The sequence below is a fragment of the Pelodiscus sinensis genome, chromosome 1 (genome assembly GCF_049634645.1).
Source record: "Pelodiscus sinensis isolate JC-2024 chromosome 1, ASM4963464v1, whole genome shotgun sequence".
NCBI classification, from domain to species: Eukaryota; Metazoa; Chordata; order Testudines; family Trionychidae; genus Pelodiscus; species Pelodiscus sinensis.
In genome coordinates, this window is record NC_134711.1 from 172,410,385 (window position 1) to 172,698,742 (window position 288,358).

General features: G+C 40.3%; 1 protein-coding gene and 1 long non-coding RNA gene across 4 annotated transcripts; one reads left to right on the forward strand and one right to left on the reverse strand.

The window, feature by feature from the left end:
* Positions 1 to 18,414: 18,414 nt before the first annotated feature.
* LOC112547591 (uncharacterized) lies at positions 18,415 to 49,605 on the reverse strand. Its single transcript, XR_003091356.2, has 3 exons — positions 49,468 to 49,605; positions 44,593 to 44,785; positions 18,415 to 22,639 (listed from the first exon to the last, which is right to left on the reverse strand). It is a non-coding gene; the product is annotated as an uncharacterized LOC112547591 (long non-coding RNA).
* USP25 (ubiquitin specific peptidase 25) lies at positions 27,328 to 159,009 on the forward strand. 3 transcript variants are annotated; one of them, XM_075909861.1, is made up of 26 exons: positions 27,328 to 27,599; positions 65,559 to 65,636; positions 67,177 to 67,321; positions 78,523 to 78,646; positions 83,222 to 83,384; positions 98,445 to 98,531; positions 104,447 to 104,584; positions 105,980 to 106,056; positions 107,742 to 107,815; positions 111,286 to 111,434; positions 112,626 to 112,753; positions 113,977 to 114,072; positions 114,332 to 114,493; positions 117,887 to 118,095; positions 118,920 to 118,990; positions 129,034 to 129,262; positions 132,045 to 132,245; positions 132,933 to 133,072; positions 140,946 to 141,059; positions 144,036 to 144,131; positions 148,066 to 148,244; positions 149,219 to 149,297; positions 151,373 to 151,452; positions 155,336 to 155,459; positions 156,881 to 157,076; positions 157,570 to 159,009. In XM_075909861.1, the coding sequence occupies exons 1-26, from the start codon at positions 27,552 to 27,554 to the stop codon at positions 157,740 to 157,742; spliced, it is 3,360 nt and encodes a 1,119-aa protein (XP_075765976.1). In that variant the 5' UTR covers positions 27,328 to 27,551; the 3' UTR covers positions 157,743 to 159,009. The 3 variants fall into 3 exon arrangements, with proteins under 3 accessions (XP_075765976.1, XP_075765986.1, XP_075765994.1); XM_075909871.1 differs by lacking the exons at positions 27,328 to 27,599; positions 140,946 to 141,059; XM_075909879.1 differs by lacking the exons at positions 27,328 to 27,599; positions 140,946 to 141,059; positions 144,036 to 144,131.
* Positions 159,010 to 288,358: the final 129,349 nt, after the last annotated feature.

Here is a 288,358-nt window from a genome sequence, read left to right on the forward strand (position 1 = left end):
AAAAAGTAATATCAGGTGAGACTCCACCAGGAGAGGGCTTTCTGAGGCTGGACTGAGCTAACTCCTGGAGTGACCAGCAGGTGCTGTAATGCAGGTGAGTCAACCCTGTTACAGGGGGACACTTCTGAGCCAAAAAAGGGTGTCTTGGAAGAAAGCATGAAGAGGAGAGTCAGGAAAAGAATGCCAAGAAAAGGGGTAGAAGGAAAGCTTGGATAAACCAAGAGAATGTTCTCACATTTATTTTTCATTACTTAACTGTTTTTATTGCCTAATAAAATCCAAGTGTAATAGTTAGTTTATAAAATACTAATAACTTTTTCACTGTACTCACATTAGCTAATTTTGAGCATCAGTTAAGAGTTAGCATGTGACTTTGACTTGGTGGCTTATTTACAGTTGAAGCTTCTAACTGCTGACTGCAAATACAGATTCAAAAGATACAATTAAAATAAGCTATTCTACAAGGGGGGGAGGGAAGTCTTGTCAGATGAAGCCTAATTAATAATGGTCTTTGAAGGCTTGCTGGTAGATCTGAGATTATTTGACTGAGATTATTTGACTTTGTATCTTAATAAAAAATTGTTGGCAGTGTTGTGAGTTTCTTTGGTTGTTAAAAGATGAATAGTGTAACCTTTGAAAGGCAAGGACATGCTGTTGCAAACAAGACGCAAACAGAAGGAGAACTAGTCACAATATGTGGCACATTTTTTAATGTTTCCATCTTGTAACTAGTTTGTCTCTTCATTCTGTGAACCAAAATAAGGCATTTCAACATTGTTTCTCAATTTAATGAAAATATGAAGCAAGAAATAGGACTAATTGGATTTATTTACTCCTCAAAACCTGCTAAGATGAAAAGAAATCAGAGGAATGTTATGTATGTTACATGGGCATAAATTAATCTGCTGAGGGTACTTAGTTCTGTGGCCCACTGTTTTACCTCTCTGCCTCAGCAAGTGTAAGTTTTGCTGGAGATAAAATTGTCAGCTCCGTTGCACCATTCCTCCTTCACGATTAGCAAACTTCCCAAGCCAAATCTTGCTTGAAGTAACAATGAGCGAACTCCAGCTACTGAGCTCTTCAAGGACAATGTACTGCGGAGAAACATCAGTGAACATTTATGGATGTCTCCATCCAAAAACTTTCTATGTGTCCTTATAGCTTACAGTCTCCTCTTGTTTCAGGGTCAAATTCATCCCCTGAAGTACACTATCTCCTCCAGTAGGCCTAAGTCCATAAAAATTAGGTTGTGCCCTGCAGTGTTCAAATGTGATGTATCCTGCTATAGTTTCAAGACAGCCTCTGCATGTCGGATCCAGCCCACCAAGCTAGTGGATCATGCCTGTGGCCACCCTGCACTAGAATCATAGAACTGGAAGAGACCTCAAGGTCATCAAATCCAGCCCCCTGCTCCAGGCAGGACCAATCCCAACTAAACCAACCCAGCCAGGACTTTGTCAAACCGAGACTTAAAAATCTCTAGGGATGGAGACTCCACCACTTCCTTAGGTAACCCATTCCAGTGCTTCACCACCCTCCTAGTGAAATAGTTTCCTAATATCCAACCTGGACCTCTCCCGCCACAACTTGAGACCATTGCTCCTTGTTCTGCCATTTGTCACTACTGAGAACAGCCTCTCTCCATCCTCTTTGGAACCTCCCTTCAGGAAGTTGAAAGCTGCTATCAAATTCCCCCTCACTCTTCGCTTCTGAAGGCTAAACAGACCCAACTCCCTCAGCCTCTCCAATTGAGAGGCTGGGAACAAGGAAGCATGCAAAGTCTCCTCCCCTGCCGGGGGTGCATGGCACCAGAGGGAACTGCTGGCTGTTCTCTCGAGCCACCACATGCCCCTGGCAGGATGGGGGCAGGGGGCAAGGGTCTCTGCTTCCCCCGCCTCCAGGCCATGGTTGGCATAGGGGCAGAGGGACCATGCAGTCTCCTCCTGGTGTGGTACCTAGAGGAAACTGCCAGCTGTTTAAAAACAGCTGACGATTCTCTGGAGGTACTGGAGGCAGGGGGAAAAGACTTCACATGCTCCCCTCCCCCCAGGCCAATCAGTATATGTGGGCAAGGGAGCACAAGAAGCCTCCAGGCCTTGCCCCTTTTGGGGTTGTCCTGGGCTAATTCAGAAATGTATGAAGTGGCCCCCTTTAATAATTCTTACCCACTCCTGTTTTATGATGTAAATGTTCTTTCTGCATCCTCCACTCTCAACGAAGAGCCTATTGATTTTGGCCATATCTAATAGATGTTGGCCTCTTTCCTTTGCATGGAGAAAACCTGTTTATCAATTCACCCTGACAAGCTTGGTTTAAACACCTTTTAGTCACCAACTTTAAGCATGTCAATGTGTCCGTAACTGCCACACACAGTCTGCAATGGTATTACTAACCAGTGTGATGTTAGTTTTCAAATAGCTCACAAAGCATACTATTTACAACTATCATTGGAGCAGTGTGTCAGATGTGAAAATAGTGGAGCCTGAGGTCACAGACAAGAGATGGTCAATGAACAGAGGAAAACTAGAACAAAGAACCACATAGGCAGTAGTAAAAATGAACACTTACTGGGTACATCTACACCACAGAGGAAGATCAACAACAGCAGCTTCAAACCTGCTGCTGTTGATCTTCCAGGATTCAAATTAGCTGTCTAGTTAAGATAGCTACATTGAAATGAGAAGGGCACTCTGGTCGATGCCGATAACCCTGATTTCACATGGAGTAAGGAAAGTCAAAGGAAGAGTGTTCTTCCTTCAACTTCCTGCAGTGTAGACAGTGCCAAAAGTGGAGTTAGGCTACTTCGACTTCAGCTACACAGTTAATGTAGCTGAAGTTGTATATCTTAATTCGACTTTGTCCCATAGTGTAATGCTCTTCATATAGTAAACATTTTTCAGGTAGTAAGGCAAACCTCAAACCAAGTGCTTAGTCCTACCCAAGCTTAGCAATCGGTTGTCAGGCAGAGCATGAGGTACATACAAATGCTGCACCCTATACATACACACTGTGTACTACAATAATATTAATAAGTGATTAGTTACTGCATATTCACATATGCTCTAATAAATTTGTCCTTGGTCGATGTGTACTAGTTGTGGAATTCTCCCTTGCCCCAAATCTCTCACACACATACTCACACAAATGCATGAACTGGCAGTGTTAATAGAAATAGATTCATTATACAGCTGGAAGGATTTAAATTTAGAATGGGGGGAGGCATATCATTTGACTCAGCAAGGGACAAGTAATTTGACTACACGCAATTTATAGTGGAAGCTAGAAAGAGTGCTGCTATAGCGTTTCTGGAAGAGCCCTGTAACTAGCAGGACTGCTTCAGTGAACCTGGGATATTTAGTTGGATACTAAAGATTTCTGTGCATGCACTTGATTCATGAGCATTCCCCCTCTTCTGAATAACTGAAATGTCCCTGTTCCTACTGTTTCTCTTCCTGAATCTCGTTTTATTTTAATACTGAAAATTTCTGAACAAATTCTATTCTGATACTTTGAGCAACTGCTAGTGATTTCCTTGTGAATCACATCTGATATCACAATTTGGGCCTTATGTGGCCAGATTCTCTTGTGTGCTAAGCTTCATTTCTTATGCAATTATTTAATCTAAAATAGTTTCACAGGGCTGCCAGAAAACAGCCTGGATCTGGAAGTTACTTTCAATACTGAGGGGAAAAAAGGATCTCCAAAATAGTGAATGAATTTATGTGCACGGGTATGTATTGTGTGAAATATTTAAGCATGAGAGTGAGTTAAGGATGATATGAAACTGGATATTCTGTGTTAAACCCTGAAAAATAAGACTTTTCAGTAAAGTCAGATGACTCTTCACGTTATGATAAAGCAACATTCATTCTTTAATTACCACTACATAGAGTTGCTACACAGCAACTTCTAACAGTTCAGATCCCATATGCCTTTACATTGTTGCCAGAGACAAATGTTAGTGTGATAAATGTTCAGAGTTTTGTCTGCTGTGCCATCTGTTGCTGAAGGTACTGTGGTTAATTGGAGCACTGATTGGATCACTGAAAATCACTGTGGCAAAAGGGGAAAGTCTGCCTCTTGTGCATGTGCCTTGTCAGGATGGGGCAGCTTGAGTGTTCTTATGATCCCAGGAGCTATGCCGGTGGCAGGTTAGTGCTTCTAGTAGGTTCATCCAAGCCAGAAAGGTCAAGGCGGGAGGAACCAGACTAAGCATGCACACCGATTCTCCAGGATTGGGGGGGCTTGGCTCATGGCTAAGAACCCTGACCTAGAAAAAGCCTTTTGTTATGGAAACCGCAACAGAATTCCTTCTCAACTGTGTATGACCGGCCTCCAGTGTCACTTACAGTGACTTGTATGACTGCCAGTGGTGAAAGCAGAAATGAAGCTACTGACATGAAGATGGAAGTCCTGAGTGCCATGATTAAGACCAGAATTGGAATATACGTACCATGTATGCAACAGGTAAGCTAGCATAGATTACTCATGAAATGAGACGCTTCAAACTACGTATTCTTGGTATCTGTGAGAGTAGATGGATTGGATCAGGAAGAATGAAGTCTAGTACTGGTGAAACAGTCCTTTTTTCCAGAAGGGATGGTGATCAACACCATGAGGGAGTAGCTATCATCCTGAAGAAAGCAATAGAGAAATGTTTCCTGGAATGGAAACCAATCAACAGAAGACTGATGAGAGCCAGAATGAAAGGTAAACATTACATTAACCCGGTGTTATGCCCCAACAAATGGAAGTGAAGAAGAAAAGAAAGATGCTATGAACACTTCAGGCTGAAATAAAAACAGCATTACATCATGATCTTATAATAGTCATGAGGGACTTGAATGCTAAAGTTGGGAAGGATAATATGCACAATGATAGAACCATGGGGAAACATGGGTGTGGTATCACGAATGAGAATGGAGAGAGGCTAGTGGAACTCTGAACTTTACACAGTCTTGTCATCGGAGGTATTCTCTTTCCTCACCGCAAAATTCACAAGTTAACATGGTGCTCACCTAATGGTAGGGACAGTAATCAGGTCGACCATCTGATGATCAATGGAACATGGAGATGCTCGTTACTAGATGTCAAGGTGAAAAGAGGGGCTGATGTTGGCAGTGATCATCATCTTGAGACAGCACTCAGAAAGCTTAAGCTAAGAAGCATTGGTTGCAAGATACCCATAGAGAAACACTTTGATGTAGAGAAGCTATAAGATCCCAGCGTTAAGAATGTTTTTGTTCTTAAGGTAAAAAACAGATCTCAAGCACTACAAGATCTTGAAGAAGAAACTCACAGCATAGAAGAAATTAATAAGAAATGGGAAAAAATTACAATAATATATGCAAAGAGCAGCGAGGACTGTCTAGGTTTCAAACAAATAGAAGAAAAAAGTATGGACCATGCCAGACACATGGAAGGAATTGATAATAGATGTACCTTAAAGAAGAAACTCACAGATGCTAAATCAGGAAGACTGAAAGAAAGATAGCAGCAGCAATACAAGGAAGCAGACCGGCAAGTTAAGAAACTGGTGAGAGCTGATAAGAGAGCTCATATAGAGGAACTAGCAGCACAAGCTGAAGAAGCAGCTACTCGAAGAGAGCGAGGAAAGGTTTTTAAAATCACCAAGCTTGTCTGCAGTAAATATCATGCCAGTACAAGTGTCCCTGTAATGGACAAACAAAGAAATCTACTTACAACAGAGAGAGAACAAGTCTCATTGGGCAGAACACTTTCAGGAAGTTCTAAACAGGCCACCACCAGAAGAAGAAGCCAATATTCTAGAAGCGAAAACAGACCTTGATATAAATACTGCTCCACCAAAAATGGAAGAAATTGGCATGGCAATAAGATCCTTAAAGAATGGTAAAGCTCCAGGACATAACCTTAATGCTGAATTGTTCAAGGCAGACCCAGAACTTGCCACTATTCTCCAACTGCTCTTTTCAGCAATATGGGAAGGGAAGCAGGTGTCAGAGGATTGGACAAATGGAATTATTGTCAAGATACCCAACAAGGGAGCACTCAATGACTGTAACAACTGACGTGGCATCACTCTTCTCAGTGCCAAGCAAGATCCTTGCTAAGATCATTATTCAGCGGATCATAGATGCTGTTGACAAATCACTGAGGAAAGAACATGCTGGCTTTCACAAAGGAAAGGGGTGTGTACAAATTCTTGTACTGCGTAACATCATTGAGCAATGCATGGAATGGCAGAAGCAGTTCAACTTTATTGATTTTGAAAAAGCCTTTGACAGCATTCATAGTGATAGTCTTTGGCGTATTCTGAAAGCATCTGGAATACCACAACAACTAGTATAGTTCACTAGGAGCTTTTATAATAATTTCACATGCAGCATAGGAAACAATGATCTACACTTCAAAGTTTAAGACTGGAGTAAGGCAGGGGTACGTCATGTCTCCCATTCTCTTTAACTTAGTCATAGACTGGGTTACGTGGCGTTCAACAGAAGATGAGCCAAGAGGCATTAGATGGACCATCTTCTCCACATTAGAGGACCTTAATTTTGCTGATGACCTTGTGCTGCTCTCCCATATGCATCGTCATATGCAAGCAAAGACAAATTGACTCTGCATCTTCAGAAAACAGGTAGGACTAAGAGTTAGCCAGAAAAAGACAGAAGTCATGACTCTAAATATTGAGGCACCAGCACCAGTTAAGATTGATGGCCACGACCTACCTATTACAGAGAGCTTTACATAGTTGGGTAGCATTATCATGCAAGATGGAGGTGTCAGAAGCGATATCCAGAGCAGACTCAGTAAAGCCAGAAATGTCTTCATGAGTGCTATATGGAAGTCATCACAGTACAGCATCCATTCTAAACTGAGGTTTTATCAGAGCTGTGTTTTATCACCATTATGGATCAGAATGCTGGCGGATGACAGAGTATGACCTTGATAAATTGTCGACTTTTCACACCCGAAGTCTTCAGTATTCATATTTTTTTGGCCAAGAATAATTTCAAATTAGGACCTGCTTGCACAGTGCAAACAAGATGACATGGCTACCATCACTATGAAAAGATGCAGGAGATGGACTCGGTGCATGCTCAGGAAAGATGGAAGCTCCTTCACAAAGATTGTGGTACACTGGACCGCTGAAGGGAAGCAGAAACAAGGATGACCCAAGACAACATGGCGCCGGACTGTTGAAGTAGAAATGAAGAGCAGGCATCACACTTGGGGCACTATTGAGAGGTTGATCAGTGACAGACAGAAGTGGAGCACCTTTGTTGCTGCCCTATATGCCAGTGGGCGTGAAGGGTGATGATGATGAAGAGGGGAAAGTGATAGCTTCAGTCAAACAAAGACAGTGGAAGTATTGCACAACTCAGAGGTGCCAAGACTAAACATTTTGCGGGCCATCCTGTTGTTAAACAATAGATAAGAGAGCTCACATTTCAAATAATTTTAATGTTTTAGAAGAATTCATTACAGAATCAGTTAAGAGGAGTTGGAGCCACTTCAACCTGTATTCTGCCTATCTCTCTATGTATTGACAGAAGACCTATAAAGAATTTAAAAATAACAGACAGTCTCTTTCCTTCTCACCCTGCAGGAAAAAATAAATTGAGTTTACAGATTTGTTGTTTGGTTATGAGCAAGACACAGTATGCTCTGTGCATGTGAATTGGATGTATTCAGAAAAATGAGGCTGAAAAAAGAGTTAATTTGGTTAAGAATGTGTGGTCAACTGTGGTTAGTCTTTCTTGGGAGTATGACTCCTAAAATCTGCATCCATCTCTTCCGAAAGGTGCTCTTGTCCTCACAAGCCTCCTCCTGTTTCAGTGTTAGTGGAATATAGTTATTATGGGAGGTCATAGCCTCAGACACAAGCTCTGATATCTCCAATTGTTCGATCTCCCAGTGAGGGGCAGAGGAACCTTCAGGCTTATACTATCACCTAAATTCTGCTGTGGAACTGTCAGAAGCACTCCTTTTCAAAGACATCAAGTGTTGATTTAAAGAGCATAGGGAAAAAATGATTAATTTTAGATGGGCCTTCTGAATATGGATTATTTGTGTGGCCATTCTATGTTGTATTGGAAATTGAAAGTGAAACAAACAAAAATTGAATTTATTGCTGAAATTCAGAAGCAAAAAAAGGGCCATGCTATCATATTGGTTTGATAATATTCAAAGCCCAGTTAAATGTTTGCAATTAAGATTTTTTTTCAGAAACACACAGGTGAATATGGCACATATTTCCACAATGTTGGCATATTATTTCAGTTATCTTGTCCACTATGGCAGAACTTTCTCTGGTCATTGCTTGCACTTTGGTATCTGCACAGAGTTTAGTATAGTTATGTTAGCTCCTATCAACTTATTTCTCAAGCAAACTAACGAAAAGCTTAATAGTAAAAATAAAGATATACGTGGTAACTTGTAATGAAAACTGAAAAATATGTGGTATGTTAAATGGAACTAGCAGACAAGATAAATTCCTTTATATTTTGAAAAATAAGTAATATTCAGAGGTCTTGAAATGGCTTCAGTGAAGCTTGAGCTTGACTCTGCTGAATTAATAACATATGCAAAAGTTTAAGTCAGATTCCTTTAAAATGGACATGATACTGACAAATATTTAAGGCAATATTGCAAATCTCATAAAATGTCATTCTTTATCTGAACATTATTTTTCCAAAGTCTAGTCACTTTCTTTTTAAAGGTTTTAAAAGTATTTTGCATGCGAGACATCCATTCAGATTATGAAATTGTATAAACAATATTAATTTAACATTCGATTTCAGCAAGGTGAAAATATACATCTTTGTCTGTTTTTATTATAATTAACTTATCATACTTGAACAAGTAATGGCATATATCTAATTTACAAAAATAGCCATAACTTAGTTATAGAAGATATAATGTGCTGTATAATATAATGTCATTGCCATACCTAATGTATCATGCGCTGAAAGAATTGAAATTCTCCTTTTTTGCGGGTGAGAGGAATTATTGTAAAGACGTTATTGTAAAGAATGATTGTAAGGACATTCTACTTTACAAACCATGTTGTCTTCTCTATGCCTTTACATGTACAACCCTTGACATTATTTGATGTCTTGAGATCAATTCAAAGATCTTCACTGGTTCCCATAACAGGATGGTATGCCCCTTTACGGTCCTGGGACCAGCCAACTCTGTTGAATAATCAGATGCATCTGAAAAGGGGATAGGTGTTCTCTGTGAAGATCCAGACTTGTCATTAAGGCTGAGGAAGCAGAATCAGTAGGCAGCACACTGGGAGAGGCTGCCAGACTCTCTGGGAAGCCATAGGAGCCTCCAAGGGAGAGGACTGGAAGACAGCACTTAGGGTATGCCTACTCTACAGAGTTTTCTGAAAAACTACCATTTTTCTGAAAAAATTTCAATTACATCCACACTGCAATCACATTCTTCTGAAGGAAAATCAAAAGAATATTGGTTTTTCCAATATTGGTAATCCTCATTCTACGAGGCAGAAGCCTTTTCCAAAAGAGCTCTTTCAGAAAAAGGTGTGTGTGGATGGGGAAGAGGGAGTTCTTTCAAAAGAAGAGGAAAGGGGAAGAAGCACAGGTGCTCTGGTGGCCACTCAGTCCTTATTAGTCCCAGCTGAAATGTGAGAGAGTGTCCACACTAAATAGATTCTATCTTTTGGAATAAGTTTTTCTGGAAGATCTCTTCTGGAAAAGCTTCTTCCAAAAGAAGCTACAGTCTAGACATGGGGTGTGTCTAGACTACATGCCTCCTTCGACGGAGGCATGTAGATTAGCCAGATCGGAAGAGGGAAATGAAACCGCGATTAAAATAATCGCGGCTTCATTTAAATTTAAATGGCTGCCCCGATCTGCCGATCAGCTGTTTGTCGGCAGATCGGGGCAGTCTGGACGCGATGCGCCGACAAAGAAGCCTTTCTTCATCGGCACAGGTAAACCTGGTTTCACGAGGCTTACCTCTGCCGATGAAGAAAGGCTTCTTTGTCGGCGCGTCGCGTCCAGACTGCCCCGATCTGCCGACAAACAGCTGATCGGCAGATCGGGGCAGCCATTTAAATTTAAATGAAGCCGCGATTATTTTAATCGCGGCTTCATTTCCCTCTTCCGATCTGGCTAATCTACATGCCTCCGTCGACGGAGGCATGTAGTCTAGACACACCCATAGCCTCAGTTATAAGAGCAGAGAAGATATCACAGAGCCCCAGGAGTAGGGACAAAGAGAATGCTGGAGTGTTGCTGAGGAAATGGCAAAATTTGCTTTCTTATGTTCAGTAAGTACATGGTGGGACTATTGTTGAATGTCAGCATGGAAGAGGAACCTTAGTAGTGGCAGAAGATCCTTCGATTAAGATTCCTAATTGAGTGGACATTGTCAAATTTGAACTTTGATGACTTTATTTTTTGACTTGAAATACTCACATTTGTCATAATAAATGAGCCTGAACAAGGATGTTATTAAAATGATATTCTCAACAGCATGAGGAAGGGGAAACTGAGGCAGAGCACTAAATTGCCAAGTCTTGCTCACTGCAGAGGAGCGTCACTAGATAGGCTGCCTACTTTAGAAGGCCATCATAGTCTGACAGTATTCTTCCCGTTTTGTTTTCATTGTTTTTTGGCCATCTGTGTTTTGTTTTTTTGTCATGTGTTTTTTAAAAGTACATAGGAGAATTTGATAGAATATATGGCAAGTGTATCTGTTGTTTTGGGTAATTTTGTAGGGTCCTCAGTCCATGCAGAAGACTGCAATGTCTAACATATGCAGAAGACTGCAATATCTAACATAATACCCACATCTCTATTGTGGCTCAAATGTAAAAGTTGCTTGGAGACCACATTTTCTGATGTGTTTGTGAAAATGGGCTATTTGCAGAGGTGCACCAACATAGGCAGAAAAAAAATCCTCTAAAAAAATCCTACACAACACATGTCTTATTTCCAGCCCCAGCAGGTGATCACATGTTCCACTATGAAGAAAAAAAACACACAGAACTAGAAAATGCATTGAGCTCAAACATACACATTTTCTCCCAAGTCTTCCCTTGGAGGCAACATCTCAGGTTCACCTCCCCCACTAAATGCACATTTCAAGATCCCTAAGGATTTTGCTAGTACATGGGCAGAGAGTAGAAACATCCATGAAGTGGCCCTGAACTTTCACATACCTCCCTTGCCTTCCCCATGCTCATAACAGCATGACTGCATCACTGTTATGCAGCAGATGGAGACTGAAATGGATACTGCTTCTCAAACCGAGTTGAGGGTTAAACTGGCAGTAACTTTTGGGTAGATTTTTTTAAAATGTATTTATCCAACCTACCCCCAGGCGTGAGGTGCACCCACTATCCATTATCTTTCCCTCCCTTGGCTCTGTTGTCTTCCTCCGTTCGACAACAGAGCACATAACACAGAAAAGGGCTACTACAATGTGATGGAGTGGTGATTAAAAGGATTGTTGTTTTCTCTTGAATTTGAATTTGAAACACAGTTCCAGTGCATAGACTAGCATTGCCAGTCCTCGGTGTTCAAAAATCTTAAATCAGGCCCCCAAAATCAATAGTGGATTTAAACACATGTTATAAATTCTTCTATGTAACTGTTTTGGGACCTGCGGTCATTCATAGTGCATTTGGATCACATTTTTAAGCTTTGTCTGACAACCACGAGGACTAGACATTTACTATTTTTTTAATAAAAGCCTAGATTCTCATGTAGTCCTAGGACTCCAGGAGCTAAAGTTTTAAGAAAAAAATAAATTTCATCAGGCTGTAACCATAAGAGTTGGGAACACTTATTTATAAATAGCTCTCTAGTCCTCATAATGTGTGAGAGTAAACATAAAAGAAGGCATGTTTCAAGCTTCTTAAGGAGTGATAAATATAAATAATGTATATGATTTCTTTGTACTGGAGAGTTGTATATGATCCAGTCTTGGGATAAGATACTCTAAGATAGGACTACTCTTGCAGTGTAATATTCCGATGCTTATCCAGACCTTTATCAGAGGAAAGATTTCAAAATCTTGTATATGTGGGTTTTCTGTGTTTTCAAAATGAAGAAGGATGGCTTTGTGGTTAAGGAAGGTGACTGGTAGTGTTGTTTGTTCTGGTTCTACCCTATACACTGCATGGCTGTAGGAAAGATTGTTGATGAAAATGCCAAAATATTTTCAAATGTCTTGGCCATAAATTATTTACCTTTTCACTGCTCTAAAGAGTAAGATTAACATGTCAGGTATAAAGAGAATATCTTATCTATCCTTACATTTGCTAAAAATGTAAGTCTCCAAAGTAGAAATCAATGGAGAGCTAATGTACAAGAACTCTAAAAACATTGTTTATTAATGTTTTCATATATAGGCATGTTTCCTAATTGAAAACTATTTTAAAGAATTAGTACTACTTCATTTTAACACCAGACTTGCATAATCCAGAAACAAATTTCAAGGTTCATGTCCTAATCTGCCTTTTTTAGTATCTTGGAAAATCACACCGAGTTTACCTTAAACCCATGACTGTCTGAAATACCAAAAAATTAGAAAATGTCAGATAATTTCTCATCAACTTCTCTACATAACTCTGGTGGAAAACCACTGGTATAAAGGTCTTTCAAGGGGTACATAATTTCATCTAGATATTTGCCTAGTTTTACAACAGGCTACATAAAACACACTAGTAACACCAAATAACAGGTCATACAAACAATAAGCTGTCTTTACGGTTCTTTTTTTACTGTGCATTGAAATGAGTACAATATTTATATTACAGCTGATTCCTTTTACAAGAAATAAGAAAATAAGCAATTTTTCAATAATGAGGTGCTATGCCACTTGTATTTTTATGTCTTTTAAGAGAGATGTAACTGTTGGGAATGCAAAACACATCAGATTCCTGAAAGGGGAACGGTAGTCTGGAGAGGTTGTGAGTCACTGCCCTACACCATGTATCAAGTTTCCTCCTTCAACTAGACAGTCCCTTTTTTCACTGACTGATTTATCTCTGTGTCGTGTTGGTTATAAAGGATGCTATTACAGTGAGACCCAATACTGTTGTTGCCTTTCTCAGACTGCAATGCTGTAGAGGTCCCAAGCTTATAAACTGATGCTATCCTGACTCAAGTCCTGTCCTGTGGCAACTTTGAATCAAAAGTGCTACCAATACTGTAAGACTGAATGGCTCGGTCTGAGCACAGCATTATGTTTGGGAACACAAAGACAATTTCATCCCTGAGAACTCTAATGAAGTTATGTTAAGTTTCTCTATTCTTGTTCTATTCCTATACTAGTCTATATTTCTATTGTGGTCCTTTTCTAACCTTGAATCTTTCATAAAGCTTTACCATAGTGTACAAGATGGAACATAGATACCTGACTGTTATAAGTCCTTGTCTTCACACCCTGAAAAGGCAATATAACCAAGAAAATATATATAACCAAGATATTTTTATAATATTTTGTATTACTGATGGAGAGAAAAAAAGCTTGATTTCCTCTCCCTCCACTCCATAGTCTGTTTCTAAACCTGACCTCTCCCACTGTTCCATTCACTGGTTAACAATTAATAGAAACAAATTTTTCACAGCTGTGTTGCTGTAATCTCAATGCAGCAGAATTTGTAGCATAAAAGAACCAAATAAGTACAAGAGTACTTCACATTTCTGTCACAGCTTTCTTGAATGGTAATCCCATCTAAACAGGGAATATCTCTTTCATCTATGAATGTACAGCACCTACCACAATGAGGCTAGATTTTCCATAAATCAAATAATGAATTGAAATACAAATAATCCTGCATGCACAGGTCTCTTGATGCCTCACCAAGGTGAATGGATTAAATCTCACACCATCTCCAAGATAAGTAAACAGAGTGGCAACAGTTTGAAAAGTGGACAGTGATGAGACACTTCAGTATTCAAGTTCTCCATCCTTTGCCCTGATTTTCAGAGTGGATGATCTCCTGTAGCTCCTGTTAACTTCAACAGTAGTTGTGAGTGCTTAGCACTTATTAAAATTGGGCCAGAGCCAGGCAGTTCCTCTTTGGAGATCAAGGAGTGAAGACTGGCTGATTGTGCGATCAGCAGTACCGTGATCAGTTCAATGTGGAGAGCTTATTGCAGACTGGACTGAGGCCCAGGATCAGCCACTGAAGACCAGGGATTGGCTGGTGGTAAGAGCTGTAGAGTCCTAGACAGGGTGCTGATGGAACTTTGAGACAAAGCTCTGAGGTAAAGTCAAGGATGTTGCAGGACTAGGGAGAAATGGCTCAGGGACTGAGAATAGCAGGAGAACTTTAATGAATGGGACACCACAGGCAATTGCTATTTACAGAGTCTCTGGACTTGAACGCAGACTATGTCCACACTGGATGCTTCTTTCAGAAGACGCTTTTCCGAAAGAGATCTTCTGAAAAAAAACTTCTTCCAAAAGAGAGCATCTATATAGCAAACGTGCATCAAAAAAGTGATCTGCTTTTTCAAAAGATAGCATCCACTCTGTGTGGATGCTGTCTCACATTTAAGCTTTTATTACTATGGATGGAGTGGCCACCAGGACACTTCTGCTTTTTCCTCTTTCCTCTTTTGAAAGAACTCCCTCTTCCCCGTCCACACACGCCTTTTTCCAAAAGAGCTCTTTCAGAAAAAGGCTTCTTCCTCATAGAAAGAGGTTTACCAATGTCGGAAAAACCCCTCTGTCCTTTTGATTTTTTTTTTCAAAAGAACGTGATTGCAGTGTGGACGTAAGTGACATTTTTTCAGAAAAATGGCATTTTTTCCGAAAAAAAACCCTGTAGTGTAGACATACCTCCCTGAGTAGTGGCCAGACATGGGTCCTTCTAAAACCCCTCCAAATAGTTATTGGGGCAGGGGAGAAAAAAAGCCTGGTCCTAAAGTAATCCAGAGGAAGGAACTCTGGGATACCATCCCATACTAGAGCAGGAAGACGTAGCAAGAGCATGCAAGCACATGATCTGAGCCAAAAGAGGGCAAACCAGTTACAGTGAGATAAAAAACAGAACTGAATTGTAGCTGCTTTAAACTCCATTAATTACAACATTCACTGCAGCCTTCCTCGTGTGTAAGTACGAACATCAAGATTAGCAAGGCCAGATGTTATGCAAGATGCTTTTCATTGGTGATGTATTTGTATAATTATATGTTAATGCCTCATTTTCAGCTCAGAGCATTACTTATGAAATTTAGTATTAGTGATTTCAATTTGTATGCATTTCCTTCAACTTATCTCTGCTTCTATACTTCTTCCCAGTTTCAGTGCTTATAACAAATTCCTAGATGGATCATGATGGGTCATAATAATGCAGGCTTGCTGGTATAAACAGAAGTAGAAGCTGTTAACGCCTTCTGAACAGCAGAAGTAGATTAGGTGATATTCATAGTGTGCATATTCTGCCTGCCTGTCTCATTGAGCTATGTGGTATATTGAACTTGTTCTGAAAGGCATGTTCATGAAAGGCATCAGTTGTACATGACTTAATGAGAATTACATAGGTAGTTGATGACACAAGATCCAGTTGCCCTTTGAAGAGAGCATGCCAATTTCGTTCTAGTCCCATTTTAAGTCAATGAACCCTTGCCCTCACCAATGGCGTCACTGAATAGTGACCTTCGCAATCATGGTGTCATAGTAGTCCCCTTTCTACTATAGCTCAGTAAGGCTATGTCTAGACTGCAAGCCTCTTTCGAAAGAGGCTTTTTCGAAAGTATCTTTCGAAAAAGCCTCTTTCGAAAAAGAGCGTCTAGACTGCAAGCAGTACTTTCAAAAAAGCAAGCCGCTTTTTCAAAAGAAAGCAGCGACTGAGTCTGGATGCTCTCTTTCTAAAAAGCCCTGTTGGCATTCAAGAACGCCTTTTTTTGAAAGAGCACTTTCGAAAAAAGGCATTCTTCCTTGTGAAATGAGGTTTACCGCCGTCGAAAGAAAAGCTGCGTTCTTTCGATTTAATTTCGAAAGAACGCGGCTGCAGTCTAGACGAAGGTGAAGTTTTTTCGAAAAAAGGCTACGTTTTTCAAAAAAAAAAAACCTGAGTCTGAACACAGCCTAACAATCTAGCATATCTCTTCATAAATATTGACTTTTAAATTACATTTTGAATTTGGCACCACCAAAGTTTCTGTAGAATGTCATTCTATAAATCAAATGTGTAAGAGCAGTGCTCATTGTATAAATAAAATCTGTGAAGGTTTCCTGTGAAATATTTTTCCAAACAGGGAACTAAAGCTCCCAGAGATCATCAATGAAAGGTCCCTATTGAATAGCAAGTGCCACTGTAGATTATTTGTCAAGCAATATGACTAACATCACACTTTGATCTCATCTCATTGGGCTCCAGTTTATTTAATGTGTCACACTTTGTCTTGTATTTCACCTCAGCTGTTCTTGTTTTAACATTTAAATGCCTTGCTTCTACTACATCTGATACTATAGTAGCACTGTAATCTGAGATTACTGTTATGTGACTTTCTTTTTATATAACTTCTGATGAAGAAGCATTATTGTAAAGTTTGTCAACAAGATCAGTTTTAAAGTGTCTTGCATATTAATCTAATTTGTTTTTATTTGGAGTATTCAATTTCACTGTGAATGGAAATCTCATTGTAATTTAAGTAATAGATCTTGTGACTCCCTCTGTACACTTAGGGTCAAATATTGTAATTGATGGGTTCATAGAGAATGCAGCTGTACATTCAATCAGATGCTGTTCTACGTCAACAAACAGAATGTTCATTGACATCAATAATATGGGTGTCAACAGGAGCTCTGTGCATAGATCATGAACAAGATAAGCCTCTTATAGTAGAATATTTAACTTATTTTGAGTAAGTTGACCAACCCAATTTCAGTCATTTCTTATTTTTCCTTTTATTCCATTTTAAATTAAAATGCAGATTTGTTCACCCACAGCAGAAGATAGCTACACACTGCTTAGATAAGAGATATCAAAACAGAGAAATTAAAGTGATCTGTAACTAAGTTGTATTTCTGCTGTAAGTCTGAGTGCGGCAGTCTTATCACTTAAAATCATAACAGAAAAATAGAAATAAATGGATTTTCTTTTCCTCAGATACCTACTGACTCACAAAGCTCTTGTTGCATCTGTCAATTAATGCTGTTGAGAGAACTCAGAACATGAGCTGAAAAATAAAACCATTTTTATTTCAGAAATAAAAAATGTTAGAATATATTTTCAGTATACATGCTAAGGATAAATTGCAGTACGCACCTGATCTTATACATATGTTCATATGTATGAGCCTGATCCTATACTCTTGTTCAGAGGGTTGTTTTTTTTAAATTGTAGGCTCAGTAGTAAACCATAACCCCCACTCTAAAGCTTGTATAGAAAAGTGACAGGTGTTTCCATTCTTGGCTGTGGGAGCTCTGAGGATAGTTTATCAAGAAAATTGAAATGCATACGCCCTTTGCATGTGGTGCAATCTGTGCTAATCGCTATCCCGAGCTTGGGTGCTCACTAATTGGATGTTACACTAAATCAGACACAGTGAGTAGTGTTCCATGTAAGCTGAGTTTTTGGGCGGCCACCCAGGACTATGACAAATGACACCCAGCTGGTTAGCAGAACGCCCACAGCACCCACTGCCAGCAGCATGTTTCTACCCGCACATGCCTCATTGCACATAAAATTTATTCTACACATGGATGGAAAAAATTAGAGGGAACATTGACAGACAGGTTTTTCAACATTTGCCTTTTGTTTTGGACTTTTACCATTTTAACTTTTTTTTTCTCCATTTCTTGGAGAATAACACTTATCAAGTCCTGTAACATGAATCAGTTAAAATAAAAATGACAAAATTTAACACAAACTTTCTGCTATTGAGACATTTGAGACAGGCTGGTAACTGACTTGTAATGTTCTTATGAATGAACAATGACACTTCATAATAATGGGAGCAAGGACTTAATTCTGTGCAGTACTAGGCAAATAGAAATTAAGGGTGTATCACAAGCAAAGAATAAAGCTGTGTTTGCACAATACCTAACAGAATGGGGTCTAGGTACTATAGTAATACAAGTAATAATGGCATTTGAAACTGGTCCTACTCAATGACTTCTCAGGATTACAGGGACATTGATGGATAACAACCTTATTTATCCACATGCTGTCAAATGTAAAGTTATTGGCTAATGCAGGGGCAGATGACCATTTTGCGGGGCCCAGTGCAGCACCGGATATAGGGCCCCCTTTTGCCACGTCGCATGCGCAGGGCTTCTTGAAGCGCGGGGCCCGGGGCGGCCGCCACGCTAGCCCTGCCCTATATCCACCCCTGGGCTAATGAAGCAGTTGACATTCATAATTTATGCAAGGGAGAGGCCTCAATGCTTCATGTATGAGAGAGATTTTGTTGGGGTATACTATAGGTTGCTATATTTTATTCAGTGGGAACCAAGAAAAACCTGGATAGATGAGTAGCAGATGAAATTCACTGACTAGAACTGGAAGAAACTATGTTTTCCACAGAAAATTCTGTGATTTTAAAAAAAAATTTCTGTTACAAAAGAGGAAAACATTTCCCACAAAACAAAATTCTAACAACAAAATCACTTTCAGTCAGGGACATTTTGGTTTTGGTAATATTGAAATGCTTTGTTTTGATTTTGATATTTTATTTTTTTAACATTTTCCTGAAATTAAATTTCATATTCAAAAGTTGTTTTGAAACATTCCATTCTAAAAATGTCAAAACAGCATTTCAACTTTATCAAAATCCTTTTCCAATTTTTTCCTGAAATGAAATGTAAAAATCAACACATTTCTATAACAAGTTTTGCTTTTTATTAACTAGCATTTTCTGAGAGAAAAAACATTCAGTTGGAAATTTTGCAACCAGTTCTACTGTTGGCAAATGCTGTTTAATGTGCATTATAAAAGAATATTATGAATGGCTCTAAATTAACTGTAACCACTCAAGAAAAAAGCCTGGATGTTCATGTGGTCTAGCTCAAAGAAAATATCTGGTCGATGTGGTAATGTGGTCAAACCTGGGGCATCACACTTTACATGTAAAAGGTTGTATAAAGAGACTTTATAACAATTACTCTCCGGCTGCGTCTAGACTGGCAAGTTTTTCCTCAAAAGCAGCCGCTTTTGCGAAAAAACTTGCCAGCTGACTACACTGGCTGCTTGAATTTGCACAAGAACACTGACGACCTAATGTAAGATTGTCAGTGTTCTTGCGCAAATACTGTGATACTCCCACTCAGGGATAAGCCCTCTTGCACAAATGCTTTTGCGCAAGAGGGCCAGTGTAAACAGGTAAAAATTGTTTTGCGTAAAAAAGCCCCGATGGAGAAAATGGCGATTGGGGCTTTCTTGCGCAAAACCGCGTCTAAATTGGCACAGACGCTTTTCCGCAAAAAGTGCTTTTGCGCAAGAGCGTCCGTACCAATCTATGCTTTTAACGGAAAAACTTTTCCATTAAAAGCCTTTGCGGAAAATCATGCCAGTCTAGACGCAGCCTCCATGTCCACTGACAGTGGGATAAGAAATAATCAGTTTAGTTTGCACCAAGGGAGATTTATATTAGAAATTAGGAAAAGCTTTTGTACTTTAGGAATAGTGAGACACTGGAACAGATTAACGTGGGAGCTTGCGGAATCCCTGTCACTTCAGATTTTTAAGAACAGGTTAGACAAACATCTGTCAAGATCATCTAGGTACATTTAATTCTGCCTTCGTGTGTGTGGGATGGATCATTCAGTGACCTCCTGAGGCCAATGCTACATTTCTATGAAACCAAACAAAACAAGTCTGTGTAAATTCAGATGGTTGCATCCCAGGTCCAAAGAAGTACTGAGCATCTGCAGCATTCATTAAACTCAACTGGAGATATGTCTGTGCTCAGCTCCTCTAAAAATCAAGCTTTTCTACAGTGTACTGGTAGATTTATATGATAAAGTGGGGTGCAATCATTTACAGAGGCTAGATCATCTCAATTTCATGGATTGTTCTTATTATCCTATATTTTGATTATTTAGTTAGAGTTGATTGCTCAAGGTCATTCAGCAAATTAAAAACCTCATAATTAGAGAACCTAAAGGCTGTGACATGCATTCCCTTGCTTTAACTATTAGACCACCTGAATAAATAGTTTAACTAGGCTCCTAAGTAGAGACTGTGTTCAACAATCAGGTTGAAACAAGCCTGTTGGAAATTTCAGGGAGCCCTGATATTTAACACAGAGAGGTTTTGTTGGAGATCGCCCTTATATATAAGGAAACCTATGCTAAGGTGCTGGTGTTTTGGGGTTGTTTCAAGTAAGAGAACAGATGACTGTCCAGACAGAAGTGTCATAGATAGCAATGGCCTGAATTGTCTATGATTTTAAATTCTTATCAATGCCAGTTTGTGGAACTTTTCAACAGTACCAATGATGATTAGATGTCTAACTTCCGTTCACTTTGTCAGTTTCCTATGTAGTTAGGCAATGTAAGCATTAGAACTGTTTATGGTAGCTCAGACAGCTAAGCAAACGCGATGCTGCTGCAATTCTATTTGTTTCTTGTGAATTAGAAACAAACAGTTATATTTGTTCTATTTTTGTGCTTTGTTCTATTTTTGTGCACTAATATTATCAGTAAGGTCAGCTAGAAATCACAACACTGGAAGCTAAATGATCACTGCAGTCTAGAAGGGGGAGTTCATACACCGGGGTTTGTTTTTGTTTTTGTTAGGGAGTCCTGTATATAAGCAATATTATAAAACTGGGTGGGGAACGTAAGGCCTAGGGGCTAGATGCAGCCCCCAGCTTACCTGGATCCAGCCCCTAAGACTTGGGGCTCTCCCTTCCCCAGTGAGGGACAGATTCGTGAGGGTTTAGTTGCTTCTCACTTGTGTGCAGCCCCCAACTGATTTTTTCTGTGTATCAGTGGCCCCCAACCCAAAAGAAGGTTTCCCACCCCTGTTATAAAGAAATTTCTCAGGAAGAGATTATTGGTTATAATTCCTGTTCTTCTCTGATTAACTTTAAATTCCAGTCTTGCATTAAATGTACTTAATATAGAACCCTTGCAAATGGCACATAAAATTCAGTTCCATCTGTTTTTCAACGGTGCCATATGTATTATAGAATCATAATTTTCATTGCCATGATGCAATTTCAATTATAAATATCTATTCCAGGAGTGTATTAGTCAGGGATATATATACAATTATCATTAGCATGCTATATGGAAGTAATTTGTATTTTGTATTTATTCTACAAAATGTAAATTTGGGTTATCCTGTGCATGTGTTAAAATAGGGCAAAAGTCAAAGTTTACTTAAAATGTTTTCTTTTGGGGCCCATTCCTACTTAGAAGGAACACGTGTATGTGGTTTGCATAGCAGCAGATGTGTGTTTGTGGGGAAAGGGATAGTGTGGTGTTTGGGTAGTGGCAGCTGTGTTTCAGGTTGGAGAGGCAACTTGGGAGACAGATTACACAATGTATGGGAGTGGGGGTCCTACAGCAGGGTGAGGTGGGCAGATGCAGAAATGTAGATGTTTGAAAATGGTTAATTATCATTTAATTTTTAAAAGTGTTTATGCCATACATAAATGATTGAAAATTATGTTCATTACATCATGCATACACCAAGCCAATACACAAGTGTGATGTAGAAGAAAGTTGTTAAATAAATATATTAAAAGTTATACATGAAAACCCAATATGCATAAGCACATGGATTTATGGGGAAATTATGTACTGAATTGAAGGACATAGCGTCCAGTCTTGTCTCTTGGGTACAATAATACAACAGATTTTTTTTTTTAATAAAGAAACCATTGCTGCTCATGTGGAGCCAACCTTTGATTGAGCATGGAGTCTGAATCATGGCTCTCAACCATAAAAAGACACCTTTGGATCACTGTCAAATCTCATTATTTGGCTTTTATAGTACTTCCTGCCTATTCTACAGTAAATGTTAAATACTATTTTGAAAAATGTGTAAATTACCTAAGCCACATGCGATGACGGGCAAAACATTTAAAACTGTTACTAATACATCTCTGATCAGCAAATCTTAGACCAAATGTTAACAAATTGCAAAAACGCCCACACAAAAGCTAAAATAAAATAAGGAAAGAAAACAAACAAGCAAAAATATTAGACTGAAATAACCAGATGCTAGAGAAAATAACTGGGCCTATAGTGGCTCAGTGAGATGGGGGAAGCTTGTTTAGTCACTGCTGTTGCTGTGTGAATTTTAATGGGTCTAAAATGAAACCCCAAAGCCTCATAACAATGGTAGAGAATCACAGAAAGAAATACTTTCTTTTAACATCGATTTAAGAACTTTGTTAGATTAAGAAAAATTGTATTTTCCCTAAAATTACACTGTCTTGATGCAAACCTCACAGGCCAGGGAGCTGCTCGAGCTGATGTGCTTCTTTAGCTGGTGGGGTCGTGCAGGTGGATTTTTGTTTACTTCAGGTGAGGGCAAGGAATTCCAGTGCAAGGACGTAGTTGTGACCAGGGTAGGGGAGACAGGATTCCAGGGCAAGGGCACAGATATTAGTGGGGGCACATGCAAGCAGGAGGAGATGGGGGTGTCAAGGTGAGGATTCAGTTTCATGTCTTTTTTGTAGGATCCTGGTCTCTGCCTGAGCTCCTGGAAACAGGGGGAAGACACTGTTAAATTGCTTGTGCTTTATTGCCAACCCCAATCATTCAAAACTCATGAATAATCTGCCCCGCCCCACCCCACAAAAAGAATTTATTTTTTGAAATCACAGATAATAATATACTTGGTGATTTTTTATTTGGCATCTGGTGTTTGAGGTCTTTGGTTGAACTTGGGGCATGTTTCCTAGCTTTTCTCCACAAACCATGAGACCTAAAGTCTTCCTTTAAAAAAAAAAAAGTCTGGGATTTTCTTCTAATACCATGTACCAACAAAGAATCATAATCTATTAAATCAGAGTAATTACAGAGTGGTGGATGAGGCATCAAGTAGTGAAATTCTCAGATCTGGCTTAATTCTAACAAACTTGCTCGTGCTTTTCAGGAAAAAATAAAATGCATGAATTATCAGGAGGCTTGTGATCAAATCAGGAGAGTTGGCATCACTGATGTCTAGTGAGTTTCACGACATGAATTAATAGTTTCACAGCTTGCATCTATGACTTTGCACACACCTTTCCTGGGCCACAGGGATGTGCTGGGAGAAGCATGGAGCTAGCAGTAGGAAGCCACTCTAGCACCACTGTATTGCTGGTGGTGGTAGCAGGGGCCTCCAGGAGGTTTTAAATCACCCAGAGACTGCAGAAAGGGGCATGGATTGTATTGGGAGGGAGTGTGTGGGCCAGTAAGAGGGGCTAGGAGATGTGGAGGGGAGAGGAGAATGCCCAGAAACCCCTGCTCCCCATCCCAGACCTCTGCAAGAGGGCAGTGCCTGCTGGCTTGCTAGGAGAATTTGAGGACTGGCACTGCCCCTAAAGTAAACTGAATTTGAGACTGCTGGCCTATAATTTTCTCCAGCTCTCTTCTGTCCATAATTGGGATATGTATTTAAATAAGACATACATGTATCCTCACATAATATATTTGAACTATGACTGTGGGTATGGAGTTGGAATAAAAATTGAAGAGGAGAAGAGGCATAGAACTTGAATGACTATGTAGTGTGAATTATTTGGGGAAAAAAATCCTGTGATGTTAGTGCTGCCTACTCTTGTGAATTTATCAAGAGTTTCACATTATTTAATATTTTTCTTAGAGCCCTAGCCTTTGGAATCATGTTTTATATGAGCAACTCAGATTTTATTTTTAACAAAATAAGCTTCTAGTACTCCCAGTTGTAAAGAACGCTTGAAATTGTGAACCCTAAAAGTGGAACAACCAGAAGGCAAATACAAAGAACCATTATTTTAAAAACCCATTTCAAATTTTGAATTATTGTAGTTGGCAGACCTGTGCTTCTCCTGCAAACTCTACTCACTTGAAATCAGTGGCATAGGTTTTTTTTTTTAAAGGTAGGTAACCGAACATAAATTTCATATTTCCAAATGAGAAATGGGTGAACTCAGCTTACTTGCATTTACACTCGACTACATTATTGTTTGAGATACCAAAATGAGGCACTGCTCACAACATATTTTACAGATGTTCAAGTAAGATTGACAGTTTTGGTTGGAACCTCTGCTGTTTGGACCCCATCAAGGAAAGGAGGAAGTCCCCCAGCTGGGGAAATGGAAGCGCAGCAAAGTGCAGGTTTGGGAGTGGTGGGGGTGCCAGGTAAGCACCACAACCGGATCCCTCTCATTCACTCTCCTTCCTTCCCTCTCAGATCCTGCACCCCCAGGTCAAGTGCCCTTCATTATGGTCTGGAGAATTTCATAATCCGGCATAGCCTATTTCTCAAGGCTACCGGATTAAAGAGGTTCAAGTGTATTAATCTTTACATCCTGGAGACTCCGGGACAATCCTGGCGGGTTAGCAATCCTACATTGCTGTCAGCGGGCCTGCCCTGTGTGGCAAGAATTTTGTAATGTGCACCAATATGGAGATGATGTGTGACACGTAATGTCCATATTGATACACTTCACAAAACTCATTCTGCACATGGATCTATCTATCCATCAGGGATGGATAGACATCTATCAAGGATGGTCTAGACCATTGTTTTTCAACCAGTGGTATGAGTACCCTTAGGGGTACTCAAGAGAAGTCTGGGGGGTAGGTCAACACAACTGAAATTTGGAGAAAACTGAATTTTTGTTTTAAGTTTTACAGCACTTTATTATTTTTGTACTTTTTATATCCAAAAGTTTCATTGCCCGCCCGGTTACGATTAAGTTGTTTAAACAAAATATGTCGCAATGGTAGAAAAAAATAGTGTCTGAAAACTGTAGCTACTGGGGGTACTTACTTTTTTTTCTTAATAAAGGGGTATTTTATTAAAAAAAAAAAAAAAGGTTGAGAAACATTGGTCTAGACAGTGCTTGGTCCTGCCATGAAGGCAAGGGACTGGACCTGATGATCTCTTGAGGTCCCTTCCAGTTCTAGTGTTCTATGATTCCATGGAGAGTGTGTGGTGGGGGTGGGTCAAGCAGTTAAGTGTGTGGGAGGAGGACTCAGGGCTGGGACAGAGGGCTGGTGTGTGTGTGGGGGGGGGAGAGTGAGGACTCTGGCTGGGGGTGTGTGGGTTGTGGGGTGTGGCAAGGGATGCAAAGTTTGGGGTGTAGGAGGCAGCTCAGGGCTGGGGTATAGTGGAGAGTGAGTTCTCCAAATGGAGGTATGGGCTTTAGAGTGGGGCAGGGGTTGGGTTGCCAGATGGTTACAATAAAAATACTGGACACACTTGACATTACATCACAATCTACATTACATCTTATTTAGAAAATACCGGCCATTTATATTTTCTCATTTATATTTTCTCAATTTGTTTCCCAAACAGAAAGCTCAAATACTGGATTGTCCAGTTCAAAAGGGGACACCTGGCAACCCTAGGCAGGGGATGAGGGAGTGCAGGCTGCTCCAGGGAGAGAGGACTAACCCCAGCCCTCTCTCACTGCAGAAGCTCTGAGCCAGGTGAGAAGTGCCTCTCTATGGGTGGAGTAGCTCCAGAGGGGCCTGGCTGGAGAAGGGTGCCACTCCATGGCCCTGGCATGTCCAGGCTAGGTTAGGTGGGGACTGTGGAACCTCTCCCCCAGCCATGAGAGGTACATGTGGGGGCTGGGCTGGGGCCAGAAGAGAGGCAGCTCTTCCCCAGCCATGGCAAGCCTGGGGCAGCTCCATGTTGGAGCTGGTGGGCTGCAGCGCCTCTCTCCATTGCAATTCAGAGCCCTGCATGGAAGTTAATAGCAGTCGCCTGGCCACATAGCTTAGAGGGAATCTAGCTGCCAGGTTTCCTTGTCAATTTCATGTATCCAGAAATTGACAAATCAGGCAACAGCTGATACAAGTTAACACAGTATTTACACAGACACTGCATCACTTACAAGGCTCTGGTATGTATACTGATATAATTAGTTCGACAAAGCTGTTGTAGTGTAGACTAGGCCAAAAACTAGGGAGTTGGTTGTTTCTGAAGAGTAAAAGGGAGGCCAGGAGCACTAGAAGAGAGGAAGGAAGGTAGAAGGAATGACTGGGTAGGAATTCTTTACAGGAGAGGATGGGTAATAACACTAATAGGTAAAAACTCAACTGTTGCCCCGGAAGAGAAGGGTGAAGAGGACACTGAGGGTACATCTACACAGCATCATTATTTCAGAATAACTGTTATTCTGAAATAACATAGTCCCTGTCTACACACAAGCAGTAATTTCAACAAAATGTCAAAATAATGTCCAGCTGGAGGATTTCTTACTTGAGTTCCTGAAACCCTCGCTTTATGAGGTTTAAAGGTAGTTGGAGAAAGAGTGCTCGTTCTCAGACTTACTGCTGTGTAGACAGCATCAAAAGCTGAAATAAGCTATTTCAACTTAAGCTACGCAATTGACATAGCTCAAGCTGCCTAGCTTATTTCCGATTTAGCTATGATGTGTAGACGTACCCTGACACTAGTGACTGGATAGCGAAGGGAGAGAGCAGAAGTCCTGCTGCTTCTCTTGGACAGAGTAAGTAGGTGGAGGAATTGGAAAGGAATGGGCTAGGGATGTAATTAGGGATTGTGACTAGGGTTGCCAGGTGTCGTTTTGAACCAGACAGTCTAGTATTTAAGCTTTCTGTTTGGGAAACATTGAGGAAATATAAATAAGAAAATATAAATGTCCAGTATTTTCTAAATAAGATGTAATGTAGATTGTGATGTAATGTCAAGTGTGTCTGGTATTTTTGTTGAAACCATCTGGCAACCCTAATTGTGACAGATGAGGTACCGCTGCCAGGGCCCGAGGAGGAGGAATGTAAGAACACTAGTGATTAGAGGAGGAGAGGCATTCGCTTGGGGAGGGTGGACAGTATATTGTGCTTGTACAGTGTCCAGGAGAATGAGGTCCTGATTCCTGGCACCCTGACAGTAGAATAAGACCTATTAACACTAGCGGTTAGATGGGAACAGCTTCTGAGGATCAAGAGAAGGAGGGACCCGAGTGGGAGGGAGCCCAGCAACCCTTGCCCATAGTTGAGCAAGTTGCTGCTGTGGTAACTGGTGAAGAAGGAGGAGAGGAGTGTGGAAGGAGGAAGGGCAGTAGTAGTGGAGAGTTGGGGTGGAGGGAAGACGGTGCCGCTGCTTACTGGCTGAGGAGAGGGGCGGGGGGGATGAGGGCGGTGGCGGCCGGGGGAGGCAGAGGAGGGCGGAGCAGGGCCCTGGCGCGGGGTGGGAGCCGAGCAGGCCGGGGGCTGGCTGCGGTGCTGGGCGGGCCGGGCTGGCAGCCGAGGGCGGAGCTGGCGGCACATTCCAGGGCCCGGGCCGGGCTGGGCGGTAGCTGCAGCAGCCGGGCCTGAGCGGCTCTTTCCCTCCCCGCGCTCCCCGCGCCCTCCCCGGCTCCGGGCCCGGCCCCTGCCTCTCCGCTGCCCGCGCCGCCTGCAGCCGCTGCCCCGCGCCGGGGGGAGGCGGGCAGCGGCGCCGGGCCGGGGCCATGACCGTGGAGCAGAACGTGCTGCAGCAGCAGAGCAAAGCCCAGAAGGTAGGAGCGCGCCGCCCGGGGGAAGCCTCCTGCGGCCGCCCGGCTACGCGAGGGCCCGGCGGGGCGGGGGATCCGCGCGGCCCCTTGGCGCTGTGACCTTAGCGGGGGAGCGGGCTGGCGGCCGGGGGGCGGACCCGCGGTGCTGGCTGGGCCCTGTGGGCTGGGGCCCGTGGCGGTGTCTTGCACGATGTCTCTCTTCCATTAGGCTCTGTAACCTGCCCCGCCCCATTAATTTTTCTCCCTCACCAGGACAGACGTGGGGTGTAGCCACTCACCCAGCGCCCATTGAAAACAATTCGCCCCTCCCGTTTCCACAGCCCCTTTGCTCTGTGTCCTCCCGTGCACCCCCTCCCCCCAGGCAATCAACGTTTCCCCCCTGCCCTCTTCAGTCCTTCCCTGGGAAGATTTTTAGAATAGATCCTCTTCCCCCCGCCCCCATTCCAGGCCTTTACAGTTCTGGAGCGTTTTCCTCTTGCATGTTGATTGAACATGAAAGTTACGAGCAAAAAACGGTTTAATTAGCTACTATTGTGAAATCAACACATTGCAGTGAGTGGCTCAGTGCTCCTGTTATAGTAATTGAGGTACATTGGTCCTGCCTGAGGAGAAGTGGAGTGGGGACTGTGGCACAATAACTTTTGAATTCCCCTATGTAGATGTAGTGAGAATGTACAGATTCCATCAGGATGTGCTCAGATGAAGAGAGGTCCTTAAATATCCTGTAATACATATGTAAAAGAATAGGCGCTTGTGCTGCACCTGTAGTAAAATCACCTCCCACTATCATTGTTCAGCATGCTCTGGAGTGCAAGGTCATGTTGCTTGCCTTCATCTGAAAGGTGACTGTGTTTAAGTGGTTGTACAGGTATGCAGGGTCCAGTCTTGAAACTAGCTCATGAGTGGTCCTGTTGAGCTCATGGGATTCTTAGTTAAGAGAAAAAAAATCACATGACTAAGGATTATAGACTAAGGCCCATATTTTATACCACGTGCCTTCATTCTCTTTAGAGAATTATGTACTGTGTGGTAACATAAGGGACTAAAGGTATTTCTTACATGTAAAATGCAAATACACTAGTGATAGCAATAGATATTTAAAAAGTGGAAGCTATTGTGAGCATGTAACAGTGGAGTAATGATTGTAAAATATATTTGGATGTCTTATTACATTTGTAGTTGTATATGTAATGACTTTGTCAGTTACAACTAGAAAAATGTATTTGGGGCTCATGGTGATGTGAAACCTTTGAACTCTGTCACTGCTGAAAATTGGTACTGTCTGGTATTTTTCATTGGCTAACATGAAATGAGTCCATTGTTGACACAACAGACCTTACAGTTACACAGCTGTACCATTGCAGCTACAGTGTTTTAAGGTCTCCTGTGTCTCTACACTGACAGGAGAGAGCTCTCGACATAATAACACTACGCCCAACAAGTGGCAACAATGTTGGCGGGAGAGCATCTTCCACCAGTGTAGTGCAGACCACACTGGTGCTTCTGTCGGTGAAACTTGTGTCCATCAGGGTTGTAGGTTTTTTCACATCCCCCGACCAGCAAAAGCTTCACTGAAAAAAAATGCTATTGTAGATGTTAAGTGCCTTTGCTATTAAGCCCGATCTACCTTTTTTTCCCCCCATTGTCACTGTAACTTTTATCTGTTGGGGTAAAGCTGTACTTAACCAAAATTGTCATACCAGTAAAACTCTGATATGCATGTGTTTGAGTATAAAAGTGTGTACTGGTATTATTTACCTTCCTATATGGACAATGTCTGGGAACCTGGGGGTGGAGGTGGAGAAGGTGATGGCAAAGGGGGCAACTGCTCCGTGGCATGGTACTCCTGGCCACCATTGTTACCACTATTGTGATGGCTGGAGCCCTGGATCCTTTAACTTGCTGCCAGACCCCCATACACAGTACTCTGGGCAGTGCTCAGTGCTGTCTGGGGTAGGTGCAGTGCACTCTGGGCTAGAGATGTAATAGTATAGTGGATTAACCGATAAGCAAAAGCTTGTTGGTTAATGCTATAGACTACACACATTCTCCCCCCCCCCCCCCTTCCCTCACCTGGCCAGTAAATTTTTTTAGCAGGTTGGCCAGCAGCCTGGCTCAGTCCTGGCGCACATTGGGTTAGAGACCTTCCCCACTGCTGCTCTGCATTTAAAGTGTATTAGGAACTGGGTGGGCAGGTAGCCCGGCTCAGTTCTGGCTTGCACTGGGTCCGGAAGCTAAGACTCTCTCCCTGCCCCCCCACACCACGGCACAGGAGCTGCTGTCACCCTGTGCTGCTGCTGTGCTGCTGCCTCTATAACAGAGGCAGCAATGCGGGGTGACAGGCAGGCAGTCCGTGAGGAGAGCTGGTTTTTAAATTGGCTCTCTTCATGGATCAGGTCCTGCCTAGCATCCCACGCTGCCACCTCTCATACAGAGGCAACAGCGTAAAGTGACAGGGGTCTCTTCGGGAGTGAGGCCAAAGCACACTGGCTCGTGGCCCCACCTTTGGGGACTATAGAATAGTCAAGTAAATGATAAAAATTCATGAGGTTAATCAACTATTCAATTAACTGATATTTAACATCCCTCTTCTGAGTGACGCTGAGGCTGCCTGGGGAAAGCTAGCACCAGGTCTGCCCCTTCTGCCCAAGATCCCAATCTTTCTGGGGGCTGTGGAGCTGGCCCTTCCGCTTTGCCCACTCTGTGGGCCCCACTCTGTTTGGAAATAACTGTACCAGTAAGTCCTTGCTGGGGGGGTTATGCAGCTTTTCCTATATTGGTATAGTTAAAGCAGTAAAAATTTTTTTTTTTTTAGTTTGGAGAAGCTGGGGCAGGCAAAATATGGCCCATGGCCTGGATCTGGCCTGCCAAACAGTCACATCAGGCCTACCACAGTACTTGGGGCTGTTCATGTCCTGTAGCCCAGCAGGATCCCTGTGTAGGTTTCTTGCCACATGCTGCTCAAAGCAACTGGCTGCTGGGGCTAGTGATTTGTTGGTCTGTGGTGCGCCCCTTGGAGAGATGTCTGTGTTTTCCTGTCCCCACAGCATGATCCTCACAGCTCCTGATGGCTGGAAAACAGCCAATAGGAGCTCCCTGGACTGTACTTGCACATGTATGCAGCACATGGAGACCCCTCCAAAGTGCATGTCATGAACAGACATACATGCTGACCTCAGCAGCTGACCACTTGGAGTGGCATGTAGAGATGCAGTAGGTAAAGAGCCTGTCTAAAGGTCCTGCTGGTATCTCCACTGCACTCCAACTCCCTGCCCCATGTTACAACCCAAACACTGTCCACCCCCTCCTGCACACCTGTAGGCATGTAAAATCCCATTTAAAATGTTTACTGGTTAAGTGTAACCAGTTAACCAGGATCCCCGGGAGTGTGGTGCTTGTGTGAGTAGAAGGGACTGCTCTGGCCAGGTTGGGCCCGTTTTGTTGCACCGTGGCTGCGGGGGGAGGAGGTGCTGCAGTCCAGCAGGCCCCGTTGGCTAATCACCCCCAACAAGCATCACTGGTGAGGGTGATGCTTGCCAAGTAACTGGTTAGCTCTTTATACCCCTGCCCCAGGTCACAAGTTCCCGTGAGATGCTGCATTCCCCCCTACTCACTTTCTCCAGGTCAGAATCCACTCCTGCACCTTTCCCCTCTCCCAGATCCTGTAACCCTCAATTAATATAGTAAAACCTGTGTTATCTGGCATGCCCAGGAATTAGGGCATGCCGGTATCCTAAAAGTTCTGGTTATCTGGGGAGGGGGGGGAGAGCTGTGCAGGACCCATGGGGGGAGAGGGGGCACGGGAGCTGTGTGATGGCTGGGATGGTTCCTGCTAGGGGGGGCCATGAGCCTTGGGGGGTGGGTGGGATGCAGCCTGGTGATGAGGTGGTAGAAGCCAGGGGTTAGGAGACAGAGATGGGGGGGGGGGGAGCCGTGGGGGGGCTGGCCTTGCCTGGGGTGTCAGGAGCTGAGATACTTGCTGCTTGCTTTTGGCTGCCATTCTACCCTCCCCCAGGTACACTTGTCTGAGAAGTGGCCCAGCACTTAAAGGGCCAGTTTCCTTTTCCGGTTTTGTTTTGCTTTTCCCAGTGTCAGAAATATGCCGGTTTCTACAGTTGTTTGGATGCTTAAGTTTCGGATAGCGCAGGTTTTATTGTATCCTAAAAAAGTGCAGCCCCTGACCACTTAGCAAATTCTTGGACTGACCCCCATAAACAATTATTCCCCACATCTGAGATGAGCTCTTTAAGAGAGGTGCCCTCTTCTAAAGATTGCTCTTGAAATTAGCAGTAATTTGTACTGCACTTGGCAGTTTCAGCATGGAAAGAAAGGCTGAATGGACATGGATTAAATTTATCTTCTTATTCCTGAAGTATTCAATACCAATTTAAATTGAAGTGTACTAACAAGCTACTGTTGCAAAGACTTGCTGTCAGTGCTTCTGATTTGTGAATGGCAGAGAACTTCTTTTTTTGCTACTGCAACTGACACCTTTTATGATCAATAAATTAATTTAAAATGCTATTACTGGTGACACCCTTTAATTATTATATCGGTGTTTGGGTTAGAGATCTGTAATATCTGGTAGATCTGCATTCTTACATTTATTTTGTTAATAACATCTGGCAAATAATCCTCACAATCATGGAACTGGTCTACGCTAGAAAATTAAGTCAACCTAACTACCATTCTTGGGGTTGTGAAAAATTGACACTTTTGAGAGGCATAGTAAAGTCAGCCAAAGTCCAAGGGTAGTCAGTAGTAGATTGATGGATGAATTCTATTGACCCTACCTACTGCACCTCAGAGAGGTGGATTTACTACAGTGATGGAGGAACCCCTTCTTTTCTTTTAGTAAGTGTCTGTGCTAAAGCGCTGCATCTGTGCTGCTGGAGCATATCTAGTGTACATCTTGCCATGGCTGTCAGATAAACCAGCAGGCAATGGTCTGTAGATGAAAATTCTTTTCTCTTTCTCCTTTAGAAGTTAAACTTGGAAGGTGGTTGGTTGTAATCAGTGTTTAAATTACAATTAGCAACCCATTCTGGAAAAAAGAGTTGACTTAGCAAGAACTCTACAACTAAAATCTTGCTGCTGCTGGGAGTTTATTATTCACACTACTCCAAAGAGTGTACAGTAGATCTATTTTCATTGTATCATTTGAGTAAATTAATACTATCCGCAGCAGTTCAAAGAGGGTTCAGATTTCATTAATTTTTCTAGCGACAAAATGATGTTAAAATATATCAGTTGAAAATTTATTAGTGACCTGTTACATGAAAAATCTCCCTTGTATTATTGTATATTTCAGGGAAATAGAAAATGAATGTGGAAACCAACCTTTAGTTCAGGTTGAAAATTTTGTCTTCCAAGTGACAACTCGAAATCTTAATGAGCGGAACAGAGTTCATATGCTGACAGATTTAAACAAATAAACCAGATAATATATTACAGAAAATATGCTAGTAAGTTATGTAAAAGATTAAAATGGCCTGATATTGTATTTAAACTGGGAAAATGTACAAAAATTATTACTGGCTTACTAAATTGGTGTGAAAAAATCTAGGAGTTTGATTTATTGGAGTGAAAAATGGTATATGGCTTCTTTGTAGACAAGGACTGAAAGTCTCTCATGGCTGTCTTCTGTTAGTACAGAGGAATCTACTATATATTGTGGAGAGTTTGGCTGGCTGTCAGTTTGATCAATAACTCCTCCTAAACAGTAAGAGCTAGCACCACCAAATTCAGTTTACAGTTTCCTCTGATCATAACTCGAAGCAATTTAAGGATTTTGTTGTGCCAGGAAAACTATATGTGCCTGGAATGGGATTGCTTCTCATTAGGGATGTTACATTTTGATTAATCAGCTAATTGAGTAGTGGATGGAATTTCTATCCACTACTCAATTAGTTGATAGGAGGTCGGGGAGAGGGGGTGCTTGCTATCCTGGCTGTACCTCTGCCTTTTAAATGCAGTAAGAACCCCATAGGAGGCAGCAGGGGGGAGGGCAGGTAGGTCAACAGGAGCCGATATATGCAGAGAACTGTCTTAAAACCAGCTCCCTGAGAGTATTGGCTTCTGCCTGCTCCCCTTGCTCCCTGCGTTGCTGCCTCTCTATCAGAGGAGCTGCACGTGGGGGTAAGGCAGGCAGATCTGGTGCTCATGGGGAGCATGCTTAAAACCAGCTCCTCACGGGCACCGACTCCCATCCCCCCACCTTTGCTGCCTCTGATACTGAGGCAGCAAGGGGTGGGGGAGTGCCTGTGGTTGATAGGATAAACTGATAAGCCTAGCCTTATTAGTTAATTGTTTACTCTATGCTAACATCCCTATTTAAAACTGGATCTTTGTCTCATGATTACTAGGCATCTTGACTTTTGCGTTACTCAAAATTTGCTCTCTATCTTTTGAATCAAAGAATAACCAGGATCATATCATCAGTCTGGTTGCTGAGTCCAACTTGGGAATCTATAATATTGTTTCTGGGGTCATCTGTAACATCTATTAGGGATGTAAAATCCCATTTAATCAGTTAACTGGTTAGATGTGAAGTTTAACCAGTTAACTGATTAAAAATGGGGATTGATGAGGAACTCCCTTTCTGCGAGTAGGCTCTCACAGGCTCCACAGGGCTGGAGTAGCCCCTTGTCTTTGGCAGGCAGGGGGCTGATCAGGCCCCCATCAGTTAACTGTAACCAGTAGGTGCTTACCAGTTAACCATTCACATCCCTAGTATTCATGTTTAGATGTAAATATTTTAATAAATGTAAGCAGGCTGCTAGCTTTTTTTTCTTTTGTCTAGAAGTATTCCAGGATTGGTTAACTTTTGTCTCCTGTATGGCTCTTACCATTTTTTCTTTTAATAAGATTTTTTAAATATGATTTTTGTTTGATTCCAAACATGTGGTAGGTGTTGTCTTGTCCAAGGAACACAGTTGTTGTCTGTCACTCTTGTGGTGGAGAGCCACCAGTCCCTTTTGACATTCCATACAAAACGTAAAAGCATTTTTCTAGTGGTTAGCAAATGAAAAGTAATAGTGTAGAGAAGTCATATGTGTCTTCACCACTGTGTATAAGGTATATGTGACTCGCTGCCTAATAAAAAAGAGCTTTATTTCACCAATTCATTTCATGCTGGCCTCTGAACAGCCAACAGATGATATGAATTTGCAATGGTTATCCTGGTTTCTTTGTGAATCAGAGGAGGATTGGCTGATAGTGGTCGTGTGAGGTGTTTTTTTTTTTTTTTTTTTTTTTTTTTTTTTATAAAGGCTTGTACTTTATTTATGTTGAAGTTCCTATGACTGTTGTCATGCTGCTGAATTGTGATTATAATAGAATAAAATAAGAGGTGGCAGCTCATCTAATTTTGTAGAAATATCCTGTATTAATGATATGTAGCACCAACTTTGTAAATCATACATAGCACTTTTCTAGGAAAAAGACAACTTGCTTTTTTTCTTTTCTCATCCTCCATAGGTTAAAATGTTTCCCTTAAATGTTCTTCTGCAAACTTTTGGATTGTTGGTGGCCTGCAGAAAGTTGGCTGGTCTTGTGATTTTTGTCTCTTCCTGTTTCCTGCTTCTAAATTACATTGAATGACAGCTGAAATATTTTATATTACTTCCTAATAATACTTTTAGAAACAGTTGCTGTAGTTGTCACGAGAATATTATGTAGTTTCAAATGGAGGAGGTGGGAGACAAGTGGTCCAATGCAACCATTACAAGGAGAGAAGATTATCTGAATGATCATTTCCCCATGATAAGGTCTACTTCCTAAATATTTTTTTTATAAAGTTGTACTCCCTTTTCCACAATTCACGGCTTAAGAAATAATGGTAGTAGGGATGTAATTGTGTAGTTGATTAACTGATAAGCCAAAGCTTATTGGTTAAGACTATAGACTATATGCATGTCCCCCCCCAGTAAATTTTTTCTCAGGCTGGCCAGCAGCCTGGCTCAGTCTTGGCTTGCGACATGTCTAAGACCTACCCCAGCTGCAGCTCTGCATTTAAAGTGTAGTAGGAGCTGGTTGGGCAGGCAGCCTGGCTCAGTTCCAGCTTGCGCTGGGTCTGGGAGCTCAGAACTCACCCCAGACGGGCTGGTGCCTGCTGCCCCCCAACCCCTCACCCTCCTCTGCTGTCCTGACTCTTGCACTTCTCACTGCCCTCAGCCTTCCTGAGACAGGCCCTCCTCTGCCAGCCCTTCTCTCCCCCCGTGCCCATTCCTCCAATAGCCCCACTCTGATCATGTGAGCTATCCCTCCTCATCCCCTCTCCTAAAACCTCCCTCTACACACCTGCCGTGCCTCTCTCCTCTGCTGCTGGTCCCTCCCCTGCAGGTGTTTGCCCTTCTGCTTCACTCCCAGAATCCTTTGACACCTGCACTCTCCTGATGCCTCCCCCTTTGCCCTCACTGCCCCCGCCCTCTTTGTCCTGATACCCACCCCTTCACCACCCTCTGCCCCTGTTCCTCTCATGCCTCTGTGCCCTCACAGATGCCTTGCTCCATCCCTGCCTTCCTCATGCCCACCCCTTTTTCAAGCCTTCTCCCAGCACCTCACCCCCCCGTCTAGCCCTCAGTGCCCTTACACTCTCCTCTCCCAGCATCACCCTGTCCCCCCTCCCACTGACACCTCCCCTCCTGCCCTTTTCCTCATCTGCACTTGGCCCCCAGGCATTTGTCTCTCCTGCACCCTGTCCCTCCTCCCCTCCTCTCAGCACAAGCCCCTTCCCCATATTTTTCCCCTCCCCACAGCCCAGTCCCTTCCCCTCCCCCAGGGCCAGCTCTAGGTTTTTTGCTGCCCCAAGCAAAACATTTTTTGGCCGCCCCCCCTTTTTTTGTTGTCTTTTACACGTTTGCATTTTGCAATAGGTTTTTTGTTTGTTTGTTGTTTTTATCCCAACATTTTAGCCCTATAAATAGCAAATAGCATTTTCATTCGTTTTTTTCCATAAAGGCAAAGGCGCTTCAAGTGAACTCCCCCTTTTACTCCCTGCTGGGTCACAGCAGCTTTTTCCCTGCCCTGTCCAGCCCCTCCCTATGGACAAACACCCTTCACTCCCGACCTGCAGGGGGCAGGGACAGCACAGAGCCAGAGGGGTGCAGGAAACAGTGTGTGTGGGGGGCGGATATGAGGAATGGGCGGCACAGAGCCAGAGGGATGCAGGGATTGGGGGGAGCAGGGTGCAGTGGAGGCACGGGTAATGGGACACGGGGAACCGGAGGGGCAGATAGATCAGGATCTAGGGGCAGTGCAGGGAACGAGCAGCACAGAGCTGGGGGGGGGGGGGGGCAGGGGTTGAGGGGAAGGCACGGAGAATGGGACACGGAATGGGAGGGGCAGAGGGATCGGGGTCTGGGGCAGTGCAGGGAATGGGCAGAACAGAGCTGGGGGGGCAGGAAGCGGGATGCAAGGGCGGCACAGAGCCAAAGGGTCGCAGGGAAGAGGGAGAACAGGTGGTCTGGGGTGTAGGGGAGCAGGGTCGGCGTGGGGAATGGGCGGTGCGGAGACAAAGAGGGGCTGGGGCTGTGGCAGGACTGGAGCTGGCGGGGTGGGCCTTGGCTGCGCTGCAGTCAGCAGCCAGAGCCGAGTTGCCATGGCCCTTTAAAATCAGCGGGGCCACTTCACGCCAGCATCCTGGCATCCCACCCTGCCTCCTCGCGCTGGAGCTGCACACAGGCAGCCTGGTGGCAAGAATTGCCGCACTTCCCCCTTCCCAGCGGTGCTCTGCTCCTCTGCCGTCCGGCGGATCGGATGGAGCCACGCCGCCCGTAGGGCGAGCTTCCGCCAGCCCGTCACAACGGCCCACCGGCCAGTCTGCCCCTGCATTCGCCAGCTGGTAAAATCTACTTGCCCCGGGCGAGTGTATTTGTTGAGCCCTGCTTATGGGACTGGGGAAGGTTATCAATTCTATCAGTGTGCTACGTGTGCTTGCTGGTGCTCTCATATGGAGCTGAATTCTCTCCCTGTCAGTTCCCTCTCCCACTGGTGCTCTCTTGCAGGAACTAGGTTCCTCAGGATGGGGTTCTTTCCACCTTAAAAACACACACAGACACTCAAACCCACTAGCAGAGCATGCCTGAAAGGACTGTAATCAGCACTCACAAGCTGACCCCTCATATGTCCTTGGACTCAGCAGGCTGGGTTAACAGCAATGCCACACTGCAACCTCATGTGCTTTTGGACTCAGTGGGCTGGATTAAATAGCACTTTAAGCTTCCATCCTCATAAGACCCCAGGTTCAGCACCCTCATCCCCATTTTCACACCGCAATCATTCACTGGTAAACCACACGATGAGCAAACCCCACAGGATTTTGGGCAATACAGGGATCTTTAGCTTGGGTACAAGCAGCGTTGTTGCAGAGCGAATGGGGAAGCCAAAACAACACCCTTTGAGGAAGAGTGAGCGAAAGGGAGAGAAGCAACCAGCTTAACAATGGAAGTTATTTATTTCTGGGTAGTGATAGGAGACCAAGCACACAACAGTTACAATATTAAATCTAAACTGAAACTGATGACAAATGTTAGGGCTAGCTAACCATATAAGAGTTTACATAGGGCAGAGTCAGGAGCTAGGCTTAGAGATAGGTAGTTGGGAGGAGAAGGTGGGGGAGAGAGAGAGAGAGAGAGAGACCCCTCGCCACTCTGTAGAGCTTGCACGGATAGGTATTACCAGATGGTGATGGGAGCTGGGGGTCCAGAGGGCAGGAGACAAGCAGAGCAGAGCCCCCAGCACGATCAGACAGGAGATGAAAAAAGTCTCAATGGAACTGATGCAGTTTAAATCCAGGTATCAGAACAATTTTTCTTGGGGTAAGGATAGAAGTTTTTATAGGGACAGGACAATAGTTCAAAGAGAGAGAGGAGAGACAGTAGAGACTGATCACCCCTGGTTATGGGTGATGTTCTTTGAAGAGCTCAGAGTGCAACTAGACAGTTTCAGTATTTTAGATGTCAGTAGGATCCATACTAGAATTGGTCTGATAATGACTAATTTGGGTGTGAGCAGGCCTGGCTTCATTAGCATCTGGAGCAGAGATTTCCCATCATGCAGTGCTTCTCTGCTTTCGGTAACCCATAGTTCACTGCAGTTCCTGCCTTGGAAGAGCTGGTCTTCATTCTGTATGCTAATGAGTTATATCTTCAATGCAGATGAGGCTGGGGTGTTTCTTTAATTAGTTTAGACCTTCCCAGGTCTTTTTCTTGCTTTGTCTGATTCTAGCAAAGGCCCAGGGGAAGGGGGGAGATGGTTTTCCATGACTGTCACTCTCTGGCTCCCCAAGAGCACAGGGCTGGTAGGTAACACCTAGGCTACGTCTACACTGGCCCCTCTTCCGGAAGGGGCATGTAAATTTCACTAGTCGTCGTAGGGAAATCCGCGGGGGATTTAAATATCCCCCGCGGCATTTAAATAAAAATGTCCGCCGCTTTTTTCCGGCTTTTAAAAAAGCCGGAAAAGAGCGTCTAGACTGGCCCCGATCCTCCGGAAAAAGTGCCCTTTTCCGGAGGCTCTTATTCTTACTTTGAAGTAAGAATAAGAGCCTCCGGAAAAGGGCACTTTTTCCGGAGGATCGGGGCCAGTCTAGACGCTCTTTTCCGGCTTTTTTAAAAGCCGGAAAAAAGCGGCGGACATTTTTATTTAAATGCCGCGGGGGATATTTAAATCCCCCGCGGATTTCCCTACGACGACTAGTGAAATTTACATGCCCCTTCCGGAAGAGGGGCCAGTGTAGACGTAGCCCTAGTGTGAACACGATCTTGAACTAGTTCTGTTGCAACCAATTAGTTCACTGTGTGTCCTCATCAATTTCAGGTAGATTTAAAAAGTATTTGTAGTGAGTTATTCGTAAAAGCAAGTTTGTTGCATTGTGTAGAGACTATTTTTAGAATATAGGGTGATGTGTGTATAAAATCTTGTTACATTTAACTTCTGCTTGAACACAGACCCTTCTTGTTTAGTACCGTAACAGCAGGTGAAACTCAATTTTATAGAAGTCTGATCAATACAAAACATACTTTGCTTTTTCCCTCTTCCCCTAGCCTAATAAGTGATCAAATATTTCTTGGAGTTTATGGACCGTTTTTGACTGCTTTTTACAAATTTTTTTAAATTGAGATTTATATGCATTAAGTCATGGACCATGTTATGATTTACTATTAAATGTTTTAAGGACGTAATCTAGAATTTGTTGAAGTAACTGCTGACACTTTCATTGAGTTTATGATGTGGTGGGCCCCATTGTAGTAGACACTGTTCAAATATCAAACACATACAGATACCATTCCTTCTTCAAAGGTCTTACTTGAATGGCTCACAAATCAAGTCTTAAAAGGTCAAAGCCACTTCAAAATATACGCATATACAAGGTATCTTTAACTAATAAATTTGTTTTTAATTCTTTTTATAACTCCAAAATGGCCAGATTTTTAAGTCATTTAAAAACAAAACCTAATTAATGGCTATACTAAATAACATTTACAAATGTTTATAAAAGAACCACAGAATGTTGTATTATAAGGTTAACACATATTTTCAAAAATACGTTGTTTTAACTGCTCCTAAATATCAGTACATCTTGGACCATTAAAAATTATCTGCAAAGGTGTATGTGGGACAGAGGTGTATGCTTGATTAAAAACAGTCAGATTCTCTGTTGTGAGTCTAGAAGCAAAAGTTCCAGTAGCCTATCTGGGGTGGCCTGGTATCTTTGCAGTGCTGTGGAATGCCTCTAGCATCCCTCTCCCAACACATGCCCCATTTCAAGGGTCATTAGGAGTGCCTCATCTGCTGTACCCCGATGGGGGAAAATTCTCCAGCCACAGGGCTTTTAGAGCTCCTTTATGCTGCTCTGGCTCTTACCTGGTTTAAAGGGTCTGAAATCTCACATGCGTGGTATATAATAAACATACGCTGAGACATTAAAATGTTTCACTACAACAGTAGGGAAGACTAGATTTAACATTTCTAATATAGCTGGGGTAAAAACAATCAAAACAAAAAGTTAAACAGGTACATCGTCTTCATATTTTAAAAAGTCCTTTATCTCTCCTAACAAAATAATTAAAAAAATCCTCTCATCTACTTTTGTTTATGGAGTTTAGTTTTTGAACTTCACTTGTTACAGGTCATAGAATTACTATGATAAGGCGTTCTAACTTTGCTGGAATTGTTTATCATAGTTTTATTACTAGTCAATAGTGAGAAGTTAATGTTTGCAGGATTGGGCTATGCTTGTTAGTTTCACTTTCTGTTCTCCTTCACTAATAAGAACAGTTATGCAGTGCTTGGATATCAGTGCAGGAAGAGGTTTAAATGAAAGCAAGACATGTCTTTCCACAACAATGAAACTTTAAAATTAGTTTTGTTTTTAAAAAGTAGAGTTTTACAAAATTAAGGTATTGTACCAGCAGCCACTGCCAGAAGAGCTTGCATTCCCTGATCAGTAAGTTCCGGGCACTCAGCATTCCACAAAATCTATCCCTGACTTTGTTGTTCCTTCATTACAATTTGAATAACAGCCCATGTTATTAGGTAAATGGCATATTACTACCTATATGTCTTAGTGAAGAAAAGTTATTGTAACAATAATAAAATGATAAAATGAATTGGAAGCATTCAGGTCAGACAGTTTTTCTTTGTTAAATTGCTGTTAAATTGTTAAAATAGGATTGTTGCTTTTAAATGACCATTGGTGTACTTACAAATAAAGCAGCCACCTTGTTAATAGTATGAAATATTGAACTCTGAGTGATTATTTTGTTAAAATGCTCATTGAGTGAAAGCTGATTACAACTGATTTACCACACATCTTTTTCAGAGGTTTTTGTGAATAATAAGTATGGTAGATTTTGATCTGATTTAATTGATGTGCATATATTATAGCAGTGTTTCCCAAAGTGTGGTCTGTGGCCCAGTACCAGTCCTTAGAAAAGAAATAGCAGTCCTTAGAAAAATTATCACGCATGATCCTATTAATTTGTGTGACGGGGTGGCAGCACCCCGCATTGCCGAGTGCGGCCGTGTGGCCCTCTTGGGAGAGAGCCCTCCGCCACGGTGTCTCTGCTGGGCATGCTCCCGGGTGGTGGGACCAGATCTGGCGGGTGCTAGGACCCAGGGAGAAGGCCGGGCGCCATGCACACTGACGCAGAACGCCTGGCGCTGGATGCAGCCGGGGAGCCGGCACTGGCAGATAAAGCGGACGGGATTGGGGCCAGGAGGGGGAGGTAAAACAACCCACCAGATAGGTAGGGCAAGTGACACAATTCATTTGCATATTCATCATTTGCTTAATGAATATGCAAATAAACATTACCGGTCCTCCAAAATCTTGTGAATGGGTTTACTGGTCCCCAGTATCAAAACGATTGGGAACCCCTGTATTATAGCCTTCAAAGCTGTAGGTAAAAAGGATTAAGCTGACCATGAAAGACGGTTGATACAATAGGAGCATTAACTGCAGTGTTTGATTTTTCATATAGCAGAAGTGAAAGTGATTATGTCCAGTTGCTCAAGAAATGTGTAGCTTTTTTCATCACTTAGCTTTGGAGACTTTTTTTAAAAAAAGACTCTGGTCTCAAAGTGATTTTATAGCTGTGAAGTTGAAATAATACAATTTGATGCTTAGCTATTGAATAGTAATCACTAATTGGGGAGCACGCTCCTTTTTTGGGGGGATGAAAGTCCTGGTTCTTCTTTCCCTCTTCTCCCCATGCTTATTTGTAGGGTAGTGGTTGTGAATGCTTTCCATACTTCTGAGTAGCAGATCACAGGTTTCTTAATGTTAGTTCAGATAGTAATTTCTGATAGTATAAATGTCGGTAATTGCTTATTTTCAAAAGAAGGTTTTTTTTTTTAACATTGGGAAGCTAGAACCATTTTGTATCAAGTGTTTGTCTAAACTGGCAAGTTTTGTTGCCAAAAACTGCCTTATGGCAACAAAACAGTGAGAACATTTACTCTACAATGTGACTTTTGTCGGGAAAAATACCCAGTTTTGGCGACAAACTTCCAGTCTTATGAGAGTCTTTTGTCTTTCCCCTTTCTTTTATTGTTGAAAAAGAACCAGCGTGGACACTTTGTTTTGTCGAGAGAACTGGCTTCCACCAGTATCCATCAATGCCTGCCCCGATTCCTGTGCTCAGTGTTTTGTGATCTCTGCTGCCCTACAAGCATGCACACTTTCAAAGCTCCAGGGAAGTATCTGACAGCTGAGAGAGCTGCTCTGTTTGGGAGGACTTGTTAGTACAGCAAACCTTGCAACCAATCATGTTAAGTCCTATTCCTGAAGTTAAATAACCTAACACCAGAGTAGTCTTATTAAAGTAAATATCAATATTTTATGTTGCTACATTGGGGGAAGGATCTGATCTTAAGATTGTTGAAAAGATAAATAGGGGTCTGGTATTATGACAAGAAGAATGTGATAGGTATTGTGAATTCTGTCCTGTGCACTACAAGTCTGCTTTTTGAAGATGTTGTTGCATGCAAAAAAAAAAAAAAAAAAAAAAAAATCACAAATTAAACCCCTAGATATAATTGTTTTAAAATTACACCAATATTATTAATATAGTGAATTTTATTTGCCTCTGACTCTTGAAAACTTTTCTTTGCAAAGCTGAGGGTTGAAACTTTATTTAATGAAAGAAATCTAGTTTTCTCACATGAAATGAATTGAAAATTTGGGGAAAAATACCAGTGCTGTCAGAGTTGGCAACACTTATTTTCATTTCTCATGTTAGCTATTCTGGTTGAGGATAGAGAATCTATATGGAATTGTACTAGCTTATGGTATGAAGTAATTGGAATTGGAGTAACAGAATGATCAAATAAATACTGGAAATAAGCATCAGACATGAATTTGTATCCATAAATCATGTTTTTAAGCAACAATATCCATATACAAACTCTAATATTCTGGTTTTTGGTGATGCAAACCATTGACTTTCTATGCCTTAAGTAAAACAATCCCACTTGTACAGTTGGTCATTAAATTAATTGCATCTGAGATAGGTTATGCTGAATAAAATGCTTCTTTTAATATTTTCTGTATTCATTTTCTACTTCACCTTACTCATTTCAATACAGTATACAAATGTCTCAGCATGGCAGGTTTCAAGAAGAGTGACATACTTCAGATGTTCTTAATTTTAAACACTTTTCTATTTTTTTTTAAGTGTCAGACTAATCTTCCTCAATGCATTTTTTTTCCAAGAAATATATTTGGTTCTTATATTTTGGAGCAGAATAATACATTTAGCAGATGGTTTTCAGAGACCACACAGATGTAAGGGCTTGATCCTAAAGCCTGTTGAAGTTGGGGACCTGTGAATGACTTTATTCATCTAGATTTAGTGCAGACTTTGTGAGTTAATCCTTGTAGTGTGATACTATGCATATGGTTCGGTAGGTCCTTCATTACATAGTCTGTAAATATAGATTGTTGCTGGAAAATATATAAGTATTCTTGTGAAATATAGTCTGTCCAACTGGATTAATTTGTTTTTGGTGCACTTTTAGACTGTAAAGAGTGTGTGTGAATTATATTACGAAAAATCTAATTTATACACATTCTTATTTTTAGGGCTCGACACATTATACAATCTACTCGCCTATGGCGAGTAGATTGTAACCTGGAAGAGCCGGGTTCCAGCAGTCTGCGCATGCGCAGATTGCTGGACAGTGCGGCTGGCAAGCGGGGCTTGCCGCGGTTTGGCGAGCCCTGCTTATTTTTGGTGAGTAGCAAATGCTATTGTTCAATTTGCTTGTGATTTCTTCTATTATCCTTTTTTTTTTGAGCAGGTATATGAGATTATGGAAAGTTCATCTTTTTGGACAAAACTTTCCATGCTTGGTTTCTAAAAGTTTTACCTTTTTCTTTTTAAATTTCAGGTAAAATGGGATATTGCTATGTTACGTCTAAGCTGTCAAGTTAAAGGTTAAAATTGGTATGATACATAGTGCATAAATGCACAGTTTGAGAAATACATACATTTCAAACATGCAGTTGTCCATGACATCTCTTGCTCTCCTCCTTATCTGAAAGTGCCCTGTGAAGTCCCCTAGTCCTTTCAGCCACAGAAGATGGTCCCGAGTTTACTGTTTAGCCCCTCTCAATCCATCTGGGAGATTTCAGTAGGGTTTTTCTCTCTTGTTGACCTCATGGTGACACAGCTGCATTTCTTCTAAGTGATGTAGAAACACCTCGTGTAAATGACACAGCTAAGGACAGACTGTCCTGTTTCAACACTAGGAATGTAAATGAGTAGTCAACTATATGATTAACTAATAAGCCTAGACTTATTGGCTAATCTAGTTGGCTACTAACCCCCCTCCCCACACTTGCTGTCTCTGGATCAGAGGCAACAACAGGGGGGAAGCAAGAGCCACCTGTCCCCCCCCTGCACTGCTGCCTCTATAAGGGAGGGGGATTTGAGCTCCCCGCAGACAGAGGCTGCAGCAGCCTCTGTCTGCAGGAAGCTGGGACCCCTTGCAATCGGGCTGCTGCTGGGCCAGCCTCTGTCTGTGGCAGGCCTAAGTTGGCCAAGGACAGAGTCTGCTCTGCAGCTGCCTTCTTCATTCCTCTCCCCATAGCAGCTTCTGTCTGTGGGAAGCTCATAACCTCTCCTGTGTACAAGGGCTGCTGCCATCTCACATTGCTGCCTTTGTATCAGAGGCAGCAGCATGGGGTGGTAGGCAACCATTCTGCTTGGGGAGCTGTTTTTTTAAACTGGTTTCCCTCCGAGACCAGCTCCTGCCTGGCACCCCATGCTGCTTCCTCTGATACAGAGGCAGCAGTGCTGCGTGGCAAAGAGCTCTTTCGGAGAGGGCCCACATTGTACTGGCTGCTGCCCCCTCCATTCTGGGGACTATAGAATAGCTGACAAACATATAAATTCATGTGGTTACTTGATTATTCAGTTACACAATATCTAACATCCCTATTCAACACATCATAGTAATCTTAATTCTGACCTTTAAATTGAGATTTGTGCACTTTCTTCGTACTCCACAATTTTGAGTTAGTAAATAAAAACAAATGTGATGCTTTAAGAGAAAATAGTCTATAAGTAATTGTTTTTAATTTAGAAAAAAAATTTAAGTAGCTTTGCGATTATTTCCAAATTGCATTACACTTTCCTTCTCTTTATAGTCTCACTCCTTTTTCCAGTATTATTTTTTCTTTTATTCAAAGCAACTTCTTTGTTAGTTTTGCCTGTAACTTTTGAGGCTGCTTCATTTGTTCTTGAAGGATGATTTCATTTTTTGCCCATACATGCATGCTTCTGTTTTCCTGAATTTCTTTCTTTTTATTGTTTTCTTCCTCCGTACTCCCCGAGCTTTTCTCTACTTCTATGGCCTTCCTCAGCAGAAGTTCTCTGATTCTGGCATCTTAAATCTTTTTGTAAGACCCAATTCTGGAATCCCAAAAATGTGTTTATTGACTACAGTGCATCAACCCGCAAGACTGGTGTATCACCCAGTCCCAGGAATACCTGTACAATGAAGGGTAAAAATATTCTAATGTTTGTGGTTATTGTTTGCTATAGAAGAATATGGTTGTCTCAGCACTTGCTCATATTTGAGCACCTTAACATTGTATTTCCTGGTTTTCCATGGCTTTTTCTTGTTTATAAGGTTTGTCTAACAGTTTGTTACATTACATTAAGTTACAGACACACTTTTCTCAACATTTTTAGCAAAGATTTTGAGTTGGGGAATTTCCTTAGGTTTTTTGTTTAGCTTTAAAAACAAGAAATATTTCAGACTTGCCTACGGAATCCCTGATGAACGGGTCAGGAAACCTTGTGTAGGTCACAACATTCTGTACAGTAATGGGACCACTAAACACTCTTGTGGAGATAAGAAGCTGTGCCTGGTTCTGGCTTCCAAGTCAGCCTTTTCATTAAGTAGCTTCTTACTGTCTTTGTGATCGCTTAAGGACAATAGTTTGATTCCTGCTCTTCTTTGTTAATGAGGACCGTAGACTCAATGGCATATTTTATTGAGGTTAATCGAAACTCTGGACTTAAGAAGCCCTGCAAGGAAGTACATCTGAAATAGGAAGCAGGATTCAAGGCATGGAGGCTGTGAAATAAAGAGCAAATAGCTTGGTTAAATTGGCTGGAAGCAAGAGATGCCAAAGGCCTCCAGGATTCAATGGGGATAGCCCAAGCTGAGAGTAGGAGGAAATGCTGAGAAGTTCAGATGTCAATAATGTTACAGGAAAACTGTCCAGTTTCCTTTGAAGCGTGGCTCTGATGTGCTGCTGCTGGTGGCTACCACCTGCTTTAAATTTCTTGTTTGAATAAAGGCACATTGTAATAGTGCTATTAGAAGTTCCGTATTCCATGATTTATCTATCTTTAGCCATGTTATGTTTCTCTTCTCTTCCCTAGAATGAAAGAAATTGTGTTATCAGAAAAGATACAGTGTGTACCCTGTGGGAGTGTGATAACTCTGCCACCTACTTCTTAGTGTAGGTGGAAGTATGTGTAGAAGATGGGAGGGCAGGAGCTAAATCTGCATAATTATTTTCCTTCATGGAAAAGTGGAAAGATTCTGCTGCCTGTGTGCTTCTCCATGCAAGATGCTGAAGATTCTATTGCGTATGCGACATTTGAAGGTGAAAGTGAAGAAAAAGCTAAGATCTGTGTTCTGTTGCCCCTATAGCATGGGTGGGCAATAATTTTGATGGCAGAGGTCCACTCCAAGAATTTGGTAAATGATCAAGGGCTGCAGTTTTCTGTGATATTAATGGAGGTGGTGTGTGGTCTGAGACGTATTGGGTTTCCTGGAAGAGGGTTGCAGAGTCTGGGAGGGTGTTGTGCATAGAGTGCAAGAAGGTGTGCAGAGGGTTTGGGTTGTGCGGTGTGGTAGGAGTGCAGGGAGAGTACAGGAGTTTGGGTTGTAACCTGGGGCAGCAGGTTGGGATGCAGTAGGGGGTGTCAGGTGAAGGCTTTGGGCTGGAGGTGCTTACCCTAGTTGGCTCCCAGCCAGCAGCCCAGGGGGGGCCATGGGCAGGCTCCCTGCCTGCCTCACCCCCACACGCTACTCCCAAGTGTCCAACAGTTGGGGCCAACATCTCTGCACGGGAAGAACGAGGGGCTCTGTGTGAACTGCAAGGATTGTGCTGGGGGTAGGGACAGGGTGTGAAGGCATCCCCTTCCACGGACTTGTGCCACTCAGACACATGCTGGCCCTAGCAGCTGGCACTTTGAGCAGCATGGGGGGCTTTGGCATGCAGGAGGTATTGCTGCCTGAAGGTATTGCTGGACCACGGGACATTGCTGGCCCAAAGAATCTAGGCAGGCTGAATCCGGATGTTGTTTGGGCCGAGGGCTGTATTTTTGCCTTCACCTGCTCTATGGGGATCCTATTGGAAGAAGGCTATTAGAGAGTCAGAAGAAAGAGGACAGTTAGCTTCTGTGTATGAGCAAGTCCAGTAACCTGTGAAATGAGAACTCTCTTCTCACATATAGTCTTCCACACTCTCCTGGTTCATCTCAGTCAATGAAATTGCAGCATGCAAATTGACTGGAGAAGAAGGATGACAAGTTTTCATCTCAGATATCACAGCACTACTGAAGAGTGACTTGAGCTATTGACATGGTCCTAATTATAATGTTAACAGTCGTGAACAGCATTTTTTTAACAGTTTAACTTAGTGACAAAGTTATATTTTTAAATGTTGTATATTTTCAAGCTTTCAGTGAAAGGATGGAAAATTAGAATTATCTGTATGATTTCATTAAAACTGTTCAAGGAAAAAATCATTAATCAAATGACCTAGAAAGTGCAATTGTCCTTTCAGCACCATTCTACCAATTTTATAAACAGATTTAAAAAAACTGAAGGGGGAGGAAGCTTTCACTCTAGCCTTAGGAACAATCACAGTGCATCATTATGTTCTAATATAATTACATATGTTAAGATTGTTACCTAATGAAATCAAAACTATTCAATGACCTTCACAGACAAAGCCTCCTGCAGATAGTCCGTAATGTTTCAGTACTCTTCCTGCAGAGATGTTACATGTGTCAGTGATGTCCTACTGTTTTGGCAGTAGATTCTTTTCCAAATCATAGAAATGAGAACTGTTTAAAAAAAAAAACCCAACCTGCTAAGCTATATTCCATTCTTCCTTTCTGTTATAGAATTATTCTCTCAAGGCAGTGACTGATTATTAACAAACCTTAAAAACCACAGCTGGAAAGGTTAAAATACCACCATGGGGATAAAGTAGGAATAATAATAATTTAATCAAACATACAAAGTGGCTAACTTTGTCTAGAGAAAAAGCCTTCTTTAAAGCTTTTATAGAATTATCAGAGCTTCAAGTGAAAGTCAACAAATCACATGCACAGAAAAACATCACTGACAGTTGATGGGAGAAAATGTGGTCTCATTGTAATAGAAAGCAATTGTAACAGAATAAAAACTGCATCAAGTTTAATTTATACTGCACCACAGTATGTAGGATTTTTTTCTTTAGCAGAAATCTGAGTTTAGTGTGTTCTCTTTTGTGAAACATAGTTTGTTGGAATATTTCATTTTTCTAAATGCTCACAGAAAAGCTTTGATTGCCTGAGGAATATGAGGTTGGTGCACAAAGCTGAGGCAATGTCAATACAGCAGAGTCTTTAAAGTTTTTCATTGTTGACAGTAACATTGATGATTATATTGTAAGGGTGTTTAAAATTATGTGAAAAAACATGTCAGTAAGCCACTTTGGGATCTATATTAGGAAGCACTCTGGTAGACCCTTGTGTGTAGTGTTCAGCCTTTCGTTTTCAGCCTACTAATTCTCTTATTTGAACTTGGTTTTTTTTTTTTTAAAGGGAAAATAGGAATCAAATCAGCTTACATTTTTACACTGGAAAATGGGTTAAAAGTGGTTGGAAGGTTAACAAACTCCCCTTGAAAAGGTAGCTTGCCACTTTGGGAGAAGGTGCAGTTGAAAATGTAACACCTTTTCTCCTTCCGTCTCAGTGCCACCCAACGGCTTGACTGTCCGTCCCCATAGCATGACCATCTTTGACATCACCCGCTTTAAACTGCCCCTTCACCGCACTAAACATGTTTTTTCTCATAACTGTTGATGTGCGACTATGACAGCATAAAAAAGATCCATTCAGCCAATCAAAATGCAGCATTGGGCAACTAGTGTTCCAGCCAGATTCTGGTATAGATTATTTGCATGCCTGAATTTAACTCTATTTAGAAATTGTGTTTCCATAAACCTGTATTCTCTTTTGAATAAAAAGTAACCTAAAAACATGGCAGTGTTCATGTAACCTAAGTTACTAGGCTTTGGAAGCATGGCTTCATAAGAACATCTGCACTTGAATGGAACAATCATATTTTTTTCTAAAGATTAAAGTTACCTAAGAATATAAAACACAAATAAGATAGAAGAACTTCCCCAGATGCAAAGTTTCGCTTGATTCACTTGACTGTTAATGGAAATTCATTTTAGAACAAATTAAATGAGACCAAAGGTAAGTCATTTAACTTTACCTGGCACATTTTGTGTGTTAAATAATATTGTGTGGATCAAACCAGTATTTATACCTTCTTGACAGTGTGTTCAATATTGCTGCTATGAGAGTAGAACACTGAGGTTGATTTCAACAAGAGCTAGAATAGCCTGTAAAATTAAATACATTGTAATAGTGTGGTGGATTACATGAAAAAATTATTAACACGTAATAGAACTATCAGATGGCTGAGTTTGATCTTCATGTTTAAGTGTATACAGTCCCTCATTTTTTAAAATTTCTAGAACAATGGTTCCCAACCTGTGGTCTGCAGACGCCGGTGGTCCGTGACAATACTGTGTTGCCCCACAGACCCTTGAAAGTTCTTGAAGAGAGAACAATTTGATGATGGTCTGAAACCATGGGGTTAAGAGAAGGGCTGTTGTGTGCATCATTTCCCCAATTCTTCACCTCTTAAAACTCATAAGTTAAGCATATAAGAGTGCTGTTTCTTCCCCTTTCCTCTGTAAGAGCTTTTCTTCTTTCATCCCAGGGTATTGGTGGGTAGCTCAAAGGGTATGTTTATAGTGCAAAACCCAAAACAAAATAAATCCTAAATGTGGCAGTGATCTCAGAGTGTGGGTCTACTGACTTGTGCTTACACTGTGTGCTAAAAATAACAGTGTAAATGTTCACTCCGAGGCTGATGCTCAGGCCCTGAGATCCACCCTTCCAGGTTCTAGTACGGAATGAGTAGAAATGTTACACTCCTATTTTTAGTGTTGTAGGTCAAACCTGAGTCTGAAGATCTACTGTGGTGGCTTTTTTGGCTATGTATGTGTAACCTAAGTTATTAAGATATGGAAGCATGAAAGAGTCATCCTACAGTCTTAGATGGTTTGACATGTAACCCTAATTCTGTGTATAACTTTGCTCATCAGGCATATTTAGGATCTCAAGCTTCCTTCCCTTTTTGTGTAGTTTTGTGAAGCAGAGAACATATAAAACATTCCCTGTTCTTCCTCCAAATCAGGGGCGGGGAACCTATTTTTGGGTTGAGGGCCACTGACCCCCAGAAAAAAGTCAGGAGCTGCACCTAAGTGATAAGGAAACCTCCCAATCCTTAATGACATGGCCCTGACTGAGAAGCAGAAAGACACTCCCCACATCTCTTGCACCCCAGAACCTAGGGGTGCCCTGGCTAGTAGATTTTGTATGCTCCATTCCTGTTGTGGGCTGGAGTGCTAGTGTGGGCTCCCAGTGCTGGGGTCGGGAGCCCCAAGCCTCGGAGTTTGGATCCAGGCCTTAAGTTCCCCACCCTTTCTCCAAACCATCCTGGCTGGCGGGGGGAGAGACGGGGAGGAAGGGAGGTTGTCCCACTAGTGAACTTGCAGTGTTTTCCATTCCCTGGACAGCTCTTGCTCACACAGAGAATAATTTGACTTACAATATTTAGGTAACAGTTGATTTCCCCTCACCCCCATACATATAGATAATTATTTGTTTTTTTGGTCATGTTTTCTTGTGGGGTTTTTTTAGACACATTTGTTGTAAAGCATATTAATTCAGTTCATTTTTTTAAAATATCATTGTTCACAACCATTTAATGCACTCGAAATAAAGTTTACAAAACCAATTGCATATTATTTTGCTTTAAGACAGTAAATGAGAAATGCAAAACAGCTGAAGCCCAAAATATTTGGGATACTATATAGAAACATTATTGAAATTATATAAAAAAAAAATTCAATGAGGACAGTCATGTGTTAACAAGAGGAAACCACAAAGGGAAAGTGACAGTGTGTGGTGGGCGAGGGTGAGTATAGTGTGGGAGGGGCAGAGGTGCTGGTCATGGTCAGCAATGTGTGAAAAAGTAAACGAATTCCGTATTCGTATTAATAATGTTCTGTTTTATTAAAACAGTTTAAAAGCCATTATTTTTAAACAGTAGTTTCCTTTTAAAGTGTATGAAGGACTGGTTGACTCTAGACACCAATAGTGGACTTTAGAACTCCAGACACTAATAGGACTTTTTTCTCAGTCTCCAAAGTGAATCTGACCCATGCTGTTGTGGACTGGTAGTTCCAGTGTGTGTCTCTCTGTCTCTTTGAAATAAGTTTGGTGTCAGTCTAGTTCCAAGTGGATAAATATCCTCCTCACGTATACCACAATTGTAATGGGTGTTTTTGGCAGCCTTTTCAGAGAAGCCCAGGATGGAACTCCCCTTTTGACACATTGGTGATCTTTTCAGGGAGGCTTTGAGGCACACGGGGAAAGTGTATGACATTATTCTGCAAACATTTTATGTAATCAGATGCTGCTTTTGTAGTGCCTTACTGGATATACTTTATTGCATTAAAAAAAAAGGATTTCTCTTACAGCGGGGAGTGGATGACACATGTTGTGAGTGCTCTGAGAATGGAAGGCGAATATTTTTAAAACTTAGCTTTTTGTCATTACAGGTACTGCATTTTTTTAATATATAATACTCTTAAGATGTAATAAAACAAGTGGCAGCAACAAAGCATTTTGATCTGCCCCAAATACCTATTGCTTAGTAGGTAAACCAACATGTTAATATCTTCATGGATCAGTTTCACTTATCAGTCATGTATCAGAGGGGTAGCTACGTTAGTCTGAATCTGCATGAACAATGAGAAGTCCTGTAGCACTTTACAGACTACCAGTTTTATTGGAGTGTCGAGGGGCAGCCCCTGTTTTGGGGCATACTTTAGACCTGCTAGGCCTGGTTCCAAAGTACGATGCCCCTGTCTTAGGGGAAATACGGCCCACTGGCCAAGTCTTTTATGCATAGGCTCTGCGGCCTAGTCCTTTAAATGATCCCCCACTCGACGGGGGTCTGGGAAGGAGGGGTAGGGGGGCCCGGGCCCTCCCTCTCCACTGGGCCCTGACCCAGGGCCCTATCAGTGGCGGGTGGCTCTCACCCCTGGTTCAGTGGGGAGACCTTCCCGAAACGCACCAAGACTGCTGGGGCTTTTCCAGCTCCCCACCCTGGGTCGCTTCCTACCCCCTTCCCGCGGCCTGCAGCGGTCCCACAGTCAGGCAGCAGTAGCCGCGTTTCCCAACCCAGCGTCTGGGGTAGCAGCGGCAGGTGGAACGACTGTGTCCAGGAAGGCTGTACAGTGGCTCTGGCGTTGGGGTCGAGCCCGGCCTGGACCTGGCAACGGCAAGATCAGCCTGCCCGGCGCCCCTCTCTCTGGCTGCAGTAGCTGTGGCTCTGGAGGTTTTGCCCTAGCTCCTTCTCCTCCAGAGGTCAGCCCCAACTGCGCAGTTCTGCAGCTCTTTATACCTGGGCTGCAGGGGTGGGGCCTTCTCAGCCACCTGGGCCAGGTGAATTCCATGGGTTTGAGTGCGGGGCGGTGCCACCCTGTCACATGGAGCATAAGCTTTTGTGGGCAAAGACCCACTTTGTCAAATGCATGCCACGCATGACATGCATCTGACAAAGTGGGTCTTTGCCCACAAAAGCTTATGCTCCAATAAATCTATTAGTCTAAAGGTGCCACAGGACTTCTTGTTATTTATCAGTGATGTAAACAAGCTATCTGTTTGGAACCTGATCAGTAAACAAAAGTCTAGTATTTTGTTGGAAATACCAGAGCACCATATACAGTAAAACTCCAATGGTCTGGCATCTGATGGTCCGGAACTTCTGATGGTCCGGCACCATCAGGAACCAGGAAGTGCTCCGGGCAGCCGGACCATTGGAGCTGCTCTGCCCCCAGGTTCCCCAATTCAGCAGCTGCTAAAACTGACCAGCGGCTGAATCAGGAAGCCTAGGGCAGAGCATCTGGGGCGCTGCTGGGTTGGTCCCATAGCACTGCCCCTTGGGGCAGCGGGACCCAACCCAGCAGCGCCCCAGCTGTCCCCCATTTAGCCGCTGCTGAAACTGACCAGCGGCTGACTCCAGGAAGACTTGGGGATGCCTGGGACAGAGCAGCTGGGGTGTTGCCGGGTTGGTCCCACAGCGCCGAGGAGAGGCGCTGCGGGGCCAACCCGGCAGCACTCCAGCTGCTCTGCCCCAGGCGTCGTCCCCAAGAGCTACCAGACTGCTCTGCTGTGGGCGTCCCCGATTCAGCTGCTGCTGAAACTGACCAGCAGCGGCTGAATCAGGGACGCCTGAGGCAGAGCCAGACTATTGGAAGGGGGTGCTATGAGGGGTCTGGGGAGGCATCCCCCCCCACCCCACCCCAGACCCCTCATAGCCCCCCCTACTGATAGTCCAGCAAATCTGATAATCCGGCACCCCCTGGGTCCCAAAGGTGACGGATTATCGGAAATTTACTGTATGTAGGTTTGTTCTCAGCTGTTTCCTGGAAGAAAAATTAACATTGCAGAGATATTTTGTGTTGTAATAGAGTCTTTTGTGGGTCCATTCAGTACAATTTCCCTATATCTTTAATTGCTTGTTTATAGTAGAAACTAAAAGCCCCTTTATAGATTAGAGGAATGTAATCCTGTAATCCCTCAGTATTTTTCCCATTACAGCAACGCCATCACACGATGAGACAAGTTTGAGCTAATTGGCTGGAGGTGGTTCCACTAACAGTTACATTTAAAATAAATTCCTACTTGGGTAAAAGATCATCTAATTTAGAATAAATATAGGGGGCATGCTTTATTCTGATAATTTATCCTACGTAAATCCTGTACCTGTGAATCAGGTAAGCAAGGTTTGGTTTCTGCATTGTTTGAAGAAATTTGAGATAAAGTACCCTTCTTAAGCATGTTTTTGTCTTTATTTTACATTTATTTAAAAAAAACAAACTTTAGCATCAATAAATGCTTAAGTATTTGTCCTAGAAGAGGGAAGATATTCCCATAGTCTGTTTTGAACAATTATTTTTCTTTGAAATGTTGAATCCAGAAGTGTTGAATGTAATATTTTATGTTAGGTCTTACTTCCCATTATTAATATTTGGGACTATTTGGTTCATCACCAGGAATGTACCCTTGTGGGCCTCTGAAATAGACACAGACGTGTCTTAAATGCCCAATTTGCACTTGCAATAGAAAATTACAAAATTAGGAGTGTCACAAATAGAACTAGGTATAACTTCTTAGAAATACACAAGAGATTTGGAGAGAAAACTGCAAAAGAGAAAAAAGTATGGTTAAAATATGTGTGTGTTTTCCTGTAAACCAGTAGAGTTGCTCAGAATGGAAGCTTGTGTATGGGATTTGTCGTGAAATATGATGTTGTAAATTACAGTTTAGCTTTGGCACCTAAGAGTGGTTAAGTTATCCAAGTTTATAGCACCATTTGAGGTTCACTTCTGCACAATAATTTTTGGTATCTTCCTCAGATAATGTTAAACATTTCCTTATATGGACAGGTGGCTTTCTGGAAAAGGCAAAATGGAGAATATGGATGCTAGGGATGTCAGCAGCAGTCGACAGAACAATTAACTAATAAGCTTAAGTTTATCGGTTAATCTTGTCGACAACTCACATCTTCCCCCCCCCCCCCCCACCTTTTGTTTCAGAGGCAGCAAGGTGGGGAGGAAAGGAGGGAGCCAGTGCTGGGAGGAATTGGCTTAAAAGTCGCTTTGCCCCCCCAGTACTGGTTTTGTGGTGCTGCCCCTCTTCTCCTCCCCACACGTGCTGCTGTCTCTACCAAAGGCAGCAGCATGGGGGCCGGGGAGACTGCTGAAAAACAGCCTCTGTTTGCTGTGGGCCTGAGGCCCCCGTGGACAGAGGCTGTTCTACCTCCCATAGAACAGCCTCAGTCTGTGGCCAGCCTGGGCCTGCCGGAGAAAAAGGCTGATTCCTGGGAGCAGCCTCTATCTGCAGGGAAGAGACGGGTTGCTGCCAGACCACCCTCTGTCTGTGGCCAGCCTGGGCCACTGTGGACTGTGGCTGCTTCAGGGCAGCCTCCCCTCCCGCCCAGGCAACAACCTTGGTCTGCAAGGAGCTTGGACCCCTGCGGACAGGGGCTGCTGCCACTCCATGCTGCTGCCTCTGTATCAGAGGCAGTAGCGCAGAGTGGTGGGCAGCCAGTCTGTGTGGGGAGCTGGTTTTTAAATTGGCCCCCCTGCAGATCAGTTCCCCCACCTGGCAAACCATATCTGAGACAGCAGCACAGGGTGATGGACCTCCGCGGGAATGGGCCGGAGCGCACTAGCTGTTGGACCTGCCCTTGGATACTATCAAATAGTTGTCTAACCGATAAGAATTCATGCGATTACATGACTATTCAGTTACCTGGTATCTAACATTCCTAGTGGACACACAGAATTATAGAGGAAAAGGTTTGGCATTAGGCAAGAAAAACAGGAACTTCTGAATTGAGTGCTACTTTCGTAGTTTAAAATAACTGCTGTTAATAGCTGTTTGTGTATATATGGTGTCTTACAAATACATAAAATTACAGGGTCTGGCTCTGAAGGATTGTCATAATACAGTACAGGGGGAGAAACACATGGCATGGTAATGGAATATGTGAAGATGGGAGGGTTACAGAAGATATCGAATAGGTATGTGGATACCAAATTTAATAACCTATCTGTATCAGGGTGGAGATCACTCATGAAAGACTTAATAAAAACAAAATGAATTTTGATTGGGGATTTGAAGGATTAGAATGAGTCTTCTAGGGTGGAGGCATCAGGGAGGAGAGACAAAGATTGCTTTGTAGGAGGAGGCATAAATAGCTTTTTTGTGCTAGCATTTTTAGTTATACAATAATTCAGCTTAACTGAATCAGTTATTTTAATGTAGCTCCTCTTCAAAAACAAAATTGTGAATGCTAAGAGCTTGTCTATACTTGAAATGATACAGCAGCACAGCTGTTGCGTAGATGTGGCCTACATTAATGGGAGGAGTTTTCCCATTGGCATACGTAATTCAGCTCCCCATGAAGAGCTAGCAATTCTTTTATTCACCCAGTGCTGTCTACACTGGGAGTTATGTGAACTAAAATACGTCATTCAGGAGTGTGGGATTTTACACACCTCTGGGAGACGCAGCTGTGCCAGTGTATGTTCCCAGTGTTGACTAGCCTTAATATAAACACTTGCCAGTGTTCATTCTAGATTGTGGCTTACTCTACTCTGAGTGTTAGTTTTCACTGTCTGCAAACTGTAACCAGGAGACAACATTGGTGAGTGTTGGTAGCAGCATTTAAAGTGTTTGAATGTCTGCACTAAAATATGCGATGATGTTTGTATGACCAAAAACCCTAGTATAGACATACCAAAGGAAGCATCAATGTGAGTAAAATTGGCATAGATTGGGTAGTACTTAACATTTATGCAACACACATATTTGAAAGTATTTCATAAGGTATACTGAAAAAGCTTACACAGCTGCGTTAACAGTGCTTTCTGATGGAGCTGTTAGTAAACAAATCAATCTGCAAGTTCATTTTCTAAAGTTGATGAAGAAAAATTATGTAGGGGAAGCATACCCCAAGTAATTAACAAGTACAAGTGAAGGATGCATCTGTTGTTTTTCCATTGTTTCTCTAGTGTAGTGTTGCTTTTTGTAACTGTACTTTCTATATGTTTGTGCGGTACTCAGAAGTATTGTAATTCAAGAACAAATGTGCTTTCCTTCGTTAAAGGTAGTAATGGATTAATACTACAGATTGTACCTCCCTTAACTGGTACTCTCTGGTCTGGCAACATCCGTGGTCCGCCACCAACCATGGATATTCCTGGACCACAGAGCCAAGAAACAGGGAGGTCTGGCAGTGGAGCAGGAGCACCGTTGGGGGCACCAGCAACTCAGCTAGGAGTGTGTGTGTGTGTGTGTGTGTGTGTGTGTGTGTGTGTGTGTGTAATCGGGTGGGGGGGGCAGCTCCTGCCCCAGCGATGGCAGCAGGGCTCCGGCCACAGTGGTGGCCGTGACAGCAGCAGTACCAGCAGCGTCTAGGGAGTCTGGGGGAGCAGAGGGGCTGGGGCAGCAGTGGGACAAGCTGGTGTCTTAACCCAGTGGCAGCCTGGGTTAGGAGAGTATGGACCTCCCCTGGTTCGGCAGATTCCCTCATTTGGGACCACCTAGTTCCTGAGGGTGTCAGACCAGTGAGATCCAACCTGTAGAATGGAACGCTACATTGAGACCAAAAGGTAGCTTGAAATGAGTTAAAAATGGTCCCACTATTGCAAAACTGTCCTGGAACCTCAACACAAATAGGAGAAAATGACTATATGGGAGGGGGAAGAACAACTGGCTCCACTGTATGCATGGTACTGTCAAATGCATAAAGTAAAAAAAAAAAGATTTTTCTCTTCAATATTTTGATTAATCAGAAGTCTTGAAACTACAGTAGGTTTTAAAAACAATTCAAACAAATTTGAATTTGTCCCTTAATCTCAAATACATGTAGCCCTTTGAAATTCTTTTTTTTTTTTTTAATTTTTCATTTTATTTTTCAGGAATTTGTTTTGTTTTGTACATTAACATTTTTCTTTTTACTACATCAATATCTCAAATGACTGTATATAAATAAAAACAGTGTATGCATTTTAGTTTACCATACTATCTTTGTATTAATCATTATTGCAGTATATTGAAAGGTTTTAGAAATGAAAAAGAAGCACAGAATAGTATTCTGCATTTTCTGTTTTCATGGTTTGTGGTCTGCTGCTTACAATCAATGCATACTCTTGATAGGGGAGAGGGGAAAAGATGAGTCTGCACTAGCCATAGGGGGTACATGAGACACTAAATAATGGTATTGGACAGACTGACATTTTGGCACATGAATGCAAACAGTATGACAATAGCATCTAGAGCCATCACTTATTTGAAAGTTCATGTTATACAGTTTCTGATCAGTTTCAGGTACCATAATATAAATTCCTTTTTGATATCTTTTAGTGGTGATATTTTTAATAATCCTTGCTGATACTTTTGCCTATGATAGTCATGTGACTTTCTTCGGAGGATTCCATAATAGGTTAATTGAAGTCAGTACTTTAATGGCTGCATTTTCTAATATTTGTTCGACCATTTTATCAAGTGAGTTTTGAATGGCCAATTTCATCTGATGGGTGCTTGCTCTTCTATGTATGCCTCCATAGCAGCAAGATGTTTTCATTTGGGTCCTCTATAGTTATGCTTAATAGCACAACACTTTACATAAACATCAGAACTTTACTGTTAACAAGAGTGCCCAAGGCTTTTTGGTTTCACCTAATTGTATAATTAAATCTGGTATTTGTGTACAATGTGCCTTTATAAAGGCACATCCTGAAACTTTGAATGGGCACTTCAGGATTGTTAGGAGGGCTTTCATGATGGCTGGCTGCCTCAGATCAAAGAAAGCTTAATAAAGCACAGAATTGAACCAGGATTTCCACCTGGTTATTGTTTGCTGGGGATATAAGAAAGCGGACAGCTTGGGGTGGTTTGCCTTTGGCAATTGCATCTAGTCAGATTTCAGTTTTTCAAGAATGAAAACTCACTCTTAACTCTTGCTAATGTTGAGTTTGGCAGTTAACTGATCAACAGACCCATTTCCAACTACACGGAGTTTGTGTGCCCGTCGTGGCATGTCCAGAACGTTAAAGGCAATGAAATACTGTAAAGTACATTTCTGAGGCACTAAGTGGCAAGCACATGAGACTGCTACATGTTGTAGCTGTTCAGCATATCCGTAAATGCCTGGGAACATGTGGTTGCATTGGCAGCTTTGAGAAATAAAACTGCAGCCTGTTGAAGGTTGATTTCTGTCTGTAGCACCCAAGTGTCTTGTATAAAAACTACAGAGAACACATCTTCCTGCACTGTCTGATATTTGGTCACAGATTGCAGCCAGATGCTTGCTTGCCTGTGACAGCACCTCATCCTTTATTGCTTTTCCAGCTTGTGGAAGACACACCAGCCTCAAGCAATCAAACCTCACTGGCTCCTAAAATAGGAGAAAACTACAGTAGTTTGAAACAGTATTCTGCAAAATACTTAAGTCAATATCATTTCCAGTTGTCTTTGTTGGTTTTAGTTAAGTATTTCCCTTTTCTTAATGTTAGGGATCCCTCCCTATTGTCCCTTACTAGAGGATCTGAGGAATCCTTCAGGGAGGTGTTGCGTTCTGCCACTTGGAAATGTTACAGAGTGAGCCCTCCCTGATCTCACTGTGATGCAACAGCTCCTGTCCTTTGGGTTTGACCCTAGCTCCTGCTGTGGGGATTGTAGTGCTTTTGAGGTGTAGCCTGACGGCCCCTTCCTGATGGCAGAAGAGTCGACAAGCCAAATTTGAGTAAGTGCTGCTGACATACCATCTGTTAGATCACAACACCTGGAGCAGAGATATATAGGAATCTTTTCTTTTTTTAAGATTTTTTACTTATGGAGGAAACAGCTATAACAAGTAATATCATACGCATCTAAAGATCTGTGACCAAGAACTGAGCCCTGCTCCCCCAGCTGTCCTTTACTAACAAAGATTGAATTTTATATTCTTCTTTGTTTTGTTCTTTGAAGGAAACTCAAAATGTCTTTTAGTCCAGTCTCCTGCACTCATTGCAAGACTAAATATTATCTAGATCATCTATGATAGATGTAAACTGCTCTCTAATGATGGAGATTACCCAGCCGCTCCAGGCAATTTATTCCAGTGTTTAACCACTTTGACAGGAAGATTTTCCTAATGTCTAACCTAACCCTCCCATGCAGCAATTTAAGCCCATTGCTTCTTGTCCTATCCTCAGAGATTAACAAGAACATTTTTCATTCACTCCCATGTAACAACCTTTTATGTACTTGAAAAATATCATCATGTCCCTTCTCAGTCTTTTCCAGACTAAACAAAGCAATTGTTTTCAATCTTCCCATATACAGGCAGTCCCCGGGTTACGTACAAGATAGGGACTGTAGGTTTGTTCTTAAGTTGAATCTGTATGTAAGTCGGAACTGGCGTCAGCCGCTGCTGAAACTGATCAGTTTCAACCGTGGCTGAATCTGGACTCCAGTTCTGACTTATACAGATTCAACTTAAGAAATCCAGGCGTCCCCAAGTCAGCTGCTGCTGAAACTGATCAGCGGCTGATTCCAGGAAGCCCAGGGCAGAGCAACTCTGCCTCGGGCTTCCTGTAGTCAGCCGCTGGTCAGTTTCAGCAGCGGCTGACTTGGGGACGCCTGGGGCAGAGCAGCTGGGGTGCTGCTGGGTTGCTCCAGTAGCGCAGCTCCTCGGGCGTTACTGGAGCAACCCAGCACCACCCCAGCTGCTCTGCCCCAGGCGTCCTGATTCAGCCGCTGCTGAAACTGACCAGCAGCAGCTGAATCAGAACGCCTGGGGCAGAGCAGCTGGGGTGCTGCCGGGTTGGTCCGGAGCGGCGCTGCGGGACCAACCCGGCAGCCCCCAGCTGCTCTACCCTACGGGTAGGCAAGAAAAGCCTGGTCTGCTGGGCGGGGGGCACTAGCTGCACCCTCCCCCCCCAGCAGACCAGGGAGACGGGGGTGGCGGGACCGCCCAAGTCCTCCACGGCTTTGCTCCGTCTCCCTGGTCTGCTGACCTGGGAGACGCGGAGCAAAGCCGCAGAGCAGGTGGGCAGCGGGACAGTCCAGGCGCGCCGCGGCTGTCCCACTGCTGGCGTGCTCCGAGGCTTTGCTCCCCATCTCCCTGGTCTGCTGGTCAGACCAGGGAGACGGGGAGCAAAGCCTTGTAGCACACCCGCAGCGGGACAGCCCAAGCGCGCCCGGGCTGTCCCGCTGCGGGCGTGCTCCGCGGCTTGGCTCCCCGTCTCCCTGGTCTGCTGGTCGGGAGACGGGGAGCAAAGCCGCGGAGCATGCCCGCAGGGGGACAGCTCAAGCACGCCCGGGCTGTCCCACTGCGGGCGTGCTCCAAGGCTTTGCTTCCCGTCTCCCTGCAGACCAGGGAGACGGGGAGCAGCTTTTCTCGCCCCGGAGGACGGGGGCGGCGGACCGCGGCGCATCTGGGCGTCCCGCTGCTCCCGTCCTCCGGGGCGAGAAAAGCCCCGTTCGTAACTGCGGATCCGACATAAGTCGGATCCACGTAACTCGGGGACTGCCTGTAGGTCATATTTTCTAGATCTTGAATAATTTTTGTTGCAAAAGCAGAATTTGAAGAGCAGTTAGCAGAAGAGAAACTAACAGCAATTTTTTGCTAAGTACATGAGAAGCAGGAAGCTTGACATAATCTGTAGGATGATTGAGGTGTTATAGGAGCACTCAAGGAAGAGAAGCTAAGTGAAATCTTTGCATCAGTCTTCACTGCAGAGTATTTGAGGGGGCTTCCCATACCTGAGCAATATTTTTTAGATGACAGATCTGAAGAACTGTTCCAGATTGAGTTGTCCGTAGAGGTGGTTTTGAAATAAATTAATAAACTAAGCATCAATAAATCACAGGACCAGATGGTATTTACCCAACATTCTAAAGACTTCAGATACGAATTTGCAGAATTATGAACTGTGATATGTATCTTATCTAAATCCGCCTCTACCAGATGACTGGAGAGTAGCTAATTTACATTAGCTGTTGGGTGGAGGTGGAATGGGAAAGGCTTCAGGGGAGTATCCTGGCCGTTAGGCTAGCAAGTCTAAGTTCAGTACCATAGAAAGTTTTTGAGACTGTAGTAAAGAACAGAATCTCCAGATACCCAATGAACACATTATGTTGGGGAAGTGTCACCATGGCTTTTGAAAAGAAAAGTTGTGTGTTGGCAGTCTTAGTATTCTTTGAGGAGGTCAATAAATGTGTGGACAAGGGTGATTCAGTGGGTGTAGCGTACTTGAACTTTCAGAAAGCATTTAAGGAGCTCTCTTAGGCCATGTCTATACTTCCTGGTGGGTCGACGCTACAGAGCACTTGTAAATCAGCAACTGATTAAAAGATGAGAAATAAAGGGCAAAAATAAATAGTCAGTTTTCATATAGGAGAAAGATAAATAGGAGGGTCTCCCAAGGGTCTGTACTGGTACCTATGCTGTTCAGCATATTTATAAATTATCTGAAAAAAAGAGGTTTACAGTGAGGTGGCATAATTTGCAGATGGTACCAGCTACTGCAGATACTTAATTTCAAAGCTGCCTGTGAAGCAAGGGATTTCAGAAAGCTAGGGATATGTCTACACTGCATTCCTCTTTTGAGGAAACCTTAAATCTCAAGGGTTATTTCGAAAGAAGGGTTTTTTTCTCTCGAAATAACTGCATCTAAACAGCATTTATCATCTCTAAATAGGGTATTTTGAAAAAGCAGCTGTCCGCGGTTATGCAAATGAAGCACGGGAAATTCAAATCCGTGCTTCATTTACAATTTCGTTTGTCTGAATTTACATTCCTCTCTCAAAAGAAGAATGCAGTGTAGACATACCCTGGGTGACTAGGCAACAAAGTGGCAGATGAAATTTCAGTGTTTATAAATGCTAAGTAATGGCCAATGGAAAACGTAATCCCAAGTGTCAATACAAAATGATTCTGTGTACACTAGCTGTTATCACTCACATGTTTTGGAGTTATCGTGGATAGATATCAATGGGCAGCAGCACTTTAAAAACCAACAAAACCAAAATCTTAAACATGTTAGGAACCATTAGGAAAGGGATAGCTAATAAGACAACTATGCTGATACATGGTATGCCCATGTTTTGATCACTGCATGCAGTTCTGCTTTTTCTGTCTCAAAAAAAGATACTAGAATTGAGAAAAGTATACACAGAAATGCAGCAAAAATGACGAAGGATATGGAACAGCTTCCATATGAGGAGAGATTAAAAAGAACTATATCTGTACATCTTAGAAAAGGGTTTAGTTCACTAGTTTAGCATTATCTATCCAAATGGTTTAATTTCCTGACTACAGCTATTTACAAAGATGAGGTAATGATATATACGTCCTTGTTTCAGTGTGTGTACTGAATGTAAAGATTTGTGCTGGATGACTGAAATATTTGGATGAGTTTGATAATCTCTGCATATCTTATGCAACTTTAGAAACAAACTCTACTAAAAAGTTACCATGAAAAGGTAATGTTTAACCATAGCCCCAATATTTATTGTTTCAGAAAAATTTGTATTACTTTAACTGCATTTAATTTTTATTAATAGGAAGTGCACTTTCCCCAAACTCTATGCTTTACATACCCTTCTCTTACAAATATAATCACAGTTTTGATTTCAGTATGTGATCAACAAAATTCGGAACAAAAAATATCTTGCAAATGCCAGTAAATATTTCCTTCTTTTTTCCTTCTCTGAGCAGAAATGTAATATGTTAGATCAGAGCAGTGGCCAATAACTTAAAAGTTTCATTGTCGTGATTTAGTGAAACTTCAAGACTGTTATCATTTGTGTTTTTGCCCTTTGTCAGAATTAAGATATATTTTTGGGGAATGAGGGAGAAAAAGAAAACATTAGTTTTTTTTAATATATGAGAAAACATACATTTTAAAATGTACATGTTTGTGCTATCTTGAAACTAAAAATACTAAGTTTCTTCATGAGGGTAGCCATTCTTGAAGGAAGCTTAAGCCATGTTTTGTTGTTAATACTTGTTTTCATTAAGTCTTTAGTTTATCAGATCATATTGGCAGATATAAAGTGTACCAGACCGTGACAAGTTATTATGTTCACTGCTAGAAGTGGACTGACATTGGTTAACAAGCAGAGTAAAATTTAGAAGGGAAAATGGGAGCGACTAGTGATTTTCAGATATCATGTCTTATTCTACAGGGATGCTTTTTTTTAAACTAGGAAAAAAGCCCATATAGCTGTGTTCTCTGTGTTGCACACTTGGGGAGAAATAGGTGACTTTCTGAGATCTGTTTTAAACAGTTAGGTTTTAAAACTGGTTGCATATGAACTCATTTGTGATGTTTGAAGAGATTAGTTAAGACATAAAGTTTCAATTTAGTTGCTCCATACAAGGAGGACCATGAAGCCTGTGAGGCTCTCTACAGGTGGAAGGATCTGTTCACATGGATACAGTTGCAGAATTGGCAGGGAGGAGGTTTACAGGGAACACACAAAGTAAATAATTAGGTCTCTGAAAGCTAATAGGTTATCATTGCTAAGTCCATTTCCAGCTAGCTAGCCAGTTATTCCCTGTGTTACTTGCTACTTGGCATCCTTAAAAGCAGTATAGGAAGGGCCACCAAGGGAACTTGGGGTTTTCTGTCAGGCCTTTGTGGATGCACTCTGAAATTTCACACATGCTGCCTGGTTTTCTTTAGTGCACAGTCTGACAGCAGGAAAATGCTTAAAGAATGCGCAATCTGTCTTTGTGCATACAAAATATTCATTGGAAGCTTCTTTTGTGTCTCTAAAAGAAATATAGATAAATATAGATAACTTTTTACTGATGTATTAAGGGTAAGAATAAAGGCGCATAAATCATATGGGAAACTGAAGTATGATTCCCACGTGCTAACTCTGCTACAGTATGCATCTTTCTGTAATTTACAAATCTGTGCTATTTTCAGACCAAGATGAAGTTATACAGTTATTTTGCCATTATATAGACATTATTCTCATCATTTTTTATACTTGTTTACAGCACCAGCAAACATTTCTGAATCAGCTGAGGGAGATCACTGGTATCAATGATATCCAAGTCCTGCAACAGGCCTTGAAGGTATTGTGGATTTTTAATGAATATCTGACTGATAGGAGGCAGCATGGGCACATGCTGTGAGTTAATCTCTTGTGATGTCACCATATACCTCTACTCAAGATTTTAGCAATATTCTCCAATGCAAGGAGGCAAGATTAGATATGAAAAATAAGTTGGAAATTGTTTTTGAGGGTGATCAGATAGAAGGAAGTGGAGTGTTTGAATGCTGCATTTATATACAGGCAGTCCCTGGATGACGTCAGTCTGACTTAAGTCGGACCCCTAGATACGAATGGGGGGGGGCCCGCTAGTGTGGGGTGCCTCCCCCACTGTCTCCGCCTCCAGCGGCATGGGGGGCGCTTCCCCCCCAGCAGACCAGGGAGACGCGGAGCGGGTTGTCTCGCCGCGGAGGACGCGGGCGGCAGGACCACTGAGACGCACCTGTGTCCTGCCGCCCACGTCCTCCGCGGCAAGAAAAGCCGCTCTGCGTCTCCCTGGTCTGCTGGGGGGGGGGGGGGCGCAGCTAGTGCACCGCCCCTCCCCCCCAGCAGACTAGGCTTTTCTCGCCGACGCCTGGGGTGGAGCAGCTGGGGGGCTTCCGGGTTGGTCCCACAGCGCCGAGGTGCGGTGCTACTGGACCAACCCGGCAGTGCCCCAGCTGCTCTGTCCCAGGCGTCCAGATTCAGCCGCTGTTGAAACTGATCAGCGGCTGATTCCAGGATGCCCGGGGCAGAGCAGCTCTGCCTCGGGCTTCCTGTAGTCAGCCGCTGGTCAGTTTCAGCAGCAGCTGACTGGGGAACACCTGGGGCAAAGCAGCTGGGGTGCTGCCGGGTTGGTCCAGTAGCGCTGAGGAGCAGCGCTGTGGGACCAACCCAGCAGCACCCCAGCTGCTCTGCCCCAGGCGTGTCCGATTCAGCCGCTGCTGGTCAGTTTCAACAGCGGCTGAATCTGGACGCCAGTTCCGACTTACATACAAATTCAACTTAAGAACAAACCTACGGTCCCTATCTTGTACGTAACCCGGGGACTGCCTGTATCAGAAAATATCAATAAAAGTACCATCCTGATTCTTTGGAATGGCATTTCCATTGATGGGTCTAACTCTAAGGAAAATTACAAAAGGAAGCTGTTGTCCATGGCAGTGTTTCCCAATTGGTGCTCCGGGGAACCCTGGGGATCCACGAAGCGAAAGCAAGGGTTCTGCGAAGAGCGAGAACTCCACCGCCACCTGTTAAAGAGACAGAGCCATGGCGAGGGCATTTTTTCCCCCCCTCAACGAAACATGGCAGGGGCCTTTTGTTTTTTTTAAGGCAACTCTAGGGGTTCTGTGGCCAAATAAAATTGGGAAACACTGGTCTACGGTATCTTCTAATTGGGAGTAAACATGCCCACAAAATTATTTGATTAGAAACTAGACAAATATAAAATAAAAGTTTGAAGAGGTACATATATTAGGCTGTAGCTAATTTGACATGGAAAAAATGAAATGCAAGCATATGACAATTGAAGTTGATCATCACAGAAAGAAACTTGACCTTTCTTTTTCTGTTAACATTTGAAGGACAGCAATGGAAACTTGGAATTAGCGGTGACTTTCCTTACTGCAAAGAATGCCAAGGTTCCTCAACAGGAGGAAACAACTTACTATCAAACAGCACTTCCTGGGAATGAGAGATATATCAGTGTGGGCAGCCAGGCAGACACAAGTAGGTATTTCTATCTCTATATAAATGGCTTTAAAGCAAAGAAACTACCTGATTATAAGGGCTTAGCATCAGTTCTGCTTGTAAATTTGTTAACTTGACATTTTTTAGATTTTTAGTTGCTCTTGTTTATTTCAGCATAAATGTTATTCTCTTTAGCTACCTCTTGATATTTATTAACATAGTGATTTTTGGTATTAGTTAGAAATTGAACTGGGCCTACAACACATTTTTTGCCTGTTATGGGGTTCCTGGGTGGGGCACGCCAGTTCAAGAAGGGTAAGTAAAGGGAGGCAAAAGACTACAAGAATAAGAGTTCTTCAGCTCTTAATAAAAATAAATATTAAAGCTGTAAATGGTGTGATAGAAGTGACATTACCATATATGCATTATAAGGACCCAATCTTGATAGAGGAAGTGGTATCCATGAGCTAAACTGATAACTTGCCGCAAGTCCCCAAGCAGTGCAAAACTGCATAACTTCCTTGAAGTCACTGGAATTACACTTTAAAAGAGCATGGGCTCTTACTCTTAAAACTTGTATTTCAGGAAGTAATGGTAACACACATAAATGCATTTTGTTCAGGGTTAGGGTTTCATATCCCTTATATGACCTTATCCATTATAAAATTTAGTTTTGTGTCTCAACTACTTGGAGATGAAAGAATATATTTGTATCCTATTTGAAAGCTTATTTATGTGGTGGAATAGCTGAGCTAATTCAGATTTTCAGCATAACAGCACAGAACAGTATATTTAACCCTCTGTTTTCTGGTCTCCCTTCATAAAATGCATCAGGTACATTGTGGAAAATTAGAATTTTGCAAGAATAGATTAAACAATTTTTTAAAATTTTAAAGTAATTTAGCTTTGGGTAAAGTCAGAAAAGCTTCTGATCTAAAATGGTACATAATTAATGTGTCTGCTTCCTCTGTCGATCTAGAATCACAGATACGTACTTTTCTGAGAGGATTTTGCTACTGCAATATTTATTACTATTACCCCAGAGCAAGTACAGATATGTGATAATGAGCTATAGTCTGTTGCCATTCATGTTTCATTAACTTCTCAGTTGGTGAAAATAGTCTAGTTGCAGAATCACATTCTGTCCTTAATATATACCCCATATAACCTTACTGGAGAGATGAGGATTGTATAGGAGTTAGGGATGTAAGTGAGTAGTTGAGTCAAGAACTCGACTACTCACTCCCCCCACTCTTTTTACCTATGTATCAGAGGCAGCAAAGGGGCAGGAATAGGAGCCGGCCCTGGGAGTGGGGGGAGGGAGGAATGTCTTAAGAGCCTCTGTTCATGGTGGCTGGGGCTGCTGCCAGAGCAACCTCTGCCCACGGCCAGCCTCGGCCGCCATGAACAGGGGCTGCTGGACCTGGTGCAAACCGGGACCAAGCAGTCTTGGCTCATGCTGGTCCTGAACTGCTGTGGCTCTGCATTTTGAATGTAATAAGAGCTGCAGGGGTCTTGGACCAGCACAAGCCAGAATTGCTCAATCCTGGCTAGTAGCAGGTCCATGAGCTACCCCCTCTGTGGCTCAGCAGATTACATGTAGTAGGAGCTGGGCTGCCTGCACGTGTGAGCTGGGACAGTGCACCTTCCTTTATGGACTAATTGTGTAGTCAATACAAATTGTATTGACTACATGATTAGTCAATTACCCACCTCTTAACATCTCTAATATGAGTAGAATCTGGCCCACAAAATGCATGGAGAACATTGTGAGTTTGAAATCCAGGCTTAATTTGCAGCATTGGTCATTATAAGAAAAAAATAAATGGAACCTGATTAAATATTGAAAGTTCATCAACAAGTAGTGACTATTGTAGAGTAAAAACACTTAAGACATTTTGGATATTGATATCCCTTATATTATCTGCTGACTATTCAAATCCATTGGCATCAAAGCTAGAATGTCCTTAGTTCCTTGCAGTCTATCTTATGTTCATTCTGCAACTGAATTTGGTAGTGACATCCTGGTTTATTTCTGCACTTGAGAAAACCATTAACAATTCATCATGCTTTAGGTTTCTGCTGAAGAGGAATCCTTGACAAGGATAGCAGAGAATTTGCATATCAGTAGAGAGGAACCTTTTTTTTTTTTTTTTTTTTTTTTTTTTTTAACAGAGCTTTGAGGAACTTTGTAAGCTGCTCTATCCTCAGCTCAGTCCATTTTCTGCTGAGGACTTTTATCGTGTCCACTTCCTTTGTTTGCGTTTTTTTAAAATAGCAAAAACTCAAAACAAATCACTGGGACACTCCACTGCAATCAGAGTATGAGTGGGGAGGGAGTGGAAGTAAGACTGTGTTGATTTGAGTGGAGAATGGAAACAGGTGGGTTAAGATGAAATGTGAAACCATGATAACATGATTACTTAGACCTTCATTCCCTTCAGTGAAGATGGATGTTGATTCCACTTTATATCTGTAACACTAAAATTGTTGAACTCCATTAAATATACCACAAAGGTGTAATTATCTCAAGTTAAAAACATGTCTTACTGCTTAATCATCCATGTTCATTTGAAATTCAAGATGTCATGAGTCATCTAGATGCATAGTGCTATAGTTTCTCAACTATCCAGATGAGGAATGAGAGGTCAGCAAACGAATACCAGGAACTCAGTCCCTTATTGGGCAACAAAAATATCTGGTTATTGAGACTTTTGAGGGTATGCCAAACAAAAAAGCATAGTGGGTGTATTCTTGAGGTTATTGGCTTGATTGGTGCTATATTGTGGAAAGATGGTTGCTTATTGAAGAATAAAATATTTCATGAGTTACGAAGTACATTATCCAGCATGGAAGTATGAGGAAACTGTAGCTCTTCAAGAGTTATAGTTTTCTTTTGAGACCCTGTTTATAGCAAATTACTAGCTTGTCAGCAGTTGGAAAAGCTATTCATTGAATGTTGACTTATTTAGATATTAAAAATTATCTATGTTTTTAAAATTAACGAAAGTAAAGAAAATCTTTCCACTTCTACCTCCAAACAATGCTCTTTATTTCAGAAGTTTGATAATGTTGTTGCTTATCAGAAATTAATTGTGTTAAACATGAAGGCCATATTATCCCAGAAGCCTTAATACAGCCTTCACTTGTGCATGCTAAACTTTTCATGTTACAACACCTGCATGTGCAGTTATCAAGCACCAACAGCTACATGTGTGGTTGATTTGATCACCTGTACCTGGAAGTGGTAGTTGTCAATTGGGGTGCGTCTACACAGCAATGCTTTAACTCAAAATAAACTGTGCAAATTGAACTACATCAATTCGTAGCTTATTTTGAAATTGGGAGTGTCTACACAGTGCCTATTTCAAAATAGAGTGCTCTTCCTCTGACTTTCCTTACTCCTCATACAATGAGGGTTACAGGAGTTGGAGTAAGAAATTTTCCAAAGTGACAGTATTTCAACATGATTTTGAGATAAATGCCTGCTGTGTAGATGCGGACTAAGTTATTTCAAAATAATGTTGCTGTGTAGATGTACCCTTAGTGTTTATGCAAATAGAAACCATAACTTGAAAACTTGTTCAATGATGGGGTTGCAATCCACTCATACAAAAATCCTGTTCTAGAGTTGCCATAATACTCTTCGCTGTGTCACATGGATTCCCTGTGTTACAAAAGAAAGCTTGCGGTTTTTTTTGGAAAAGGGCCACTGTGCTTATAGCAACACAAAAAGCCAGTGAACTACATGTGAAGTACAGTGTTGACTTTTGATGTGCCATTATAGAACACTTGAATCACTTTCTACCTGAAGTTCAGTGCTTTTAGAAATATGATTTGAAGCGTGCTACCTCAGTTTATTTTTGTCTGGGGGGAGCGGGTTAGAACCATTACATAGTTAAACATAATATTTTCTCCATTTATTTGAGAAACTTAAATAATCCAGGGTTAGAGAAGGAAGAATCAGTGAAAGGGGAAGAAATTCATTTTAGAAAAATATTGTCTTTGGGTCAAACCCCAGCCAAGCCTTGCAGAAACAGACAGACACACATCACTCTGTACTAAAATTCAGGAATTCTCTTCCTCATGCCACCAAAATTCAGTTCCTGAAATATTTCATGCATAGAAATTATTCTTCTGTATAATCTTTAAGTTCTTTTGGCAGAGAACTATACCTTGTATGCCTATAGAGCTATATTACTTAGAGCAGAGGTGGGGAACATCTGGCCTATGGGCTGTATCTGGCCCCTGCTTATTTTTATCCAGCCCCCAGCAAGTCTCTGTGCTGCAGAATGGAAACGGTGAGCTTTGGTGCTCCACCACTAGGCTGGAGCACTGGCTTGTGGTGATCCAGGAAGCTCTACATGCTCTCCTTTCCTTCTGGTGCTGCCCCACAGCTCGCATTGGCTGGGAACCACAAGCAATGGGAGCTATGAGGACAGAGTCTGCTGGTGAGGACAGTGCATGGAGCCACCTTTTCCCTCGAGGGGCCGTGCGCACACTTGCTGCCTGCTTCCAAATCTGTGATATGCTTGAAGTAAGCACCCTGAACCCTCTCCTGGACTTCAGTCCTCTGTGCCAGCCCTGAGCCCCCTTCCGTACTCTTAACTCCTGCTAAAGAGGTTAAAATGTGTTTGTTTATGTAAATGTATATTCGCTGTATTACACATGCAGTTGGGGGAAGGGGGATAGGAGGAGGGAGCTGGTGCTCGTGGGTAGCCAACTTTTTTAAGCTTGCTCCCTGCGAGCACTGGCTTCCATTCCCCACCTTCCCCACCTGTGGGCCGTTGTGGGAGCTGGTATGTGCGAGGAGCTGGCTTACTGCACGTATTGACTCCTGTCTACCCCCTGTGCTGCTGCCTCTGTATGAGTGGGGGGACAGGTGGTTCCATGGGAGCTTTTAAACCAGCTCCCTGCAAGCACTGGCTCCGCCCCTCTGTGGGAGGCAGCTGGGGGTGGGAGCAGGCGGCTTACAGGAGCCAGTTTGAAAAGTTCCCCCCACGCACTGGCTCCCACCTCTGCCCCTGCCTTTCACTTCATCTGGTACAGAGGCGGCGGTGGTGGTGGTGGGGACTTCACGTAACAGAGGGGGTTAACCGATGAACCTGGGCCCATCAGTTAACTGTATTCTCGCTACATGGGTGCATCCTTAATACCCACCCAGAGTCTGCACCCCCTACCGCCTGAGTCAGTCCTGAGCTCGCTCCCGTTACTCAACTCCCACCCTGAGCCCTCTCCTGCACCCCCAAATACCTCATCCCAAGTCCCATCTCACAGACTGCACCCCTCACTCAGAGCCTTCTGCCTCCTCTTACACACCAATCCTCTGCCCCAACATTGAGTCCCTTCCCACACCCTGAACCCCTCCTTTTTGGCCCCATCGCAGTTACAGGATTGGCCGCTTTCCTGACCAGGTGGATCTGATGCCATTGCCATTTGCGACAGTGAATCCAGTCTGTTTGGGAAAGTTGGTAACCTTAATCCCAAAGTCTAGAGGAACCACTGAGCCTCTGCATGCTGTCCCTCTCGTGTGGGTATATGTGACCCACAACTGTTTTTTTTTTTTCTTTTTCTGGGGGGTCAATGGCCTTTGATTGGAAAAAGACTCCCCACCCTGAACTAGAGGGGCATTGGCTTTGTTGCTTCTGGAGGCTGAGCTTGTTGAACGCATGATGGGCTTCTTGCATTCGTCTTTTCTCCCTATCAACTCCTTGTGTGCCAAGTTCTTCTCTATTTCACTCCCATTTACCTCATTCCTCTACCATTCTTACTTATGTTCTTTCTGTTCTGCAAATGAGTCATCCTGCAAATGAGTCATTTGTACTGTATTGGGATGAATGGCTGGCTTCAGATGAGGATTGGTGTTATGCTGGATGGTAGTGGCCATCAATTAGATCTTTGACCTGTAGACAACTATGACACTCTTTGAAGGTGCAGAGTCTAACTGGATCCCAAAGGCTCTGAAATTGCTCTTTTCATTCTTCTTGGTTTTCTGATTTTTACCAAATTCAATAGGGTTCTGCCTTTTGATACTCAAAATATATTCCCTGAAATTTTGGAATTGATCGGATGCAACATTCAAAAAGTAATGCTTTAAGAGCAAAGAAATTCCATTTGGTTGAGTTTACAATCTCACTTTGGTTAGCCTGTAATAAATACAATTTATGTAATCTTAGCTATTTAATCCCAATATGGCAGCAGTTTGAAAATCTTGGCCTTCCCAGATGTAGCAACTTTTCTGCAAGCCTGCCTTTTCATTTTCCATTTCTCATGCCAGCAGTTGTGTGACTATGGTTGTGTACTGCCTGCCCCCATGTTCATTTGACACTAACTGTCTTTCTCTCCTGCTGCGTTTCCTAGTCCAGCTTGCTCTTACAGATTCTTCCAATATTCCTTTTTTTCCTTTTAGTACTATTGATTTCACTCTGGTAAAATGTGACCTTAAGAACTCAAAAATTGAAGCAGTTGTCTCTTAAAAACACAGCTTGTTAAATAGTATGAATAGTTTATTTTAAATAATATGATGGGAACTGCCTAAATAAGTAAACTGAGTGTATGAGTTGGGAAAAATGGACCTGTGGTGTGACTGTTGACATACTTCCATTTTTTTACGTATTAAATTCATTTTTGTTGTAATACTCAAAGGAGAAAATTGCATAGAGAGGTTTCAAACATTGGACTGTAATTACCGCAAACATACTTCTGCCTACATTAAAAGCATCAAAAACTACCAAAAGCAAGAACTATTTCCACTCTTCATCTCTGTACACTGCAAAGTTTGAGAATAAATGTTGTGCCTCTTACAGGGTCAATTGTGAGGGTTTGGTCCTAAAGTGACTTGATTATGGTATGTAAATAACTTCATAAGGAGAAGACATTGTGTCCTTAAGGGCTCTTTAGTCTAGCAGAGAAAGGTATAACATGAACTAGGGATGTAAAAACTGCTTAAAATAGTTAATGGGTTAACCAGTTTGTTTAACTGGTTAACTGCGAGCCATGGATGGTGGGGACTGCTCCAGTGCTGGCCGCGCCACACCGCGGTCATGGGCAGCTGTTCTGGCCCTATGGGTTGGGGGCTGTTCCAGCTCTACCAACTTCCTGCAGCCAGGGTTCTACTGTCTGGGCTGCTGGGGGCGGGGCGGGGCTGCTCCCGCTGGCCAGGCCCTCCGCTTAATGGGTTACCCAGTAAGCATGCCAGCAAGGTTAATGCTTACTGGGTAACTAGTTAACTGTTTAGCCTTTTACGTCCCTGATGTGAACCAATTGTTGGAATTTAAAGCCAGAGAAATTTAAATCAGAAATTACACATTTTTCACTATTAGAGTAAATACCTTTTGGAGCAAACTACCTAGTGAAGTTTTTGATTCTTTGCCATTCTGGAATATGTGCTTTAGTCAAACAGAAGTTGTTAGGACCAAATAAGGAGTAATTAGGTGAAATTCTACATATTGCCTGTTTTATGTCAGACAACATGATCTAATGGTCTCCTCCACTCTAAAATCTATGAATCAATAGTAATCCAGACACAAGCTTTGCTGTAGATATTTTAATTTGGAATTTTTGTCCGCAAAATCTAAATTCCTATTTAATAGAAGAATAATCTTTAAAAATGTTTCATCATGTTCCAGGAGAAATTGCTATACAATGACCAGAAGCCATGGGTTCAGTATTGCAGGACTTTATAAATTCACAAATCAAAAGAACATTTAGCCAAAGTAACCCACAAATATATCCAATTTAAAGTTAAATATCTTGGTTCTTTTAATTTTCAGTATATTGCACCAAAAGACTTCAGACCACTTACGAATTAATTAACTAGAAAATATTAATCAGAATGTTAAAAAAAACCCATTGTTTGAATTTATTTCGTGGGAATATACCATGTTTGGAGAATTAGAAATCAATATATAGAGAATATTCAGAATAAGCAGATATTCTTGAATTGCATCAGAAAAAGGAAGTTTAGATAACATCAGTTTTCAACTGTGGATTCACATATCCTCAGGGATAAGTAATAGGTAGTTTGCTTAGAGAAAAATGTGTATGAGCACATTGGAAGTGAAGTACAATTTATAAAAGAAAATCCTAGCACCTGAGTTAAAGCCCTTTTAAACCATTTGGAGCATTTCTGTTGACATCAGTAGGCTTGGGATCAAGCTCTATATAAAGTAAAGCTATTTGAATGATGTGTAATTACATATCACCTTAAAAAAGTTTCACTAGCAAAACTTTTAGAAACAAAGTATAGAGATGGGGACTCCTGAGTATTCCACTTACTAGTAAACTTTGGTGATGTTCTTAGCACTTACGTTAATAGTATACGTTAGTGAGCACTAATAATAATTAAAATATGTTGTCCAGAAACCAGAACAAGAAAAATATTACAGTTGACTTTGACTTGAAATATTTTGGAGCGTCCTTTTTTTTTTTTTTTTTTTTTAAGAAAAAGGAAGTTACATCTGGACTCAGTGGAAGGTAGTTTTCAGTGAAAACACTACTATGTGATTTGTTTTGGACATTGTGTGTACAGGCAGTCCCCGGATTACGTACCAGATAGGGACTGTAGGTTTGTTCTTAAGTTGAATCTGTATGTAAGTTGGAACTGGTGTCAGCCGCTGCTGAAACTGATCAGTTTCAACCGCGGCTGAATCTGGACACCAGTTCTGACTTACATACAGATTCAACTTAAGAAACCCAGGCGTCCCCAAGTCAGCTGCTGCTGAAACTGATTAGCAGCTGATTCCAGGAAGCCTGGGGCAGAGTAACTCTGCCTCGGGCTTCCTGTAGTCAGCCGCTGGTCAGTTTCAGCAGCGGCTGACTTGGGGACGCCTGGGGCAGAGCAGCTGGGGTGCTGCTGGGTTGCTCCAGTAGTGCGGCTCCTCGGCGCTACAGGAGCAACCCAGCAGCACCCCAGCTGCTCTGCCCCAGGCGTCCTGATTCAGGCGCTGCTGAAACTGACCAGCAGAAGCTGAATCAGGACGCCTGGGGCAGAGAAGTGAGGTGCTTCCGGGTTGGTCCGGAGCGGCGCTGCGGGACCAACCCGGCAGCCCCCAGCTACTCTACCCCAGGGGTAGGCAAGAAAAGCCTGGTCTGCTGGGCGGGGGGCACTAGCTGCACCCCCCCCCCCAGCAGACCAGGAAGACGGGGGTGGCGGGACCGCCCAAGTCCTCCACGGCTTTGCTCCGTCTCCCTGGTCTGCTGATCTGGGAGACGCGGAGCAAAGCCGCAGAGCACGCGGGCAGTGGGACAGTCCAGGCGCGCCGCGGCTGTCCCACTGCTGGCGTGCTCCGAGGCTTTGCTCCCCATCTCCCTGGTCTGCTGGTCAGACCAGGGAGACGGGGAGCAGCTTTTCTTGCCCCGGAGGATGGGGGCGGCGGACCGCGGCGCATCTGGGAGTCCCGCCGCTTCCGTCCTCTGGGGCGAGAAAAGCCCCGTTTGTAACTGCAGATCCGACATAAGTCGGATCCGCGTAACTCGGGGACTGCCTGTATAAAGATAACAAGATTTTAATGTTTTTATTCTTCACTTATACAAAAATTAAAAGGAAGAAGAGAAAGTTCAAGTAGATCTTTGAGTTGTCTGCATCTTACCAACCCCAATGAAAAAGGAATGGTTGCAGATCAGTCCACCTGTACAAAGTAGTGACTAAAGAAAGCCTAGATTCACCTGATTAATAGGAATGCCCATTTATTTCAATCTGCCTTTCCTCAATAGACCCCAAACTAACCTTTTACTATCTTTTATTAGCTGTGATCACTTCTAGCACTCTGCAACTTGAAATATAGGAAAATTCCATTGAGACTGCAGAGTTGTCCAGTGACTGCTTGCAAATGGATGGAAGATAAAAGAACAAATATTTTTTACAAATTTTGGAGCTGTAACTCCATTAAATGGTTTTGGTGATGACAGAAACTAATGTTTCGTTGTTGTTTTTGTTTTTGAATAACATGTGGATCAGAGCCCTAAATCAATATGCTGCCCACTGAAGAACACTTCCAATGACTTCACTGCTGGTCTCTGCTCTACACTTTGCAATTTGCCATCAGTGAAGTGTTCCGACTCCAACTCTCAATGGCCAAATCTCTGAGTTTACAGGTGTGGTGCCATATTTAACAGACTTCCTTATCAGCCAAGTGTATTATCTGCATAATGGATTTAGCCCTCTTTGGAGTGAGTTTGACAAGTCCCGAGACTCTGAATGTTCTTTAAAAAACAAAAAGAAACCAAAAAAACCCCCTACAATTTGTCAGCTGGTAAAAAAAAATTTTTTTGGTGGTAATGGGGATTATATGGAAAGTAAGAGATAGGTCCCTTCATGTTTTTATTTATTGATTAAAGGAAAAACAGATGGATGAATTGCCAAAGTGGGGACTATTATTTTGAACTTCAATATCTGATCACTTTTCTTTGATATTTGTGGTAATTGAATATTGTGCTGGATGCGTTCACTCATCAGACTGAAAGAAATTCAACATGTTGTTTTTCAAACTAAAAAAGTGTGAGGGAGGAATGAGAGGAAGAGGAGAGGGAAAGGAAGGTTTAGCTTAACATGCTGACTGCTCCCTTAGGTCTTAATCCTGGAAATGCCCATGCATGTAATTACCTTACACATATCACTAATCTGTGAGGTGAGTGAGTGAGTGAGAGAGATAATATACAGTGTCCACACAAGTGTTTGCAGGATTGGGCTTGTGCCTGTGTTTTGGGGATATTGAGGACACATTGTTCCATATGAGATAATAGTGACAGTTCTCTTTGAAGATATCCTTCAAGGAAAGTCTATTTTCATTAATGTAATTTGGAAACACAACAAATAAAATCAGTATCTTGGCCTTGATAAAGAGTTATACCAGTGAATTTAAAAGCGGTAGTAGAGAAGGGACTTAGTAGGAAGCTGTAGGTTTGCAGAACCAGTCGTATATTGATAGGTAACTTGATGGAGACCACTTGGGAAACAAAGATTTTTGGAAGAGCAAGAAATGCTTTGTAGAGAGCATTTGTTACAAAGGAACAAGTGTTGTGTTTTTCTTTTTCTTCCTTATTTTAATGATCAGGTAGGAGAGGAAATAAGAAGTGAGGACATTAAGATCAGTGGTGGAAACCAAGCCCAAGGAAGAGAATTTTTTAGGAGAAATTTGAATGTAGTTTAGCAGTCCGTGCTGGTTTTGTGTCCTCTGTAGTAAGAATTATTTTTCATTCTGTTTCACTTTTAATTTGAGAAAGATAGTTTTGCTTTTCAGATGTGATTGATCTCACTGGAGATGATAAAGATGATCTTCAGAGGGCAATTGCCTTGAGTTTGGAGGAATCAAACAGGGCATTCAGGGAGACTGGAATAACAGATGAGGAACAAGCCATTAGCAGGTAAACAAACAACTTACATAAAGCAGAAATAAAATTTTTAAAGTATCGGATTGGCCTGTATTGATTTTTTTTATCCAATAACAATAATTTAATTGTTCTGTTGTGCTGCTGATATGTCTAGCTTCAGAAGTTTTGTTTTACTGCATAGTATCCTTTTTGTTGGAAAAAAAATCCCTCTGTTGTTAGGATAGAAATTAATAGTCTGTTCAATAGCTGCACATTTGCTAAATACCTAGGACCTGTGATCATTGTTTTCTAAAATCAGACCTGAAACTGAAAGACATTTCTATTGTGTTTTTGGCAAAGAATTGAAAGCAAAATATGATTAAGAAACGAACCACTTCTTATTGTACTTTCAGTGTTGATTATTACAACAATGCTTTCTCACGTGTATGATAGGGAAGTATAATGAATTTATTAGTGTTCTTAAATTTTAGCAGAAACAACTGCTACCATATTAGAGTTGGCAACATAACTTTTTTTTGTTAGAAAACGTTTCTTTTTCAGAGGGTCATATCTCTGGAAACCATTCACATTTTGTACTGAAACTTTCTAGACTTGATTTTTCCCTAAGTTGGAGAGGGTGAGAGAAAGGGTTTTTTTTTTCTTTTGTTTTTTTACTTTTTAGCAAAAAAATTTTTAAATCAGAAAATGTGTTTTTTAATCTTTTTATGTGCGCACCCAATTGGGGATGTTCTGTGCATTCCTGTGGTTCCTACAAAAAGTTAAGTTGCTCTAATTATTGCTTTATCTTTCAAAATGTTCCCTAATGTTTTTAGCAAAGTCAGGAATATAATGAAAAGGTTTCTTTTTTGAATTGTAATTTTCCTGTTTTTCCTTACAAAATTTTTCTTTGAAAAATAAAAGTTGTGGCAATTTCAAAAATAACATGCCCATAAAATATAAACTTCCAGATACAAAATACAGGACTATGTAGCACTTTAAAGACTAACAAGATGGTTTATTAGATGATGAGCTTTCGTGGGCCAGACCCACTTCTTCAGATCAAATAGTGGAAGAAAATAGTCACAACCATATATACCAAAGGATACAATTAAAAAAAAGTGAACACATATGAAAAGGACAAATCACATTTCAGAACAGAAGGGGGATGCAGGGAGAGGGGGAAGGAAGGTAAATGTCTGTGAGTTAATGATATTAGAGGTGGGAAAGGTAGATGTCTGTGAGCTAATGGTATTAGAGGTGATAATTGGGGAAGCTATCTTTGTAATGGGTAAGGTAGTTGGGGTCTTTATTCAGCCCCCCCGCGGAGAGTGTCGAATTTTAGCATGAATGACAGTTCAGAGGATTCCCTTTCAAGTGCAGATTTGAAAGTCTTCTGGAGTAGGATGCATGTAATTAGGTCGTTGAGACAGTGTCATTTCTGGTTGAAATGGCAACAAACTGTTTTCATTTATTAGATGAAACAAAGCTCATCATCTAATAAACCATCTTGTTAGTCTTTAAAGTGCTACATAGTCCTATATTTTGTTTCAGCTACACCAGACTAACACGGCTACATTTCTATCACTAAACTTCCAGATGTATGTGAGAAACTGTTTAATGACCAGGGTCCTCTCAGTCTAATAATTAAAAAAAGTCTTACATTCCTTAAGAAGGTATGGGGGGGGGGGGGAGGAGACGGGAGTTAGATTTACCTCTAGTAATTACTTAATATGGCTGATGATGTATATGTTCTGGCCTCATTTGTACTAAAATAGTAATTTATGATAAGACAGTGAAAACTATCTTTGTCTAATTGCATATTAGAAGTTCAGCTCTTGTGAAACTTAACTTTTTGTTAGACCCTTTTCATAATCATGTTTGAAGGTTAGGTGCATCTTGCAGGTTGACCTCCTGTTTTGCTCTCTTTGCTTTGGTCTCTGTTCAGTACCTTTTCTATTGCTTTTGAAGGCTCTTCTAGGTTTAGACCTTTTTCTTTTTTGCTCATAATCCCTTTTAGACACTTCAAAGATTAAAGAGGCCACTTCTGGCAATCTTCTGATCTACAAGTAAATACTCCAAATATTTTTTAGTACAATAATTTTTTCCTCTGACAGAAAATAGCAAACCAATATGCAGTTTTATATATCACATGTACAAGAAGCATATAGGATCTCTCTGGTCAGTCCTATGCAGTCTCACCAAAATAAAAGAAATTGTTGATATATTAGCAAGATGCTTGTCTTTTAATGATAGATGTGTGGATTGTTCACTTAATGTTAAGTTTGAATCACAAATCAAATACAGGCATTTCAAACTTAAGATTTAAGAGATACTACAGTCACTTTATGACTTGATTTTAGGTTTTGTTTTTTTATTTATAAAGAGAGCCTCACACAAATAGATTTTTATTTTAATGCTGTCATTCATTCTTTTCCTGGGTGTTGGCAGCTTTGGTCTGTTCTGAAAACCAGAAAGCGAAACTTATTTTAAAAAAATCGAAACAAAGCAAATACAGTAATCTTTTGTTGTTTATCAGGCTAACTGAAAGGCAAAAGTCCAATAAACTCTAGCGGTAAGAAAGCAAAACTGGAAAAAAAAAATAAGTTTTAATAATTGAAGGGACATAACTTTTAATTTAGTAGCTTTACTATGGGGAAGATTTTCAAAGGCAGAAATGACAGGTGCCTAATGAATTTACTGGGGAATAGTTAAGGTTTCTATGGGAATATTATGAATTTATTGGTTTGTATGATCACTATATTCATGAAAATTACAGCAGTTTTGATTCTTTGCATTAAATTGCCTTATTTTGTATCTCAATACCAGATTGAGAGAATTGCAAACCAAATGGCCATACTTGTGCACAAACTGTTGCAATTGAATATTGGTTCTGTTGTTTCTGTGGGGAGCCTGTACCCTTTGTGGACAGGGGTTGCTTCACAGTAGCAGCCCTTGTCCATGGGGGAGGGGTCTGAGCTCCCTGTGGACGGAGGCATCTGTCTGTGGGGTGCTCAGACACCTCCATGGACAGGGGCTGCTGCCAACCCACTCTGTTGCTTCTGTATCAGAGACAGCTGTGCGGAGCAGCAGGCAGCTAGTTTGTAAGGGGAGCTAGGTTTTAACAGACCTGCTCCCCCTGCTACCTCTGGTTATATGACTATTCAGTTATCCAATATCTAATATCCCTATTTCAAACAAATGTAAAATGACTAAAATAATTAACATTGTAATAGTCTGAACATGTAAACAACTGCATTACCGTATTTAATGGCAATGATAGAAAGGAGTAGAGTCATCTGAGAGATTAAGCTTTTCAAGTCTAGAAAGGATTTCCATATATGGTCCAGTATTTTGGCCCCTGCCCAGAATCCCCACTGATATTAGTGGGACCTTTGGCTGGCCAAAGAATTATGATTGTACCCAAAATCCCCTTGACATGTTAAAACTAAGAATGCCCTTTTTCTGCACAGTGATTATCTCTTGGATCAAGAGCTTCATGAATTGATGCATGTCTTGGTCTTGCTCTCTCAATTAACAACTTTTTTGGTTGTTGGCACCGTTCTTGGAAGCCATTTTCTATTCCATATGCTATGATTTTGAAGATGGTTGATGCTATCCAGAGACAGAAATACAACATGCTTGTCTCAATTATCTTGATACATTACTTCCATGTGTCAAGGACAGTGCTTGAGGGAGATGATTTCTCAGAACAGTCCCAAATGATGTATATGAGAATGACCGAGTATCAAACTTCGTTTACTTAACCTTTGGCAGCAATTTCAAGATGGCATTTCAGAGGCTGAGGGGGTCCAATATATCCTATCAAGTAATTTATGTTGAATAGTTGTTTTACTGATCCATAACTGATTCTTGCACGGTATAGCTGAGGTTGTCTCTAAAGCCATTTCTTCTGCAAAAATTGACAAAGGAATTGGAGTCTAGGGTTATTGATTATAAAAGTCCTATGTTATGAGGGCAGATTATGTTGTTAGGCCTAGTTCTCCCCCAGCAGATGATTCCTTCATAACTAGGAAAAATTGCCATCAGGGTAGTCAAAGTCATATCTTGATTACTAAAACTATCTAAACTGAGTTAAAACCAATCTATAAGTGATCAAACTGATGAACTTTCTATTAGCTGAAGAGAGAGGATTCTAAATAATAAAATCACTCAAAATTATCTCAACGCATAAATGCTGAACCTATAGAATAAGAAATATTGTGAGCAGGGTAGACTATCAGATGATGCTAGTTTCACTCAGCAGTGCCAGGGAATGGATCTAGTGGGTTAGGTGACTCTGCTGTAGGAGGTTCTGTCTGGGAAGACCAGTCTTATAGTCCAGCAGGATAAGATAATGGTATAATATATAGTTATACACCTACAATTATTAATATAGAAAACAACAACTTTTAATCATTTAGTAACTTACTATCAAATTTATTCTTGACTAAACTCTTTTTTTCTGCCAAAGTGTAGCCTAAAAAAGATAGCACTTTACTTATAGATGCAGTATTGCTGCTGATTTTCCTCAATAAATGACATTTCGTACCCATGTTCATGAATAGTATAAGCTTTCATAAAAGTAAAAGCTTTACTTTTAATTTTTCATTTCGGTTTCTGCTTTCCAAGAGTTCTAGAAGCCAGTATAGCAGAAAATAAAGCAAGTTTGAAAAGGACACATCCAGAAGTGTGGAGTGATTCTCCAAACCCCTATGATCGTAAAAGGCTAGACAGTTGTCCAGTTGGATTAAAGAATGTTGGAAACACATGCTGGTTTAGTGCTGTTATTCAGGTAAGTGTGTTCACTGATTAGCTGTACTTTCTGTTGTAATATAATTTGTACAAAATTCATTGGTGATGGACGTTCTCTTGACTACCTTTCCCCCGTACTCTTAAAGCTAAGGAATATGGAATTTAAGCATTATCTGTATTCCATTTGCCAGTAAATGTTCATATTGACTTTAATGTGATATGTATAGTGATTTACTGATCTAATTTAGGTAAGTGAGTTGTCAAAGAAGGTCACAAAACTTGTTAGTGACAAAGGGCATGATTTTTAAAAGGTAATGAGGACCTATTGCTCACCCTTCCCACTTCAGCAGCTGGTGTGTTCAAAGTACAGTAAACTTCTGATAATCTGGCACCTTTAGGACCCAGGGGGTGCCGGATTATCAGATATGGCGGACTATCGGAAGGGGGGGCTATGAGGGATCTGGGGTGGGGTGGGGAGGATGCCACCCCAGACCCCTCATAGCCCGCCCTTCCGATAATCCGGTTCTGCCCCAGGCGTCACTGATTCAGCAGTGGCTGAATCTGGGACACCTGGGGCAGAGTAACTGGAGTGCTGCCGGGTTGATCCTGTAGCGCTGACGCTTGGCGCGGTGAGACCAACCCGACAGCACCCCAGCTGCTCTGTCCCAGGCGTCCCCAAGTCAGCTGCTGCTGATACTGATCAGCGGCTGACTCCAGGAAGCCCGGGGCAGAGCTGCTCTGCCCCGGGCTTCCTGGAGTCAGCCGCTGGTCAGTTTCAGCAGTGGCTGAATCAGGACGCCTGGGGCAGAGCAGCTGGGGGGCTGCCGGGTTGGTCCCACAGCGCCAAGGAGTGGCATTACTGGACCAACCTGGCAGCACCCCAGCTGCTCTGTCCCAGGTGTAACCAAGTCAGCTGCTGCTGAAACTGATCAGGGGCTGATTCCAGGAAGCCCGGGGCAGAGCAGCTCTGCCTCGGGCTTCCTGGAGTCAGCCGCTGGTGAATTTCAGCAGCGGCTGAATCGGGGACAGCTGGGGTGCTGCCGGGTTGGTCCCGCAGCCCTGAGGGGCAGCGCTACGGGACCTATCTGGCAGCACTCCAGCTGCTCTGCCCCCGGCTTCCCCGATTCAGCCGCTGGTCAGTTTTAGCAGCGGCTGAATCGGGGAAGCTGGGGGCAAATCAGCTCCAATGGTCCAGCTGCCCGGAGCACTTCCAGGTTTCTGATGGTGCAGGATCATCAGGAGTGCCGGACCATCAGATTTTTACTGTATTTGAAAATCAAGAAATATTTTAAATTTTACATGGAAATGATTTGGGTAGGCACGCTCCTCGTCCTACCTCTAAGTTCTGATGTTGTAGTTGTATTGATCAGGATATTGCAGCCCATCACCTGTCACATAACAATGACAGGTTCATAGGGTAGCCACAATGTTGAAGTAAGGCAGAGAGAAGATCTTTGGAAGAGAGAGGGTAAAAAAGCTAGTGCACTCTCTGTCATATCTGTCTTGGATTATTCTGGCTAGCCCAACTAATATGTACATACTGTCCCACTGAGTAAACTGGTTGTATGTATGGCCAGTATGAAGACTTTAGTTGCTTGACATAATAATGTATATAAAACAGTTTTCACTTTGCTTTTGTAACAAGATGAAAAGAACAAGTGTATTGATCGGGAATTGAGATTTTTTGCTCATTTCATTTTTAACTCCCAAAAGCAGTCAAAGTAGTTTTCAGTAGCCACTATTGATATACTGGGTTTCGGTTTGAATGAAATCATTAGAGTAAGCAATTAGGAAATAGATTAAATTTGTGACAAATTAAACTGTAGATTAATTTTTCATGGGAAATAATCTCATCACTGGAAATAATCATGGCAAGATTAGAATGGGAGAGAATTGTTTCCTATAGAAATTTGTCCGTGTTGTACTTGGGTGATTCAGGGAATTTGACCACATGATTTAAAAGACCTTTTGCTAGCCTAAATAATCATGAATATGTACAAGAAGGGCCAAATTCTGCCACCCCTACGTACTATTATGTAGATGCCTTATACCTCCAGCAGTCCTGCTGACTTTGGAAGAAATATTTGAGAAGTAAAGTACTACTCAAGATAAATAAGTGTACTGTACTGCTCCATGTCGCTAAACTAGTAAAATGTTGTTAGATTAATATCAAATATTATTTATACATACTACTTATGAATCCTTAGAATTTGTTTTAACTAAATGACTCTGAAGGGAAAATCTTGAATTGGTTTTGTGGAGATCTTACAAATAGGTATCTATCACCTGTTGAATTGTGTGGAAAAAAAACTGAGATCTAACCGAGAGGGATGTTTATTAAACAATATACAATATGCAAAGTATAATTCAGTTGTAAGAATACTTCTGCATTTTAAGACATTAAACTAAATCGTTCTCTTTATCTGTTTTTGATCAATTTCTATTTATACAGATGTCAGCCTAAAAAGTATTGTTTTATATAAATTGTTTATATTAGCAGAACTGCACATAATAGCTCAGTCTGTAAAACTAAAAATGTAAAGAACAACAACAAAACTCTACCACATTTTTCTTTGATTTATGATCTGTTTTGTGCAAGTGCTTCTCTCAGTTTGGTGAAAATGGACCATTTGTTTCAAATCTGTTAGCAGTCATTGTTTTCTTCACAAGGTCTCGTGCAGTAACATAATACTTGCTCTGTATTTCTTGAGAGGCCAAAACTTGGAGCCTTCTTCCCTAGCTCAGCTTATCTGATTTTGCCCAGTTCAAGTCCTTCACTTCTCTTCGCCCAAACTTCCTGAAAAATCTTTCATAAATTCCTGCTTAGTCACCTGTTGATTGATCCTGCTTAGTAATCTTCCCCTGCGCCAAACCCCCAGGTTCCATGCAGGCTGTCTTAGTCAAACTGGTTTTCCAACTTAGGCACCCTCCTTACCAGAATAATTTATGATCAGAGTATAGCCATTAAAGTTATATACTCACCATTGTCCCCTATCTGGTCTTGCCAGCAGTAGAAGAGTGTACATTTAAATTAGGGCATTCAACATGAACAATTTCATGGCAACAAATTTATAATAATTATATAATATCCACCAGAATTCACAAACTCTACAAGCAGATTCCCCAAATTTTCACACCAACACTGTATTTTTTAAAGCAAGCCCACCACTCTTGATAAAATGTTATTTTTACCCAAAAGTCAAATTATGAAAGGAATTTGGTAGTCTTTTAATCTATTGCTTTATAACTCTTATTCATGGATTGCTTTCAGGCTTTCAAGAAGATTAAAGTTCGCATTCTTATAAATGCTTATTTTATTTATAATTTGATACAAGAAGAAAATTCAAACATTGCCAAGAAACTTTTGTGTGTAGTTTCAGCCAGTGGTTCTCAAACTTCACTGCACCATGATCCCCCATTGACAACAAAAATTACTACACAATCCCAGGAGGGGGAAACGAAAGCCATGTCTGCCCAAGCCCTGTCACCCTGTATGGGGAGGCCAGAGCTGAAGCCCAAGGGCTTCTGCCCTGGGAGGGGGCATGTAATCTTCAACATGGGCTTTGGGGCTTCAACTTCAGACTTACTGGAGCCCAGGGCCAGTACAAACCATAGTGATCATATTCAAATTGGTTTGTGACCTACTTTGGAGTCTTGACCCACAGTTTGAGAACCCATCAGCCTGTGGAAACACTGGACTCTGATTAGAGAGTTTAAAACGTTATGCTAGACCTATATCTCATGTTAATCGCACTCAGTGTGCTAATTTATGCCTTGAAGTTGGATTATAAGGAGACTGGCCAGGTTTTTACGTTCACTAATTGTGTTGTGTGTACATTGACAATATTACACCTTGATAAATACTGTACATTTCACAACTAGAAAAATTCATTGAAATAAAATTATCCTAGTGTAGTTTTCATCATAATTTTTGTTGAAAACGTAGGTTATTAATGTTTTGCATGCAACTAGGGAGAACTGTTTCAGACAACCATGGTAGTATACTATGTGTAGGTTAATTTTGGATATTCTCTAATTCAGTATTTATTTAACCACAGGATGGGTAGACTCATTGGGTTGCATCAACTATAAAAATGTTTCAGGCTTTTTTTAGGATCATTTTGAAACCTGACACATTTGATTAGAGGTCAGCAATATCTAGTGTTGCCTGTGTGAGTCACAATAATATACTATGCAACATAGTCTGATAGAAAATGAAAATAAATACAAAACACAGTGATGCATTTTTCTGTTTATACTGAATATACTGTTTTGCATTATAGCAAAGTTTATAAAATACATTTTAGCAATTGAATGTATACAGTCTTTTATGCAGTATTGTTTGGCTTGTACTTGTAAATTTCTCAGCCAATTTTGATTTGAACATGTGATCATTGACTAGTTCCAGTTTCATCTGAGAAGTAAAGTTACTGAGCAGCCATTTAGAGAGGTGGCAGCAAAAAATTGTCACGAGAAGCAAACATTTCTAGAAATAACACTCATTATATGTTGTGTCAACGCATATCTTTTTTTTTATTGCGAGTAAGGAAGGAGTTTTCTCAATTTTTTTATTTGAAGCCTAAACTTCAGTTAAAATTGCGAACAAAATCATATTAATTTTTAATATTGTATCATAGCTTTCAAATTTAGAAACTTATTTAAGGATTTCATATCAAAATACAGCTAATCAACAGATGTGTTCTAAAGACTACAAATTAATCGACTTTAAAACCAATTATTTAAATGAAATTTTCCTTCCACTTACCTACCAAGACATTCCTTTAAGCCCTCAGGATTTCTTCTTCTCAAGGACACTGGAGAGAATCCCTAATATTAGAAGTATGCCCTTATACAAGTTTAGAAGTGCAGAAACCTGAGAGTTTATAATGTGTTTTAAGACTTTTTGTCAATTTTATTCATAATTGTAGGTGTACACATTTATTTGGTTAATTACTTAATAGCCTAAGTTACTCAGATAAACGGTAAATAATATTTTCTTGGTGGCTGTTTATATTCTGATAGAACCTAGGGATGCCAGTCAAGTTACGGATCCCATTATCCTAGGTGCGATGAAAATACATGGGAAGACTAGATCCCTGACCTTGTCTACAGCATATGACTTAGATCTTGTAAACACTTGCTCAGGAATAGACCTGCTGAGCTCACTGGGCCATTCTTCTATATGCCTAAATGCTTGTAGTATTAAGGTATAATTTAAGAATGAGTGGGCCTAATAAATAAGAGGAAGTAAAGGGAAGGGAATAAAGAGGTTAAGGGTAGAATGATGCGGAGTTATCAGTGGTTGCTGTAATTGTGTCCATAGGCTAGCTATGTGTGCAGTGTGGTGATTCTGAGGCACTTAATTGATCTAATGCTTCTCACACCACCCTGCATTAATCATTCTGTCAGAGCATCATTTGATTGATGTATGGTAAATAAAACCTAGGTCTGCACGTTGTTCAGTGTTTACAAAACAAAATATTCAATAGCTGCTCCTTCAGTGAGTGTCATCCAGCCTCTATGCTGCATCAGAGAAGGTCTGTTCAAAAATAGTATATGAATAGATATCATGGGTACCAGGTGAGCTATAGGAGTGTGGATAGTGTTTATTTCTTTTACGCTCTGTTCTGAAGCTTTTTTTCCTAGCTTCAAGAATATTGTGGTATGTGTGTTGCAATTTGTTGTCAGTTCTTCATCGTTTGCCAAAACTACGGTTTACAATAAACTCTGAGACCGTTCCAAATTATATTGATCTCACTTGTCTTTGAATTATATCAATGTTCTTTTTCTTGGGTGCATTAATTAGATGGGGAAAAAGCTAAATCGAAAGAAAAGTGAAGGCAGAGGAGGGCCAGGCAAGGCGAGGGTGAGAGGGGTAAAAGCTGAAGTAAAGACCAACAGAGAAGTTTGACCTGGGGGGAGGGGGGGGGGAGAAGAGGGGAGAGAGGAATCAATACACACAGAGCATCATGTCTCTGAAACCATGGTTTCAACAGCATACATCACCAGATACTTTAACTGCCTAAACTTTGTGTTCCTGTGGAGTCAGACCTTGAGATTACTATTCTTTAATGTTTTCTTACTCTTTGTTTTTTACTATTCTTACCCCTTTCTAGTTTCTATCGTTCCACTGTGATAAGGCTTTTATTTGTGGGCTATTCCTTTCATTATGGGCCTCTTTCATCTTTAGCAGGAGATTATATTGCCTAGCTTTTTCCACTGTCTTGTGGCATACTCTAGAAATTGTCCTTTGAGCAATTTCTATCTTGTGAGAGGCCTTCCCACTAGCCAAATCTTACTTTTCATAAACAATAATTAATGTTGCCTTTGCAAACATTTGTGTAATAGCACAATTATGTGTCCCCATACTGGAGTATGTGTGAGTGATTCCCGGATGCCAACTTATAATTATGTATCAGAGTGGACTGTCCTGGTTAGCTCTTGCCAACAATTCTGTTTGTTCATCATAGTCACTTGTAACAGAGCTCTGTTTTAAGTCCTTATTTCCCTTGGTCTGGGAATGCTTGCCCGTTTGTGCTAGATTTTGTTTCTCTAGTTCAGTTTGTCTCATGCTTATGTTGTGTCCTCCTAAAGAAGTAGAAGAGATTCAAACTTTGTTGCCAACTCAATTTACTACTTTTCAGGGTTTTTTTCATGTGTACCCTTTCATGTTTTGAACTCTCAGTTGTTTCTTTACTGCTCAGAGACATAAAGGTGTTTGTGTATTTTTCATTGTGATGTGTATAATATATTTTTCTGAACAAATTGTATTGGACAGGAGGTCATTGTGTTTAAAAAGGTGAATGTTTATGTATTATTGTGGGATGGTATGTGACTTCTTATATGAGAGAGATTGGACTAATGTAAGTAATGAGAAGTTTTATGTGCTTCAGATGACTTCTATTTTGACACGTTAAATTAAAAAAGGTTTAACTTTTCATTGAGTAGTTTTTAAAAAGAAATACAGGTTGCACCTTGCAAACCGTGACACTCATCCGGCAACATCTTTGGTCCAACATGACCAGGAGAGGCAGATGCATACAGATGGCTGGTCCCCCACTACACCTCTGCCTTTTAAATGTATTAAGAGCCTCTGATAGCTTGGTGGTTTGAGCATTGGCCTGCTGAACCCAGGGTTGCGAGTTCAATCCTTATGGAGGCTACTTAGGGATTTGGGGCAAAAATGTGTTAGGGATGGTACTTGGTCCTGCTGTGAAGGCAGGGGACTGGACTCGATGACCTTTCAAGGTCCCTTCCAGTTCTAGGAGATAGGCAAGCTCCATTAATTTTTAATTTAATATGTTTTAAAGGCAGAACCGCAGAGGATGAGCTCCCGGTTTCCCCCCTTATCAACTAATCATGTAGTCAGTGAAAAGTCCATCGACTACTCAGCTGATTAAATGCAATTTAACATCTTTAGAAAGAACCCTAATTTTTTAAAAGCTATATCAAAGAAACATAATTCACAGTGTGCTAAGTCAAGTACTCAAAAAAATAAGAATTTGTTTATGCAACTGTAATGAGTCCTCCATATCTACAGACATTGACGTAGAAACAGTATTTTTTCCTTAGAACCTCTGCCTCATTCAGTGTACATGATTGATGTGGAAAGGGGCAGAATTATGATTGCCTAAACAATCATAAATCTGTCATTTCTGAACTTGAAATGTTGGACTCTGCAACCAACATTTTCAACCCTGATTTATTTTATTTTATTTTATTTTACTGCGAATAAGTTAACCCTTGCTTTAGCTGTTAGTTTACCTTCCTGTTAAATCATGTAATCTTAAACAGCTTGCTTTTCAAGATCAGGTGTTTCTCTTTGGATCAAACCCAAAGTGAGTAAATAGTTAAAACACAAAACAATTATACATAGTTTTTGGGAGGAGTGTGTTTCGTTAGAGTAGCTTGTTTTGTAACTCTGGTATTGACCCTACTGGTGAGTATCTTGTACTGAAGTTACAACCAAGCTTGCTGAAAAATTTATTCAGAATAGATTTTTATTTTGGATAGATTTAAGTAAAGTTAAAAAGGGCAAGCCTAATCTATCAGATTATTAGCAGTAACAATTTGTCCCTAACAAAGTGTGTACATTAATATTAGCATCAACAAGCTCTAGCCAAGTTGTAATCATTTTTTTATTTTTTAGCAAGATTATCTGATTTTTAAAGATGTCATCAGGCATCTTACTCAGCAGTATATTTGGTAATGCACAAAACACAATCTCCGACACGATCTTCACTCTGTTGTACTAAAATCCAACTAGTGAAAGCCTTTCAGACTCTTTAAGTACCCTGGATGAGTTGAGGAAGCATATTATAGTAATGAAATACTTTTATTAAACGTATAGAAACACTTCCGATTTGTAGAATGTTTTGCCTATTAGTTCATGTACTATAAATACTGTAGTCTAACTGAAGAACTTTGCAAAAATCCATGATGGATATATTTCTCTCTCTTTGTAGAGATGTCTTATTAACCCAACTTAAAAAGTATCAGTGGTTTTTTTTTGCTGAGATAAACTCTTTTAAAAAATTTCCCCCAGTATAGATCTGTTAGAATTTGTTTCTCTCTCTCTAACTGTTACTGTCTCTTAAGTCTTGTTTTTTTCACCCCAGCAAATTAACATTATTCCCTTTTCTGCTGCTGATGTATGCTTAACTTGCACATCAGCTCCATCTGTGGTGGTATTCTGACCACTCACCATTTCTTTAGGAATTGAAACTTTGTGGGCAAAAAAAGTCATCCAAAATTATATAAACTAAGGGAAAGAAACCAACAATTGCACTTTTACGCCAGCATTGAAATAGGCATATTATGAAATGCTGATAATTTTATTCCACATCTCTGCGAGGGCTATTTTAATTGCTAGACTTTGTGATGGAAAGAATATCACATTATTTTCTGTTTTCATGACTTTAGTAAGCTGTTTGGTTTTCTGTAACCATTATTATGTTGCCAGAATCCATTGTTTTATAGGTGGTATGTTTGCACTTGTGGTACACAGAGTATGTGTCCCCAGATTACACTATCATTTTGTAGCATCTCACTGATTGGCCGAGCACCAATATTCAAAATTGCTTAGACCTCTGATTTTGATAGAATATGACCTATATAAGAGATTCTTTTGACACTTAAGTTATCCTTTCCTAATTGAGTATGCACCACTTTGCTACTACTATGAAGAACAGTTTTTGAAAATACATGAGTAAGTAAAGTTATATGTTGGAAACGTGTAATGTAGGAAATAAAAGTTAAATAAATATTACCAGTCTTTTTCTAAATAGATTTTTTTTCCTTTTTCTCCTTTAAAGAAACTAAAAAGAGTTGACAGCCAAATATTTTCAAACAGTAGTCATATATTTGGCATTGAAGCAACCATTTCTTAGTGCTCTACGCTGACAATCTGCAGATGGGATTTGAAAGGATCCATTCAAAAAGTGTCTGAAATTACATAAAACAGCATATTAATGATTCTGCATCTAGAAGCAAAAGTAAAATGCTCATGCCCAGGAAAGATTATTGAATTTTTGTTGAGTGTGCACTACTATTATAATACTATTTTGGTATTGTAATGGCAACTGGTACTTCAATTAGTGATGAATCTATTTATGATTCATTTATACACCTGTTTGCTGGATTTATTGTGTTTCACTCCTGCTACACATCAGTAATCTAGTGCAATACTTATTAATCCTTAGAGTATGGAGGATATGGATGTTCAGTATTGTGTACAATTGGCATTATTATTTATGTTCCTTGAACACCCAGAGATTATACATTAACTCGTGATCCCCATTATACTGCCTACTTTAGAAAAATAAAACAAAAAGATGGTCCCTACCCAGAGTATGATCTTACAATAAGTCTTTTTAATAGTATTCTATTTCTTTTCTATCACTAAAGCAAATTTCATCTTACTCCCGTGTGAAGTACTGGATGATGCCTCTCAGTTTCTTCGCATTTTCCGCTAGCTTAGATCTTTGCCTTACATGCCTGCCTCTGTAATTGCTAATGCTGGTTGCTTTCTGTACTTGTTGGCTCTTCAGAGTCGAGGGAGACAACATTGAGAGGCAACAGGGATTAGAGTTGCCTGTGGCAGGATAGGCCAGGATTTGATCTACCCAGGAGCTAGAAACCTTCTCTGGTGGCACTGCTGTAATTTCTCAGATGGGAGGAAATTAGCTAATTTTTATCAGGTTGGAATACTGCACTTCATATCTCACTTCACAAAATAAAATACACAAATATATAGAAATGTAATAGTGAAGTCCTTTCGGAATGAATAGGATTTTCAGTACTGTATTAATTAAAATGGTTTTGTGCTTAGTGGAAGTTGGACCTTTCTGGTCTGGCACTCTTGGAACCTCACTGGTCCCGGATAAGGGATTTTGCCGGATCATTTCTGGCCCGCCAGCCCGAGCCCGACCACTGCCCTCCCAGCTGGCTCCCCCCTCGCTGGCCCCACTGCTCTGCCAGTCCCTAGTGCGCAACCAGGCAGCCCCGTCACCTCTGTGCACCGGACTCCTGCTGTTGCATCCGGTTTCTGCTGCTGCGTTGGCAGTCCCACTGCTTCTGTTCACCCGACTCCCACTGCCATGTCAGGCAGCCCTGCTGCTTTTGCATTCACCAGGCTCCTGCTGTAACTCTCAGCAGCCCTACTGCCTCTGCATGCTGGGTTCCCAGTGCAGAGCCTGGCTCCTGCTGCTGCTCCAGGTGGCCCCCCAGCTTCTGTACTGGGCTCCTGCTTCTGTGCATGGGGCTCCTGAAGCCCTGCCGGAAAGCCCCGCTGCCCTGTTGCTAATCCTCCACTGCAACGCTGTGGTCATTAGCTTATATGACATGAAATATCGTTGCCTGGACCAATGCCTCCTTATCAAAGATTCAACTCTTCTAGAGCAGCAAATACCTCATTGTTTCAGGCTTAGGTCTATATATAGCAACAAATGTAGCTGTCTTCTGTTGAAATGTTCTTAAAAGATCACTTGTGAACTGAGTCAGTTTATTTTCAAGATCCCTTTTCATCAGAGTTAATTTCCATATTTTGGTAAGTGGTCAAGTGGTCAAGATCTGTGCTTCTGTGGAAGAGGCGCGGGATCTGGGACAGCGGGTGGCGTGTAGAAGGGAGCTTCGGATAGAGGACTGGAGTGCAGGAGAGAGCGTGGGGTATGAGAGGCAGGTTAGATGAAGGAGGGAGTTATAATCTGGGGCAGGGACTTGGGGTGCAGGGTCCAGGAGGGATTATGGGCACATAAGAGGATTGTGGCATGGGGGAGCAGTTTAGGAGGGGGTGCAAGATCTGTGAGGGAGTGGTGACCTGGGAGAAGGGGAGAAAGGGGGTGCAGAGAGTTTGGGTGGTGGCCTGGGGCAGGTAGTTGCAGGGGAGGGAGGGGATAGGGTGCAAGAGGCAGGCTGTGGCTGGGAGGTGCTTACCTAGGTGGCTCCTAGCCAGCAGCTCTGCAGCCTCCCAACCCGTGGGCTGCTCCATGTGGCTCTGCTCTGGGGGAGGGAAGGCTGAGTAAGGGAGGGAGCAGGCTTCATTCTCTGCTGCTGCCTTCAGCAGAGTTTCTCAGCTCCTGTTGGCTGGAAGCTGACCAATGGGAGCTTGGAGATTTTGCTAGGGGGCAGGGACAGCGCACATAGCTTTTTCCTCCCTGCTCAGCCTGCTCTTCAGTGCTGCTGCCCCTGCTTTGTAGTAAGGGTGCTGGGGTGGTGGTGGTGTCCTGCTAGCTGCCTCTTGCCCACCTCTGTGCTAGGCAGACAAGAATTTATACCAGCAGAGAATTTGACTCAGTAACTGCCATACAGATGTTACTTACCTCATTAGTTCTAATGATCATGGCAACAGTCAATATGAGGTGAAATTTGGAGCTTTGTTGTTTGCCTTTTGGTACTTAGGTCTAGTTTCTACTGCCCTCGCTCACATGGCATTAATATTTTACTTTGAATATGGGCTGCAGCTAAATATACTGAGAAATTGTATTAATTTGGTGATTCTGAACTTGGGTACCTAAATACCTTCTATGAGTAATTTATGACAAACCTGGATAAATCTATTGAAAAAACAAAGTACATAAAATAAGTTGCTACGAACAATTGTTTCTTAAAGTATCAAGTACTTTGTTGACATTTCAGAACCACTAGTTCACCAGAAGCTTGTTAATCCTGAAAAAGTGGTACATTCAATTTTATGTCAAAACATCTGTTTCTGTATAACTTTCTGTGGTGTTAGTGTATGTATGTGAATTTGGCCAGCTCAGCTGCTTGGCTGTATGATGGCCCTTCAGTTAGTCATTGAAAGGAACCAATCTTTTGATGTTAACTGTCAACTGATTTATATTGTACACATAGTAGCACTTTAACTTACTTGATGAAAAGACCATCAATAAAATACATTACATCATCTGAAATGTAGCTTTGCCTCATTCCTCTTCAGTTACCTGAAAGCATAAATTAAATATTAATATTTCAACTTTGGTAGCTTTGAAGGGTATAAGCAAAATATTTGATGGATTTAGTCATCCTTGTTTGAGGGAGTGGGAAAAAGAGGAAATACAGTAAGGTGACTACAAGGGCAGGAAAAGGGTTTATGATTCTTGTATAAAGAGATTCTGAACAGCACTTTTTATTATTTGTTTCTTCCTAACCTTAGAAATAGTAAGTATGTCCACTAGGGATGTAAGTGAGTAGTTGACTAGTCGGCTAAATCGATAAGTCTAGGTTTATCAGTTAATCTAGCTGACTACTCACTCCCCCTCTTGCTGCCTATGTATCAGAGGCAATAAGGCTGGGGAAGCAGGAGCCGATGCGGGGGGAAGCTGGCTTAATAGTCAGTCCTCCCCCTCTCCCCAGCACCATCTCCATGGTGCCGCCTCCCCGCCACTGCGCTGCTGCCTCAGAGGCAGGAGCATGGAGAGGAGAGGAAGCAGCCTCTGCTCCACCCCCTTACTATATTTAAAATGCAGAGGTAGGTCCCAGACCCAGCGTGAGCTGGGACAGAACCAGGCTGCCTTCCCTTATCGACTGAGTAGTCAATAAAAATTCTATCGGCTACTTGATTAGCCAGTTAACTGCATCTTAACATCCCTAATGTGAACTAGGAATCTCCTCTGTTAGAGGATTTAAGAGTATAGGGAGGATTTTAATCTTAGAAACGGTACTTTTAACCCTTTATTGAATAGACAATGTTAGAACTTGAACAAAATTATCATCCCTTCCAACTGTTTTTAAGGTACAAAGCTTAAGGTTTTAAACAATCAGAATAAGAATACAGTTCTGTCACAAACCGGTTTTACTGCCTTTCTCTTGTGATGTGGTTATAATTCTGCGGATTCTGAGTGGCCTATACAGTTTTAGTTTGCCTACCACATACAGTATATGGAACCAGTTGCAAGATCTCAGATGCTTGTTGAGTAAACAGTGTGAGTTTCTAAAGTAATGAAGTTAAAACACCAGCAGAAAAATCCAACATTCATGGCATTCTTTATTAGATGTTAAATATTGGTTAATTGAGTAGAGTAACCTCATGAATTCTTATCAGTTACTCAACTATTCTGTAGTCCCCAGGGGCAGGGGCAGTCTGCTCTGGCCCTACTCCCAAGGAGCCTCCTGCCACTCTGGGCTGCTGCCTCTGTATCAGAGGCAGCAGCGTGGGGTACCAGGCAGGAACTGGTTTGTGAGGGGAGCTAGTTTCAAAACCAGCTCCCCTTGTGAATCGACTGCCTGTTGCCTCTGATACAGTTCCGGTGTGAGCTGGAACTGAGCCAGGCTGCCTACTTGCCTGGCTCCTAATACACTTTAAATGCAGAGCCGCAGAGGGGCTAGGTCCTGGGCCTGGCATAAGCAAGGACTGAGACAGGCTGCTAGCACAGTGGTTCTCAACCATTTTTCATTCGTGACCCCCAGAACTGGGAAGATTTTTGTTGAGCCCAAAAAAACCCCCAAAACACCGAGAACATTTTGTTGTGGCCTCTTGTTGCGTGTTCAAAAGTCGGAAGTGGAAAAAATTTGTACATATTTGTTAAGAATAACGAAACAAAAAATATAGTTTACAATAAAGTTTTTGATAACATGCAAAATTGGTTTTTATACTTTTTTTATTTATATGTTTTAATCCCTATAGAACTCAGTGCAACTTTTCTACCATTCAAAAAACGATAATGGACTACTGTTTTTCTAAATTTTGTTCCTCCACTTTCCCGAGCAATGCCGGGTCACTCCCGCTAGTAGATCATAAAGTAGCAAAGGGTACATTGCTTATGTCTTGCAGATTAGCCTTAAAGTTACCAGGGTCCTGATTGATTGAGTGATTGATTTTCCCACTCTTGCTTACATTGAGTAGTACCTTATTCCGTAAGCAGCTCTACTGAAATGAACAGGGTTGCTTGTAAAGTACTGCTCACTGTGAGTAAGAGGAGCAGAATCTTGCTGTAGGTTATCATTAGGGCGCCTTGACACGTAAGTTCAAGTCGCAGCAGCTCACTGGATTTGGGAGACCTCAGCTGAATTTCCAGCTCCACCACAGACTTTTTTGTGTGATGTTGGATAAGTTACTGTGAGCTTTTGTAAACTGTGGCTAATAGTACTGTCTGACTTCTCCAGGATATTGTGAGACTATGTACCTGAAAGATATGAGGTGTATAGATACTCTGGTGAAGGGGTAGGCCATATAAATATCTTAGATTTATATTAACTGTTGTAAGAGATGAGCCCATATCTTCATGGAATAATTTCTGTAAGTTTGAAGAAAAAGGTATTTAAAGTAGAAGTTTCTTTAGGCCTTAACAGTTTTCCATTTCTTAATTTTAAAATGCCAGTTGAAATCTGAATTATTAAAAGGAAATTTTGTTTTACTTCCATTCCAAGTTTTCTTTTACTTGTATACTGAAGTCTTTAAAGGACATCACATACAAATGATATTTTTTAAACTGTGCCATTTTGTCAAAAACCCAAGTTTTCAATCTAAGTAATAATCTTAGTATATTTTGTAAAAGAAACTTCAAAATGGCATTTTTTAAACAAAGCATTGATTTTGCTAAGGTACATTTGAAAGGTTTTGTTTTCTCCTGTGAAAGCATTTGATTTTTTTTTCATTTTTCAGTCGTTATTTAACCTGCTGGAATTTCGAAGACTAGTTCTGAACTACAACCCACCTACAAGCACTCAAGATTTGCCTCGAAACCAAAAGGTAAAATCAGAAACATGAGTTTCCAGTGACTAATGTGGCATTTCGGTAGTAACTCAATTTCATACTGTATCTGAATTCTAATTTTTGTTAACTTCAAAGACACTAAATATATTAACTTTGCAATTTGTAGGAAGGGGCGATTGGAGGTATTGTAAATTCATGGTAGAATATAGGACTGTGAATATAGGGTTTTGTTGATAGTTTTACACTTGGAAGGCTTCAATAGCATAGTTATGCAAACATACTATACTGTCAAAACGGAATGGATGCAGCTTATAGCAGGAAAATTGCACTTGTTATTACTAGTTTTCCACCAACTTGTGTAAAATAAAGTTAGACTGGCAAAAACATAGTTTTGCCAATATCACTGCATCTATACTAAGGAATTTTACTAGCACAGATTTATAAGTCACAAATTATGTTTCATCACACCCCTAATTAATATAGTTATGCCAGCAACAGTTTTGTAGCCTAGACCTAGGCACACTCATTGTTTATTGGGCATGATTTTCCCAGGTGTTAATTAGCTAAAGATCCTCTTTTGACATTAAGTACTGTACTATTAAAACTTTCACAACATAATTGGGAGGAAGGTTGATTTTGTGCCTGTGGCTCTAGAATGGGACTCAGGCTTGATTTCCTAGCTATGCCTTGGATTTCCTGTGTGACTGTGGGTGAATTACTTAATCTCTCTCTGACTCAGCCCATGGTTTAACAAAATAGAGATAATAGTAATTTCCTCACTCATGGGTGTGTTTGAGAGGATAGATTCACAGGTACTTAGGATGCTCAGTTTCCACAGCAGTATAAAATGGGGGCAAGTGAAATCTGCTGATGTGTCTGGCCTGATTTTTTTTTTTTTATATGTTAGGTCAGTGGCTCCCAATGTTTTTGAGGATATGGATGCCTTTTCAATCTATTAAAATTTTATGGATTCCCCTCTGACTCCTCCCCGCCCCCAAACAGTATAGCTGTGTCTGCAGCTTGCACGTCTCTCAGCCCATGCTGCTTCCCGAGTGGCGTCCTTCAGCCCACTGGGGAAGGAGCATGGGCTGACGGACATGCTGGCTGCCACTCTGAGGGTATGTCTACACTAGCCCCCTAGTTTGAACTTAGTTTGAGTTAACGTTTAACTGCCGCGTGTAGCTGCGGGCAGTTAGTTCGGACTAAGGGGATTTAAAAATGGTGCCCGGATGGGAAGATGCAAATAAAGCCCGGGATATTTAAATCCCGGGCTTCATTTGCAACTTCGAATGCCTACATTAGCCTCCCTAGTTCGAACTAGGGGGCTAGTGTAGACATACCCTGAGAGGCTCCGTGCTGGCAGCCAGCACGTCCTTCAACCCGCGTTGCTTTCCAAGCCGCAGGAAGAACATAGGTTGGAGAACTAGCTGTCTACATGAGGCTCCGCGTGGACCCTCTACAGTACTGCCGCGGACAACCATTTGGTTAGCTCATGGTGTGTCTGTGAGTCATTTGAGTGAGACCAGAAGATGGCGCATAGCTGGTACGATGTAGGCTGTAGTAGGAACTTACTAAAACAGGGAAGGGATTAAGGTATGCTATTGGATCTCATAGCAACATAGCTTTCCACAGCCTGATAGCTGTCCTAAAATATTGGTTTGCGTTGCATATTACTCATTGATCTCTATCTAGCATCTTAACATTGGTTACACCACCTGACTTAGTGGTTGCTACACATACTCTTGAGTTCCTTGACCTGGTCTTCTGGCACTTAAAATATAGTTGGCTTATTACATAGCATAAAGTAAATATTCTTAATAGAATTTTTGCTATTGAAGAAAAGTCCCCTAGACGTGGATTGACACTTAATATCATACAGAATCCATTTCCAAACAGACCTTATCAGACTAATGATGCATGAAATGACACAATGTCAGCCAAACGTAAGGGCTTAAGTGAAGGCATCTTTGCAGCTGGGATATTGGAGATTCAGATTGGGTTGGTGAGAACATCCTTAGGAAGGGTCTAGATTTTCCTTCTATGTTTAATGATAACTTGTGTTTTATAACCATCCCAAATAGAATGAGTAACATAACTGATTTACATGTATCTCTTTATCACTAGAAAATGGCTACCTCTGTGCTAACACACTGCTTGTTCTGGTAGCAGGGAAATAATGTCAAGTGAAGGGACCATATCCAACTGAAACTTCAGGGAAACAGAAAAATTACTGGTTAGAATGTGGACAAATATCAGAGCAAAGACCCTTGCTTTTAGCATGTATCTTCACTAGGAAAAAGTGTCCTTTAAATTTGTATTAGCTAACAAGGTAACTGAAGCCATGTATACACCAACACTTATGTCAGCAACACTTTTGTTATTCGGGGTGTGAAAAAACACATCCCTGAGTGTTATAAATTTTGCTGGCATAAGCACTCTTGTGCAATGCTGTGTTAGCAGGAAGAAGCGCTCTCTTGTCAGCATAGCTACCGCTGCTCATTGAGCTGGTTTTATTATGTCAGTGGGAAAGCTCCTTCCCATTGGCATAATGTAGCTACATAACCACTTTTGCAGCAGCACAGCTTTATTGGTGCAACTATGCCACTTTAAGATGGCAAGTGTACAGATGCCCTAAAGCAAGGTAGGTAAAATCTTAGTGAAATATGGCATGGTATGGTTTTAACATGAGAACAGTTGAACTAAACCGTTTATCTTCATTATGATTGTATCTTGTGTTAGCTAACAAATGTTAGCTATCATAAGTGAAGAATGCATCTTTTTTCTATGACTGCAAGACAAAGGCCTAAATGCCCACAAATTTTGAATATCTTTGTTTTATGTCTCATTAAGCTCAAATGGATTTGAGGGTAAGTTTGGGGTGACAGGAAATCTATATTTTAATTTTGGCTTTGCTATTGATTTTCTTTGGATGGATGTGCTTAGAAAAGTTACTTAACTTTGTTTTAAACTCTTCCTACTGGTGAGAGAGCTACAGTATTTAAAGGGAATTCTGTGCTAATCTCTACCATAGACAATACCATTTCCTGCAGCGGTGAACTGTTTCTTCAACACTGCCCCCTGTCCTGAAATTTAACTGGTCAGTTTAGTAAACACATAAAGAAGTGAATTGGCGCCAGGCAACTTGTGCATAGTCAAGGAGATGTTCAATTCGTCCATTATTATTGTCATAGTTTTGTTTACCACTATTCCCACTGCTTACTGGGCTTTTAAAAGGCATTTAGGAGTAAATTAGAGCTAAATAGCAGCACAGAACACTGAGAGCCAGGACTGGCAGCTGTAAACAAACTTTATGGAGCTGCAGGAAACTTGATCTCACCCATACATGGACATCCGGCTAACTAAAAACATTCCAGACCATGGATGTTGCCAGATCAGAGAATACCAGAATAAAGAAGTTCATCCTATGCCATATTTTGGCCTATACGATAGGACATGCTATTACAGATTATAAAAGGGGATATTATTATAATCTAAAATCTGTATTTGTGGGAGCACATATTTGAATTTAAAACTAAAGCAAACAAAGTAGTGATACTGATGGTCATATTTACACAAAGTACACATTTTCAGGTGTACAAATGGTAGGAAGAAGCACACTGGGGTAATCAAAATAAATTAATATCTTAAATGTCTCAGCATAATTTGAAAATGTGTGGTAGTTCAATTTTAATCTAAATCTTACAGTGCACTACATTATAAATATAGTTATTTGTGTAAAACTAGTTTATTTCAACATAACTCCTGGCAGGGTACATTACTTGAATTTTATGAAGTGCTTTAGACAATATTATATAAAAATTATTTTTTGTTAAATGTTTTCTAAATAGTTTTTTGATACCTCAAATTTCTTTTTCTTTGTAGATACAGACTCATTAAAAGTGAGTTTACACTGTGCTAAATGAACTTTGTCTCATAGAACAGTTAATGTCTATCTTTTTCTAATGCAAAATTCTTTTGTGGGCCTGTATTTATAATATTATGAAGCATATAGTATTTGCTAGAAGATTCTACTTTGTTTATTGGTCAGGTGTTACTAATTATTTGTGTCATGTTAGCTCCTAGAAATTCTTCTCACTGTGTTTATGAACATTATGAAACAATGGTTTCTGTTTCAAAGAGCTTACAGTTTGCCCTCTGTTCTGCACAAGCTTATGCACACTGAGTTCCTCTTAAAATAACAGGAGATATTCCATTTGCCTAAAGTTAAATTCTGCAAAGATTCAGGCATATGTTTGAGTCCTGTGTCATAAGCGCACAATCTGCTGTCTGTATGAGTACCCCTAACAAGTCAGAAGTAGGCTTGAGATGAACACTTCAGTTAGTTCTAAAGTTCTTCAGAATGCTAGAATTTTCAGAGAGTGCTAGCCTTTTCCTCCCCAATGATTTCCCAGAACATACTGTATGCAGTTTATTCTAAAAGATAAATTATGACAAGATGAACATTAAAATGGGAAATTCTTGGTAGAAGAATACCTCTATAAAATCTGAAATTCCATACTGATCTATTAAAGACACTAAAATGGGAGAAAACTGAACAGTTATGAACACCTAAATAAAGATCTGATTTAAATTTAAAAAGCCAGTTTTTAAATTTTAAAAATCATTGCTTTTATAGTAGATGAAACAAAGATTCTATGCACATTGCTCTTTTGGACTTTTTTTGTGTTGAAGTAGTCTGGAAGAGCAGGTAAGCCTACCTGGAGGTCTAAACGAGTATGAAAGATATTTAACATGCATGCAGAATATTTTCATAGTTATTCCTCCTTTAAAAATGGTGTGGCATGATTTTTATATAGATAGCATTCCATAGTACTACGTAAACAAGTCTGTTCTTTGTTTGATTAGACTATGCAATTATTTGTCAGAAAGCAATCAATGCCAGTTTGACTAGAAACTTGACATCTGTACAATGTTAGGGTGTTACTACATTTAATTTGTTTGGAATAAATAATCTTTTTGTCTGTCTTAATCGATTTGCCTCATTCATGAGTACTATCAGTTGTCCTTTCAGGAGCCAGAAAGGTTGGCTAATGTTGTACAGTACCTGTGTCCATTGTTCCCTGTAAATTGTGTGCTTCGTGGCCATTCAGGAGAGATCCATACGACACCCAGCTGAGTAGCAGAGTACTCACAGCTAGGTTTTTGTTTTATCTGGTGGTGTACATTCGCACATACCCTGGTGCACATAAAAATTATTCTGCACACCGATGGAAAAGAATTGAATCTCAACATTTACTGTTCTCAATAGTCTGCTACTAATTTCCTGCATTGATATTATCTATCAGTTACCACAAAAAAAATAAAACAAGCATATTTATAGTATTAAACACAACCCCAGGCTTCTACTACTTACACTCTTCTGCCATGCGCAACGTGTGAAGGTTAAATAACAGTTGTCTAAAATCTAATTTCTAAGGGCTTGTCTGCACTTGAAGTGCAGCAGTGACACAACTTCACCACTTCTAGCACTTAGTGAAAGATGCTGGCTACACTGATGGAGAGCTTCTCCAACTCCCTGAAAGGCGGTAGCTATGTCGGCAAGAGAAGCCTTTACCTATTTATACCAGGCATTCAATTCCTGCAACTGCATTGCCTAGCGTATGAATTATCCACACCTCTGATTGACATAGTTATGCCAACGTAAGTTCATAGTGTAGACCAGAGCTTATTTTCATTACTCAAGTTTGACTGCATTTTTTTGTTGGGGTGCCTTTTTTCTTGGTCCATATAACATAGCACAAGTCAAATAAAGGTCATGTGGCATAACATGAGCAATGGATGAGTAAGTTTGCTAATTACATGGTAGCAGACTGAATATTAGTATGTGTGTAATATTCTCCCAGTTCCTACACTGTCTTTATAATTATAAGACTGACAAAGTACTTCATGTAAAATTGTTGGATGTTTGTTTATATTCTTTTTAAACACAGGAACATAGGAATTTGCCTTTCATGCGTGAGTTGAGGTATCTGTTTGCACTTCTCGTTGGTTCAAAAAGAAAATATGTGGATCCCTCTAGAGCAGTTGAAATTCTTAAAGATGCATTCAAATCAAATGATTCTCAGCAGGTAACATTTCTAATATTTATGTTTAAACTGAATCTCTTCCTTATGGTCTCTGCACAGTTACAAGAATTTAGCCTAAATAAAAAGCAAAATATACTCTATTCATAGTTGCTAATAATGAGATTTCTAATTCTGCTTTATTCACTTGATTGTTATTCTCATGCAATTTTGTCAGATGTCTTTAGAGTCCTGCTGTCATACACAAGGTATAAATCTATTTTCCAAATGGAAGTAGGTGTATGGCTGAATATTCCTAACATAATCCATGCTTTTAGATGAACCTTCTTTCCCCCCCCCCCCAAGCAAAAAAGCAACAACTTCAAAGCTGTGGTAACTAGTACTTAAAGATTTTTTTATTCGATTTACATTCTTGAGTTCCAGTCTCTGTAAAATTCAGAAGTTAAATGGAGTTAATGGGAAGTGGATTAGAGCTCTGAGTGGGACTCTTTTTAATCCCACGATATGTACTCCTACCTCCTTCCGCTATTATAGCAGTGGGTTCTGTGGGACCCCCGGGATATTGGTCACACTTCAGGTCTCTCTACACCAGAGCTACTCAACTTTGGGAGCCCACGGGCTACAATGATACTCAGAGCACATGCCGAGGGCCACAATTTAAGTGTAGTTGCATATACATGGAAATATATGCAAAGAGCTTCTTTCAGACAATGCCCCGGAGCTCCCAGCACCTCTTCCCTGGGAGGGGCTAGAAATGCTGATGCCCTATACCCATCTGTTCCAGCAAGCCTGTCCACTTGCATCTTTCAGTGCTCATCCCGCCTGAGAGACGCCTCGCCGTTGAGGAGCATGTTCCCAGTGGAGATCATGTTCAAAGGATCCCATATGTGGGCTGCATGTTGAGCCCTGCATAAACCCAAACTGCACCGTGGGCCGCAAACAAATGGGCCGTGGGCTGCATGTGGCCCGTGGGCTGAGTGTTGAGTAGTCCTGTTCTGCACAGTGCCATACTGGACTCTTCAGCACATCTCATTTATTGTGGTTGGCATACTGGTTCCCTAGATTAGGGGGAAGAGGCTAGATATTTATTCTTTTGGCGAGTTTAGATGCGTTGTTTTGTTTGGTTTAAATCATAGATGCTATTTTACTGTTTGTTTCTACTTAAATCTATCATTTTGTTGATATGGACTTAGCTAAATCATTTGCTTAGGTTCAGTGTTCTTGTGGATCGCATCAGTTGTCACATGCCATGGATCAAAGGACTTAGAGATATATTGGAACACTTAGGTGCATGAGGTCTGCCAAGGCAAGACTAGAAAACTGTTGTAGCATGGCCTTGGAACACTTCAATTTTGGACTCCTTGTCAGTGTGGATGCCACTATGCTGTACTTAGCATTCAAGAACACACATAATTATGTAATTGTTTGTTTTCTTAACAGCAAGATGTGAGTGAATTCACTCATAAACTACTAGACTGGTTAGAAGATGCCTTCCAAATTAAAGCTGAAGAGGAGAGGTAAAGGATTTTTAATGTGCAAAAGTGTACCTTCATATAATTTCTATCCTAAAGAACGTTTAAAGTGATTTTTAAAAGACAGCTGATTCCTCTGTCCTGTCCATCAACTAGTGGTCCATATTATGAAAATGAATATTTAAAAAGGAGATAACTTGGATCCTGTCTACACCGAAAGAAATAATAAGTGCAGCTCGGATAGTAGTAACTGTTGTAAGTTATGACTCAGGAATTTTTATCACTTGTTCTCTAATCCTGTTCAGAAGCATTGTTCATCTTTGCATTGAACATTTTTATCGTTCAGGCATAGATGCAAATTGGCTATTTTAGGGAATGTAAATTGTTAGGGTGGATAAAAGAATCAGTGAACATTAAATGTCAATGAGAATTTTCTTTTCTAACTACTGTTACAGCCCAGTCCAGTTCCCAGTGAAAAGGCTTCTGTTGAACTCAATGACAATTGAATCTGACTTTAACTTTAGTGCTTATTTGATTTCTTGTTAGTACTGCTCCGTTCCCTTCTTTGTAAAAAACCACATATCTTGTTGCTGGGACAGATAGCTTTTAACTGAAGTATAGGAAGTTGATTTTTCCTGATGTAGATAGTTCCTTCTAGGAACTGTCAATAAGATTTATATATTTATGTAAATTTTATTTATTTTAGCTATCTTATTTTTTTCATTTTAGGAAACAGAGAATTCAGTAGGAAAATAGCAAAATATTAACGAATTAAAATTCATCAGTTGAATTTTGTTTTTAAAGAAAAATTATTTGTAAATAGAGTAGTTTAAATACTTCAGAAATGTCTAATTTATTCTTACAAAAAATAATTATTCACTGTCAATGAGCATCTGTACATTCTTTTGAACAATTAAATAATTTAGGAAGGTGGTGGAGGGAATATTGTTATGGATGTGTACTAGTAATCTTGTATATTGTCTCCAATTCTGAGTTTAGATACGCATGGAACTTCACAGAATAAAATACAGGTTGAATCTCTGTTCTGGCAACACCCAAAGTCTGGCATGATTTTAGTTCACCAGATGCCCACTTACCATGGTGTAGCCAATTTTCCTGCAGTCCCATAAAGATTGTTTACAGCCACCAGGCCTGGCTCTCAGTGTTTCTGTTGTTACTTAGCTCTAATTTACCACTAAGTGTCTTGTAAGGGTGCATCTACACTGCACCCGTAGCTTGAAATAAGCTATAGAATTTGAACTATGCAAATAGCATAGTTCATTTTAAGTCAATTTCAAAATAACTTATTTTGAAATTTGGCGCTGTCTACACAGCACTTATTTCAAAATAAATCGCTTAAGGAAATGTCCCCTACTCCTCATGGAATGAGGTTTACAGGGATGTCGGAATAGCAAGCCCATTATATTTTGAAATAACGGGCACGCTCAAAAGATGCTGCAGTGCAGACATAGCCTAAGAAACCAGTAAGGTCCTGAGGATGCCAGACTAAAGAGGCTCAACCTGTACACTTATTTTGTTAATACACTTCACCATTGTGAATACATAAATCCTTAGATTACCCTGAGCAGGTGAAAATACAAAATTTGACTATTTACAATAATTAAAAATGAATTATGCAACTCTATCATATGTATGTAGTAAATGCAAATGCTTGCTATGTTTTGAAACTGTCAATTTATGGTCTTAGTTACATATTTCATATTTTCTAGGGATGGAGAAAAGCCAAAGAACCCAATGGTAGAGTTGTTCTATGGAAGATTTCTAGCAGTGGGTGTACTTGAAGGTATGCATTTTATATTTGAACTGGAAAAGATGTCAGTTGATATGTAAACATGTGTAGTTCAACAAATGAACTGTATAATTGTATGCATTTCTAAATGATGCTTTGCTCCACACACTACTTTTTAAAGATATGTACTATAACTGTGACCAATTTTTTCCTAGAAAAAACAAGGACATGGATAATTTTTTTTAAACTAATGCACTAAAAAAGACTTCAGATAATTTCCAGTAGAGTTGAATGCATGTTCTGGTACAGCACAATTTAGGTAGAGTTGAGTATAAACTCCCCTGAGAACTGACACATGAAGGTGGTGGAGGTTTTTTGGGCAAATATTTCCTAGTAGGCTATTATAGACAGTCCTGTTCCTTGTGTGTTTACTGTGAGCTGTTCTCTTTATGGAATATTTAGCAGTTTAAAATTTCTATTTTAAAGATGATGATGTTCCATTTGTACAGAAATAATTCTGAAAAACATTTCAACAGAATTTAAAGTGATTTCTAGATTGTATCTGTACCTGGAACATCCTCCCTCCTATGTCTTTCTGTATCACTGTGCTTCTTGAAATCCATCCTCCAAACTCATTACTTTGAGCTAATGTTCCAGCTCTCCTGATTTCTGCATCTGAACAGAACAAGGTTACAAAACCAAAGGAGCAGAAGGAATGGAATGGATCATGTATCATGATACTTTATCATTACAAGAATGCCTAAATAAATACATACAAAATAAAATTATTCTCTTCTTTTGTTGTGTTACTTATTATTACTTTACCTATCTCCGTAGTTGGATGTCTTTTCAGAATTATATAATTTATCTTGACATTGTCAGGGCACAAGTCTTAGCTTATCTTCATTTTATGGCCTAATTCTACAAAACATATTGATGCCAATAGTTCTTTATCCTGTTAGTGGTTCCATTGACTCTGTGGCTATGCAAGTAAGTAAGAACTGTTGAATTCGTTTCCTGGTTCAAGACATTATTTACCTGTAAATGCAATGCACATCTACAGTGCTGTATCAATAAGTAAAACTACTTGTTTAAGTAGCATATATGTATGAACTCAAATATGATTAGATTTTAGTGGTTGAGGAGCAAAATATTCAGCTACAATAGTATGCTGTCCAGATAATTTTTCTTCTAGAGCAGCGGTGGGCTAGACAACCTCCACGTGCCAGATCTGGCCCACAACCCAACAGTCCGATTAGCTTATGCTTATTGTATAGTCAACTAGTCACTTGCATCCCTATCACACGTAGCTGCCTAGGGAGACCCAGCCCCAGTGTTGGGCTGCCTGGCAGAGCTACAGCAGTAATAGCTGTCCAGTGAGTCCGCAGAGCAGCGGAATCAGCAGCAGGTGGGGAGTCAGGTAGGAAGCTAGTGGCTGGCCCCAGTGCCTGGTGGCAGGGATCCATAAATGATCTCCCTTGGTCTGACAAAATACTTCATCCAGAACCAGTCAGATCCCAAGGCTGCTGGAGCAGGAAGGTCCAACTTGTAGTTATTGCCAGTCAACTTCAGTGACCCTCGATTAGATGCATCTCCATGTCTTTTGTTTTCAAGAATGCATTTGTCATAACTTATGTTCATAACTTTGCATATAATATCGCTACATACTTTTCAGCACAATATTATTGACCAGCAGTTATTATTTTCAGATGATATTTTACAAGGCAAATTTTGTACCAAAACCATGACAGTGCTGTGTACTATGTGAAAACAGGGATGCATTAATTGCAAATGACACTGAGCTGGACCAAGTTTTAGGCATTATGGAGGACAGGATTGAAATTCAAATCTACCTTGAAAAATTAGACAGTTGGTCTACATTCTGCAAGATGAAATTCAATAATGCCCAGTACTAAGTACTTAGAAAAGAAAAATCAAATGTGCTACTAACAAATTGGGAAATACTTGGCAGGGAAGTAGTGCTGCTGAGAAGTATCTAAGGCTGTGGTCACCAACCAGTAGATCGCGATCTACCGGTAGATCTCAGGGGCTCTAAGAGTAGCTCTTGAGCCCTCTCTGAACTGCGTGCCTGCGCAGTACATTTACATTAGATTTCCTCATTTGAGGAGCAGCTACTCACCGAGCAACAACACAGGTGAGTAGTTGCGAGGAATGGTGGGGGTTGGGAGGGCTGAAACACCCCAGCCAGCTGACTGTGGCTTTCAGCTGAAAGCGGCTGCCCCGCGCTCCAGCTGATCGGCAGCTTCTCCTCTGCGCCTACCCACGTGGAGCTTGGTGCATCCTGGCTGAGCGCCATGGCCAGCTGGCCGGGCAGCCACTTCTCTTCCCTCCAGCCCGGCTGCCCTGTGCTCAGCCCAGGGAGGCTGCATCTAGCTGCAGCTGTGCTGGAGCAAGCTTCCCAGGCTGAGCGCAGGATCACAGATGCCCATCTGATGGACTGTATACGACTAGCAATCTCAGACTACAACCCAGACTTCAAGACACTGACAGATACTGTTCAGTCACAGGTGTCACACTGAGACTTTGTTATTGGAAGAAAAAAATATATATTTATCAATACTTGATTTTAGATTTACAAAATAGCAGAGAACAAAATGTATAATTGTAAATGCTTCATTTGACATTTAAATAGCATGAATTAAAAACAGACCATTTATTTCATAACTATAAATATGTGATTTTTAAATTATGCAATATATAAAATTAAAATAAACTGTTTAACAGAGTGTATAAGGGCTGAGGATAGCAAGTGATGGAGAGGAGAATAGAGAGGGCAGGGCTTCAAGGATGGGGCTGGGCGGTAGATCTTCGCCTGTTCTGAGACTTAAAATGTAATCTTGGGTGTAAAAAGGTTGGAGACCACTGATCTAAGGGTTATAGTGGATCACATATTGAATGTGAGTCAACAATGATTCAGCTGCAGGTATATTATCAGAAATATATGTAAGGTGCAGGAAGTAACTGGTCTGCTCTCCTCAGTGCTGGAAAGGTTTCAGCAGTCTTTAGTTCTAGGTGACACACTTCAGGAATGATGTGCACAAATTGGAGGGGGTCAATTAAAATATGTTTAGTCTTGTGAAAAGAGGACTGAGGGGATATCTGATACCATTTCTCAAATACTTGAAGAGGTGGAATCCTGGGGATGGTGATCAATTGTTCTCCATGTCCATTGAAGGCAATAAAGTAATGGGCTTAACCTGCAGCAAAGGCGATTTAGGTTAGTTATTTGGGGGGGGGGGGAATCTGTTGGGGTAGTTGACTCTAGAAAAAGTCCCTGGGATCCTCCTCATTGGGTTTTTTTAAACTAGGTAGACAAACACCTACCAGGTATGTTCTAGGTTTCTTGGTCCTGCCTCAGCATAGGAGGTTGGACTTGATGATCTCTATAGGCTCCTTAAAGCCCTGCATTTTTTATTCTATAACTCCAACACACTATGACTAGAAGCTTAAATAATAAATGGTTTTGGATAGAACTTAATTGTCAATACCTCTCTCCTGGTAAGGTAAGAAATTTGAAAACACAGAAATGTTCGGCCAGTACCCACTGCAGGTTAATGGCTTTAAAGATTTGCACGAGTGCCTAGAAGCTGCCATGATTGAAGGGGAGATTGAATCTTTACATTCAGAAAATTCTGGGAAGTCTGGCCAGGAGGTGAGTTAAATGTTTGGTTTCTGTCAGAGCTAATAGTGCTTTTCTATGATGATGTAAATCTAGAGCAAAATTATTAACCAAGAGTGTAAATTCCCACACAGCACTGTGCCATCCCTAATACATGCCTGTGTAGTATGCAATAATTGTGTAGAGTGCAAATGGCTACTTCTCACCCGACAGATCAAATAAAAGGCGTCAATTTAGCGCCAGGCTTTGGAGAGGTGTGTGCTGGTGCAAAAATGCTGTGTCAGCATCCTCTTAAGTAGTGTAGCCCTGAGTGAACATTGTGTCTTAACAGTGTGGCTGGAGATTTCCCACTGCTGATTTATCGATCCATCTTTTTATTTCTAAGCTGACAATGAGGGTTACATTACCATCACTCTTTGTGTCACTGCCCTGCTTTTGCTTGCACACAGTTGCCGGGAAGACAGCTGTAGTGGGGAAGGTGGCAGAGTCTGGAACACAGTGCTCATTTGCATTACCCCGCCTTGTCATAGTTGATTATCCTCATTGGCAAATTGTCAGAGAGAGGATCAAAGGCTATACCGGGCTGTATTCTCTCTGACTGTGCAGGCAGTAGTTTTGGTTGCCTTACTGTTTGCCTCTTCAGACTTTAAGATCCTGTATAACATAATGAGCTGACATTTTGCAAGTAACTATTATGACCTGAATTTGACAGAAAGGTGATACAAATGCACAATGTTGTCCGTAGTACAATTTTAAAAATGTGAACTGTTCCAGGTGTTGTTGACACTTTCTTCTGACAACTTATCCCCTTCCGAAGTCACACTACGTACTGACTGCATATCTGTCTAGTCTGGAACTAGCCTGTTTGCAGTCTGTTAATAGAACTTAACTCTGACCTAAGATATTTTTTTAAAAGACAAAAGTCAACACTTGGGATATTAAAATGTGGGTTATTTTGTTTTTGTTTTTTTGGTAAACGTGCAAGTTCTGGAATTTTCTTTTTGGTAATAATTGGGCTCTAATGATCTGAAGTTTGAGTAAAAACATTTAATTTCCTTTCAAGTAAAGTTGAAAGATGGAGATTATAGAAAGTCAACACTGATCCATTGTCAAAATAATATTTTTTACCCACAATGTTGGAAGCATCTTTGTAACCATATAATAAATGCAGTATGTTTGAAAAGAATTTACTGTGTGTTTGTTTTGTTCTGTCTGTTTGTTCAGCATTGGTTCACTGAACTGCCTCCTGTCTTAACTTTTGAGCTCTCAAGATTTGAGTTTAATCAGGCTTTGGGAAGGCCAGAGAAGATCCACAACAAATTAGAATTTCCTCCAATTTTATATCTGGACAGGTACAGTATAATGTAGTCAGCAGGATCTTAAAGCATGTTTATAAATATAAATCATATTCAACTGCCAGTTCTTTTTATACTGGGTTAAATCACTTGTGATCACATTTTAGAGAGAATATCTTAAGTGTTAATGTCTTGTAATGATCATTTTTTGGATTCATGTAAATTACAAAACTTGTAGGTATGCTGCTATTCATTAATAACTTCCCCTATTCTACTGCTTTTGACCCGTATATAACTTAGCTAAATGGTTATTCTGAAAGTGTTATCCACAGAATTGCAAATACTTTTTCTACTGTGTTTAACTAGTACACGTATAATACCTTACGGCACAGACTGTTGTGCCAATTAAGGGCACTTGAGGGTTAAGTCTACCCTGCTGAAAATGGGTGCTCTTATAGGTTACAGGGTGAGTTTATGTGGCGAGGGGAACACTGTTAGCTGCTGCTGACATTGTGCAAACCAACTTTGTGTTTGTGAGGACAGACAATTTTCATGAGGAAGCGTTGCTATGTGGACTCAACTAAAACTCTGTTTCTCACAACTGTCTCAAAGCATGTTGAGAAGTAGTTATAATAACATGTGTGTGTTTGTTGTCCGGGCAGAGTTTTGTAGCTTGGAAATTAGACTTTTCTGAACGTTTTATTATGTTAAATACAATGCCAAAGATTAGCATAAATTTGTATTTTGTAGAAGTAATTCATGTCAAAATGAAATTCAAATTATACCTCTGATGAATAATGGACAAAGGTAAATGTCTTGGGCCTAGTCTGTGCTTAATTTAAGTGGATATAGGCTCTCTTAAGGCTGAAAATTAACACTCCTGTATGTTGTGGTTCATCTGATTGGACACTCCTCCACCTCCAGAAGCCACATGGTTAGGCTGAGGCATGAATTGTTCTACCTACGGTTGCTTAAGGAGATAAATTAGCTACAGTATTGGGGGAGGGAACCCTTCTGAAGGGGCAGGAAGGCTCTATGCTACAGTGTTACATGAGAGTAGCTGCTTGTGGCTATACTGTTGTAGTGCTCATAGTGTAGACATGGCCTTATAATTAGTCTTTTCTGTTATGTATGGGTTTTTAATGCAGCATGAAAGGAAGAAAAATGATTTATTGAATGAAACTTAGTCCTTGACAGTGAATGTGTGTGCAAGTTAAGAATTCAGCATCACTACTGAAATGCAGAGTGGTGACTCCTTGTCTACCATTTTGTCTTGACAGATACATGCACAAAAACAGAGAAATTACAAGAATTAAACGGGATGAGATCAAGAGACTTAAAGAGTATCTCACAGTGTTACAGCAAAGATTAGAACGGTACTATAGATGATTTTTCCAAGCATAAGTACAAATGGCATTGAATTGTAGACTGTACAGAACAGAATAATTCATTCTTTTATATATAACTAAGTGTTGCAAAGTTTCCCATGCATTTTTGTGGAAGATTTATTTAAGTAAGAGTTAATTAAATGCATTTCATTTATTATGACAGGTTTATTTTACTTTATTTTACTGTTTGCCAAAAATTCCATTTTGTTTGAGTGTCATGGTATTTATATATTTCTATGGTTAACAGATATTTAAGCTATGGTTCTGGTCCTAAACGATTCCCCTTGGTAGATGTCCTACAGTATGCATTGGAGTTTGCATCAAGTAAACCTGTGTGCACTTCTCCGATTGATGATATTGATGCTACTGCTCCCCCTAGTGGTAATGTAACAACACAGACAATACCAAGGTAAAAATGAGACCTCGTTTGTGTCTTGTGTTTGGTGTTTCTGGTTTTAAGTTTTTCTTTTTAGGTCATTTGTGGATCGCTTTTAATGAATTGTGTGTGCCTCCAGTATGAGTTAGGACTAGGAGCAGATGAGTGTTGTATTAAAAAAATAAACAGTATCGTTGATCAATAATAGTAAAAGTGACTCTCTTAAAAGCCAAACCTCCCAACTAATATGGGAAGACGTAGGATTTGCTGCTTCTACCCATTAACATTTTTCAGTAATATAAAATATGGAGTATTTTTGTTATTTATTATAAGAACCTCTTCTCAGATATTGTTTTAGTGGAGATTTGTCAATTTTAAATAAAAGCCAGAGGCCATATTGTATATTGTCAATTGTAAGAAAAATTTATCTTAGTGATAGAATTTTGGGAAACTGTGAGCTTATCTGTTTTGTTAATATGTCTAGTTGTAAAACCAAAACTTTCCTAAAAATTGAAACGTAATAAACAGTGTATTAAGAGTAACAATTGCAATTCTAAAATGGATACAAGAATTTGTAGGTGGATAAATTATACATCACTGGAAAAATACATTATAAGAATCCCAGAATTTTGCTCTTGCACATGCCTTAAGTGTTGCTTTATTCCAGCAATGATATGCATTTCAAAATCTCAGTTGTATGCTATCTTCTCTTGTTGTGCTTTACTACTTAAAATTATTCTTTGATCATGATAAATTCATTTACATAGGCTTTGCTTTTTTATATTGCTTTATATAAGTTGGAATGCGATATGGACAAAGGTAAAATTCTGCCCTTATCTACACCCCATTGAAGTAAATGGAGTTGAAAGATTTGTAAATTAGGTTTGAACGTGGCATTGTGAACATTGTGATGATGAAGCAGTTTTTTATACCAACTTATTTATTGGGATAGTATCCAGCAAACCAATTAAACATTGTATTGTGAACATTGCAAGTATCCCTACCAAAGTAAATGGATCTAAGGCTTTTTCTTTTTTTTTAAGTTATTTGCTGGTACTTTTGTGATCATCCTGCATGTAGAAACTTCCTATTAATAAAACAGTTGCACATTCTTTAGCAAGGTAACACTGTTTGCCAAAAGCCTCAGAGGGGTAGCCTAAATTACACTCCAGCAAGTGCTTTGCTGTTGAAAATTGTGTTTTGTTCTGAATTGATATACAGGCAGTCCCCGGGTTACATACAAGATAGGGACTGTAGGTTTGTTCTTAAGTTGAATTTGTATGCAAGTCGGAACTGGTACATATTGTAGGGGAAACTCTAGCCAAACATTTCTCCAGAGCTCAGTTTTATTCTCCCACACCTCACTTCCCTCAGTCCTTTATTCTCAAGCTGAGGTGTCTGCTGAGAAAAGCCGCTCCGCATCTCCCTGGTCTGCTGGGGGGGGAGGGCGCTAGCTTCACGTCTCCCTGGTCTGCTGGGGAGAAGCAGCTAGTGCGGGGTTGCCTCACCCTGTTTGTAAGTAGGGATCCGATGTAAGTCGGGTCCATGTAACCCGGGGACTGCCTGTAGTGAGATGTGAGTATTGTGACTTTTAGGCCTATAGTGGAAATATGTACATTAACATAATATCAGCTAGAAGTATTCCCTGAATTCTCCAAATCACAAGAGACTCCAGTCTTCCTTCGGTAGCCTCAGGAGGCATAATCCCAAGTAAATAGAAAAGTGTTTTGCCATGAAGGTGAGCAAATATGAGCTCTGTCATCTGTACTGATCTAAAAATGAGTCATAAGCCTTTTAGCTGATGCCAAAATGGGGAGGCACAAGGGCAAAAGTGATCTTTGGGACTAGTTATATACTAGGTTTTTTTTTCCTTAATTTTCCACCATTGCTGCCCATGGCAATAGTGATAGTTACTCCAGGGGGAACTCTGAGCTGGAAAATTCAAAATATTGTCCACAATATTTTAAAATTCTGCAGCATTTTGCATGTCTTACTTTTCAAAATAACAGTGTAATCACACTAATTTCAGTTATTTTGGTAATTTATTTCAGAATACCTGTCAGTACATATGTCTAACAATGCACACAACAAAAAAGATTCAGGAATGCTTTTTGACAAATTGATTCCTTATTAGTCATATTAATACAGAACTTGGGAGTAATAATTAATTTAAACTACAAAAAAGAACTGTATTTCAACCCTTCTCAGAAGCAGTGCAAAGGCTTGGGGGAGACAGCACTGAACAGTTTTTTGGGAGAGAGGGATTGTTAACGCATTGGGGAGCTTTACCAATGACCAATGCAGACTGTAGCTGATCCTAGCTTCTCCCTTTCAGTCAGGCACATCAGCTCCTGTTCCTATGTGTCCCTGCACCTCTGCTAAGCCACTCATTTCACCCCATCTTTTGAGGCCTTCATCCTCATTGCCATTCAGCCCCTGGCTCAATGCTGTCAGCCCATTAGTACCTGTGCTCCTGCCCCAGTCTGTCCCTCCATCACTAGTCCTTCTGAACCTCAGTTTGTGTAACACCATCAACAACCCTGTGTGCCCTTTTCTGTCCATTGACCCTTCCCCCATATCCTGTGGGTAGGTCACTGGGAGGAAAACAGCCTCTGCTATTTTCCTCTTTGCAGCTAGCTGCTCAAACACTGAGCTGGCTGCCCTCTCATCAGGTACCACAGCAGCCATTGTGGAATGAAAGATATAGTTGCAGCAATACTCTTTTGGGGGGCAGTGGAATCTGTGGTGTACATGAATTCTGTGTGTGAACAGTGGTGCAGAATTTCCCTACAATTAATGGCAGTGTTAATGCAGATGTTTACCCTTCTCAGAGGAGCTCTGAAATGCCAGTAGCTTGTGGTCACTAGTGCTCCCATTGTGGATGAATAACAGCTATAGCAATGGTGGAAAACTGAAGAAAAGATCTACTGTGCACAAGGTGTTAGAAAACCAGTAGTTACATTTTGTAATATTAATTTACATTCGGAAAAAATTGCCTTGATGAAACCATGTATCTAATATTTTTTCTCTGAGATGAGTAGTTTATGCTTAGAAACACTTGGATTACTTAAGCAGTTTTGTAATACTGTGGAGAAATTCTGATCAGTTTTCAATAAAGTAAATTCTGACCTGAAAGATTTAACTGTGATTCTCTCTCTTGTAAATGTGGTTGCCATATGGCATTCTATGACAATATAAGAGTTGTATGGTGATTCCATTTCATATTTATTCTCTGGACGGCATTGCTTTAACTTGATAACTGTTAGCTTTAAAGTGTTTAAATTGGCTCTCATTAAGAAGAACAAAACTTACGAGGGATTGGTTGGTTTATATTTTAGTTCCAAGTATCTGTGAAGTCAGTTTCTTTAGTTTATAGTTTGTGTATAGGGAGTTTGATGTCTTGTTTCATATTTTAAACAAATGCAGCACAACAGAGCAACAGGGGCCTTCATCTTCAGAGATACCAAGCACATCACCTGTACAAAGATCAGTAATACACAAACCATTTACACAATCCAGAATTCCTCCAGATTTGCCAATGCATCCGGCACCAAGACACATAACTGAAGAAGAGCTTTCAGTGTTAGAAGGCTGTTTACATCGCTGGAGGACTGAAGTAGAAAATGACACTAGAGGTACAGTGAGAAAGCACAGATTACAGTTGGTTTTGAAAAGGATTATTAAAAATGTTTTGGTAATAGGGGGAAAAATATCTGCCTGACTTAAATAATTTTTCACAAATTTTTTTGGACTTACATTTGCCTTCAACAGACAGATGAAGGAGAAATCTAGTACTAACAAAAATATCATTGTGTCTCAAATGGTAAAGCATTCATTTCTGGTCCAAAACCTTGCCTTTTTCCATTGGAGTTGGGTTTGTACCATATTCAAGCATTGTTGTGCTGTGTGATTTGGAAAGGGAGGAGGAAAGAAAAATGGTACTTGCACTGCTAACATTTTTCATCATTATCCTGTAGTTGTCAGTGTAACAGGCAGTTTAAGGAGTTATGCCAGATTGTGCACCCCAAAAGGTGCACAATCTGGGCTCTTTCAAGAGCGTGCAGAAAGTTTCTTTGCAAAAGCTACGTATAGTTGCCACGCCTTAATCTGGGAGAATGTATTGACTGCTGCTTTGGTGTGGAGCACAAGGAAGGGCACTAATTGTTTAGACAAAGACAGTAACAAAGTGGAGCCACTTCCTTACCCATTGAAAGTACCTGATAACTCATGGGGAGCAAACTTCACCATTTCTTGAATTGAGGGATTTACATTAAGAACTGAGAAATGTCAGTGCCTGATGTGAGTGATTTACATCAGTTTTGAAATAAGATTAGAAATATTTGTCCCTTCCTAGACCATGTAAGTCAGAAAAAAAGATGCTGTATCATATTTGAAGAAGGATATAGAAAACCCATAGTGATGGCATAGGAGGATATGACTATTTTTCTTATTCCCTTAGACTTGCAGGAAAGCATATCTAGAATACATCGGACAATTGAGTTGATGTACTCTGACAAATCAATGATCCAGGTAAGTAAAATATCCACGAGAGAACCCAAAAATTGATGATTTTAATGAAAGACATTTCCTTAATTCTTGCTTTAAAAAAAAAAAGAGCAATCTATAATGTGTTGATTCTTAATCAAAAGATCACAAAGTTTTGTCAACCGTAATTAAGTACCACTAAATTAAATAAACCATTATACTGCAATATCTTTTTTGTGGGGAAGTCAGACATTAGAAACCAGGTGACTTAACCAAACTCATTCTAGAAATCTGTAGCAAAACCCAGAATACCTTCTGATTCTGTACAGCTGTGTTGATTCTGTGCTGTGCTATAATTTTATCATTGCACAGTAGAAGCTACTTAGGCTGTCAAATTAGGTATTCCAATCAAGATAAGACGTTTTAGAAAGAGGAAGAATATTTGAATAAAAATACAGGAAGCATATCTCCTTTATGTTTATATTTCGTTTTCATTTCTCCTGCATTTTACTTTGAAAATCATACAGCATAACTCAGGATTTCACTCTATTTAATGCTTAATTAAATAACCCTTATTTCTTTGAAACTATCAAAAGGAGTCCATATTCAGCAACAGTTACTTGAATTCTGTCCTGATAAAGCATCAGTCAGTTTGTTCACTGTCATGCTAAACCATTTTCTTGGGGCACACAGCTTGATAAAGTGATATGTTTTGTACTGTGATCAGCAATACTAAGCCATCATGATATATAGTAGTGGTTCTTTTAGTAATTTTGTATCCACATAAGCACATAAGCATCCTTTCATGTGTGGTATTGTAATGTATGATTTTAGGTAGTAAAGTTGTACTTGTTAGTGTGTGTGGCAAGTTACAGATGTAACATAATGTCTCCTATAAGCAGTCTCACTTAATCCTGGGCCCCTGACTAATGATCAGGCCTACAGCTACTAGTCTGGCCCCTTTAAGATGGTGAAAACCAGAGTGCGGGGCAGGTTGCAATGCTTGCGCCAGTCCACAGTCAAAACAGCTCAGGCCCTGGTTTGGGGTGGGCGAACAAACAGTTCTCAGGTTCAGTGTTAGCCTAGGCCCTGGTTCAGGATGGCGCAGGCAAACAAACAGTTCCCAGCACAAGTGGGGAGGTGGAGACTGCCACCCAGTAGGTAGGGTTGCAGGGGGGGCTGTGGGCCCTCCCTACTCCACTGCATCCTGGCCCAGGACCCTCGTAGTGGCAGCCTTGACAGCCACTGGGGTTAGCAGGGAATCCGATCCGAAACACACCTATACACGTCAAAGGGCTATCAAGCCTCCCTGACCATCGTTTGCTTCCTCTGGGCCACTTCCAAACTCTCTCTCCATCTAGGGTTGCCAGATGATTTAATCAAAAATACCGAACATTCCTCCCTTCCTCCTCCTGCCCCCCAAAAAAACCCCACTCGAAGGGGAAAATTCTGTTGAGGGGGGAAAAAAGGGAGAGAGACCAAAGTTGTTGACGGGAAAAAATAAAAGACCCTAAGAGTTAAGCAAAAGAATAAAAAAATAAAACAGCATTAAAACATCATGGCCCCTTTAAGTGCATGCAGAGAGAGAATACGGATAGGAAGAGGAGAGGTTGAGCCTAAGAGCCAGGGAAGGCATTGCTTCCCCTTTCTTCAGGTCTTTAGGCTTTTTGCTGGCCGCTGACTTGTTTTCTTGGTCGAGCCAGAAGGGAGCTTCCCTGCAGAACCACGTAAGCAGGGGATTTGGGAGGGGTGGAGGAGTCAGGGGCTGGGCCCAGCTGCTGAGTGTGTCGTAGGGTTGCCAGGTATCTGGTATTTTTGTATTTTCTGGTAGGGGAAAAAAACCCAGAAAATACTGGACATTTTAGGTGTCCAGTATTTTCTGAATTTTTATTTTTATTTTTTTTTACCAGACAGGAGGCGAAAATACCAAATTGTCCAGGTCAATACCGGACACCTGGCAACCCTACCTCAGTCTGTACCTGACTCCTGGTCAGCAGCAGGTTCACAGGGTCTGAGTACTCTTCATGTGGAGACAGGGTACAGAAAGTCTCCTCTTCAGTGCCTGGGCCGGGCGCCCTGGCTCAGTTATCCACCTCCACCAGATCCCCAGGGCCTAAGCATGAGAACTCAGCGCAGGCCTCTGCTCTCTCCACCCTACGGTGCTCCTGGGCTGGGCTTTTATACATCCTGCTCCACCCCTAGGCCTCTACGAACTTAGAGGCAGGCTGCCTCTCAGCCCACCCAGGCTCAGAGAAGGGTTCTTCCTCCTCAGGATCAGTGAGCGGCCACCCCTGCTCACTGCACTCCAGATTCCAGAGAGTTTACAGACCAAATTAAAGGTAAATACACCAAGGTTAGGAGAGCAAAGAGAGGGACGGGGACTACAAATGAAGAACTATCTGTCCATTTCTTTTGTATCATCAAAGAAGATATAAACATTTGTTTGAGACAATTTATAAGAAGGTGCTATAAAAGAGAAAGGGTGCTGCATGGGATCTATCTGATAGTCCTACTGTAGCTCTCTTGTGGTGTGTTGGAGATTAGCAACCAAGGTGCAGAAGCTGTTTTACAGTATGACCAATGCCTGCTGCTTCATAGAGAGGTATAAAAAAATCATACAGCAATAACCTGCCTGAAAGCAAATTACCTTCTAACCCCTAGTTAATACCCAGAAGCCAGGAGGGCTTTATATATTTTCCAAAACTCTTGTTCCTCTTCAAATGCTTATTCCTGTGTGCATTCCACTGTGTGTTCATGTGCTTCATGCACTCAGTTGGAGAATTCTTGCAAATATTGTCTTTAAATGAGCCATTGCTTTCCTCAACTTTCAGCCAGCATGATGACGTTCTTTCTTAAAATGGCCTGGATCAGAACCAGTGTTCCTTGTAAGCTGTGCACTTTTGCGGACAACCAGCTGATGAGCAGAACGCCCACAGCTAAGATTTTTGTTGCTACTGGTGTTGCGCATTTGCACATGTCTCAGTGCACAAAAAAATGCATTCTGCACATGGGTGGAAAAAATCTGTACGTGGATGGAAAAGATTAGATGGAATATTGATCAGAACCGCCTGTGCCCAGAGCTTTCCTTCAGTTTCTCCAATCTGTAAATTTTTCAGTTTCTTTTATTGCTGTTTGTGTATAATTATTTTATGCTAGTAAGTTTTTAATTGTTTTTTAAAGTTTTTAGCAGCGTTTTCTACTTTGCTTCCCTGCCTTGGGGGAACCTCATTTTCTACTCTTCCGTAAGTGTAAGAGAATCCTGGGCTATACCCAGGATTCCAGACTTCATAAATATCATAAATGTGATATAAGCTACACTTACATCATAGGCTACACTTACATCATAGGGTATGTAGTGCAAGTGATATCTCAGTTCATTTGATCTTACACAGTCCTTTGAGTACTTGCATGAATTACTTCTGGTAGCCTTTGCTGTGATACGTGATTACTGATATGTCTCAGAGCATAGTGTTCAGAGCATAGTGTTAGTTGTAAAGGGAGAGCTTGGACAGGCCAATAGTTCAAGAGTTGGTCTTCAAGGAATTGCTCAGAGTAGAAGAATACTCACTTGCCAGAAGCATCTTGTTGGTATAACACTTTCGAAAATGTGAGGAGGAAAAAGATAAAGGTCCCATATTAACAGGGGCTCCCAATTTAATCATTCTTTGGTTTTAAAAAAGATTGGGTGATATCAACAGGATGCCCTGGGATAAAGCACACCATCACAGACAAGAAGTGTGAGTCAGACCATACATGGAATGTGACATGGGAAAAAAACCAGGGAGAAAGAGAGAAGAGGGCAAGAGAGAGAGAGAGAGAGAGAGAGAATGGGGGAGGGCATTCAGGGCGAGAGGGGAAGAGAAACATGTCAGGTATGAAGTCTCACAGCCGGTGGCAGCAGATGGGCCAGCATTGACCTCCCCTGGTCCGGCACATTCACTGGCTCAGGACTGGTTAGGTCTCAAGGTTGCTGGACCAGAAAGGTTCTGCTTGTAGTAACATTTGGTAATTTGAAAGCTCACAGCTAGGTGCAACAATTATTTTTGAGGCTGAACGGCAATTAGTTTAAAGGCATTTAGTCTCTCTAAGAAGGCTTTCAGACATCCAAATACATTTCCAAATGATCTGTGATATGAAGAAACACCTGCCCGGTTCATTTACTTCTAGATAGCTAAAATGTATTAGCCAACAAACATTTAAGAGAAGTAAGAACAATAATTAAGTGAAAGAGTAAAAAGATTCTTATAGCCATGACTCAGCCAATATATTGGGGCCCAGGTGTCATTTTATTTCCTTGAAATACATACTTCCATAAACCAAAGATGATAAAGTTGCCACATTTGGTACCTGAAGTGATACTACACCCATTTCTTAATCTGAAAGCTCTGGTCTGTTCATAAAGGGTTTAAAATTAGAACTTCAGCTTCTTGGAGACTGTGCAGATACCAAACCAGTCTGGTATCGTATTCTGGGAATGGAGCTTGCACCACAACACTTCAGCCTGCTATTCCTGGAGGCTGTCCTAGGCTGGGAGGAGACTGATCTTTATAGATAATCCAATTCCAACTTTGACTCTGGGTTATGGGAGTATAAAGACATTCTTGTTTTTCTTTTAGAATACTGCTGATGTGAGAGCACTTTCATAACAATCTGATATTATTAATAGTAAGCTTCCAGTTGCTATAGTGATTCCTTTTTAGGTCATAGTTTGATGTTTGAGATATTACTGGAGTCCATATAAGCAATTTTGTTTTGAAGGATGGAACATTAGTATTTGTTTTGCTTTATGTTTTAATAACCCGTGAACTTTGTAATACGCACTCTAAATATATAAAAATAAGGCTTCTGAAACATCATATTAAGGGAAACAATCCTATGGGGAAATTTCAGTACTCCATAGAGCCATAGCAAAATGATCTTGTGTCATTTATAGCTGATTTCCTACTTTGCCTTGCTACTTTAACCAGGAAGACCAAATAAATGGATTTATCAACAGTTAATTGACAAGTCTTCTTGTTATATGTATGCATGCCCTTAGAAACTAGAAATCTAAGTTTGTAATGGCCCTTTGCTCCTATAGAAATTCATTCCACAAAGTTGGACTTCCCCCTGACAAAGTTACGGCATAGGTGAGCTTGACTTTTATTATAGAAAGCTGCCTTGCCTAAGTGAAGTAGTCAGACGTGCTCTTCATCTTGAAGCTTCAGGTGATCTTTTAGATATCCTGGTCTGAGGCCATAAAGTGACCTGAAGGTATGGACAGACCCCCTTGAATTGGGCCCAATATTCTTTATGGGATGGAAGCATAGAGAGTGGAAGAGAGTTCGCTGAACAGACATATTGCAGTATTCTCTGCTAGAAGGGGTTTCCTAAAGATTGTCTTTATGCTCAGATGTGTTTCATTGCTGTAGTCCAGATGGGAGATGCATAACTGAGGCCAGTTATTGGGCGTCAGACTGGGACGAAATTTTCTAGACAGACAGAAGTGGTAGAAAGCATTACTTGTAGATGCTGCTACATGGGAGCTTAGTGTGTGTGTGAGTTGGGTCTCTCGAACTGAAAGCTGAATTGACATTGACCATATGTGCTTATGCCTTCATCCAATGGATACTGCAATATGGATTCCAATTTCAAAATGCTTTCTTTCCACCAACATAATCTGTCTTGCTTGGGTTCAGCTTGAATTATTCTTTGTTTCCCCATTTGCTGATATCGTCCAAGCACTGGATTGTTGTGGTACTAATGGTGTGTGTGATCGGTTGGGTCACAAAGATCCCCTTGAGACTGTCACTCAGCGTGCTGACATACCACTGAGCCCTGCCTACCTGCCATGTAGGGTGCCTCACTAGCCTGTCTTGCTGAGTCAGGCCCTCTGGTCTCCTCCAGCAATGGCAGAGTTAGGTTCACAGTCCACAGCAGAGCAATAGACACTGAGGGCAGCTCTGCTCTGGGAAGGCTCAATCAGAGGAGCTTGACAAAGCACCAGTGGGACCAGAACCCCAGATAAATCCGCCTTATTCGACATTAAAGTTTTACAAAACGCAGGCTCATGAAGTTCGCTCCCTTTATGAATGAAAGAGAGATGCATAGCTGTTGTTCTCTCTAGGTAACCATTATTTACACTGGGTGTATTAATAAACGAAAGTGATTTATTTAGTATAAAGAGTAGGATTTAAGTCGGGTGGACAATAATTTTTGGTGGGGGGCCACTCCAAGATTTTGGAAAGTGGTTAAGGCCTGCACTTTTCTGTGGAGAGGTGTGGGGTATAGGATGGAGGTTGGGTGCAGAAAGGCACACGGGTTAAGGGACTGGGGTGCAGGAGACTGTGAAGTCTGAGAGGGAGTTTGGGTAAAGGAGGGAGTCATGACCTAGGTCAGGAAATAGGGTTGTGGGGGTGGAGGAGGGGTAAAGATGGGGGTGCAGGATCTCGAAGGGAGTTGTGACCTGGCGTGGGGTTTGGCGGTGCAGAGGTTTTGGAATGTGACTTGTTGTACGGGGGGCAGGGGTGCCAGAGGCATGCTTTGGCTAGAAGGCGCTTACCTAAACCTCCCAACTTGGGCCTAATCCTTCCCCTGTTCAGTCATATATGTTTACAAAAGTCATTTTGAGTGATAAGCAGGAGTGGCCTGGCATGTGGTGGCAGGAGCTCCTATTGTGCAGCTTTCTACCTTTATATAGATTTTCCCCAGCGGGGGGATCCTTTGCATGCAGTTGAAGCTATTTTCACCTTCCAGTGGAAAAGTACAGCATCCAAAATGGATTCCAGCATCAGGTGATGTAAACACATGTCCTTGTGGCATGCTAAGCTCCTTCTGGCTGGGTCACAGGAAAAACAAACCCATTTACAAGTCTCAGTAGAGTAGCACTGTTGATAGGTAGCCATGTTAATCTGTATCTGTAGAAAACTGAGGAGTCCTGTATGACTTAAGATTTATTAGAGCATAAGGTTTGGGGATGGGGTAATGCCCTATTAAATCTTTTAGTCTGTAAGGTGCTACTGAACTTACTTTTTTTTTTTTTTTGCAAACCCTTTTACAGTTCATTGTCCTTATCAATGAGCCATCAAGTTTCTGAAATACCCTTAATGGCCCTCACTTTTAGCACGTCTAGATTAGTAAATGGGTTTGTAATTGATATTCCTGTATTTGACGTTAGAAATGGTACATGCACACAAATACAATATACATATGCAGCAGATAACTTTTCTAATATGTTACAAGGGATGTGTTTTGTACAAAACATCTTCCAGTCATACATATTTCTATTCATAAGCGTATTTCCATGGAGAATGTTGGGTGCAGTGTCACAGTGTGGTCATGTAGGATGCAGGAAAAGCAGAGCTGTGTATCTGCTTATTGCCAGTACATGAATCTTTCTTACCAGTTCACTTCATGACTGCATATGTATGTTGTACAGGACAGTAGAGAGAAAATTTCTCAAGCTGGGCACCCAAAATCCCTAATTAGATCTGCAAATCTTGATAATTCATGCCTTTTCTGTTATCAGGATTATGCAATTAAATTCTCCTTTCTTTATTTCTTCCACTATGTCAGTGTACTTTTGTTGCTTTGTTAGCTCAGTCTGATGCTGAAAGGAAATGAGTGTGTGCCAGAAAGGCGGGGGGGGAAGAGGAGGGGGCAGGTACAACATTTTGGAAGTTTTCCTTTCTGTAGATGCCTCACTCTTGTTACACTGATTGGTAGTTACCTCATGAATGTTTAATGCTAATTACATAGTTTGTGTGTGGCGGTGTATCATTAATTGCTGTTGAACCAATAATGGTTTATTGTGAGATACAGCTACTGGTTCAGAATTCATTTGTTAGCACTATATATCTCTTCGTGGAAGGCTGCAATTAACATTCCTTGATCATACTAAACAGTTCTGGCAGTTGGTTTGCCTGAGGTAGAGAAAGAGGGATTGAAGTTAACCCAATTAGCACAATTTTATTTAAAACTCAATTAAAACCCCAGTCCCATGGGTTGTAGTGTGCTATGCTGTGGGGAAGAAATGTCATCAGAAAGGCATACAGTGGTCTCCCGATTAGTCTTTCTAATTAATCTGCATATCAGTATTCCATTTTAAAAAATACTTCCAAACACAGCTGTGTTTGAACAATGTGCTTTTCCACCTAGGACAGTTGTTTCAGAGGACTGCTAAATTTCTTTCAGCTGGGATTGCTAGCACTTGGGGGCTTTAGAGGGGGCAATGTTCTGGCTTCAGGAATGGATAACACCTTTCATTTTCTTCACTCTTCTTACTGGCAGGTTGTGAAGCAGCCTTGCAATTTGGGGGAGTTTGCATAACTTATAACTCAAAGAAGCTGTTATGTAGTAGAACCTTAAAGTTAAAAATGCCTCAGGAATGGAGGCTATTTGTAACTCTGAAATATTCGTAACTATGCAAAAAAGTTATGATTGTTCTTTCAAAAGTTTACAACTGAACATTGATTTAATACAGTTTGAAACTATTCTGCACAAGAAAAATGCTAGTTTTAACCATCTAATTTAAATAAAACAAGCATAGAAAATGTCCTTATGTTGTCCAATCTTTTTTCATTTCGTCAAATCTTTTCTTTTTATTTAATAGTTGACCTTTAACAGTAGTAATGTACTGTGTTTGCTGTCCTTCCCCCTCACCTCTTTTCTACTATCTCATTGTGTGCTTGTGGTTCCAAATGACAGGTGTGGGTGACTGGTCTGTTTATAAGGCTGGAGTTTTAGTGTTTTGAGAATGGCAGCCCGGAATACTAGGGGCAAGTAAAAATCCTGGAATTACTGCAGGGAACATTCCAATATCCCAAGTCATTGTCATAAGTGATATTTTTATCAATATCCCAAGTCATTGTCATAAGTGATATTTTTATCAATAGCACAAACACTGATCTTGAAGTCCCCAGGTGCAATAGTATAGCTTTCAAGACGTGTGCAACAGAAATCCGGCACACATTCACACAGATATATACTCTTAGATTTATTACTATTAGGATCTAAATCCTAAAGAGAGCTTTCAATTTTAATATCTGGCTGCCTTTTAATGCTCAAGATTGTTCTATGAATAGCATTAGGATTTCCTCCTCTCTTCTTGTTATATGGCTTACCTTAGACTAAAATGCCATTCATTAACATCCTCAATCCTTCTAAAAATTTCTTCTTGGATTAAGGGTAGTAATTATATTTTGTGCTATTTTTAGAATTGATATTTTCCCCTTTGTATTTAAAGAAAAATACCTTTACTATTTTTTCCTATAGCTTTTTAAAGGTAAAATAGATCATTCTTCCTTCTCTGTCTACTCTTATGATCTCTCAGGGTGCGTCTATACAGCAGGGCTTAACTCAAATTCAGCTACGCAAATTGAGCTACATCAGTTGCATAGCTTATTTTGAAATTGGGAGCATCTACACAGCACTTACTTCGAAATAGAACATTCTTCCGCTGACTCCCTTGCCCCTCATACAGTGAGGGTTACAGAAGTTAGAGTATGAAGTCCTCCACTTGACAGTAGTTCAGCATTATTTCGAAATAACTGCCTGCTGTGTAGATGCAGTTATTTTGAAATACTGTTGCTGTTGTAGTCGTGACTCATAGACTTTAAGGTTAGATGGGACCATTTTGATCATCTAGTCTGACCCCCTGCACAATGCAGAGTCCTCATCTCTACTTCTAAAAGTTTTCAAATTCTGCCATAGGCATTGCAAGAAAAAGATGGTAATTAGTTAGCATTCTATGTCTGCAAGGTGTTTAGACTAGGGATGTTAGCGTATAGTTGTGTAAACAATTAACCAATAAGACTGGGCTAATCAGTCAATCCAAATGACTACATATACTCCCCTGACCCCCTTGCTGGCTCTGAGACAGAGGCAGCCAGGCAGGGGGAGTAGGAGCCGGTGCTCATGGGGAGCTAGCTTTTAAGTGTTAATAGACATCTCTATGAACATATTTGCAGTTTCATTATAGGGTACACGTGCATACCCTATCTGGAATCCTAATATAGAGCACACTTCTCAAAGAACCTTCAATTATAGTAAGTAACCTTCTCATATTGTAATGGCAATAACATTTAAATTATGCTTTCTCTCTCCTTTAGGTTCCTTATCGGTTACATGCTGTACTTGTTCATGAAGGCCAAGCTAATGCAGGACACTACTGGGCATATATATATGACCACAACCAGAGGAGATGGATGAAATATAATGATATTTCTGTGACCAAGTCAACTTGGGAGGAGTTGGAACGTGACTCTTTTGGTGGTTACAGGAATGCCAGTGCATATTGTTTAATGTATATCAATGACAAAGAGCAATTCTTGATACAAGGTAATGTTGGGGGTATATATTCAGCATGAAATACAATATGTTGAAGTTGTGCTAAAGGGGTCGATTTCCTGAGCCATTGTTGCTTTGTTGAATATTTGAACTATAGCTAATATAATTTTAGCGGAAAGTAAGTGTTTCAAATTTAAACTCTTCATATCTCATTTACATGCAAAGTCATACAGGTTGGACCTCCCTGATGCAATGCCTTTGGGAACTGCCTGGTCCCAAACGAGAAAACTTGCCAGACCAGAGGAGGTCCCTTGCCACCAGGCCCAAGCCCATTGCCTGCCACTGTCAGGCTGCCGCAAAAGGCACCCTACCTCCCCCTGCATCCCCAACTTGGCTGGGCTGCTTGCCCAGCTGCTGCTGGCTCCCTGGGCAGCACAGGCTCTGGCTCCTGCAGTTGCAGGGCAGGAGCCGGAGCTTGTGCTCAATTCCAACCCCGTGCCCCCGGGTGCTGCTGTGGTGCCCTGACCTTGCATTCCTTGTATGGTTCCAGGAAACTCCACCTCAGTCTTGTGCTGCTCTCAGTCCTGGGCTGCCGACCCCATTGCCCTGACTCCAGCTGCCCTCTTGCCCTGGGATCCCTAGGCTCCCGAGCTCTCAGGTCCGGGAGCATCTCAGGTCCTGCCGGACGAGGGATGTTGCTGGACCAGAGAGTCCTGGTTTTTGGAGGTACAACTTGTAAACCATGTTTTAGAGACTACTGTTGACTAGAACGTCACATATGCATTTAAAGTTGAGTACAAAGAAAACTAAGCTGCTGCTTCTCCCCGAATTCCCCACATTCCTATGGAGTTCAGTACAAATTCAGCAATGATATCCTGGTTTATACAATGAAATAACTGAACATTGCTTAGCTGTAGATGATCTGAAGAATAGTGTAGGCGTTTAGATAAAGCACTGCCCAAGTTATAACCCTAAAGATAGTTACTCTGTGGAGTGACATCAGATATTAGTTTTTAAAAAATCAGTGCAAAGTCAAGTGTTTACTTATGCTCATAGTTATCAATGTTTATTTTTTCTAGATGGCAAAATATACTACCCCTCCTGAATACTCAGTATAATAAAGTCATAGTGCTTCAGCATTATTAAAATAGCAAAATAAAATGTTTGCAAGAAGTCACAGTGAGGGCATAGGCTTATCAAAACACCAGAAGGCAAAACCAAAAACGTTTAATGCTAAAAGCTGTAAAATAGGTCACTTTTACATTGGTCTCAAGAATTTTTTGTACCTTCATCCACTTATGTATTTTTCATGGTGTATAAAAAAACTGAGGTTTGTTGCCAACTATTTAAATAAGCACTTCTTATTTAACTTACATTTTGAGTTCTTTCTCATGAAAAACAAAGCAAAGGAATATAGTAGCAGCCTTTTCATTCAACCCTCTCCTAACTGGCATTTATCATTTACCAAAGACCCATGAGTCCAGAGCCAGAAATGTTCGTTAGGTGGTGCTGAAGCAATGTATTTGCCAATTTATCCATAGTTTTGATTGTTGGATCAGCCCCTGATTGGTCAGTCTCAATTAGACCAGGTAAAACTTACGTACTTTGAAAATTGTCTTTTAAGATGACATGCCTTGGTAACACATCCCTTGTTTCATTAAATTATGTCTAACCAGAAACAGCGACCAGGGAGGGTATGCATATACTCTTACAGGAACACAAATGGTCACTGCACAAATACATGACAGAGAGCAGTTCTACACCTTACATTTCTTGTCTAACCTCTTGTCTATGATGTATCTTTAATCATATTCTTAATAAGTTGTGGTATCAGACTATTGGTTCCTCAATCCTCTTTTTTATAAATACACTTGAACATCTTTTATTTGGCAACCCTGGGAAACAGGGTTTGCTGGATTAAAGGTTTTGCCAGGCCTGGGAGGGAGTGAGGTGGATGGGGAGAGAACCTTTACTATTTTCTCTTCATCCGGATTTTAACAAATTAGTCCTTTGATTTTTTGAAACCACTTGTTATGGATTACGTGCATCTGCAAAACCTCACTTTCTAGAATGAAGAACTTGGATCTTTTGGTTACAATTTAGCGTCAGGCTTCCAAGCCTAGTAATAGATTTGTATAGCTTTACATTTTAAGGCTATTTTTTAAAAAGTTAGAAAACTCCCTTACTTAAAAATAAGAATCAAAATAAGCCTTGACGTTTCTAGAGCCCGGATTTGAGGCCTGCTGTCACAGGCTTCATTGGCCTCCAAGTGTGACTGTGCAAGGCTAACGAAGTTTTAGGTTCTGGGTCAGGGAATGATTACAGCTAATTAATCCCACAGTAGTTAGTAGTCTGCAGAGACCATTCTTAAATTAGAAAGCAAACTTACTCCCTGTAGCTAATATGCTCATAATGAGTTGCCTTTGCAGGTCCACACATGCCCATTCTTCTTCCTCGTTTCCTCAGGAAGTTGGTTAGTATTATGACCAAGCAGAATGGAAAGCATTTGGGCCACAGTCCTGTATGTGTTTTTACTGTGAACATTTTGATTGATAGGTTGCACATGGACCCAGAGGTTTGTCTTTCTAGGTGGTAATGAGCTTATGGTGTCAAAGTGTGTGACTTAAATTTGCAGAAACAATATACTACATTAACTCCACCTCCTGGTAAGTAAGCTTCTGGCATTTGACAAATGGAAAAAATGTGAGGCATAATTTTTATTTCATTACTTTCTCAGCTTTCAAGAATGCTTGTTCTGAATGTTCTTCATCCACAGGCATTTCTGTTGCCTTTCATTATTCTGTGAAACACATACAGTTGTGTTGTTTTACAGAAGAATTTAATAAGGAAACCGGTCAGATGCTGCTTGGAATGGATACGTTGCCTCCTGATTTAAAGGACTACGTCAAGGAAGACAATAAGCGTTTTGAAAAAGAGCTAGAAGAATGGGATGCAGAACTTGCTCAGAAAGCACAACAGGAAAAGTTGTTAGCATCTCAGACACCTAGGATGCCAGCACCCTCGTCAGCCCCAGGTTGGTCTGCATGTTTGTTTTTCCACAGCATAAAAAAACACAGGTGTAAACTATCCTATCTCTGAAGATACTGAACTATTTTACTTAAATTTGAATTTTTTTTTTACATTGAGTTCTATAAAATTAAGACATTTGGAGTAGGGATTTGGAAGTGTAACCGTGTACATGGTTAAACAATGAGCCTTCACAGCTTACCTTCATGGTTACATGAGCCTGTTTTTTATTTTCCCAAGTAAAGATTCTACATTAAAATGGAAAGGGATTTGTCTTAGTTGTTTGAAAAGTAAAATTTATTGATTGTTTGTAATGCATTTTGCAATATTAATATTTTAGATTTAAATGGTTAGATATTTTATGCCACAGTCCCACAAGAAGATTCCGGAAGACAATTTCACCCATAGACAGCCCAGGGCTGAATATGGATACTGGGTTCATCTTGAACTGGTCTTAATGCCAATTCACATATGTTAAATTTGATTTTAGACTTTTCTAATCCTAAAACTAGTTCAGTGTTTTCTTCAACTGGAAAAGATGGAACTAACTTTGAACATTGATCTAAAGCAGATGTCTGCATTATTTGACGTAACTTGCATTTTTGTGCAAGTTTCTTTTTAATCCAAATAACACTGATAGACGTAGCTATGTTAAGAATATGGAATTGCTCATCTTACATTTTTTGTCACTAAGTTCAAGCAGGAGAACCAGAGTATTTAGATCAGCCATCAAGAACTGATCTTTCAAAGCATTTGAAAGAAGATTCTGTACGAGCAATCACTAAAGCATTAGCTGAACAAGAAGACAGAAGTCCTGAAACTGTCATGCAAACGGTGAGGATATTTTCAAGCTTTTTAATACTCGTTCTTCTTATCTTGCAAGTGACAGGTATAATATTTGATAAAGAAAAAATTATTCCCTTGAAGAGAGTGTTAACTGTTCCTTAGAGTCTGTTCAGCCTGTATACACTGTCCAGAAGAAATGGAGTATACCTAAAGGCTGATCATAGAATAAAACGAGCAACGTATATACATTGTATGTTATCACACTTATTTACAAAGTACAGTATGTTGTTTGTTTAATAATGGTCACAGATGTGTTTTTGTCCACTTATAATTAATAGTTTTTTGAAATTGTGAATAGTCTAGCTACAGGAGTATATAAAGTAGTATTCCACCCAGAAAACTAAAATATTAAAAGTTTTTTAAAAATCTGAGGATTTTGAGCTGTCAGTGTCAGAGGCTGCATCAGTTGATGTAGTTTTTAAGATTAAACACTGTATTTAAGAAGGATACACATAGCGTTAGTTGAATACTGGGATGAGGGAAGCCTGAATATACTTCATTTACTAATGCTTGAATTCTTTCTGAACTAGGATCCTGTTCTAGGATGTAGTACTTGAATTCACACATCTTTGAAACAGGCCTTCATGATTCATTATATGTATATATTTAAGTTAGAATACATGTGTTATACCAGCCAGAATATTGTATAATTACTTCTTCTGTGAATCCTCTAAAGACATCCAGTACTTCACTTCAGACAGTATTCAAGTAATTTTGAGTACTGAATAGAACTACAAATAATGAGTCTGCTTCATGAATTTTTAATAAAGCTAAAATTCAATGAATTCTCCATTCAGCAGATATTCTTTTACCAACTGTAGGTACAAGTATTTGATCAAATATTTTTGCATGAATAGACAGACATTTTGAAAGCCCGTGCAAGTTTATTGAAATAATTGTTTTTTTTTAAATCAAAAGAATGTAAAATGTATCAGTTTACTATTTATTATTTTCCCATTATGGCTTAGTGAGTCATCATGGAGCAGTGAATGAACAAGTTGGGCTTGTGCAAAGTTCATGCATTCTTATAAGTACAGGCAGTCCCCGGGTTACGTACAAGATAGGGACTGTAGGTTTGTCTTAAGTTGAATCTGTATGTAAGTCGGAACTGGCATCCAGATTCAGCCGCTGCTGAAACTGACCGCCAGTTCTGACTTACATACAGATTCAACTTAAGAACCCCAAGCTTCCCCAAGTCAGCTGCTGCTGAAACTGATCGGCGCTGATTCCAGGAATCCTGGGGCAGAGCAACTCTGCCTCGGGCTTCCTGTAGTCAGCGCTGGTCAGTTTCAGCAGCGGCTGACTTGGGGACGACTTGGGGACCGCTCCTCGTTGCTACTGGACCAACCCAGCAGCACCCCAGCTGCTCTGCCCCAGGTGTCCTGATTCAGCCACTGCTGAAACTGACCAGCAGCGGCTGAATCAGGACCTGGGACAGAGCAGCTGGGGTGCTGCCGGGTTGGTCCAGTAGTGCCCAGAGCGGGCGCTGCAGGACCAATCCGCAGCGCCCCAGCTGCTCTGCTCCAGGGTCCAAAACAAAAGCCTGGTCTGCTGGGGAGGGGGCACACTAGCCGCGCCCCTCCCCCCCCCCCAGCAGACCAGGGACACGGGGAGCAGAGCCGCAGCGGCAGCGGGGTGCCGCGCCTCTGAGGCTTTGCTCTGGCAAAGTCTCAGAGGCGCGGGACCCCCCCGCGGCTGCGGCTTGAGTCCCGGTGCCTGTGGTCTGCTGAGGACGGTCCCCAGCAGACCACAGGCACCGGGACTCAAGCGGCAGCAGGGGGCGGGTTCCCCGCGCTTCTGAGGCTTTGCTCTGGCAAAGCCTCAGAAGCGCGGGAACCCGCCCGGTGCCTCTGGTCTGCTGAAGACGGTCTCCAGCAGACCAGGGGCACCGGAGCAGCTTACGAACGGGGCTTTCTCGCCCCGGAGCTCGCAGGTAGCAATCCGCTACCTCGACCTCCGGGGCGAGAAAGCCCCATTCATAAGTGCGGATCCGATGTAAGTCGGATCCGCGTAAGTCGGGGACTGCCTGTACACAACAAAAAATGTGTCCCAAGCAGTGTTCCTTTAATGTTTTCCATCCATGAGTGAAATAAATTTGTTACATGCACTGAGGTATGTATGGATGTGCATCACCAATAGAAACACATGTTGCTGGCTGTGGGCACTGTGAGCCCTTTGCTGATCAGCAGGGCAGCACCTGAATCGCTCTTGAGCGGATACTCGAGCACTTAGCTTAAGGGAACACTGTTCCTGAGTCCTAATTGTCCAGAGCTAAATCAGCCCAACTAGATCCAGGACCTAATATGTGTGCATATATACTAATAAATACTTCTATTTCACATCAAGAATTAAGATACTTCTGTGGATCGATTCCACATGGAAATAGAATCCTGGATTGTTGCTAATCAAAGCAGAAGTGCTTTTCTCCTATCTCTTAATCATTGTGATGTCAAGAGAACAGGGACACTTCTGAGTTGTGGTGAAAATCAATAGCTAATCTAACTCTTGACTCCAAGACATACTGCCACTGATACACCTAGTTTAATGTTTAGCTGGCCTTTTGCCTCCTCAAAGAAAACAATCTGTCATGTTTCATAAAATAGTAGAGCCTGGATTAGAAAAACCCATGCCATCATAGCAAAACAGACTCAGAAAATTATATGTTGTGCTTTGTTACCTCTTTGTGTTACCCCCAAAACAAGGGTATGAAACTCCTTGAGTCCTGAGTGATATCCTGCTTACCCCAGCTACTGCCTGAGTCTGATGGCTTCCCTCCAGATACACTTTGTAGATGCATACCAACTTACTTATAAATGCACGGAAAAAATACTTCAGTTCAGAGGGGCATGAAATGTACAGTCCCAGTGGTTTACAAGGTAGTGATTGGGGATGAATTAATTGTAAGAGGTAGAAATTGTATGTGTATGTTTGAGAAAACTAGATGTCTTCATGTTAAGTCTGTCACATAATGCTTTTTCTTCAAGTAGTGTCCCTATTGGTGCTCTGTCAGGTACCCTGCACTTTTGAGTTCAGATTTTTGGTAGCAGTGCCCATTTGTCCTTTATGCTCTGTATGCATACTCATGTCCCATGCCAAAGTATATAGGTCTGCAAAGGTGAACGGCTCTCATTTCCTTCTCGGCTGCTTTTGACCTAACATGGAATGCTGCACACACCTGCTTCTACTTACTGCCTTTGTGTAGTTACATACTTAGTTGTATACCATTATACATAGTTCATTTTAGGGTTTTTGTATTTTCCTTTTGCTGGTATTTTCCCAACTTGCAGAGTCATTGCAGACTTTTTTCCCCCCTCTGAGGTATGATCCTCAGACAGGGGAGAAGATTTATGCTATCTTGGCCGTTTGGAAATCCTAGTAACCAAAAGCCTCTGCGGCTGAGGCATCTGCCTCCATGCGTACAATAGTGAAAGATTTGCACTCTAATTGGATGGAATCAACAAGGAGACATCTTCAAAGATGTCTTAGGCAACGGATACCTCAGGAACCAAGAAGAGTGCAGTTGAGGCTCTGTGTGCTTCTGGTATCACGAAGATGTTTGACTGCTTCTAAAAGTTATCGGTCTGCCAAGAAGGACCCGCTATAAAAGACCTCTTCTGTTTCTGGAGGTCACATCCAGGTAAACAGATGGTACCATCAAATTTTTCTGTACTATAGTACTTCATTAAGTGCCAGAGACTGCTACATTCTGAGTCTTATCTTTGGGCATGCTTATCCCTCAGTGCAGGTGAGTCAGCACTGATGACCTCCAAAATTCCTCTGGTACTACAGGAGTTCAGATACTTAAGAGACCCTTTCATCTCCAATGAACCAGAAAGTCCATTCCTTACATGTACCATACATCTCTTAATCATTTTAAATTGGGATCCCCTGCTTCTCTGACTTACACTGCCCCAGGGGAACAGTTACCACCTTGATTAGAATGTGTGGAAAATAAATCTGATTCCTTTCACAGTTTTCTTTGTATAAGGGTCTCCTCATGGGCAGTGGGTGAATGTAGGTCTGGGGGAAGCAAGTCTTCAGCTTTGCCCCTTGTATCTGAGGCCATGTGCATCCGTGGGAAGCCAAGCCCAACCTCCATCAGAGGGGCAGGTCCTCCTGCCTACACAGTGCCTGGCCTCCAGGCTCCCACATAAACCTCCTCAGCCCCAGAGCACAGGGAGGGCGGGCGACATGTAGACCCAACTTCCTCGGCCCTGGAGCACAGGGAGAGTGAGCAGCATTTATCCCCAGACTTCCTGGCCCCGGAGCATGGGGAGAGTGGGCGGGCCTATGCCTCCCAGTTTGGGAAAGCATTGCTTTCCCTCACCTCTTATACTCACTGCCAGTGGGTCTCATGTTTATTCAGAGAGAGATTTCTTATCTCCCCGCATGGAGAGAAAAGAGGATAGATGACTCCTCATCTTTCTACAGCTGGAGGGGCAGGAGGCAAATGCTGACAAGGATACAGGACCTTGTGCAAATAGTTCCTGATGGGCTATAATGCATCCAACACCTTTTATGGCAGATGACTTTCCACAGTTCCAGGAGCTGATGAAATAAATGGTATATGTTCTTCATAAGCCTTTGGATATTTTACATTGCTCATCTTCTAAATGTGTGGCACTTCCAAATAATGAAGCTCTCTTAGAGTCAGCCAAGACAGTCCAGCAAACTCCTGCAACAATACACTCTGAATGCAAGCAAAAAAAAATAAGTTCTGGCCATGGATTAAGAATTTTTATTTTCACGTGACATCAATTTCCTTGATTGTGGATGACATTAAATCATGAGAGCCAGTGCAACACCAAGACTGTTCTATTTAACAAAGAACAAAAGCATCTTGATCTGTTTGGTCTCAAATACTCCTCACTGATACTACAGTTCAAGATAGCAAATCATTGGGAGCTCATATCAAAATTCCACTCTCTGAATCACAACAAATTTAGTGTCTTTATTTGATATTTGCTATAAGACAACCATGAACAATTTAAGACGATCATAAATGGAAGTCAGCTCTTGGCAAAAACATTTTTACAGACCTCCTTGGATGCAGCCGACATTGTAGCTTGTTCCATTTCCACTGTTATCCAACATGTACCTTGACTTCAGCAGTGCAGCTTCCGTAAAAAGATGGTCTTCTGTAGAGGGTCACAAATTATTTTCAGACTCTACCAACGAGTCCCTTCACACTTGGCCGCTCCTAGATCACCTGGAAACTATACATTTGTAAAGGAAAGGAAATTTAGCAGGTCTTGGGTGGCCCAAAGATCTTGCACAGCTTAACCTTTGGCCAAGAGACCAAAATATTCCAAAAGAAGACATATATTGCCACAACTACTTCATCCCAGCTATCTGTATTAGATAAGGTACAGTTTTGATGGATTGGTCACGTTCTCCACAGGAATTTGCTAATGCACTGTCCTGTCTCTCTTCCCCTGTCTCCCCCTTTACCTCCATGGATACTACCTTTCCCAATTCTATTCTACATGGGTGAGAATAATATCTGATAAACGGATTTTAGAGGTTATGAGAGAGAGTTATTTCATCCATTTTACCTCCACACCTTACCTGCCTCCATCTCCCCCCCCCTTCTTGCATGCACACATACCTTCCCCTTCTCTCTTTGGGGACGCATCTCAATCAGTTGCTGAGACAAGATGTCATCTCCCTTTTACATTTAGGGGTTATAGAATAAGGTTCAATACAGCACAAGGGAGAGTGGTTTTATTCCAAGTGCTTTGTGTTCATTTTGGAGACCAGAGGATGGAGACCAATATCAGATCTCAGACATCTAAACAGTTATCTCAAATAGGTTATCCCTAGCTGACAGTTCAGTTGGATAGGTTTTAATAGGGCTTTCTGGATTCCATGATAACCAAGGCTTACTTACCCCTGGACAGAATCACAAACCTGTTTGTAGGACTCAGAAGTTCTCAAACCTTGGCAAATAATTTTCTTCAGATGTAGGGCCATATGGCAACTTGTGTCCTCATAAACCAACATGCCAGATGACATCTCTAGTATTTTAAAGGGATGGCTGAGGACTCTTAACACGCCGAACAAGCACAACCTAGATAGACAGGACTCTGTTCTAATTGATTCTGACTTCCTAAGTATGTGGAAGAAACCTTCCAAACTTTGTATGGGAGTTCCTTTCTTTCAGGTTCCGCTCATCACTATCACTTCAGATCCATCTTTCTAGGGATAAGGAACTCAGCTCAAATCACACATTATGCAGGGCAAGTGGTCTCCTCAAGAGGGTTTTCTGCACATCAGTGATCTGCAGCAGAAGGGTATGCTCCACTTTCTTCCACTGAACAGAGCCAAATCTATCCCAGTCATAACAGATAATGCAACCAGCATATTCTACATCAATTGTCAGTGTGGGTTGTGCTCCCCTTCACTTCCAGCACTGAAATGGTGTATAGCTAACTAGACAGTGATCATCTTCCCTTCCAGGTATTAAGAACACCATGGTGGACCATCTTAGTAGATATATCTGAATTACACCTGGGAGCTGGATTCACGAGTTCTCAGCAGGATTTATCTAACCTGGAGTTTTTCAGAAGTGGACTTTTTTGCTCTTCACTCAGTACAAAGTGCAAGGAGTTTTGTTTGAGAGGCAGACGTGGACCTCAATCACTAGGAGACTGCTTCCTCATCTCGTGGATAAAGGGCCTCCTTTATGCATATTGGCAAATACTATTGCTCTTGAAAGTTCAAAGTCAAGTAAGACAAGGCCAAAGTTACGTTGATTGCATTGTCTTGCAGGGAAAAGTTTGGTGTCCTTATGATTTGCTTCCCATCTACTACTGCAACTTCTGATTAGTTCTTGTTTGCTGGCTCAGGATGCTTTACCCCACTCTGGAAGTTCTCAGGCCATAGGTGTTTTTAAACAGCAGAAAGAAATCCATGTGACATGCTTAACTTCAAAAATGGAGATACTACCTTCTCCTTTCATTTTCCTTTCTTCTCACAGCCATCTTCTCCTTCCTTCTGTTCTGCTCCCTTTCTCATATTAACCTTCTCTCTCAAGCCTAGAAAAGCTTTTGATAAGTCACGTGTCAGTCACCACCACAGTAGTTGACTTCTTGTATTTATGTCCTCAGCCTTTTATGTGCTTCTGTACTTCCAAGGGTAAGCGCTTCAGGACAAAAACTTTGTTGTCTTTTGTGTTTATACAGTGTTTGAGACAATGAGGCCTGTTCATTATTGGAACTTCTGGGTTCTAATAGAATGTAAACAGTTGTTGTGCTTCTAACAGAATACAGATGTTAGAGGTTTTTGTTTCTCTGACACATAATGGCGTGGATTAGAGTCCTATGGCAGATCATCACCTGAAGTAAGTTTTGATAGCTCTGTTGAAGTCAATGGAGCTCTGACAGTTTGATTTCAGTGGAGCTGTGACAATTTACGTCAGCTGAGGATCTGTCCCCGACGTCAAAAAAGAAATTGCCACAAGAGTATGTTAGTCATACAGTAACAGAGAAGGTGTGACCATTACTATGACAATTTTACAGCAAAAAGCAAAATCACTTTTCTAGAAAGATGTTAAGATAAATTGAAGACCAAGACTTGAGGAAACTTTCAGAGTGTAATATTCATTACTTAAATTCAAATGCATGAATAAATCTTATTTCAAAAATCCTAATAGTGAGAAAATGCAGGTGATCTAATACCATAAAGACTAGCAAATCCTAGCAACACAGACCATTTTACTTAGCAAATCCTAGCAACACAGATCATTTTACTTAGCAAATCCTAGCAACACAGATCATTTTACTTATCTGTCACTTTATTACTTTTTTCTTTTCTTTTTTTTTCTGATTTCTTTCACACTCACGATGATTTTTTCCTGCAGAGCTCTGATAACACCCCAGCTCAACTAGCACCTAACCAGCGAGTTGTAGAAGTGGAGATTCCTGATGTAGGGACTTTTGTGATTGAGTCAAAGGAGGGTGGTTATGACGATGAGGTACCTTTGATTGCAGTCTTGTGCACAGTTCCTACATTGGTGTTTTCTTTTGCTGGCTGGTGTGAGAATTTTTGGCATGTTTGCACATTGTGATGCTTAACAGATATCTGCACAACTAGAAGTTTAGCAATTTATGGTGATAACGATCTCTTGCAATTTGCAACGAAAATATGAAAAGATGGAAACAGTGGACACATTTTCTGTGTGGTGTGAAATGATTATAGAAAGGCACACATTTGTGCCTTTTAGCTATTTAGCTATTGAAAATTGAGAATTATTTTAGGCTAAGCTTAGTCCGTTAAAGATATTTGTGAACAACTAAGTTACTTTAAAAAAAACCGTAAAAATAATAAATGAATTTCTGAATTTTCTTGCTTTCGTAAGTTGAGTAAAGTTAAGATTCAAACTACATATCTTATCTACCAAGCTTAGGGTATGTCTACACTGCACAGCTATTTAGGGGTACTGGAAATAATTACCCCGCATCTACACAATCAGCCCACTGTGTTTCCTGGCTTGACTTTTCCATTTTGAGGGTTTTTTAATGCTTGGGTTCCAACTTCCTTACTACTTATCCTCCCTATATATATATAAATGTTCCTGTGGGACGACAGTGTGATGTCATCATGTCGTCTGCATCTTCATGCTGCCACTGCTGCCCACCTTCATCCTCAGCCATGTGGTCATCTCCTCTCTCTGGTGCTGCAGGGAGGCAGGAACTGCACAACTTCTCCCCTTCCCCGTGCTCTGGGGAGGCGGGAGCTGCGCGGCTTCCTCCTTCCCTCTGTTCCCACATGCACGCTCCGTCCCCCTGCTAGTGAATGGGATAGGGATGGGGGTGCAGGATCTGGGCAGGAGATGGGATGCAGGAGTGGGCTGTAGATAGGATGTCTGGCCTGGGAGAGGGTGCAGGAGCAAGGGAGGGTGCAGGAGCTGGCTGATGGCAGGGTGTGGGGCCAATGGGGATGGTGCAGGAGCAGACTGGTGATGGGGCATAGTGGCCAGAGTGGGCGGGAGGGGGTTGGCAGGCGTACTGTAGCGAGCAGGGGGTGCAGCCCCCCTAGTTTCTTGTTAAAGAAGAAAAGTATAATGAGAAAAGGGATACACTGGGAATGTTGTTTAATATTTCTGATTTGTTTCATAATTTCATTCCTATGGCATCATTATTAAAAAAGTAAATGAAAGGAAAAGGTAATCCTCAGGGCTTGACAAATAATACAGTCTACTCACCAGTGGCGAGTAGATTGTAACCTGGAAAAGCAGGGTTCAGGTGATCTGCGCATGTGCAGATCGCCAGACAGCGCGGCTGGCGAGCAGGGCTCGCCGCAGTTCAACAAGCCCTGGTAATCCTTATAGGTTAACTTAAATTTCACCCCTGGAGAGTAGTCCAAGAAGGCATAGAACCTCAAAGCCACCCATCTGAGAAACAGTTGCCTTCCTGCTTTCCTCTTGCTCCAGAAGGATAATAGTTTTTTTTGTTGGCTTAGAGCAGCAGCAAATTACAATGTCCCCATCTTAGTTTAGATTTTCTGGTTGAAGTGTTGGAATTAAGAGCTAAGTCTCCACCCCATTTTCCACTGCTTCTTGCCTGTTTGCTCAGAGTGGGGATGTAGGTGGGACACGGTGCAGGCTTACTCAGGGCACCTAGACTTATGTTCTGAACAAGTGATGAAGCTATTGCAGCAGTAAGTAAATCAAGCCATATTGTATCCCTCAATTGTGGGGAGAAAAATTTGGCAGAATGGGATGGAGAACAAACCTTAAATTAGTATTGCTGTGTTTATGAGAAGTTAGACCCACTGTGATCTGAATGCAACAGTTACATATCTGTGTCCTGTGACCTTATGTTCTACATAATGCAGCTCTAAAGAAAGTTCTTACGATATCCTAGCAAGCTCCAGGGGAATTTTTTTTTAAGGTTCACCTTTAAGGACATTCACAACTCAGCCCCTCCTACCTAAAGAGCCTTTGTCTTATAGCAATGCCATCCCACATCCCCTTCTTCCCAGAGGTTCTAATCTTGCGTCCTTTGTCTGCTTCTTCCAGTAATGTGTTTGTGCTTTTTTTACACTCTGCATATATCTATTGAATTCCGTCTTTGAACTATTCCCAGATCTCTCTGCCTTCTCTTCATAAAGACTCACTTCTGTTGTGATGCCTGCAAGGAATTAGTTAGCCAACATGCCTAGAGTGACTGAGGAGTATTTGGAGATAGAGCTGCTGCTGTTTGTTTGTAAATAAGTAGGAAAAAGAGCTTTCAAGTAACTTGGAATCATTGCTTTGAGCATATTACTAACCTATGTAATTGCATATTTTACTGGTTTTGCCTTTACCTTCCCTTTCTACTTCCCTCCTGCTGGTTTAAATGTGTTGCTTTTTCATTCAAACTAAGTTATGAACTCTTCAGGGCAAGAGCCATGTTTTCTTGTGTGTTCGTGCAGCACCTAGCACAATGAGACTTCGATCCTGATTTTAATATATGTAATAATGCAAATATTAAATTAAGAAGCATCTGGAAAAAAGGCAAATTGATAAAAAATTGTATTACTGAGCATTTTAATTTTGAAAGGATTTATTATTTGAAATAATAGCAACTTTGATTTTGTCCTTTGCTAATAAGACAAACTCTCTTATGTTAGTACTAATTAATTTTGAAGTATTTGCAGAATAACCGTACTGAACAATCTCTTTTTTTTTCTTGGACGTTTTTCCCATATAATTATTGTGTTCAGTGCATTTGGAATAATTGTACTTACTTCATTCTAACAGGTGTTTACAGTTGTTGCTTTGGTACTAGTAGAGAAAAATATTAGTCATTTGCAAAACACAAACTCTAACACTGAGCTGAAGCATTTACCATTCCATTGTATGCATGCATTAGGTTGTTCTTTATGTTGCATGAGTCTAAAGGCATATTGACTTAATTGAGTAAAATATTAATCATTCAAAACTTTTACCTTAAATCCCTTGTGGCAGGTCATGCTGACCCCGAACATGCAAGGTATTATCATGGCTATAGGTAAATCCAGGAATGTTTATGACAGGTGTGGGCCAGAAGCAGGGTTCTTTAAGGTACAACTAACATTTCAATCTTTACTTATCCTCTAATTTTTATTATTGGAATATTTTTCCTATTAATGCATATTATGATTATTCTGGCATTTCTGTTTTCTTTTTCTTGGTTTCAGTCCTCAATCATACTTTTGTCCTGACAGAAACTTTTAGAATTCTTACTACATGTGTGATTTTTCCTTTTCTTTTTTCTTTGGGCAGGCAAGGGGTGCATGTTAACAGTAAAACTTTGTGATACCACTAGTCAAAAGTTTCCCACATTTTCAAAGACAGTCATATTAAGACCAGCTATGTGATCTTGAATAATGTTGGTATCTGTTCACTTTTTCATAATTAAGGGTTTGTTTATATTTACAACATGGCAGCTGTGTCACTGTAGTGCTTCAGTGAAGACACTGCTGACACTGACAAGAGACCTTCTCCTGTTGACCTAGGTATTCCACCTTCCCAAGAGGCATTAACTATGACCAGTGTCCATAAGAAAAGCCCACCTGTCAACGTATGCTCTCTGCGCTGGGGTTTAGGTCGGTAGAACTACGTCTTGGGAAGTGGATAATCTACACCCCTAAGTGATGTAGTTATAACAACATAAATTCCTAGTGTAGGCTAAATGCAAACTTCTGCCAGCATGTCTCTCAAAAATTCCAGGGTTTTCACACAGGAACATTGCTGTTAAGTTGCATACATTGCTCATCATAGGTCTTAAGAGACCTCTTGTCCTCAAAACAAACAAAAAACAACAACAAGAAGAAGTTGAATGATTTGGATTAACTGTTAGTGTCAGCTTTATCCCTTTTGTATATTGTACTTCATTGGGAGATATTGTTTGCGTGCCAAAGCTTTAACTTTTCAAAGTAACATCAAATTTAGAAAACATGCCCAGATTTTAAAACTGTTCCTTAATATGTAAACTTTCTGCATTGTTAGTACAGGCAGTCCCCGGGTTACATACAAAATAGGGACTGTAGGTTTGTTCTTAAGTTGAATTTGTATGTAAGTTGGAACTGGTACATATTGTAGGGGAAACTCTAGCCAAACATTTTTCCAGAGCTCAGTTTTATTCTCCCACACCTCACTTCCCTCAGTCCTTTATTCTCAAGCTGAAGTGTCTGCTGAGAAAAGCCACTCCGTGTCTCCCTGGTCTGCTGGGGAAGGGGGGGGGGGGCTAGCTTCACGTCTCCCTGGTCTGCTGGGGGGAAGCAGCTAGTGCCGGGTTGCCTCACCCCGTTTGTAAGTAGGGATCCGATGTAAGTCGTATCCATGTAACCTGGGGACTGCCTGTACATAAGCTTTTAAATCTTCAGTGGAACAGCTACTATGATATAGTGCAAAATCTTCCATACTTTTTTTTTTTGTGAGAATGTGTGTTTTAAGTATTTAAAAAATAAAAAGTGGAAGTTGAAACATTTTTACTTTGGGAAGTATATATTTCTTAAAATATGCATAATTTTTGGTGAAGCAGGTAGGGTCTTCGGTACTCTTACCCTATATATCGAATTGGTTAGATTAGAAAGTCTAATGGGAGTTGGCTTATTCCTTATTGATAGAGCTGGTCAGGAAGTTTTCAACTAGACACTTTTCACTGGAAAATATAGACTCATCAAAAAAAATTGGGAGGGAAAAGGTCAGTTTCAATGCATTTCTTATATTTTGAAAAAAATTTGAAGAATTCACATGAAAAGTTCCACTTTTTTGTTTGAAGTGACTTTTAGTTTTGAAGTTCAAATTAATGTGTAATAGAATATATACATAAAAAAGCTCATAATGGAAAGAAAACATTTTGATCTGATTTGAAGTTTTGTTTAGTTAACTAAACTTCAGAGATTATAAATTTTTGTTCTAATTGAAGATGGAAAAACTATTCTAAATCTAAGATTCCCATGGAATTTCAGCTTCACTCACTTTCTGGGGTTGGTAGTGGTATACTTTGCATATTAAAACCATATATAGCATATTTTCAGTCAGTTCTTTTGGTTAAATGCACAAATTAATAGTAAAGTGGTTGACTCAGTACTGAATTTCCTAACTTTAGGAACATTTAAGTGTAACTTCATGTTACTTCAGTGATTTTTGTCTGTCTCTTGGCTACTCTGTACCTTAATAGAATGATATGACACTTTTTTTTTTTTGCATGACATTTTGGAAATAAGAGTACTTTGAAAGATAATTTCTGTTTTTCATGTGTTTTCTTTAGTTTGTTTTCAGGATATATTTGCTTTACTGTTATTCTTTTTGAAACATACTTGAAATGAATCAGCGATTCTTCACTAAATCCTGAAGTCTTTATAGGGTAGCTGTCTTAAAGTCAGAATTTAGCAAAACATCTTCACGGTTTTTGTATACCGTTTCCGATGAAAAATTGTTTTTCTGGTATATGGGTTGTATCATAATGCCATTTTCTGCAAATTATAGAAAGAAAAACCTATTCTGCTCAGCATATACAAATCTTAAAACTCAGATTAGATACCGGTTACTGTAATAGGTCAAATGAAAAATGTATAGAAACAGGTGGTTTTTTTCTGTTGGTAGGCAATTTGTAAAGTGATATGAATCAAGTGATGTTGTCTTAGGCCTTGTTCACACTAGGCAGGGTTTTCCATTGTAGGTATACTAGTATAGTTTATACCAGCAAAGGCTCCTACTAGAAAATCTCTTCTACTGGCATCGTTACTTTGTGTTAATTATATTCTTTCAGTTTTACGATTATGCAAAGCTTGTCAGTAGCATTTTGGTATGTTAAAGGAAAAGAATAAAAATGAACACCTGCACATACATCTTCCATTAGATTAGGCTATTTTAAAGTCCTATTCTTAAAAACAAGATGATGCTTTCTTCCTGTATTCGCATGTCTCTGAACATGTAGCATTTCACCTATGTGCATTGAGTGGCTTGGAAAGAATCCAGAGGAAACGCTTGATTATCTAAGTCGAAAGAGGAACCATGTGCAATATCCAGTTTATTCAGTGCAACGTAGACTATTTTGTTTCTTAAATGTTAGTAACAATTTTGGAAACTGGTAAAAATGTAGGAGACATTTCAATATGTGAAAGAAATGGTGATAAGTCTTGCTGAGATGAGCAGCCTTGCCAGGTGTTGGGAAGAAAGGAATTTGGAATATTGAACTGGATATTTATTTCTGAGTGCTTTGAAACTGAATGTTGTTTGTTTTATTCAAGATTTGCTATAGTATTAAATATACTCTCCCTTGCGTGGAGACACTGTATACATTCACTTAGTTCAAGTTGACATTTGTTTACTATGGTATCTGATCGTTGTTATACCTTTTAGGAAAAAGAGATCTTGCTGCACCATTTCTCTCAGCTATTTGTCTTCTTTTTTCCCCCCACACAGTGGTCCCAATCAATAATTAAGTAGTCAATGAATACAATAAAATTTTTCATGTAAATTAGAATTTCTCTTTAAAAAAGTGCCTGCAAAGATGGGAAAACATTTCTTGTGTCACTAATATAAAGGGGAAAAGTGTAAAATGCTGATGCTGTTGAGGACTTGCAAAGCAGCAGTAGAAATCAGATAATTAGGTTCTCCATGTAAGCCATTTTATTACGCTTAAATATATTTTTAAAAAGCTTTCCACATTCATTTAACTTTCTCTTATAAGAAGTTGTGGTTTGTTTGTTTGTTTTTGGGGTTTTGTGTGTGCTTTTTTGCATTTTAACTCAGGCAAGAATTATTTTTCAATATGTACAGTTTCAGAATAAATCACTGGCTAAAATGACTACAGTAGTTTTGTACAGTTATAGAGTCATATAGTAGATAGCTTTACCTTGGGTAAAAAGATGGGAGGGCTAGAGAAGTTGTTGGCTAGCAGAAAGCGAGACCAGCAATAGGAGGATGTTAACTTCAGAAAAATAAAAAGACTTCACTTGAAAAGGTTAGTTGAAAAAATAATTTATATTTTTGTTGACTCATGTAGGCAATAAAATTGGAGTATGCACGGTTACTAAAATTGGCTCAGGATGATCCACCACCTGAATGTGATTACCGTTTGCATCATGCAGTTGTCTACTTCATGCAAAATGAGGCACCAAAGAAAATAATTGAGAGAACATTATTGGAACAGTTTGCAGATCACAATCTGAGCTTTGATGAAAGGTAATGGGAAAATGAGAGATGTTAATCTTACTCATTTTTTTTTGTTTAGCTGTTGAAGGATAAAACATTTAACTCTGTTTTATGTATTGTATGTATAATATGGGTATTAGGTACCCCCTATGAACAATGTATTTGTCTAGTCACCACTTCAGTATGGTTTCTCTTTGTACAAGGTTGCAATTTTCAACATAAAATACTTCTAAAAAATTATTGTGGAACTCCTTGCTGCCAGGTATCAGTATATCCAAGAATTTAGTACCATTTAGGTTAGATTTACATATTTATATGGATAATGGGAACATTCCTGGGTTAAATTAGAGAGAAACCCTTATGTTTGATGTCATAAAATATCAATGGGTGGTTAGAAATGTTCACTATGGATGTAGTAGTGTTCCACAGTTTATCATTATACGTTCTTGTTCTTTTCCGTGAAACAATTTGTAACAATCAGGCTAGATTGGCAACTTGTCTAACTCACTATGGCGTTTTCTGTGCTATCTCCTAACTATTTCCACTTGTTCACCTATATAAAAACAAAGTGAAAGATTATACAAGTGCATCCTGACCCCTTCTCACAATATCAGCTCTTGAAGATTCAGATTATAATTCTCCAAAATTACAATAAAAATTATTAAAAGTTCTGGTAGATTTGACACCTGATTTTTTTTTTTTTTTAACTTTTAAAGCCTACTGTGGCATTTTGGCAAAAGTTGAAAGTTAAAATATAGTGATTGATTTTTACATATTTGTAGAGTAATTATGAGAGAGTCCTGTAACTCTCCTATTCACACGGCAGGGAAGTCGAGTAGTATATAGGAAATCACACTTCCTGTTTGTACTTCAGTCACATTTTGTAGTGCTCTAATCATGTTTTCTTGGAGTATTTTGGGCTATTATCTTTGCAGTATAAACATGTCTCTGAGTTTTCAGTTACCACCAATTAATTTTTTTGCAACTCTTTCTTTCTTTTTAAGATGCCGTAACATAATGAAAGTGGCTCAAGCCAAACTTGAAATGATAAAGCCTGATGAAGTAAATATGGAGGAGTATGAGGCCAGTATACTTTTTCTCTAATAAATTATAACGTATAATAATTACCTACTAGAATAACTCAGAAGGCATCTTTTGTTCATTTATGGTGCACAGTTTATCTTGTTAACTGAATTTCCCATGTTCTTACAATAAGATGTGTAGATAAGTGTTGAACAAACATTTATGTTTGGGAAGGTCACATTTTTGAGTAGTGCCATAATTAAAAGATACTTTATTTGTCTTTTCCTACTACCTAATGACAGTTGATATAATTTGGTGCCCAATAATTTATCACTGAGTGAGCTGATTGTCTCTAAGAAAAGTGACCCTCTCTTCAAAATAGGGTTGGTGGGTTTAGGTCAGTAGAACCTGATTACAGTTTATCTCCAGCTGATATGCTGTCATTCCCCACGTATTGGCAAAAATCAGGTTCATGTACATCCTTTCTCTCACTGAGACCACTTACAGATTAACTCTCCCCCCAAAAAAATTAAAAACCTTGAAATATTTGGAGTATGTTACTCTTATTTTAAAATGTTCACAAATACTACTCAAGGTTGAAATGTTGACAAGTCAGTTTAGAGAAAACTGATCAAATCCCAGTTAAATATCTAGTCTTTTTATTAAAGCCTTTAGTCACATGTTTGAAGATATATATGTGCTTTAAATTAATTCTGGCTTATGCTGTTCATTTCCCACACTGGTCCTTTCACGTCAACCTCCTATTTTTGCTGATGGGGCCAGAGGAAAAAGTGATCTTGCCCATACCAAACTAAGGGAAGGCACAGATGCCCGGCACCCCTTTATCAACCCCAAAGGCCTGAACTTGGCTCAATGGCCTTACTATATGCTCTCACTTCCCAGTGATTCTCTGTCATACTTCTTTTTCTGTTCTAGGTTCAAATTCTTTCCCATTCCTACATAACTTTACATAGATGTATACTAGGGATGTCAATGTGTAGACGACTACACAATTAACCAATAAGCCTATTTGTCAGAGGCAGAATGGGGGAAGGGGAGCCTGAGTCAGTGCCTATGAGGAGCTGCTTAAAAGCTGGCTCCCCAAGAGCACTGGATCTGCCTCCCTCACCCCTACACTGCTGCCTTTGATAGAGAGGCAGCAGCGCTGTGGGTGAGAGGGGTGGGCAGGTGGAGCAGATACCTGCAGGAAGCCAGCTCCACGGACCTGCCTGTCCTCCCCCAGCCCCACGCGTGCACACACACACACACACTGCCCAGTGGTCTGGGCTCACAGGACAGAGGCTTCTCTGTGGACAGAGGCTTCTCTATATCCCACGTAGCAGCCTCTGTCCACAGGGAGCTTGGACCCCTCGGATGGAGCTGCTGTTGTCATGTGTTGCTGCCTCTGTATTAGAGATAGCATCATGGGGTGGCAGACAGTTGGTCTGCGTGGAGAGCTGGTTTTTAAACTGGTTCCCCTGGTGGATCTGCTCCTGCCTGTCACCCTGCGCTGCTGCCTCTGATAAGAGTAGCAGCAGTGTGGAGTGGCGGGGGGGGGGGCTCCCCGGGGATGGGGCCAGGAGTGCACTGGCTGCCAGCCCCACCTCCAAGAACTATTCAATAGTTGTGTAACCACTAAGATCTCATGCAGTTACATGAATATTCAGTTACAAAATATCTAGCATCCCTTTATACAGATCTTGGCTCTGAGACTGTACGTGCATGTCTCCTCTCCTCCTTGCACATGTGCAAAACACCGTTTTCTGCAAAAAACAGATAATCCCATTTTGATTGTTCTTCTCACTTAAAAGGAAATAAAAATGTTTTTATATGGTATTCTTGTTAGAATTCTGTATTGGTTCCTTTTACATGGTAGTGAATTGTACATGTAATTCTATGGAATTTTTGTTAGCACTTTGTTACAGAGAAAAATAAAATTTGTAAACTGTGTATGACAAATGCTTTAATCAGTATAAGATATTTCCTTTTATTGTGGAAAATATTCTCAGAATTCTTTAATTTATCCTCCAAATTATTCATGAGCATTGATTTTATGTATGCAATGCTCTGTGAAGAGTGCAAAATGTAGCTCTCATTTGTATCAGTGAACGTTCTAAATATATTTTTATGTGCAGAGATGGCATCAAGAATATAGAAATTACCGAGAAACAACCATGTATCTCATGGTAGGATTGGAACTTTTTCAAAAAAAGAGGTAAGAGGTAACATTATAGAATTCAAACTGTGGGGTTATTTTAAACATTAGACATTTAACAGTCTGTTTCCAAGGTGAAAATTAAACCAGATTAATGGAAAAATAATAAATGTAAAAGAAAAAATATTTAAGTATATTAAATACAATTTTTTCAGAAAGACAGATATTACTTGGAATATATTAAAATGGGTAACTAGAAATATTTGACTATTTATTGCATAAATTAAAATGACACAGTACAGAATACCCAACCATAAATATAATCACCTCCATTTTTGGGGGTGTGGTGAAGTTTGGGATTTCCAAAATGCCCAATATATGAATCTAAGCTCTGAAGATCAAAGTGGAGAGCAGTTTCCAAAGTCAAGGGTCTCTTGCTAAGAATGGCATGCCAGCAGTCTTCTCATATAAAGGGGGCTTGCGCACTTAAGTTTGTTTTCAGAACTTCGCAAAAGAAGGAATAAGGCATACAAATGATAACCTGCATTAAAGACTATTCTATCACATTGGTCCAGAATTGGACTTTGTGCAGGGTTTATGGAGATAAATAAGTCTGAAAGTAAAACAAGGTCAATCCACAAAGAAGTCCTGTAAAGATGTAAAGAATACTATGAGTGTGCACTTCACCATTCTAAGTGACTCCAAGCTCGGGTCTGGTCACAATAGTAGATAATGCAGCTCCTGCACCCAAAATCTGTGTAGAGCACCTATTTTAGATGAGATCTGCTTTGCCTTAAATAAACTGCAGAGCAGCATGATGCTGAATCTGAAGGCACAACCCCAAAGGTCTTAGGTGCTCGATGCAACCCCTAAGGGTAGTATGACACCAACTTTTTTTTCCAGGTTTGTACAGGGAAAGTACCAGCAGAGTAGAAGGAAGGGATAATCATCCCACTGTTCAGAAAAGGCGTGCATGCTGAGAGGAAACAAAGGCCAAAAACCTTGATTTCTGTTACCAGAAAAGTGTTTCTACATGTCCTACTCATCCAGCTATAGGCTAACCTTGCAAAAATCCATTACCCTGTGCACTCAGACTTCACTGCTGGAGAATCTTCAATGGACATTGAATTTGCTCATCCTCTTTTTTTATGTGGGATCCATCAAATATTCAGTTGTCCTTTGATAGCAGCATATGGTTCTGTTACTACAGCTTACCTGTAGAAAGCCCTCTTTCCACTGATGTTTCCAGTATCCTCTTTAGGTGAATTAAAAATCTTCAAAATGACTCAGGGACATAACTGCAGTGGATGTCCCCTAGGTCTAACACACTGGTTCTCAAACTTTTTGGCCCACAGCCCACCCTACTCAATACCGATCTTTCTGTGGACCACCAGCCAACCACCTATGATGACAAAATGGGTGCAGGAGCAGGCTGGAGTCTGGAGCACTACGGGAGGAAGAAAGGGAGAGTACAGAAGTAGGCTGGGGTGGGAGGGAGGGGAGTTAGAAGGGAAAGTGTAAGACCTGGGTGCAGCTATGGGCTTTTGACAGGAGGTGTGTGTGAGGAGGATGGGGGGCGCTTACCTGACTTCATGCCTCCCGTCACTCCCAGCTACTTCTCCCATTGGCCATGTTTCCAGCCAATGGGAGCAGCAGGGAAAGTCTCCATATGAGCCATTTCCTGCACCGCCGTTCCCACAGCCAGGAGGAGGGGGAGTGGCTGCAAGCAGAGCTGTTTACTCCCCCCGCTAGCTGTATATGATCCGTGATGCTCCCTCTTCCTCTGTAGTGGGACTGCAGCACTCCAAATTCATGGGGGGAGGTGTGGAGCTGGAGTGTCATCACAGACTCCCTGTTGCAGGAGAGGGGCAAGCCCCATGTCTAAGGCCTACCTGCAAGACGGTTCATGGACTACAGTTTGAGAGCCATTGGTCTAACAGATTTTATATTAGATCCCAGTGAAGCTGGGTTGTGTCTTGGCCCCAGCGCTGTACTGCCATGCAGTAGATTGGCTCCTTGAGCAAGTTTCCACAAATACCAGTGTAATTCTCACTTCTTTTACCAACCTGGATTGTGTGAATGATGATGTCCTCTTCAGACATCTTGCATATGGCTTGAAAGACAGGAGAGCTTCCACTACTGAGCAGCTGCCCTTGAGCTAAGGATTTTTGGGGCAAAATCCACAGGTCAGAAATTCTGATGCAAGAGATGTGTGCTGCCAGAAGTAGTAATTTCATCTGTCTAAGCAATAATTTGTTGCACAGCCAGCCAGACATGCTAAGGAGAGTCAGTTTAGCAGCCTGACTCATGAAAGAGCTACATAGAGTATGGAGCTAATAGAACAGGGGTGGCCAACCCATTAAACGAAGAGAGCTGAAACAGCGGCAGAAAAAATGTGAAGAGCTGCACCAGGAAAAAAAAGGGAAGCTGCCCCTTTAAAAACCGGATTAGGCTTTTTGGCCACACCGGGCTCCCATTGGCTACCACAATCTTGCGGATGCCATTTTGCCGCCATTTTTAGGGGCGCATGGGGCGGCTTCATGAGTCGTACTTTCAGGGGTGAAGCACCATCTGCGGCTTGCAAGCCACTGTTTGGCCACCCCTGTAAAAGTATGTACAAAAGTACAGATTTATACAGTAATTTTTTTTAGAACTGGCCTAGAGAGGACTGAAGTAATCATCAGTCACTGCCACCAGCACTTTTTGATCATGTAGCCCACTTTCCTGTCTATACTGATATTGTGTTGCACCGAAACAAATTTTATTGTGGCGTTCACCTTAAGCTATTTGCTTGCACAAAAATACAATTTTTCTTTAAATAATCACTCATTTCAAGGCATCTTCAGAAAATACTTGCCTTCATTTTCTCTTTCTGTTGCTCTAATCAGACTATGCCAAATTTCCTAATGTGTTCCTTAATACTTTTTCACAACCAGTGTCAAGGCTGCGAGGTCTGTTTTGTCTATCATAAAATTGTATTGTTAGGTTCTTTATTATTCATTCTTCAGCTGTAAAGTACATGTGTCCATCATTAATTTATTTTTGATTAAGGTGAAAAATTGCAAGTAGCTCAGTACTACAAATATTTGCTTTTGGGGTGGCCGTGCCAGTTATGCATCTGTGAGCATTTCCATCAATCTAAATTCAAGTGTTAATTTGAGGACGCTATAATTGATGTACAATGAAAATAAGTTCTCTGGAAATTCACATTTGTGAAATGAAATTTTCTAATATATAGCTACACAAATTGCTGTATATTGGAAAATCCGACCCAACATGTGTCAAATGTCTAGGGCCGTGTCCAGACTCAGGGGTTTTTTCGGGAAAAGTAGCCTTTTCCCGAAAAAACTTCCCCTGCGTCCAGACTCAAGCCGCGTTCTTTCGAAATTATTTCAAAAGAACGCGGCTTTTCTTTCGATGGCGGTAAACCTCGTTTCACGAGGAAGAACGCCTTCCTTCGAAAGTTCCTCTTTCGAAGGAAGGCGTTCTTCAATGTAAAGAGGCCGTCTTCGAAAGAGAGCATCCAGACTCGCTGGGTGCTCTTTCGAAAAAGCGGATTTCTCTTTCGAAAGATCCGCCTGCAATTTAGACGCGATCTTTCGAAAGATGCTCTTTCAAAAGATGCTTTCGAAAGAGCCTCTTTCGAAAGAAGCCTGCAGTCTAGACATAGCCAAGAAGAAAATTTTCCCTGTGTATGTAAGGCCTAATTCACAGCCACTTGAAGTCAGTGAAAAACTTCACATTGATTTCAGCTTTGGATCTGGTTTATGGTTGCAAAAGAACATTGTACTGGTGTGCACTGAGGAGAAAATGTACTAGCCAATACAAAGGGAAATCATTTCAAGTTAGAGTGGTTGAATGCTTTTTTTTACTGTATTGACTTACCTGTAGAAGGGCATTATAAATCTCATGTGCATATGTACTTTCTTTGTGTGTGTTTTAGTTATATGGAAGCCTTGCTTTACCTTATCTATGCTTATCAGAATAACAAAGAACTCTTGTCCAGAGGCCTGTATAGAGGGCATGATGAAGAGCTGATATCGCATTACAGAAGAGAATGTTTGCTTGTAAGTGGAATATGACTCTAATTTTGTAGTTATTGCATGTTTGAAATAATAGACAACCGTAGGTAGTTTTTATGCAAATTTACAATTGCAAACTTCTTTTGTACAATAATGTAACAAGTTAAGGGCTATTCCACACCCTCTTATAAGAACAGGGCTAACAGTGGAGAAGGAAGCAATGTAAAAATAAGAATTTAAAAATAAAATTATAATTTCTGTTGTTGCTCCCAGAGTCTGCACCTGCCTTTTTTACTGTGGCATTATAATAAATCTGCCCACTGCTTCACATAGGCTACATCTGTAACAGAAAGTTCACTTAAACTGGACAACTTCAGCTATGTGAATAACAGCTGGAGATGGAAGTATCTTGTGTCAAATTACTATACATTGAGTTCTGTACCACAGGGGATGAACAGGAGGAACTCTCCCATTGATTTTCTTTACTCTTCGGCTACATTTACACTACATGCTTCCTGTGCAAGAAGCCTTTTGTGCAAGAGTTTTTGCACAAAAACTTCTTGCGCAAGAGCATGTCCACACCTCAAAGCACATCGCAAATGCATTGTGCTTTTGCGCAAGAGAGCATCCACACTGCATGGACGCTCTTGCGCAGGAAAGCACCTGTGCTTTTCCCCATAGGGGTTTCTTGTGCAAGAAACCTCTCTGGAGTGTCCACACTTGCCTTTTTGCGCAAGATCTCTTATTCAAAAGGGAGTTATGCTTTGTAAAATGATGTTTATCTATGGCACAAAAAGCCCTCTGTTCTGCTGTTTTACTCTTCATGTCCTTGTGCAAAAGTGCATTTGAGATGTGGACGCTCCACGGGTTTTTGTGCAAAAACTTTGCAGTGTAGACGTAGCCTTCTTGTCTGGGATAGAGTAACAGGGTTGACAGGAGAGCAGTATGCAGACCATTTGGTGGGTCTTAACTCGTCCTGCTAAATCAGCCACCAGTGGATTGAACTCAGTGTTGATCCAGGCTAGTAGTGTAGATGTAGGAACATTGGGCAAAGAATAGTCGCAGACCCTAGTGTTGGACAGCAAATTGCCACAGTGGTACTGGTTAACAGGAGGACTAATACTAGAAAGGGCAGCAGTAGAAATGGAATCTTTTCTCTCGCTCTCCCACCCCTAACTTGATTTTAATCAGCCATAGAAAGAACTGACAACAGTGGCCTCTGGCATAATTACACAATTATGAGTTGTCAAGCACCCATTGAAATATCTGTTACAGAGAACAGTAATGTAAGACCAGTTTGGCAAAGCGTTTGCGAGGATTGCGTGACTTAAAACTTGTGATATGGTCACTGCCGATTTTCAGATTTTTTGTTTGAGGCATAAATCTTTTTTTAAAAAGCCAATTCTTGGAGAAATGTGGAATGGTGAATACTTACAGGTTTTCCTTTTTTATGGCATTGCATGAAGAAACTAAATGAACATGCTGCAGCACTCTTCGAGTCTGGAGATGATCAAGAAGTAAATAATGGGCTGATCATTATGAACGAGCTTATAGTTCCATGTTTGCCATTGCTACTGGTTGATGAAATGGAAGAAAAGGATATTGCTGCTGTGGAAGATATGAGAAACCGGTGGTGTTCGTATCTTGGACAAGAAATGGAACGTAAGTATTACTTACATTAAAAGACAGACAGAGACACGCGCACACGAAGCTGTAGACCTAATGATTCTGATCTTTAAGTCAGATCTAGCTTATATCTTCTCTTCAAGTTAGATATAGGTCTTTATTTCTTTGAACTATGCTTTGAGATCCACAAATGGCAAGTGTTGTTTGTGCCATCGTACTGGACACTAAAAGAGTCAAGTATTGTATCAAGTCAGTTTAAAAGGGGGAAAGTTTCAAATTCATATAATTGCTTATTTCATCTTTGTTCTAGTGTATTCCTGATGAGCTAGAGAATATTTTAATCTATTGCAGAGCACTGTCCTACTGGATAAGTCATTTACTGATTCCTAGTTGAGGCCTAGAATACTAAGGAAAGATTTTTGTAACAAAGTGAAACTAGCAAAGAAGGGAAGCTAGTGCTATGGAGCAATTTTTTGCTTTATTGCTTCTATGAGCAGTAAGGGCTTACATTTATTTTTTATGTTTGCAGCTAACTTGCAAGAAAAGCTGACAGACTTCCTGCCAAAACTTCTAGATTGCTCTACAGAGATTAAAGGTTTCAATGACCCACCAAAGTTACCTTCCTATTCCACACACGAACTGTGTGAGCGATTTGCCCGAATCATGTTGTCACTCAGTCGAACTCCAGCAGATGGAAGATAAACTCTGCAAAGCTTCCTAAGCACATTATATAAACTTTTTTAGTTCTTAACCCTTGCCTACTTATCACAGGGTTTGCTTGTTGCTGCTATAGTTTTTAACTTTTTTATTTTAATAATTGCAAAAGACACAATGACTGTGCAGACTTTAGCCAGACTACAAACAATTGAAGCTGAGAATCGCATGGGGCTCGGTTTTTGTTTCAACCAGCATTGATGCAACATTACAAAACTGCTTTTTTGCCTCTTGTCTGTTACAGTATTACTTTGCTTTTATCTTAAGATCCTTTACTTTATCAGCAACTTTTTATTCAGTCTGGATCATTCTGTGACTGCAACTATTTTAAGTGTCCAGTGCTGTGTAAATACATGGTACTTGGTAGCTTGTAAATGAAATGGAAGAATAAAATTTTATTTATGGCTATTCCTGTGTTTGCAAGCAGATACATTGTATATTAGTGTATTATATAACTATTTTTTTAGACAAGATACAGATGCGATATGTTGATTGGTCATTGAGTTTATAGGCATGGTTCTTATGGCCAGTTTCTTTAGAGATGATCACTGATTACTGTATGTCAGCACATTGGAAATTTGTCAGAGTTTTGTTACACACCCTACTTTTTGTATATTCCTTACTGATCTGTATAATACTGCACCTGAACACATTTATTTTGAAGCCACATTGGGTTTAAAGTGAAGTTAAAGGTTTGCTTCTGAAACAAAAATTAATTGCACCTTTCTTCTATTCATAGAAGACCTTTTTTAAAAAAAATACACTATTTTCCATAGGACTAGAAGCTATATTATATACAGCAGGCTCTCAGATTTATTTTAAGATTTAATTGATTGAGTAGAGTAAATTAAATGAGGGCTTTGTAATTATGAAATATGTAAGACTCTAGAATCCATCACAGATTACGTATTTTTTGTTTTATAAAATTTGTGTTTAAATTATGTAAATTGCACACTACTCTAGCTCAGAAATGTAAGCTTTCACTAACTCTTGCTGTGAAATTGGTTGCTAGTACTGTTACAGTAAAAGATTTCAAAAATAATATATCTGGCCTAATTTACTTTCTCCCAGAAGTAAATGAACTCTGTAGAGTTTATTTTGTAGAACTGAAAGACTCTGATTTTAATGAAGAAACTTGATTGTTTTATGAAAAGGAGTTAATACGTCCTCAGGTAATCCTGTTACCTGAAAATATTTTGATTCCTTATCTTTATAGACAACATTTTGTGCTAGAACAGTAAAAGACGTAAATATTTATGTGTATGTGTTTATTGGAGCGACACTCAAGTGCTGTCTGGTTCTATCCTGTCTCTTGGTTTTTTTTTACTAGTTATATAGTAGTGAAAAACAGAGGGAAGAGATGGTGAAGCACAAAAGTTGCCCATCTGGCAGTAGAATGGGTATGCCTTTGGCCCTCACAAAAATAAGTGTTTTAGTTTATCCTTCAGACTTCGTATTTATTGCTTTTTGGGATGGGCACTTTATTGTGTATTGGATGAAGTGTGTAAAAGAGCTCGCATATAGGTTCAAAATCTATTAAAAGATTTTTCTGTGCTGTCTTCAAAAATATATCCAAATTTTCAAAAATATGCAAAATGGTATACAACAAAAGTATGCAGAAGCCAAGTAGAAATTCTTTTCCCAAGGAAAAAAAACAAAGATAAAAGTCTGAATTTATGCATTCTGTCTTACACACCAATTAAGGACCGTATTGAAGAGCTATAGGAAAGCACACTGTAAGCATGTGAAAATATTTCATGCTGATAGGTTGTCTGTCTGTAGCAGATTCCATCTGAAGATGTGATTCAGTTGTATGCTTACTTACAGTTGCTACCCTTATACCTACAGCTTTTGACAGATTGAAGCAAAGCTAGTAAGCTTACTTTGTCAGTAACATAGATAAAAGTGAATCCGGGATTAAATAGTTCCATTATCAAGACAGTGAGCTGCCTTTATAGTATATAAACAAGGCTGGAATGTGATCAAAACTGTTTTTATTCCCTCCCCATTTTTCATCCACTTTGGAGAGGAGCTCTTTTTGCTCAAGCTTCAGATATCCATGGCTTCAGTTGAGGGCTGAGAAATCTCCCTATTCAGTGCTCCATCAAAAATAGCGAAGACAAAACCTTTTTAATTTAAAAATATGGAATCGGAAAATCCCTTATTTGGGTGAAGCAATGACTTTCAAGATACTTTTATACATAAGAAAGAAGCAAGCAAAGGTAAAACACAATTTGTTTATCGTTTGGTGAATTACCGACAGTGTTCCCCTACTCATTTTGTCAGCTTTTCACTGAAATATTTTATGCCTTTCCATGTATCATAGTCTAATTCTGTGTGCTTTCAGTTTCACTTCCAAGTCGTGTTGCCAAAAACTACCTTTCGGTAACAAAACAGCGAGAGGGTTCACACGGCAATGCAACTTTTGTCTGGGTGAACACCCAATTTCAGCGACACAATCTTCTACCCCTGCAAGAGACTTTTTTCTTTTCCTTTTCCTTTATTGTCCAAAAAGAGCCAGTGTAGACTTTGCTGTTTGTTTTGTTGACAGAACTGGCTTCTGCCTGTATCCCACAATGCCTCCTACTCTGATGGCTCTGCTCTGTGTTTTAATCTTTGCTGCCCTGCAGGCACATGCCTTTCCCTTTTAAAGCTCCAGGAAGTATCTGACAGCTGACTGAACTGCTCCCTTTGGGAAATGAACAAAGAACAAATCATCGGACTGCTCCTGTTCTGCCCTGCACTAGGAACACAGCGGCAGGCAGACAGCTACTGCAGGATTAAAGGGGAAAGCTGCTTTGACTCTGCGCAGTACAGAGAGCTCTCAGAGCTACTCATGAGAACACTCCAAGCAGCTGAGGATGGTGTGGAGGAACTCGGAGGGAATCCCAGGATGTGCAGGGATTAGCTCTGCTTTCCCACAACACTGTACTATGGGATACATACATCAACTCACACTGTGGATGACGATGTCCCCAAGGTGGACATGATCTGTGGACAGAGGGAGCAAGTGTGAACACCCTCTGGTGATATGTGTTTTGTCGACTTTTGGGTGTTGACACAGATTTTGTCAACAGAATTTGGTAATGTAGACACAGCTTAAGAAAAGTTCTGAAATACATTTGTTACTGAAGAAAAATTCAATTGTTTGTTTGCTTCAAGTTGATAAAGCATTTTGGAATCTTGATCCAGAAGTTCAAAAGCATTTTCTCATCCTTATGTGAATTTAAAACTTTAGCAATTACAAGTGTGGGTGTGGAAAATGTGCCAAAACTATAAGGTCAAGGAAACTGATGTTGGGATATAAAAACATTGAGCAGTCTAATACTAGTTTCATGAGACATACAGGAAAAAGTGTGGCATTTTCACTGCACCACATGTATCATTGAACTGTCACCGAATCTCTATTTATAACCATATATGTATAGAAATGGGTAAAGGAAGTGAACCTAAGCTCTTTAGCAGAACACCTGTAGCTATCATGAAATGCAAACCACCTTTTGCTGTCATATCAAACTAAGGACTCTGTAAACTCTATCCAAAATGGAGTAAATGAAGTGTTTGTCATTTTACTGTTTCTGGTACTAATTTTTGTGGGCAGTAGCCTAAGCAGTCATGTTGCCACCATCATCTTGAAATCAACTTTAAAACACCATTTTAGTCAGTGCTATTGCCACAGTAGCGCTGCTAGTACCAATGACTTGGATAAAAGAAGAAAATGAATGTGAGTAAGTGGAAAGGATGCATCTGGAATGAATACTTGCTCCTGGCAGAAATATTCATCTTGAAATCGTATCAAATGTCAAGCAAGGAAGATAAGAATCTCCCTACTGTATCACCTTTGCATTTGTGGTACCTATATACTTTTTTGACTGCAGTGCTTCACTGGCAATGTAAGCAGGTTTGTTCTAGGGCACATCAACCTATCCATTCCCTCTCTCAAAAAGATTTTTTTTTCTGCTACTTGTGATAATAAAAAAATTGCTCATATCTATATCATGCTTAAAAATACTTACTCTTTCCATTTATTGCTTGAAGTTTGGCTTGCGAGTATGCACTTAAAATGTTGCTTTTATGACGTCCAAGTGTAGTTTGAAACTGAACTTAGATCAGAGTTTTCATGCTTTATTTTTCTTGTTTTGCTAGGTGAGTTTGTAATGGATGTGTTCTACCTCTTTGTGCAAAATCTGCCTTCAACTTTTGAGGGGGAAGCAGTTAAGACTGCTCATTACCTTTTGGTACAAATTTGGAAGGAGCATGTAAGTTAGACTCCTTAACACTTCAGTAATTTGGTGTTGGTTTAATATGTACAGTGGGATCCAGAGGAAGGTGTAAATTACACCTGCTTAAACCATTGTGTAATTTGCTGCTACTCCTCTCTTCTGGCTCCTCATTGTATGTACTACATCAACATAGACTCCCATTAACCATGTAGACCAAATTCAGAGATAATATGAAAGGTCAAATGTAATGTTAGCAGAATGCCAGGAGTATAGTATGCCAGTTTATACTCCCTCTGAGTCTTAACACTAAATTTGTCCCTTGAATTTCAACTAAGTCATAACTTGTATCGCCATCAACTTCCTGTAAGTGGCTTGGAGCACGGCTAACAGCCTGGCTTTTAGAACCCAGGCCAAAATTGCAGTGCTGGAGGGAAAGGTAGCGGTTTCCAACCAGCTAGCTGAGGGCAGATCTATACTAGGGCTCAATGCCAATCTAAGGTACACAACTCCAGCTGTGTGAAATACTGTAGCTGGAGTCAGTGTCCTTAGGTCAAGTTTCCACAGGGCCTCCACTGTGGAGGGTCAATGGGAGGAAAATTCTCCTGTCAACTTCCTTTATGCTTTTCATTCTGATGGAGTACCAGAGTCAATGAGAGAGCAATTGGTGGTTGATTAGTGAGTCTTCGCTAGACCTGCCAAATCTAACCGCAGGGGACTGATTGCTACAGCACCGATCTCCTGTAAGTATAGAACTGCCTTGATTCTGAGGTGACCCATTTCTCATACCCTTCTCTTTGGGATTGCAGAGAGAAAATGGTAGTATCTATATTTTCAAGGTGTTTACGTATCCTGGCTCCGTCTGCTGTGCCAGTTCAAAAAAGCATTTATGTATTGTGTCCTAAATAGTAACACAATGTTTTCAAGAGCTGGTGATTCAACCAGTCACTGATATTTGATCACATAGAGGTTTTCCCGTTTTACATAAAGTCTCATCACCCCCTTATTAGAGATTGTGTGTGTCCAATGTAATTTAAACATAAGTTTATCTGTGTGCTCCAGTCTTTAAGGAATCCAGAAAGCGTATCGACAGCTCAGCCCTGTTATTTAACCCATAACAACTTTGTTCTGTTGGTCGGAGTTCTCTTCTCTTTTGTCCTTCCCACTTCCCCTTAGAGAGGATCACTAGTTTGTTTTTGGGTTTTTTTTCTCTCTGCTCTGATTAAGTATTACTTGGCTGCAAAAATCTACCTGGAAAGGAAAGGGATGGATTGATGTTTAGTATATACTAGCCTTGACTAACAGTCCAGGGAATAATGAAGATTATCATTATTTGCCAAACAGAATTAACAATGTGTAATTTCTCACTTACAGCATTGTTTCCTGAAGTTTCATTTCCTCACAAAAGCAGTTATCTCCGTTCAAACCTGCCAAGCGTTAGACTAAACCAAAATGAGTGATTATTCAGGGCATATTGTGTCAATCTTTATTATATTTCATGTTTCCTTTAATGCTTGGAGCAGGGGAATAGTTGTGTGTTGACGTATAAAGTATCTGTGACTGAATGAGAATTTCTCTGCAGTAATGTAAGGCTTTGTCTAAGCACTGCTGTGGTAGCACTTTAATGCAGCAGTGTGGCCATGGTACCACCTGTGTCTCTCCCCCCCCCCCCCCACCTTCACGTGTCACTCCCTGTTCCTGAGCAGTGCAGTTAAATCAACCTAAGCATCATTGTAGAAACCTGCAGCCTCTTGGGGAGGTCGTGTATCTACACTGACTATGCTTCTCCCATTGGTGTAATCAGTGTGTCCACTGATGTGCTACAGCAATATAGCTACTGCATTTTAAGTGTAGGTAAGTCCTGGGGCAACAGACTTGTGGCTGAATATAAATGACACTTTCTGAGAAGCAGCAGTTACTCGGGGGGTGGGGGAAGAGAAGATAAGGGAATATTTTCTAAGATCCTTATTAAGGTGACATGGATCTATGTCTAGACTGTTTTCATAAGCTTTTCCCTTGTACATTGTTCTTTGTTCTCACTGCTTCAGATTACATAAATCTTTGGTTAAGAAGGCTGGTTGGTCACTGTATTGGCCATGGCTTAGAAGGTCCCAAAGGAAGCAACAGCTGGTGCTGAACCCAGTCTGTCCTGCAGAGGTATGTACAGTTGATCATAGGGTGCTCTAATGCAGACACTAGGCTACAATAATGGGATAATTGTGGAATTCCACCTCAGGAGAGGTGAAGGCACAAGACCAACATGGAAAGAGGAGTCAGGGTACAGCTAGCCCTGCAGTGGTGGCAGTATCATCACTGGGACAAGAAAGGTAGGGTGAAGCAATTTCATTTTACTGGGTCATTTTTGTTGGAGGAAGATACAAGCTTTCGAGTGTCACAAAGTTTTCAGGTCTAGAGAAGATAATCAGCGTGTCTAAGCTAAATATTAAGTTGTCTTTACTCTGTTATATTTAGAACTGCAATCTATTGCTCATGAATCAATGAACAAGGATTGTCCCTTCTTCTTCGAGTGATTGCTCATGTCCATTCCATGTGTGCTGTGTGCATGTATTATAGAAAGATTTTCCCTTAGCAGTATCCGTTGGGCCAGCAAGAGCCCCCTGAAGTGGTGCTGCTATCGGCTAATATATGCCCCTGCTGGTCCTCCACCCACTCGGTTCCTGCTTACCACTCATGATGGTCATTGGAATGTGCTTTTGATCTTGCTCTGGAAGTGCCTCTTAGCAGTTTTACCTAGTGTTTTAATTCTTTGTTTCACTTGGTGGCTATTTCTGCTTTTCACCTGGGCTCTAGGGATAAGACCCTCTTTGTGAACACGTTTTTGAAAGGCCTGGACAGGATTTTCCCACATGTCCATCAGTCTGTCCCTCAGTGGAACCCCAATCCTGTCTAAGTCATCGGACTTCCCTTTGAACTCCTGGGGCTCATCTAGACTATGCAGAACAGTCGAAAGAGGATATGCAAATTCCATGGGAATTTGCATATCTTCTTTCAATCACACTTTCGAAAGTGAAATCAGTTTAGACGCAACTTTTTCAGCGAAACCTCCCTTTGTCAAAGAGCTGCGTAAACCTCATTTTTTGAGGAAAAGCGGCTTTTCGACAAAGGGAGAGGTTCACTGAAGAAGCCGTGTCTAAACTACTTTCACTTTCGAAACTGCGATCAGAAGAAGATATGCAAATTCCCACAGAATTTGCATATCCTTTTTCAACTGTTCCGCATAGTCTAGATGAGCCTCTGGCGATGTGCTTGTTGATGCACCTTTCTTGGAAGGTATCCTTTTTGGTGGCTATCATGTTGGCCAGGTGCATGTCCGAACTGAGAGCCCTCACTTGGGACCCCATATATAGTTTTCTTCAAAGGTCAGGTTACGACCCTACCCCATCATCCTTCCTAAGGTGATGTCTAACTTCCCTATGTCTCAGGACATTTTCCTCAGTCTTTTACCTCAAGGCTTATGAATCAGGTAAAGAACAGGTGTTATACACCTTAGATATCAGGAGAGCTTTAGCTTTTTATTTAGAAAGAACAAAGCTTTTCCATAAGTCCCTGCAGCTCTGTAGTGATTGCGCAAAGGATCTCATCCTGGATCATAACCTGTATTAGAGAGTGCTATAGGCTCACCGGGGAACTAGTCCCTCCCCTCACGGCCCACTCTACTTGGGCGCAGGCCTCTTCTACAGTGTTTGTAGCTCAGGTCCCCATCTTGGACATCTGTAGGGCCGCCACGTGGTCTTCCATCCACACTTTTGCTGGCTAATCAGGCTAGGGAGGACGCAGCCCTGGTTAAGGCCATCCTTAGGTTAGTGGAAAGAAATCCACCTCCTAGAGTTTCTGCATGGAGTCACCTACATGGAATGGACATGAGCAATCACTCAAAGAAGAAAAGATGGTTACTTACCTTCGTAACTGTTGTTCTTCAGGATGTGTTGTTCATGTCCATTCCAAATCCCTCCCGCCTCCCCTTCTTTGGAGTAGTCCAATAAGAAGGAATCAATGGGGTGGAGAGCCACCGGGGTTATATATTAGCTGACATGGCAGCGCCACTCCAGGGGGCTCCCCTGCTGGCCCAATGGATACTTCTAAGGGAAAAACTTCCGACGACACATGCATGCAGTGCATGTACACCTACATGAAATGGACATGAACAGCACATCTCGAAGAACAACAGTTACGAAGGTAAGTAACCATCTTTTCTCAATGGTTGTCAGGATCTTCACTCTTTCTTTTAAAATTAAGTCTTTAGTTCTTTTGACAATGAAGAAAACCTCAGCTGTGTAATCTGAATGTAACTGATGCAGCAACATTGAGACTGCAGAGAGCATGAAACAATAACTCTCATTCATCTCAGTGGGGTGATAACTCATATGTCAATGATGAGGTGGTCCTAAAGGGAAAAAATGCACAACACTTTCAGAAGATGAGCCTGGAAACTTGTATTCACAATACTGCTGGACATGAAAAATCATATACTCAGACACTGGTTTTACCTCTCCCTACAACAATTTGCAAACACCTCACAGCTTACTAACCCTTGGCCACTTGCTTTTAAGTGTCAAGTATCAGAGGGGAAGCCGTGTCTGTCTGAATCTGCAAAAGCAGCAAGTAATCCTGTGGCACCTTATAGACTAACCGAAGTGTTGGAGCATAAGCTTTCGTGGGCAAAGACCCACTTCGTCAGATGCCTGTAGTGGAAATTTCCAGAGGCAGGTATAAATATGCAGGCCAGAATCAGGCTACAGATGACGAGGTGGATCCAATCAGGGAGTATGAGGTCCACTTCTAGTAGCTGATCTGGGGGTGTGAATAGCAAGAGAGAAGCTGCTTTTGTAGTTAGTGAGCCATTCACAGTCTTTGTTTAATCCTGAGTTGATTGTGTCAAACTTGATGATGAACTGTAGCTCAGCAGTTTCTCTTTGAAGTCTGGTCCTGAAGTTTTTTTGCTGCAGGATGGCTGCCTTTAGATCTGCAATTGTGTGTCCAGGGACATTGAAGTGTTCCCCTACAGGTTTTCGTATGTTGCCATTCCTAATATCTGATTTGTGTCCATTGATTCTTTTACGTAGGGACTGTCCAGTTGGGCCAATGTATATAGCAGAGGGGCATTGTTGGCACATGATGGCATATATTACGTTAGTAGATGTGCAGGGGAATGAACCAGTGAGTGACAGTACGACTGATCTGGTTAGGTCGTGTGATGGTGTTGCTGTTGTATATATGTGGGCAGAGTTGGCACCGAGGTTTGTGGCGTGGATTGGTTCCTGAGCTAGAGTTATTGTGGTGCAGTGTATAGTTGCTGGTGAGAATATGCTTCAGGTTGGCGGGTTGTCTGTGGGTGAGGACTGGCCTGCCTCCCAAGGCCTGTGAAAGTGAGGGATCATTTTCAAGTTCATCTTCAAGTTTGACACAGTCAACTCAGGATTAAACAAAGACTGTGAATGGCTAGCTAACTACAAAAGCAGTTTCTCCTCTCTTGGTATTCACACCTCCAGATCAGCTACTAGAAGTGGGCCTCATCCTCCCTGATTGGACCCACCTCGTCATCTCTAGCCTGATTCTGGCCTGCATATTTATACCTGCCTCTGGAAATTTCCACTACAGGTATCTGACGAAGTGGGTCTTTGCCCACGAAAGCTAATGCTCCAACACTTCGGTTAGTCTATAAGGTGCCACATGACTCCTTGCCGCTTTTGCTTTTAAGTGGTCTTTCTAACATGTGTGAGCCCTTTATGCTTAACAATTTGTCCCAACTTATATTGCCAATAAACAAGGATGTCTTGGAATAATTTAATACAAAACTATAGGGCCTCTGCTTTCTGTAGTCTTCCCTTCGTGCTATTTCTCATTTAAAATCTTGTTCTTCCTTACCATACTGTAGTGGATTCAGCTAGACGTTGTCTGCAATCTACTAGAGGGACTGATATTATCAACAATGATTTTGTATTTTTTCCAGCTCATTGATAAAGAAATTGAATAGCAATGGGTCAAGGGGAGCGCCACGAGGGTCTGCTCATCCACCATTCAAATCTTCTGGAACTCTGAAGAGAGGCTGCTGCATGGAGGCTGCTGCTGCAGAGGTAAAGCTCCTCGTATGGTCTGCAGCCTCTCTTCAAGCAACAACAGAGATGCCTTGCACACAGCTTCATTCAATCGGGTGTTGTAAGGGAGTGCTTTGGATAGAAGAACAGTGTCAATTGAGGGTATAGTAATCCTTTCTTAAAGATAGCTCAAATTGTTCTAAATGTACAAATAGCCAGCACAAAAGGGTTTCCTTCTGAAAGAATGAGATGACATGCACAAAAACCCAAAATGAAAACAAAAGAAAAGAAAAAAACCTGGTGGTGTATATCTATCTGTTGTCTTCTTTTGAGTCTTGTGTTCAATGCTATACTTCTTCATCAAAGTTGGACATCTAAGCTCTCCAGCCAGTGAACAATGTCGCTTATTAGATTGTGGATATCCTCCAATGAGCCTCCAATTTTTGTGTTGGGCATTCCATAACAATGTGATGCATAGTTTGTGGACTGCCACAATCACAAAGTGGAGATGGCAACAAATTTCACTTATGCAGTAGATAACCGCACCTGCCCTGACCAGTCCTAAACCAGTTTAGGACACACCGTACTGAAGCATCTATCTGTGAAACATATTGACAAAATCCCAGGACTTCAAGGTTAATGCTGACCCTCCTATGTCTGGGCACAAAGTAAGAGTTGAGGTAGGGTGATAGAAATGTAATTAAAGTTGCTTTTGAGATTTCATTTCAACAAAAGCCATTTAAGTCTCATTTTCCTTGCTTTAAAAAGAGGCAATAAATTGCAGGTAGAAAATAAAAAATGACATTTGAATTTTTCTTGTTTGGTTTAATGGTGATTATGTTCACATAATACCTCAAGTTACCATTGTTTGAAAATGTCAAAGGGGTCCCTCCTCTTTGATTGGAGCAATTTGCATCATGATTTACAGCCTTCTGGCATCTGATTTGTGCTTAATATTTTAATGCAGTCCCAGATGGATGTGCCACTTAAAACAATAACTGGTGATAATGCTTTCTAAAAAGTACACATGTGGGTGCACATACTTCCACCCCACCATCAAGAGTTATTCTGAAATAGCTTATTTTGAAATAGCACATCTACACTGCAGGGAAACCTCAAAATTAGTCCGAGGTAGGCTTTCCTAATGTAGATGTGCTATCTCGATTTAGAGCCCAGGAGGCACTGGGAAGGAATAAGGTAGAATGGCCCTACTGAGAGGATATTTCAAAATACCAGTGGAGCGTCTACACATGCCTTATTTTGAAATAGCTATTTTGGAACAGGCACTATTCTTGTAGAATGAGATTTACAGATTTTGGAATAAGCCGTCCATTATTTTTAAATTATTTTGAAATAACGGAATTGACGTGTAGACACTCACATTATTTCAAAATAACGCTAGTTATCTCAAATAACAGTGCAATGTAGGCCACCCCCTGTGTTTAAATCCTGAAAGTTAACACGGTTCAGGAGTTTTGACACAAGTGGAAATTTGACAAGCGTTTTGAGCGTGAAGCTTTTCATTTATGATATTGCCACCCTTGAACATCTCATATATTGAGGATTTGGGGATTTATTTTAGTTAATATAGTTTTAATTCTTTCCTTCTGGTTTCTAAACATTTAGGATACATTTGTTTCATATTTTCACAGATTTCTCAGCAGCCATGAAGCCTAGAATTTTTCTTAATAGAAGCTGAGGTTTTCATACAATTATTTACAGCAGCTAAGCCTTAGATGAGGGGTAGGGACAGGAGTTTGTTCCCAGGTCCATATTATGGAAGCTTACCATAGTCTTCCTACTGTTCCTCATAGTTTATCGGAAATGAGAAAGCATATACTGACAAACTAATAACCCAACAGATTATAAACACTTGCTTTTGCTGAATCTGCAAATCCCCTGGAGCCTGAGCTGATATTGCTGACTTCTGAATCCCCCGTGGCTACCTGGAGCTTGCACATGTGTAACTTGTAAATCACAAGCAGTTGCTTTTTAGCTGTGGCAGACAAGTATATTGCCAGAGCTAAATCAAACCCAGTGAGTGCACATACAGAGAAACTCTGTTAAGGTCAGAGCTTTTATTTGTATGTTTCTGTGGATCCCCTCTCTGCAGAAACCCAAGCATTTTTAATCATCCATTAAACATTTTTTGACTATGTTGGGGACAGAGCCGCAAAATGGTGTAAATATTCATAATGCCATTGTATTCATTGACACTACCACATCTTATATCAGTTGAGGAACTTGTCTATAGTTTGCAAATGGGTTTATTATTTACCACAGACAATGACAGGTCTTCTGGAATTCATCATGCCACAGAACTGTAGAGCCAGAGGGTACCTCCAGATCATCAATACCACGCTTTACCTCTCTTTTCTCTCCCGCCACTAGCACTGAGGCAGAACCAAGTAAACATAGATAATCACTGACAAATATTTGTCTAGCCTGTTCTACAAAATCTTCATTGAAGAGAAATACACAAGCTCCCTCAGTAACTTATTCATGTACTTAATCTATATACAATAGTTAGAATGTTTTTCTGTATAGCTGATGGACTAGTTTGCCTTTGTTATATTTACTCTATTCCTGCTTCATTATATTTTGCTTTGCACTGGATTCAGCAGTAATGCAAGTAACTTACAGACTTGTATCCTGTAAGACATTAGCTTTGGCAAGTTAAAGTCTTGAGGCCTATAATATCTTAAAAAGTAAGTTTTGTACAGACTAACAACACAATGGAAAAACCCAAGTTATTGAAGAACAGAAAATAGAGGTTAAGTACACTGTACATGTAATGTGTTTGATACGGACACTGTTCTGTGTGGACTACAGGGAGACACATTATGGAATAAGTAATCATCATCGTGCCTAGTGAGGCTGTCTGAGTGGAAGACTCTGGTTACCTATAGTAATTTATGGCCAATTTGGTGGTAACCAGTCAAAACCAGTATGGGCCCTTGGAGTTTATCACAAATAGGAATTTCTGTATTAACGCAAAGTATCCTAACTTTGATAGGGAATCAGGACATTTCCCTTATTTCCCTAGAATTACAATTAAAGTCATTGCTAGCTCATAAGAGATTCCCTTCATAGAAATTACTAAATATATGGATAATGTAAAACAAGCTATTCTCTAATTAGTGAGAGAAGATAATGAGTTTAACAATCCTTGGTGTAAATGTTGGATTAAAAGGATGTTTATATAGATAATGGGTTATTCCCAGAAATATATCAAGAGTATCATCTATATGACTCCCCCCCCCCCCCCCCCAGTAGGGGGAAAACGCTGCTGAAACCATCCCTACAAACATCTGATCATTTACCTCCATGCCAGTGTGACAGGGTTCATTTTACATTTCAGCCCATGGGGGGAGAAGGGGAAGGAAGGAAGGGGCTAACCTGATCACTAATAAGTTATTTATATTGGCAGTTGGGCTGTAACACAAAAGACTTACAGGCCATGTCTTGTATGTTGAGCTAAGGCAAAGTTAGTATTTTTGTGTGGGACCTTTTACCCCGATAGAGTGACTTTCCATGGTATAGGCGCTTCCAAGAATATCCTCAAACTTAACAGGTACATCATTACGTAGAAAAAACTGAAATAACAAGTTCAAACCAGACCAAACAACTGGGTAGGACAGAAATGATGGCTGCTAGTGATGATGGGGTAGATGCAAGTGATGAGGAAGAAGATGGCTAACACCTCTAGTGGTTCTAGAAGGAATAGTGTGAGTATATGGTATGGAATAGAGATTTACATTCTCTATTTATCTTGTGAATTTGGAGTGTTTGTGATTGCACTAAATTAATTAATTAACAATATTTGCAATTATACATGAGTTTCTATCGTGTGAGTGGAGTATCTGTGCATATCAGGGTTCCCAACCATAGAATAATTGAATACACAGCCTGATCCTGGGACAAAGAACCTGTTAACCCTAAATGTGATAACTGGAAGTTTATAAGCAATCTTAGATCAGGCAACACCTGATATTTAACCTAATTTTCCCTTGCTGCAGATTAAGCCCATTGCTTCATGTCCACTTAATGTAAGATAAGAACAACAATTGATCACTGCCCTCTTGATAACAGCCCTTAACCTAATTGAAGATCATTATCATGTCTTCCCTCAGGATATATTTATACACAGCACTGACTCTCAGAGCTTGGGTTGGCTGAATCAGGGTCACATGGCTGAGGCTGCAGGACTAAAACAAGCAGTATAGATGTTTGGTATCAGACTGGAGCCTGGGCTCTGAGTCCACGCTCAGTTTATTTAACGTTTTCCCTCACAGGTCAGGTTTCCAAACTCTTTGTTTTCTTTATTCTCCTTTGGACTCTCATCATTTCCTCATGTCTGTCTTAAATTTTGCCTACTGTGAAATGCAGGGTATGTTAATGTATTGGAGCAGATCCTTATTTGGAGTACTTATTTATGAAATGGTTTGCAGAGCCTGGTGTGGAATACACTGGGTTGATGCCATCAAGGGCAATAGTGAAGCTCCCTTTGTCTTAGAGCAGGATCAAATTAATTATCTGTGCTCTAAATCGTAATGATCTCTTTTGTGTTTAAATTGGATTTTTAACTTAGACTTCTGTGTATCCAAAGGAGTTGTCATGAACTATTATGTTAATACCAGTTTCTATGCCTCTGTGCTAATCCACTGATGAAGAAAGGCCCCAGTCCTCTAACCAGTTATGCATGGATGAATCCTTATGCCTGCATACATTCCCACTGCAATTAAATAATCGGGGCTCCATTTTGATGCAGGACTCCTCCCAGGCCATTGGTTACAGGGTCGAGGCTTTAATGCATAAACATTTTAAGCAGTGAAATGTCTTGCAGCGCTACAAGCTTAAATTTTTAAAGCAGACACAAGAAAGATGAAGAAATAACTTGTGTTTTAAGTGATAGCAGTATAGACTGTTTTTATTTCAGTGGATGTGTACAGCATGGAAAAAAGCAGTATAAGCTGCCACTCACTCTGTCCAGCCAATGTGCAGTAGTTTCCTTGTGGAAAGGCACCTCCAGAACAGAGACTCCTCCATACTTCCACTGAGACTACCAACAGGAATATCAGTCAGTGCCAGCTGCAATGGTGGTGGAGTAGCAGGATGTCCACTAAAAGCAAGACTTCCCATGTAAGCCACCATACAGTTAAGTAAAGCAACTTACCTAGGTTGCATTTGGAATTGGAATGATGAAACAGAGTGGAAAACCATTCTTCTTGCTAACGACTTGAGTGTAACTGATCAGTAGAGCTATCTGTCCTCTGGGTTTAAAAAGGAGGAACTGTCAGCAGGACAGTTTCCATCAGGGATATTTGAATTTGGAAATGTTCTTGCACGCGTGCGCACGCGCGCGCACACACACACGCTCTCTCTCTCTCTCTCTCTCTCTCTCTCTCTCTCTCTGGTCTTCCAGAGCCCACATTTTTAACCGTCTGGGCAAGCTTCTAAACTTACTTAGTATTTTAGATGACTGGGGATGGCTATCAGATGTGAGTGTATCCTGTAGTCATAAGATCTTGTAGAATTGTTTGTGGACTCTGTTCTTTGTTTGTGCATGCAAATCATTTTACAGTCCGTAGAGCTGAAAAAAGGTGTGTAAGTTTCTCAACGTGGAAGGATTTGAAAATAAAATCAGAATTTTCTTTTATATTATTCCAAATAGTGTCTATTCAAATTAAATAAAGTATTTAAACTCTTATGGGTAACAGGACATGGCACTGTTTCAGCCACTGAAACAATCTCAAGACATGTCTAGTGTGTGAGTCTACTGATGCCTTCCATGTGTTGTGATTACTTGGGATGTAGGCCAGGTGCTTGCATTCTGGCTGCCGCAGTATCTAACGTGGATCTCTGGTAAGTATAAATAACTTGTCCCATGTTGTATACAGTGTGCCAGTAATATTCAAGGGTTAGTGTGGAATATTAAATCATTTAAATCCAGGCTGCAACAGGAATTTGAATACTTTTAATTCTGTTGCTGTGTAATAACACTGAAATCTCCCTACCCTAAGTGGATGCCTGGGAGAAATTGTGATATTGCAGATGTCTGTACATCTCTTGAGTGAGTTGTCAAAGTTGAGGTTTTTTCCAGGTGCTGTATTTTATTTGCTAGCAGTGACTGTTCCAAAATGGCTGGTTGTTATATCAGCAATAGAGAGAAGTAACAGCCAATAAAAAGGACTTTACTGATTCATAATACAAGATCTATATGTCATTTTTGGGGGGGTGAGACTGTAAATGATATTTGATTTGCTGAAACTTTTATTCGGTAGTGGTCAGTGTGAGGGTACCTGTGGTGTTTGGCAAGATTTCTCAGACTGGCTAGCATCTCCTCAGTAACTGAATTCTCAACACTTGTTTTGTCTTCTGACAAAATGTTGGGGATGAAATTCTGGTCCCGCTGAAGTCACCAGGAGTTTTGCTATCATCTACAGTGGAAAAAAATGTACCCCTTAAACCAGCAGTTCTCAAACTTTTTGGGCTCCGGAGCCCTTTACATGCATAAAAATGTATGCGGTCCCCAGCGATTGACTGTTTGTATGTGTTGTACCTATTGATGTTTCCAGTTTGTCAACCTCACGGAGCCCCTGGATATGTCTCGTGGAGCCCTGGGGCTCCATGGTGCACAGTTTGAGAAACACTGCCTTAAACTTTCTTCACTCATTGTATGTCCTAGTGATCCAGTGAGCAAGATTAACAACACTGCGGAAATACACACCCACAGTAGTTATAAATTCTGCAAAAATAGGAGAAACACCTGATACAATTATCCTCTCAATTTTTTCTTCTTCAGTCAATCATGTTATGGTCCCCATACCTCTTTTTCATGCTGTCAAAGCCATTCTATTGATGCACAAACAGGATGTTTGGTAGGGTTAAAAATATATTCCATAAAGACTTTGCAAAGTCACTCAAACCATCAGGGACAGGATACTTGCTTGTTTTTAATTTCCAATGACATTTCTGTTGGTGACTTTGTGTCCTTTTTTGCAGGGAAGTTTCTGTTGCTGGTTTTGTTCACACAGAGTAAGTTCTGTTTCTTTGGAAAAGACCACACTTAGCAATTTTGTTGCCAATTAGTGAAATGTTGCTTCTCTTTGCTAATAGGGCCTTTGTGGTCAAAGAGGAAAATAGAAAACTGCTAGGAAGGTATTTTCCAGTATCTTTACCAATTTCATTCACTTGTCCAAATCTAAACAAAATCTGTGTAAGATCATTACCCAAATCTATCAAATTTCTGGTTTGGGTGTGTGGGTTGTTCTTTTTTCTGTTTTTTTGTTTGTTTGTTTTATTGTCTTTTGTTGTGTGTTTTTTGCCTGAGTCCAAATGTACCCCTGTAGTTCTAATATTGCCTATCACAGTGAGACATAGCACTTATGTCACACTTTTCATCTAGGTATCTCAAAAGACCTACAAGGAAAATTATGTAAAACTGAGTGCATTCAGTGTCTGGTTTTTCTTCTTGTGTGAATAAATACAACTTTTGTGATGTATCAGTCATTTTGATTCCTAACCTCCAAATATTCCTGGCAGGATCTATTATGTTTATATCCCCCAGAGGAAAGCGGTTACTGTTGCTTGTTATCCTTTCTGGAGGTTCTAAAAATCCCTTATTTAATGCTTGGGAATAAGTTATGCCATATTGTTTCTGCCACTGTGGATCCAGCTTGAAGTCTGAAGCTGTTAGATGACTGGTGTAGATGAGGTTTCTTGTTTCTCACAAGGAGTTGATGATTCCTTATCTAGGACCTGTGTTGCTGAATCTGCGTAATTATTCTGGGAAGAATCACAGGTTTTTAACCTCTAAATTAGCGTTTCAAAAAAACACTGAGCATCCAGCAGCTTCCCATTGTGACAAAAGAACTCAAAATATGCCTAGCACTTTTGAGGATATAACCTACTTACTTTTATAAAGCTGAGCTGTTACGAGAAATTTGTGCCACAGAATCATAAGAAGATAATTGCTTGTATACAACTCAGATGTAGCAAGGGCTAGTGCATCTCCTATTGTCCAATGCCAATGGATTTCCTTACACCAATCATGGGCATTATATTCCACCTCATCTACAACAGGCAAGAAATTATCTTTTAGAGTCTGCCTTAGTCATATGATGAAAAGGAATCCTCCAGTTGCATTTCTGTGGAGCTAGAGTGACATCCAGTGGCTAACAGGTTAATTTTCCACTAGGAGATACTGAAATTACTTTTTTGGGTAACAAAAACTTTTTAAAAGTAGCAGTGCGCAGCTCTGTTCTGGAGTGTCACTGTCTGTTTAATAACAGCTGGCCTGATGCTGCACTGCCTCCTCTTCAGAAATTAATGGGAGTGACACATGCCTGCTTTTAATGTTGTACTCTTGAATGAATAGTTAAGCCTTTGAATAAATAAAATCTAACAGTGTACTTGAAAGTGGCTAGATACAGAATTGAACATATAAATTAATTGGGATTTTACTCCACCTTACTGAAGACTGCTTCTTCATGCACAGCTTCTCTCTGGGGAAACAATCTGTAGAGTTTAAAGTGTTTAACCTATAAAGACCTAAATGGTTCATGTGCTGGGATTCTGAGAGACCATTTCTGCCTCAGAGTGATACTGTGGGACTGTGATTATGGGAAGCACTCAAGCTAATAGTTTCCTGTTTTCAAGGGGGATGGAGGTTGGCAACTTGGTATTTTTTAGTGAGGGGTTGTTGCTTTGGAACTCACTTCCTGCCTTGATTTGCCAGTGAATAGAGTACCTGTGAGACTCCAATACATACGTGAGTGGGCTTCCTGGAGCTACAGAATACCCACCAGGAGAGTTTAATCATTGGAGAATGATTCTTAAAATATCTGATACGTTTTGTACTGTGAAATTGCTGCTGTTTATTATTTACACTATTTAAATATAAGCTGTTTGGAGGAAATGAGGTCTTACTAGGTCGGTATTTCACCAGTGGTGGCAACTCCAAAATAGGGAAAATCTATAAGAACTGTAACTGTTAAAAATCCTACCAGTTAACATGGTTAACCGTTTTACCTGGGAATGTTCGCGTAAGGACTAGGGAGGGAAGGGTGGTGGAAGGTTTCCACCATGGCTGCTCCCAGGACATCCCTTGCCAGCCTCACTCCCAGGGCACTGGGTGCCCCGTGCTGCAGGCTCTATAGCCAGCAGGCTTCCAGTGTGCACTTGGGAGGCTGCAGAACTTGCAGGGCTGGCACCCTGGAAGCAGGGCTGGCAGAGCCTGCAGCATGGAATGGCAACCAACTCCATGAGAGCAGGGCTGGGAGCTGGCGTGTGAAAGAACCTGTAGCACATGGCAGCTGATGACCCCAGAGCAGACAGAGTTTAACCAGTAACACAAACCAGTAAGTATCAGCTTATTGGTAAACCAGTTAAACTCTTATATCCCTACTCCAAAGTTAGGGCTTCAAATGAGTTCCTATTGCAGTCCATAAAATATGAATCCTTTTTCTTCTGTCGCTTCCATTCTTGAATAATAGAGGTGATTAACACAACTTCTGTCTCTTTTAACAGGATTTTTTTTTGGGGGGATGGGGAGGGTTGTTTTTCATTTTTAATGGAGAAATGTTAGCACTTAGTTTGGATTCATTTAGTTTTAAAATGTAGTGCATAGACCAACGATTAGCTAGTTAATTAGCCTCTTTAATTAGGTGTTGAAAGTTATTAATATTGTAAATAGGCTCTTTAGAATGGTATTTCTGCAGCTGTTGAGCTAATTTTAGCTGTCTGTTAGTTCCAGACACAGGAGTGGAAAGCAGAAGTCAGGGGTGATTCACTCTCTGATGAGTGGACATGGAGAAAAAGGGTGAAATTTAGGAGAGACCTAATTTATGATGTCAGAGTCTCAGGGAAGCAAGCTGGGGTCAGGCTGTTGTCACTCAAATTCTATTGCCCAGTGTTACATACTTGGGCTCTAAAGGTCTTGTTACCCGATGGGGTGACTGTGTATATTAATTACCTACCAATTAGCCTAATTAAGAAGATTAAGGTGCGACTCCAAACTCCGTATCTATCACCGGTTTTTGTTCTTTACCCTTAGATATGGCGCGTAAATAAAAATTGAACAATTTGGATAAGGTTTATAACAACTAGACTATATTATATAGTATATCTCAAAAAAGCAAGGGGGCAGTCCCCTCAAACACTTAATAACTTTACCAGAGTCTAACGGCACTGAGGCAATGGTTGTGACGCTGGTGACCTCAATCCGTCGGCTAATTGAAAGCGTTGGGAGAGGAACAGCCAGGAGTCCCTCGATGGATGATGGCGCCGACGCTGGCGACCTCAATCCATTGGCTAGTTGAAAGCCTCGGGAGAGGAGCAGCCAGGAGGTCCCTTGAAGCGCTGGAGTCGGGAGCGATGTGTTCCCCTTCCGGGAAGACCTTCGGCCTCTTTCTGCACTTCGGCGCAGCTGGAACGGCGATTGACGCTAGACTCTAAACTAACCTATTCTACATTTATCCTAAAATAATAACCTAACTAACTCACGACACACCCGCCGAACAGACACGACGACGGCCGACGTGCTGTGACTGATGCTGCCTGACGGACAGACTCGACGATGAGCTCTAATCTATCTAAAATCTAAACTATCTAATCTAAACCTAATTAAGTAAGGTTATCGGAGTATAAGACCAAGCCTTCTGCTTGGCTTAACTCTTAGATGATATTAAACCTCACTCATACAACCTGGGACAAGACTCTAGACCGTGCACACACACACACCCTTTCATGCATGCACTGGCCTAACCTACACCTAGCTCGACACCCCGATGCAACAACTGAAACGGGTGTTGCTCAGGACTTTATAGGTTAGACTCATGCATCTGCATGAGGGTTCTGGTTTGACGTGATCGGTCTGTACAAGATGCTCTTTTGCATAGCTTTAAAATGATTGGTTGTGAGACATATTAATTACATATTCATGAAACAACAGTTCCTATGAATATTCATCGAGCTAACAGTTTAAGCTGATGAATATTCATTGACAGTTTGAATTTTAAAATGGAATAAGTCAGTACATAAGTCAGCAATGCAATGTTCTTACAATAATAATAATATACATATGTATGTATCCATACTCAGTCAACATAGATACAAGGTTACACTAGACTCGCCACCATCATAACATAGCAATTAAATATAATTAATGATCATACTAGTCTTCAATAATTTATACAATAATACAATTCTGTTTACAGTCTCTTATACCTATGCCCACCTGTTGGATTGCTTATTGCTAAAGAAACACTGTCTTGCTCTCCAGTACTAGACATGGGGTAAAGAGCGATGAAACTACCTTCTCCCTGCAGTCTCTTCCCACTATGCTTGGTTGCTTTGATGTGCTCCTTTTTGCTTTTGCTATTTCATTTATTACTTGGCTTTCCTATGGCACCGGTCACCAGAATGTCCGATTTGCCTCTCAAACATTAAGGTTGCGGGAGAGTGGGAGCTGTACTCCTGGGCTGTGGGCTAGTCTGGTGCAGGTTTCTGTCTTTTCTGTTGAAGGTGTTCAACTCTGTATAAACTAGTCATGTGAGAAGGGATTTGAGTCTCCCACATCCAAGGTGAGCACCTTTAATCACCAGGTTATAGTCATAATGTGTCTGTCTATCCAGCCCAATGACTATTTGCCATTGCCTCCTCAAGCTAATTGGTGAATCTCTCTTCCTTTCCTTTTCTATTTCTTTTAAATGCCAAGCAAGAAAATTTGTGTCTGTATTTTAATACTACATCCCTCCCAAACAGCTCTCTTCGGCCCTTTTATTCAAATGGAGCTGCAAAGGCAAATTTAAGCCCCCTTCTCTACAGTTCAGTTTTTCATGCACCACTGAAACACTTATAAAAAACAAACAAAAACCAAAACCCTGAATTGCTGACACTAAATTCTTTTGATGTTGAAATCCCGTATCTGTAGATGTGGAATGTTGCACCTTGGTGAGTGTTTATTTCTTGCCGAGGTAAATGTTTCACAACGGTTACGCCATTGGTAAGTTAAGCCAATTACTTAGCGATTGGAATGCTGAGCATTTTGAATTCACATAGCACTTCGACACTTGTTATGGCAGACACTGAAAACAGGTATTTGAAAAGAAATTCATATTTCGCTCTTACTAAATTCCCCCCGCTACCTTCTTGTTGCAGGATGTCCTGCATGCTGTATAACACTTTGAATTCCTGCACTTACTAACAAAGACTGCTGACTGCATGCCTTATGGGGCCATACTGTCATAATTTGCCCCTTTGGTATATGGACAATAGGAATCTATGCAATAGCATTCACTTCAAGGCATGTTCCAACCCCACACATGTCACTGGGTTTTGAAGGGGTAGTATCTCTCTCCAGCTACTGGCATATTTAGCACTTGTGACACCTACACCTCAGAGTGCTTTCCCAAAGTGTAACATTACTACCCCTATTTTTACATAGGGGCTTGCCAAAAGTCAAGCATGGCATGCAAAATGGAAATGGAACTCAAATCTTGTAACACCTCATGCTTTGACCTCTCTATTCCCTGGTGATGTTTTACCCCCTTATTAATGTACTTGTAGGCAGTGCTTCTAATTAGAATTATAAAAACATTTTTGGTGACATCTATAACTAGGTAATAAACCCCAAACTTCATTTTGATTCCCAGATTTCTGAACAAAGTGACCAGTGACAATTCAAGCTGTGAAAGTGATGCATGATATATATTTATTCAGGATTAGGTTTTGGTGGAAACTTGGGTATGTCTACACTACAGAGTTAGTTCGAACTAACGGATATATGGTTTGAAGTAAATGGGATGAAGTTCAGTAAGTGCAAATGCAAAGAACTCCACTTAAGGAGGAACAATCAGTTTCACACATACAAAATGGGAAGTGACTATTTAGGAACGAGTATTGCAGAAAGGGATCTACATATCATAGTGGATCACAAGCGAAATGAGTCAACAGTGTGACTGTTGCAAAAGAAAGAGAGAGAGAGAGAAGCAAGCACACACCTGGGATGCATTAACAGGAGTGTTGTGACCAAGACATGAGAAGAAATTCTTCCCCTCTACTCTCCATTGATTAGGCCTCAGCTAGAGTATTGGGGCTAGTTCTGGACACCATATTTCATGAAAGATGTGGAGGAATTGGAAAAGGTCCATGAGAAGAGAAAAAAGAATGATTTAAGGTCTAGAGAACGTTACCTAAGGAAGAAGACTGGAAGATTTGGGTTTGTTTAGTTTAGAAAATAGAAGACTGAGATGGGACATTATAGTAGCTTTCAAGTATCTAAAAGGATGTTACAAGGAGGAGGAAGAAAAATTGTTCTCCTTGGCCTCTGAGGATAGGACAAGAAGCACTGGGCTTAAATTGCAATAAGGAAGGTTTAGGTTGGACATTAGGAAAAACTTCCTAACTGTCAGGGTGGCTAGGCACTGGAATACATTGCCTAGGGAGGTTGTAGAGTCTCCATCATTGGAGATTTTTAAGAGCAGGTTAGACAGACGTCTATCAGGGATGATATAGATGGTGCTTAGTCCTACCATGAACGCAGAGGACTGGACTTGATGACCTCTCGAGGTCCCTGCCAGTCCTATGATTCTATGAATGTGGCTTAATCTTGGCAATACTAGCCTTCGGCTTCTACAAGGGACAAGTGTTTCTACCATTGACTTCCATTCCCCAGTAGACTAACTGAAGTGTAGGAAAAGACCCACTTCATCAGATGCATGTAGTGGAAATTTCCAGAGGCAGGAATAAATATGCAGGTCAGGATTAGGCTGGAGATGATGAGGTGGATCCAATCAAGGAGGATGAGGCCCACTTCTAGCAGCTGATCTGGAGGTGTGAATTCCAAGAGAGCAGAAGCTGCTTTTGTAGTTAGCTACAAAATAGATCAGCCATACTGTCACTGGTACATTCTCCTGCACATCTACCAACGTAATATATGCCATCATGTGCCAACAATGCCCTACTGCTATATACATCGGCCAAACAGGACAGTCCCTATGTAAAAGAATCAATGGACACAAATCTGATATTAGGAATGGCAACATACAAAAACCTGTAGGGGGACACTTCTATCTTCCTGGACACACAATTGCAGATCTAAAAGTAGCCATCCTGCAGCAAAAAAACGTCAGGACCAGACTTCAAAGAGAAACTGCTGAGCTACAGTTCATTTTTAAGTTTGACACAATCAACTCTGGATTAAACAAAGACTGTGAATGGCTCGCTAACTACAAAAGCAGCTTCTGCTCTCTTGGAATTCACACCTCCAGATCAGCTGCTAGAAGTGGGCCTCATCCTCCTTGATTGGATCCACCTCGTCATCTCCAGCCTGATCCTGGCCTGCATATTTATTCCTGCCTCTGAAAATTTCCACTACATGCATCTGACGAAGTGGGTCTTTGCCCACGAAAGCTTATGCTCCTACACTTCAGTTAGTGTATAAGGTGCCACAGAACTCCTCGTCGCTTTTGCAGATTCAGACAAACACGGCTACCCCTCTGATACTATTCCCCAGTAGTTATTTTGAGTTGAGATTTTTCTGGGCTTGAATTGAGAACTGACCTAGTTGGAGGGCTCAGCTCTAGAAGTCAGAAACCATTGTAGAACCAGGACACAAGGGGGTGCTAGATAGAAAGAGTCCCTACAGTGCTGCTTTTGGACACCAAGGGTTCTTCACTGGTGACTGCACACTATAACAGTCCCCCTGTTGCCTGCACCAGGGCTATTTGTTCCTTTTGGGCTCCTGCTTAAAACCAGAAGAATGAGTATGGGTAGAGCCATCTCAGACAGTGATGAACACACATTTACATTAACTGTTAAATAGAATCATAGAATCATAGAGCTGGAAGAGACCTTAGGAGATCATCATGTCCAGCCCCCTGCCCAAGGCAGGACCCAATCCCAACTAAATCAACCCAGCCAGGGCTTTGTCAAGCCGAGACTTAAAAACCCCTGGAGGATGGAAATTCCATTACCTCCCAAGGTAACCCATTCCACTGCTTCACCAGCCTCTTAGTGAAATAGTTTTTCCTAATATCCCACCTAGACATCTCCCACTGTAACAAGACCATTGCTCCTTGTTCTACCGTCTGTCACTATTGTGAACAGCCTTTCTTCATCCTCTTTGGATGTTGAAGGCTGCTATCAATTCTCCCCTCACTCTTCTCTTCTGAAGACTAAACAAACCCAAATCCCTCAGTTTTTCCTTGTAGGTCATGTGCTCCAGCCCCCTAACCATTTTGGTTGCCCTCCGCTGGATCCTCCACAATGTGTCCACATCCTTTCTATAGTGAGGGGCCCAGAACTGGACACAATACTCCAGATGTGGACTCACCAGAGCCAAATAAAGGGGAATAATCACTTCTCTGGATCTACTGGCAATGCTCCTCCTAATGCACCCTAATATGCCTTTTGCCTTCGTGGTTACAAGGGCACAATGTTGACTCATATCCAGCTTCTCATCCACTACAATCCCCAGGTCCTTTTCTGCAGAACTGCTAATTAGCCATTGGATCCCCAGCCTGTAACAATGTTTGGGATTCTTCTATCCCACGTGCAGGACTCTACACATAGAAAAACCTTAGCAAGGTATCTTGGAACAAGGGCTATGACAATTTAGCATCTCTGTCCTTGAAAACCACTTACCACAAGATGCCCCTTTTAGAAAGCATTTTCCTTTCAGAAATGAGCTTATTGCTCTCCAGGTTCTATGAGCACACATCCTTGATGGAATTCAGTGTAGGACAAACTGAGCATAGCATTCACTTGTACCAGGGTGGTATTTTTTGACTTGCAGTTGTTTGTATTGCAGTATTATCAACACCAACAATATCAGTATTTATTTCTTTGTGGTATGGTAGAGACTTAGGGTATGTCTACACTGCAAAGTTAATTCGAAATAACAGCCGTTATTTTGAATGAACTTTAATAGCTTTTATACTTGCAAACTGCTATTTCAAAAATAATTCAAAATAGCAGAGCGCTTAATTCGAATTTGGTAAACCTCATTCTACGAGGAGTAACGCCAAATTCAAAATAGCTATTTCAAATTAAGTGCTGCGTAGACACTTAATTTGAAATAGGGAGCCCTGGTGGCCACTCTGGGCACAACCAGGAAAACTTACTCTCTTCTCCCCCAGCACCGGAGCCATTAAAGGGGTAGACCCTGGCCACAGTTCCTGTGCCAGCTCCAAGCCTGCCAGCCCAGAACCAGCAGTGGCCCCAAAACATGAGCCAGGAAGCTATTGGCAGCCAGCCTTCCAGGAGCAGTCTGCCAGCTCCCAGGAACCTGACAGGGGCTGGAGAAGGTGGGTGCCTTCCTGGTCCAGGGTGGAGATCATGGACCTTCTTCAGGTTTGGGGGGGATGCCCCCAATGTCCATGATCTCCATACTAGACAGAGGAATGTGGCCATCTATGGAAGGACAGCGGCCATCCTGGCCTCCAAAGGCCACATACGAATCCAGAAGCAGGTTTGCATGAAAATCAAGTTGGTCCAGCAAGACCCCCAATCCTGGGCGTGAGCTTCCCCTCCCCCTTCTTCACCTTGCTTCCCCCTTCCAGCTCCCTCCTCCCAAGTTTCCCCCTCCCCTCTCCCACCTCCTTTTCCCAATCTCCCAGAGGTTCACTCCCCCCCCCCAGTTTTGTTCAATAAACCCAGTTTCTATTTTTGAACATACGTGTCTTTTGTTTGGCATCAGGAAGAGGGGCTAGAGAGGGGTAAGTGGAAGGACATGAGGGAGGAATGGGGCACGAGCCCCCAGTGGGGAGAACCGGGGTTGCTCTGAGGGCTCCTTTGGGTGGATGCTCTCCTGCAGGGCCTCCTGGATCCTGACAGCCCCCAGTGGACCCCCTGGATGGCAGCCTGCAGCAAGTGCAGGTGGGCTGAATGGCAACGACCCCACGAGACACACCGGCGTGGCAGGGGCAGCTCTGGCTCCATGTGGCTGAGTTCTGTGGTGTCCTGAGTGCTTTGTTGTCCCCCATTGAAGTAGACTAGCAAGCGGGAAACTCTGAGAACTGTCTGTCCAGGGTGGTGGTAGGGTCCCTTTAAGCACAGAGCTCAGTTATCCTCAGGCAGCAGCCCCACACACTAAGTCCTAACCTGATGCCCTGCCGGCACTGGTTCCGGCCAGCCTTAACTTCGGTTCAGGGTCCACTCAGTGTGGATGCGCTATTTCAAAATAGCAAAATGCTATTTCGAAATAGATTTTGTGTGTAGATGTGTTAATTTGAATTATCTTAAGATAATTTGAAATAGTGCTGTAGTGTAGACATACCCTTTGAGACTCCATTGTGCTAGGCACTATATGCGAACACATACATGGTAAGAGACAATTCCTGCTCAGAACATCCTACAATGTCATTACACAAAACAAGTAAAGGATGGGGCAAAGGAAATAGTTAACTCTTGGGCCTTGGTTACTTGCCCAAGTGCTCATACAGGTAATGAATTATAGAGCAAAGAATTCAGAATGAGTTATAGAGCAAAGAGCTAAGTCTCCAAATGCCTCAGACAGTATGGCGTTCCCTCCAGTCATGGAAAAATTAGCTCCAATGATTATAAGATTCTAAAACCCCTAAAACAAGGACACAACAATCTGATTCACTTGCAGTCTTTGGGATTTGGTTTTCATATGGGTTACTGACACCAGAGAGCAGTTGCTCAAAGCCTTGCACTCAGCAGAAATATGTTCTTTCACTCTCCCAGTAGTTCATGCTCATTATTTATCAACTGATGTCTGATCTGCAAAGGAAAAAATCAATTGCACTATATATCCACTGAAAGACAAAAAGCTTTAGAGACTTGTCAATACACTTTAAGCATTACCTCATGGCTGTGGGTTGTTGTACTAGTGTGGCTAATAAGTATTTTGTTGTTCTGTATAGTAGCTACTGGGCTTTCTGGCCCAGAGTGTGTGGACTTTTTCAAACCTTTTAACCTTAAGCATGAGTAAAAGGGAGCTTTCCAAGATACCAGGTTGGTTAGTTTTTTTTTTTAATTCCTAAAAAAGTTTTTTTTTTTTTTAAGTTCTTCACTTCCAAATTTAATTAGAGAAATGAAAAGTATAAAATAAGATGTTTCTTTAGGTAAGGCTCATGTGAAACAACTTCTCAGGAATTGTATATGCAACTAAACCAAACATCAGTATGTTAGTGATGCTATTGTTTTGGCCTGTGAGCATTTAGAATGCAAATAACAAAATCTTACTGTTCCTGATTTGGTTAATGATCAGTTTTGTTTAAAAAAAAAGTTATTTTAAGGAAACGTTTGCTCTGAACAGATTTGCTCTCCTATTCCCAATTGTCTAGCATTCAATTTAGTGAGTCTAATGGATCTCTGAATCAAATGCTGAGAGCAGCCCCTGTTGATGTCTGGTACTCCTCATTGTGCGGGAGTAAAGGGAAGTTGTCAGGAGCATGTGATTTTGTCAGCCTCCCTCAGTGTGAAGATAGCAGCGGTTTGGCTTAAGATAAGCTGATTCCAGCTACGTGTTTTGTCTTAAACCGACCTATCTGGTTGAGTATAGACTAGATCTTAAGGACTTGGGTTCTATTGAATTTCAGTGAGCGAGGCTCATAAGTGTCTAAGTAACCTTTGAAAATGCATCATAGGGTAACATTTTCAAAAGTCCCTTAGTTCCCTTCTCAAAGGTGGCAAAGTCAAACTGGCCTCTTAAGTCATCTGGAGGATTTAGTAAATACGACTCAAAATCCTAAGTCACTTGGGTGCTTTTGAAAATTTTACTCGTTAACAGTGAATGGGGAAAGTGTGGATGAGGGAGTGTTTACTGAAGTTTCAGCCTATGCAATATTTTATATTTCTTTACTAAATTAGGCTTGCTTTTTCAAAGGCACTTAAGGGAGTTAGACATAAAACTCTCATTGAAACTCAGTAGCAGCAGGGCACCTAACTTCTTCAGGAATGTTTGAAAATGCTAACTGAAGTATCTTAATGGACAAATGATTTGGGGAAATAAACCAACCGAAAACCTAATGATAAATTCTCCCTCAATACTAAACAAGTACATGAACTATGTAAACTTATGCTAACTCAAAACATACTTCTATTATGTGGGTCTGCCAACTTTTGTGTGGTGTCTTATTGTTAATGGATGTGCACAATTTAATGGGAACAGTTTGTTTAGCTCTCTTCATAGCATTAAGGAAAGGCGGGGGAGTCATAACTTACTGTCTAATACATTTAAATATTGATTTTTTTATAAGAAATGTGCACTTGAGTAACTGACAGTCAGGCTTAATACATATTATTAAATATTGGCATTTCAAAGGCGCCATGAGGGTGCTTTTAAGAGTCTGTGGAATTTTATTAAGTAGACTTCAGAAACTGCACAGTGTTCTGTGAGGGATTTGGGTCTGGGTTCACAGAGCCACTGTGACAGTTGCTTTTAAGAACTCTGTTAGGTAGAATGTTGTAAGATGAAGGGTTGTTGAAGAAACAAGCACATAAAGGAATGGAATCTAGCCCTTCTTTCTTCCTGAAAGCATCTGTTGATCAGCTGTGTGAAAACGAGTGTTTCCCAACAACATAGGCAGCCCAATTTTCAAACTTGTTTGCTTCCAGTAGGGTGCCTGTGTCCACAGTTGGGTGAGAAAATCAGGTGCACAAATACTTCAGGAGGTGCCATTTTTAGCTCCCGGCTACATAAATGCTTGCTAGTTTGGAAAATTGACACCATGGAATGCTAGTTATACCCCTCGCCTCTTCAGCACACTCTCTGTCCTCTAGTGCTTGGAGTGGTATATACAATGCTAAGGCTGTTCATCATGTTAAATTAGTACTGCTACAGATCAGGATCGGTTAACAATTATTATTATATACTAGTCTTGAAAAAGTTTATTGAAGACCTTTGAGATGGAAACAATACATACAGGGATGTCCCTCCTTGCACCTTCTTCCTCCTCTGACCCCTCTTCCTCCACCGGTGCCTTTTGGTTGTTGGTTTGTTTATAGACCCCTAAGGTGTTTTCTGGCATCACATCATATAAATATAAAATTCTCTATGAATATCTGATTTTCTGTCTTCTGTTTTCTCCTCTACTACCATACCGGCCCTGTTATTGGCTCCCTTTTGGCATCAAGGTGGAGAGAATAGAGTCTTTTGGATAAGGTTTGAGTTCTCTGTAGTTTAGTTATGAACCCAAAACACGCATAAGATTTTTTTTTTTAAATACTGTAATAAATCTGATCAAATAAGTTTGACCGAGCATAGTTAAGCTGCTGCCTCCTCGCATATTTGCCCTTTCCTGCTGCCTGTCCCAGCTACTCTATTCATGGTTCAGTGTGTGGTTGGCCCGCTGTCTTTTTTCCATTTTTTCCTAGATCTTACAGGAACAGCCAAGGGACAACTTCATGACATCCTTCTGGAAGTGGTATGAGAGAAAGCCTGCTTCCATCTTCCACAGATCTTTGGTACCTTCTGGTGAATGCAGTCAGCCTGCCCTGCTGTTTCTGCAGAAGCAGGAGTGAAAATACTCTTCTCTACACGCACTGAGCCTTCAATGATGAACAGGAGACATATCCCATAGGATAGAATAGTGGACTTAAGAAAGTATGGAAACTAGTAAAAATGGGAAATACAAACGGTTACGTTCTAATTACCTGATCGTAACTTGATTTGGTCGTAAGTTGGAAATATCCTTAAATGCGCTGCCTGCGCTGTTTGAAAAACTTGATGTACATGGTTCTAAACTCGAAAATATTATAATGGGGTTAATAGGAGGTTGGTCGTAAGTACGGATGGTTGTAAGTCAGTGTGTTCGTAAGTCAGGGAGTGGCTGTATCCTTAGACATACAGCACCTCTCCAAAGAATGCATGCATTTTTAATTTAGAATTAAATTAAATGTTGGTCTTGGTATGTCCTTTAGCCACACAATACCTCTGGGAATGTATCTGTAAGATATAATATATATCAGACCTGTGTAATTTACAGAACTATTTAGTCTGAATGAGTTTTAACTTAATTATGGTAGTACAGAATAATTAGTAGAAAACTAGAATCCAATTTAATCTAAAGAATGGCTGTTCTGAGGTTTTACCTCACCTATAGGCTTTCAAGGCTTTTAGTATCCTGACAAGCAATCTGTCAAGGGAGGAATGTTGAGTGCACTCGTTTTTTTACTTGAATTCCTTCCTTACCGCAGCTCAAGTGACTCCGCTGGAACTGTGGCATTTATCACAGACAAAATTAGGTCGGAAGAGAGCATAGAAGTACCAAACTAAAAAGGGATATAAATTCATCCTTAAAAGAAAAGCACATTCTCACTTTCCAAAGTGGGGGTTAATTCTGCTCTTCCACATAAGGTAAGAGTTTTCCTGAGGGAATTTTTAGATGGGTTTTATACATATATGGCATAATTGTACTTATATATGGGTTTATATATGATATAGTTATACCTCAGCATTTTCTAGAAGAAGATATATTTTGTGTCAAGCTGTGGGATTTAGAGTTGCTAAAAGGCAGAACTTTTTCCCCCCCAAATGTAAATAAATACCGATTAGGAAATAATTTGCACAATGATTGGGAATACAATACGGGCCCAATTGTGCAACGTGTTGTAGCATCCTTAGCTAATAGTAACTACAGTAGATATTACTGTTCTCATCACCTCCGAGAATAATTGTATGTATGTATTAATCATGATGACCGGTATGGTAGTGTGTCTAGAAGATCTAGAGAGAATGTCATAATATTAGCAGCTAAGTGGCAATTAGAGAAGCAAACATTGTAATCTTTGATCCAAGAGAAATGTAATATTTTATTTGAACATGAATACTGTAACCATTCCTTTATGTAATGTTCAGGATTTTTTCAGTAGGTCTCACTATTGAAAATATGGAAGTCTTTTGTTTAAAAAGCAAGGATTAATATAGAAAAAATTGAATGTATACACAAGTAACACAACATAACTTTCACTCAAATGACATTCTGAAAAGAAATCCTTTTGATTTTATTACTATACAGGATCTGTTTTGTGGTTTGCTCTTCAGTACTCACAAATTATTTGATCTCATGCTCAAAGGGCATTTTTTCCCCAAATGCCTTTGTAAGTAAATAGGATGATAAATATTGTGGCAATGTCTCCATGAAAAGGTAAAACTAGAAAGTGGTCCCTGAAATGTTTTGTATCCAACATAACCATTTTGGATTTATAGTGATCAATAGATTTTTTTAAAGGCTTATTATCTAAAATTTTCCTTTTAAAAAGGAATTATCTGGACTAGACCAAATTGTTCCATATCTATAGTATGTCAATGTCATTTGGTCTCTGGATTGCTGTCACATTCAACCACCTGTAAAGTCAGAAAAGTAGCGCAGATGACGGTTTCATTTTTGAAGCATTCTCTTTTGACAACTATCTATTCCAGTGCATCTCTTAGTACACATATTGTAGAGATCAGACTCCAGTGGTTAACTTCACTATCATGTTAATTTTCACTGAGGCTAGTCATGTGAGCAAAGTTAGGCAGAGAGCAGGATATTTTCTGACCAGGAATGGAAACTTATAAGAGCGACAAGAACCTCATAGAAGTGACTCCACTGGATTGTAACACTAAGAGGGGGCAGTGCAGGCAGGCCTAAAATGTTTAAATACAATATCAGTGAAATAAACATGGCTCTAAAGCACGGCTCCATGAAGCCTGATGAGTGTCAGTTTAAGGTGGAATGTGCAGCCTGCTCTTCAACATACTAAATATCGGAGTAAACCCTTCACCGAAACGCCACCTCATCCACCCAAACTGAGCTCAGTGTAGGTACAGCTGGGCCTAAAAGTAGATCAAAGAGTAGAAACAAATTCTCTCCTGTTTTAAATCTACACTAGAGCAGACATTTCTTAAATAACTTTGTTGAATCAAGATTCTGTTTTCTACAGGTCTGTCTCTTTAATACATATTTATTTAGCATAGTTCTGCAGTTGTAGATCTCTGGGTAAAGTCAAATTCACAAGGAAGATGACTCCTAGGGTTAACTCACCAGTTATTTTGCCAAGATTTTAACCTGATTCGTAGAGCATTGAATTAGCCAGCATCTAAAGTATGACCAGATGTGCATAGGGCAAGAATAAATCAGAGGTAGTAAGACCTTTTTAATGTCCTTATAGATAACAGCGAAAATGCTGAAGGTATGCGTGGGGGAGAGAGAGAGAGAGACTCACTCACTTATTCACTCACTATGTCTGTCTAACATTTGTTGTGAGCAGCTAAGTTTTCTAGATAAGATACAGATGATACTTTTCAAATCTTAATAACAAATATTTTGTTACATATCAGCTTTTGGAGACCCAATGACCTCCTTCGTTGGACCAAAATGGCTGCAATTCATCTCTCTAGACCTAATAAACAGAAAGCTTGTAACAAATAAATCTACAAGCCAATGCAGAACTCTAGTTTTGGCAGGAAAGAGAAGATTTTCACGAGTTGATTTACAATATTTTGATAAGCTTCAGGGGGTAGCCGAGTTAGTCTGTACAGGATATACTTAAAAAAATAAACAAACGGTCTGGTAGCACTTTAAAGACTAACAAAATGTGAAGATGGTATCATGAGCTTTTTTAGGCACATCAGAATATTTTTTAAAGAAATTAAGATTGCAAAGTTAAGCACTCAAATTAGGGAATTAGGTCTGTACAACTCTTATTTGGCTTCCTTGAAGGTATGCATTGTGATTGGAGCTGATTTAGGATTTTTTGATGAAATGTTTGTTTTTTGTTGGAAAAAGAGTTTGCATAATTTTAGATAAAACTCTCATAGGGAATTTCTCAGATCAGGATGGAAGTATGCATATCTATGTGCACACAAGCCCCATCTTTTTGCATGTCCTTCCTCCCCCCACCTCAGATTTGAACCCTGGTCTTTTACCTCTGAGGTGAATGCCGTAATGACAGGGCTAAGCATCATTCCTAAATTCTTTCCAGGAAAAAATGGTCAGAAGTTTGAAAATTTGTAAGTTACTGGAGTTCAATTTTCTCACAAGTTTTTGCAGGTCAGAAAAACTGTTTGCTGACCAGCTCTAATGACAATAGTCTTTAATTACTTGATTTCATACTATATTCTTTTTTACTCTGGATCATTATCATATTCCATGCATAGGCTGGCTAATGCTCAGGGAAGAAATCAGGTTGTGTAGTTAATGGAATCAGTTACTGTCTATAGGAGCCATGCCTATTTTCTGTGGAGTTTGGAAGACATGTAGACAGATCATGAGGCAGGGGATTGCAGGAGGAGAAGAATAGACTTGTGGGAAGACAGCTGAACCCTATACTTAGGACATTCAGATAAAAAATCAGTTATATAGCCCACGTTAGATTGTTTGATAAAATGGACTAATGTGAACATGTGTTTTAATGCAGCCACATGCATATTCATAGTCTGTGGAATACAGAACGTTGGTCTTACTTACAAGAGTGGAAACTGTCTCCTGGAAAGCAGTGAAACTGAGAAGGACTTAGAGAGTGAAGGACTTAGAGAGTGAAGGACAAAGGAGAGTGAACTGAATTGAACAAGGACTTCCAATGTGGTAATGTAGCTAAGTGGTCAAATGTGATCCTAAGATGTATAAACTAGAGAATGTCCAGCAGGAATAGGAGGTGGCATTAGCAAGACCATTCTAGAAGTTTGTGTCTTAGAAAAGAGCTGAAAGAATGATTCAAAGTCTGGAAAATTGTCATATTGTGAGAGAATAAAGACATTTTGGTTTATTTAAATTATCCAAAAGAAAGTTAAGAGATTATTTGATGGCATTTTGCAAGAGGTTTCTTAGTGTAGATATTTTTTTAATCTAGTAGAAAAAGGGCACAAAAATAAGAGTGGTTGGAAACTGAATCTAGACAAATTCAGATGAGAAATAATGTGCACATTTTTCATAGTGAAGTTCATTTTCTAGCAGAACAACTTATCTAAGGACATGGTGAACTGTCTGTCATTTGCAGTTTGTAAATCAAGACTAACATGTATATTTCAAAAAGATGTTAGTTTAAACAGAAGTGGTAGGTTTGTGGGTGCTACTGAGATTCGATGGTGTGTATTATTTACAAGGTCAGATTAGGGTCATGATGACCTCTGCTGGCCAGAATAATGACCATTCCATTTCCTGAAAGCTTTTGAGCTTTTGACATTTGTTGGTTTTCCACATCATTCTGTTTTGGTTTTAAAATGTGTTTTCATTTTGATTTGATTTGCCTTTTGGTTTGAGTTTCCCCCATCTTCAATATTGCCAAAACCAAGCATTAACGAGTCACAAGTCAGGCCCCAAAATAATCTCAAATTTAAAAATAAAGCATTATTTTCTACTGCCTTCTGATTTGTTTTCCTATTTAGGATGAAGCTGCCTGCCCCAATTGATATGTGATATCCTTTAGGTTCAAAATTTAACCTCAAATAACACAAACACAGTCTATTTATAGCCCAAAGTGGGCTCTGCTTTGCTCTATCCCATCCTCTCAATGGAAGGGAATTTCTCTTCTATTCTTCTCTACCCCCCTTCATATATAAACAGGGTAGATAACTGCTGCACTCTGCCTCGATCCTCCTTTAGTCTTCTCCATGCCATGTTTCCAAAGGTAGTTGAGGATACCGTATAGTGATGTGGGTGGCATAATAGCACATATAAATAAAGAGTAGAATTTTCCCTCTGTCTACTGCTTCCTGCATTCCCATACTCTCTCAGTGCTGTTCCGTTTCCTGACATGTTCTCCCAGTCCCTGTTGCCTTCACTCCTGGCATCTCCACATTCTTCCAGTCTGTGCCTAGCCTTCACCTGGTGAATAAGGTACCTCCATCTTCCCTGAAGAGCAATCTGGCTGCAGTCCAATCTTATTAGAAACAATGGAAGGTGGTGGCCATCTTTGCTAGGGGTAGACTGAATTTTACCTACAATGGTTGAAGGTTCTTGGTGGCTATCCTGCTGAAGGCCACCTATGACTTCTATCCCATTGGCAGTTATGGGAGATGGTTGTCATTTTGAATAAGGAGAGGGAAGGATTAAACTAAAGATAGAAATTAGCAAACCATGAGCACCCAATATTTTGTTTTTAAAAATAACTATTATTTTATTATTATTTATTACTATAATATTAAAAATAATATTGACTCCTAAAAGAAGGCAATATTGCAACTACTACTTACCCTCATTTCTCACAGGAATGCTATGAGGATTAATCCGTCTATATATAGTACTTTGAATGTACAAAATGTTGTAAGAAAATGCTAAATATGCTGAACAGTCAGTCCTTAAATTTGTCAAATTGGGTTCCCAGTCAGTGAGAAACCCAAAATTTATTGAGACTTTTTTGGCCTTAATCTCCTTATATCCCAGGACATTAGTGTTTTGGTGAGGTACTCAGATACAACAGGGTTAAGCTCAACTGACAGTTTAATGAAGAAAATAATAAATTATTGTCCAAGTGAATTTTGAACATCACATTGGTCAAATATAAGTAAAAGATCTGTCCTTGTTGCAATTATATTAACCTCCCTTTAATTAATAATGTTATTCAGGTTACAAAGGGAAGCAATCTCAAAGGGTAGGAAATACCAGAATTAAGGTTACCTTGCCTCCAGCTTGTCCAAAAGACTGCTTTCACCTGTACAGTTTTTGAACATAGATTTCAATTGATGATCAGATTGCATTTTTGTCTGCAGCACCCACGCCCCATTCGGTGCACAGAATGGATGATGCTTACTGAATGAGTAACTATTAAATTTTGCTTTCTATACTTATCATTCATTGTGTGGCACCAGACCTTATTTGCTACATGTCATCCAAATCCTGATCTGAGTATAGAAATAGGTCACATGACTTGTATTTTTCACTCTTATTGTTAGTCACTCCTCTAAGGTTAGAGTAATGTACTGAATTTATCATTCATTTGATAGGTGACCTGATTTAGCATTAGGAGCACATTTACTCCATTACGCCAAGGTAGAATGAAATCCAGGATAATAAAGGATTTCTAATTTGTTAATAATTTCCTTTTAGCAATGACTAAAGCCTTCTGGAGGTTATTTTTTTACAGAGACTAGATAGCTATTCCTTTTAAATTCTCCCACTTTTTAAAAAAACCAATGTGTCTCGTTGTAAATTCATGTATGTTCAGTTCTGCCTCAGACTTATTGAAAAATATCAGACATTTGACTAATCCCCTAGCACAACTATAATCTTTGGTATTATTGCATGGAATTGTTTATAAGAGCCAAAATTTAAATTTGTGTTTGTCAGATCATAGGATTCAAAATATTCTATTTTTTTAACTTCCTCATGTACATTTCTGATTCTCTGTTTGTACTCTTGAGTTAGACCTGGGTCTTGTAACTTAACTTCACTTGTGTCAGAGGTATAGGATTTACAGGAAGATTACCCAAAATTTAGTAAACAAATTTTCTTAATTTTTAATTTAAAAAAAGGGGCTTTGAAACCCAATAATGTAAAACTGTGCTAACGGCTAAAAATTGACTGGAAAAATAAATGAATAATCTGTTTTCATTTTCAAGCTGAAGCATAATACATGAATAAATGTTGAATTATGAAAAGTATATTTGCTTTTAAATTTGCTTTAAATATTGAAGATGGGGTTCATCAACCAGATAAGGAAACATTATTTTTAATATGAATTTTAAACTGATGTTTTAACATGTATGTGTATCTATTAAAGCTACTTGGCAATTTTCCATGGGTCTCATACTAGCCTAATAATGATGGAGTTGGTTTTCACAATTTGTTCTGTAGCTTTCTCTGAAGAAGGTATCTTAATTCTGTAATTCATCAAAGGTTGGTATATTCTGGTGTTCTGTTTTTTTGCCCAGCACGCCAGGAGCAAGGGAGGGATACATTTGTGATTTAAAAGAAAACAACCCCAAGGGGAAGTCTGCATCTTCATCAATACAAGGTCAAAAATCTCCTTTCCTTTTCAGAATGGGAGGCCCTTACAAAGCTAGCTGCTTGAAAGGTATTGAGCATTTGCAGCTGCCATTGACTTCCAGTGGAGTTCTAAGTGCTCAGCATTTCTGGAAAACAGGCTTTTATGTCTCTGTGCTGGAGGTTGTTAGTCATGCTGTGGTAAGGTACTGAATGTTCTCAATTTATATTGACTTGAATGGGAGGTGCCCGAGAGACTATGGAATTGAGTTGTCATTAAATGGTGAAATCTTCCTCTCTCTTTCTCACCTCAATTGAAACCCATTGGTGATGCATTAAGAGTAAGTCCCTTCCCTCACTGGCTTTCCTACCAGTTTACGCCTGGGCATGAGAGAGAGCGCTAATTCTCATGTGGAGGCAGTGAACCTTTCAGTTGGCAAACAAGCCCCCAAATATGCCCTAATGATGGGCTTGGAGATTTAATTTCTCCAACTCAAAACCATGTCAGGACTTGGAGACTGGGATTCTTGCTCCCCTCATCAACGCCTTAACCAGCCATCTTCCATTCAGAAGTTTAATTGGAAGTGTTGTGTGCAGAGTCTGCAGAGTCCCATTTATCTAATCTAACTAAAGCAAGGGCCAGATAAAATAATTAACAGTTCAGATAGGGAAAGTTCAAGGCTGTAACGTCATCTAATAGCCACAAGAGAGATCGCCCACTTCAGGACCTGTGTGCGCTGGTTGTTCGGTTAACATGGAGAGCAGGAAAATGGAGTGTTGGATAAACAGGATTCTACTGTATTATTTTTTAAGCTCTTCAGGTCCTGATTCTGCTCTCACTGAAGTCGGGCAAAATCATACCCTATGTGATGCATTGACTACACGATTATCCCCTATGTGATGAGGGGATATTGCATTTGAACCCAGGAGCCTTATAATAGTTGTTATAATCAAGTCCTTAAAGAAGATAGATTTACATTTGTATCTGTTTATTTGTTAATCTTAGATAATCTCAAATAAAGTATTTTGGACTGCTAAAAAGGAAGTGATAGGCTCTATGTATAAGCTATTGCAATCCTCCAATATTTGCTTGTTTCAAGTCATGCCTCATTATCATCGCCTCCTTCCCCCCAATGAAGTTCTTTTTTTGGACAAATAGCCTGCTTCTCTCATCTCCTGGACTTTGTATCATCATATTCATTATGTGGAATGATTGTTGGCAATCATACCATTGGATACCTTGTTATATATCCCTTTTCTTATGATAAAAATAATTTACTATATTAAAAATAATGTATGTCACTAGAAAATGTTTGTTTTTTTCTGGTCAATAACTGTTATATTTGGAAGCTGGTGAAGTGGTTGAGATAGCAAAAATAGTTCCAGCCAATAGTGTTGATATTGCCACCTTTGTACACCATTAACTGCTTTCTCTAATTGCAGTATAACACTTCAGGTAATTTTTCATGCAGCTTTGTGCGACGTCAGTCGATGGACTTTTCCTGAACTCTTTAGAATTGTGACTTTTCTGTGAACTCCTGGCTTTCCGTTCCATTGACCTTGTTGCTCATTTATAACTGGTGTGCCATTTATCACTCCCAAGCTTACAAATATTGTTGGGGAGATATCTTGAAGTGCAATCATTCATAGTATACTCTCGTTGTATTTGGAGTTTCTATATAGTATATTTCATAGGGAGAGATTAGCTACAAAGCTGTAATTCTGGTGAGGACCATGATATCAAACCATAAACTGTATGGTGATGCTCCAGAGGTTTGAGATGATCTGAGCTCTGAGATTAAGTTACAGCATCTACTATCCGTCTCTGTCAATATGCATTTTATAATAATTCTTCTTGTAAGCTAGGGTGTAAAATATCGGCTTTTCTATAGATTATGAAACTATCTGCCCTATTAATCCTTTCAGTGACATGGTAGCTTTTAACTAGTGCCAGATCAAAAACAGATGTGATATAAATAGACATGAATGTATATTCCAAAATGCTATAATGAAATCTTATATTCTAATTGGTAACTAGCTCTTGGAACATCAGACTACATCAGGACTTGTTTTGCTCATGAAATTATATTGTAAGTAATAGTTATTCACTATGAAAAAGTGATGTATATATGCCAATTAGAATGCAAGAGTTTCTGATATTTGCATGTTTGAATACAGTGAAAGCTCAGTGTGTAATATAAACCCACACCAATTTAGCCTTTTCTCTTCTGCTTCATCTCCTCCCTCGTGTTCTTTTTTGTTGTTGTTGTTGTTGTTAATTGTAGACAATATCATTTTTTCAGTAACTTTTTCTCTCTCAAAGACAATGGTTTTAGCCTCCCCAGTTTCTTCTTTTCCCTTCTTTTCATCCTTTCTTTAACTTATTTCTTCATTTCTCTTACTCCTCCTCTACCTTTTCCCTTGTGTCTCACTTTTCCATCTGATCTTGTCTTGTCTCATGGGAAGCTTTCATAAGTTTAAATACAAAGTGAAAAGATGTGAAGTATATAGAAGCAAAGGTTATGCCTGTCTCAAATTCTTTCATCATCTGGATGGATGGAAAAATCCAGTGAAGTTTTCATGTTCTGATGGCCTTTTTTTGACCAAAGGATCCTTCTTTTAGATCCATTTGCTGTAATGTGGAAGCAGTAAGGAATCACTTAAAAATAACATTTGAAGTATGAAAGAATTTCTGTTTTGAAGTGAACATTTTAGAGAGTGAAAAACCCCAAACTAAGTGTATAGGACTGAATTCTCTAGTTTTTTCAGTAGTTGTAGAACAGGTCAAAAATCAGAATTCCATGATGTAGGAAATTTCTATTTGTTTTTGTCTGAATTAAGACGAAGAATAAAAATGTAATTTTTTTTTTGCAGAACCCAAAATTTAGGAAATATTTGATTTATAAATGTAGAAACCTATTGATCAAAACAAATATTTTGACATTCTAATTGTTTGATTAATTTTGTTAAGCCAAATCAAAACATTTAGTTTTGCTTCATTTGATATTAAACTGCATCTGTCTGATCTGGCATGGGGATTGATCATGCATGTGTCTCATGCTCCTTTACAGGCCAGTCTCTTTAGCCAGACTACATCTCCAACGGTACACTGTGATTTTGGAATTTCCATGGTGTATCATGGAAGGTGAATCAAATGGAAGACTAAGAGACATCGTGGGAGATTGCCCAAGCTCCCTGCCTGCACTACGACTGAGGTGCAACTGCACTAAAGAATATTGTAGTGACCACCATTCAAAAGCTAGGAAGTTTGTGCAGGGTACCAAACATATCTATACAAGTTTTCACACTTATCTCCCATCCCAAGAATAAGGAAATATTGCATTATTTCACTGTAATGATTGGCACTGCATGAGCTCATTTGGGTTACCATAGAAATTATAAATATTCAGTTTGGATAGAATTAGTCATTAGAAAATATTGCAGCATTTACTTGATCTTAACCTAAATAGATGATTCCAAAATAAAAGCTTCAATTATGCACAGAGCCCCACTCACCTGTGGGGTCCATTCATGTGCATCCAGGCAGATTGGGGTGATATACTGTATATATGCTCCTAATCATTATTAGCCAGTGACATAGTAGCTGCTGGTGTTCAAGGAGTTAAAATTGTGAGCCTGAGATTCTGACATTATCGTTCATACAGGTATGGTTACACAGTATATCTTCATATTCTAAATTACTACTTAAATGAGAAATGAAAATCTGTGTGCAAATCTGTGTGTGTTACAAAAGAAAAAAATGAATGATGAGAACTACTGATCATTAAATACGTTGGCTTCTTAAAGCTGCTACAATTTAAATAGCTTTGCATAAGTAGTCATAAATCTTAATCTACAGGTATATTAAAATAATGCAGTTGAAATCTCAGAATAGGAAGCATATTGTAAACTCAGATATTAGGAAAAAAGATTATTCTGGCTAATTGTAAGATGACTAGTTGGTTATTATACAATTCTTAAGAAGCCCTCATTGACTTCTTGGAAGCTCTTTTTGACTTGGATATTTCTATATGACTGTAATATGACAGTAATCAGTCCATACTGCAGGCTTTTTTTTGGCATATTAGACTAACTATTGTAATATAATAAATGAAGAGAAATCCTTCAGTACCTGGATTTAATAAATAAGTTGGGTGTTTTTTTTTATAGTCATGAATGATGCAGAAAGATAACTATTTGTTCTGTCTTTCAGGGAAAGTGATATGATGGTCTGTCATAAAAAAATTCTATTTTTTCCTATGAGAGGGGGTGGGTTTTTTGTCTGCGGGCTTTAACATGATCCAATAAGGATTTTATTTCATTGTGTAAATGACTCTCTACTTGAGGGCTGATTTCGCAATTCACTGCTTCTGTAATAACAAATTATCTTCTACCTCAAAAACTCTGCTTGAATGTTTTGAAGCTACCAATTTGACATTAAATTATTGTTCCTTATGAATTCAGAGTGCACTTTAAAATGTGACTCTCTTTAAATGGTCAGGACATGGTATGACTAGAATAAAATGTTCTTAAATACTAATTTCTACACATTCTGTGTTCATTTTAGGTGTTTTGCCTTAGCTTCCTTTTTGTCCATAAGAATGTGAACCCTGTGGAATTCTCCTCTCAAGTCTGCAGAAGGAAAAATTAGGACAATTAAGTCACTTTGTCTTTTTAGCTAATTTTTTTCTCAGTAGGTTATGAAAAATTAAATAATTAAAATTGGGCTATAAATAATGCACTGAACTCATTCTGCTGTGAGGTACAATGTTGTTCTCAGTAGGAAATGAATTTATACTGTAAATAAAATGAGCTCATTCTGTTATCCAGGGACAGAAGAGGCAAAAGAGAAAGGAGTGACTAACGCAAAACAGCACTGTGGTAAGTTCCAACTTGATTTTATTTCTCAAACTCAACCTTGTTTCTGCAACTCCATATATTTTTTTTAAAAAAGTTTGACCATGGCATATGTTAGAGACTTTAATTGGGTGTGTTCCCCATTTGGCAATATATTTTTATTCTTTTCAGGTAATTTGTAATATACACCCTTACCTACTCCCTAAAGAAGGTAAAAATTGAACCATTATTTGTAGCAGTTGGTGATGCTACATTTTTACTTGCTTGCTATACTGTTTATTAAATTTAAAGTTTAGAAAAAAAATTCTTGCAGTGTAGTGACAGAATGCCTGTAGCTTAATTCCTTTTAAAATGTAAAAACAGCTCATGACATGAATGCAATTCATCCTCTTAACATTCTCTTGTACAGTGCTCTCTCAGATCCCTTTGCTTCCAATGTACTTTCAACCCCATTATAAATGCCTTAAGGTCCAATTTGATAATACTCGTAAGTCAGAATGCTTTGAACCACTTGAAAATAATCAGAGTGGTCTGCAAATTAACTAATACAAGTACATGAGACATATCTCTTTCTTCTAAAGCTTACTTGTAAGTTCATATTCAATTAATAATTCCAGTGTTGGATATTCTATCTACAAGTTAAAGACTAATTTTTGGCAGACCTTTTTTTATGGCTAGTGCCAAAGTGTGCACTTTGAGACAAAAATGCATTTGGAAGGCTGGTATCTGTTCATCATTTTTCCTTGAGAAGAGTTACTGTAGGACAATGAAAGGAAGGATATAAAAACAGATAGATAGGAGATGCACCTATGGCCATGGGACATTGTGAAACTTGGATAAAAGTTTTTTAAAAAAGCCCAACCTCATGTGCTAGTTTTTTTTCTGCATGATTTAGAGATATATCCATAGCTGGGTGACTCTTGGTGGATACTTTTCATATTGGATAACTGTGTAAAGACCTAATTTGCATCTGAAGCATGACATTAAAATTGCTCTTTTTTTCCAGCCCCTCAATCTTGGCTGAAAGACGAGACTTTGCCCAAGAGGATAGGTATGTTCTGAACAAAATAGCATATGATCGATAATGTGTTGTAAAATCTCACACTGTTTTTCATTACAAAGAAATATAATAGCTATATCTATGCACTTGAGACTGTGTGCGCATTGGTAAACAGTAGAGGTTTTAAACTGCATAGAGATTTTTTTAATAGCATTCATGCTTCTACTGAGTCATAGCTGATTAGAGGTTCCATTCTGTAGTTGATGCTCAAACAAAACTGTTGATTCCAGTCTGCAGGATCATGCCAGTTGATTTAAAGACTATTTAAATTACAGATGCAGATATTCTCTAAACCAGCTTGCAAGTCAAAGAAAGGCTTTCAGGGCCTCTGAGGCATTAGCAGAAGAACAATGGTGCAGTGTAATGCCTACGTGTTAACGTGCATGATCTGCATGTTCATATGTGCACATTTCTTAGCCTAGCAACATTACACAACTTCAGAGATTATTCCATCATCTGACAAGAACAATCTGCATTCAAGAACAATCTGCATTGAAGGTATTTACAATGGAGCTTGTTCAGTAAAAATACTGGTGTGAAATACTGGTGTGAACAGGTGTTGCCATTTGTGTGTTCAGTTTGGAGTCATTCTGAAGGGATGTAGGTATAGCCATATTTTTTGTACAGTTAGGAAATTCCCTTTCCCCCCTGAAAGCTGAATTTAGAGAACATAAGATATTCCATTAAAATGTCTGCAGAGCAGTTCATGCTATCAGCTTTATCAGTGTTCTGTTTTATGGGCAAATCAGTTGTACGTTTGCATTATCAAAATATGTGAATTGTTTGTATCTATAAATGTGTCTCTGAAAAAAATATCACACATGAGGTAGTGGTTTAAAACCTTAAATTTATGCAAGGTTCCTAGTTGGGTCATTGGTAGAGGGGATCAAATGAGAGATCTCTGTCTCTTAATGCACAAGCCTTTACTAACTAATCTAAAATAAGCAGCTTTTTTAGCCAAGGCTATAGTAAACTTAGAAGTTGGTGCTGCGTGGGTTAGTCACTACTTCTTTTTGAAGCTTGCTTGTTTTGCAGTTTTGGAGGAACTTACACTTTATGCCTTCCATAGACCTGGGGTTGGGACATCTCTGGGCTTTGTGTCATACTTCGCACAACTGAAACATGTCAGTCGGTGCTGTTGCTCAGAAAAAGGTGGTGTCCCCTGTGTGTCAGGCTGTGGCTGAATTGAAATGAGCTGTCTAGGTTGATTATTTTCCTTCTTCCAGACCAACTGGGAGAAGGAAAATTTATTTTGTGCTATAAGGTGCACAAGCCACCTATGCTTCACATTCCTCAATTGTTTTGGTATAGTCTCTGATGGTCAGTGTCTCTTGGTAGAAAGAAAAGGTGAGTGAGGCAATGCAACTTCTGTTAGTCCAATGAAAGACATTGTTTCACCCACCTTGTCTCTCTAATATCATGATTATATATAATCATATAACATGATTATAAAAAATACCGCATGTTGTCTCTTCATGACTTCTTTGGAGGCATTTGCCTTGGGCTGAGATATAGGTGCCAACAAAAGCCTTCCTCACTATCTTTTTGCTCTCTGACTTCCTTTAATAGTTCTGGGAAAGGGAGTGAGTGTTCCAACCTCTCTTTCCAGCATAGATCTTTGTGAAGGGTTCTCAACAGTACTTGAGAGATCTGGGCACAGTTCACTCATTCTGGAGGTGTAGCTTTTTTTTCCCCAGAGTCACCCTTATTGCCAATTTCTTCTGCTTAGACGGGGACTTTGCCTATTTTTTCCCTCTCAGATGCTTTTCTCAAAAGTTCATAGTCTTATTATTCACCATTGTTCATTAGGTGCTCTTTAATACAAGTAGGTGATGATGTACAATGGCATCAAAATTGTTGATTCTGAGTGCTCATTCCATATCAGATCTTGAACCTCTTAATTCCTTTGCCACCTCTTACTCTTTTCTCCACTCTTGGACTATCTGCATGGCCCGCACCATCCAGCTCTTAAAATCTTCTTTCTTTTAAGAAGTCCTGAAAAGGTCCTCAATCATCTACAGCACCTACTGTCACAGGTAGGTGAACTGCACTTCTGCAACTTGCTCATTAGCTGCAACAAGCTGTTGGGTGTTGATAAAGGGGGAACATCCATTGACATCAAGTCTTTCAATTATCTGAAGGTCTTTACAGTTCTTATTGGCACACGAAAGAGCTCGGCATTCAAGTCCGTAGGTGTAGGACTATCTGGTATTTAGTACTGCTCATCTCCATAGTGACAATTTTTGACCTGCTAGCATCTCTTTTGGCACTTGCTTTTGGAATGCACTCTGGAAGCCTGGCTGCAGCCTTCTCTCTTTTCTCTTCAGGGTTCTGTGGTCAGTGCTGGTCTTAAAACATATTATCAAAATAAACACAAGTGTTTTTACAAAGTGTCCACACTAAGGACGGTAAGATCATACTTGTGGTGGTCTTGTCTGGATTTCAATGTGCTGTTGGGCTGGAAGCTTGACCATGACACTGTCCACTGTTTCCTGGGGATCTGGGCTCTTAATACAAGAGCCTCTGTTGTCATAAGTAAAATATCCAAAAATCTTGGCTAAACTTGTAGAAGGCTCATCAATCTCTAGCTTCAGAGGGGTAACTGAGTTAGTCTGTAACAGGAAAAACATAAAAAACAACAAATAGTAGCACCGTAAAGACTAACAAAACATGCAGAAGGTATCATGAGCTTTCGTGGGCACAACCCACTTCTTCAGATGACAGGTGTGTTGGAAGTCCCTATCTAAGAATAAATAAGGAAAGGGGGGTGGGGTGGAAGAAGGAAAAAAACTGGAAGGGACGAAGAAAAAAAGACAGTGAGTAGACAGACTAACTCAGTCATCAATCTCTAGTTAGTCTAGCTATCAGTAGAGGAGGACAGTTCATCAAACCAAACACACAGGTATTGCATTTATTTGTATTTGATATTTGTATTGCATACTACCTGGAGACCCCAACTGAAATCTGGGTTCCACTGTGCTAGTTACTCTGCAAATGCATGGTAAGAGATAATCCTTGCTTTTACAATCTTTCAGTCTATTTAGACAAGACAGACATGATGGGTGAAAAGAAATCCTATTATCCCCATTTTACAGATGGGGAGATTGGGAACCAGATTTTCCAAGCTCATTATGTGCAACTGAGGCAAGATTTTCAAAAAAGAGCTGAACTACCAAAAAAAGATCAAAATTAATGGCCAGGTTTTCAGGAATTGAGCAGGTTGGATATTGAGAGATTTTGAAAATCTGGCCATAATTTTCACAGTGAACATTGCTGGGTATTGACTATCTTTGATAATCTGGCTTTTATGTCAGTCCTCACATGGGGGTGAGTGAGTATTTTAGAAAAATCTTGTGCCAATTACAGATGCCGAGTACTTGAAAAAACTGATCATAGGTGACATTATGTAGGACACATAGGAAGTTGGTGGCAGAGTTGGGAACTAACTCTATATTTCCAAATTCCTAGTCCAGTGCCTTCACAACTAGGGCTTCCTCCCTCTCTGTTTTCCCAAACATGACAATTTCTCCTCTTCTTTAGCATAATGACTTGATGGTTAAAGATTTTTTTCTTTTGAGGCTGAGGGGTTTAACATAGTTTAAAGAATAGTATATTTAATAACAATTGTTGTTTTGGCTTCCTAATCTTTGTGTCTTGTCATTTCTGTTTGTGTGGGTTTGACATATCTTCATTTATATTTAAATTGCACATGTTCTTTTTCGAGGCAAGTAAGCATGGTTGTTAGAGGACCTGATCTAGCAACATTTACTCATGCAATAAAGATTGCAGAATTGGACCCAAAATGTAAAAATGTGAAACTTTTAGCTTTCTTTAAAAAAATCAAATATTTATGGACTTAGATTTGAGGAAAATAAAGTTTCTAGGATCCAGATTGCACTGTGAATTAGCTATTCATAAAAGAAATTGATGACCTGAGGGATTTTCCAGACAAGCAATATAAAGTATTATTTTTCCTTATATAAATAGCTTGTTAGGCTTTTAAAATGTCAAAGTGGTGAAAGTTCTCCAAATTGGATATACTATAATAGACATTTGCCATTTATCTTGAAAGTATAAGTAATCTTGTTTCATTAGGCAGAGGTTGGTTAAGAAAACATGTCTGCTCCTTGCTTGACTATTTGTTGTTTCAAAGCAAAAATGATAGTTTTGGAAGTAAAAGGCATGACTTAAAAAGCCTCAAAACTCATTGTATTTTCCTTCTTTTGCTGCTACATGTATGATTCGACACTAAACTGCAAGCAGCTTTCCTGTCAAAAATATAATGAGCAACTAGTCATATATTCTGTTCTCTACAGGCTAATGGTGCAGGTCTCCCAGGAACCTTTTCTATTTATCTAATCAATTTATGGTACTTATATGGCTCCCATTACTGTAGTATCTGAGTGCCTCACAACCCCTAATGCGTTTGTCATCTCGACGCCTATGTTGTACAAATGGGGAATTGAAGTGCAGAGACTTTTGGCCGATATCATCAAAGGTACATAAGCACCAAACAAAACAAAATTCAGTGGCTTAACTGACTCAAGATGAGACAGAAAGTCTCTGTAGCAGAGGATTGAATGTATGACTCCAGAGCAGGGGTGAAAGTAGACACTGGAACTTAACCATGTACCCTGTACGGGGCCTAAGGATGTTAAATTGCAGTTAGTTGGCTAATCGTATTGTCAATACAATTTGTATCTACTACACGATTAGCTGATAAGGACCTCTCTGCAGAGCCGCAGTGGGGTTAGCTGCAGGAGCTTGCTACAGCTGGGACTGAGCAGTCCTGGCTCATACTGGCTCAGAAGCCATCTGCATTTTAAATATAAGAAGAGCCACCAGGCTCTTACTACATTTAAAATGTAGAGGTGCAGCATCCCAAACCAGCACAAGCTCGCACTGAGTCCAACAGTCCCTGTCTGAGGTGGGGGGAAGCAAGTAGTCGATACTTTAATTGACTAGTTGACTACTTCACTAGTCAACTACTCGCTAACATCCCTAACTGGGCCTGCCACTTTTAGTAAGGGGATTACCTTGGGGCACAGAAAGGGGTGGTTCTGGGCACCTGGACAGGGTAGGGCCTAGGGCAGAAGGGGTGGGCTAGGAGCAGACTCCCTCAGCCCCAGCAAGTCCTTCACAGCTAGTGGCTGGGAGCCATGGGGGAGCAGCTGTGGAATTCGGGATCCCCAGAACTCTGGCAGTAGTTGAAAGGCCCGGGCTTCCAACCATTGACATGTTGTCCGGGAGCTCTCATTCCTTTTAAACGATCAGGCCCTTAGGCAACTTCCCCTTTTGCTCTCCCTATCAGTGGCCCTGCCAGTAGGTTCTCGCAGGGCTTCTGACAGTGGGGGAACATAATGTTGGCTGTATGTGGGCCAGTCTGGGGGCTGGTTCTTACTGGTGCACTGCACTGGCCTGAACCAACCCACTTTCACCTCTATCAGGCTAGCATTCTAGTCACTGGATCATCATTCTTCTTTCTCATCATTTATTGTCTTTGAAAAAGTACCTTTGGATTTGTAAATGTTAAAGATGAAAATGATGGTGGGGAGGCACCATAAAGCCACGGTTCTTTTTTTATCATTGCATGTTCTATTCTCATCTTCAGTGTCAGTGAAATATTGTGCAACCAAGTTATTGAACAGACTGCTTTGATAGTCAAACTTCATGGCTTTCAAATAACTGGTTCATTTCAACTTTTTTTTTTGTCAGACCACAGTTATATGTATTTTGAACTTACTCTCTTGACGACCAAGGACTAAAAAAGAACTACAGGTCTAAATTTTACCAAGACATTTCATTAGCTATATGGCAATGAAGAGTGGGAGAGTTCTTCAGATCTGTTTTTTTTAGATGATTGATTCAAGAATATTTCAGATTTAATGTTAAGTTTGTCCTATATTAAAATAACTTTTTCTCCATTGAGAGTAGTCAAAACTAGAGAAGAGCCAGATAACCTACTTGATCTTAATTTGTAAAACCCAAACACTTCTTTGATTCATTGGATGACATCATGCATTGTAATTGCAGTAAGTTACTTGCTGTAACTGTCCAGAAACATCTAGTCTCCACATCTGAAAGATAAACTGCTTTGAAGTAGGGAAGTTAAGGACTAGTTGATTTCTCCCCCTCCTCCTTGCTGTCTGTATCAAACAATGTGTGAATGGCATTGCCTTTCTTTGCTCCAAGATGACTGTAAAAACAGCCTGGAGGGAAGTTTAAATTTATGTGAGTGCTGAACAAGTCTGCTGCAGAAATCATGGAACCAGGTAAATTTTCCCTAAGTGCTAGCACTACAAGAGGCAAGGGGAGGGAAGTCTATTATTAGTCTGTTGTATTAATATCTGCCAAACTAGTGCTTTGCATGGGTCAGTTGTACAACCTGGTATTTGTGAAATCTTAAGTGTCTTAGAGCCTCCAGAGCCTGGGATATAAGTAAATATGTAGCCCATCTCCTGGACCACCCTTAGTTTCCAAAAATAATGAACTATACTTATTTCACCCTCTGACATGACTCACCTTAAGCCTGCTGGGCCCTCAGATCTTTGGTTCTTTTTTCCTTCAATCAGTGTGTAAGTGAACTGCTGCATCTCTTTGCTAAAAGCAAGACATAGCCATTCCCCCCTCCCATGAATGCTGTGCCTGTCCAGGGCCAGTGCACATTCGGAGGGGGGGGGGGGGAAGGGAGGGAGCGGGGCGGGGCGGGGCGGTCCTAGCAATATGCCAGCTATCTGTGCCTGAATTTGATTCCTCTGGCATGTCAGTGCAGTCCCTAGCATGGTAACTCCTCCTTTCTGGCCTGACCCCCAGGTTGGACCAAACTTGGAAACACTCTAAAAGGGATTTTTTCTTTTCTGAATCCTCCTGATAGGCTCCTACTAAATTTCACCACAGCAATTTCACCATATTTGCATTTGTTATTTCCCCCCTCCTGAGAGAGTTACTACTTAAAAAAAAAAAAAGTACAATTTTGAGAAATTTGACAGATGAAATTCTGCCATGCAAGCACCTCTGTGTACTGGTACATGAACCTCAGTATTGTGGTTACACAAGTGTAACTGGTGCCGTGATTTGGCCCATAAAATCTTTTACTGGTGAAGCTGACAGAGAAGGAATGAACCCAAGCTGACTCTTGGTCCAGATGAATTTTTCAGAGTTGGATATTTGTGTTTACTTTTGTTTTTTAAAAATATCGTCTTCACCAAGCACTTTTGATATGGAAATTGTTCAGAGACAATAATCATGGATCCCGCCAATGGAATTTTTTTACTTACCAGAGCAAAATATACCATATCAAATATATCATTCCCACACATTGGGTACATTTTGTCTACTTAAATTGTAAATTATTTGGGGAAGAGACCAGATAAATTTGATGTATGTGAAACACCTAGCACACTATTGGGTACTGTATAGATTTCCTCTAAACCAGTGATGACTAAGGCCTTTTCTACATGGATGCTTAGTCGGTGGCAAACTGGGGTGAAAAACTACCTCTCACTAACCTGTTGCATCCCAAATGTTTATACAGATAAACTCCTGTTAATGTAATCCATGTTATACAGTGGAGAAATTGAGTGACAAACTTCTCCAAAACCACACACTTACACACTGTAATACAGAGGATTAGAATTCACAAGCTGCTATGCTCTGAGTCCCACATGGAAACCAGTAAATAACGCTGCCCTTTCATAAAGGTTGAGATATAACTTTAGCTAACTGTCCTGCCATTGATTAAATATGTATTTAGGAAACTTGTTCTCTTCCACAACTGGTTTGATTTATGTCAAGTAATTTTACCACCTTATATTATAGAGGAAGAGAGTGGGGAGCTGAGAGAGTCCATAATTTATACCCACAGAAACTAATCACCATTTATTTCTTTAAAACTTTTATAGTATTAGATTTGAGCTTGGGGAAAATGTACTAATACTGAAACTTTCTCAAGTATTATTCTTAAAAATTAACACACAGATCATTAAATTCTGCTAAAATAAGTAGGATTTATTTGTGTATTTTCAAATAGTCTTGCTCATGAAAGTTTTTCCTCTTTGTGAAATCTTCAGTTTTGTCACAATAGCTCCCTAACAGTACCTCTATTCTGCTCTATAAAAATGATCTCTCCCTTTTGGTGCCTTTCTGATTTGTGGGTCACTTGATTTAAATTCAAAAGCAGAGTTCCTCTGGTTTTGGTGGGCAGAAGGCTATTTTAAGCATTCTTCTCCTATTGCATTTCTCACATGCTTGTTGCTTAGGCTGATTTTTCTTTACTGTTGCCCCTGTTCCGAGGGTTGACTTCAGAGAAGGGCACTGAGTGTAAAGCCATTGTAAGTGTTCTGGTGATTGCAGTGTCTCAAATATTATTCTGGTGGGCAGTGTCCCTCCTCATAACACCAACGGCAGTAAGTGGATTTGGCTGAGACACAGGAATATCTTATAGTGTTGGTTGAATCTGTGGTCTATCTTCATCCATTAAAGCATAGGCCTTAATATCTGTAGACTCTTGGTTCAAATGTTGAAGCTTCAAGGAAAACCTTGAAATGTCTGAAGGTATTGAGATAATTTCACAGTAGGTGCCTCCCTTACACAGGGGGAGGTTTTGTCTTTCAGTATATTTCAATGGAGTGACAGTGATTTATACCAGTTGAGGATCTGACCTGGAATGTATAAAAACTAGAGATGGTCTTGAGAAAGTTGGTCTGGTTGTGGAGTTTTTTTAAATGTTCATTATCAGGTTTTTGTTTTGCAAAACCAAATTCCAGACAGCAGTGGATTAGCCTTGGGTTCCATTTTATCTCATTTGCCAGAGTTTGAAAATTCCGATTTTGACCATTCTGTACCAATTACACTGAGGTGAGGACAAGACAGATTTATTTTATATGTTATTGATTCTCCCATTTTTTCCCCCTTTTGGAACAGAGCAAGAAAGGGTTTAAGGGCAATGCTAAATATTGAGTTAGCTAGTGACCTTGGAACTTTTGTAGCTGCCACCTTTTATGTATTAGTAAATTACATTAGTTGTTGGTATTGAAATTCAATGTGACTGCCAATTTCCAGTAACAATTGCCAAATTGTTAATTTCCTGGCATTTCTCAGTAGTTAGCATAACTAAATTATGTAGCATTCTTGGTTTCTTGTATCAATCCAGAAGAGTTAATTGCTCTTTTGATCATATTGGGTAATTATTTTTTTAAAAGCCTTGCTTTTTTGTCATATATGACTTTAAAATAGAGTAGGTTTCTGAATCTATTTTGGATTCAGGTGATACTCTATGCAGGTGGTTTGTTCCTTTTTGTACCTCCTGATTCTGTTCTCTTGGGCTTCCATTCCTCCTTTAGGGCGCATCTACACAGTGGCGCTAGCTCGAAATAACGTACACAAATTACGTAACTTATTTTGAGATCTGTTTGGAAATTTGGCACTGTGTAATCAGTGCCAAATTTCCAAATAGACTTCTATTTCGATAAGTCCCTTAATCATCATTGAACGAGGTTTACCAGGACGTCAGAATAGCAAGTCTGTTATTTTGATTGCATTTCAAAATAATGAATGTGCTGTTAAGACATGGAAAACATTATCTCGGGATACCAGACATATCCCAAAATAGCACCATTGTCTAGACATACCCTTAGGGTGTGCCTAGACTACAGGGGGTTTTTGAAAAAAAAATGGCCTTTTTTCGAAAAAAACTTCCCCTGCGTCTAGACTGCTCCTGCGTTTTCGAAAGTAAATCAAAAGAACGTAGCAGTTTTTTTGACTGTGGAAAACCTCGTTTTACGAGGAAGAATGCCTTTTTTCGAAAATAGTGCCTTTTTTTTTGAAAGAGTATGTAATGCAAACTGTGCCTTTTCAAAAGAGAGCATCCAGACTGCCTGGGTACTCTCTTTCAAAAGAGCGGCTTGTTTTTTCGAAAGTACTGGTTGTAGTCTAGACGCTCTTTTTTTTGAAAGAGGTCAGCAGCCAGTGTAAAGGCGAAAAATAAAATTTTGTAACTTATCAGTAAAAATCCAAACCAAAACACCTTGGAATTCAGTTAACTTTAAATATAATGGGAAGAATTAGTTTCAGTATTGAAATACAGAAAAATAAATATTTGCATTTTCATTTAGTTTCTAATAAGTATTACTCCCCATCCTTGTTTAACCACTTGCCTGTTTTTCTTACTCGTGAGAAGAGAAAAGACAATGATATGTCTTGGTAAATATTTTTTATGACCTACCTGTACATTATAGGGTGAGGGATCTTCAATGATTTAACACTATTTCAGTGTGAGAGTCCTTATTGCAGCCAGTGGAGGGCAGTGTAACATTGTCAGATCATTTACAAAACTATGGAAAATTCATGGAAAACTTAATACAGTTGCATGCAAAATATTTGGGCCTTTCCTTTTCTTAAGCATACATCCAAAGCACTGTATCACTTGCTGCACCAATCTCTCTTCCTCACACCAAATGATTCAGAACACAGCCAACCTGCTGATCTCTTATGCCTTCAAGAAATACAGAGAAGGTAGGCTGTTAATGAGATGTGTCTTTTCCTGCTATGTGTAGTTCATTGGCTGCTGGTGTAACCCATACATCTTTTGGGTGTAGTGTACTATCCCATCTAGTGGCACTAAGACCACTTACAGAGAGGAGATGAGTGATTTTTTTTGTTAGGCTTTTTGTGGTAGGGCCACATATATTCAGTCAGTTTGCAACATGAAATTTGCTGTGGAGTTCACCCCCGGTCACAGAATTGTACTTCAGAACCTGAACATTTATTCATACTTTAAATATTATATTTCTAGCCTTTATGATCACAGACCATGATTAAAACATAAACAGGCATGGAATATTAGATGGTCACAATGTGGTCTCCTGAAATTAGCCTTTTCTGGGAACTTTTCAGCCACACCATGACAGGCACTTCGCACATCCATCTCCTCTCTCTGTTTCAGAGGGGTAGCCGTGTTAGTCTGTGTCTGGAAAAATAATGAGGAGTTCTAAGGCACCTTAAAGACTAACAGATTTATTTAGTCATAAGCGTTTGTGGGTAAAAACCACTTTGTCAGATGCATCCTCTCTCTGATTTACTCTCCTTTTGTACACAGTTGCTACACACACTGGAGTGCTGGTGCCTGTGCTCAGAGGGAGACACAGCAGTCCCCTTTGTTTAGAAGCGATCAGTGCCACTTTAGGTAGCTCCTGCATAAACTTCTCCATCTGATTCGTGGGGTACACCTGTGAGAAGTGGAACAACTATGCCCCTAACATGCAGCTGCTTTCACTTTTACTGAGGAAGAGAAAGGAGTTGAGTTAGCCCTCTCCAGTAAATCAGTCGAGAGAGATGAATTGCTTCGGGCTGAAAGTAATGGGATGAAAATGAAGCAAAATCAGCTTTTGTTGTGTTGCAATGTAAATTTTCCTGACAGTAAGATTTTATCAGATTGTGGAGCAGTCCCCAAAGGGAAGCAGTTAAAGTCTCTGTTGGCTGAGACATTAATAACTGGAGTGGAAAAACTCCTTGAGTCCTCTTTGGGAATGATCCTAAACTCACAGGGAGATGAATCAGGTGACTGTTCTAAAGCATGGTATTTAACCAGCCTTTATATTGATGTTTCAATACTTTTTAATAAGAAAGAGAGCAAAGCTCATAAGCAGTGTGAAACTAAGCAGCTCTGCATTAAGGGTTGATGGGAAATAAAATGACATTGACTTTAAACTGCATGCCCCATGTTTGATAGATAAGGTGACAAATACATTTTTTGTATGTAAAGGTTAGTTCTCTCCCTGAGTTGTACAATTTCTTAAATAAAAATCAGTAATACTGTAGTATGTATGTATGTGCACGCACACACACACACACGATTTCTTAAATTATATATAACCAGCACAGTTGAAATAAGGACCTCAATTCATGAGACCCATTAGCCTGTAATCATCAGACTTGTCATAAGATAACTTCACCAAAATACTTTGATGCTTTACATTGAGTCTTCAGTTGTGAGGGGAAGAGTTGTGATACTTTCTCACATTCCTGAAGCAGCATTATTAGTGGTGTCAGAAAAGACTGCAGCTTCATTTGTCTAAGGCCATGTTGTAAATATATCTGCATGGCTCTGCGTAGGCACATATTGGCTGACTGGTCAGCTCTGAAAACATCATTCTGCAAAGGTAGGTATCTTCTAGATAAGAGTAAGGTACCCCTACTCATGTTGAATAGCTGAAGCCAGTGGAGCTACTTTTGGAGTAAAGGGATTCCTAACTGAAGGATATCAGACTCTGGCTGTAAATCATGTTTTTAAAAGTGATTTTGTTTCTATTTTCTGTTGTCTTGACATATTGATAGCTGAATCATATACAAAATAAAAATAATACATGGATTGTTTCTTTAAATTTGGCAGAATAAAGGGAAAACCCTTCAGAACAGAATACAGTTAGCTTATTTGTGCTATAAACTATGCTGTTGCTTACAGGAACGTTCCTGATACCTTGCATGGTTGTTAGTCCTGGTCAGCAGTAGCCAAGGCTTGTACTTTAAACTCCTCTTCTTTACATATATTTTTTCCACATCTGCTGCTGCTGCCTACATATGTCTTTTGTTGTTATGTGATAGTGAATAGCCATTTGTACAGCTATAACACAAAAACTGAATCTTGGTTTGGCTGACAGGTGTAGATGAGTTATAATGCTTCAGCTAGTACATTTTCCACTTTATATGACATTTTATACATCTTGAAAGAAGCCTAACAGGCCAGGGGGCTGGAATGCCACATCTGAATCTGTCAGCTGGCTATGTTTCCTGCCAGTTCCTCTTCTCTAACAGAGTCAGCACATATTTTCACTAGTCTTGAGTGATACTATCTTCACTTTAATTATTCAAAGTACCATGGGTACAATGAACACATTTTCTTATATCTTCATGCTAGTAGGTAAGATAATAGTTCTAATAGTATTCCTCATTATACTGCATGTGTAGAGAATAGCTAAATAAATCAGATGTCTTTCCCACTAGTAAAAGAAAGGTAAAATAAAGCATAATGCCTATCAGCTGCTATAAAATATGGTAGAACATTCATTGTGATCAACTGTTATTCCTTAAGAATAGGTTAAGTTGGGAACCTTCCCAGGGCATAAAACAACAGTGTTTTCAAAAGAGATGCGAGGTCTGGTGAAGAAAACTACACTGAGTTTTGGTTCCAGTAAGAGAATCCACTGTGGAGTTCAGATTTTGATTTATTTTTCATTCTCTGTATTTACTTCCTTTAAGAAAGAAATTTCAAATTTTTGGTTATATTTTTGGTCAAAATTTTGAATTTTGACAAAAATATGAAATGTGGAAAATATTGAAAACATTCACTTGGTATAACCTTGGTATATAACCTTATGTTTCTAAGTCCTAGCAATAGTCTCACTCTGGTCTCTGGGGTCCAAAGATTCATCATCGCAGTCTTTTAAAGTGGCATTTTCATTTACCTCTAGAAAAATGCCCTTGGTAAATAAGGCACAAGCTCCCTCAGGAGACTGCTGCTTAGCTTTGGTTCAGACTTTATTAATCACAATCCATAATAATGAACATTTTCATATGTAGATTATATGTTTTCTGGGTCAGGGACTGTCTTTTTGTTTTCTGTTTGTAAAGCCTCTAACACAATGAAGTTCTGGTCCATGAGTAGGGCTGCTAGGTGGTCTGATAATATAAATAATAAATATTTACTACTACCATAGTCACTACAGTCTCCAAGCACTTTCACTCCATGTTTTCAAAGCTATGTTGCCTCAGTTAGATGCATATTGGATCACCCAAGAATGTATGAAAAGACATGATTTACAAAGGATTCTAAATCTGTGATACTGCAGATGCATTTTGTTCCATGAAATATTTACACCAGCTTCTCCTCCTAGCTGGTAAACAATTCACCTAGTTTAAGACACTTCAGGTGCTCCATAAGATTTCATAATGAGTTGAGTAGATAATGGGGGAGACACTCTAAATGCTTGAATATTCGTGAAACTCTTTCTTTTGGAAATTATTTGAGTAATGGTTTTTTTTAATGGCTCTTAATATAAGTTACTAAGCTATGTGCTTGTGCTTCTCTGTTCACTATACTAACCCCTTTCCATGTGCTTCTTGTTTATGTGCACCTGTGTCCCAATTAAATCTTCATTAAGGAATACACCTGCAGAAGCTTTACTTGGTCTCATTGCACTCAGGATATTAAATGCTGTATATTGCATGCTTTCATACACCACTTTTATTCTAGACTTCCAGGAGAAACTTAGGAACACAGAAAGCCACTATGGCCAAAATTGTTAACTAGACTTTGAGATTCAAACAAGTTTGTTTAAGTTTTGGGCAGGCTCTGATTTTACCCAACTCTGTTCACTCCCCGCTTGTAACAACTGCAAGTGAGAAATCTACAAAGATGCTCACTAAACAACGTTGGGATGACTTCTTCATTGAAACACTCAAAGATCTCCTTTACCACAGGGCATCTATTTAACTTAGAGAGTGTCTATAAAAGTCTCCACACATGGTGAGGCTGCTTATAGGAAACCAGCTATTCATTTTATTGCAGTGCTCAAGGACCATAAATCTACCACTTCTGCAGTTAACACCTTAAATAAGTCATATATGTGTGTGCATATATATGTGTACACTCACTGCATAAGAACATACGCTCAATGCCCAGTGGTATAACTAGTGGTCTCTGTATAGTAGAAGCCCAGAACTGAAGGCTGGAATATAGAATCTGAATTACTTCTTGTGTTAAAAAAAATAAATCCATTACTCTTGTTCATGAGAGAGGCTATTGACAGCTCGGAATGGAGAAGTTCAAGTTATGTTGCATGATAGCAGCTAGATTCTGGCTCTAAAAGAGATCTGTAGTTGTGATTACTGGCATATGCTTATATTAGCACAGGCAGAAATATTCTATTCTTTTTATATAATATATATATATATGTGTGTATTTTCTTTCTCTAGCGTGCACGTGTGTCTATGTATCTATATATCTTATTTTGATAATGTGTGTGTATATATATCTTAAAATAATCCTTTATATGTAATCCCTTTATATGTATCCCCCATTTGGGTCTGTGTGTGGCAGTCCACGAATACTTGCAAGCCCTTGATGCTGTTCCCCAGAGAAGGTGCCAGAGCCAGGCAATGGTGCTCAGGGGTTGGATTAAAAGCTCTGATGGGCCAGATGCAGCCAGCAAACCATGGTTTTGCCCATCCCTGAACTGTTGTAGGCTACTCATGGAAGAGACTGGTATTCACCTTTTTATAATGTTAGCTACATTCATAAAATACCAGATCTGTGTTCAGGAAAAAAACTCCTCTGAATTCCGATTACCGCTTTTCTGTAATCCTTAGATCCATTCCTGCTGTCAAATTGGAGCACTAGCTTTTATCATTCTCCCTGGGCAGAATAGCACAACACATAAGCACTTGACCTCCTTATAAAAACTAGAACAGGAAACAGCAATAAATAATCCACTCCAAAGGCCACTTGAAAAGATCACTGCACTTTGTTTCTTATAGGACTGAAATTGGGTTCTACTTCAGTCAGCAGAGCACTGGATGAGACTTGTGGAAACAATTGTTTTGTATTTGGTTAGTATTTTTCTCTCAACCAAAAGTATATCTTTCAATGGCATTGACTGAAAAAAATGCTTTTTGTTAAAGACAAAAATTCAAACTTGATTCTAGTTAAGACCTATAATAGTAAAACATATTATGTTGCAATTTTTCAATAACCATTAAAGATATGTAATATACACATTCTGACCTTATTTAAAATATCTATATCTCTTTTCCAGTTCTTTTTAAATAGGGAAGCTGATTCTTTCTTCCCTACCTTATATCATCTAACTGAATCTCTTGCAGGGACAGAAAGGTTTGATCCAAAGCTCTCTTTGTCAGTATGGGAATATTATAAATGAGCTGAAAGTTGCCTCAATAAATCCCTGAGAAGCTAGCTCCACCTGCTGCAGGGGACATGATTAGTAACTAGTTGCCATATATTAGAACAGTCTTGAAGTTCCTGTGACCAATAGGATGCAGAGGCAGGAGCCATGGCTATGTGCAGCCACCATCACCCCAAAGACACACTTATGTGCTCCCTTGGGCTACACTTAGGACTCGGTCCTATAACTGCATACTAAATACTAACATAAATCATACCCAAAATCCTTACCAGGACTCCTTGGAACTTGGGTAAAATGCACTCAAATTTGAATCCAATTTTGATTTTACACAACTAAAATCTCGATTATTTTTCCCAACTATTTTAAATAAACTGTTGTTCAGATATCTACAGTAGCCTATATAATCTCTGGGGTTTTGCTTTGTGTTTAAAAGTTTTAAACAAGCATGGTTCAGACAAACATCCAGCTTTGATATGCATCTAATTACCCTTAACAGGCTTACTGTCATATGAAGTATTTTTATTTGCAAGGCTTTCAGTCTGTAATAGAATTGACAGGTTAGTGTAGGACTGATTTATTCATTTAAAATTTCTCTCCATTATTGACTATGCAAAAGTTTCCACTAATGAGAATTCTCTCCATTGTGCATCATTAATACATTAAGTACACTTCAAATTCCTCCATAATGATACAATGAGAATTGCTTAGCTTATTTAAATGACACAGATGCAGTAGTAATTATACATTGTACATGTACAACCAACACAATTAATTTGCTGATTAGCTAAAACAAAAGTAAACTTTTTATTATAGTAATTTACTCTAATTTAGACACAGCCATTTTCTTTATGTACTATTTATGCATTTCAGAAACTTACAAAGAGACATGTAATTAGACCTGTTTCATCCATGGATGGATCTCTTTTATGTCTTATGTGAACAGCTGAAAAAGACACTATCAGACTAAACAAGTCATGGTTTTTTTTTTTAAGTGAATGTATTTATTTTACTAGTAACATCTTTAGATTATTCAAAGTGAGAGGTTTTTTAACAATTGAAATCACAGTATTTGTCATTTTTTCCGAATTGTTTGCCATTGCACTTGGCTTGAATAGTGAAATTAGTGACTTTTTCACTTTCTCTGGAGATGCAGTGTTTGGATTACAAATGCTATAGGGGAAAATTCAATGCCAAACAACTCTTTAATTGATTTTTTTCCCCCAAAATTGTGAAGTTATTATGATTTATGTGCCTGCTCCCACCAAAATGTATGGGTGTTTTGCTCTTTACTTAATGGAAGCTGGTTGAGGGCAAATATTAAAATGCTAAAAATTTCTTTTAATCCAAACTAAAGTGGCTGTGAATGTTCAATTGAACATGAAGGCCCTGATCTTGCACTGAGTTTCTCAGTGAGATGTAATTTTTTTCCATCATGGACCTCCTTGCAGGATTGGGTCCTGTCTCTGTACGCATTGATCCATATCTTCTACCAATAGCAGTGGACCCTATGTTAGCAATTACATATGTAAATATTTGCATATCACAAATTAGCATTCTGTTTAAACCCACATATGCTGTGCATTCCCTTTTTTTATTTATTCAAGATGATGTTGCTAGTAAATGATATTTGAATTCAAAGTTGAGGAATCCAAATAAAATCTTACCATGACCTTGGGTCTATGTCAAACCTTTTGTAGTGGATACTAGCAGGCTGTGCCCCGTGCTTGCTATGCTGTCCCGCCCTCCCCCCGGAAACTTTCACTTTCGTGGCCAGAGAGCAGGAAAAACTTTATATATAATGTATGTAGAGAGAGAGAGAGAGAATATTTAGCTGATGGATACTACAGAAAAAGGGAAAAGATTATGAACAAGTGGTGGTTATGAACATTTGGTGTCTATTGTCAAATGACTCCAGTGCCAGGAATAATAACAGCTCTGTAACATGTACTTCATTTTTTCTATTAAAATCAATTCAAGGTTTACTACTTAGTCATTTCAATCTTCCTCAGTCTGGGAATATGTTTTACACTAAATTTCATTTGAGTCAGGTTGCTGATAGGGTTTTGGACAGCAAGCAGCTAGTTATTTTCATGGTATTGCTGTGATCAAGGTTATGGCTGCTCTTGTCACTTGTGATATATGGACAATGTAAAAGCATAGTTTTCAGGTTATGGAGATCTGCATGATAACTGTTTCCATTGCCTTATTTTGGGGGAGGAAATGGGGTCATGCACAGACCTCTCTAGTCTGCCTTGGAGGTTCTCATTTAGATCCTTAGCTGCCTCTCGGCAGTAGCCTTGACCAAATAGCCAAAAGAGTAGAAAAATGCTGTGGTGTGCTGATGATAATAGAGGCTACAGGAACTGGTGATGAAGGCTGGGCTCCCTCAAGTCTTGTGATATTGAACAGCAATTGATGAGGCAGGAACATTGCTTGTTGAGAAGCACAGACCCCCTTGCGATGTAGTAGGTACCTTTTCAACTCTCGGCCTATCTCACCATTCCCTATCCCTCTATTTGTCTGCTTATTTATCTTTTGCATATAATCCAAAGTAAGCCTGTGTAAAATTTCACATGGTCAGCCACCTAACTTTAGGGAAAAAGGAATGTATACTCATTTTAGAACATAAATCTAATTATGGAGATGCTGCCATGCACGGTTACAATAGGATAAATACTTTTGCTTTCTTTTATGTTAATGTTGTGTGTGTCTGTGTGGTGTTAAGGTATGCATATATTCAATAATTCAAGAACAATTTCCAATTTATTTTTAAAGGTACAAAGTAGTGCTTTTATTTTATATAAAATTCACTCTTTTATGTCTTTAAAATAAAACTGGAATTATTCTGGTTATTAAAAGAGGTTTTGTGGTACATGTTGGCAGAATGACTTTTTTTTCAAGCTCATTGTTTAAAATTATTTTACTAGCTGTTTTTGTTACAGAAATAAAGTAATGATCAAGTCCACGAAGATCAAGATTTTCTGTTGCTATTCTGTTTCTTTGCTGTTCTTTGAAGTTGTCTCATTTCCCTCTTCCCAGGAACACACACTATTTGGTTCTAAAAAAAAAGTCACCAATTCTATGTCAGGAAAAAAAAGTGTTTATTTTTAATGTGGGCTTTGGAAAACAATTTTTCTACATTCCAGAATCTTCCTTGCTGAAACTAATCTCAAAATAGTTTTGAAGGGAAAACTGGCTTTGTAAAAATGTTCTTGTGATGCAGTGCCATACTTCCACCATTGGGAGACATTGTCATTTCTCTGCAGCCATGCTCCATTCTCTGAAATATTTTAAGTGGCAATACAGTCATAAGAATAAATTTTCTGCCCCTTTGCACTTCCCATTAATACAACCAGACTGGAAAACTGATGTTGCTCTCCTTTTTGGGAATTCCACCACTGAAGTGCCATCTATTCCTCCCTTCCTAACTGCTGCTGTTAACTTTAAATCCTTAGCGCTAATATGAGTTGCTTGTCTTTATATGACTCTCATTAATTTTAAATGCTTTAAATGCTTTAATCCACCTTTCCCTATCCACCTTGTGAATTTAGTGGTAAAGAAAGTCTTTCAGTACATCTGAAAATCAGGCACACGGTGGATATGTGTACACTGAATTTAAATACCCACAGCTAACTTACATAAGAACATAAGAATGGCCATACTGGGTCAGACCAAAGATCCATCTAGCCCAGTAGCCTGTCTGCCGACAGTGGCCAGCGCCAGGTGCCCCAGAAGGGGGTAGACTAAAGACAATGATCAAGCGATTTGTCTCCTGCCATCCATCTCCAGCCTCTGACAAACAAAAGCCAGGGACATCATTTCTATCCCCTGGCTAAAAGCCTTTTATGGACCTAGCCTCCATGAAATTATCTAGCTTCTTTTTAAACTCTCTTAGGGTATGTCTACACTACCACCCTAGTTCGAACTAGGGTGGTTAATGTAGGCAACCGGAGCTGCAAATGAAGCCTGGGATTTGAATTTCCCAGGCTTCATTTGCATATTGCCGGGTGCCGCCATTTTTAAATGTCCGCTAGTTTGGACTCCGTGCCTGCGGCTACACGCGGCACGAACTAGGTAGTTCGGATTAGGCTTCCTATTCCGAACTACCGTTACTCCTCGTGATCCTGTCTTCCCCAGCTGCCCGGAGCATGCTTACATGGGGAATCATTGGGGGGAGATGCATTTGCACCCTTCACACACACCTCTATGTACGGGCCTGTACATACCCAATGTCTCAAGTTGAGCAACCAAAAAATGAGGCACACAAAATCTGTGGCCACGCATGAAAAACGTTGGCTGTGAGGGTATGTCTACAGAGTGACGCTATTTCGGGATAATGTCCATTATCCCAAAATAGCATTCTGTGTGTCTTAACAGCACACCCATTATTTCAAAACACATTTGAAATAACGGGTTTCTTATAACGGGTTCCTGTAAACCTCCTTGCACAAGGAGGATGCCGGATAGCAATTTATTTTGAAATTAGCACCAAATTTTGAAATAATCTATTTCAAAATAAGCTAGGCAATTTGTGTAGCTCAAATTGCGTAGCTTATGTTGAGCTATTCAACACTGTACTGACTTACCCCGAGAGACTTGCGTAGGATCACACAGCACATATTTAGTAGTTGTGATTCTCAGAACTTTGCAGCGCCAAACTTTTTTGCCACCAAATGTAAAACAATCAGTCTGGGATAGTAACAAACGTAATTTTCTGTGACTGCGTCTGCTTTGCAGTTACTCAGTGGCAAGAAATCAAACTCTAACAAAAGAAGACTAGTGCTGAGTTGCAAGTTGAGGGTGCTAGATTGTATAAGGTGTGAATAGTTAGAGGGGAATCCATGATATCAGATGTCTATGAAATGTGAGAATTGTTAATTCACTGTCTATATGTGACTAGATAGCACAGTGATCAGTGCCTTTCGTAATAATGGTGACAAATTAAAAGAATTTTTGAGAGTTTCATTTCTAGTTAGGTGAATATATAGGCACAAATCTTTATTATGCCATTGATGGTATCCCTCTGTGCTGCTAGGCTAATGCATAATGTGTCTTGTGTGGCTTTGATTGTCAATCAAAATGTGAAATTATGTTTTAATGTCACTGAAACGACTTGCAGCTGTGCTGTGGTTGGCAAAATAGCAGGGGTGGGCTCAAGCAATGTAAGCTGAGTAGCCTGACCCTGTGTCAGTTTATATATCCTCATATATTAACTAATGATTTATAAAAGCCCATCAGTTTTGTAAGCTTGCAAAATAAATAGTGAAACTTGTCTGAGCATAAGAAATGTCTGGTGCTTCTTCAGCTGTCATCTTTCTGAGACTGATTTAGCAACTTGATAGATTTTATAGCTCCGTCTACTAACTGATTTAATGACTTGGTCTATTAGAAATGCTAGCTGAAAACTAATTTTGGCAGGAGTAATGGTCAGATGCATTTCTCAGTGTCTTCAGTTTGTACTGGTTAGGAGAAAAGGTGGGGGGAGAACTAGGAGAGTCTATAAATAGCTTCACAAATATTTTTGCTGTTTGCTTTTCAGTCTAGAGATAACATTTTTGAGAACATACTGTGCAACTTTACCATTGGATCATGAGAAGCTGAGAAGAATGGATAATTATTACATAAATATGTGACAGGTTTCTGATATTCTTACTTCTAGAATATCTTCTGTTTTTAAATGACCAAAATTCTGTAATGTCAGCCTGAGTCTTCATCACATGAAGTCTTCAGTTCAAGACTGGGTGAAAATCCTGAGCCCACTGAAGTTAGTGGCAAAACTACATGTTTTTGCTAAAATAATAGGCTGTAGCTCAACTAGACATTATGGACCTGAAATAGAAATTGCTGATTGAAATTATATGGGACGTGTTACATAGGGTGTCAGATTAAATTATCATAATTGCAAAGGCCTTAAAATCTAGGACTCTATTTAACTATCTGGCCCTATTTGTGGCCCAGAATCATCAAGGTACTGAGGCATATATAAATAGTCATTGAAATAAATGGGACTAATCAAATGTGTTACATTATCTTACCTGAACTCAAGCTTATGCACCCAAAGTTGCCCTCTTTCTCATTCAGAGATAGAGACTTCTGTGTTGTTGACTTGATATACCCCAGGCACCTTCAGTCTTCTCTGCCTTTCCTGAGTGTCCAGCATTTGATTTCTTTATATAGCGTCAGCAACAAAGTTGTAAGATTTACATAGAGTACTCCAATTAAGTTTAGCACAATGAACTGATTGTTAGCAATTTACAGAACAGGGTTAGTTTAAACTGCAGTGCATACCCAGCTGAGTTGGCTGACCTTGGGTTAGAACACCCAGTGCCTGAGAACCTACGCTGACTGTTATAACTCTGCCTAGCTTTGAGCCTGGAATCCTGGCACCCACACTGTCGTGCACAGCCTGAGTCAAAACAGAAGACTAAGTGCCTTCCTGGAATGTTGCTGCTCTAGCTCTTTGTCCATGGTACACTGTGGACAAAGGAGGAGTCATTTTGGTCTGTACAGTCCCAGCTAGTGGAGCCAGCAGCCTGGCACCTTCTGAAGAACTTCTCTTGCTTACACATTGACTCCTGTGTCAGGAAACAGGCAAAGCTTGAATAACGGGCTGCAGGACATTTCAGCTCTCGGGAAGGCCCTGGAAGTCATTTAGTTCAGTCCCCTGCATGCATGGCAGAACTAAATATTATCTAGGCCATCCATAATCTTTAGTTTATGGAACCACATCCTGGCCTTGGGAAAAGATGGGTGAATTACTCCGAGAATAAGTGCACAACCATTCTTGACTGTGCTTTTGGCTGATTGAAATCCCACTGGGGATATTTACAGATTTTTTTGGATTCTAGTGTTACCAATGCTGCTTTCATTGCTGCAATTTGTTGTGCTCATCACAACCTTTGTGAAGCCAGAGATGAGCCATTTCTCCCTGAATGGACCTATGTTAATGAGGGGCCTTTAAATTGGTGCACTCAGCCTGAAAGCGCACTCACAACATGTGGGGTTGGCTGCACCTGGGTAACAGAGGTCATGAATGCTTTGTGCTCCCACATTATGGAGTGGCATGGCCCAATGGAAAAAGGGAGAATAGTACTCCTATCAAAATGCTTATGAGAGAATAGGGATCAGGATCATTAACTGGTGAAGGTTTCCATATTGGGGAAGGGTTGGAGGGTTAGAACATAAGAACAGCCGTACTCGGTCAGACCAAAGGTCCATCTAGCCCAGTATCCTGTCTACCGACAGTGGCCAGCACCAGGTGCCCCAGAGAGGGTGGACCGAAGACAATGATCAAGCGATTTGTCTCCTGCCATCTCTCTCCAGCCTCTGACAAACAGAGGCCAAGGACACCATTTTATCCCCTGGCTAATAGCCTTTTATGGACCTAACCTCCATGAAATTATCTAGCTTCTCTTTAAACTCTATTATAGTCCTAGCCTTCACAGCCTCCTCTGGCAAGCAGTTCCACAGGTTGACTACACGCTGTGTGAAGAAGAACTTTCTTTTATTAGTTTTAAACCTGCTACCCATTGATTGCCATATTTATGATTGACATGGTCACTTATGAAATGGAGGTAGAGGAGTTGATTCACAATATGGATTGTTGTAAGGAAGCAATTGAAGTAGGGACAAATGTAAACTAGTATATTGTGGAATAACTAATACCTAATTGTCTCTGATCATGACCTTTATTATTTGAAATCTATATTCTAGATGCAGTGAGAGCAATAAACTTTCTTGATAAAATAAAAACAACTTTGTTTATGGACGTGTATTAGAAAAGTACAACATTCTCCCATTTCCTGGAAGGCTAGGTGCCATTTCCAAACCAAAGTACCAGGAATAACAGAACCTTATGAACACGGAACAAAAAATCCCACCAAAAAACAGAAAAGAAAGTGTAGAAGACAGAAATGTAGAAGACACAAATTCACTGCTGTTGCATGTCCCTTGCCCCTCCCCATTTTCCTTTCCCTACTTTTCCTGTTTGCCACGCTGTGGTCACGTGCCTGGATGGATCAAAGACTATGCTTCAGACTGCAAGGAATAATGCAGACAATTAACCAAAGTTGTGGGTTATGTAATTAGATTCACCAAGCCAGTAGCAAAACAGCTTCTGTAATACCAGAACTATTAACAAGAATACAGTCCCTGTTAAGTATTACAACCTTTGATTCCTACTTACATATCCAAGTATAATATAATGATGGGTTGTTGAAAACCTGTTTTCCCCATATTTGAGGTTCTATTAATCACAAAGGACTGGACACTTACCCCCAACTCAATTTGAATCTCAGGTCTTACCCAACAATCATGATGACACCAGTCCTTTAGTAACTAAGACTAAAGGTTTAAATTACACACACACACACACACACACACACACACACACACACCCACACACCCACACCCAGGAGAGTTGCAAATAATTAAAAATATCAATATACATACTTCAAATGTTTCTGGTTCAGGATCACAGCAGTGATGGAATAAACTGCTGGCTTGTGACGGTCTTTCTGGACTCATCCCAGAAACTCAGGATCCAAAGGCATCTTAGATGTAAAATCTGTTAAAGTCTTTCCATGCATTTTCCAGGTTATTCCAAATAATTATTTGTAAGATCTTGGTCTTACAATGTATCCTTTCTCTATTCAAAATTAAAGCAAATTAGGGACAGCAGGATCTGGCCTGGAGCTTTCTTTTATAGCTCTTTAGCAAGCTGGCAAGCCTCTTGTCACAGCAGGACCTTCTCCAGAGGAAGACTTGGCAATGCAGATTGTCCATGGGCCATTGCTTTGAAGCTAATCTATTTCCTATGCATACACAGGTTAACCTAGTCGTATTCATTCATATAAGACAATTAGCTATTATAGTATAATAGATAGTTATGCTAAAGAGAAGATAGATAATATTATTTGTTTCTTGCAGTATCTTACATCTTTGATCTTAAGGTTAACTGAGCCATCTAAATATGCATAACACTGGGCAGTTATGACATGAAGGAATTAACATATACAAGCTAATTTGGTTATGTTGTTAAACTTCTAACAAGAGAAAGGTAAACACTGATACCTAACCTTGATTTCTATTACAGATTGAACCTCTCTAGTCTGGCACGCTCAGGACCTCACCAGTTCAGAATCAGAGAATTTTGCAGACCATGGGAGGTCAATATTGTCTAGCAGCATTACCAACATTTCTACTGCTTACTGGGCTGTTAGAGGACATTTAAGATACATCTATACAGCAGCGAAACAATATAGTGCGTGTCTACACTACAAGCCTTTATTTTGAAATAATATTGAGGTGGAAGACTTCTTACTCTAACTCATGGTGACCCTCATTTCATGAGGAGTAAGGGAAGTCAACGGAAGAGTGTTCTTCCTTCGACTTCCTGCTGTGGAGATAGCGCCAAAAGCCGAGTTAAGCTATTTTGATTTCAGCTACACAATTGACATAGCTGAAGTTGAGTAGCTTATTCCAACTTTAGCCCTGCTGTGTAGACATGCTCTTAGGGATAAATTAGAGCTAAATAACAGCATGGAATGCTGAGAGACTGGACTGGTGGCTCTAAACAAACTTCATGGGACTATGGGAAAGTTGGCCACACCCATGAAGAGAGTACATCTGACTAACTAAAATCATACCAGATAATGGATGCTTCTGCAAAGATTTCTGGATAAGAGAGGTTCAATCTGTACTATAAATAAATGGGTTAATGATGACTAGTCTAGTACTCCTCTTTGAAATTCACATATAAGTAGCTTGTCTTGATTACGTTTCACTGCCTCATATTATGATATTTTGGGTCACACACAAGATGGCTGGTTTATCTGCGTCACACATGCACTTGGTGTGAGTAGAGGCAAGGCATCTGGGGGGTAGAGGGATCAATCATGGAGGGATGCTCAGAGCAAAGTTGCTCTAGCCAGATGCTTATGAGCCATTCATTTTCCAAGCTGCAGGTTAATTCATAAGGGACTCAGGCTGTGGGTGTGGGTGACAGTAGAAAATGGGACTCTTGCAGCCATTAGTGATTTCAGCTACTCTAACAGTACTTTCTGCTGAGTTTTATCCGCCGTTAGCCACTGTTATTGTCCTAGGAACTGTTAAGCAAGTGCCTACTCCTGTCCTAAGGCTCTGTTCTCTAGTCCTTCTATTTCAGGTACTGGTCCTGCTTGTTGGCCCTTCAGTCATAAGTTCATCATTGAAATGTTTCCTTTTGCAACCATCTGTGAGGGTACTCTGGACCAGGCTTCTGCTGCAGTGTGGGTGAACTGTGGAGGGACCGGGAACAGGACAAGATACAGAGGTTTATGGCCTCAAATAGGTCAAATACGTCAATATATTGTCGGACAGGGATGCTTCCGTCAACAGAGCCTGGCACAGTCTGGGTATTTGCAGTGAAAGAAAGGCAGACAATGCTAAGTTAAAAATTGAAGCTGTTTTTATTTTCTAAAAAATGCAGGGCCTCTTGATTTGGGGATAGGGAACAAGTGCCCGTAGTGGCTCTGCTACAAAAGCTTTTTCTATCATTTCAGGCCTTTCACGTTTTGGAGGACATAACTCTTTTTGTGGCACCAAGCTGGCAAAGGGAGATGTTATTTCAATCCGCTGGTTGGGAATTGAAAATTCAAATTTAAGAGGACTGAACAGCACAGCTGTGAGTGGAGTGGGATGGTCAGCTACTGAGGCACCTTAGGAAATGTACCCTTTCCTGAAATGTGATGACCGATCTGGAGTCCTTTCCTGAGGAGAAGTTTGCAGCTATTAATAACTGGGATTGAGTCAGAATTCATGAGTGAATCAATGGGATGCTGCATTGGCTTCTGTGTGGCTTACCCTTTTGTATCTGCATGCAAACACGCAGAACTCCACAGTTTTCCTCCTTTCCCATATTTCTGGACATGATTTTCCAAACCCCAGTTGAATTTGACATAAGTGATTTTGTTATGCATGAGCTACCTCTAACTGAAGTGGACTAGCTATGAAAATGGAACACATTTCCACCTCTGCACATTGTTGCCAGCAGGAGCGCCATTACAGATTTTTTGGGGGGGGAGGGGGGGCGGGGCGGGGCAATGAGTGAGGACAGCAGCTTCAGCAGTGTTACTGAGAATGCTCTGTATAAGCTAAACAGTAAATCTGGGGGCAGGACCTACCCTCTCCCCCCCCACCCTTGCACATGTTACGTCTTTTCAGGCGCTACTAAGCACTTGAAAACTCTATTTTTTTGGCAAATAAATTAGCAGTTGGTTGACAGATAACATTGCATCTAACTCCTATATAAAAGAAAAAAAATACATTATAATCACTCAGCTCTAATACTAATGTATTATAACATCTTGTCATCATCGTCCTTCATGCCCATTAGTATATAGGGCAACAACAAAGGTTCTCCACTTCCGTCTGTCTCTGGCCAGCCTCTCAATAGTGCCCCAGGTGTAATTCATGCACTTCATTTCTATTTTGACAGTCCGTCGCCATGTTGTCTTGGGTCATCCTCATTTCTGCTTCCCTTCAGAGGTCCAGTGTACAGCAATCTTTGCGATGGAGCTTCCATCTTTCCTGAGAATGTGCCCAATCCAGCTCCAGCATCTTTTCATAATGATGGTGGCTATGTCATCTTGTTTACACCACAGAAGCAGGACCTGATTTGAAATTATTCTTGGACTTCTGATGTGAAAAGGAGACAATTTATTCAGGTTGTACTGTGTCATTCACCAGCATTCTGATCCATATAATAGTGTTGATAAAACACAACTCTGATAAAACTTCTGTTTGGTTTGGATACTGTACTGTGATTTGGTATGGATGCTGTATTGTGATGACTTCCATACAGCATTCAGACTTAAGACATTTCGGGCTTGTGCATGCACCTTGTCAGGGTAGGACAGGCAGGGCAGAGCAGCTTGCCTGTTCGTATGATCCCAGGAGCTATGGCAGTGGGAGCTTACTGCTCCTGGTAGGTTCAACCAAGCCAGAAAGGTCAAAAGGAGAGGAACCAGACTAAGCATGCACACACTCTTCCAGGATTGGGGGTTAGGCTCAGGGCTAACAACCCTAACCTAGAAAAAGCTTTTGTTACAGAAACAGTAACATCTTGTGGCAAGTTACTTAAGGGACACTGATGAGGCTTAAACTATTAGGCTATGTCTACACTCGCGGCTTCTTGCGTAAGTAATATGCAAATGAGGCTAAGCGTGGAATATCACCGTCTCATTTGCATACCTAATGAGCCACCATTTTTTTCAGAAGAGGCTCTTGCACAAGAAGGAACGTTTACACTGCCCCTTCTTGCGCAAGAAAAACCCTCTTGCGCAATGCTGTCACACCTACTACTTTTCAGGAAGAACGGCATTGCACAACAGGGTTTTCTTGCGCAAGAAGGGGCAGTGTAGATGCTCCTTCTTGCACAGGGGCCTCTTCTGAAAAAAATGGTGGCTTATTAGGTATGCAAATGAGGCTCGGCGATATTCCACGCTTAGCCTCATTTGCATATTACTCGCACAAGAAGCCGCGAGTGTAGACATAGCCCTAATGTATATTTTTACTTTGTTACTAACTCTACAGAGAGACACAGAGCCCATCAGGTCTCCTGGGTCCTATCTTAGCCCTGGAAGGGGAGTGGGGCCTAGTGAGTTACAGCAGGGAGAAGGTACAGCTGGGTTCTATATAACATCAGAATGGCCTTATTGAATCAGACCAAAGGTCCATGTACCCCAGTATCCTCTCTTCCAATAGTGGCCGATGCTAGGTGCTTCAGAAGGAATGAACAGAACAGAAAATCATCAAGTGATCCATCCCTTGTTGTTTATTCCAAGGTCTGGAAAACAGGGACACAACATCCCTGCCCATCCTGGATAATCAATCTATCCTCCTTGTATTTACTTAGTTCTTAATGGCACTCTGATGTAATTTGGGCCTTCACACCATCTCCTGAAAAGAATTTGATGTGTTGACTCTGAAGAAATAATTTAAATTTGTTTGTTTTAAATCTGCTACCTATAAATGTCATTTGGTGACCATGTGTTACGTGAAGGAGTATATAACCTTTCCTTATGCAATTTTTCCACACCGTTCATGATTTTATAGTCTTCTACCATATCTTCATTCCTTTAATCATCTTTTTTCAAGCTGAAAAGTTCCAGTATTTTTAAATCGCTCCTCACGTTATCCCTAAATAATTTCTGATGCCCTTCTCTCTACCTTTTTCCAAATCCAATATGTCTTTTTTTATATGGAGAAGGTAATTTGCAGCTTGCAGTATTCCAGATATGGGCATACCATGAATTTATGGAGAAGCAATATTTTTTATTATTTATTCCTTTCCTAATAATTTCCAATATTCTGTTGACTTTTTTGATTGCCACTGCACATTGAGCAGATGTCTTTAGGAAACTATCCACAATGATTCCAAGATCTTTTTGGAGTGGTAACAGCCAATTTAGAACACATCGTTTTGTATGTATAGTTGGGATTATATTTTGCCATGTGCATTACATTGCAATTGTCAAACTTTAATTCCATCTGCCATTGTGTTCCCCAAATATCCAATTTTGTGAGAAGCCTTTTGTAATTGTTTGTAGTCAGCTTTGGACTTAATAATGTTGAGTAATTTTGTATCATCTGTAAATTTTGCCACCTCACTGTTTACTCATTTTTCCAGATCATTTACAAATAAGTTGAAGAGCACTGGTCTCAATACAAACCCCCGAGAGATACCATTATTTAACTCTTTCCAGTCTCACATTTATTCCTACCCTTTGTTTCCTATCTTTAAAGTGGAGTACCTGCAATGTTTTCAAGATCATCTAATGATCTTTCAATTAATTTAGTGACAAGCCTTTTGTTATCTTAATCACCCTGCTTCCCTATTCATAAACAGTTTCAGAGGGGTAGCTTTGTTAATCTGTAACTGAAAAAACTTTAAAAAAAAGAATAGTCCTGCAGCACCTTGGTTATTCTCTAAAGCAGTGGTTCTCATAGTGCGGTGAGGTCTGCGGCTGCTTCCCAGGTGGTCCACGGCTCAGTCTCAGGCCCTCTTTTCCCTCCTGAGGCAGGGAGCCCATGCTGCCTCTCAAGTGGTTGGGGGAGGAGGCAGGGGTGAGTTCCCCCCAATCCCGTTGGTGGAATGGCAGCTCAAAGACACACCCAGGGTATGTCTACACTACCCCGCTAGTTCGAACTAGCGGGGTAATGTATGCATACCGCACTTGCTAATGAAGCCCGGGATTTGAATTTCCCGGGCTTCATTAGCATAAGCGGGGAGCCGCCATTTTTAAATCCCCGCTGCTTCGAACCCCGTGTAGCGCGGCTACACGGGGCTCGAACTAGGTAGTTCGGACTAGGGTCCTATTCCGAACTACCGGTACTCCTCGTGAAACGAGGTGTACCGGTAGTTCGGAATAGGCACCCTAGTCCGAACTACCTAGTTCGAGCCCCGTGTAGCCGCGCTACACGGGGTTCGAAGCAGCGGGGATTTAAAAATGGCGGCTCCCCGCTTATGCTAATGAAGCCCGGGAAATTCAAATCCCGGGCTTCATTAGCAAGTGCGGTATGCATACATTACCCCGCTAGTTCGAACTAGCGGGGTAGTGTAGACATACCCCCAGTGGTGAAGCAGTAGCCTGCATGCTGCACCACTGCAGTGAGCCCTGGAGTGCTGCTGCCACCAGGCATCCAGCCCCATCTGTGGGGAGTCGGGGGAGTCGGTTCCTCTAGACAGGAGATCGGTATCTGCCTCCCTGCATTGCACTGTGTCATTTACCCGCATGCCCCGATGCCTCTGAGTATTATCTGGGGGAGGTGTTGTGCCGGCCTCTGGAGAAGCCCTGGAAGTGGCAAGGCTGGGGAAGCAACCATGGGAGCTCGGAGGCCTTTCCCCTACAGGACCTGCCTATCCTGCCTTCTGCTCAGTGGAGCAGGCAGTTGTATTTCTGAAGTAAGGAGGGCTGCTCTGCAGGGCAGCTGTACAGAGTGGGGTTCCTCCAGAAGCCAGGGGCGGGGGCTGCCTACTTTCCCAGGAGGTCGGGGAGGGGAAAGGTGCAGCCAGAAGGTCGGAGTCACTAGGGCTCTCTGTCCTCCACCTTCACCCCTCACCAAAGAACTGGTGTAAACTGAGAGAGTTTCTGTACTACGTTGTGCCCAGTGCATCCCATCCTCTGGCTTGCTCTGTACTACCGCGACAAGGTAACATTTGGGTTGCTATAAACATAAAGCAACTTATTTAAAAGCTTCAGAAGGGTAGCCAAGTTAGTCTGTAACAGGAAAAACTTAAAAAACAACAAATGGTCTGGTAGCACTTTATAGACTTACAAAACATGTAGATGGTATCATGAGTGTTGTGACCCGGTCATCTAAAGAAGTGGGCTGCGCCCACAAAAGCTCATGATACCATCTACATGTATAAATATAAAGCCAGTGCAGAGGACAACAGAGGTGCCCCCCCAGTCCTGACATAGGTAGTAATTCTAAACATTATGTTTTCTATTTAGAAACAATAGCCTGTAGGATTGTGCTGCTTCTGGTAGCAATATATTATAAGAGCAGATCCTGCTACTGGTAGTACAAGGGAGCAGCCCTCTACAAACCACCAGTCAATGGGGACACAAAGCTAGGTCAGCATCCTCCCTCATGTCCAGACCCCCCACACTCCAGTCTCCCTCACTCACCCTTTTCCCCCACCAACACCCCACACCCGCAGCTTGCTCCTGCACCCTCTTTTGCTCCTGCACTCTCTGTTCTGGCTAAACTTTGCCACTCCCTTGCTCCTGCACCCTTCCTCCAGGCCAGACACCCTACCCCAAATCCCCTCCTGAACCCACCTTTGCTCCTGGACATCCCCCTTGTCCAGACACCTACCCCCACCCTGCACCTGCATCCACGGTTGCTCCTGAACCTTCCCGTCTGGCCAGACATTCTACTCCCAGCCTGCTTCTGCATCCTACCTCCCACTCAAACTTCACACCCTCACCACCTCCTGCACCCCTCCCACCCAATCCTGCACCCCCATCTCTATCCCACTCTCTGGCAGCCCTGTGCTACACACTGAACCCCTCATTTTTGTCCCCACCCCAGAGTCTAAGGGGTCCACAAAATCCACTAAAAAGTAAATCCACAGAAAAGTAAATCCAGTCTATGGAGGTGCTCCACTCTATCGGGTCCATGATATCTTGCCCCATGGAGCTGGAGTGCCAGAGGAGTGAGATGTTGCTTTTTGGGGGCTACATCAATGAGTGTTGGTTTTTTTGGAGGAATTTTTTTGCATCTCACTTGCATGGTTCCAGCTGATTTTTCTGTGGGTCTCTGACCCCCAACCCAAAAAAGGTTCCCCACCCCACCATAAATAAAGAAAACATTGAAACCTTTTTTTGTTGGACATAAATTAATATTTTATTTTATTGAAAATGAAGTTTGATAAGATAACATCAGAAAGTTAAAACGCTTAATCTGTTTAATAAGTTAAATTAAACTATTCTTCCTAGTTGCAGCCCTAGCAAAATGGCTCAGGCGTAATTATGTAATTAATGGTGAGTTTCAATTAACAACTGGTACTCCACGGAAAGATTTACATTGGGCCAAGTGGTCCATGGACCAAAAAGTTTGAGAACTACTGTCCTATGGTGCTGTAGGACTATTCATTGTTTTTTTAAGTTTGTTCATAAACAAACTCCCTGCCCCAGAGGCAAAGCAGGGAACAGTACATGCTTTGTTGCAGTGAAGAGTTGCTTCTGGGGCTAGCATGCACTTTAAACAAACCTCAAATATGAAATTCAGGGGTTCGGACATCAGGGGAACTATAGATCCTGTTTTCTAAGTGGCTTTTTACACTGCTGAATGGTTAAAGAGCAGTATACTTACCGGCTTGGTAATGTATGGTAGTTTTTCAGTAAAAGGAAAGGCCTTGCTTACCAAAAATCTGTTTTTTCTAAATACAAATCATTTTCCTACTATTTGAATTTCTGGAAATAATTTTGAATGCCACATGATAGAGATGGGATGAGAGCAATGATCCTGCTAATTTTTTTCCATCCATGAGTGGAATAAATTTTCTTGTGAGCACTGAGGTGTGTGTGGATGTGCACTGCCAGATGAAGCTACTTGCTGTGGGAGCTTTGCTATTCAGCTGGGTGGCATTTGAATCTCTCCTGGCTAGGTGCCCAAGCACTCAGTGTATAGACAACCCATGTCACCAGGATACAATATGTCATTAGTGGTACATACTGCAAGCTGTAACTTGTGCATGGGTTTCCAGAATGGAAATCCCTCCCATCACTGTATTAATAAATGTTAAATGAATTAAAAAACTGACAGGGGTCAGAGAGGTGTGTCCCTTCTGAGCCTGATGCAGCCCCTGTGGTGGGCTGTCCTCTGGGGAATGAGGTGTGAGCGTCAAACAGCTCCTCCTAGTATTGCCCAGGACATGCGGCTGCTGTTCCTGTTCCAAAGTCAGCTCTGGAACCAGTTTCAGCCACGTCACTTTTGCTAAAGTCCACTGATTCACTGGCCATGCCAAGAGAACTTCCAATCAGTCCCTACTGCGCTCACAGGAAGCTCTCTGATAGGGGTATTTGCAGCTCATGTTTGGTAGACAATGGGAAGGTTAAACTCCAAGCTATTGAAGTATGCCAAGGGGGGCTGCTTCCATTTCCCTGCTGTCAACTGGCAGGCCTGCCGACGGGGGGCGGGGGGCAGGATGGCAACTGCCCATGGGCCCACTGATTTAAAGGGGCCCAGGGTTTTGGCTGCTGGATCTTCTGGAGCACCGAACCCTTCAAATCATTGCCAGAGCACTGTGCGGTGCACTCCAGGAAGGTCTTAGGGTTGCCTGGAGAGGCGGGCGGAAGGAGGGGGGGAGGCGGAGAGGAGGCGGCATGTGGTGTGCTCTTGGCAGCGCTGGGGAAGGGGGTGGTGCTGAAGGCTAGTTGCCCTCAGCCCTGCCCCTTCCACCTGAGGTCCTGCCCCCTCCCCCATCTTGTCAAGTGGCCCAACATGCTGTTGACTCCCCTGTCAACTGGTGATCTTGGGACATGGAAGTCAAAGGAAGTTGGGGCATGGCACTGTGGGATGCTTTTGTCAGGCAGCCAGCACCTGAGTCTTCAGGGCGTTGTGTCTGCACTGAGAAGGATCTGAACCCTGGGGCCTGGTTTGACATGGACTGAAGCTCTGGAAGCCTAAGGGGTCCTAGAAACCATGGTAGACAAAATTGATGTTTGGGTGCAAGCATGAATTGGACCCTGGATTTACATTGCAGTGTAGACTTACTCTAAACTGTTTGCCGGTTTATATATGTATAAATGGACAATGGAGATAGGACATTTGTTGACTCTAATTTTAATTTAACTTGCATCCCAAAATATTTTTTGTAATAGAATAAATACCCTTGCTATTCATAGACACATACTGGAAATTTTAAAGAAAAATCTGTTTCCTTACCAATTTCTTCACAGCTGCATGCTACCTTACTATAGCAAGGTTGTACATGGAAGAACATGCCTATGTTCCATTGAAGTAATGGGTTTTAAACATTTCTAAAGTTAACACAAGATTAAATGTTTTACTGAATCAGGTTTGGCTGCAAATTGGAGTGTAAATGACCAAATCCATCCCCTATTTCTATGTTATAGATTCTAAGTCATCTGTCTTTCACTTTGTTCTCATATAATTGTATATTTGAGAGAGTTTATCTGTCGGTTTTTCTTGTTCAAGAACTCCTCTTAAATGGTAGGTGGTAGGACCACCAAAGTTGGCATACAGCTTCCTCTTACCATAACTTAAAGCAAGGTCAGGGGTTGACTGTGCCAGGAAAATGGGATGTGCTTGAAATGGGATTACTTATTGCAAAACCATACAGAAAAGAGACAGAATCACCAGGCAGGTGAAAGAAGCTGGCTGGGTGTATGCCCCTGCTCCAAGCCTCCCACCTCCCTTTAGAGAGGGTAGGGGGATGAAGCCTCTCCCCAATTTGTATAGGGACATGCAAAGCCATACAGAAAAGTGACAGAATCAATCACCAGGCAGGGGAAAGGAGCTGCTTGGAGGTGAGTTCCCCCTGTTTCCCCTGGGACTGCCCTAGCCTTGAGCCTCTTACCCCAAGTGACTTTTAGGGAGAGCACAGGTGCTGACGCTCTCCCCCATCCCAGATTCATATGGGAACATTGCTGGCTTTTCCCCTTCTTCACAAGGTGAGGGGAATGTACACACTTTGCTGCATTCCCCACTCTGGTTGGGGAGCTCAGGAGCAGACAACATGGACCTGCCCCAGCTGGGGGACATGCACTCCTCCCCTGGCTGTGTCCATGGAACTGCAAAGGCCATGGACAAGCGCTTCTCACCTGGCCTGAAGCTGCTGCAGTGAGAGAGGCTGGGGTACTCCTGACTCCCCAGGGCAACCTGCATATGGAACCCCTCATCCTACACCCCACCCCAGAGCAATGATTTAAATGAAGAAAAACAAAAAGTAATTAAGAACCTGAGCAATGCTGGTTAATATAAAAGTGGGATCCATGGAATGTATGTTTATGAGGTTGAATGTTTGGAATAGCCTATTCAAACAAATTTGTCTGAAAGATCTACCTGAGTTTATCCAAATATGAGTGTTCCTAAGCTTTCCTTTTAAAATAAGAAACCAGAACCCTTGTATTATATGAATCCCTTAACTGTTTGGGAACTGTTATAGTGAATGTGTGTGAGAAAAGATAGTGGTTGCTCCCACCACCCAAATCACAACATGTGCTACTGGCATAGCATGGAAGCAGCCAGGAGAAAAATGTTACACCATCTTCTGAACCCATTTCAAATTTCTATAGTACATTAATAGCATCATTTCCTCTCCTCACATGAACTACTGGAGAAGAAGGGGGAGGGACGCATTCTTGATCATGTTCTTTTGAGTAACTCAGCTGCTACATACATAGAGGCAGTCTCCACAGTTGCTAATGTTTGAGGAAGCTTAGAGTTGTAGCCAGATAATTTACCACCAAGTTGGAGATGCTTAATATCCCTGAACCCTATGGGAACTATATAGGCACCTGAATAATACATATTATATTACATCAGGTATTTGTTTTTTCTTTAGAACAGTAAGATCAAAATTTAAAATCAAGAAGCAAAAATCTTGATGGGATAAAAAGATTCTGAATTTTTTCAGACCACTCTTCATTGTTCTATCAGATCTCATTTTTTGTACCTGAAAACAAACAGGCGCGCGCGCACACATATTTTAAAAAAAAGGCTATATTTGAAAGAAGTTTTTAAATTTGAACATGACTGGATTAATCATGCATATGGATGCATAATTCTGGAAAAATACAGCTTTAACAGGCTAGCAAGCTATTCAAAAGCTAATGTGCTTTGTTTAGGGTAATCAATCAGCTTAAAAAATAAGGCTTCTAAATGTGTCAGTTGTGCATCTTTGCTCTTCCAACTTAGGAAAGTTCTGAGTAACTAGCAACTGCTACATAAAGACCCATGCCCAGTAAAGAAACATCCCTCTTGTCAGGCCTGATTAAAAATGCAGTCAAATGGGTGAAAGTGGGAAGGGTAAGCTATATTCCAATTTAGTTTAATAGTAAATAATACTAATGCCTGCAGCTGTCTGAGGAATATATAAATAGCTTCACTACCTAAAAACCCCCCAAAGCTTCAAGATAGCCTATATCCCTTTAACATTAAGGTAGAGCACAGGTATAGTTACTTTATGTGGATTTACATGGTATGTTGCAGCACTGATTGTAGAACACGTCAAAGAGAAAAAGAACAGGTATTACCAGTAGATCAACATTTTCTTTTAAAATTATGATGGAATAGGCAAAAGAATTGACTTAAACATATTTGCATTATATTGGTCATCAACAAGGTTTTGATTCTGCTTGTCCTTCTCTATGGGTACAAAGTGTTTTTCCAATTACTGTTTTAGTATTTTGCAGAAAAATATCAGTCTTTCACATCAAGAATAAATTGGTATTTTACACTTATTAAAGAATAGAACAGAAAAGACCAACGATACCTTGGCATCTTCACATTGAATCTAATCCCCAGTAGATATGCCCCCCAAAATAATAAACAAGTACAACTAAAGTTAATTTTTCCTCATCAGAGTTACACCAAGAGTAAAAGAAAGTTGAAAAATAACCATCTCTTAGAATTATCACTTTTTATGGCAGCTTCACATAAATAGTCCACAATCAGAACTGGAAAGGAAACAGACTTTTTGTAATTTAGGTGTCAGTTTCCTGTCTTGAATACTGAAACAGTAATATGGTATCTGGTTATGAGAATGGAGCAATTAGACTTTTAATTAACTATGGATAATATACAAATAATTCTCATCTCTGGCATACAGCAGCCAATTTTTTTTTAAATGTTATCACTTGTGATCAGTGTTCCCTCTATTTTTTCAAATCCTGAGCAGAATAGATTTTGTTACGTGCACCAATATGAAGGTGACATGTTGAAGTACGTAACAAAACTCCTGTGGCAGAGCTGAGGTAAAGGGATTCTGAGTATATTTAGGAGGGGGCTCAGGCTTGGGGTAAGGCTAGGGAACAAGGGGTGCCAGAGGCTCTGGCTAGGTGTGCAGGCTCTGTGGTGGGGCTGGGAATGAGGGGCTCAGTGCTGGGGCAGAGGGTCGGAGTGCAGGGGTGTGAAGACTGCAGCTGGGTGCGCAAGCTATAGGGTGGGACTGGGTTGAAGGGTTTGAGGTGAAGGAGGATGCTCCGGGGTCACTGAGAAGAGAGGACTTTGCTCAGCTTGCTCGCTCTCCTTGCAGCAGCTGGGAGGGAGAGAAACTTCTCCCTTCAGTATCCGCTCCAGGGTTGGGGCTGTAGGCTAACTATCCCTCCCCTAGACTGCGCACATTCTAGCTGGGGGTAGGTTGGAGCTGCGGAAAGGATGATCCTGCAGCAGATCCTGGCCAGGCCATACCCTGCCATGCAGTGACACTGAGGCTGTAGTAGAGGCACTGGTTACAGGCTATATTTATCCTGGCTATGGCAGGCTGGAGGCTGGGCTAGGTTGGGACAGGGGGAGGCTGGGGCAGGTCCCTGGGAGGGTTCCTCAAGCATCTGCAGGATGCTAAATAGGCAGCTATGTGGCTGCACAGCTTGCAAGGAACTTAGCTTGTGCTCTCTCAGTGGAGAGAAGAAAATCTGATTATTAATATATCCTCCAGCTAGAACTTCTTCTTGACCTCAAAATTAAATGAATTGAGTGGTCAAGTCTATTACGTGTGAAAGAGTTGTAGCAGGATTTTCTCATAGTACTTGATTTCAGCACAGCTTTTGACACTCTCAGTAGCTGCATCGCCTAAGCATCTCAGAATTGTGTGTGTGTCAAGTTTCATTTGCAGTGTGGATAAAGTTCTCAGTGGTGGCCTTGTGGAGAGGGAAGGTATGCAGATAGAAGGGATAGTATTTCAGAGATATGTTGTGGGAGACTGGTCTTCTGGGAGAGGTGTTTCAGGCAGGACCATTTACTCCTCAAACTGATCTAACTGGATGGTAACTATTTGTAAGAAATTAGAGTAAAGCTACTAGGAACCTTAGAACTGCATGAAGTTCAATAATAGTTGATACTGAGAATGGCACTGCTGGAAAAATTTAAAAGTAGAAAGATAAGTAAAGAATGTAATACCTGAATCTTCAAGAACACCAAAGGAGGAGACTTTGAAGTTAAAAAAAAAAAAGTTGCAGAAAGAAATTATAATTATGATGAGGGGAATGAAGAGTGTGAGGATTAATGAAGGCCAGGTGATCCATTTCTAGTGTGGGTGAGTATAATCAGTATAATCTATATTTGATTGTAAAATAGTTTTAATAGGATTTGCTGAAATAAAACTTCCCATTGGAATCCACTTCGACATAGATTTAGAAATGATTACTAGATTTGGTTCTGAAAATTTAATTTTTTTGCTCTTGAAAAAAGCAACTCTGTAAGTCTTTTCCAACATGGAGATAACTGTAGAGAAAATGTGAGGTTTGGGTTAAATCCTCAGGAGTCCAGAATGGCCAAAGCTCCCACTGACTTCTTTGATGTTTCAATTACTATTAGTTAAGATTTGGTCTTTTACAGTACATCAAAAAGGGTTTGTAGAGTGGTGCGGAACAAGTGGGGAGAAGCACAGAATATTGAGAGTTGAGTGCACTTTGGACTTTACATTAACAATTTGCCTATATCTGTTGTTTAAAAAACCAAAATATTGAAAAAAAAATTTAGACATAAAATGACATTTGGACTTGGATTTCTTGGTTTGCCCATATGTTCTATATTTGTTTCATACAACCAAAACCTATCTCTATTCAAATTTGCCCTGGTTTAAGTAAAGATGTAATTTTTAAACCAATTTAGGTGTATAAAACCCTGTGCAGACTCATTTCATTCATGTCTGGCCTGTATTGGTTTTACTTTAGCTTAAATCAATGAGGAATAAAGTTAATTAACCATAAAGAAGATTTAAATGAATTAAGTAAGGTCATTCAGGCTTTTGCACTCCTTTATTTAAGCCAGTTTTTAACCTGATTTAAAATGTAGTTTAAGCATACACAAGGCCATTGTGCTATTTGACCAAAAGAATGCATGCTTACACTAAAAGATCTTGATCATTTTTTCCTTTTAATCTGACCTGATATTCCTGCCATAAAATTGATAAGACTGAAAAAAAAATTTTCCCTGCAAAAATATCATTCTATAAATAGAAAAAGGAATGGAAGAAGAAAAGGGCTGATCGGAGTGTTCTTAAATTAATCTTCATTTGGAAATCTGATGCTTCTTGTTATTTGCTGCTTTTCCTTTTTATGGGGAGAGGAGAGGAAAATTTTCTACTTTCATTGTTTTGTTAGTAAAATGGGTCTTATTTATTATTTGTATCGCAGAAGTGTCTACAGGGCAAGGCCCCATAGTGATAGGTGCTGTACAAACATATATGGTCTTAAAGGCTCTGTAAAAGACTATGGACAATAAGTGAATATTGCAGACAGGCTGGAATTTAGGGAGCACTAGAAAACAATGAGCCTTGGTTTTCTTTAACTGGCAGTTGGTGTGGTCTCTGCCTGCCCTTCATTCTTTGAAAGGATGAATTCCACTCACCTTTCCACAATGCTGCCTTTTCCCCTCTCTGGGTCCTCTATCTTGCTGGATTTTATCTAATCTAATCTATATGACTCCCATCATAAGAATATCAGTGTCACATTACTCTCTTTCTCTCTTGCCTGGGCTTGCTATTTCTGCAGGGCACCTCTCTTGCTACCAGATGACTCCTGAATCTCATTTTCATCCCTGTCCAGAGGATTTGGTTAACAGATGTGTGCACTCATTTTCATCCATCTAGCTCCGCTTGTGGCTGCAGAGGAATAGCAATTTGTACTTTTTTTTAGTTAAATCCTCTTCTTGGGCAGATGATTTGGATAGACAAGATGACTTAGGAAGTCACTTAGCCTTCTACTTGTGGTAATTCAGCTAAATGATTGGATATACATCTTTATTAACTTTCAATACTATGGCTGGTGTTTTATAGCCATTTACAGGCATCATAGTTAATTTGTTACTGTAATATTTATTATAGTGTGGCTGATTTTAATAACATGGTGGATAAACTCAATTATTACTGCAGCATAGTAAAATTCCAGTTTTATTTCCTCTTTTAATTTCAAGTGAACTATTTTCTAATTTCTTGTCAGAGGTGCCCATGTTAAGAAAAATCTAGTGTTGAAGCATGTCCTCTTGTTCCTTAGTTTACAGCACTAACATCCACAACTCTCAGAACTTAATGTAGCACTTGAAACTGAAGCTATTCAGAGTCCAACAACATAATAAAGAATTGTTCCACTGCATGTCTTCCGTTATCAAGAATACAAAAGTTTTAACAACAAATTCAGTTATACTATCCATGTATCTTGTACTTTTCTTCAGCAGATTTGTCAATTTTGTCACTTACGTGCAGGATTTAATAATGGAAGGATTTTGGTGTTTGTGGTACTGTATTTGTTAGAAATATAATCATCATTGCTGCAATAGGATAATTTCCAGTGACAAGGAAATGGATTAATTTGATTTTTGAAGTAATTTTTGACCTTTTTCAGCTTGAGGAAATAGACGTAGTCAGCTCCTGTTTGTTTTCCTGCACAATAGGCAGTTATATTCAATACAGTGGCTGACAAAGGGAGCATGAGATTTGAGAAGATATGACTGATGGTCATGTGAGTCAAAAAGGGATCTGAAGCCATGCTGACCACGTCAATTTCTAGTTAAATGGCTAGAGAGCCTTTTGGGGAAATACCAACAGAAACAGACAAGATGTATATGTAACTGAGAGTTAAAGGTGTGAGTTACATTTCTCCTTCTCAGGTTGCTAAACTTGGATTATCATCAGTTGCATAACCTGCACCTGTTTTATTTCTCTCACACATACACCCCAGTTAATAATCATGAAAACTCATTGTTTAAATTAAGTCCCTGGACCTGAGCCACCTACACTTCCATTTGAAATCAATGAAAATCAAGCTTCTGTTCCTAATACTAAAGGACACACAGCCTCTTTCTTTCTTCTACCACCTATTGTCTCTATTTTTGAGCAATGTGGAGAACTTTTAGTTCATTAGGAGCCCTGGAGTCTTCAGGAGAAAAGAAAAATGTACTGAATAAACAAGAATTTGACAAAATTACTCACTTTGTTTTTTGGGAAGTACTTGGTCTGAACAGAAGGGAGAAGAAAATCTCCTTGTCTTGATTTGTAATAGATACAGATTATATAAACATGGGAGGAGGAGAGATCTTGCACATACATTGTTGCTTGTACACACACACACCTCTCTGTTACAAACCTTATGCTCCTTTTTCATCTCCCTTCTCTGACACATGCACTTGGAAACTAATTGAAGTGCCCTTTTATTTACACAGTAATTCCCTCTAGTGGAGAAGAGCACCTGTTGGGGATAAATAGATGTTTCTTCATTCGGGGACATTATTTTTATATTTTGGACATAAATGAGTGCATCTCTGAGTGCTTCATGAATACAGAAGTGCATGCACTTGATAGTCTTATGCTGGAAATACATAGCTGATTAATGATGAAGGTATTGAATATTTAGGATCATATCAAAGACTGGCAATTTCAGATATACTCATGGAAATGATTAGAGCTGGTTGAAACCTGCAAAACAGCATTCACAGACATTCATCTGAATTCCATGCTGCTGAGTGATGAGACCAAATTCATGCCTCCTCTTTCTATTTGATTGTTGTTAATATTCATGGGAAGGAGATAGTCACAGAAACACATGCATTTACATCCAAACGGGGACATTTGCAAATGAACAATGGTGTTAGTATTCAGTGTTTGCTCTTTTTCTATATAAAAAATTCTGAGACTGGATGAGATTCCTTGTCACTACAGGTGTCTGGCAACAAACAACAAATAGATAAAAAAGGCTAGTCCAACATACCTTCCTTCCTGAACACTCAATAAATGTCCTTGATTTCCCATTTCACGATTCCATACCTTTCCACTTTCCCTCCATTAAAAGTTACCTTTAGAGTTCAGCTACAAAAGCTAATTTTTTCTAAGAAGTCACATTCTTAGTGCACATCATATTTTATAGTAAATTGTAGATCACTGCTTTAGGTAGAAGTAGTAGTGATAGAGCTCTCTGAGCTATGTGTCTTACTTAACTCTTCATCTTCCCTGGTTAAAATATTTCTTGGTGCCCATAACTTAAGGACTCCCTTTAACCACTAAACACATTATTTTTGGACATTTTAAAGGACATAGGAGGTATTTAGATAGTTTCTGCATTTGCTGAACTCACTTTCAGCTCAACTCTATTTCCTCAGTGAAAGTTGTTTCTGTTAAATCTAAATGTGTTACATTGGAGGAACGTGGAACAAAACTATCCACTTTGATTCTCCAATATTTTTAATCTCTCCTACATTGCATTAGGCAGACATTTAAATTGCATAGCATGAGTAATTCTATACCTACAATTAGCCTAGCCATATAGTGATGGTGTTAAGTCAGGCTTCAACCTGCTGAGTAGATGTAGAGCCCAGCAGCATAGGCAGCTTATGTCCTCACCTCAAAGCCTCTGTCCTGCTATTATGTCTCTCCCAAACTCTTATTAACCTCCCTTGCTCCCTGAATGGAAGCATTGGGGGGAATGATAAATTCTAGGCAGCCATATTCTTCCATCAACATTACAGTGCACATTTTCAAAGCATTATGTAGCTGAATCCCTAAACAATTCTCATTGGTGCTAATAGGAATCTAACTTTGCTTGTTGTCTTGAACATATCTTCATTAGGAACTCCTCCTTTTCCTCCCTGGTCCAAGAAATCAGATCTGAAACATGCAAAAATTAAAGCATGGAATTGTAGCTAATGCAAGAACTGAATCTTTACCTGACCTTGTAGCACCCAATTGATGAAGTACTTGTGGTATATAAGATCACTCAATTAGTGAATGCAGGGTAGCATGCATTAAGTGCTGAAATATGTAAATAAAACAAGTTAAGGATGTCATGGAAGTATCCAAGATGAATTTCTGGATTTTTTTTTTTTTTTGTGGACCTTGTTCTTCTTTCAACTCTTAATACTGTCTGGCTAGAATGTAGAACTCACAGTTAAGTGTCCACATTGTAGTAGTTGGGTGCTCCACTGTTAAAATTTATGTCTTTACCAATACACTTAGCCAAGGTCTTATTTCTTTCTCTGTTTGGTGGGCACTCAGGAGAAATATAAAAACTTTCTGACATGTTTGGAGAGACAAGGTGATACTTCCAGTGTCTTCCCTAGTATAACTTCTCTCAAAAAAAACCCAGAAGCTGGTGTCCAAAGCTATAGGAATTGACTTGATCAGACCCAAAGTTCAGCTATTGCCATATCCCATCTCCAAGAATGACTGTAGCCAGATGTTTCAGAGGAAAGTATAAGAACTTCACCATATGCAGATGTGGAATCATTTATTCTTCACATTCGGCCTTACTCTGGTCCTTACTAGCAATAGTTTATATAGTCTTGAAGCGTGAGGTTTCATATCACACAGACAGAATTTGTTGCTGTTAGTTGTAACTGTGGATATTCTTGTTGCCCCCAAAAATGTTCAATCCCTTTTGAATCTTGCTCAATAACTTCCATGCAGAGAGGCCCAGTCTGATTACATGTTGTGTAAGAAAGAATTTGCTTTGTCAGTTTGAGTTTTTCACATTTTAATTTCATCAAATGTTTCCTTGTCCATATGTAATGAGTACAGCTGGGTGAAATGAAGCCACCAAACCCCCAAATCAATTATTCGCTCAGCACTACTTATGGCTCAATATTTGAGCTCTTGGGAAGTGCATGACAACTAACAATTTTGCTAACATGGACAAACACACTGACACTTCCTTATCTAAGAAAACGAACCCTGGAATTAGGGATTAAATATGTTCCTGTCCTAGAGCCCTCCTGGGAGCACTGGGTTCTAGCTAAAACTTTTAGGGACAACGTGGCTATAGATTAAGGAACACTGGTCCAGCAAAGGAATTTCTTAAACACACACACTTTATTCTTTTGAAAGATTTATAGAAAACAACATGCAGTTCTGAGGACAGCCCCTCTCACCTCATCTTACCCTGTCTATAAGATCTGGTTCTGCCCAGAATCCTTGCATGACACAGAGTCCTTTGTGCCTTCTTCTTTTTCCCCCCTCCTCAGTCTGTGATTGTGTTGATCAGCACAAAGCACCTAGAATACACTGGACTTATCAAAATTAGACTGATTTTCAACCCCACCTCAATGTCTTAACCCAACATGGAGGTGACAACATAGTATGAAGGTCTCAGTGAAGGTTATAACCACAAAATGGCACTCACAAAACAGCATCAAGTTTACAATTTGACCCAAACATATTCCCGATCTGTCATTAATGAATATTTTTTTTAAACAAATTTGAACTGAATATAAATGTATTTATTCCAGGAAACCTATAATCTGTTAATTGTAGCCATTAAAAAAGTCACAATTTTAAGGATTCTATTTGCTTCAAATATGTGATTGGATCTTCAAAATTTTTTGGATTTTTACATTTGAGATATGTTACTCCAAGCCAGATGGAATAATTCTTCAATAGGTGGAATTCTATAACTAAATGTCTCACCTAACAGATTGTAAGTATTTTGTGTATACTCCCATGCAAAATCTACGTTAAACTGGAGTTAAGATTAGTACACAACAGTAATCATTACACAGCTGTTTCAACTATCCCCAAAACAAACCTTGGAAAATCTCAGAAATTCAGAAGTAAGGCTAAATTAAAAATATATGTTAAGTAGGGAAACACAGCTGAAGTATTCAGACACCCATTACTCTGATATTAGTGACATCATACAATAAGCATACAATTCAAGTCACTGTAAATTTATTTGTAAATTAGATGAAATCAATTTCATTATTTTTAAAATCTTTATGTGAACCCCCAGCTCTTTAAACCAAGGACAAATACATGAATAGGCAGTATACCTTCCAGACTTGAGCAATTATGGCTAGATATGTAAGTAATACCATGACTCCGATATCTTTGTACTGTGGTTTTAAATGTTTGCAGCCTGTATATTTAGGATAGTTATCTTTTAATCTCAGCAGTATCTGAGCCTAATGTCAGTTTTTAATAAAAGAGCAGGATGATTGTGTCCTAGTCTCATGATTCCATGCAGGATGTAAGGAGGTATAAGGGTACTCCATTTCACTTCTGACTGGCCTATCCATATTATGCTTGCACAGGGAGTAGGGGAGTAGCTTTAGTAGGGCCAGATTAGTTGTCCTGCTCAGGTGTGACAGGCAATGTGGGGACTAATAACCAATGCTATTGTATGATGGGGGCTAATTTGGCTACGACAAATCAGGAAAGAGATCTTGGAGTTATTGTGGACAGTTCTCTGAAAACTTCCACACAGTGTGCAGCGGCGGTCAAAAAAGCAAATAGGATGCTAGGAATTATTAGGAAAGGGATAGAAAATAAGACCCAGAATACCTTACTGCCCCTGTATAAAACTATGGTACACCCACATCTTGAATACTGTGTACAGATGTGGTCTCCTCACCTCAAAAAAGATATTTTGGCCTTGGAAAGGTTTCAGAAAAGGGCAACTAAAATGATTAGGGGTTTGGAAAGCGTCCCATATGAGGAGAGGTTAAAGCGACTGGGACTTTTCAGTTTAGAAAAGAGGAGACTGAGGGGGGATATGATAGAGGTCTATAAAATCATGAGTGGTGTGGAGAGGGCTGATAAAGAAAAGTTATTTATTAGTTCCAATAATAGAAGAACTAGAGGACACCAAATGAAATTAATGGGGAGCAGGTTTAAAACTAATAAAAGAAAGTTCTTCTTCACACAGTGTGTAGTCAACCTGTGGAACTCCTTGCCAGAGGAGGCTGTGAAGGCTAGGACTATAATAGAGTTTAAAGAGAAGCTAGATAATTTCATGGAGGTTAGGTCCATAAAAGGCTATTAGCCAGGGGATAAAATGGTTTCCTTGGCCTCTGTCAGAGGCTGGAGAAGGATGGCAGGAGACAAATCGCTTGATCATTGCCTTCGGTCCACCCTCTCCAGGGCACCTGGTGCTGGCCACTGTCGGTAGACAGGATACTGGGCTAGATGGACCTTTGGTCTGACCCAGTACGGCTGTTCTTATGTTCTTATGTTAATGTTTGGAGCCTAAACTCAGTAGTTTGGCCAGCAGAGCTTAGCCACCAGAGAGGAGGACCAGTAGCCATTTATTCACCTCTTCATCTTGAATACAACAAGGGGGAATCAAGGAATGAATAACGAGTCCACTTCAAGTTGCTGCCCCTTACGCCAAACAGACCAAGGTGACAATCTGCTTCAAGAATACCAGTGCATTTTTTTTTCGTGGAAAGTATATAGATCCATTCTAGTGTAACTAAGACTGGTTAGCCCAGTTGGGTATAGTGGCTCACAGTGGGAGTTGGGATGTGATAGACCAACTGAGATAGGGGATGATAGCATACCCGAGGTAGGTAGCCTGGGCATTTCGGGACCCCTTCCCGAAAACTGTATATATGATAGCCTATATAATTTAGCTGCCAGAGAGCTCTGTGCTTATATGGTGGTGCGTAAGATGCTATTGTTCTGAGCAGGAAGCTGGCAGATCCATTGTTTAGCTATTTGAGGCAGACTGAGCTGTCTAGGTCTTCAGGAGCCTGGCCACTTCCAGCCTTTCTTGAGACAGACAGTCTGGTTCTGCCTCCAGAAAACTCTGAGAAGTAGAATGAGCAATTGTAATGGGTCTTTGGGCTTTCATGTTTAGAAAAATATGTTTTTAGAGAAATCCAGATCATTTTTCCTGTTTCAGGATGAGAGGCTTCATTTTTAAATATGAGTTACAACATCTGCACTTGGTTATTTCAAATATATGGATCACAGTGGCCAGTCTGTGGTTGGTAGGGAGGAGCACAATATTATGTCCAGCCACAGATGGGAGTGGGCGTTTTTTTACCACCATGTGTCGTTTGAGCATCCAGTTGGTTTGAGGAATCCGAAAAAGATCCCAAGGCTATGGATCAGTCTATCAAGCTGTGGGAAGATGCCCTCAGCTGTGGAAGATGATACATCAGTTGTGATAGATGAGACAAGTTCTCCAAAATGCCCTTTTATCTTGTATCACCTCTGTCTTGCCTGGGTTTCAGCTTTAATTAGCTGTTCTTAATCCAGATGATGATTTTTGTCTAGGCACTGAACGATGTGGCTAATAATGCTGTTTGTGTTTGGGCTGAGAAAGGAAGACATGAAGCATTTCAGGATGATTGTTTTTGTCCTTCCAGCTTTATGGAGACGGGACAACAGGATGAGTGATTGTGCTCTGTGTGTGTATGAACCGGGAAAGATCATCCATCAAAGCAATAAGTGCTGTCTGTCCCATATGTTTTCTTGAAGGATGACAGAGGGGGAAATAGGATACAGGCAACTAACAGGTGGTTCTGAGACTATTTTGCCAGCTCATTGATTTGCTTGCTTAGAAAACTGAATTTAGACCTGAGCAGCAGGTCATGAGGGCTCTAACATCAAGCAATATCTTCTTTAGTTTCGTTTTGAGTATTGTGTTTTATTGTGTGTGGTAGATTGCCCTCATCAAATGAAGTGTGATCAATGGCTGTCAGTAGAACTCCCACATGTTTTGTATTCACTTTGATCACCTTGGAAGCACCATAAACAGAGGTGGAGGTGATGGCACTGATTGCTGTCATTGCTTCCCTGACAACTTCTTGTAAGAACAGGCTGAATTCATCGAAGAAGGGCATTGCAATTCTGATTCTCTGCTAGGTAGATAAAGGATGGGAGTGGATCTTTTGTGAAATATCACAGTTCCTTTTAGCAATCGGTTCTGGGCTCGAGGGGGAGGTAGTCTGGCTTTACAAAACCAGTTTCATCCCAGACATGTTACACCTGAGTGTGCTTTCTCAGTGTTACAAAATAAGTAGGCCTTTTGCTTGACTTGTAGGTAGATATTAAGGTAAGGCAATTCAAGACACAGTTTACCGAGGACTCTTTTATGAAGAGTCTATCTTAATTTATCATTGCCATTTTCCTTAATCATAACCTACAATTAAAGATACATGTTATTAAATTCTTTCTTTTTCTCTTTCTCTTTCTCTTTCTCTTTCTGCATGTGCGTTGCATGCGTGCGTGTGTGATAGTCCTACAGATATGTCCATATGTCCAACTCCTTATTCCAAAAAGGGACCAAATGGCACCTTACGGTGAATCAAGAAAATGATCATATGGGACACTACAGTTCCTTAGAATGTATCACACCGATTCACACTGTAGAGTTCCTGTTCATGAGAGGGAGCAATAATTGGAGATAAACTAGTTCTGTGGTATAGTTAGCAGACATTTTGGTACTTGCTTTTGTCAAATCACTAACAGTACACTCGGGGCAGATGATCATTTTGCGGGGCCCACGGCAGCCCAATTTCGTGGGGTCCCCCCTTTGCCACGGCACATGCGCGGTGGCATCACACACATGCACGGTGGCTCCACTGCGCATGCACGGGGCTTCTTGAAGTGCGGGGCCCAGGACGGCTGCCCAGCTCGCCCTGCCCTATATCCACCCCCGAGTACACTAATCACCATTAAAAATCAATTTACCCATAATAACTTCCTGTGTGAATACACAACATTGAAGGAAATCTATGGTATCTCTGGTAATCCTATGTGACAGCTATAGGAAATGCTTGACTTTTTTAAAGAGTGATTTACTGTAGCCATTATTAATTTTAATGATTTTATTTGAGGAAAGCATATAGTTCATATTATTCTATCTCTTTCAGAGGATAAAAAAATGGATGAATCCTGGACAAGAGACAGGAAGGTAGGATTAAGATCAGGCAAAACTGATCTCAGAGTGAGTGGAATAAAGAATGTACCCACTACAGCTGTAGATAGTGGATCCTTTGTTCAGCTCATCAATAGGAAAGGTGGTAATTACCCCATAAAGGCTCCCTGAGCAGTTGGAGGGATGGGATATTTGGATGAAGTAAGGCAGAACAGTAAGGGCAGCCCTCCCAAATCAGTAGAAATGATTAAGGAATAATGCTAACCTACATTACTACCAGCTTCTTTTTAGGATGACCAGATAGCAATATGAGAAATAGCAATAAGTGGAAAATATGGGATGGACTTGGGGTGGGGGATAGAGGCAGTTATAGGTTGCCTATATAAGACAAAGTCCTTAATATCAGACATCTGATCACCATCATTTTATTCATTTATTTTAGATGATTAAAGTTGTAGCCAAATCACAGTAGAAACTCAGAATTATGAACAGTTTGGGAATGGAGTTTGTAACAGAAGTTACATAACTTCATAACTCTAAAAAAACCTTTGTAGTATAGGAGTGATTAGAGGCCTTGGCCAAGGACTGGGACCTGTTGTACTAGATGATATACATATGTAACCCACATGCCTTCTGGGTATGGAATACTGTCCCATGTAGTGGCACTTAGATCTTTACAGAGACGGAGAGAAAAAGAGAATCAGTGTGCTCTACAGCATTAGCTGAAGGTCAACGGCTTTTAGCTCAAGCTGTAGAGACTCATGCACTAAGCTGCAGAGGTCTCAGATTTGGCGATACACAAACGTATACTAAAAAGACATTTTCTCACCCAGATAGCTTACAACGTACATCACAAGAGAGGACATGTTGCTGCTGCAACAAAGAAATGGGGAAGGCAAGGTAAAGATGCAGTTGAGAATATTATGACCAGTGTAGCAAACAATAGCCACAAGTAATAACATTAATGTCGCAAGCAGGGGAATCACTTATTTCATGGGTATCTTTGGGGGGTGAAGGGGGGGGGGGGGGTTGGAAGGGAAAGAGAGACAAAATAATTTGACTCTGGATATAATTTTTTATATTATATAACAATGCTTTTCCAGTTTTTGGTTTCTTTTTTACTATATGTCTGCTCGTACAGTCTCTGATACGTACATTAATTATTTTGGTAAAGTTTCTTACACTAACATTTCCTCTTTTATAGTTCTGATTTGAGAACTTATTTATATATGTAACTGAACTAAGAATTTGGCATGTTCAATGATACAAAAGAGAAACATACAAGATTATATCAAGACCACTCTGACGATCTAAAGGGTTCCTATCTTAAAAATAGATATACGTAACTATTCTGCTATCCACAAAAATCCCTGCAATGATGCACCTTATTTTTGGATTATTTACTTGTTCCCATAACATAAGAACTAAAGGTCACCAAATGAAATTAATAGGTAGCATGTTTAAAACAAACAAAAAAGAAAGTTTTTCTTTAGCTAGCACATAGTCAGTCTGTGGAACTCCTTGCCAGAGGATGTTCTAAAGACCAGGACTTTAACAGGGTTCAAAAAAGAACTAGATAAATTCATCAGTACTACTTAGCCAGAATGGATAGGAATGGTGTCACTAGCCTCTGTCTGTCAGGGGCTAGAAATGGATGACAGGTGAGGGATCACTTGATAATTACCTATTCCGTTCACTCCCTCTGGGGCATCTGGCATTGGCCACTGTCAGAAGACAGGATACTGAGTTAGAAGGACCTTTGGTCTGACCCAGTATGGACATTCTTATGTTCTTATGTTCTGCAATATGACATTTTAAACTAAGTAGACAAATTACATATATACTCCATCATAAGCCTATTGATTCATAAGTAGACTCCTCCAAGTTGAAAAACCCCGTAAACATTGCAATGGTCTGTTCATAAGCCAACAGTTTGCAAACTTCCCATCGTAGCTCACCATCATAAGCAGTGTTCCTTCTAAGATTTTCCATCCATGAGGAGAGTGAGTTTTGTCTTGTGCACCAATATTGAGGTCATGTGCGCTTATTTGGATGTGTGCTATCATTATACCTACGAGTTACTAACAAATATATTCATATATTAAATGTAATGAAAGAAAGAATACTAAACCAGACCTTTCTCAGTCACAGTGAATAAAAAGAGCTGTAAAATCAGAACCTTCACCCAAACATCCTTATTATTATGGCTGATCCTATGTACCAATGTACTATGTTATGTCATCAATTACAGATAAGGTAAAAAGACATCGTTCCTCCAATAAGCCGTTTTTCTTAAAGACCTTTTCTGCACTGCTACACAATACCAGCAATAAATGGTGGCAGGCAATGTTCCCTCTAACTTTTTCCATCCATGTGCAGAATACATTTTGTTATATGCACTGAGGCATGTGCAGATGTGCACCACACATGCTGCTGGATAGCATTAGATTCTTTGCTGGGTGGCCACTTAAACTCTCAGCTCACTGAGGTTACACTGAGGAAGAGTTAAGTTATACATTAGCTGCATCTATGCTTACTCCTAAATGTAGACAATTGCAAATTGGGATTTGCACTGGGGAAGCTAATCAGGGATTATCCCAATGGAAGAAAGGCTAATTGTCATCTTAATCGGCAACAACTGCTATTGTTTAGTCTAAGGAGTGGGCACTTGTGCAACTGCTGAATTGTGGCTATTTCAAGATGGAGCTAAGGCCTAATTCATGCAATCCATACTGTTGCCTCAGCTACTGAATGTGTACATTTATTAACTAGAAGACTTACCTGCCATTGCTCTGGTCCAGTGCCAGCCTAGGGCAGTGGGGACTGCACGGCTGTACTCTGCCTGTTCCCCAAGGCCGGACTGAAGCAGCAGGGGTCATGTGGCACAGTGGGCAGCTGCTCCCTGGAGGCAGTCCAGGGAAGTGGGGGCTCTGCTGCTGACTAGCAGCTGCTTTCTGGGGCTGGGATATTTGCTGCCGACTCACGGCTTTGGCTGTGGCCCTGGCTGGAGCCGCTAGAGCAGCTGTCACCCACAACGCAGCTGCACACACAGCTCAAGCTCTGTCCCCAGCCAGGACCATCAGAGTAGCTGCCACCCACCATGTGGCCTACAGCTCCAACCCCGGTGAAGGGCTGAAGTTAGGGCCAGGGCTTCATGGTGGCTGCCCTGTTGCTCCTGGGTTGGGGCATACGCCCGAGCTACTAAGCAGCTACTGTGCAGCTCTGCTGAGGAGGTAGGCAGGCCTCAAGTTCTTGGTTCATGACCACGCAGGTGCTCACCTTAGAGGGGAATACTGATCATAAGCCTCTGGCATGTCAGGATGTTTTGTTTACCTAGAGCATTTGCAGGCATAGAGACCTGCAGCTCCCAGTGTCTATTATTCTCAGTTTCTGGTCAACAGGAGTGGCAGCCAGCATGTTCCTCAGTCTGTGCCTTTCCCATAGCTCCCATTGGCTAGGAACAGCAAACATCAGCCAATGGGAGCAGAGAGGTTACGTGTCTGCAGACATTCCAGGTACATAAAATATCCCAGCGTGCCAGTGGTTTGCCCTTCTGGGCAGGGAACTGAAGTTTGCCAACCTTTCCCCCTCCCCCGAATTAAAAAAAATGAAAACACAATGGTAAACATATTAGTAAAACACAATGGCCCCTTCATAAATCGACCCTCATTCTTTACTGCATCATTTTTTACCCCCCCCAAAAAAATTGGCTTATGATCCAGTATATATGGCAATAGTTTGCTTGGATATCTAAAGACACTGGACTTTGAATCCTGGATAGATAAAAGTATAAACATGATACCTACCAGATTATTGTTTGGACTCACTGGAAAAATGTATGTGACTTAATGTAATTGTATCTATTAATATTTTTAAAAATATATTTGATTTTTAGCTTTTGAAGCTATTACAAATTTCACAGAACTAGTAGCAATTTCTCATGGGCTTTTATATATTTTATGTTCTGTCAGTGCTGCTATATTTTTAAACAGCAAGCAAACTCAGTGTTCTTAAAATCAATTGTAATAACTACTTTTATGCAGCTTTAAAATTAGAGTTTTCACTTATTAAACTAACATAACACTGGAGATAAGTACAACACTAGGAAAAAAAATTGTATCTGCAAAAAACTTTTGTTCTTGACATTTTAAAATGGGCATATAATACCTAAAAATGTTTTCTTCTTCTGTAATAGTATTGCATGTAGTGCAAAATAGATATTTTAAGTCAAGACCTGTCAAACACATACTAAAAAGTTCTAAATTTCCATGAAGAACTAAACAATATTATCTCATTATCTGCAGCACTATCTGTATCAATGTAGACAAATGTAGGGAGCAATAAGAATGCCTAGGTAACGTTATCTAGCTATGTAAGGAAAAATAGGTACATTTAGAAGGGCAGTTACCACACAAATAAATAGACAAGCTTTACAGAGTAGTTCGCATTATTTATACTAATGAACAAAAAGGTATATAATAACTAGAATTATTGTAGCAATTCTTTTTGTGACAAAGGAACTAGAAAAATCAATGCACAGTTTTTATCTTACCGTACAAAATTATCTTTTCGTGGGTGATGTTTTTCTTTAAAAAAAATGAAACTCAAAACTGCATTAAGCCAACATTTTCAGATTTAGAAAGCAAGCAGTCATAATGAGATGCTATCATAAAGCCCCATCTTGCTTAAGCAAAGTGTGGTTCCCCAATACAGATCAGATATTAAATTATGAAATAATGGTTAAAACGGAAGTGCAGGTTTTTGTTAATTAGTGATTTCACCATCACTGGGTGTCAACACTCTAAGCATCCACAAACTTAGGATGATTTATAACTGCAAAGACAAAACTTGCAGAATGCTGATTAAAAATGCTTTACTTTACTTTCAATTTCAGTATACTTACATATTTTTGTAAGCCGTCTACTCAGAAATTTTACAAATAGGAAATCAACAAAACAACCCTGAAAAACCGAACAACTTCGCCTTCTTGTCACCATATGCTGCATGTTCTCCCCCTAGATTTTTGTATATTCTGTATGCTGGAGAATGGTTTCTTTTCTTTTCATGTTGCTCTGTCGGCGGTCATAACAGCTATTCTCTTCATGAATATGTAAATCCCATGCATAAAATCACAAAAATTAGCATGGCATTTCCCACAATGGACCTTGCCCAATTATGTCTGCTTAATGCATGAAAAGTGATGATTTAATCTTTTGAATATGAGAGTGATTTCAGATACTTTTAAAAGAGATGTTATAATTATAGAATGCCCAGACACACAAGCTAGATGCAGGCACATGCTGGGTGATCGCCACGCTTTTAATACAAACTGGGCATCTGATGTGTGGCTATGATGGAGTGCATGCAGAATCACTTATAGGCTCTTACTCTGATATTTAGTGACAAGGGAAAAAATGCCCTAGGTCTGTCATACCATTTCATTTGTAGACTGAGACTTGTTTGGGTGTGGAGATATATTTATTATTTCTTAATAACTGACTCAAATTATATTTTCAAAAATGTTGGCTAGATAAATAAGAGAAGTGAACATATTCGCTGTGCATTTTTAAGTCGTATGTTGGGAATGAGTGGGGGGCAGGAAAAAAACAATTGATGCATTTTATTATTTAAATAAGCAAGCGTGCTCATGCATATTTATATGACGTACATGCCTATGCGCCGCTCTGTGAATAGTGGCACTGCGGCTTGAATGCAGTAATTAGGCTGATGTAATTATATTAAAACAAAGGGAGCCTCCGTTGATAATTTTTACAGTGGAAACATTACAGATGTATGTGTATTCTGTACGCAATAAATGAACCTGAACTGCTGTCAGGGGCTAGAAGGACAGTGTGGCCAGTGCACCTATTGTGTCATTGCTGTAGAAAGCAGCTTACCGATTGGCCACTGTCTGCAGCACATAATACTGACTGGTTATAAAGGACTTGTCTAGGGGAAAGCCTGTAGGTGCTCCATTGTCTGGCAAAGTTGATATGACTGCATTCTTTTTGCAGGAGGTCAGACAGCTGAACTGTAAAAGCTGCACAGATTTTTTTTTCTCTCACACTCTCTCTCTCTTTCATTCTTCATTCAGCATTTTTGTTTCATGCCCTTCTCTGTTTGCATAGTTAAAAAGAATGCTAATTAATATCCCTTAAGCAGAATATAGTGACTTGGATGTAAAAAGAAACCTGATAAGTTTTAAAAAGTGTTTGGGTTGCATCGAGAAATCAGTCACGATTCTAGGGAAAAATGAAGATTTTTTGGGGGGGTAATCAAGATAAACAAAGAAGAGTTGTATTTTGGTTTTCTCACTTTTTTAAAAATGATTGCTGTTCTACTACTGCAGGTTAGATAATGTTTTATTTCAGGAAGTGTGCTAGCTACATAATTTAGAAGTACACAAATCAGCTGCAATTCAGTACTTACTAATCCTTCTTAGGATGTAATTCGGTGAAAGAACTGCTTTTAAAAAAAATTCTTTTCTGTATTATAGACGGATCTAACAACGCAGTCTGGGCTCCGTGCCAAGGGCTGGTATTTCACAGCAGCGACCGCCTTACAGATGAGCTGTGGGAAGCAGGAGAGAGACTCTCTTAGGGTGCCACTACTATGGAGACACAGCTGGGCTGAACAAGATTTGCTTCAAACGACAACAAGAGAGACAGAAAGTGTCTGGTTCGACCGCTGCCCAAGCAGGCAGTAACCAGAAGAGCTAGCAGCCAATCCGGCCATGCTGCACTGTTCGAAACCAGCTCCACATCTCAGCCAATCAGTGACATCATTGGTGAGAAACTCATTTACATCATGCAGTAATGAACTTTGTTTAACGTATCCTTTTTTTTTGTTGAGATTAGGTCCCTCCATTAATTATTCTGCCAGCATAATTTGAATCGCTATGCAAAACCGGGATACATTTTCTCTGATTTTTTTTAACTGTGTGCTGTCTCTGCAGGTAACCATGGGTACTGTTCCATTTCTTTTTTGGCCCGACTAAGCCTTTAAAATAGGATTTCATTGTTAATATTGGACATATAATTTTTATTTTTTTTAACATACATTTGTCTCCTTGTATGCCTTACTTAGTGTGACATTGCTTCCTCCATTATAGGCTGACATTACCTTGCCTAATCTTGAAAGGTAAAGAGGGTGCTGCAGCATGGAGTCTACATCTTCAGCAGCAGTCAGCATCTAAGTACTTATTTTAATGCTTCAGAATTCACATTGGAGTGGCCATTTTAAAAACCAGGCTTTCTCTGAAGGGCTTTTCCTTGCATCTGTCACAACTGAGTGAAGTTCAGCACTGTTGTATTTCATTTTCTGCCACTTTCAGCCAAGATGTCATTTTACTAATGAATAGAACTGAGGTCATTTCTGAGAAAATTTCACCCCCTCCCTCCCACCTCCGCACAATGCACCTGATTTGCATCCATTTACCAGAATAAATGAATACCAGAGCTAGAACGAAAAGAAGTTAAGGGAGAGCTTGCGTACTGCTTCAGGGCATATAACAGCACAGCGAAATATAGTGGTTTCATTTAGCTATAACCTTTTGTATTTAACAGTTTCATAGTTAGAGAGAAAATATTTTATTTTAGCCACAACAGTACTCTCTGGCTAGCATTTTATATTGTTAACTGCCTTGTATCTTTTTTTTTATGTGCACATTTTCCTGATCTGTGTTCATTTATAAATGAAAAACATTTGGGGATTCAAGGTTGTGTTGAACATTTGGATTTAGTTCTTTGTTGGATAAAGTAATTTGTTATGCAAGTGATTTAAAAGCAGCCCAGAATACCAGGGAATGTAGAGATTTCAGACGTCATAATCTAGTGAAGCGAATTTTTGTTCTACAGTATCCTAATAGCTGAAACAAGATCAGACATGAGACAAATTCAATACTGTCTTATTAAATTAAATGCGATATCCATTGCCAGTGGGCTTCAAGAGGTCATCAATCTCTAGAGAAACCAAGTTTACTATTAATATTTGTTATTTAAAACAAGCAACGTATTCAAATACTTCTGCTAGAATATGATATTTTTTAAAAATCATGTTTATGCACAATTTACTTGAGCCTTCAGTTCTATGTTGATCCAGGTACTCACTTTCAAAAGAATACAGGGCTTTAAACACTAAACCATGGCTCTTTCAATGCGTGATGCATTCCATCATCCCATCATCAGTATTCTGTGTGCGGCTGTCCTGATACAGCCACTAGCTCCCCTGCTGCAGATCCTGTAATTTGAATCATGCGTAATAATATAGTATCCTACTGGGGGCCTTCTTTCAATAGGAGAGTGGTTTTATACATTCTGCTAGAAGAGAACTCTTGGCTCTTGGCCAGCTCATAGCCATTATTCATACAGGCAATCAAGATGGTCTTCCTTAAGGAATAACATCTGCACGACTTCATGTGCCAAAAATTTGCAATCTCCTCCACATTATAAATTAGGCTTCCTTGGAAGCAGGACTATTTGAAAATACAAAAGAATAAAAACCTGAGATTTAAAGGAATTCATCAAGAGTGTAGTGGGTATGGCATTTGATGAAATCCAGTAACAGTCTATCAGAATGGTTAATGGGGTAAAAAGGGGTACAACACTCCTCCCTTCCCTGCAGAGGTTGTCCTTTGGCTCTTACGTAATTTTTTCAGTTTCATGTTATGAGTTTAGTTGCCAATTATTACATTTTGCACATGTGAATTATCCTCTGCTGACAGACTGGTTTTCCAGATATATGCCTGTGATATGTGGTTAGTTGGGACTGTATATGCATTTCCCTAGGTGCAAATCTATGCATTCGACAGGATGTTTGGCCAGTTTGTAGAGAGAGGAAAAAAGGAGGTACAGAAAGGAGGCAAATGTTATGGAAAACAGTGAGGCTTCAACATGAGCAGCATGAATCCCGAATGCCAAAATATCTGAAACATTGGAAGCCCAAGGCTTACCGAACTGCCCCTCATCCACTTAGTTTTGTAGATTAGTTACATAGCACAGTACTAGTAAAAATTGTTATTGGGGGATAAAGAAAAAAACAATGCCACTAGACTTTACCATCTCCATGGGAACTGCTGTGAGGCATAGTATATCTGGGAAACCAACCACTAACCTTTTCATTTACCTTCATTCCTAGACACAACTTCCATCAACCACATTAAGGATGGGGGTAGAAGGGAGGGAGTGAATGTGCCTTAAAAATTCTCCAACAATTATTTGTTGTGCATTTAAAAAATATGTTTTGACAGTTTCTGCTTTTCTGGATTGTGACGATGGGGTCTTTAGTTTAAGCATGTGGGAGGAGAGAAAGCAATAAGACATGTTAACTAGCTGAACTTGCCTTGTGGGCTATATCTGTTTGCCTGCAGAAAATACTCTAGCAATAGTCAACCCGCCAAAACTGTGTATTGTTACATTACTATAGTCTAGTTAGTAGCTATATTAATTTTAATGGTAAATTAAAAATTTTACCTTACCTGTCCTGGCTTACCTCTGGTTTCTCTTCAAGGAAATGATAACTTGCCAGTTTCTCCTCCATCAGTGCCCCTGTATCTCTCCTTTACCATTCACTATCATCAATTGTTCCTCTTCCTTCTGCACATGAAATAAACATTCAAGGTGGTGTGTGTAAAATCAAACAAAATGTTGCTGATTTACTATTTTAAGAATGTGCTTTCTTGTGGGGCCCAGAGAAAATGATGGAAGGAGTATTACTGGAGCAATGGTCTGAACATGTAAGTGGATTTGGGGAAAAAAAGTGATTGTTCTCACTGTGTCAACACCAGAGTACTTTTCAGTATTTTGTTATATTTAAAGTGATATAATAAAAAAGATGATATTTAAAAAAAAAAAAAAATAGATATATCCTCTCCCTAACATGGTCCAGAGATCAATTAAGTGTTTAACAAAGTATGTTATACATTGCTGCTCCATCACTCTTGCCAAATTGCTGGAAAGAAAGCTGTTAAAGAATCGACACTGTGAGAACATCCTGCAAGCAATTCGGAAGTTTTCAGCTCTGGGAATCAACAGGAAGAGCAACCCAGGAGAACATAATTATCTTGACTGGACATAGGGAGACAGATGCTCTCTCCAGAAACAACTGCCATTGGGAATGAATAGGTAGACAGAACAGCATGTGAGTGCTGGAATTATGCTCTGAATAGCTCTCACTATTCAAGAGAAGAGGCACTTCCTTTTGTTTTGGATGCAGTATTGGCTGCAGAGGGCAGATACTACTTTTCTGTTCCTTTGTGAATATATATTGTCTATTATTATTCTTTGGTGTTTCTGCATGTTGATAGAAACAATGTATGTTATACCTAATTTCTATCAACACCCAGAAACACGTTCTTCGTGATTCATTTAATTGGATGATTTAATTTTCATCTCTGAAATCTCTACATCAGGAAGAAATGGACATTGATGTCTGTCTTAGCTTTGCTGCTGAATAAAAGGTCACATTGCTTTCTCATTTTTGAATTTGAATACAGAGCTAATATACTCAAAATGATGGAACTCAGGGTTACTCAAATCTTTTTTGCCAATATCCAAATTCCTTGGACAAGGTCCAGACTAAAAAAAAAAAAAAAAAAAACCACTAACAATGATGATAATCAAAGTAAATTAAGAGCTCAGGGTCCATTGAAAAGCATTTAGCCCATTGTCTGCCTATGGACTACCCCAGCTCAGAAAATTGTTAAAGTGGATATAATAGCTGTATTTAAACACTTCTACTATGTTAGTTTCTCACAGTTTGAGAAAAATTTCCCATTTCCTAGATCAAGGATTACTGGGAACTTTAAAACACATGATCATTGAAGAACTGTAGATCGTGAGTTTAGAACAAAACCTGGTTGACAGTGTTTACATAGATTCTCGTTATTTGCTATTTGGTATGATAGATTTTTTTTTTTAAATCTCGTTTCAGTTCCTGGTAGAGAGGTGTCCATATTAGAAAACCACCATCAAGCTAGCACTAAGTGGTAACCTCGCTAGCAGTCCATGCCAACAACTCAGAGAAGGAGAGCGATTCATCCTTATAGGTGGTTCTCCAAAACAAGGAGAGACCTTTCACTGTTTCTTCCTAGAATGCATTTGTTCTGTGCACAGTTGATATCATTCTCTGGGGCTGTCAGTGTTACTTTTCATGAGCATTACATTTAATTTTTTTTTTAAATATATCAAAAATCAAGATGAAAACTCCCCACCATTCCTTGCTCATAGATAAAATGCATTGAACTATGAGACCCACTAAAATCTATGGTACTGCATTCAAAGCGCAGAAGCAGAGAGCTGTGTAGGATTTAAGCTGCTTAGCTGGGTTCATTGTAATATTTTGACATTGTACATGAGTGCATTTCACCTTGCCTTATAACTGTTCTTTGAGTTTGGAATTCTTGGTATTCTATTTTTAGTAGTAGTAAGATTTATTCCTGTTTAAATCCATGCATGGAAGAGCTAGTTTGGAAGAAGTTTTAATACAGAACATTGATATTGTAAATAGTAAGCAACATTATAAGTAGAGTAAGCAGGGTAAGAAATGGTTTTCCCATCTTGCAGCATTTTTTAGATTTAAAAAACAAAATCCTGTTCTGCATCAAGGTGAACCCAAGACCTTTCAAAGTTTTTCATGAAAAACAAGAATGAGAGACTCATCACTGAATAGGCAAAAGCCCAGGGTTTAGAGAGCACATGTAGAATGCAGGACATCTCAGCTTCTCTCCCTTTCTCATTTCTGGGTAGATCCGAAAATTATTTCCTGAACATAAAAAAAAAAATTGTTGTGGAAGACTCGCTAGCTATCCAAGAGTAGTCCTACATAAACTAAGGATGGGATTTTCAAAAATGAAGTGTTAGCCTAGTGCTTCGCCAATGAGCTAAATGGCGGTCTGGTAAGGCTAATACTGAGCCCTTTTGAAAACCCCAGTCAATAAGCATGAAGGGCGGGAAGTTTCACTGAAGTAGGAGGAAGTGAGTGTCTGGGTCTCTCCTTTTCTGTAGGTTTCTTGACTCCCAAATGAGTTCATAGTTTACACTTGGGACTTTCATTAGGGGAATGGAAATAACACGTATTGGTGCAGATGGTCTCTTTTATTTTCTATGATTGTATAATTTATTCTATTATTTTTTAATTTGCATGGTAGGGAGCATACTTGTTTTGCCTTTGCTGAATCTCTGATATAGAAAAGTTTTTATAAAATGGAAATATATAAAGGGATATAGGAGACATAGGATTTTAGATTACGAATAACAAGTAAGATAAATAGTTTGCTTATCTGGATTTGTAGTCAAATTTTATACCAATGGCAATCTCTCATAGTCTGGACAAGCTCAGTGAGTTTCATAAAGCTACTATAAAAGGAAATCCTGTCTCAGGGAATTCTGGGAAATGTAGTTTGGGGCTCTTATGTAGAAATTGGCAGGTAATTTTTCTGTGCAAGTTTGCACAAAAGAGCTAGTTAGAAATGATCTGATTAAGAAAACTACAGCCTAGAATCCAGAAGGAAAATGCCTTGGACTCACATAGCCTTTTTTCATGTTTGAGCGTTCTTTTTGCATCAGTTTGCAATCTCTTCCTGTCTGTAAACACTGCATTTTCTGAAGTTTTCTTGAATTAGCCATGTTCACTTTTACAAAATATATAGTGTCTGAAAGAGCTTGTCCCATCAACATGGATGGGAGATGTTCTCTTTTCAGCATAGGGGCCTTTTCACTGAAATGCTTCAACTGCTGTAGTGTTGTCTGTGAAAACAAGCCACATGTATTTTATCCATTCAAAAACTGAGGGAAGAGCCCCATGGAAATGCATGAGGAAACCAGGCAGTCCTTGCTGATGGTCCAGCCTGCAAACATGTGGCCTATATATCTACTAATTGGTTACACTGGCAAATGGGAGAATCAGGCACCCTTAGCAGTAAATCTGATCACTCCACATGAGAAACAACTGATTCCCCCCCTCCCCCAATTAACTTGTATACTGGGATGTGCAGAATTTAATGTGAAATTAATTCTTTGCACCATTGTTTATCCATTTTTTAAAGTTTTTTTTTTTTTGTACACAGCTCTGATAAATTCCCAGGAAACTCGAAACAAAATAAAATCTGAAAACCAAGTGCCTTGAGAATAGCACAAAACAGGGCCAGAATTTCTGAGCATTTGCACATTAGTTCCCAAGTAAAACCAGCTGGTTTGCTGATCAAGTTGCCTCTTGGCTTTATTTTCAGTAGTATATTCCCTGATACTGTAGGTACAGTTCATCGTAAAACCTAGATACTCGGACTTTGGGTCATGGTACAGCTTGTATTCTTGCAAAAACTTTTGTTGGCCTTTGTGTGACATAGGTAGAAGTAGAAGTACTTTTTAATACTAGGTTTAAGTCTCCATCTTTCACAATAATGGGCTATATCTTTCCAACTCAGCATTCAGAACTTCTTCTAGATGATTGAAACTCTGGTTCCTGTCAGACAGATCCTGTCTGTAAAAATAGAATTCCTGTCAGAAGTATTCAGAAAATCATTAGCGATGAAGTTGGAAAATGTTGGTGCCAAAATGGGGCTCTGAATAAACCATTATTTTGGGACATTCAAGAGCTGGTTTTTGTCCAAGCAGAACTTAGAATTGATGGCCTCCCAGCAATACTTCCACAGTCATAATGACCCACTTGAGTAGGACCAAAGATGATTTGTACAGTAGGCCTTTATGCCAGATTGTATCACATGCACAATGTTTGTACCTGTCTTCTGCCTGGTCTGAAAGCGGTTCTCAGTGTAGATGGTGAGTGCCAGCACTTCATCACAAATATGATGGTTTAGTCTGAAACATTCTTGACTCACATTCAATTAGCAGAGAGACAGGACAGTAACTTTGCTAGTCTGTCATCTTTCTCAGATTTTGGCCAGGCTATTACTTTTGCCTGATTTTAGGTATTTTATTTTCCTTAAGAACAAAGATACAAAGATGGCAAGTCACTGTCTGCTAGTTTTTCCGAGATACTTAGAGAGTTATCAAACCCACATGCTTTACCTGTTTTCCATGTTTTGATTACTGGTACCCTTTCTATTTCATCTGGGATGAAAGACTGAAAGTCGCCCTTGCTTTCCCTTTTCTTCCTTGCTGCTCCTTTAATCTTTTCCCCTTTATCCATCTTTGCAACCTTTACCCAGTGGATAATAATGTCATTTTGAGTGACTGGATAATGAAATTGTGCTGGAGGCTTCAGAGCAGCACCAAGTTTTCTAGTTAGAGCCCAGATCATGAAGTTTTGTCTTGGCAGATTGAGCTCCACAGTAGCCTGCTCCCAACTTGCTCTTCTAGAAGTGTTCCAGCTGTTTAACAGATGTGTGAAAAACCCACCCCTCTGAACAATGTAGTTATATTGGCCCAACCTCTTCATGCAGACAACACTATGTTGATGGGAGAGCTTGTCCCATCAACATAGCTGTCACATCTCAGGGAGTGAATCACCACTGTCCTGTCCTTTGAGGAGTTCTATGTGTTCTTTACATAGGGAATCTAGATCTTACAACACACTCTTGGAATTGATTTGGTGAAAGCTTTGTAAATGGCTTCTCTGAACTGTGTGTAACTTTCTTCAATAGAACTGCATAGTATATAACGGTTGGTGAATTGTGTAAATCTGAGCAAGCTTGTCTTATGATAGTTCTAGGAAGATTATTATTGGTTTCCTTTAATTTTGCTAAGGATTGGATGAATCTGATGATGACTATGAGTGCGTCTAGACTGCACCCGTCTGTCGGAATAAACTACGCAATTTGTGCTGAGCAAGTTGGGTAGCTTATTCCGAGTCTAAATCAAAAGAGCTTATTTTGAAATTTGGCTCTGTCTACACATGGTCCATGATGTATGAGTGACTTACGAAGACCAGTTCAATAGTGTCAGCAGAACTGACAACCTCTTGCTATAAATTACAGTGGTATTGCTTTACTTTTAAGACAGTTAACTGAAAATGGGCATGCTGCCCTTCTCCAGCTGCTGCCTAGTTGGAGTTTTTAAGGCACAGAAGGAGTTCACTTTCAGGGATATTCGGGAATGAGTTGGCAGGCTGGATACTGATACTTAATCAATCAGTGGCATGGTAGACATGTTGCTGTTATTTAATCTGGAGCTACTGGAGGAGGATGGATTAGAGTATCCTCCTCTTTTATCTGTCCAAAAGCTGTGCCATGATTGGATTTAGGGTTCCTTTGATGCCAGTTGAAGTGTATTGCCATACCACTTTTCCTGTGGGAACATATTTAGATTTTTTTCCCTTCTCCTCCCCCGTTTTGTCTCTAGCCAGCCATTGATACTGATTCTTTGCCTTGCTGTTTGGATGGTAAGAGAAATCAGGACTTGCAGACAGTTCAAAAGAGTCTTAATCTAGTTTCTTATAGTGGCTAAACTACAGTGTCCCTTTAAGAAAGCAGAGCATGGTAATAAACTTAAATCCTCTCGTGAAGATTCCTTTCGAGAAGAGCCTGTCGGTGATTGTGACTACTGACTGATGAAAACCTGAGAAATTCTCAGACCAGAGCATTTGCTTAATGCTTTAGGGTTTCTAATAATATAAAACATTATGTAGAAAAGACATTTTTTCCTAGCTCAGCTTTTTTAAGAGGTATATCTTTACAGACATTAGTGTCAGATAAGTCACTGTGCTAAACATAATAGATTTGTAAGCAGTTCAAATGGAAACTCTAAATTGTCCTATAGAAAAATCTGCACATTTATATACGTTTACACACCATCTGCAGAGAGATCAAAGAGCTGTAAAGACATTTTAGTCAGCTGTCTTTTTTCTGTCTTATCTTGTGTGACAAATCAGATAACAGTACGATTTATGTTCTTAGGGGAGTAAGAAATCTTCTGCTTAGGGGTGGGGTTAGTGTGCTGGTTTGTCAGATTAAGCAAAAGGAGGACATATTTTTCACAAATGGAATCTAGTGAATGCAAGGTGCTAGTGTTAGATCTTAGTTTCTATTCTGCAGCAATTCAATAAGGTTTGGGTAAGATATGAGATGTTTTGTAAGCAGATCCATGGGGTAATGTAGAATGGCTTTTCTGTTTCTTTGTTTGTGTTCTTGGTATACCTGCATAACCTTCCCTTGACAAGTGCAGAGTAATTGACTTTATGCACTCCACCAACCATGTGTCTGAAAAATAGAAAAATCATTACACACACACTCCTCCACACAATATAGCCTATATATATTTGGGCATCCCCCTTACTGTGCCCAAACCTACCACATGAGTTAATCACCTGCCCCTCTTCCTCCAAGAAATAATACTATCCTTATCTATAACCGCTCAACCATCAGCTAAGTTTCATCCTAACCACTTGCGGGGGGGGGGGGGGGGGGAAGGGGAGGAGGAGGAGGAGGAGGGAGAGACAGAGAGAGAGAAACCGGTTTTGCATTGTATCTGGAAGGTTAACAAATCTGCAGACCATAAGAAGATAGCAAGTCCCAGAGTTCAGGAGCCCTCACAGGATACATCCTACCAACATCATCTTCTTATTCATATTGATGACTCTCCATCTTGAGTGCTTCTGCTGGGTCAGTTATGGTAATACGTCAGTGGGGAGAGACAATCTCATGTTACCAGGTATCGACTCATTTAACTTGCATAAGCTAAAACTGGCACTTAGTATTCTATGCAGACACAAAGTGGAAGCTAGTACAGTTCCCAGAGCATTACTCTACATCCAACTGCACTTAAGATGCAGGCTATAGCATTCTGCTCCAAGTGTTCCCATTTGAATGGCTATCCTGTGGAATTCCTTATATCAAGTTCATCTTGGAGTGGCAAGGAGAGCAGGTCAAAAAGTGACTTCTTCATTTTTCTGTCAATTCTGAAAAATCAAAACTCCCCGTTTTAAGTCAACTGAAAATGAAATTTTGTAAAAAATTTTGGCCAATAAAAAATTGGAAAAAGATCAATGCCAGATGAACAAAGCATTTCATTTGACACTCCCCCACAACCCCCCCATTTCATTTTGATTTTGATCATTTAAAAACATTTAAAACTTTTAAATCATAAAATAAAAGGTGATTTCTAAATGAAAAGTTGTTTTGAATTGAAAATCAATATATTCCATTTCAGTAATTGTTTTTATTTATTCCAAAACCATTCTGTGAAACTGATACAAATTTCCAAAATGTTTCAATGTTATCAATCTGCATTTTTCAGCCAAAAGCTTAGACTGATTTTGTTGCATTTTTAATGACTAACTGTCTGATTCTTTAGTTAATATGTTCACTTACAAGGTCTAAATTTGGCTTTATTATACATTTTCTAGTCTTTTTGGACATTTGTCATTTTGGGTGATAAGTGGGGATTAGCCATTCATTGACTCATAAATAGCTATTCCCTCCCTCTCCCTCACCCCACCTTCTGTACTAAATCTGATTTGTCAATTTAATAATGTGTTCACTTTTTTCATTGTGTTCCTTTGGTATATATGGTCATGCCAATTCTCTTCAGGTATGTGTACATTACAGTGCTATTTCTAATTAACTTAATTTGAAATAGTTAATTCAAATTAAGCTAATTCGAATTAATGCATCTACACACAAACCCCATTTCAAAATAGCGTTTTGCTATTTTGAAATAGCACGTCCACACTGAGTGGACCCTGAACCAAAGTTAAGGCTGGCCGGAACCAGTGCTGGCAGGGCATCAGGTTAGGACTTAGTGTTTGGGGCTGCTGCCTGAGGCTAACTGAGCTCTGTGCTTAAAGGGACCCTACCTCCACACCGGACAGACAGTTCTCAGGGTTCCCTGCATGCTTGTCTACCTCAATGAGGGACAGCAAAGCAGTCCTGTCTTGGAGTGCCCTGAGTGCCTGCACTCAGGACACCACAAAACTCAGCCACGTGGAGCCAGAGCTGCCCCTAGGCACACTGGTGCGTCTCGTGGGGTCATTGCCATCAGCCTGGCTTCACTTGCTGCAGGCTGCCATCCAGGAGGTCCATTGGGGGGCTGTCAGAATCCTGGAGGCCCTGAGGAAGAGCGTCCACCCTGAGGAGCCCTCAGAGCCACCCCGGTCTTCCCCACCGGGAGCTCGTGCCCCATTCCTCCCTCACGTCCTTCCACTTACCCCTTCCTAGCCCCCCTTCCTGATGTCAGAGAAAAGACACGTATGTTCAAAAATAGAAACTGGGTTTATTGAACAAAACTGGGGGGGGGGGAGGATGAACCTCTGGGGAGACTGGGAAAAGGAGGTGGGAGAGGGGAAGAGAGAGTGTGGGAGAGGGAAACCTGGGAGAAGGGAGCTGGAAGGGGGAAGCAAAAGGAAGAAGGGAGAGGGGAAGCTCAGGGCCCAGGGTGGGGGGGGAGAATGGGGTGTCTCACCAGACCAACTTGATTTTCATGCAAACCTGCTCCCGGGTTCACATGTGGCCTTTGGTGGCCAGGCTGGCAGCTATCCTGCCATAGACGGCCACATTCCTCCATCTAGTGTGGAGATCATGGACGTTGGGGGCATCCCCCCTAAACCTGAAGAAGGTCCATGATCTCCACCCTGGACCAGAAAGGCGCCCACCTTCTCCAGCCCCTGTCAGGCTCCTGGGAGCTGGCAGACTGCTCCTGGGGAGCACTGGCTGCCAGTGGCTTGCTGCCTCATGTTTTGGGGCCACTGGTCAGGGGCCCCAGGGGCTGCTGCTGGCTCTGGGCTGGCAGGCTTGGAGCTGGCACAGGCACTGTGGCCAGAGTCTACCCCTTTAATGGCTCTGGGGCTGGGGAAGAGGAGAGTAAGTTTTCCTGGTTGTGCCCAGAGTGGCCACCAGGGCTCCCTGGGAAGGGCTGGAGGCCCCCTATTTTGAATTAAGTGTCTACACAGCACTTATTTCGAAATAGCTATTTTGAATTTGGTATTACTCCTCGTAGAATGAGGTTTACCAAATTGGAATTAAGCACTTGGCTATTTCGAATTAATTTCAAAATAGCGGTTTGCATGTATAGACTCTATTAAAGTTAATTTGAAATACCGGCTGTTATTTCAAATTAACTTTGCAGTGTAGACATACCATTCCAGAATATGATCTGAGGAAGTGGGTCTGGCCCATGAAAGCTCATCACCTATTAAACCATCTTGTTAGTCTTTAAAGTGCTACATAGTTTTTCCTCTTATTCAATACAAGGAACTTTAGGTCACCCGTCTTGTTATTTAGACATCTAGCACTTGTATATAAGGACTTTAAAAACTTACTATTTAGCTGTCTGCCATTACCTGATGTGACTGAATGGGATTCTTTTTCATTTGACTGTTTCTCAACTCATTTTACCCATATTTTATCATCTTCCATTCTCTCGTCTTTACTACCACATAGAGAACCTCTATTAATGACCCAGACCCTTCCCTAAGGGATGACTCTGTCCCATCCAAGTTATCGTGAAATAAACTATAAATCATCTATAGCATGAACTTAAGGTTTAATACCCATTTCTGACTCCCCATGTCAACAATTTATGCTTCACTTCTGCAGTTTAGCTTAATCCACCTCCAGAATGGATTAACCCAAACCTCAATGAGGTACTTTTGATGTGGAATAAAATGTCTGGGGGAGGGGAGTTAATGAAGAATAGCTATTCTGAGCTATTTTCCTCAGATAAACCTTAGAAAATAAAATTCAGTAGTGTGTGACTAGGAGAGGCAGACCCCACAGAGAATGGGTAGATGATATAGTAGATTGGTGTGGAGCTAGTCTACAGAAACTAAGCCACTCTGAACTGGACAGGGAAAGATGGAAGGAAATATTGAGGGTGGCATTTGACACCAACGGGTGTTGAACCCATGGTGGTGGTTGATGATGATGATTGATGATGAATGTGCAAAAGGCACTTACCTCCAAAATTCCAGTTTCAGCAGAAAATGCTCTTACTAGGTAACCTATATCAGGGGTTCTCAATCTTCATTGCACCGTGACCCTCTTCTGACAACAAAAATTACTACAAGACCCAGAAAAGGAGGTCCAGAGCTTAAGCCCATCTGAGTCCCATTGCCACAGGTACAGAGGCCAAAGTCTCGGCCCTTCCACCCCAGAAAGGGGAGCCAAATACCAACCCCAAGGGCTTCCCTCATCGGGCAGGGGGCCTATAACCTAAGCCCCACTGCCCAAGGCTGAAGCTGAAGCATGAACCCTTGGTGATGGGGATCAGATTTTGGCCCTGGATGGTGAGGCTTGGGATTTTGGACTTGAACTTTGGCCCTGGGCTCTAGCTAGTCTAATGCCAATACTGGTGACCCCATTAAAAAGGGATCATGGGCACTTTGGGTGTCCCAATCCAGAGTTTCAGAACTGCTGAGCTAACAAACATGTTTATAAAGGCTCTTAAGCTCCCATACATAGAAAAAAATTTCCTTAATCAAGTGGCTTCTGAGAAGTCATGAGACAGAGAAAGAGGAGTTCATTCCTAGCACAATTTAGTAACACAACTGTTGTCTTAAATAAGTTTAAAAATTGACTTAATATCTGTACAAATGTTTAGTTTTCTATTTCCTTTTTTCAATTATCTACTAAACCTAATTATTCCTAATGCACCAATACAGCATTATTTCCATCTGTGCAATTCTTTATATATTTGTGTTGACCTGTCTTATATATTAGGATCTGATTCTATGGCTTTTTCTCACCTTCAGCAGTTCCTTACTGTACAATTTGTTCTCCATTGGGGAGTGGATAATCTTGTAGATTTTTCACAGATCTATAATACCAACAATCTATTATTTGTAGTTGGTAACATAAAAGCTGATATCTTCAGTTTAGAAAATCCACTTGGCATACATACCTGCAAGTTACTGTTTTTATTTTCAGTATAAAAGTTAACTGTAAAATCCATATTTGCAGGGTTTTTTTTTTAAAGTCTCCAGCTAATAGCTGTTTCTTCTGAAATAAAATAACACTTCTCTTTACATTTGTAGCATATTCATATACATTATGGAGAAAGTGGCTTACATATATATGCCCAACATTTGTAGTTATCTGTTACTTTTTGCACAGTGGAATACCTAATTCCTTTATCCAGATTTTTTCCATGCCTATGGGCAGACATGTCTTTTCATTTATTAGAGCTGCCTCATTCCTCTGGAATCCATTTCGGTTATAACTGAGTGCTTGAAAGCTTTCATTGCTAACAGTGTCTATTTAGAAACTTGATGGACTGGTAATCGGAGCTAAGCAGGTAGTGTTCCTTTTGAATTCAAGGCAAGCTGAGGACAATTTTGAAGTGGGCTTTTATGGCACTTGCTAGCTCTGCAAGACTGTGGCTTAGCCTCTGTCATATGTAGTTGAGTACTGTATTTTCATTTGTCTTTGCTTTCTTTCAAAAACTTTGATTGAACCTCTTTTTTCATGCTTGGTTTGACTCTCCTTAGCACCAGCTCTCTAAAAACATTGCATTAGCTTTTTAAGTATTTGTAACGGGAAATTTTGAATTGAGATTTTGGTAGCTTACAAAGCCTTTACTACTAAGGTTTGATGGGTGTATTGAAATCATCATGTTTGTGATTTGACTCAGATTTGTTTAGGGGTTTTGTTTTTTTTCCCCTTCTTTAAAAAAAAAAAAAAAAAAAAAAAAAGTTTCCATTACGAAAAGATGAGGTTTAACTTTATATGCAAGGCAGGTAATTCAGTGACTGAAAATTATATTGACAAGGTTTGTGAATCCGGTGTGCAAGAGGTATTCACTCCCCAACAGTATTCAATTAAAAAAAACCATGGTGAGTGCCTTATTCATGTATATGGTAATCTATGGTGAATTCTGATAAGTTTCCACCTGTATATATTTGGTTCTACTTCTCTCTCTAAAACAGGGTCCCAGTTTTCAGGCTTCAGTGCCTAAAGTTAGGGGTCAAAATTCACAGGTATTTAAATGAAGTGATTAGATGTAAAGATCTGCTTAACATTCTCAGATACCATAGATCTACTCCCATGAGTGAGAGTTTGCCAATATGAGCCCTACATTTGTCAGGATGCCACCAGCTATACCTTCATAGATCTGAGAGGGGTAGCAATGTTAGTCTGCATCTGTAAAAACAAGTCCTGTGGTGGCGACTCATTGTTTATACCTTTATAGAAGCTCAAAATAAAACTCTTTTGATAAGGGTCTTTTAACTCCTTCAGCAAGGATTTCAAAATGAATCCACATGCACTAATTAATGTCTGAGGCTTAGTACCTAGTCAGAAGCACGTAATAAGTACCTACTTTACTGATATTCTTTGATTTTTGCCCTGCTTGAAAATTGGATTTCAATAGCCTTTCACAGAAAATTAATAAACTAACTTCTGTGGAACTTTGTATGGCACATCTGTTTTTTCAGAATAGTATTTAATGTTCAGTTTAGTTCCCTTTTTTGGCTTTGAGATGAAAAATTCATTTCAGTTTGTTGTATTTTTGTGATGTACTTTTAACATCTCCATGTTATAAACAACAAGTAGTCCCGTGGCACCTTAGACACTAACGTGTGTGTGTGTGTGTGTGTGTGTGTGTGTGTGTGTGTGTGTGTGTGTGTGTGTAATGTATGTATAAAAAATAGTATTCTGAGATTTGTAGGCAAAACCCGCTTATGTTGACATCAGTTGTGCTTCATTTTTTTGGAGCTACAGAATGTATTCTTGAGTAATGGTCACTTGGAAATGTAATGAGGAAACTGTCAGTGTATCTGCATTAGGGGCCAGGTTCCTGCTCTGTTTTACTTAGGAGTAAGATGCAAGTGTGTTCCTGCTTCTGGCATATGAGACTTATACATAGTTCAATGATCCTGAAGATGGTTTCGCTGATGGAACAGCTCTGTAACAACTCTGTCATTGGGACCCATAAAACTCCTTAAAAGTGTGAGCTACTTCTCCCTTGACTGGATCCTGTCTCCTTTTACTCACTCATCAACTGTGGACGCAGCTACAAGTCTGCAGCATCAGTCACCCTTGCAGCAATGACATACAGGGACAGACAAGACCCATGCTTGTGGGTTGGTGAGGATAAGAGAGGGAAATACTTCCCTATAGGGTACGTCTAGACTACAAGCCTCTTTCGAAATAGGCTTTTTTGAAAGAATCTTTCGAAAAAGCCTTTTTCGAAAGAGAGCTTCTAGACTGCAACTTCTTCTTTCGAAAAAGTGAGCCGCTTTTTCGAAAGAGAGCACCCAGGCAGTCTGGATGCTCTGTTTTGAAAAAGCCCTGTTTGCATTCAAAAACACCTTTTTTCGAAAGAACACTTTTGAAAAAAGGCGTTCTTCCTCGTGAAATGAGGAGTACCGCCATCGAAAGAAAGGCCGCGTTCTTTCGATTTAATTTCAAAAAATTGCAGCTGTAGTCGAGACACAGGTAGCCTTTTTTCGAAAAAACTTCACTTTTTTCAAAAAAACCCTGCAGTCTAGACGCAGTGTGATCACAAGTTAACTAGCCCTTTAAGTAGTGATGGGTGCAGCCCCCACCTGTTACAATTAATGTGCGTCCCCAGTTGAAGTATATAAGCAAAGTTGCATGACAGGTAGATCATGTGGCTAAAATCAGGCCTTCTGGGATATGGAAAAAATCAAAAGCCTGGAGATCTTGGGCGGGGGGTGGGGGAAGACAGAGAGAGAAGGCAGAGAGCTTAGAGAGGAGAATGGCAAGGAAGCATCCCTTCTTGCTTGACTCAGAAGCATTTCAGGAAGAAGATCTATGGAACCTCTTAATCAGAGAGAAAGTGGAGTTGCCAATTCAAGGACCTGCACAGGAGGAGAGTTTGGAGACAGATTCTCCACAGAAACCAGGACCATAGTGGGACAAACAGAGCTCCCTTGTTCGTATGTAACTGTAGGGACAAGGAACTTGAAACTCTGGATCCAGGATGCAAGTGGAAACCAAAGGCAGGAGGAGTTTGAGCCCAAAAGGGACCAAGTGGACTGTTTCCTGAAGACTTAATAAATTTAATCCTGGGAAGGGAACCTTTATGTAGTTCTGAACTGTGAACATGTTACTGGCTGGATACTTTCTGAGAGAATGAGGAGGGGACTACAGCTGGGGTATTTGCAGGGCAATACCATACCATGAGATGTACTTTGGGGCAGGACCCAGCTACCATGTATGAATTTGTGTATGGAGGGACTTGTAGGTAATTGGGAATGTGTGCGATGTCCCCCAATAGAATTTTAATGTAGCAAACTTGCTTAGAGGAGTCCCTCCACCCTGGCTGACAGCTGTTTTTGGAGCTTTTAGCCAACATATTGTTGGGACTGTGTGGCTCCTGAATGAGTCCTGGGAAGCTGAGAACAGGTTCATGCTTCTGTACAGTTACTCTGGATCCATGACACAGGAGTCTCATTTTGCTCTTTTGTTGAAAAGTCAAGCTAAATCATGAAGCTCCAAGTAGCAGGAGTGAAAATTTTCCTTATACTACATTTGACTTCTTAAACATCATCATAAAGTAGCAACAAGTGGTGTGGCACACTTCGTATTACAGGAACCTGAGGCAAGCATTGCACTTGCAAAGGTCAGTGCAGTAGGAAGCTAATTTTCAGCATGATTTTTGAAACATTGTTGATTTATACACTGCATGTATGCAATATGTGGTGGAAGCGCTTGCACTTTAAACTTGTGCTAATAGTGAAAGTGAATCCTTGTAAATCTCTTAAAGAACGGAATAGCGTGCATAGCTTTAAAGCTATGTTGCACAACAAGGGCTGACAGCTAGCACCTATCAGTTTCTCTAAATAAACAGCCTTCTCAAATGTATTCCTGGAAAATCAAAAGTAGCATGCAACAGCTGCATTATAACTGTTAACATTCCTAAAGGAGTGTTAAAAAATAAATCGATTTAAGAAAAACAATGACCACATGCAGTTTATATCTCGTGCGAATGGTGAGTGTTTGAGTCCATTCAGAGTCACAATATGCTTAACAGGACAAACTCCTGTTTTAGTCAAATTGGATCTAGTGAAGGGTGCTGGAATAACAGCACTAGGCAATTAAGTCATCTTTATACTGAGCAGAATATCAATAATTCAGCCTAACCCACATTATTCTGCCTTTGAGTCTCATTCCTGTTGTAAGTGAATCATGTGTGAGTGTATGTAGATATGTAATAAGCTATATACACATATAATCATGAGCAGAGTTCATTTTTTTATCTTCAACATCAAAATTCAGAGCTTTATCACTTGAGTTACCTTTACTTACCAAGTCAGTCTGTTTTGCAAAGAGCAGCCTAAAAGTGTACATATTTTAAAAAATACCCACAGTAGGCTTGTTATGGTTCCAAAAGTTTCAGTTGTCAATAATGTTACTACACGGCTTTAGACAAATATTACATGTATTTGTATCACAGTAGCATCTAGAAGCTCCAATAAGAAGTGGAATAATCATACAACAAAGGGACCTTTACAATAGTGATAGAAATGTAGCCGTGTTAGTCTGGGGTAGTTGAAGCAAAATGCAGGACAATGTAGCACTTTAAAGACTAACAAGATGGTTTATTAGATGATGAGCTTTCGTGGGCCAGACCCACTTCCTCAGATCAAATAGTGGAAGAAAGTAGTCACAACCATATATACCAAAGGATACAATTTAAAAAAATGAACAAATATGAAAAGGACAAATCACATTGCAGAACAGAAGGGGGATGCGGGGGGGTGGGAAGGGGGAGGAAGGAAGGTAAGTGTCTGTGAATTGCTGATATTAAAGGTAGGGAGAGTGGGATGTTTGTGAGTTAATGGTATTACAGGTGATAATTGGGGAAACTGTCTTGGTAATGGGTGAGAAAGTTCAAAGACTTGTTAAGTCCTTGTTGGTAAGTGTCGAATTTTAACATGAATGACAGTTCAGAGGATTCCCTTTCAAGTGCAGATGTAAAAGGTCTTTGTAGCAGAATGCAGGTGGCTAAGTCATTTAGAGAGTGTCCTTTCTGGTTAAAGTGGCAAGAAACTGTTTTCTCTTTGTGATCTTGTCTGATATCTGTTTTGTGGGCATTAATCCTTTGGCGAAGTGTCTGAGATGTTTGTCCAATGTACATAGCAGACGGACACTTTCGGCACATGATAGCGTAGATTATATTTCTGGATGCGCAGGAATATGTGTTCTTGATCTTATAACTCACTTGGTTAGGTCCAATAATGGTATCAGTAGAATGAATATGTGGACAAAGCTGGCAACGGGGTTTGTTGCAAGGGAAGGTACCAGGACCTTTACAAAAGTGTTTATAATCTCAAAGATCAGTACAACAAGTAGATAGCGGAATTTCAAAGTAATTGGAAGGCAATTATGATTAGCATCAGAAACAGCTGTCAGAGTAGGATGAATGCTTCTGTAGCCTAAAACCAGGTCTTCTCAAGCATCCAGCTGTCCTCAAAAAGGAAGAGATCCTTTCATTTATATTATCATAGTTGTCAGTAAATGAACCTGTGTTCACTTGCATTTCTTTGGATAATCTTCATCTGTTCACTTGGAAGACACCAGTATTACCCACCATGAAAGCCAGATGTGTCTTCTAGTACTCTTAGGGGAAACAGCTATATCTCTGTTCCCATTACTCTTATCTGTACATCACACAAGTTTTTACCTCAACTCAATTTTCCTTGTTATCTATACCAAGATTCCCCTAGATAGGATAGAACTGAATGCTTCCTTGTCGTTCGCCTCTCTAGGCTGTTTGCCCTCTCTCTTTGTTTTTCAGTTCCCCTTAGATCTCCAGGCTTTTGTTTTTTTCTCCTTTCCAAAAGGCCTGATTTTGTCACATGATCAATCTGTTATGCAGCTTTGCTTATTTTCTTCAACTGGCATATTAATTTTAACAGGTGGGGCAGCATCCATTGCCACTTAGAGTTAGTCACCTTGTGATCATACATGTGTTGCAAACACTACAAAAATAATCTAAACAGTTTTGGAGATATCTGATCTTACTAGTGTAACCTCAAAAGCAATACAGGTTCTGAGTAGTAAGCTATTTTGTCTTGCCTTGCATATTCCCATTATGCTCTTCATTCTAAGAATTCACATTGGAGACAATAGCTCAGAGTTCAGAAGAAATGGATTCATTTGCCACCTGTGACAGTACCAATGCATGGGTCTTCCTTATCAGTCTTTGACTGACTGTGTTTGAGGTCCACTCCAAAACCCGTCAAAGTCAATGAGATTCTCATAAAATGTGCCAGACACATATTGCTCTGGGAATGTGTCAGATTAGACTCTCTGCAACCAGGGTAAAGCCAGTGCAAGTTTCCCCTCCCCTTTATTAGTGTGCGTCAACTCTGTTCTGGTGGGGTCCTTTTTAAGTGTGAGATTGCTGTTAAATTGCAATGCCCTTTTGCTTCCTAGCCCCCCTTCTAGGAGTGCCAGAAAGCACAGCAGTTTTGTGCAAAGCATGATGGCTTTTCATGGTGTGGAAGCTAAACTGGGACTGTTAAATCATCTCACATAAACCATGGAAAAGCCATTGAACTTTTTTGTAATGACTAGTAGCCATTACCAGCCGATGCTAGATTCAGATAAGTAACTTGGAGACAAAGGGCCTAAAGCATTCAGTTCCTCAAGTGCAAGACTCTCAGGAATGAAATACTTTACACAGTAGTAAAAATAATTTGTGCTACCCTTGCACTATATTTATCTTGTCTTTGGGAGAATGTATAAGAAGAAATGTCATTCTGATTTTTTTTAAAAGCACCAACATTTTTCAAATACAGATGCCTAAAGTTAAACACCTAAATAAAAAAGGCTTTTAAAGTTGTTAGCACCTGCAGAAGAGTTGTATGAGAGTTGCAACAACTACAAACCTGGGGCATTTTGAATTAGGTGCTTATGGTTAATTTAGGCAGCCACATTTGAAAATTTTCACCTGAAACTTTAATCAATTTTCTATAATGTAACAAGAAACTATGTCCAAACCCTAATTATGGAGTGGGTACTACAGCTCTACAATAACATAGTCACTTAGAAACTACTGAAAAATACCATAAGCTTTTAAACACATTTGTTCAAACCAAACATAATGAGGGAACACTATAAGAAGGACAGTGTGTAAAGTCCCATAAACAATGGGGACAGAATATTGGCTTTATGTCTAGAACTAAAGAAAGGCATCAAAATTCTTTGTTTTGGAATTCTAATATACAAGGAATATTCTTTATGGTTTGAAGAAAAGCTGTGTCTGTATTTCCAAAACAAGATGCCAGCATGGTTTAACACTGATTTAATAATAATGGCCAAATTCTCCTCTCTGTAACACCCTGGTAAATCCAGAATAAGTAGCTCAAATTATGAAACCAGAGCAAGTTACACCAATATAAGTGAAAGAAGGTTTTGGTCAGACAAGTTGAATATTTACTCCTGTTATGAAAGCTAATAAATTCAAAGTTCATTGTGCCAGATTTTCAGCTAGTATGAATTGGCAGATGTGATTTAAATGGAGCTACCGGAATTTACATCATTTGAAGATTAGCCCACAGTATTCTTCATTAAACTGCTCCCATGAAAGAAGTCATCTTGCAGTACACTTCACTCCTTTAATTAATTCAAAATTCATTGCCCTCTGATTCACCAGGAAACTGCTGCACACTGAAGTTAGTAACCACTCAAATTTCTATAAGGACTCTCCATTGAAGCATCTGAAGCACACACACTAATCTTCTAGAATTCTTATTGTATTCAGAAGTTAATTTTATAATGGGATGTGAAGTTTATTTTTGCACTTCTTGGTCTCAGTTGTATCTCCCTGGGGATGTTACATTATGTGGAAGAGTCAAGGTGTTGAAGTCAAATGCTGTAGTAACCAAAAACATGCAGAGCTGGTGCCCTCTCTTCCACACTTTCTCCCCCTCCACCCCAAGAGTTGATTCAGATTTTTCTGTAACATCCATTTTTAACACATTCTGGTTAAAAGTACTCATCCTCATTCCCTCTGCTATAAGAATATTAGCAGTTAATTTCTTGAAATTTAGCCTACATGAGTACAATATGAATGGCTTTTCCTCCCCACTTTACAGACCCTTTTGTTTTCAATGGGGCTGTTTCCAAATAAGCAGTGGTATTTAAATTGGATAGACATGGAAAACAAACTTACCATATCCCAAAACTTCAAAGCAAGTGTGGTAAACAATGCAGTAAATTAGAGATTCCCTATATACTCATTGTTCTCTTACGGCATCTCTCCTTCTGTCACAGTGTTTTGCAAATGAAGCTAGCCTTAAACACCATTTGTTCACTTCCCCGATCGTTCTTCCTCACTACCCTTGTACATGAAAAGCCTTCCCAAAGCTAATAAGTAAGGCCACAACTTTCTTCAGACCCACTCTGTTGTTACACCTAGAGGAAATCAATCAACCAACTAATGATGACCAGGTGATAGGGAAAACTCACATACATTACTCTTTTTTTATTAATAGGTTCAGAAGGATGAGATTTTTATTGGCAAATGTTGGTAAACATTGATTTCACCGAATGCAGACACACACTGACAAAGATATTTCTATTGATAATTGAAATTAACAGATAGGCTAAGAAAAAAATGCTGCTTGAGAGCTTAGTACAGGATATTTACTGTGCATATTTTAATGACAGTAGTTTGTATAAAAAATTGTAAAGCTTTAAGTATTTAACTAGCATTAACTAGCCTCAATGTTATTTTAACTTCATTAAACATTCTGACACCATAATTCACTCAACTGTGAAGATTTTAATCAATAAGCATCTGAAAGGGCTTAAAATAAACATTGATATTAGCTGCCAGAATGATAAAACATTGAAAAACAAATTCTGCCAAGTCTATTCATAGTTGTGATTATTTTTCAGATTTTGAGCCCAACAAACTATAATTTCCTCATCTTCCCTTCCCTAATCTCTTTCTAGTTTGTAGCACTTGATGTTTTCCTTTTTGAAGGACGGGCCAATTTCTTCATAACTTGGACTCTCCCACCTTTTGTTTCTCAGTACAGGCACTCACTTATTCAGAAATATCTGTCTTACAAACATCTGCACATACAAACAGAAACCCACCTGCAGCCTCAGGGGATCAGGCAAGAAGCACAGGTGAAAGTGAGTGTTGTGAGTGCTGGCTGGAGGGCTCTGGAGGAGCAGGGACAGGCTGCACAGCCAGTGGCTAGAAAGAAGTAGCACTTTGAAGGGGAAATCATCACTTCTCTCCAGCCATCAACTGAGCAGCCACCCTGCTCCTCTGGAGCCCTACAGTGCATGCTCACACTGCTCACCATCTCTTGGTGAGTGGGGGCTGAGTACAGCCTGGGAGGGTGGTGGCCATGGGCTGCTGGAACCAGCACTGAGATTGTGGGGGGAAGTGGAGGATGGAACTGGCTTGCAAGATGAATGCAAAGCGCACAGGTGTGGGGCAGCTGGGGGATGCCCAGGAGTTCCCTTCAGAATTTCCTCCTCTCTTCCTCCAATTAAACATGTCTTTTCTCAAGCACCAGCATTTAAGATTAACTCAAAAACTATTTCTACTTTTTGTCATGACAAATATACAGTATTTCAGGTATATTATGGGTTAAATAGGCTTTTGTGGGCTAATCTGGGAACTTAACCATCATTCATAATATTGTCCTTATGGAAAATGTGTCCCGATTTCCAAACAACTGACTTACAAATGAAATTTTGAAATACATTCTGGGGACTACTTGTATTACTTCAATTCCTGCTAACACCTGGAGCCCAGATTTGCTCTTACATGCAGCTTGTTTTTCACACCATTGTTTTTACACAATCACCTTCATCTTTCTCATATCTGACCCTAATGCAACTTTCAATTGGTCCAAGCTCTCACTTGTAATCCGGTATTCAGAATAGAGGTGTGTTTGCCAACTTTACTCAAGTTGAATGGCGCTTTATTCATCTATAAACCACACTGATTTCATAGAGTCATAGGGTTAGAAGAAACTTCAGGAGGTCATCGAGTCCAACCCTCTGCTAAAAGCAGGCCCAATCTTAACTAAATCATCCCAGCCAGGGCTTTGTCAACCCAGTATTTAAAAGCCTCTAGGGATGGAGATTCCACCATCTCCCTAGATAACCCATTCCAGTGCTTCACCACCCTCCGCGTGAAATCATTTTTTCTAATATACAACCTAGCCCTCCCCCGCTGTAACTTGTATCATTGCGCCTCATTCTATAATCTGTCACTACTGAGAACAGTTTCTCTCCATCTTCTTTTGAACTCCTCTTCAGGTAGTTGAAGGCTGCTATCAAATCCCCCGCTCACTTGTCTCTTCAGTGGACTAAATAAGTCCAAATCCCTCAGCCTCTCTTCATAAGTCGTGTGCTCCAGCCCCCTAATCACTTTTGTTGCTTTCTGCTGGACCCTCTCCAATGCATCCACATCCTTTCTATGGTGGGGGGCCCAGAATTGGATGCAATACTCCAGATGTGGCCACATCATTGCGAAATAAAGGGGCATAAACACTTCCCTAAATTTGCTGGCAATGCTCTTCCTAATGCACCCTAATATGCCGTTAGCCTTCATGGCTACAAGATCACACTGTTGATTCATAACCCAGATTATCAACCACTGTAATCGCCAGGTTCTTTTCTGCTGAACTGCTGCATATCCAGTTGGTCTTCAGGTTGTAACAGTGCTTGGGATTCTTCTCTGCACTTGTCCTTGTTGAACCTCATCAGATTTCTTTTAGCTCAATCCTACAATTAGTCTACGTCACTCTGGACCCTATCCCAACCCTCCAGTGTATTTACCTCTCTCAAGGTATGTCTGCACTAGCCTAGTTCGAACAAGGAAGACTATGAGGGTCTTTAAATATCCTGCGCTTCAGTAGCATGTTCCCGGCTGGTCGCCGTTTTGGAAATTGATTAGCCCAGAAGAACTGCGTGCGTCTACACACGGCAGAGAAGGGCGATTCCGAAATAAACCCCTTACTTTGAATTACCAGTTAAACCTCACGGCTAGTGCAGACATACCCCGAGAGAGGTAAATACACTGGAGGGTTGGGATAGGGTCCAGAGTGACATAGACTAATTGTAGGATTGAGCCAAAAGAAATGAGGTTTTACTGGCAATTCGAAGTAAGGGGTTTATTTCAGAAGTCTGAACTCGACCATCTCATGATCACTATTGCCCAGGTTGCCACCCACATCTACTCCCCCTAAAAATTCCTCCCTGTTTGTGAGGAGCAGGTCACAATGTGACTACAGGTGGAAAAAAGTGCTACACAATGTAATGTGCCAGACCCAGGATATGTGGCAAAATCTCTTAGAAACAGCTGAGAACAATGGTTAGGGCTCAGTCCTCAAAGTAGAGATGCCCTTTGGCAAAGAATTTCAGTATTTGCTTAAAGTTAGTGACTTGCTTAAGTGCTTTGCTGGAATGAAACCAGGACTCAGTCACTTGCAGGACCAAACTCATAGTCATAGTCATTACTGGACAAGCTGGAGTTTAGGGCCTGTGAAAATAAGAGTCTTGTCTATTTCCAGCAGTCTGAGAATAGAAATCTCTGTATATCAAGTACAATATCTTTTTTTTTACCATCAGAGATAGTATACTTATATTCAGCAGACAGAGATTGTCACTTTCTCGTCTGCTATAATCTTATCTGGATTGTTGACTAAAAGTGTGCCATTTAAAGTGACCAAAACATGTTCTTACACACACTAGCTTTTGATGAATTCTATCAGGAGATATAGATATAGATATATTAGGACTCAGCAATTTTCTTCACATTATGGAAGAACTAGTCTTTATTATCTCCTGAAACTTAAATGAGCTTGAGGTGCTACAAAACTTGATTTAATTTATTTTTGTCTTAAATAAGTTTTGTGTGGTTCAACACTGCCTGGCTTGAAGGACAAGAAGTGGAAAAGATGAGACACTCATAACTAAAAACAACAAAAGAACTTTTTGGATGTTTATCTGTGATCAAAACTTCTTACTTAGCCAAGACTTCCAGTGCTTTACCTGAGGCAGGTATTGGTCCCTGGACTTTTTTTTTAATATGTCATTTCAAACAAAAGCCTCTGAATGTCTCTAAAATTCATTAATATAGGTAGCCAGAGGGAGTAAACCCATATTGTTCATCCCATGGTGCAAATTATGCATTATGAAATATGGCGGATAAGATTTAATTTTTTTCATTTTTTCTTTTCCATAGTTAGTTGATTTTTAATTAAATTGGCATGACTTCAGTTATCTTAAGTAACTAAATAATTATTTATTCATTTAGAAGGCCTACACTGAGGCTTAGTACCAATTGCACACATTTTGACAAATTTTAGGCAGAAAATGTCTTAGGGGAGTCCTGCTTTCTGTCTTTTAAAAGCTTTTATAATCAGTCCAAAATGGTGATGTAGGCCAGAGTTTGAATCCAAGGCATATTGCTATAGTGCTGCATTAGCTTAATCCTTCATTTTCTTGTCAATTAAGGACTTATCTTTATTCACAGATTCTCTTATCTGTTGTTCTTAGTGTATTTTAATGCTAGTAGTTAAAATCCCTTTGTTTACGGCAATAAGGCACCATTCAGTTTGTGAATCTTATAAAACCAACCTCTGCCAATTTTGTTGTTTGAGAATAGCTGTAAAGAAGTGTTCCCACAGTAATTACTTATTCCAAAGATGTTTGCTAAAGAATGAAGTAAGGGGAAAGTGTATAAAACAATTGTACACCAAGAGAAGAAAGTTTTACCAAGCACCTTCCCAGCTTCTGCAGAGCACTTACTCAAATATGCACATAACTTCTCCTCCTCCCCATAAGCCTTGCAAAGTAGTAAAAAAAATACATTTTCTTTAATGCAGTTCCATGCAATGATTTTACAAATATTGGGAATTATTTAACTTATTTGCATTTGAAGAAGAACTTGGCCAAAAAAGTTGGAAAATGGCAAACAGAGAGGTAGGGAGGAAATTTTGAGCGCAAGTCTCAGCTGCTCATCAATGCCTGCTGTGAGTAACATGGGTCATGAGTAGTGTCACACATTTCTAATACCCATTTATTCACATTGAAATAGGGAAAGGAGTATTAAAATAACAGAAGGAAATTTCAATAAAATGACAAATTAGACAAAATCAAACTTGTATTTTTATGGAACTTTGTATGGTTTGTTTAAAAAAAAAATCACATTTTAGTTAAAATGGAAGCTTGGGAAAAGGAAAAGGACAAGCTATTTTCTTTAACTGCAGAATACTATTTTTCTTTAGAGGGACAAAGGGTTTGCTTTATCTATCTATCTAATCTAATCTAATCTAATCTAATCTAATCTAATCTAATCTAATCTAATCTAATCGCAGCACCCATAAGAGCTAGTGAACATCAGAATACCATTTTGCAAAACTCTGTGAAGGCTTTAATAGGTCCATTGTTTCATCCATATTCCATACACCAAATTGCTTACCGCCTTCAGTTTGCAAAACTGACTATCAAATTTGAGACACATTAAATGGACTAGCTTCCATTTTGAGACATATTAAAAAGGCTTGATCTTGAAAAAAAATGCAGATCTACCCTTCCTTTCAAAATCAGGATGAAATCTTGAAACTTTTGCTCTCAGCTGAAGTTTTGTCTAAGCGTCTTTAAGGTGTTTCAAGTTAGACAACCAAAATCACTGCTCAGTCTTGATAATGTAGGGTGATAATAAAGGAAGACAACTGACATACAAAGTATATGTATGTGGGAAGCTGGAGGGACACAATAAAATATGTACATTTTTGTACACATGTTTGCATTTTTGTTTTGTGATAAGTGTAAGTAAGAGTTAGCTGTCCTCACTTGCTTTTCAGCCTAATCATCAACTGGCTTTCCTTTTATGGTCATCATGACAAAGGTAGGTCTTAAGAAGAGTCTTTAGTGACCATTCTTCCTCATTAGGATCAAAGGATTAGGAGCAGTCTTTTTATTTTTCAGATGTTAATAGTGTTATGTGCTTTATTTTATTCATACAGATAGTTCTACATAAGTAAGTGTGGGCTAGGTCAGGACTTGGTGTGAGTTTAAATCTGGGTACCCAAGTAAGTTTCTTTTTATTGAAGACAAAGAACAATAGCAAATTTTACATTTCTTGCCTTCTGTTCACCTGGATATTTTATGTATGAAATAAAGATGCATAGCCTGTCCTGTTAAAATCAAAGATTCTGTGTACACGAGGAAAACAAATAGGATTTGGAAAAGATTGTGCAGCTGAAAGTAGCAGCCACCATTTTGTTGAAAGTGACATTTTGCAAGAGCTCAATATCGGAGGCCATAAACTATATTATCTTTGGGTTTAATACAAGGCAGGGCACAAAGTGCTCCATAATTCCACAGCTAAAGGATGTGTATGGAATTGATCCATGACTAAATCTTCAGTTATCTGATGTAAACAGGAACATGCAAAATGTCAAATCAAAATAAATGATAAATGCAAGTTTTGCTCTATGGTTAGAAAATGTAAACATTTTCCAGTGATTCAGAGTATGTATTTGCCTTATTCTGCACAATACAGGGCTGTGTTAAAACAAGGTAATCCTTTTTGTAGGACCTGGAATGATCTTGTTGTTACAAATGGATTTTTCATTATTTTATTTCCATTTTGAAAAATATTTCAAATATTGTTGATGTTCTTAGAGGATGAAGTTGGGGAAGAATAGTACAGGGGCTTTTTAAATCAGAGATTGATAGGAGGGCAACTGAAGCCAGAATTTGGCTGACAGACTCTTTATTACTATTATACATGAACTGAAAGGAACAGAGCTTGACTTTCAGATGCCATACTGTGTGTGCAATGATGACATTTGGAAAAATGATGGTTTGAACCCTTTGCACTTAGCCCAGCTGTGATAGTTCCATTAATAGGGCAGCTGAATATTCTTTTTTTATCCTGGGAGTTCTCAGATAGCACAAAGCCACTTTTGGGGATACTTCTTACCACTCTAGGATGACCATATAACAAGTTGGAAAAATTTGGATGGGAGTGAGGGGGTAACAGGCACCTATACAAGGAAGAGTTCCAAATATCAGGACTGGCATTATAAAATCGAGACATCTGATTACGTAATCACTCCCTTTGCCTCAGCTGCCCAATTATAAAGTTGGTGTAGTTGAGGACTGAACCTCAGTTTTGCACCTGCAAACTGGCCAAATGCAACATGGAGTAAAGGTGAAGCAAAATGCCATGCTGCCCTTTTAATGGAATCCCCTTTTGGGATAGAGCATCAAATATTAAATTGAAAGGCTGATTTATCAGTTCTATTTCTAATTGTCAAAATACTTTGCAAGCAAGATGATAATTGCATTACAACCTAGAAAACTGGGCTCCCTTCTAATTTTTACAAATCATGGGCTATTATCCTGCCATTCATTTTAACTTGCAGCTTAATGGCAGAATCTGACCTGCTGTCACTTTTCCACAAGATGGCAGCTGTCAGCAGGGGGAACCACAGTTTAGAAATGAATCTCACCCTGTAAATGTCTCTCGTAGGCTGCACTGAAGCTAAGTGAGTATATTTTTCAGTAGTGCCTGGTTTTTAGAGATGCTATGTACCTGTCATAAAGACAGACAGAGCCTCTGTCTTCGTTGTGAACCAAAGTAATCTCTTTAATCAATAGAGATTACTGGGAAAACGTATGACTGCTGGTTCCAACTGACCTGCATACTGAACCCTGAGCGCCACACTCATCTGCCTGGTTGAACTCTGACTCTGACTTTGCATTCCACTCCTTCTTATTTAAAAGTGACATTTGCTTGCCAGAAACACAACACGAGCAAGAGCTACAAAATACTGCCTAAGGATGAATAAGCTACGGAGACGATTTCACAATTGAGGTAGCTTTGCTTTTGCAAGGGAAATACTTTACATAGCATTTGCTTAAAAACAGGGCACTCTCTGTTTCCGTTGCACTTTCCTGTTTTTATTTTATTTTTTTTAAAACAGAACTCTTGTGCCAAATCGGACATATTGCTTTTTTTTTTTTAAATCTGTGTGCCTTTACTGCATGGCTTGCTAGCTTGATTTTAATCTTTTCTTGATTTTGAAGATAAGGCACAATTGTTTTTTATTACATAATGCTGTATTAACTGGGCAGAACAGAGAGAGAAACAAAAGCATCATAAGATATTTCATTTTTTTCACATTGCATGTGCCATTATTTCTATAGGGTGTTATGTTAATTTTTTGTAGTAATGCAACTTAGACTACAAAGTATAATCTTTCACTAGTATGTCACACTTCAGACTCCATTAAATGGTCCTGGTCTGTTCTTTTAAACAATCAACATGACAAATGCTTAATTCAGACCTTTTGCTGATATACCATGGATAATTTAATTGCTAGAAGTGATCATTTATAAAGGATGATGCTTCTTCAGACAGCTGCCATCTTGTGGGAAAATGA

Excerpts from the sequence above, each read along its gene's own strand:
- USP25 (XM_075909861.1), top strand. The coding sequence starts at position 27,552 with ATGACCGTGGAGCAGAACGTGCTGCAGCAGCAGAGCAAAGCCCAGAAG. Across the intron at positions 129,263-132,044 it reads AGAGCAATTCTTGATACAAG|AAGAATTTAATAAGGAAACC; the intron begins GTAATGTTGGGG and ends GTTGTTTTACAG. Across the intron at positions 148,245-149,218 it reads AATCTGAGCTTTGATGAAAG|ATGCCGTAACATAATGAAAG; the intron begins GTAATGGGAAAA and ends TTTCTTTTTAAG.